This window comes from Anomaloglossus baeobatrachus, chromosome 8 (genome assembly GCF_048569485.1).
Source record: "Anomaloglossus baeobatrachus isolate aAnoBae1 chromosome 8, aAnoBae1.hap1, whole genome shotgun sequence".
In the NCBI taxonomy this organism is placed as follows: domain Eukaryota; kingdom Metazoa; phylum Chordata; class Amphibia; order Anura; family Aromobatidae; genus Anomaloglossus; species Anomaloglossus baeobatrachus.
In genome coordinates this window covers 146,725,785-147,014,142 of record NC_134360.1, presented here as the reverse complement: position 1 = coordinate 147,014,142, position 288,358 = coordinate 146,725,785, and positions in this window count along the sequence as shown.

The following is a 288,358-nucleotide window of genomic DNA, read 5'->3' as shown; positions in this document are numbered from 1 at the left end:
CACAGATGTTTCCTACACGTGCCCCCAGCGAAAAGAACACTGGAAAATGGCCGAAGTAGGGTTATCAACCTGGGCAAGTCCAGGTCCCCTCCTACCTTCGTGACCTCACAGGGAGCACTGCTCCACCCCTGGCTTGAGTTATGGACAATATCCCACAACATGGAATATGGCCATAACTTTGCCTGGGAGCGTCGTAGGCGGACGCCAATGCTCTCATTGTGACAGTTATGAATTTAGCTACAGAACGAGGGGACTCATGACCTGTCTGCCAGTTCCCCATTGGCTGATATCACGCCTGGGGCATTTCCCAATGTCCTGCTCCCATAAAAAGGGTGTGCCGGCATCGTCCGCATGCGGAGACACCATTTTTATGGTTGCCATATTTATCGGAAATATGGCTTGCGAGATATGAACCATTTTTTACTGGAGTCGTTCTGTCTGCTAGTTCCATAGCCTTGCTAATGAGATACAACTCTTGTTACAGGGTGACGGCAGGGAGTCATCCTGTGTCCATTGTTCCCACACCACCTCATTTCCATATCACAGGACATGGCCATGGAGGTGTAAGTGGAACACTGAGAACAAGAAGGGAGGGGGCACTGCCAGGGAGTGATGAGGGATTATGACTGGAGTCATAATTCATCTTCATATCCCGGGATTTGCCTCACACCTCCCCCCTTTTGAGGGCGCTAGGGGGCAGCACACTCCGGTGTTCCCCCGTGCGCCCGTCCGCGACCTCTCCTTGTCGGGACAGCCCGTCTGCATTACCGTGGTCACGGCCCCTTTTGTGGCGAATGGTGAAGTTGTATTGCTGGAGCGCAAGGCTCCATCGCAACAATCGCCCATTCGTCCCAGAGACGGTGTGCAACCAGCTGAGGGGATTGTGGTCCGTCTCCACGATGAAGTGGCGCCCGTATAGATAGGGTTGCAGACGCTGCAGGGCCCACACTATGGCCAGGCACTCCTTCTCCATCGTGGAATAGGCAACTTCCCTTGGTAACAGCTTCCTGCTCAGGTACAAGACTGGGTGCTCTTGGCTCGCAGAGTCCACCTGGCTGAGCACCGCACCGAGGCCGAAGTCACTGGCGTCGGTCTGTACTACAAACGGCCGCGTGAAGTCGGCTGCCTGTAGCACGGGCGGGCTGGACAGGGCGTCCTTTAGGGCCCGGAAGGCTGTCTCGCAGTCCATTGTCCAATCGACTGCAGAGGGCAGCTTCTTCTTGGTGAGGTCCGTCAAGGGCTTTGCCAGGCTACTATAGCATGGAACAAACCTCCTATAGTACCCAGCGGTCCCCAAGAAGGACATCACCTGCTTCTTGGTCCTGGGGGTGGGCCAGGAAGCGATGGCTTCCACTTTCTCAGGCTCGGGCTTCAGTGTTCTCCCACCTACCCGGTGACCGAGGTACTGGACCTCGCTCATGGCCAGCTGACACTTTCCCGGCTTGATGGTCAAACCTGCCCGGTGGATCCGCCTGAGCACCTGTGCTAGATGCTCTAGGTGGTCCTCCCAGGTGGGACTGAAGACGGCAATGTCATCCAGGTACGCGGCCGCGTACCCTTCAAGTCCCTTGAGCAGGGTGTTGACCATCCGCTGGAAAGTGGCAGGGGCATTCCTCATCCCGAATGGCATCACCGTGGACTCGTACAGTCCAAATGGGGTAATAAAGGCAGAGCGTTCCCTGGCCTTGCGAGTCAGGGGGATCTGCCAATATCCCCGGCTCAGATCCATGATGGTCAGGTACTGAGCCCCGGCCAACTGATCGAGCAGGTCATCGATGCGTGGCATTGGGTACGCATCGGCGACCGTGACCGCATTGAGCCCCCTGTAGTCCACGCAGAACCGAGTGGTTCGGTCCTTCTTAGGGACGAGGACTACAGGCGAGGCCCAAGTGCTGTTGGATGCCTGGATCACCCCCAGCTTCAGCATCTCGTCAATCTCCTGGCGCATGTGTTGCTGCACCTCCAGGGAGACCCGATATGCTGAACGCCGGATCGGGGGATGATCCCCAGTGTCCACGTGATGGACAGCCAAGTCAGTCCTTCCGGGCTGGTTGGTAAACAACCCCCGGAAGGGGAGGAGGGTGGCCCACAGCTGGGACCGTTGGTCTTCCAAGAGCTGGTGGCCAACCTCCACATCCTCAATGGATCCGCCTGCCCTAACCTGGGCTAGCATATCCAAGAGGGTTTCCGCTTCTCCCTCCTCGGGCAGGTTGCACACGGGGAGCGCACATGCCTCCCGCTCATGATGTGCCTTCATCATGTTCACATGGAAGGGCTTCCGCCTTCCACGGGCAGGGTCCAGGGTGACCAGGTACGTTACAGGGTTGAGCTGCTGGTACACGAGGTATGGGCCTTCCCAGGCTGCCTGAAGCTTGTCCTGTGGTACGGGGACCAGTACCCACACCTTTTGACCCACTTGGTAGGTCCTCTCACAAGCGTTCTGGTCGTACCAATGCTTCTGATCGGCCTGGGCTTGAGCCATATTGTCGTGTACCAGTTGCGTCAAGGCCTGCATTTTGTCCCGGAAGCGCATGACATACTCGATAACCGACACTCCAGGGGTGGCCAAATCCCCTTCCCAAGCCTCTTTCACCAGAGCCAGGGGGCCCCGCACACGTCGCCCGTACAGGAGCTCAAACGGTGAGAATCCTGTTGAGGCCTGTGGAACCTCCCGGCAAGCAAATAACAGGTGTGGGAGATACCGCTCCCAGTCACGCCCATGGGAGTCGACCAACATCTTAAGCATCTGCTTTAAGGTGCCATTGAACCGCTCGCACAGGCCATTAGTCTGTGGATGGTACGGGCTGGCCACCAGATGTCGCACCTGGACTTGCTTACAGAGGGCCTCCATCAGCTGGGACATGAATTGGGTCCCCCGGTCAGTGAGCATTTCCTGGGGAAAACCCACTCGGGAGAAAATCTCCAGCAATGCGGTGGCCACCTTGTCAGCCCGAATGGACGACAAGGCCACTGCTTCTGGGTACCGGGTGGCATAGTCCACTACCGTCAGTATGAAGCGTTTCCCGGAGCTGCTGGGGATGGCCAGCGGGCCGACCAGATCCACAGCCACCCTCCTGAAAGGCTCATCGATGATTGGCAGAGATACCAGTGGGGCTTTGGGGCGTGGCCCCGCCTTCCCCACTCTCTGACAGGTTTCACACGAACGGCAGTAGGCAGCCACATCGGCCCCCATTTTTGGCCAGTAGAAATGCTGGTTTAACCTGGCCTTGGTCTTAGCGATCCCTAGGTGTCCGGCCATCGGAATCTCATGTGCGATCCGCAACAACTCCGTCCGGAACGGATAGGGTACCACCAACTGTCGGTCCCTGGGCCACGCCTCCGGTGAACCCTGCTGGACCGTGGCCCGGTACAGCCGTCCTTGGTCCCAGACCACTCGCTCCGGGTCCGAGTCCGAGGGAGGCTGTGCCGCCTGCTCCTTAAGAGCTTTCAGGCTGTCGTCAGCTTCTAACGCTGCCTGAAACCCCTGACTAGATGTGGCCAGAATCGACGAGACTGTCACATCTTCAGTCAGTACCCCGGGACCTGTGTCCTGGCCTCCACCTGACTCGGCTGCCACTTGGTCAGAAGGGGAAGAGCTATCGGACCTCCGGGAGGCCCCTTGGCTTCCAGCACTCCCACTGCGGGTGACAGCGGCCACAGCCGCTGCGACCGTGGGTCGTGCCTGCTCCTCCTCCGTTCCTGACCAAGTCGCCGGTTCAGGCAGACCTACCTGGCTTCCTGACACCCCGGTTGTGGGGGAACCATGCACCGAGATCTTACCTGGGAGCACTTCCGCTCCTGGACCGGCCCCAATCTCACCTGCCTGTTCCCCTCCTGCAGCAACAGAACCCCGCTGTGAAATCTCTGGGGACCCCACATTTGCTGTGGTAGCCCCCACCCCACACACTGGTCCTCCCCCTGCAGCACCCTGCTCTCTGCTTATCCCTGCAGAGGGCAACAGATCCCAGCTCACAGGCTGGTTACTTGTAGAGGCATTGTCACACCTTTCTCTGACCCCCTCCCCTGTCACAGCTGCAGCTGAGTGTGTGTCTATGGTGTCTATGCAAGCAGAAATATCAGAGTTCACTCCCTCCTCCCTTACATCATTCATAGATAACACATTAACATTGTTAGGAGTCATGTCAGTACGGGCTGAAGGTTCAGCCCTTGGGGGGGGCCCAAACTGGGAGGTTATCTGCCCCAAATCTGTCCCAAGTAGCACGTTTGCAGGGATCCGATCAGTTACCCCCACCTCCCTCACCCCTCGCCCTGCGCCCCAGTCCACATAAATGTCAGCAACAGGCAGCGCCGGGTCAATGCCTCCAATCCCGGAGACAGCGAGGGTTTTTCCAGGGATCAAGTCTTGGGGGGACACCATCTCAGGCCGCACCAGAGTCACCTCCGAGGCGCTGTCTCGCAGTCCTATGGTCACAGACCGGCCGACGGTGACAGGTTGGAAGCTGTCCAGGGACCTACCACCACCCCCACCCACACAATACACCTTGGGCGGCCCTTGGGACGGGGACGGAGCCGGGGCCTTGGGACGCTGAGGGCACATGGCCTTGAAGTGTCCAGGTAGGTTGCACTGGTGGCACCGTCTTGGTTCCGCCACGGGCCTGGAGAGGGGAGTTGAGGGGGACACCCCCTGCAGTCTAGGGGCAGGTGGGGCAGTCGCCGAATTCATCTTACCCCCTCTCCAGGTGCTGCTGGTGGCCGCTCTCCTGGCCTCAGGGGCCCGGTTGTTGGTGTAGTCATCGGCAAGGGCAGCTGTAGCCGTGGACCCCTTTGGCTTCTGGTCTCGGATGAACTGGCGGAGATCCTCAGGGCAGTTCCACAAGAGTTGCTCCGTGATGAACAAGTCCAGGATCTCCGGTCCGGTGGAAAGCTGCAGGCCTTGGGTCCAGTGGTCGGCAGCTCGGGCAAGTGCCCGCCGGTGGTCAGCCCAGGAGTCCTTTGGTCCCTTCTGTAGGCTCCGGAACTTCTTGCGGTAGGACTCTGGAGTGAGGTTGTACTGTTGGATCAGGGCCCGCTTGATGGTGTCGTAGCCCTGATCTGCCTCAGCAGGCAAGTCCCCAAGGATATCCAGGGCCTTACCCCTTAAACGGGGGGTCAGGTATTTGGCCCACTGGTCCTTGTCCAGATGGTGCTGCAAGCAAGTCCGTTCAAAAGCCGTCAAGAAAGAGTCCAAGTCTCCATCCTTCTCCAGCACTGGGAAGTCCTCAACACGGACCTTTGGAAGTTTGGTGTCTCGAAGGTCACATGTGGCTGATGAGGGCCGGAGCTGAGCTAGCTGCAGCTGGTAGTCACGGTCTGCCTGTCGCTCTCGCTCTTCACGCGCTGCCTGCCGCTCTCGCTCCGCAGCCTCACGCTCTGCGTGCCGCTCCGCAGCCTCAGCGTCACGCGCTGCCTGCCGCTCTGCCCTGCGCTCTGCCAGGAGTTCCTTGTAGCCCTTCTGGTCTCCAGCCTGGAGAAGGGCCATAGCCATTTGAAGAAGGCTATCCGAGCCTCCCAGGCTCAGTGGAATGGCACGTGGTGATCTGCGGCACGCTGCAGAGCTAGGCAATTCACTGTCCCTTTCAGAGCGGAGGGCTGGCATCTGGCTCGTTGAGGAACCTTGGGTGAGCTCCTCCTCATCTTGTCCAGCAGTGCCAGGTTGCGCAATGTCCTCGGCAGAACGGTTTTCTGGCGTCGAGCTCCTGGAGGACTCGTGGGCAACCTCCTCATTGCTGTCCACAGCACCGTCCTCCCTCTCTTCGGCTCCTGCCTTAGCATTGGCCAGTTGCATAGCTCTGCTCCTGGTGCCATCAGCCATTCTTGCAGACTTTTGGTCACTGACACAGAACTGACACCTGATGCCTCCACACACCTTACAGTATCTGCACTCTGACACTCTAGTGTTGAGCTAGTCTGAAGACCCCAGCAGCCACAGCTGCTGCAGGCAGTCTTTAGTGTCTGGGAGTATGGGTCTCACACTCACACACACTATTATCTCGATCCCACCGCTATGCCACCAATATGTCACAAACCACCGGGGGGGTCACTCAGAAATCCCCCGCACTGGCTACCAGTACGTCACAATCGGGGGGTAACAAGTGGGGGTCACCCCTCCTTTATACCTCCCGACCGACAGACAGAGCACGTGACGCGCTCTCTAGCGCCCCTCTTATAGTCAGGCCAATTATGGAATTGCCCGACAATAAGCAAGGAGGCCGCTATACTACTTATGCCGATTATTGAAGGGTCCCCGGTGAGAGTAGGGTATATATTCCCCCGACCTCCGCGGGCGGAATATATAAAATCTCCCCGAATCTCACTGGCCTCCCCACAATAATCCTTGGCACAAACTCGCTGCCACCAACCGCTTCACGGTAACTATTAGCCGAACACACAGACGTGGGATTCAAGATCGAGATAACAGAACAGCCCAAGATTAATTATATAATTTAATCAGCCTAAAGCACACTAGAAACTACAATATATACAATAGGGAATCTACAGAATATACATATGTCAGAGTACAGTTACAATCAAAGCATGGGTTACAAACAGACATACACAGTTCCAGCAGTTACCTTGTTGCGTCTGGCCACAGGGGGGCGCTGTACCCAGGTTTCTAGGATCCTTCCCACAGATGTTTCCTACACGTGCCCCCAGCGAAAAGAACACTGGAAAATGGCCGAAGTAGGGTTATCAACCTGGGCAAGTCCAGGTCCCCTCCTACCTTCGTGACCTCACAGGGAGCACTGCTCCACCCCTGGCTTGAGTTATGGACAATATCCCACAACATGGAATATGGCCATAACTTTGCCTGGGAGCGTCGTAGGCGGACGCCAATGCTCTCATTGTGACAGTTATGAATTTAGCTACAGAACGAGGGGACTCATGACCTGTCTGCCAGTTCCCCATTGGCTGATATCACGCCTGGGGCATTTCCCAATGTCCTGCTCCCATAAAAAGGGTGTGCCGGCATCGTCCGCATGCGGAGACACCATTTTTATGGTTGCCATATTTATCGGAAATATGGCTTGCGAGATATGAACCATTTTTCACTGGAGTCGTTCTGTCTGCTAGTTCCATAGCCTTGCTAATGAGATACAACTCTTGTTACAGGGTGACGGCAGGGAGTCATCCTGTGTCCATTGTTCCCACACCACCTCATTTCCATATCACAGGACATGGCCATGGAGGTGTAAGTGGAACACTGAGAACAAGAAGGGAGGGGGCACTGCCAGGGAGTGATGAGGGATTATGACTGGAGTCATAATTCATCTTCATATCCCGGGATTTGCCTCACAAGCCCCCAAAATCAATCGAGCCGTGAACTGAAGAACCTCGAACCGCGAATCGCGCTCAACTCTAGTTACAATACTAATATCAAAATGGGAGAATACCGTATTGAAATCACAGAAGTAATATAGCTACATTAAAGCTTTATTTCCATTTTACACATTTATGGCAAGTAAATGGGGTATTAGAGAAATTGAATCTTTTGAAGTTCAAATTTATCAGTGTCAACAAGTTTTTCCACAAAAATTTGATTGAAGTTGTATTACAACAATGCAAATCCTCCAACTCACTGACAAAAATATGTGTAAATGCCGCTTTACATGCTGCGATCTTGCTAGCGAGATTGCTAGTGTGCGTACCCACCCTCGTCGGTTGTGCGTCACGGGAAAATCGCTGCCCATGGCGCACAGCCGCACAACATCGCTCGGACCCGTCACACTACTTACCTGCCTATTGACGTCGCTGTGACTGGCGAACTGCCTCCTTTCTAAGGGGAAGGTTCGTGTGGCGTCACAGCGACGTCACTAAGCGGGCACCCAATAGAAGCAAAAGGGCGGAGATGAGCGGCCGTAACCTTCCGCCCACCTCCTTCCTTCCTCATTGCCGGCGGCCGCAGGTAAGGTGAGGTTCCTCGTTCCTGCGGTGTCACACATAGCGATGTTTTCTGCCGCATGAATGACGAACAACATTGTACTTGCAGCAGCAACGATAATTAGGAATAGGGGAGCATGTCAACGATTAACGATTTTGCACGATTTTGCAACCTTTTTCAATCGCTCGTAGGTTTAACAACAACATCGCTAAAGAGGCCGGATGTGCTTCACGAATTCCGTGACCCCAACGACATCGCTTTAGCGATGTCGCTGCGTGTAATGTGGTCTTAAGGCCATGTGCGCACTTTGCGTCATGTAAATGCTGAAATTTGTACAGCTATTTGACAGCACATGTGCGTTGCAAATCGCTGCAGAAACACTGCTTAATGGATGCAGTGTGTTTGCAGCATAGATGCCGATTTCATGCGCTCTGGATGCTGCCTCTTCCATAGACAGAGTGGGAGCTGCACCCAAAGCGCACCAAATAAGTGACATGCATTTTTAAACGCAGAGATTTTTTCAAATTTTTGACACTCAAATCGCTGCATTCAAAAAAGCATACTGTGCACGGATTATGCACAATCTTCATAGATTGTGCAGGGGACGCAGGATGCATGCATTCACGTTGCAGTGCCAGACGCAGCATAAAGGCATGTAAAACGCACACATGTGCATATAGCCCAAGACTCTGATGTCTCCACAAACAACATTGAACCTATTTTGAGATTTTAAAAGCAAACAGAGCCTTATTAATGTCCAAGTGGCCTCAATATATATGGTAATTCACCAACAACTTGTTTACTAGCAACACAACACAGATACACTTTTCAACTTTTCATGGTTTAAAAAAACACCTATCTCACAATTGTTCCTCTAAAGGGGGCTTTACACGGTAGCGATATCGCTAGCAATTTCTATCGATATCGAGCGTGTAAGTACCCGCCCCTGTCGCGCATGCGATTGTTTGTGATCGCTGCCGTAGTGAACATTATCACTACGGCAGCGTCACACGTACTTTCCTGGTCGGCGTCGTCGCTGTGACTGCCGAACAATCCCTCCTTCAAGGGGGAGGGACGTTCGGCAGCACAGCGACATCACCGCAACGTCACTAAGCGGCCAGCGAATCAAAGCGGAGGGGCGAAGATGAGCAGGACATAACAACCCGCCCACCTCCTTCCTTCCGCATTGGGGCCGGCGGCAGGTAAGGATACGGTCCTCGCTCCTGCGGTGTCACACACAGCGATGTGTGCTGCCGCATGAGTGATGAACAACATGGATAAACAACCCTTACCGATTTTTGAGTTTGGGACGACCTCTCCATGGTGAATGATTTTCACCATTTTTTAGGTCGCTTAAGGTCGCTGGTAAGTGTCACATGCTGCGATATCGTTAATGACGCCGAATGTGCGTCACTAACAACGTGACCCCGACGATAAAACATTAACGATATCATAGCGTGTAAAGCCCCCTTTAGTCTTTGTAATCAAGAACACCATTGTGTCAATGCCTGTAAGTTCATGAATACTACCGAAATTGTCTGCACGATCAAAAGCTCAGATTTCACCTGCCTAGGCTTGTGGTCCACATGATTGAAAATGCATTTTCTAAGGCATGTTTCAAACGTCAGTGAAAAACACAGACGTTTTTCACTGACATGTTAAAAATGCATATGTCCCTCCATGTGCTGATTCACGGCACACGTGGGTTGTTCATGTGCAATTCGTGATCCATGCTTCGTGATACGTGATTGCACATGGAGATAAACTCCCCTATCCCTGCTCCTGATGTCTATGGTGCTGAACTCTTCGACTCTGCTGTGTTTCTGTCCCTGCTGCAGCTACTTCCGGGTCGGCTGTGCCTGCATAAGTGAATATGCATGTCAGCAAAGGCTGGAGACAAGCAGCACTGGAGAATGGGAGATAAAAATGCTTTATTTTTCAGTGTCCGTGTTTTTCTGGTACGTGTTTCACGGACCACAATGGTCTGTGGGACATCAGTGATGCAAGAAAAAAACGGACATGTCTCCATGCGGAGCACACGGAGACACAGTCAGTGAAAAAATCACTGATGTGTGCAGACCCATTGATTTTAATGGGTCTGCTTTTGTCAGTGATTCTGGTACGTATAAAAACTGTCACATACATACCAGAATCACTGACGTGTGAAAGAGGCCTAATACAGAGAGGGTCCCGTACTTGATGACTGCCATACATTTTTGTAGCAATGACACTATTTTAACTTTAATTTCTTCACCATTAAGCCTGTTTTCACTCTTCTCTCTCAGACAAATGTTCCAATTCAGACCAGGGTCACTTTATGGCCAGAATCATACTTGCTAGTGCCTCGCGTGTAACTCGCGCGAGTCTCTCATGGTAGAACCCGGCATGGCCGCACACTCCCCTGACAGGTGCGGGTCGGTTGCATGTATCTCTATGCAGCTCAGACGTTCCTGTATGCATAGTGTGCAGCCATGCCGAGTGATTCAATGAGAGACTCGCGCGAGTTACACGCGAGGCACTAGCAAGTGTGACTCCGGCCTTAGAGGTAATATCTCAGGAATATTTCAACGTATCACAGGGATTCTGAGAATGAGGTTTTGTAACTCATTGTACTTTTTGAAAGTGATAAATTTAGGCTAATATCTTTTTATTTGTGCAGATATTGGAAGTTTGGCAAAAAAGTCTCAATTTTCCAACTTTTAATTTTTATGCCCTTAAACCAGATAATTATATCACACAAAAATAGTTAAAAAAGATAACATTTAACTCATGTCTTTGAGGTGCATATATGACAGAAAAGACTCGAAAGTGATATCATTTTAAAAATTGCACTTCTTAAAGTGCTTAAAACCACATTTAAAAAGTTATTAACCCTTCAGGTTCTTCACATGAACTAAAAAAAAATGTTGTTTAAGCACCATTTTTTTTTAATTTCACTTAGGACTTTACAATTTCTTTTGAGTATGCCAATATTCCATATGAAACACTACTGTTTGAACGCACAACAGAAATCGGAAGGCAAGGAACATAATTTGACATTTTAAATGCAATATTGGCTGGAATAGATAGCGGACACCATATCAAGTTTGCATAGCTCATGATGTCCCTAAACAGTGGAACTTTTACCTGATTTACGTAGGATAATTATAAGGCTTTGAAGGATTTTGTTAATGTTACCTTTTTGAGTAAAATGCCAAAATAGACAGGTCCAATAGTGCAAGATAATAGAGATAAATGTTTTGTTATATTTTACCACGTGATTATTGTTTTTAAGAAATTTCATAATATCAAATACTTTATGGTGTTGAAAGGTTAATTTAGGTTATTTAATTGTTCCTGAGATACACTCATTGAAGTAATGGAATTTGTCTAAAAAAGCTGTTAATGTAGTCTAGTAAAGGTTGTGGGGTATTATGGTCTTTATGCAGGTTATATAGATTACTGTAATACTCTGCAAACATATTCAAAATATCTGGTGGACTATGTATATTTCATTCTATTTCTTTCATTAGCTATGAATGCAATTTTATGCTTTCCTTCTTCAGATTTGATTTATGTTGCAAGTAATGTGAGGTTTTAGATTTCTTGATTCATATTTGTGTTGTAGAACCTAATAAGGTTCATACCTAAATTGTTAAAAGCATCACTTTAGCATATTTTTCAGCCCTGGAGTGGTACCTTAAATGTAAGTCTCTTACCTTCTGTCTTAACCCCTTCAGCCCCAGGCATTTTTCTGCTTTGTTTTTTTTTCCTCTCCTTCTTCCAAAACATTTTAATTTTTCCATCAATCTTGTCATATAAAAGCTTGTTTTTTGCGGGACAAGCTGTAGTTTTAAATGAAGCCATAAGTTTTACCATATAGTGTACTGGAAAACAGCAAAAAAAATCAGATGTGGAAAAACTGCAAAAAAAGTGCGATTGCACAATAGCTTTTGGGATATTTTATTCACCATTTTCCCCATATGATAAAACTGATGTATTGGTGTGATGTCTCAGGTTGGTACAAGTTTGTAGACACCAAAGATGTATAGGTTTACTTTTATCTAAGGGGTTAAAAAAAACTCACAAGTTGGTCCAAAAAAGGTGCACACTTTTTGCGCCATTTTCCAAAACCTGTAGTGTTATCATTTTTTGGGATCTATGGCACAGTGTTGGATTATTTTTTTGCGACTCGAGAAATATGATAGCAATGTTGGAAAAAAATGAAGATGGTGGCACATGAGTTTAAGATAGGGGGCATGGGAATCAAATTTAAAGCACCACTATAGTGCTGAATGAGAAACACACTTGAGGGGTGGTTTAACCCCTCACGACCTTGAATGTACTGTTACTTCGAAGATTGTGTCATTCCCTCTAATGAAGGCAATTCCACATGTTTCTGTCGCGGGCGGGGAGGAGGGTGTCAGCACACCGCGCTCACCCCTTCTGCTCGGGTCCGGCTGCTCAGTGGTGGCTCGAGCCGTGGGCCGGATCCCGGGGGTTTTCCTCGAGCGACACTCCTCGCCCGTGAGTGAAAGGGGGGTTTTGGGATGTTGGGATAATGTCCGTGACGCCACCCACGGTTGTGGTGATGTGTAGCACCACCGCTGCTCTATGCGGGGATCCCGGGGATGGTGATGGGGAGCAGCCAGGTGTTGTGTTGCCCCTCCGTGGGTAGGGGTTGGTGATCCCGGGACCCGGTGATGGCTTGTGAGGTGCAGGGCTTGGTGGGCGCAGGGACGCGGGGGCAGCGCTGTGCCTTGCGGCACTGTGGTACTCACTCAGCCTGAGACTTGGACACAGTTTGTACGGTAAACCAAACGGCTGGTAGGACGGTCCCACAGACGGCTGCTTTGCTTCCCCGGTAGGTGACGGTGATGTCCCTCTTCCTTGCACCTGTATGTACGGTTGGTTGCGATGGGTCCCCACCGGTAACCCGCTCCCCGGCTTCAAGCTGGGCCGGAGGAGCACTATACTTTGCCCGCAGGCGCTGGCCCTCAGAGACTGGTGCCCTGGCGGTGGCGGTGCCTCTGTTGTACGGGTTGGGCTGTTGCCTTCAATCGGGACTTGGTTGTTGGGGGAATCTACGTCCCCTTCACTGACGGATTCGGCAAATTTGGCGACTCCTAGCCTTGCCGGGGTCCGAGAGGCCCCTGCCCTGGTGCTGACTGTCCTTCGGAACACTGCTCCAGACCACCGGGCACACAGCCAACGGGGTCCTTCCAGGAACTTCCAAACGGTCCCCCTCCGGACAGTCACCGCCGTCGCTGACCTTGCTGTTCTAGCCCTACACAAAGCTGGGCTCTCAGGCGTTGCACACTCTCTGCTCTGTCACCTCTTCTTGCTTTCCTCCTTTACTCTTTTCTTTCTTCCACTTTCACTTCTTGGTTGTTTACTCTAGCCCTTCACTGGACTTCACTCTTCCCCTGCCCGGGGCTATCTCCCTGTTTACTCAAGCTCGTTCCTGAGCTGACTCCTCACTCCTGCTCCTCCCTGAGCTTTCTGCCTGGTTTCTTCCGCCTCCAGAACTGTGATCTCCTTGGTGGGCGGAGCCAACCGCCTGGCCCCACCCCCTGGTGTGCATCACCAGTCTCTGGAGGAAGGCAACAAGGATTTTTGGTTCAGCTGTGATGTGCCTACCTGGGATGTGGGGTGTGGTGGTGTTGTGACCTGTGTCCCCTGGGTTGCCCAGGGCGACACATTCCCCCTTAGCAAAATGCAGACCGTCCGCGGGCTGCCGTCCTACACCGGTTTTATTTTTCTGTAAAAGGGATAACAGGGTTATACAAAACATAGCATTTTTAATAACTTCTTCCCAAGACGGGAGGCACATTTGCTTAAACGTTTCAACGGTATACGGTCACGGTTTCCGCTCTCTCCCACCCAAGTAACCTGGCCCTGATGCTGCCCCTAAAACCCAGGCAGCACCCCTTGACCCACAGTCCAGCACACGGTACCCGAGCGGGATCTGTCCTTCCCTCCAGAGGGTAGCCACCGGTTCCTTTGGTGGCTGGGCCCTGGCCTGCTCTGCTCAGGGCCCTCCCTCCAACCTGCCTCTCCGGAGGCGGCATTGCGGAAACGGTAACGGTACCCAACATATTTACAAGCCACTAACGTTTGTGGTTGCCCTGCAGAGTTCACGGGCTTGTCCATGGATAGTTCCCATGCATTTTTAAACTTTAAACGGTCCCCACGGGGACAACGGTGCCGGCTCCGGCCGGTTGCAAATCACACAAAATCAGGTGAACACTCGGTAATCATTTTCACTATTGGCAAAACTTAGCTCTTTCAAACTTTTAAACTTTTTAAACAAGCAGGTGGTCCCAACGGGGACGGTGCTGCGGGCATCTGCTGCCCTACTCCAGTTCCTCTACTAAGGTGGACCCATCCTCTGCCACCAGCACCTCAAACATGCACTGACATGCCTGCTGTGACAGGGGTACCCGGTACCCATTTCCACCGGTACGCGGAGTATGATAAACCACAGGGTCCCCCACATAGCAGGAACGCTCAATTGCTCCTTCAGCCGCAACAGCGGGCCCGGAGCTGGGGCAGGAGTCGTCATTTCTTGTTTCTGCGTCAGGCGGGTTGCCGCCAGCTGCCGCAGCCTCCTGGTCTCCAGCATCCAACACTTCAGCCCCTTCTGCGATAGCGTGGAGCAGCATAGTAGGCGAGCCTATACTGAGGCGCCCCAGACGTGACGGCAAGGGCGATGCATAGGCCGAGACTAGGCCGGGCCCCTCAGCCGCAGCGGCCGGTCCAGATAGGACATAGGGACGTGGGTCACCAGTCGGTTCTGCTACATCTATTCCCCTCTCGCACCTCGGGGCAGTTGTAATCAGCTACTCCACCACGCTGGTCCACTGCTCCAGCATCCGAAAGATCTGATCCTGCTGTCGTTGGTGGAATTGTATCACCCGGGCCCTCATCCAGGCCACGGTTCCAGGCTCCGGGTCCAGCACAGTCACTGCTGGGACTTCTGGCACCATGCTGTTAAGGGGCCGCGGTTCCAGCGGTTCCGCCTGGTGTACTTCAGGACCGTCTTGGACGTCTGCAGCCGGCTGGTCCGCCGGAGCGGCTGGGCAGGGTATCGCTACCGGTTGGGCTGGTAGCGGGCCTAATGGCGGGGCGGCAGCAACTATCGCGGGTAGCGGGGAGAGAGGCAGGGTGAGCGGAAGCCGGCCGGGCCCCTCAGCTCCAACGGCCGATCCCTCAGGAATACAGGGGCGTGGGTCGCTTACCCGCTCCTCCAAATCCTCTTCTGCCTCGCGTCTCCACATAGCAGCCACCACGTCCGCCATGTCGGTCTCCCACTCCTCCAGGAGGAGTTGCATATGAGCCTGCAGACGGTTACTCAGCGGGACGGTCCGGTCCCTCAACCACGTCGCCGTGCCGGGCGCGGGGGCTTCCTCGTTGGGAGTTGGGTCGTACATTTTGGCCAGCGTGCCTTCCAGGAACCCAGTCAGTTTGCAGAGTCCTGGCGTCTCTGCTTGTATAGCGGCAGCTACATGCGGCCGTCCGCCATCGCGTCCCCCTTAGCTCTTTCCCAGACCCTCCTCTCTCGGGGCGGGGTTTTGGCCTTCGCGCCTCTACTGCTCGAGAAGACGCTCGAGCGGGAACTTTTCGCGCCAAAGATGGCGGCTTCTGCAATTTTTCTGCCGGATACCTCCGGCGGTAACAAGGCGCACCTCTACCAGACGGCAGAGCGGTAAGATCCTGTTCGTGACGCCAAGTTGTCGCGGGCGGGGAGGAGGGTGTCAGCACACCGCGCTCACCCCTTCTGCTCGGGTCCGGCTGCTCAGTGGTGGCTCGAGCCGTGGGCCGGATCCCGGGGGTTTTCCTCGAGCGACACTCCTCGCCCGTGAGTGAAAGGGGGGTTTTGGGATGTTGGGATAATGTCCGTGACGCCACCCACGGTTGTGGTGATGTGTAGCACCACCGCTGCTCTATGCGGGGATCCCGGGGATGGTGATGGGGAGCAGCCAGGTGTTGTGTTGCCCCTCCGTGGGTAGGGGTTGGTGATCCCGGGACCCGGTGATGGCTTGTGAGGTGCAGGGCTTGGTGGGCGCAGGGACGCAGGGGCAGCGCTGTGCCTTGCGGCACTGTGGTACTCACTCAGCCTGAGACTTGGACACAGTTTGTACGGTAAACCAAACGGCTGGTAGGACAGTCCCACAGACGGCTGCTTTGCTTCCCCGGTAGGTGACGGTGATGTCCCTCTTCCTTGCACCTGTATGTACGGTTGGTTGCGATGGGTCCCCACCGGTAACCCGCTCCCCGGCTTCAAGCTGGGCCGGAGGAGCACTACACTTTGCCCGCAGGCGCTGGCCCTCAGAGACTGGTGCCCTGGCGGTGGCGGTGCCTCTGTTGTACGGGTTGGGCTGTTGCCTTCAATCGGGACTTGGTTGTTGGGGGAATCTACGTCCCCTTCACTGACGGATTCGGCAAATTTGGCGACTCCTAGCCTTGCCGGGGTCCGAGAGGCCCCTGCCTTGGTGCTGACTGTCCTTCGGAACACTGCTCCAGACCACCGGGCACACAGCCAACGGGGTCCTTCCAGGAACTTCCAAACGGTCCCCCTCCGGACAGTCACCGCCGTCGCTGACCTTGCTGTTCTAGCCCTACACAAAGCTGGGCTCTCAGGCGTTGCACACTCTCTGCTCTGTCACCTCTTCTTGCTTTCCTCCTTTACTCCTTTTCTTTCTTCCACTTTCACTTCTTGGTTGTTTACTCTAGCCCTTCACTGGACTTCACTCTTCCCCTGCCCGGGGCTATCTCCCTGTTTACTCAAGCTCGTTCCTGAGCTGACTCCTCACTCCTGCTCCTCCCTGAGCTTTCTGCCTGGTTTCTCCCGCCTCCAGAACTGTGATCTCCTTGGTGGGCGGAGCCAACTGCCTGGCCCACCCCCTGGTGTGAATTACCAGTCTCTGGAGGAAGGCAACAAGGATTTTTGGTTCAGCTGTGATGTGCCTACCTGGGATGTGGGGTGTGGTGGTGTTGTGACCTGTGTCCCCTGGGTTGCCCAGGGCGACACATTTCCCCATTCTATAAAAGCTGATATAATCAGCCGGTATAAGCAGCTAACAGATATGGGTGAATCCGAGATCCACACATTCCTGTTAACTAATTAAATTCAGTTGTCAATCTCTGACAGTGGGATTTAAAGATTGCCCTCGGGGAGCGTGTCATTTCCCGCCCCCATGAATCACTCTGTTTCAAAAATTCCAGGCTGCTGTATGATTGTCATGACAGCTGGGTGTGAGCTGATGACCCCTGTCACTGTTATGACATAGTGCCTGGTAATGCCGGCTGAGTACCAGCATTTGAGAGAGATCAGAATTTTTTTTGCAATTTTACCACACATTTAAATTTTTTCCCATTTTCCAGTACAATATGTGACAGAAAGAATGGTGTAATTTAAAAGTACACCTTGTCAGGGAAAAAAATCCCTCATATTTCTATATTGACGGAAAAATAAAAAAGTTATTGGTCTTGGAAAAAGGGAGAAAAAAACTAGCAACTTAAAATCGCCTTTTGGTGAAAGAGTTAATAGAGTTGACCATTACTTCACATGTCCGTTTCATGTAAATTAACTACTATAGATAAGCACTTTACTAAATATCTTTCTTTTCCAAATCCTGCTGTAACCTCAGCTGCTCTTTTGTTCACATGACCTCTGGCGACAATGTCCTGACTTCCCGTGATGACACATCAAAATCTCTCTGTTCCAGGCCTTGGAAACTTAAATATGGGCAGTGGTTGCCATGAGAGGGGGCAGGACTCCATTCAGGAGAGTTCACACTGTCTCTGTGCATGCTACTGTTCTCCCTCCAGAAACAGCTCTCCCTTGTATCTACAGTTATGGTTGAAAGTGTTAGCACCCTTGAAAGTGTTCCAGAAAATGAAGTGTTTCTCCCAGAAAATTATTGCAACTACACGTTTTGCTATACACATATTTGATTCCTTTGTGTGTATTGGAACAACACAGAAATACAGAAAAAAGGCAAATTGGACATAATTTCACACAAAACTCCCAAAATGAGCCTGACAAAATTGATGACACCTTTCCAAAATTTTAGGTACACAACTTTGTTTCAATCTCACCTTTGGCAAGTAATAGGTGAGGGCAGTTTGAAAATCCCACCAGAGACCAAATAAAAAGACGAAAAGTTGACTCAATCTTTTGATTTTGTACTGTGTGCCACATTAGGCATGGAGAATAGATAAGAGAATTGCCTGAGTTCTTGAGATCCAAAATTTTTGAAAAATATCAACAATCTTAATGTTAGAAGATAGGAAGCAACTGACTATAAAAAGTGATTGAAAGAAGTTATTTATTCCAAAGTTTATGCAACCAAAATTGAGGGTGGCAACTATTTTTTCCGGCCAAATTTTTAAGTTTTGTGTGAATTTTGTTCAATTTGCTTTTTTTCTCATTTTTTTTCTGTTGCTCCAATACACAGAAAGGAAATAAACATGTGTGTAGCAAAACATGAAACTGCAATCATTTTCTGGGAGAAATATTTAATTTTTTGGAACAATACCAAGGGCGTCTATACTTATGTCCATGACCATACGGCTACCGCAGGGTGAATATACTCGTACATGTGCATACACTGCAGTATACCCTGTGTACTGTATGCACACCCTGCAATATTTCTTCTATTATTTTATTATTTTAATACATTTATATCATTCTATCTATCTATCTATCTATCTATCTACCTATTTATCTATCTTTCTTTCTATCCATACCATTCAATTATACATCAGTTCATTAGTGAAGTGGAGTGGGCTATGTTTTTTATCGGGACTGCTGTTCTGGTGCTTTGAGCATTACATTTATTCCTTGTAACAATTAGAGATGAGTGAACTTGTTCAAAAAAGGTTCACCAATCTCAAATTTGCCACAAACCTTGGCTCATTCACGTCAGGTTTGAATAGATTAACAATTTCCTCAAAAATCGTCAAAGATTAGTTTTGCTTGGTAATTGTTGCACTAATGCTTTTACTTTTAATGCTTTTTATATCATTGTTATCACAGTGGCTAGGATTGTGGTGCTGTATGTTAAATGGTGGTGTGTTTGATGAAGGCAGGGAGTGTAGAGAGGTCAGAGGAGAAGCGGACTATTTTTTATTCTTAACTTTATGTGTGTATGTTTTAGCAGCCAATCAGGGTGCAGAAAACATTCACAAAGTACAGACACAAGGGATTGTGTCTTTGGCTGCCAAAGTCACTTGTCCCTTGTCATATAAAAAGCACACATGTCGTGTCAAGGTCATTTTGTGATTGCTACAACTTAGGGACGGTGTTGCTAGACAGAATTAGCTTAGCTAGGGGGTTTACTTTTAGTTAGTTCAAATTGATAGGAGGGCGATAGTGTAGGATAGGTAAGTCCAGGGATGTGTAGAGTAGGGAAAGTTGTGTGCCAAAAGTCAGGTATTCATCAGTGATTGCAAATTATGTGGGCCAGCCTCAAATTGCCATTTCATCAATTAAATAGAGATTGCAAAATCTGTGGTCCAAGAAAAAAATTGCCATTTCATCATCTTAATATAGATTGCAAAATTTGAGGTCCAGGCAAAAATTGCTATTTTATCACCTAAATAGAGATTGAAAAATCTGTGGTAAAGGCAAAAATTGCAATTCTTCAAATAAATAGAGATTGCAAAATCTGTGGTTCAGGCACAAATAGCCATTTCATCATCTAAATAGAGATCGCAAAATCTGTGTTCCAGGAAAAAAATTGCCATTTCATCATCTAAATTGTCATTGCTAATTTAATGACAGGTGTGGGCCAAGGACTGTGAAACAACTGATTAAAAGACTGGGGATGCATAAAACATGATTAGGAAATCTGATCACATGGTGGAGGGGAGAATAGACATGGTGTTGGACGTATGCATGGGGTAGGTGCTAATGTTAAGACAGTTGCTAAGTCACTATGGATACTGTGAGGCAATTGATGCCACTGTCCTGCTGTCTAATGTTTGGAAATGTGGAGACTCCAAGAAGTGCCAACAAGTTGTATTTTGTCTGTAGTGACACTGTTCTTAGGGCATCAGGCGTACTCCTGTCACTCATATACCTCTTGATTTGAAAGCTGGAAATGTTGGGCCAGACTCTCTCGTGTATGTCCCATGTTTGATTGCAATGCTAAGACACTATGGGTACTGTGGGGCAATTGATGCCACTGTCCAGTTGTCTGACCCTATTTTTTTGGAAATGTGGAGGCTTCAAGATGGGTCTCTAAGTTGTATCTTGTTTGGAGTGGAAGGCGTCTAAGAGCAACAGGGCTACTGCTGTCACTTATCAAATATTTGTTATGTTAATAGTCTAGGATGTTAATGGCTGGCTCCACTGTTAAATGGTTTGAGCTGTTTTTACAGCTTTTGGGCCCCCATAAAGGTGTTGTCTATGCCTTTGTATTTTTTGGTATTTGCCTCACATTGAATTCAATGAGTTTGGATATGTTCGTCGAACCATTTGGCAAACACAGGTGTAGTCGGCGAATACAAGCTGAACTGAACCTCGGGAGATTCTCTCATTTCTACTCAGAATCACTAGAATCCTTTGAAGCGTTCCAGAGTTACACCATGTGCATAATTATTAGGCAAATGAGTATTTTGATCACATGATAATTTTTTTATACATGGTGTCCTACTCCAAGCTATAAAGGATTGAGGGCCAACTACCAATTAAGTAAATTAGGTGATGTGCATCTCTGTAATGAGGAGGGGTATGGGGTAATGACATCAACACTCTATAAAAGGTGTGCTTAATTATTAGCCAACTTCCTTTCGTTTGGCAAAATGGGTCAGAAAAAAGATTTGACGGGCTCTGAAAAGTCCAAAATTGTGAGATGTCTTGCAGAGGGATGCAGCAGTCTTGAAATTGCCAAACTTTTGAAGCGTGATCACCAAACAATCAAGCATTTCATGGCAAACAGCCAACAGGGTCGCAAGAAGCGCGTTGGGCAAAAATGGCGCAAAATAACTGCCCATGAATTGAAGAAAATGAAGCGTGAAGCTGCCAAGATGCAATTTGCCACCAGTTTGGCCATATTTCAGATCTGCAACGTTACTGGAGTATCAAAAAGCACAAGGTGTGCCATACTCAGGGACATGGCCAAGACAAAAAAGGCTGAAAGACGACCACCTTTGAATAATAAACATAAGATACAACGTCAAGACTGGGCCAAGAAATATCTTAAGACTGATTTTTCAAAGGTTTTATGGACTGATGAAATAAGAGTGACTCTTGATGGGCCAGATGGATGGGCCAGAGGCTGGATCAGTAAAGGACAGAGAGCTGCACTCCGACTCAGACGCCAGCAAGGTGGAAGTGGGGTACTGGTATGGGCTGGTATCATCAAAGATTAACTTGTAGGACCTTTTCGGGTTGAGGATGGAGTGAAGTTCAACTCCTAGACCTACTGCCAGTTTCTGGAAGACAACTTCTTCAAGCAGTGGTACAGGAAGAAGTCGGTATCGTTCAAGAAAAAACATGATTTTCATGCAGGACAATGCTCCATCACATGCATCCAACTACTCCACAGCGTGGCTGGCCAGTAAAGGTCTAAAAGATGAAAAAATAATGACATGGCTCCCTTGTTCACCAGATCTGAACCCCATAGAGAACATGTGGTCCCTCGTAAAATGTGAGATCTACAGGGAGGGAAAACAGTACACCTCTCAGAACAGTGTCTGGGAGGCTGTGGTGGCTGCTGCATGCAATGTTGATCGTAAACAGATCAAGCAACTGACAGAATCTATGGATGGTAGGCTGTTGAGTGTCATCATAAAGAAAGGTGGCTATATTGGTCACTAATTTTTTGAGGTTTTGTTTTTGCATGTCAGAAATGTTTATTTCTAAATTTTGAGCAGTTATATTGGTTTACCTGGTGAAAATAAACAAGTGATATGGGAATATATTTGGTTTTTATTAGGTTGCCTAATAATTCTGCACAGTAATAGTTACCTGCAAAAACAGATATCCTCCTAAGATAGCCAAATCTAAAAAATTCCCACTTTAACTTCCAAAAATATTAAGCTTTGATATTTATGAGTCTTTTGGCTGGTTGAGAACATAGTTGTTGATCAATAATAAAAAAAAATCCTCAAAAATACAACTTGCCTAATAATTCTGCACACATTGTATAACCTCATCAAATTAGACTGACGACAATTGAATAAAAGTGGCACGGTGATGAAGGTGAAAACACGCTGGGTGGGACAGGGGTTAAATTACACCATTTATTTTACTATATAGTATATTGAAAAATAGGAAATACATTTAAAGTGTGATGAAATAATGAAGTGATATCTGTGTATTTGCTAAATGTGAAATGTGAGGAGACTGGAAAATTTCTCTCTCTATTTGCTGCCAATATTTTTTGGCCATGTTCACACGTTCAGTGTTTAGTCAGTATTTTACATCAGAATTAGGAATCCAAAATCAGGAGTGGTTAAACAATGCAGGAATGGTACCCGTGTTTTTATTATGCTTTACCTCTGATTGTTCCACTCCTGTTTTGGCTCACAAATACTCATGTACAACACTGACCAGATACTGAATGTGTGGACATGGCCTTTGACGGATTTACACACCACTTGTTACTATGGAATTATTTTTTGCATTATTGGATACAATTCCTTTGACTGAGAAAGACTCATTACTCTGCTTTGTATTACACAATCAGCAGACTTTTAATAACTAATACATTTTTGTTACAGCTCTGATTTATGCTATTATATTTTGTCCTCTAAATGGTGTACCACACCTAGTGCTTATTAGCCTCTCACACACATTCTTTTCTTTATCTTTCTCTATTGTTCTATTTTTTCTTTCTTTTTTTGTGTAATTCTGGTGCAGCAGTACACGCCTGGCTCTGTGTACCTTTGGCGTTTACCATCTCACCCACATAGCTTTTTATTCTGTTTTTTTTCTTACAGTATATATCTTTAATAAAATCTTAATTAATGACAAATAAATCATATTTCTATCTATACAGAACAGGTGAGTTTCTTTCCTTTTCTAAGTATTGCTGCATTATGTTTCCATATTACCTTGCACATTTAACAAGCAATGTGATCACATGCGACATTTTCATGCATTTTCTGTACAATTCATTTCTTGACTAGCTCCATTTCTCTTATATTTCACTAAACCTAGAGGTGATTTGCTTTACATTATATTGCGAAAACTCTTGCATTGTGATAAACATTTCACATAATTATTATGATAATGCTAATTTGGATTTACAACTGCTTGTGCATGTATATGCAATCTCTTAAAATAAGTTTGTTTTAAGCTGTATCACTCTCTTTTATAGATTTATCTATAGATCTCATGGTGATTTTAATAGTGTCACTATCTTAAAGGCATATGTCGCGGGCGGAGGAGGGGACGCTGCGCTCACCCACTGCTCGGGTCCGGCTGCTGCTGCGGCTGCTGCTCGGTGGTGGCTCGAGCGGTGGGCCGGATCCCGGGGACTCGAGCGGCGTTCCTCGCCCATGAGTGAAAGGGGGGTGGTGTGTGGTTTGGGAATATTGTCCGTGACGCCACCCATGGTTGGGTGAAGTTGTGACACCACCGCTGCACTGGACAGGGATCCCGGGAGCGATGACAGGGAGCAGCTTGGATGTTGGTTCTCCCCTCCGTGGGTAGGGGGGTTGGTTGTCCCGGGGCCCTGGTGAGGGTTTTAGGGATGGTTGGCAGGCGGGTTACGGGGCCTGGTGGGGTGCAGGGTCGTGGGGGCAGCGCTGTGCCTCACGGCACGGTGGTACTCACTCAGCCAGTAATTCACACAGAGTCTCTGGTCAAACAAACGGCTGGATGGACGGGTCCCCACAGGCGGCTGCGGTTGTTCTCCTCCCGGCAGGTTGATGGTGACTGCCTTTCCCTGCACCTGTGTAGTGTGTGTTTGGTTCCAATGGGTTCCCACTGGTAACCCGCTCCACAGCTTGGATGGATACTGAGGGAGCCCCTTTTGCCCGCAGCCCCTGGCTCTGGGAACTGTAGCCTTGGCGGTGTCTGTGTTTCCCTCTACGGTGTGAGCTGTTGCCTTCAATCGGGTCTTGGCTGCTGGGAAACCCCAGGGGTTCCCTTTGCTAATGGATTTGACCGGTTTTACGGCGACTCCTAGCCTGATCGGGGTCCGTAGGCCCTGCCGGATGGTGCTCGCTTCTCTTTACTCTCCGATCCGGTACCGCCGGGCCACCGCCCGTCCACGGTCTATACGGTTTGCTCCGATCAGCCTCTCCTGCAGATGGTCACCACCATCTGCCAACCTTGCTGTTTGTGCCCGGGCCACACACCCGGATATGGTCAGTCTCCTCCTTTACCACTTCACTCTTCAACCTCCAAAACTGAACTCTTTACTTTTTCCGCCTCCAGGACTGTGTACTCCTCGGTGGGCGGGACCAACCACCTGGCCCACCCCCTGGTGTGGACATCAGCCCCTGGAGGAAGGCAACAAGGATTTTGTGTTTGGCTCTGGTGTGCCTAACCGGGGTGTAGGATGTGTTGGTGTTGTCCTGTGACGAACTGGCTTGTCCAGGGTGCCACACATACCCCTACACAAGAATCTATTGGTTGGTTGTTTTATTTCTCTCTGATTAAAATAAAGCGTGATCATGTTGTCTGTAAATGAGATTGGATATAATATTTGTAATAATAATTAATATGAGATATATAATAGTTTTTGTTATAATTATCTATCCCTGGAGCTCACACTTATAAATATATATATATATATATATATATATATATATATATACAGATTTGTTTTCTTTTTTTGTATTTGTCTAATCTCAGATGTCTCTTCAGGGACGGAGGAAACGAACATTAGTGCCACCCATTGGAAGTAGCAATCCTAAAAGTCAAAGGTGGCCCTTTAACAAGCCTTTTTATATATCTATCTATATCTATCTATATCTATATCTATATATATATCTATATCTGCAGACACGGTGTTTCAGGGTGTTTGTCCTTCATCAGTGCAAAGTTTGAGATCTGATCTGGCTTAATGAGAATTATCCCGAAACACCGTGTCTGCAAATTGAGTTTCTGATCTGGCATAAATCCTAGGTCATATGAAAAGGCTTGTTAAAGAGCCTCTTTTGACTTTTAGGATTGCTACTTCCAATGGGTGGCGCTAAAGTTCATCTCCTTCCTCACTGAAGAGACAATTTGAATATTACTTAGAAGAGCATTGCAGCTATAAGACCCCTCACCACTGACAGCCAGTGTGCCTACTAATATCTGATGTCATTAATTCCCCGTTCTTTGCAGCAAATGTTCATTGTTGTGATCCTACACAGATTTAATATAATCAACTCTATATTATTTTGCTCTACTGAGGTTATTGTTACTTATTATCTGTGTTGGATCAGCAGAATTTGTTTTTACACTGCATTTTCTATCTGGCAGTATTTTATGCTGAGTTGTGTCTAGACTACATTATTTATGCACTATTATATGCTATGTTGTAATTGCACTTAACAGGGTAGCATCTGTTGATGGTCTGCTTTCGTACTTTTTTTGCCCTTTCATGGCTGTTATCATCTTAGCCACCTTCACTTTCTTTGCTGTATCACCTTGGTACTACTATTTGAATAAATATTTTTGCATTTTCATCATACTTTTGCTCCTTGTTCTTTTCTGGTGTTCCCTTTTGACATTATCATAGCGGTACTATTTATTGGGTAAAAGAAAACTCCAGAGCAGTTCCTCAGGATAAATTAAAATCCAGTTTAATGGTAACAACCGTTAAAAAATATTTATCCGGTAAACAGCAGATGTGAATATGACCAAGCAGTTACAACATGGGACTACGCGTTTTGATGTGCTATCTTATTCATGTTCCATGAGGTTCCATGAGGTTCCATGAGGTTCTGAATGCCGGTTTTCTAGAAACAGTCAACCCACCCATATTAATCAGTAACAAATGTGTAGAAACCCACACACGAGTTCTAGTCAATGATCAGGTAGGTAAATAGTAAAATAAACTCCTTGAGTAAACATAGTAAACATAGTCCTTAATAAGTAGGAAATATATAAACAGAAGTATTTCCAATCCTTAGGTATTATGTCCATCGTATTTGATGTTTATTATATTCTCTTTTTATATTGTTATTAAATTATATATAATATTTCGATCAATTGATATTTGTCCATAATAAATTCCTTATGGTAGAAAAAGGGAAAAATCCCTATATATATGAAATATAATTTATTCTGATATATCAATTAACCCATATAGTAATTCTCCTTCTATATTATCCTACCATTAAACCAGTAATAAACATACATATATTAACATCCATTAACATTAGTGGGGATCAGGAAACCAAGAAAAAAGGGTATATATTTGGGAATCATTTAGGAATAAATCTTACATCTAATGAGATCGGGTAATGGTTCCCAACGTATAATACCCTTATATAAAAAGAACAGGTGTTGTAGTAAATATGACAGAGTAATGCAATCTGCATATTACAGCTGATTTAATAATATCCCGTTTATAAAAGGGTTAAATTTGCAAATGTATAGGAATGGTAATATAACCAGTCAATGTTATTATACTAGCATTAGGATGCATATATACTATAGACTCTTGACTAGAATATACAACCACACCTGGTATACAAAAATATACACCGTGTGCAGAATTATTAGGCAAGTTGTATTTTAGGGGATTTTTTTTTATTATTGATCAACAACTATGTTCTCAATCAACCCAAAAGATTCATAAATATCAAAGCTTAATATTTTTGGAAGTTGGAGTGGGTTTTTTTAGATTTGGCTATCTTAGGAGGATATCTGTTTGTGAAGGTAACTATTACTGTGCAGAATTATTAGGCAACTTAATAAAAACCAAATATATTCCCATCTCACATGTTTATTTTCACCAGGTAAACTAATATAACTGCACAAAATTTAGAAATAAACATTTCTGACATGCAAAAACAAAACCCTCAAAAATTAGTTACCAATATAGCCTACATACAATATATGGTGAAGACGTCATTTTCCCTCCCTAATATAAATAAAGGAGGGAAAGAGTATGACTGTGAGAGAGGGAAAATGCAAACAGTGAAGGAGAAATATATCAAATGGATATAATAGACACTCAATTAGTAAAGGTGCGGGAACCGCACATTCACAAAAGAGCTGTACATAAATAAATGTGTATCTAATATGCCCAGTGCATTGCATTGTATATGAGCAATTGAATAATTAAAAAATAAAAAAATTGGAAGATATCTGAGGGGTCTATGTACAAATAGACCTATCTCACGTGTCAGTGAATGGCTGTGATAATGTATTATATAGAAGCAATAATAGGGCAAAAAAAATAATGTCTTTCCACAGCATAAATAAAGCAAAATGCAACAACAGGCCGTACCACAGTAATATATCGGCGAAAGGGAGGAAAAAAGGTAGGCAGTCCATGACAAAAATAAAAAAATTAACAAAATCTGCTTCCTGGTACAAAGTCTGGTGAACACATATGAGTGAATCATTAGGTTTCGGGACTATAACATCAAATGGATGAACGCCAAGAACAAAACTGTAAGGAGTACTTTGCACACTACGACATCGCAGGCCGATTGCTGCGATGCCGTACGCGATAGTCCCCGCCCTTGTCACAGCTGCAATATCTTGTGATAGCTGCCGTAGCGAACATTATCGCTACGGCAGCTTCACACGCACTTACCTGCCCTGCGATGTCGCTCTGGCCGGCGACCCGCCTCCTTCCTAAGGGGGCGGGTCGTGTGGTGTGACAGCGACGTCAAACGGCAGGCAGCCAATAGAAGCGGAGGGGCGGAGATGAGCGGGACGTAAACATCCCGCCCACCTCCGTCCTTCCGCATAGCCGGCGTGGGCCGCGGTGACGCATGTAAGCAGATGATCCTCGCTCATGCGGCTTCTCACACAGCGATGTGTACTGCCGCAGGAACGAGGAAGAACATCGTAACGTCGCTGCAGCGAAATTATGAAAATGACCGACACTACACCAATGATATGATTACGACAGTGTTGCGCTCGTTAATCGTATCAAAAAGGATTCACATACTCCGATGTCGACAGCAACGCCAGATGTGCGTCACTTTCGATTTGACCCCACCAACATCGCAGCTGTGATGTCGTAGTGGGCAAAGTACCCCTAAGGCTAAAATCCTTTTTAATAAAAATTCCTTTCTTCTTTATTTATCCATTTTAAAATGACATCAGGCAGCACTTTGCGCATTTCGGCGTTAAACCTTAATCATAATGTATCTATACTCTACTTCACAAACATTTTTAAAACATTTACCACTTCCCTCAGTGAGGTCATATCCCTCAGTTACACAATCAGGAACACATTTGAAGAAGGGCACAAGCTGAACAACAAGTATAGCCAAACTAATATATACACATAACTATGTATATACAAATAAAATCAGGAGTTGAATAATTCATAATAAATTCATATTAAATAACCAGGAAAATACATCAGTATATATAAGCCAAATCACCATGATAATTTAAATCATTGGTGCATCTTGTATTTTATTGCATGATCCATAAAGCTTCATTTACAAGAAGGACCTTCCCCCAATTACCTCCCCGATGTGGTTTATTTATTTTAGTTGTACTAAAGAAATGCAAAAGTTTTTATCAGAGGTCTCTGATGTCACGGTGGTGGCTCCGAGCAGTGATGTGGCCATACCGGGCGCGAGCGACAGGCTTTTTGTAATGAGAATAAAAATAATATGTAAAAAGGGGAGAAAGAAAAATGAAATAAATAAAGAATTTGTGACGCCAGTTTGAATGTTCGGCTGTGGTATGGCCGAGCACTGCTGGTGGGCCCCAAGAGTTAGGTGGTGAAACGCAGTGCCAGAGGCTTGTCCTTTTGCCCCCCCAACTAGAGCTGGCTCCTGGGGGATGCATTGTGGTAGGGATAATGCATCAGGGAATAATTTAATCAGAGACAGGACAGGGTGCTTTTACTGAAGCTCTGTATAACAGCCTGGAAGGTTCTTTTCAGCCTTACAATGATGGAGGTTTTCCCTGCCCTGATGGGAGTTTGGGCTTCTCTGCTGTGTGATGGCAATATACTTCTCCTGCTACTTTTTCCCTACCTGGGAATAGGATTCTTGGTATCCTGGGATTCCCAAGACAAGAACAATCTGGACTTTTGATCCCTTCTGGTGAGCAGGTGACTGGAATCTTGAAGGAAGACTCTGTTTCTTCTAGAAGCTTCCAGACTCACATGTGTCATGTGTTTTGCTCCCAGGCAAATTTCCCTACTCTTTGTAAAAAGGCTGTAGCCTCTCAGTTTTGTCACCGACCTTGAAGGCACCGATGACCTAGGGACTGATACCCTGACAAATGTAGCTGGCCCCTCCAGAGGTTTCTAGAAATCACTTCAGGACAGGATCTCTCCTCAGTATGCTCTTCACTTCACCTCACACCTGCTCAGACTAACTGCCACTCACTTAATTTTACCTCACAACTAAGCTCCTCTCCTTTCTCCTTTTAGGGCTCATCACTCAAAAGTTGATTTTCTCAAAGGTGAATAACACCAGTAAGGGAGTGTGGGAAAATGTATGTTTTTTTGTGAGCAGCAGAGAAAACCAAACTATAACTTAGGTTTACAATACATGTTACACAGATAGCAATATACATGTATTGTGTGATATTATTTGTGACGACTAGGCACAGTGCACCACACAATGATTCTCATATAAAAAATTATATATACAGTACAGACCAAAAGTTTGGACACACCTCCTCATTCAAAGAGTTTTCTTTATTTTCATGACTCTAAAAATTGTAGATTTAGATTGAAGGCATCAAAACTATGAATTAAAACATGTGGAATAAAATACTTAAAAAAGTGTGAAACAATTGAAAATATGTCTTATATTCTAGGTTCTTCAAAGTAGCCACCTTTTGCTTTGACTACTGCTTTGCACACTCTTGGCATTCTCTTGATGAGCTTCAAGAGGTAGACACCGGAAATGGTTTTCCAACAGTCTTGAAGGAGTTCCCAGAGATGCTTAGCAATTGTTGGCCCTTTTGCCTTCACTCTGCGGTCCAGCTCACTCCAAACCATCTCGATTGGGTTCAGGTCTGGTTACTGTGGAGACCAGGTCATCTGGCGTAGCACCCCATCCCTCTCCTTCTTAGTCAAATAGCCCTTACACAGCCTGGAGGTGTGTTTGGGGTAATTGTTCTGTTGAAAAAAAAAATTATGGTCCATCTAAACGCAAACCGGATGGAACAGCATGCTGCTGCAAGATGCTGTGGTAGGCATGCTGGTTCTGTATTACAGATGAGCGAACCGGTCGCGGTTCGGCTCGAGGTCGGTTCGCCGAACGGAGCTCCCGTTCGAGTTCGGTTCGTCGAACGTTCGACGAACCGAACTCGAACTGCATAGGAAACAATGGGAGGCATTCACAAACACATAAAAACACCTAGAAAACACCCTCAAAGGTGTCCAAAAGGTGACAAACAACTCACAACACAACACAAACACATGGGAAAGTGACAAGGACATATACTCATGCGAAAACAAAAGAGCTGGACAAGGAAAAAGAGGAGGACACACAGATATATGAGTATATGCAAGGAAACATCGATGCCATTACTGTGCAACTTGAGCCCTGCTCATTTTAGGCTTCCAATCTGGATAAATTGCCTGAGATTGCCACGTACGCCTTGGGGATCTTGTCGTGTCCTGCAGCCAGCGTTCTCTCAGAACCTGTCTTCAGTGCTGCTGGGGGTCTGCTGGCTGATAAGCACACGAGTCTGTCCACTGACAATATGGACATGGCTCTCAGAGGACTTTTCTTCCCCTGGGTCAGCCAGGGGACGGGAAAGGCACGCATATTTTTGAGAGTGCTTCATGCAAAGCATCTTTTTCTTTTTCAAAACAGGGGTCAACTGATGCCAGTCAAGTGGGGTGTGTGTGGCCCAATTAGTGGCAACGAGGGAGACTGTGGTTGGAGTCCCCTCGCTGTGTTTCTAAAAGAACCAAGATGAACAAGTCATGGCTCTCAGAGGACTTTTCTTCCCCTGGGTCAGCCAGGGGACGGGAAAGGCACGTGTATTTTTGAGAGTGCTTCATGCAAAGCATCTTTTTCTTTTTCAAAAGGGGGGTCAACTGATGCCAGTCAAGTGGGGTGCGTGGGGCCCAATTAGTGGCAACGAGGGAGACTGTGGTTGGAGTCCCCTTGCTGTGTTTCTAAAAGAACCAAGATGAACAAGTCATGGCTCTCAGAGGACTTTTCTTCCCCTGGGTCAGCCAGGGGATGGGAAAGGCACACGTATTTTTGAGAGTGCTTCATGCAAAGCATCTTTTTCATTTTGAAAAGGGGGATCAAGTGATGCCAGTCAAGTGGGGTGTGTGTGGCCCAATTAGTGGCAACGAGGGAGACTGTGGTTGGAGTCCCCTCGCTGTGTTTTACATGATTTTCGAAGGGCATGACATGCCTAAGAGGTTGAGTTTCATCATCTGCAACTTGTTGGCAACAGAAAGGCTGCCTTTACACCCTTTTGAGACCGAGGATTTTCGAGACCTTATGCCCATTGCAGTGCCCCAAGAGCCGATGGCCAGTCGTCACTCATTCTCCAAGAAAGGCGTGTCCGCGCTACCACAGTAGGTCGCACACAACCTCACCGATTCCTTGAGAAACTCTGTGTGTGACAATGGTGCATTTCACCACAGATACTTGGACCAGTAAGCATGGACAGGGGAGTTACATGTTGCTGACTGGGCACTTGGTAACTATGGTGAGAGATGGAGAAGAGTTTGCTGTACAAGTCTTGCCGTCCCCACGACTTGTGTGTCAATCCTTCCTCTGTATGTACAAGTTCCTCCACTGCTTCTGCCTCCTCAACCTCGTGTGGGTCCCCCACCTCGGCCCAAACCCTGTGTGGTCAGTCCACCCTTCCTTGTAACTGCGCCCAAGGAATCCCACACACCTCTTTACTATGCCAGCAGCAGAGATCAAGGCCATCAGGCGGTCAAATGTTTACTTTGAAATGTAGGGGAAATGTCAGACACCGCTGAGGAATTGTGGACGGTTAGCTCTGGAGAGTGAGACCGAGTTTCATCAATGGTTGTCTCCACTCAACCAGCAGCCAGGGAAGGTCGGGTGCGACAATGATGCAAACCAGTCTGCGACCCTTCTTCAGGGCAATGTGGCACACGTGCCTTGTATGGCTCACGTGTTGAACCTGGTTGTCCAGCAATTTTTAAAACACTATCCCGGCCTACATGGCCTTCTGCAGAGGGCACGGTGTAATGCCTGGCTGGATCGACACACTCATATGGGCTGTAAAGGATAGGCTAGAGGCAAGCCACTCACCAAGCTGGACACCCAGAAGCCTGAAACCCTTTAACCCCTATACAGTGATTTGGAATTACACAGGGCCCAAGTTGATCAATACCTGTGGAAGGCTGCAGTTCCAGAGAATAGTAGTCATGCAGGGTCAAAAACATTAATTGAGGAAGAGGAACAGAATGGGATGGCCAGGACTTAATCAGAAAACAAGCAGAGGTGAAATGCGGATTGGCCAACGGGGTACATAAACAGCAAGCAGGAAAAGTAGTCAGGTAACAAGCACACAAACTCATAAAACTGAACTGGGGGTAACAGTAACAAAAGGTTCATAGCTTTGTCTGGCAGTGGTCTGCAGACAGGAGGGGACTAAAAAAGGGTGTGGTGTCTTCCCATTGGTTGTAGCTGAATGATGGTACTTCATCTGTGAGATACCCACCACCTACATTCAGCCTGTGGTTCTGTATCTGTCAAGGTAACGCAACCCAGTGGGTGAGCATAACCTGCGTCCACCTGCGCCGCAGGCATGAACTCCTTTCCCATCATCAGCACTATGCACGAAAGGAACACGTTGTCACCTGGCGACCGGAGTACAAATTGATTGAGTGGACTACGTTGGTGACTTAACAGCCTTGTGCGGCAATGATGCAAACCTGTCTGCGGCCCTTCGTCAGGGCAATGTGACACACATGCCTTGTATGGCTCACGTGTTGAATGTGATTCTCCAGCAATTTTTAAAATACCATCCTGGCCTACATGGCCTTGTGCAGCGGGCACGCTGCCATGTGCTCACTTTCATCCTTCGCACCCAGCAGCTCAACAACTTTCATCGCTCCTGAAGTCTTAGGGTCTGGCGGTTAAACGCCGGAAATGCGATGTTCCGACACGCAGGAATTGGAATCTGCACATGTTGCAGCGTCTGTGGCAGCACCGCAGAGCCCTGCTGAAATACGGTATGATGTATACCCTGGGCTATCTTGATCCAGAGGTGGTGCAGATCACGCTGCTGGAGTGGTGTCAGATCAAGGACCTATGCACCCTTCTACACAGTTTACAAATGTCGACGAAGATGTTTAGCACTAGCGATGCCATTCTCTGCGTGACAATTCTGGTCATCTACAAGATGGAGCACACTGTAAGCATTATTCGGAATCAGGTGTTGGTCCAAGAGGAAGGGGAGGAAGTACAGGAGGAGTCATATGCAGAAGGGATAATAAGATGTACAAGGTCCATACTTTAAGCGGCACCTAGGTGGCAGTCATGGTGGGGGATAGGGATTTACAAGGGCGCATAGTATCAGCAAAAATTGTTGAGGAAGGTGCAGGAGCCCATGAAGAAATGGAGGACGAACTTGCGATGGGCATTTAAGACTCAGCAGATGAGTGAGAGCTTGCTCACATTTCGGTTGTGCGAGGTTGGGGGGAGAGGGCAGAGGAAGGAGGCACGATTCTCACCTCTCTGCCACCAACAAACCAAGGACTTTGTCCTCCTGGATGCACAAGACACATGAGCGCCTTCTTGCTGCACTACCTACAACATGACCCTCGGATTGTACGAATTCGAAGTAATGCTAACTACTGGGTTGCCACACTGTTAGATCCCCGGTACAAGACAAATTTTGGTGAAATAATTCCAGCCATAGAAAGGGACACACGTATACAGGAGTATCTGCGGAAGGTGGTACGGATTCTTAGATCTGCTTTTCCAGTAAACACCAGTGCTGCACAGAGTGAATCTCAATGCTTTGTCATGGATAGGAGGAATTGGTCTTTTACTTGTCCACATCTGAGGGACCGAGGGCTGGCTGCTGGGCTGAGATGGCATTGAGTACGGTGTCCCTGCAGAGTTGCACTTTTGGTCATATACCAAATGAGTTGAAAAAGGACAAATGCTGGTGGAAAGGGGAACAGGTGTGTTGGAAAGGGGAAGAAAGTTTTTGTCTGTGGGTTTGGAGGTTAAGCAAAAGTAACATTTGATGAAGAAACACCATCTGTTACGGTGGGACTGGCAGATTTGGATAAGGTGGTATATACTATGTTAGCGGTATATAACGAAAATTAATAAGAAAAGAAAGAGAAAGGTATATATCCCCATCAGCAGTCAATGTCCACCGTGCTCCCAGATGGAAAAGGAGAGGTTGGCAAATGGAAGGTTAGGTGGAGGATACAGATCTGTGTGGCTATGAAACTAATAGTTGCCTGAACCGAGTTAGACGCCACTCAGATCTTGAGACTGGGAGCCCTGTTAGCGTCACAGGGCCCACACGCCCACCCAGCCCAGGAACTCCCTGTTAACATCACAGGGGCCATTGAGTACGCTGACCGTGTGCATTTGGGCCACACCTGTGGACAGCAGGCGCATCAGCAGCAGCAGGCCTGTTAATGCCACTTGGCTGCACAAGCAGGACTTGTAGGACAGGAGCTGGTCTTAACCGTTCTGCGTTACCAACTGTGGTGGTGGCCTGCATCGACGCCCTATCCCTGCCTACCTCTGGCCTAAAGTCGCAATGGGTTCAACACATGGAGGTGTGCTCTTTCGGAGCATAATAGAAGACTGCGCACCTCCTTGTTGGCTCCAGCCCGTTTTATAACCTGGGTCCGCCCCAAACCAGGGTGGACCACAATGAACCTCCTGGAGACAAAAGCAGAGTGACACGTCATGAGTGGCATAACTAGCGTCCTATTTGGAACCGCAACTTCAATAATGACCTCATAGCTGCCACGACACAAACACCTCACCAGTCATCGTCTGACCATCAATAATGAGGTGACAAGTCATAGGGGAGGGCCTCTGCAAGCCATTTGGGAGTGGCCTGGCCACATCGTCAGGACACCTGATGCCCTGTGGTCTATATGGGCCCCCCCACATCAGGGGCAGGGCCAAAGAGTTCATTACCGGACCTAGTTTCTGATGCAGTAAGTGCCTGAGCATGGTCAGTTGCATGAAATAGAGTCTCTGAAAAAAGACAATCAGCTTTAGCATGGTGTCTCGGCACAAAACAGGACTTAGACCCGGCACGGAATGAAAGTACCTGTGCAAAGAGGCTTTTCACACTAAGTGTGGGAGCATGCGCTGTATCCCGAAATGAAGACTTAGCGTCACGAATGGCACAGTCAGGCTGAGCATACTCACTAGGCGAAACACTGTAGTTAGGCTGCAGCTGGGGTAAATCGGCACACGCATGCGCACTAGCTGCCTCTCCACACTTACACGTGGAGGAGAAATTGCTCTTCGGGTGTAGACTTGGAGATGCTGTCTATGAACAGAAGGAAAAGCTAAAGAAAGCCTCACTTTCTATCCCTCCGAATTATCAAATGCAGCAATGAATTCCCAGAGTTTGCTATAACATTAGCGTAGCAAAATGTGCATGAGGGTGTCCTGCACAGGTGTTAGAAATAGCTTGGCACCAGTGGGACAATAATGAAATACAACATCCAGTTCTATGATGCCACTAAATGGCAGTATTTTTTGCTATCATTATAGCTTATTAAAAACAGAGCAGGAGGGTGTCCTGCACAGGTGCTAGAAATAGCTTGGCACCAGTGGGACAATAATGGAATACAACATCCAGTTCTATGATGCCACTAAATGGCAGTATTTTTTGCTATCAATATAGCTTATTAAAAACAGAGCAGGAGGGTGTCCTGCACAGGTGCTGCACATAGATTTGCACCAGTGGGGCACTAATGGAGTACAACAGCCACTTCTTGTATGCCACTAAGTTTACTCAATTTTTGGTATTATAATGTCTTAGTAAGTAACAATGAGTTTGAGTGTGCAATGCAGGCAGAGGTGCTGCAAATATCTGTGCACTAGTGGGACTATACAGAAGTCCAATAGCCACGTTTAGGATGCCACTAAGTTCACTCAGTGTTTGCTAGTATAATGGCTTAGTAACAATGAGTTTGAGTGTCCAATGCAGGCAGACGTGCTGCAAATATCTTTGCACTAGTGGGACTATACAGAAGTCCAATAGCCACGTTTAGGATGCCACTAAGTTTCCTCAGTGTTTGCTAGTATAATGGCTTAGTAACAATGAGTTTGAGTGTGCAATGCAGGCAGAGGTGCTGCAAATATCTGTGCACTAGTGGGACTATACAGAAGTCCAATAGCCACGTTTAGGATGCCACTAAGTTCACTCAGTGTTTGCTAGTATAATGGCTTAGTAGCAATGAGTTTGAGTGTGCAATGCAGACAGAGGTGCTGCAAATATCTGTGCACTAGTGGGACTATACAGAAGTCCAATAGCCACGTTTAAGATGCCACTAAGTTTCCTCAGTGTTTGCTAGTATAATGGCTTAGTAACAATGAGTTTGAGTGTGCAATGCAGGCAGAGGTGCTGCAAATATCTTTGCACTAGTGGGACTATACAGAAGTCCAATAGCCACGTTTAGGATGCCACTAAGTTCACTCAGTGTTTGCTAGTATAATGGCTTAGTAACAATGAGTTTGAGTGTGCAATGCAGGCAGACGTGCTGCAAATATCTTTGCACTAGTGGGACAATACAGAAGTCCAATAGCCACGTTTAGGATGCCACTAAGTTCACTCAGTGTTTGCTAGTATAATGGCTTAGTAACAATGAGTTTGAGTGTGCAATGCAGGCAGACGTGCTGCAAATATCTGTGCACTAGCGGGACTATACAGAAGTCCAATAACCACGTTTAGGATGCCACTAGGTTCACTCAGTGTTTGCTAGTATAATGGCTTAGTTATAATGAGTTTGAGTGTGCAATGCAGGCAGAGGTGCTGCAAATATCTGTGCACTAGTGGGACTATACAGAAGTCCAACAGCCACGTTTAGGATGCCACTAATTCACTCAGTGTTTGCTAGTATAATGGCTTAGTAACAATGAGTTGTAGTGTGCAAAGGGCAGGAGGGTACAGTGGCAGGGTTGTGGGTCTCTGGGTAGAAGAAAGGAAGCCTGCCTTTCTATCCCTCCTAATGGGGAAATGCAGCGAGGAAATCCCTGACCTTAGCTACACAGACGCTGTCATCTTGTGTAGCTGTTAAACTCTGTTTTCAGGACCTGTCACCTATGGCTCTGACCCTGCCAGTATGAGCCCTTAAAAGGACTGATAGAAAGTGCTATCCCTAAGCTGTCCAGCGCTGTGTATGGAGCGTATACAGCTGTATCGGCAATAGCAGCTGCGCCAGTGATGTCTGACACCAAGGACGCAGAAGAGATAATGGCGTCCGGATCGGCAGATACTCGTTTTTATAATGCAGGGACATGTGACATGGACATCCTATCACACATGCCGTTGCTTCTCTGGCTAAAAGTCCACTTAGCTGTGTGTGTGTCTGGGATTGGCTGACATGCTGGCCCTCCCCACTACACGCGCGCGCTTAGGGAAGGAAGACAAGGAAAAAAAAAAAATGGCGATCGCCATTATACATACAGCAGTGATCTGAATGCGCTGTTCCCGCACACTATACACTGAAATGTCATAATAGTGTGAGTCACAGAGTGACTTACACTATTACAGCGGAAAGCCAGCTAGGAATTAGCTGGTTTTTTTGCTGCTAGAACCGTTCTCGAACGTATCCTGAACTATCGAGCTTTAGCAAAAAAGCTCGAGTTCTAGTTCGATCTAGAACAGCCCCCAAAATCACTCGAGCCGTGAACTGGAGAACCACGAACCACGAACCGCGCTCAACTGTATTCTGTATGCCTTCAATTTTGAATAAATCCCCAACAGTGTCAGCAGCAAAGCACGCCCACACCATCACACCTCCTCCTCCATGCTTCACGGTGGGAATCAGGCATATAGAGTCCATCCGTTCACCTTTTCTACAAAGACAAGGTGGTTGGATCAAAAGATCTTAAATTTGTACTCATCAGACCAAAGTACAGATTTCCACTGATATAATGTCCATTCCTTGTGTTCTTAAGCCCAAATAAGTCTCTTCTGCTTGTTGCCTGTGCTTAGCAGTAGTTTCCTAGCAGCTATTTTACCATGAAGGCCTGCTGCACAAAGTCTCCTCTTAATAGTTGTTCTAGAGATGAGAAGGTGTGTCCAAACGTTTGGTCTGTACTGTATATACAGTGTTGGCCAAAAGTTATGGCACCCCTGCAATTCTGTCAGATAATACTCAGGGTCTTCTTGAAAATGATTGCAATCACAAATTCTTTGGTATTATTATCTTCATTTAATTTGTATTCAATGAAAAAAAAAACCAAACATAAAAAAGGGGGTGGACAAAAGTATTGGCAGTGTTTGAAAAATCATGTGATGCTTCTCTAATTTGTGTAATTAACAGCACCTGTAACTTACCTGTGGCACCTAACAGGTGTTGGCAATAACTATATCACACTTGCAGCCAGTTGACATGGATTAAAATTGACTCAACCTCTGTCCTGTGTCCTTTTGTGTACCACATTGAGCATGGAGAAAAGAAAGAAGACCAAAGAACTGTCTGAGGACTTGAGAATCCAAATTGTGAGGAAGCATGAGCTATCTCAAGGCTACAAGTCCATCTCCAAAGACCTGAAAGTTCCTGTGTCTATGGTGCGCAGTGTCATCAAAAAGTTTAAAGCCCATGGCACTGTGGCTAACATCCCTAGATGTGGAAGGAAAAGAAAAATTGACGAACATTCTTTGAAAACATTTTAGGCTTTCTCAGGTAAGTTTTGGCAAACTCCAGCCTGGCATTTGTATGTCTCGGGGTAAGAAATGGGGTCTTCGTGGTTATCCTACCATACAGTCCCTTTTCATTCAGACGCCAACGGATAGTACGGGTTGACACTGTTGTACTCTCGGACTGCAGGGCAGCTTGAACTTGTTTGGATGTTACTTGAGGTTCTTTATCCACCATCTGCACAATCTTGTGTTGAAATCTCTCGTCAATATTTCTTTTCCTTCCACATCTAGGGAGGTTAGCAACAGTGCCATGGGCTTTAAACTTCTTTATGACACTGCGCACCGTAGACACAGGAACTTTCAGGTCTGTGGAGATGGACTTGTAGCCTTGAGATTGCTCATGCTTCCTCACAATTTGGATTCTCAAGTCCTCAGACAGTTCTTTAGTCTTCTTTCTTTTCTCCATGCTCAATGTGGTACACACAAGGACACAGGACAGAGGTTGAATCAATTTTAATCCATGTCAACTCTCTGCAAGTGTGATTTAGTTATTGCCAACACCTGTTAGGTGCCACAGGTAAGTTACAGGTGCTGTTAATTACACAAATTAGAGAAGCATCACATGATTTTTCAAACAGTGCCAATACTTTTTTCCACCCCTTTTTTATGTTTGATGTGGAATTATATCCAATTTGGCTTCATGACCATTTTCTTTTTTTCATTGAATACAAATTAAATGAAGATAATAATACCAAAGAATGCATGATTGCAATCATTTTCAAGAAGAAACTGAGTATTATCCGACAGAATTGCAGAGGTGCAAATACTTTTGGCCTGCACTGTATATATATATATATATATATATATATATATACATATATACAAATGCAATATCAAGGTCTACACAATTTTAAGTCTGTTTATAATAAATTCATATAATTAAATAAAAAAAATCAATCTGTAGAATTTAAATCTCTGCAATAATGAAAATCATGAGCGATCTTGTGTTTAGTCGCATAGTCTCTAATGCTTCATTTTAAAGAAGAACCTAACTTAAATTTTCTCCCCTATGCAGTTTAATTATTTTAACCCCTTCATGACCTTGGACGGATCTATCCATCATGGAGCGTGTCATGTTAAGCCCCGCCCCCTGCCGCGGGCAAGCGGCGGCGGTCGGCACACACATCAGCTATTTTCAACAGCTGACATGTGTGCCTGCATGTTGCACGTAGAATCGCTTCCACTCGCAACATTTAACCCCTAAATCTCGCTGCCAAAATCTGGCAGCGAGATCTATATGCGCGCGGCCATGATTTTTACCTGCCGCCGCCCCCACCGGAATTCACGTGCGTGATCACGTGACTTTCGGTGGTTGTCATGGTAGCACAGGGTCATGTGTTGACGTCTGCAGCTATGACGTTTCACTTTAGTTTTCACTCGGCACGGAGCTGAATGAAACAGGAAGTGACCATATGTGCTGTTTACAGCTGTATAGCTGTGATCAGCAGATAGATAAGAGTGATCGGATTGCTGATTGCTATAGCCCCCTAGGGTGACTAGTAAAATTAAAAAAAAAGTAAAAAAAAGTTTTTAAAAAATAAAAAAAACAAAAAACCTAAAAGTCCAAATCACGCCCCTTTCACCCCATTGAAAATTAAAGGGTTAAAAAATCAATAAATATACACATATTTGGTATCGCCGCGTTCAGAAATGCCCGATCTATCAAAATATAAAATCAAATAATCTGATTGGTAAACGGCGTAGTGGCAAAAAAATTCCAAACACCAAACTTATGTTTTATGGTCGCCGCGTGTTTTGCGCAAAATGCAATAACAGGCGATCAGAACGTGGACAAACTTGTGAATTTTTTTAACCCCTTAGATACAAGTAAACCTATGCATTTTTGGTGTCTACAAACTCGCACCGACCTGACGCATCACATAGATACATCAGTTTTACCATATAGTGAACACGGTGAATAAAACATCCCAAAAACTATTGTGCAATCACACTTTTTTTGCAGTTTTTCCACACTTGGAATTTTTTTGCTGTTTTCCAGTACACTATATGGTAAAACTTATGGTTTCATTATGGTTTCATTTAAAAGTACAACTCGTCCCGCAAAAAAGAAGCCCTCATATTGCAAGATTGACAGAAAAATAAAAAAGTTACGGCTCTCGGAAGAAAAGGAGCAAAAAACAAAAACGCAAAAATGGAAAGTGCCCGACGGCTGAAGGGGTTAATTACACCAAAAACCGCAAAAGTCTCAAATCCATCTGCATGTTTCTCTACAAAGTACTTAACCACACCCAATGTGTTAGTGAGCTTATTTTTTTGCAATGTCGGCAATGTGTTTTGGTATTCTAATTTTACATTGTCATTTACTGATTGCATATTCTGGTATGGTCGCTTCATAGACGATATTTTTATTGTGTGGTATGCACAAGAGACAACCATACCAGATAGATACATTAATAGCAATACTTTCAATTTAAAATTTACTCATTATCAGCCATCTTGTTTCATTCCTTTTTTGGATCTTTTTTTATGGGTGATCCATTCAATAGTAAAGTTTATATAACTAAATATGGAAAGCCATGTGTGGGAAACACCATCCTAGGGGCTGACACTTGTTACCCAAGCAGGCCACTGCTTCAACACGATTTGGAGAATTAGTGTGTGCAAAAAGAATCTGCAATAATGACAAATTATTTTTCAAGCAATGCAGCACTATACAATTTAGATTAAAACAAAGAAGTTATGGTAAGGGCTTACTAACTGAATTGTTGCAAAAAAAAAATAGCAATTAAAATAAAAATAGATATGGTTCCACTGGCATAAACTCTATCAATAAAATAAATTTTGTAACATCATTTAGTAATCAATTTAATAAAATAAAAAATATAGTGGCAAGATTTCTATCAATTTTATATCATGATGAAATCCTGACGAAAATACTCAAACCAGGGTGTAATTTTGTTGCCAAAAGAGGCAAATCTTTCGAAGACCTTTTGTCACCCAGTTTATTTTGTAATACATCAGCACCAAATAAAACCTAGTTCAATTAACTGTTTATTATAAATGGGGATTAAATCAATGTTCAGTATGCCTATTTGCTTAAAAAACGCAATGCTTTTGACTGTGGAATTCAGGTGAATTTAAAATCAAAAGTTTAATCAGTTGTGAAATGACATATGTTATCTGTATAACCATGTGTACCTGTTGTATTCTTTTATATGTTGGATGTACGATCAGACAACTTAAAATTAGAATAGCTGAACACATTGCCAACATTAGAAAAAATAAGCTTACTAATAAATGATGCTAAATACTTTGTAGAAAAACAAGCAGGTAGACTGGAAACATTTGTGTTTTTTCGTGCAATTAAAATAATTTAACTGCATAAAGGAGGAAATTGGAGGAAGGTTCATCTTAACAAGGAAGCTTGATGGATTATGCAACTAAACACAATATTCTCCCATGGTTTGAAATATTGGAGCAATTTAAATTATTTATATTGATGTAATTTTTTTAAAAAAATTTTTTAATGAATTTGAATTATATGTATATATAATCATATTATTATGAATGAATTATATGTATGTATACGTATATATAATTATATTATTATGCATGAATTATTTTTATATATATATATATATATATATATATACTAGCTGTAGTACCCGGGCGTTGCCCAGAATAGTAACTATCTCCCTGTCTCTCTCCCAGTCTCTGTATGTGTGTCGCTGTCTGTCTGTCTGTCTCTTTCCTTGTCTGTCTGTGTCTATGTCTTTGTCTGTCTGTGTCCATCTCTCTGTCTGTATTTGTATCAGTCTTTCTGTCTCCATCTCTGTGTCTGTCTCTATGTGTGTCTGTCTGTCTCTCTCTTTCCCTATCTGTCTCTTTCCCCGTCTGTCTTTTTCCCCGTCTGTCTTTTTTCCCGTCTGTCTCTTTCCCCATCTGTCTCTTTCCCCATCTGTCTCTTTCCCCATCTGTCTCTTTGTCCGTCTGTCTCTTTCCAAGGCTGTCTATTTACAGGGCTGTCTCTTTACCTGGCTGTCGCTTTGCCCGGCTGTCTCTTTGGCCATCTGTCTCTTTGTCCGGCTGTCTTTTTGCCCGGCTGTCTTTTTGCCCATCTGTCTCTTTGCCCGGCTTTCTCTTTACAGGGCTGTCTCTTTCCAGGTCTGTCAGTTTCCCCATCTGTCTCTTTCCCCGTGTTTCTCTTTCCCCGTCTTTCTCTTTCCTCGTCTGTCTCTTTCCTCATCTGTCTCTTTCATCATTTATCTCTTTCCAGGTCTGTCTCTTTCCCAGTCTGTCTCCTTCCCAGTCTGTCTCTTTCCTGGTCTGTCTCTTTCCAGGTCTGTCTCTTTCCAGGTCTAGCTCTTTGCCCGTCAGTCTTTTTGACCATCTGTCTCCTTCCCATCTGTCTCTTTGCCCGTCTGTCTCTTTCCAGGGCTGTCTCTTTCTAGGTCTGTCTCTTTGCCCCTCTGTCTCTTTCCAGGGCTATCTCTTTCCAGGGCTGTCTCTTTCCAGGTCTGTCTCTTTGCCCGTCTGTCTCTTTGCCCATCTGACTCTTCCCAGGGCTGTCTCTTTCTAGGTCTGTCGCTTTCCCCATCTGTCTCTTTCCAAGTCTTTCTCTTTCCAGGTCTGTCTCTTTGCCCATCTGTCTCTTTGCCCGTCTGTCTCTTTGCCCGTCTGACTCTTTCCAGGGCTGTCTCTTTCTAGGTCTGTCTCTTTGCCCATCTGTCTCTTTGCCCGTCTGTCTCTTTGCCCGGCTGTCTCTTTGCCCGCCTGTCTCTTTGCCCGGCTGTCTCTTTCAAGGGCTGTCTCTTTGCTCGTTTGTCTCTTTGCCCGTTTGTCTCTGGCTGTCTCTTTCCACGTCTGTCTCTATCTGTCTTTCTATCTTTCTCTATCTCTCTGTCTCTTTTCCCATCTGTCTCTGTCTGTGTCTGTCTCTCTGTCTTTTTCTATCTCTCTCTCTATCCGTCTCCCCACCGACATCTTATTACCTCACACATAAGCCTCTTATACTAACAGTTTATTTTGTTCCTATAGCAACTGCTGACAGTTGCTATTAATAACCTATAGCTCCCACCTCCATTCAGTTTAATGGAGGCAGGATTTTTGGAGAGTAACTTTAAAGCGCGGGGTTAAATTTTCCAGCTCAAACATAGTCCATGACGTTCCCTGAGTCACATAGAGCAGAGGTCCCCAACTCCAGTCCTCAAGGCCCACCAACAGTGCAGGTTTTTGAGATTTCCTTAGTATTGCACAGGTGTTAATGTAATTACCTGCCCAGGTGCTGGTTCCAACAGCAGTGCAATGCTAAGGAAATCCTGAAAACATGCACTGTTGGTGGGCCTTGAGGACTGGAGTTGGGGAACCCTGACATAGAGTGTCTGTGCAGAATTTTGTGGCTGTAGCTGCGACGGTGCAGATGTCAATCCCGGACACACACACACACACACACACACACATTCAGCTTTATATATTAGATATACAGCTCTGGGAAAAATTAAGAGACCACTGCAAAATTGTCAGTTTTTCTGATTTTTCTCTTTAGAGGTATATTTCTGGGTTAAATGTAAATTGTTCTTTTTTTCTATAAACTACTGACAACGTGTCTCCGAATTTCCAAGCAATACATTTTGTATTTATTTTCTGAAAATGAGAAATGGTCAAAATAACAAAACAATGCATTGCTTTCAGACCTCAAATAATGCAAAGAAAACAAGTTCATGATCATTTAGAAACAACAATACTAATGTTTTACCTCAGGAAGAGTTCAGAAATCAGTATTTTGTGGAATAACCATGATTATTAATCCCAGCTTTCATGCGTCTTGGCATGCTTTCCAACAGTCTTTCACACTCTTTTGGGTGACCTTTTGGGTGGCTCCTGGTGCAAATATTTAAGCAGTTCTTTTTTGCTTGCTTTTCACTTGCAATTTCTTTCACTGGTCCTTTTACTTTTGATGCAACTAAACAGAAGAGGGCATGTGAAAAATATTATCTAATGTAGCAGGTTTTCTATTATAACAGTGTATTAGTTAAGGTTAGTAAAATCATTTTTCATGGCTTCTTTAAAATATAAAAAAAAATTAAATAAGAAATAAAATACAACTGGTTTACATTGACGACAAGAACAATTAGCTATGAGTAAATTAATTTGCACGACCCTAGCACATTGGCCACATCACCTAGCACCATAATATTGCTGCAATGTTGACACACAAATTATTCCATACATAGGTGGATAATCAAAGGAGGAGCTGGAAATGCCATAAACGGTTCACAGGTTTCCCATCTGACAACCTTACCAGCATGATTCTACAAATCGTTTACTCATCTCTCTTAGTAAATCCAATGTCACAGTAGTATGCTTACTATGTCTTTTTGAGTACAGTATGTAAAAGTGCTCTAAACAATCTTCTGCTGGGAAATCTGCACTAAAATTCTCCATAAAAAGCCCAATTACATTATTTTCTGTTTATTATTTCACTATTATTTTCCTACAGACCATTGCAGAACATTGGTCTCTTAATAAGAAAACGATTTCTTGGTAGCTGGAACAAATTAAGCATATGTTTTCTCGATGTTGAATTGTCTTATATAAACCATTCACAGCTCATTAAACAAATGCCGAGCTTTTATCCAGTCATCTCCGAGCTACAGTATAAACGCAAGTTTATTTCTATTTTCTGTTCCTTAATGAACAAAACGGAAAGCAATTACCTAGATAATGAATAAAATCTAACTCTCTCGAGCGCATTTTGTTGACTACTTCCAGGTATAATTTATTTACATACATTTCAAATATTATTTTGTTCACTAACGTTATTCATGCAAATAATTGTGCAGCGTTGGAATAACCTCTATATTCTGCAAACATTTTTACTTTATGGAGACGAGAGCAATTACTTAATAATTACTTCCAATTTAAATATTATTTTAGTCATGCGGGCGCTTCTTTCACACATTCTTTTTTATGTTTTGTGACGACTTGTAAAACGCAGTATTTCTAGCACTTTTCTTAATGGTATTTTTCAAAACTTAAAGGGAGTCAGTAACATCCAAAATAGCAATTAAACTGCCTAAATATTGAGATGTAGCCACAATAAAAATGATGGGAGACATATACAGTTTAACTTAATATTTGTTGAAAAATGTACTTTTATTTCACATAGAGAGCATGTAAAGTGATCGTAATGAATTTATCTAGTGTCTACTGGGATTATTTTTATTCTAGAAAATCAGTTGGGTCTCCCATCTTTACTTACCCATTTTTCACCATCTGTTTGTGCTACGGCTTATTAAAGGGAGCCTGACAGATGATAAATGCTGCCCGATCTGCAAACGCTATGTATCAAACACTGACTGTGTGATTTCAGCCAGATAAGTTGGATTTTGTGATGTTATGGCATTTTAGAGAAAAACATAGTTTAAATGCAGCTGAGGACCAAGCCACACGAATGTTGAGAGAGACCTGTCCCTCAAGAGGAGTGGTGGGAAGAAACCGCCGGGGACTCGCCTTTACCATTAGTCTCCCATGCGGCTTGGTCCCCAGTTGGATTTTAAAGTATATTTTTCTCTGAAACACTAAAACATGTCATAGTCAAAAATAACTGCCTGGAACCACACGGCAATTGTCTGATACAGCAAGACAGAAGAAGTTGGGTTTCAGGGATGGGAGTTTTCAACCATTCTACAGGGTGAGCCATAAGTATGGATACATCCTGATAAAATGGAAGTGGCTACTGATATCAGCTTACCGTTTGTGGCATACTAGTACATGGGAGAGTCAAAACATTTGAGGCCGGGTGACGCCCCTGGCGACAATCTGCAAAGACGCCACTTTGAATTCAACTTTACTCTTTTTTTATCAGGGTGTATCCATACTTATGACCCACCCAGTTTGTATCCATACTAATGGCTGTAGCGCCTGGTCCCGCCAGATGCCGAGGGGACCGCTCTCCCTCACATCTGCCCAGCCCCAGCATGGCCCCCACGTGCACTCCCGGTCCCAGCCCCCGGCAGCGACGTGCTTCCTCTTACCAATCCCATGGCTCTGCTTACTCCCGGGTCAGGCGTCCTCTTCCTGGAGCTGCTGCAGTCTTTTCCTGTCTCCCATCCACACACAATTCTGCAGTGAGCAACTCTAGGCTGCACGCGAGGCCACGCCCCCTTTCTTAAAGCAGCAGTGCCTCATTTTCTGGAAGTGACCTCAGAGGCTACCTGTTACCTAAAGACTATTTAGGTTCACCTCCCCCGGCAGCAGGCGCCCGAGCAACGCTTCTACTAGAGCCCTGCTAGTGTTTAGGCCCCTTTGTACTACTGTTATCCGTGTGTTCCTGTCCGTTACTAATACTCTATCTCACTGTAGTGCCATCTGTACCTTCCGGCTGTGGACGTCACTGGCCATACCCGCAGTGGACGTCACCGGTCATACCCGCAGTGGATGTCACTGGCCATACCCGCAGTGGACGTCACCGGTCATACCCGTAGTGGATGTCACCGGCCATACCCGCAGTGGACGTCACCAGTCATACGCGTAGTGGACATCACCGGCCTTACCCGCAGTGAACGTCTCCGTGTCACCTGCTGTGATCATCTCCAGTGCCACACCAATGTTCTGCCTGCTGCAGACGTCGTACCCGAGCTACGCCTGGCCGTACAGAGACTTCTACCACCGGTTCCTGGCTGCCGTGCCTCTAGGCCTTCTGGGGAGGCACCGCACAGTCCCTGTATAGGGGTTCGCTGCTGGTCGCCTTCTCAGGGGAGTCCGCGGCACGGTCCAGTGAGTCCACCTTCGGACGTTTGCCGCTCCTCGGTAAGCGTAACAATGGCCCACCCTGTATATGCTGACTGGTATTTTGCCTATTTTCTATTTTCTGTTGGGAAGTGATGGATTGTTATAGGGGTTCTAATGCAGTAGTTATGTGCCCATTGGAATTTTGCGTTATGTCTGTAAAACGTTTTAAAACAATATTGTATGGTACTGTACACATGATACCCAAGAAGCCATTAATTTACCTGAGAATTTAGACTATCAAAGAAGTGATTGAAGGTGAAAAGTGGTGACTGAGGATCACAGGAACATTCCCTCTATCATCGATCATATTAACATTCCCTCTATCATTACTGGGCTCGACAAGGTTGGTCGTTTTAGGGGTCTAAAAGCCACTTTACACACAGAGATAAATCTTTGGCAGATCTGTGGTTGCAGTGAAATTGTGGACAATCAGTGCCAGGTTTGTGGCTGTGTACAAATGGAACAATATGTCAATGGATTTCACTGCAACCACAGATCTGCCAAAGATTTATCTCTGTGTGTAAAGTGGCCTTTAGAAACAGCATCTACAAGTGAAAGCAAATTATTTTTTCCTTACTGCAGGGTCCTTGCTTATTTTGTTTTTATCTAAGGCTATGTTTTGTAATAGCCATAATGTGAATTTGCACCTACACAATGCACTTTTACCAACATGTGTTCCAGTCATTTCTTTGGAATTGTTTCATTTTTTTGTACTTTGTAATATAGGGGTATTTAGTCTATATAGCTTCCCATAGGCAGGTGCAACATGTTCGGGTCTGGGTCCTGCTCTGCTGTTATCTATTTTGAGGCCTGCTGGCAAATAGAGAGCTGCAATGCTAAAGATAGGACCGTCCTGATTGGGTACACCTTGTTTTGGTGGGATGTCTTTTTATGCTTTTATGATCAAAATAGTGTCAGCTAGGTACCCTTTGATATTTACATGTATCATCACTATCTACTTATCAACTTACTGTATGATATTTGCTCATTTTTTTTTTATCCCAGGTTATATTTCTGTATGGTCACATTGTGAGTATTCACGTAAACATTGCACTTATACTAACGTGTTCCACATAATTTCTTTGATTTGACAATATTGCACTGTTACACCTTGTGGCTCTCCTGTTGCAAGGAATGAGGTGGTCCCCCATTCTTTGTCGGCCGTGAGCCCACCTGCTCAGCAGCACCAAAGGTCTGGGAGACTGCGCAGTCTGCAGGAGTTGCCTCCTTGGAGACGCAGCAGAAGGGTGACACCTTGTGGTTCTCCCCTTGCAAGGAATGGAGTGGTCTCCCATCCCTTGTCTGCCACGAGCCCTCCTGCTCAGCATCACAGAGGGTCGGGGAAGTTGCGCAGTGTGCAAAGGATGGATGCTCAGGGAAGCAGCAAGACTTCCCTTATCTCTGCACATTGTGAAACCGAGGATCCCGCCTTTATGACCCAGAGGCAGGAAGATGAGTATGTGCCCCACGTGACGTCTTCTGATTCGCTCACTGATATCACACGGCCCGATAACGAGGCTGGTGGTGTGCTGAATCTTGACTGGCCGGGCCAAGACGTCACGAATCCTGATTGGGTCACGTCCATCTCGCGCCCGCCCTTGGGTGGAGCTACACCTCCTTAAAAGCTCCCCCTGCCATCATGGCGGTGTGCGACCGTCCTTCTATGTTTGGATGTCTGGTAGCGTGCTGCCACGCCATTGCTCAGGCATTATTGTCTTTTGTGGGCTTTGCCCTTGCTGCTCAGGCAGCACCTGGTTTGCAGGCCGTGTTCCTGCCTTGCTGCTCCGGCAGTATCTCCTTTAACAGGCCGTGTTCCTGTCCCAGGTGAGCTCCTCGAGTCTCCACCGGACTTACCTGGTTATTGAAAGCACACGTGCATGGGCACCTCTGTGCTACCCTCGTGCCATATCCTGTGACTCCCGCTGGCACACGTGCGTAGGCACCTCTGTGCGTCCCCGTGCAACAGGTACACCGATCGAGAAGCCCCGAGCCATACAACCCTCACGGGTTAGGGCGGACCGGTGTACATAGATCGTATGTGACATTCCAGACGATCACTAGTAGCAACCCGCTCACTCTTTCCTGACCATAGCAGCGGTCCCTTACACCGCACAGTGGACCATGACCGGCGGAAGCTGTCCATTTCCCATCTTGGCACGCTTCCCCGGGTCCCCCTCGTAACATTACGGTCACGCCAAAGGTCTGGCTATGGCGGAAGAGCAGCAGCAGTTGCTGCGTTATGTGCAGCAGTTGGAGTCACGATTGGCAGCAGTGGAGCGGTCTTCCCCCGATAAGGCTGCTCTAGCAACAGTCGCCACCCAGGCGGCTACTCACGCTGTGGAATTGTGCGGAAGGTCGCCTCGCCTTGCGCTCCCAGAGCGCTTCAGCGGGGAAGGCTCTGAGTGCTGTGGTTTCATAAACCAGGTTACCACCTACTTGGAGTTGTCCGCGACTGATTACGCTACTGAGAAGGCGAAGGTAGCCTTCGTCCAGTCCCTGCTCACAGGGAAAGCGCTAAAATGGTCCACGCCGTTGTGGGAGCGCGGAGATCGGGTGGTGAATCACCTTCCAGTTTATCTTGAGGCCATGAGAAAGGTGTTCCTTGGGCCTCAAGTCACCCACGACTCCGCGCTGCGGCTTCTACGCCTTCGGCAAAAGTCCACTTCAGTCGGGGACTTTGCAGTGCAATTCAGGACACTCGCCGCAGAGCTGGACTGGCCAGATAAAGTCCTGGTTCCTGTGTTCTGGGAGGGTCTGGCAGGGTTCGTCAAAGACGCGCTGGCCACGCGTGACGTGCCGACCACCTTAGAGTCCTTGATTCGGCTTGCCTCTCGCATAGACATCCGCCACGCGGAGCGGAGGCTCGAGGTCTCTTCGGCACCCACGTCTACTTGGTCTACAGAGCCTCTGATTTCCCTTCTCCACCAGACCGATCTCCCAGCCAGCTCTGTTGATGACTCTGTGGAGCCAATGGAAGTCTCCAAAATGGTCCCCTCTACCATAGGTTCTCGGCCGTCGGCCGTTGGCTTTGCCTGTGGGCAGGGGGGACATGTAGCTACCCGATGTTTGAAACTTTCGGAAGAAAGTCAGTGTCTTGTTTCACCTATGGTCAGTGTGAGGAGGGTCATTTCCACTCCCCAAGACCAGGTGCCACCTGGTAAGACCCTCACTTCCTCTGATTCCCAGAATGGTGTGCTGTCATGGGATCATGCCTCCAAAGTTGGGGCCCACTTCAGGGTCGACAGGACCAGAGACCTAGGGGTCAGGCATTATTGGGGGCCGGCGGTAGCCCAGGATGTACATAAGAATATGGGAGTCCATACGTCCTGTGCGTATAATAAACCGTTCAGGCGGAGGCCTGCGGGTCTTCCACATCCTGTGCAATCTTTCGCACCTGGTGACCTAGTGTGGCTGTCTTCTGAACATATTAACCTTCCGGTACAGACAGCTGAGTTTGCTCCTAGATACATTGGCCCATTTACAGTAATAGAGCGGGTAACCGCGGTAGTATATCGACTCCAGCTCCCTCCGTGCTGGGCTATTTCTAATACGTTTTATGTATCTCTTCTGAAAACCGTACGACCTAAAACCTCGGGGTCCCTGCTGTCCCAGGCCGACTTCTCATCCGACGACCCAGAAGTAGCGAAGCTAGTAAAAACAAAAATCGTACAGGGCAAGAGGTACTTCCTCGTGGAGTGGGTCGGTCGTGGCCCAAAGCATAGGTCCTGGGAATTGGAGGATCATGTCCACGCCCCAGGTTTGGTGGTGGCCTTCGAGCGCAGGCGGGGGGGGCCCTAGACTGGGGGGTAATGTTACACCTCGTGGCTCTCCTGTTGCAAGGAATGAGGTGGTCCCACATTCCTTGTCGGCCGCGAGCCCTCCTGCTCAGCAGCACCAAAGGTCTGGGAGACTGCGCAGTCTGCAGGAGTTGCCTCCTTGGAGACACAGCAGAAGGGTGACACCTTGTGGTTCTCCCCTTGCAAGGAATGGAGTGGTCTCCCATCCCTTGTCTGCCACGAGCCCTCCTGCTCAGCATCACAGAGGGTCGGGGAGGTTGTGCAGTGTGCAAAGGATGGATGCTCAGGGAAGCAGCAAGACTTCCCTTATCTCTGCACATTGTGAAACCGAGGATCCCGCCTTTATGACCCAGAGGCAGGAAGATGAGTATGTGCCCCACGTGACGTCTTCTGATTCGCTCACTGATATCACACGGCCCGATAACGAGGCTGATGGTGTGCTGAATCTTGACTGGCCGGGCCAAGACGTCACGAATCCTGATTGGGTCACGTCCATCTCGCGCCCGCCCTTGGGTGGAGCTACACCTCCTTAAAAGCTCCCCCTGCCATCATGGCGGCGCGCGACCGTCCTTCTATGTTTGGATGTCTGGCAATGTGCTGCCTCGCCACTGCTCAGGCATTATTGTCTTTTGTGGGCTTTGCCCTTGCTGCTCAGGCAGCACCTGGTTTGCAGGCCGTGTTCCTGCCTTGCTGCTCCAGCAGTATCTCCTTTACAGGCTGTGTTCCTGTCCCAGGTGAGCTCCTCGAGTCTCCACCGGACTCACCTGGTTATTGAAAGCACACGTGCGTGGGCACCTCTGTGCTACCCTCGTGCCATATCCTGTGACTCCCGCTGGCACACGTGCGTAGGCACCTCTGTGCGTCCCCGTGCAACAGGTACACCGATCGAGAAGCCCCGAGCCATACAACCCTCACGGGTTAGGGCGGACCGGTGTACATAGATCGTCTGTGACATTCCAGACGATCACTAGTAGCAACCCGCTCACTCTTTCCTGACCATAGCAGCGGTCCCTTACACCGCACAGTGGACCTTGACCGGCGGAAGCTGTCCATTTCCCATCTTGGCACGCTTCCCCGGGTCCCCCTCGTAACATTGCACCATAGCATCCATATCCTGTTAAAGGTAATCTGACAGCAGGTTATTTTACCTAATGTAAAGGCAGCATAATATAGATAAAGAGACCCTTATTCCAATGATGTGTCACTTACTAGGCTTTTTTATCAGCAGCAGATTATCACTAAAGGAATAGTAAGCCTGTTGCCATGTATTCCTCCATGTTCATGAGCTATGGTCATGAGCAGTTTTCTGCCTACATACAGTGTACACAAAAAAGTTGTTAATCAGGGTTGTGGGTAAGGTTGATAAGCGGTAGATCTTCAGCAAAGAGAAGTCATTTTTGAAAAAAAAATACAGTAATAGACAAGTATGTAGAGAAGAGCATACCTTTTGAATTAGACCTTAGAAAGACCTTAGAAAGGAGGCGGATCGCCGTCCAGAGCGATGTCGCAGGGAAGGTAAGTCCGTGTGACGGGTGTTAGTGATGTTGTGCACCACAGGCAGCGATTTGCCCGTGATACACAACTGACAGGGGCGGGTACGCTCGCTTGCGATATCGGTACCAATATCACAGTGTGTAAAGTACCCTTAAGAGTATATCACACTGCACTAGAATCTCACTTGAATGGGTACGAGTGATACGGCTCTTGTGACGCCCTAGGGATGTCGCTCCAGCTTCAGGGACGCCACAGGGTTTCTTCAATCTGGCAGCAGGTACTGTTAGTTTTTGTATATGTGTCATGACGCCACTCACGGCTTGCGGACAGGGATATGTATGACCGCCACTGCAGATTTTATGAGTATCTGGGGCTGATGGGGTCTGCAGTCAGATGGTGTGGCCTCTAGTGAGTGAGGCAGGCTCCAGGGTCTCAGGTGTGTAGAACAGGTCCCAGAATAATTCAGTCTCAGTCCAGAAAGTCTTTCAACTCGTTTTTACTCACTTCTAGATGTTATTGTGAGGTAACCTGGGTGATGCTGCGATAAACCAGGTGAGAACCAGGAGCTCCTTTAGGCCGGTCTGAGGGTAACCATTAACTCGCCTTCCTAGCACTTCTTTGTTCGGATAACCCCTGACTTGAAGTACCTTGGGGTCTATCCAGGGAGTCGCTACTGCCTTTTCTCCCTTTTTGGACCATTTGCCGGCAGCATGGACCAGGTGAGATGGCTTCAAGCTCCGTCTCCTTATGGGTCTCTGCGTTGCTGCTGAAGCTCGGACTCTGTATGGTTAGTGAGGGACTTGTAGTTCCCCCTCACCGGCAGGTATAGCAGATAGTTAAACTTGAGTCTACTCTAGGGACCTGTTCCCCATACGTGCCTAGTCACCGGCAGTCTCCGTACTCTACTGACTCTCTGTCTTTCTGACTGACTGGTAACCATTCACCCCCGCTAACGGCTACTTCACATGCAGGGTCTGAGTAGTGTGAGCACGCGTCTGCGTCTCCTAGCAACCGCCGCTCACCACTACCAGACTGGCTTGCTCCACTCCTTCCCTTTCAGCCTCTGCATTTTAGCTCCCATGCCCTCCACTACACCCTTTGACAAGAATTGAAGGCCAGACCCCTCCAGGGACTGCCCAAGGGTCCCATCTAATGGTGTGGGAAAGCTGGTTGCTATGTGTCTGTGCGTACACACCTCATTCTGGCCTTTAGGATTACCTAGAAGTACTGTCCCAGAATGGGTGCAGTACTCAGTGGTGCCTGACCGGGTCAGGGGCGCCACACTCTCGCAGAAAATCACAGCATGCTGTGACTTTTCTCGCATCCAGAATCTGCATGTAAGAAAAGCTGACCAACTGCTCTACCTCATTGACTAACATAGGTCAGAGTGCAATGGGAGATTTTCTCGCATTGCACTCGTCCGTTTTTTACGCTTGTGTGAGCATGACCTAAGGGCGGGATACTTAATTTGTCTTGGCTCCTTTTTGGTGTTTTTTTGATATAGTTCTTTGTGGTTTTTCTAACTAATTCAGTGTAGGGACTCGCAAGTGTGAGAATCCTTGACGAACGGATTGCGAGCTTACATATTTTGGGCCAAAATATAAACTAATATCTCACTATTTGAGGTATGGCACATTTTATCCATTTTTGCAGGATGTGTGTGGACCTTTTGAATTCAGGTGGTTAAATGGTGAGCCTGTCATGTGTTATGTACTCATAGTGCTAACTGACCCGCCTGGACCTGGTGTTGTGCGTCATTTATAGGCCATTATTCAGACACTGTGCGTCTCGTGTATCCGTGCGAGATGCACCTATATAGTGCTGTTTTGCCCGCCTGACCTGGGTTTCTGGCGTCATTTATAGGTCACAGTTCAGACACTGTGCATTTCACTCATTATATGATGGGCTCCCAGTGCAAGCCTTATTAGTGTGCATGTCTTATGCTAAGCAGCCGCCCCTCCCCCCTAGTGTGGAGGTTGAGTGGCTGTGACATCAGCATCTTGCACCTCGGCTGCAGCCATCTTTATGAGGAAGGCTCACCACATTCTGTGTGTGCACATATCATTTGTCTTGGCTCCTTTTTGGTGTTTTTTTGATATAGTTCTTTGTGGTTTTTCTAACTAATTCAGTGTAGGGACTCGCAAGTGTGAGAATCCTTGACGAACGGATTGCGAGCTTACATATTTTGGGCCAAAATATAAACTAATATCTCACTATTTGAGGTATGGCACATTTTATCCATTTTTGCAGGATGTGTGTGGACCTTTTGAATTCAGGTGGTTAAATGGTGAGCCTGTCATGTGTTATGTACTCATAGTGCTAACTGACCCGCCTGGACCTGGTGTTGTGCGTCATTTATAGGCCATTATTCAGACACTGTGCGTCTCGTGTATCCGTGCGAGATGCACCTATATAGTGCTGTTTTGCCCGCCTGACCTGGGTTTCTGGCGTCATTTATAGGTCACAGTTCAGACACTGTGCATTTCACTCATTATATGATGGGCTCCCAGTGCAAGCATTATTAGTGTGCATGTCTTATGCTAAGCAGCCGCCCCTCCCCCCTAGTGTGGAGGTTGAGTGGCTGTGACATCAGCATCTTGCACCTCGGCTGCAGCCATCTTTATGAGGAAGGCTCACCACATTCTGTGTGTGCACATATCATTTGTCTTGGCTCCTTTTTGGTGTTTTTTTTAATTATGAAACTACAAGCAACTAATAAGAGAGGAAACATTTTTCTCACTGACGCCCCACCAGCAATATTAAAACTTTATATATAAATATAAAACATTTACATATAAAATTTTCGTGTTAAAAATATAGTGTTAAAAAAAATGTAAAAACAAAAATACATAGAACATAAAATCTCTTTTGTTCCTTTTGCTTTTTTGTGCATCTTTTCTTTCCATTTCCTTTTACTCCTCCTTTCCCTTTCTTCTTTCCTTTTTTCCTTTTCCCTTATGCATTAATATGAGTTATATGTATGCTTTTCATAAAAATATATTCAAATTATTTTTACGATTTATTTTACAACTGCTCTACTACATCATTAAGACCATCTGGTTTCAGGCCTTGCAGACTGAAAATCCGGAAGGATTCCTTTCTATTAAATGTTTTCTTCCTATTTTGGACATGGCTGGAAACTTGTTCTAATGGTGCTACTTGAATTGCCTAAAAATTTCCCTAGTGTTTTATGGTTAAATGTCTTGATAGACTGTAATAAATAACCATTTTTTTTTTATTGTGACAATGTCCATTTATTCTTGCAACATAATCTGAATTACAAGAACATTTTTGATGGATTTAGAACAATTCTCCTGTACTATTGGATTTTATAGTGTTCAGCCCATGGTTGATCATCTTACTACAATAACATTTTTTTATATTGCATTTTTTCACTCCCTTCTGTCCATTTTCGTTGCATATATCTAAATTGGGGTATTTCCTATCTTTCTTCAAATTACTCAGGGTGCTACTGTTTTTTATAGTTGTGCCTCTACAGAATGTAATTTTAGGCTCTGGAGTAGAGTTGAGCGCGGTTCGTGGTTCGAGGTTCTCCAGTTCGAGGCTCGAGTGATTTTGGGGCCTGTTCTAGATCGAACTAGAACTCGAGCTTTTTGCAAAAGCTCGATAGTTCTAGAAACGTTCGAGAACGGTTCTAGCAGCAAAAAAACAGCTAAATCCTAGCTTGGTTTCTGCTGTAATAGTGTAAGTCACTCTGTGAATCACACTATTATGACATTTCAGTGTATAGTGTGCGTGAACAGCGCCTTCAGATCACTGCTGTTTCTATAATGGCGATCGCCATTTTTTTTTTTTTTTCCTTGTCTTCCTTCCCTAAGCGCGCGCGCGTGTAGTGGGGCGGGCCAGCATGTCAGCCAATCCCAGACACACACACAGCTAAGTGGACTTTTAGCCAGAGAAGCAACGGCATGTGTGATAGGATGTCCATGTCACATGTCCCTGCATTATAAAACCGGACATTTTCCTCCAGGACGCCATTATCTCTTCTGCGTCTTTGGTGTCAGACATCACTGTCGCAGCTCCGTCCTCCTGAGTCCTATCGCCGATACAGCTGTATGCGCTACATACACAGCGCTGGACAGCATAGGGATAGCACTTTCTATCAGTCCTTTTAAGGGCTCAAACCGGCAGGGTCAGAGAGCCATAGGTGACAGGTCCTGAAAACAGCGACAGCGTCTGTGTAGCCAAGGTCAGGGATTTCGTCGCTGCATTTCACCATTAGGAGGGAATAGAAAGGCAGGCTTCCATTCCTCTACCCATACCCACAATCCTGGCACTGTACCCTCCTGTCCTCTGCACACTCCAACTCATTATAACTAAGCCATTATACTAGCAAACAGTCAGTGTACCTAGTGGCATCCTAAACGTGGCTATTGTACTTTTGTCTATTCACACTATTGTAAAGATATTTGCAGCATGTCTGCCTGCATTGCACACTCCAACTTTTTTTAACTAAGCCATTATACTAGCAAACAGTCAGTGTACCTAGTGGCATCCTAAACGTGGCTATTGGACTTTTGTCTATTCACACTATTGTAAAGATATTTGCAGCATGTCTGCCTGCATTGCACACTCCAACTTTTTTAAACTAAGCCATTATACTAGCAAACAGTCAGTGTACCTAGTGGCATCCTAAACGTGGCTATTGTACTTTTGTGTAGTCACACTACTGCAAATCTATGTGCAGCACCTCTGCATGACACCCTCCTGCTCTGTTTTTAATAAGCTATAATGATAGCAAAAAATACTGCCATTTAGTGGCATCATAGAACTGGCTGTTGTATTCCATTAGTGCCCCACTGGTGACAAGCTATTTCTAGCACCTCTGCATGACACCCTCCTGCTCTGTTTTTAATAAGCTATAATGATAGCAAAAAATACTGCCATTTAGTGGCATCATAGAACTGGCTGTTGTATTCCATTAGTGCCCTACTGGTGACAAGCTATTTCTAGCACCTCTGCATGACACCCTCCTGCTCTGTTTTTAATAAGCTATAATGATAGCAAAAAATACTGCCATTTAGTGGCATCATAGAACTGGCTGTTGTATTCCATTAGTGCCCCACTGGTGACAAGCTATTTCTAGCACCTCTGCATGACACCCTCCTGCTCTGTTTTTAATAAGCTATAATGATAGCAAAAAATACTGCCATTTAGTGGCATCATAGAACTAGCTGTTGTATTCCATTAGTGCCCCACTGGTGACATGCTATTTATAGCACCTCTACATGACACCCTCCTGCTCTGTTTTTAATAAGCTATAATGATAGCAAAAAATACTGCCATTTAGTGGCATCATAGAACTGGCTGTTGTATTCCATTAGTGCCCCACTGGTGACAAGCTATTTATAGCACCTCTACATGACACCCTCATGCACATTTTGCTACGCTAATGTTATAGCAAACTTATGGAATTCATTGCTGCATTTCAAAATTCGGAGGGATAGAAAGTCAGGCTTCCTTTAGCTTTTCCTTCTGTTCATAGACAGCATCTCCAAGAGCAATTTCCCCTCCACGTCTAAGTGTGGAGAGGCAGCTAGTGTGCATGCGTGTGCCGATTTACCCCAGCTGCAGCCTAATTACAGTGTTTCGCCTAGTGAGTATGCTCAGCCTGACTATGTTATTCCTGACGCTAAGTCTTCATTTCGGGATACAGCGCATGCTCCCACACTAAGTGTGAAAAGCCTCTTTGCACAGGTGCTTGCATTCCTTGCCGGGTCTAAGTCCTGTTTTGTGCCTAGACACCATGCTAAAGCTGATAGTCTTTTTTCAGAGACTGTATTTCATGCTACTGAGCATGCTCAGGCAATTCCTGCATCAGAGACTAGGTCCGGTAATGAACTCTTTGGCCCTGCCCCTGATGTGGGGGGCCCATATAGACCACAGGGCATCAGGTGTCCTCCCAAATGGCTTGCAGAGGCCCACCCCTATGACTTGTCACCGCATTATTGATGGTCAGACGATGACTGGTGAGGTGTTTGGGTCATGGCAGCCATGAGGTCATCATTGAAGTTGCGGTTCCAAATAGGACGCTAGTTATGCCACTCATGACGTGTCACTCTACTTTTGTCTCCAGGAGGTGCATTGTGGTTCACCCTGGTTTGGGGCGGACCCAGGTTATAAAAGGGGCTGGAGGCAACAAGGAGGTGCGCAGTCTTCTATTATGCTACGAAAGAGCACACCTCCATGTGTTGAACCCATTGCGGCTTTAGGCCAGAGGTAGGCAGGGATAGGGTGTCGATGCAGGCCACCACCACAGTTGGTAACGCAGAACGGTTAAGACCAGCTCCTGTCCTACCAGTCCTGCTTGTGCAGCCCAGTGGCATTAACAGGCCTGCTGCTGCTGATGCGCCTGCTGTCCACAGGTGTGGCCTAACGCACACGGTCAGCGTACTCAATGGCCCCTGTGTTGTTAACAGGGAGTTCCTGGGCTGGGTGGGCATGTGGACCCTGTGACGCTAACAGGGCTCACAGTCTCCAGATCCGAATGGTGTCTAACTCGGTTCAGGCTACTATTAGTTTCATAGCCACACAGCTCTGTATCCTCCACCAAACCTTCCAGTTGCCAACCTCTCCTTTTCCAACTGGGAGCACGGTGGACACTGACTGCTGATGGGGATATATACCTTTCTCTTTCTTTTCTTATTAATTTTCGTTATATAGCGGTAACATAGTATATACCACTTTATCCAAATCTGCCAGTCCCACTGGAACAGATGGTGTTTCTTCAGCAAATGTTACTGTTGCTTAACCACCAAATCCACAGACTCAAACTTTTTTCCCCTTTCCAACACACCTGTTCCCCTTTCCACCAGCATCTGTCCTTTTTCAACTCATTTTGGTATATGACCAAAAGTGCAACTCTGCAGGGACACCGTACTCAACGCCATCTCAGCACAGCAGCCATCCCTCGGTCCCTCCGATGTGGACAAGTAAAAGACCATTTCCTCCTATCCATGACAAAGCGTTGAGATTCACTCTGTGCAGCACTGGTGTTTAGTGGAAAAGTAGATCTAAGATTGCGTACCACATTCTGCAGATACTCCAGTATACGTGCGTCCATTTCTATGGCAGGAATTATTTCGCCAAATTTTGTCTTGTACCGGGGATCTAACAGTGTGGCAACCCAGTATTCAGGATTACTTCGAATTCGTACAATCCGAGGGTCATGTAGGTAGTGCAGCAAGAAGGCGCTCATGTGTCTTGTGCATCCAGGAGGACCAAGTCCTTGGTGTGTTGGTGGCAGAGAGGTGAGAATCGTGCCTCCTTCCTCTGCCCTCTCCCCACAACCTCGTACAACCGAAATGTGAGCAAGCTCTCACTCATCTGCTGAGTCTTCCATGCCCATCGCCAGTTCGTCCTCCATTTCTTCATGGGCTCCTGCACTTTCATCAAAACTTTTTGCTGATACTATGCGCCCTTGTTAATCCCTCTCCCTCACCATGAATGCCGCATAGGTGCCGCTGACCATCTGGACCTCGTAGATCTTGTTATCCCTTCCGCATATGACTCCTCCTGTACTTCCTCCCCTTCCTCTTGTCCCAACACCTGACTCCGAATAATAATTACAGTGTGCTCCATCATGTAGATGACCAGAATTGTCACGCTGAGAATGACATTGCCAGTGCTAAACATCTTCGTCGACATTTGTAAACTGTGTAGCAGGGTGCATAGGTCCTTGATCTGACACCACTCCAGCAGCGTGATCTGCCCCACCTCTTCATCAAGTTATCCCAGGCTATATGTCATACCGTATTTCAGCAGGGCTCTGCAGTGCTGCCACACACGCTGCAACATGTGCAGATTCCAATTCCTGCGTGTCGGAACATCGCATTTCCGGCGTTTAACTGCCAGACCCTAAGACTTCCGGAGTGATGAAAGTTGTTGAGCTGCTGTGTGCGCACGATGGAAGTGAGCACATAGCGAGCGTGCCCGCTGCACAAGGCCATGTAGGCCGTGATGGTGTTTTAAAAATTGCTGGAGAATTCGGTTTAACACGTGAGCCATACAAGGCACGTGTGTCACATTGCCCTGACGATGGCCCGCAGCCAGGTTTGCATCATTGCCGCACACGGCTGTTAAGTCACCAACGGAGTCCGCTCCGTCAATTTGTACTCCGGTCGCCAGGTGACAACTTGTTCCTTTCATGAATAGTGCTGATGATGGGAGAGGAGTCGATGCCAGCGGCTCAGGTGGACGCAGGTTATGCTCACCCACTGGGCTGCATTACCTTGACAGATGCAGAATCTCTGGCTGAATGTAGCTGGTGGGTATCTCACAGATGAAATACCAACATTCAGCTACAACCAATGGGAAGACACCACACCCTTTTTTATGCCCATCCTGTCTGCAGACCACTGCCAGACATAGCTATGACCTCTGGTTACTTTTACCCCCAGTTCAGTTTTATGATTTTGTGTGCTTGTTACCTGACTACTTTTCCTGCTTGCTGTTTATGTACCTTGTTGGCCGATCCGCATTTCACCTCTGCTTGTTTTCTGATTAAGTCCTGGCCGTCCCATTCTGTTCCTGTTCCTCAATTAATGTTTTGACCCTGCCTGACTACTATTCTCTGGAACTGCAGCCTTCCACAGGTATTGACCACCTTGGGCCCTGTGTAATTCCTAATCCCTGTATAGGGGTTAAAGGCTTTCAGGGTTCTGGGGGTCCTGCTTGGTGAGTGGCTTCCCTCTAGCCTATCATTTACAGCCCATCTGAGTGTGTGGATCAAGGAAGGCGATACACCGTGCTCTTTGCAGAAGGCCATGTGGGCCAGGATAGTGCTTTAAAAATTGCTGGACAACCAGGTTCAACACCTGAGCCACACAAGGCACGTGTGTCACATTGTCACAGCGAAGGGCCGCACCCATGTTTGCATCATTGTCGCACCCGGCCTTCCCTGGCTGCTGGATGAGTGGAGACAACCATTGATGAAACTCGGTATCCAGAGCTAACCGTCCACAACTTCTCAGCGGTGTGACTCACATTTCCCATACATTTCAAAGTAAAACTTTGACCGCCTGATGGCATTGAGCTCTGCTGCCAGCATAGTAAGGAGGTGTGTGGTAGTCCTTGTGCGCAGTTACAAGGAAGGGTGGCCTGACCACACAGGGTTTGCGCCAAGGTGGAGGACCCACACGAGGTTGAAGAGGCAGAAGCAGTGTATTAACTTATACATACAGAAGAAGGATTGAAACAACTCGTGGGGATGGCAAGACTTGGACAGCAGACCCTTCTCCATCTCTCACCATAGTTTGCCAGTGCCCAGTCAGTGACATGTAATGACCCTGTCTATGCTTACTGGTCCAAGTATCTGTGTTGAAATGCACCCTGTCGCACACAGAGTTTCTCAAGGAAGTGGTGATGTTGTGTGCGACATGCTGGTGTAGCGCGGGCATGCTGTTCTTGGAGAAGCAGTGGTGATTGGGCATCTGGTACTGGGGCACAGCGACAGACATAAGGTCTCTAAAATCCTGTGTGTCCACTAGGCGGAAAGGCAGCATTTCGGTAGCCAACAGCTTACAGAGGGATAGAGTCAACCTCTTCGCTTTGTCATGGGTCGCAGGAAGTGGCCTTTTATTTGACCACATCTGAGGGACAGAGATCTGGCTGCTGTGTGTAGACGGTGTTGAGTAGGGTGTCCCTGGAAAAATGCAGGTTTGTGAGGAAAGTGCAGGCGGAGACATGATGTTGCCTTCATCCAACGTTGGTGCTATCGATGTCTGAGAGAGCTGTACACACTCACTTGTTTCCCCTTCCAAACCAACTGACGACCTACCAAGCAAACTGCCTGTTGCGGTTACAGTGGTGGAAGTTGTGGGTGGAAAAACAGGTGTGACAGCTGTCCCCACAGTCCTAGAAGATGACGAGCAAGCGGATGCATTGGAAGGGGCAGGCGGTGGATGGTTCGCTCCGCTAGGCCGCATTGCAGCACGGTGAGCTTCCCACCGGGCCATATGATATTTATTCATGTGACGATTCATGGAGGAAGTTGTCAAACTGCTGAGGTTTTGACCTCTACTAAGAGAACCATGACAAATTTTACAGATCACATAATTTGGGCGATCTTTTTCTCTGTCAAAAAAGGACCAGGCTAGGCAAGGCTTAGAGGCCATGCGACCTGTTGATCCACCCCGAATAATGCTCAGAGGCAGAGTGGTGGCTGAGGATGCAGTTGTAGACGTGCTACCAGTGCTCCGACTCTGTCCAGGAAGGCGCAAGGTAACTTCGTCGTCGGTTGCATCCTCCTCCATCGCCTCTGTTGACCTCCTCGAGTGTCTGACTGTGGGTTGACAGTAGGTGGGATCTAGAACTTCATCATCAATTGTTGTGTTTGCACTCCCCTCCCCCTCAGAACGAGCCTCTTCTTGCCCTGACCGAATATTTAAGTTGTCATCCCAATCGGGTATCTGCGTCTCATCTTCATCAGTATGTTCCTCATTGTCTATAACCACAGGTGTTGGAAAGGCAGCATTTTGGTAGCCAACAGTTTGCAGATGCTGAAAGTCAACCTCCAAGCCATGTCATGCCCTTCTAAAAGCATGTAAAACACAGCGAGGGGACTCCAACCACAGTCTCCCTCGTTTCCACTAACTGTGCCACACACACCCCACTTGACTGGCATCGGTTGACCCCCCCTTTTGAAAAAGAAAAAGATGCTTTGCATGAAGCACTCTCAAAAATACGCGTGCCTTTCCCGTCCCCTGGCTGACCCAGGGGAAGAAAAGTCCTCTGAAAGCCATGACTTGTTCATCTTGGTTCTTTTAGAAACACAGCGAGGGGACTCCAACCACAGTCTCCCTCGTTGCCACTAATTGGGCCACACACACCCCACTTGACTGATATCGGTTGATGCCCCTTTTCAAAATGAAAAAGATGCTTTGCATGAAGCACTCTCAAAAATACGCGTGCCTTTCCCGTCCCCTGGCTGACCCAGGGGAAGAAAAGTCCTCTGAAAGCCATGACTTGTTCATCTTGGTTCTTTTAGAAACACAGCGAGGGGACTCCAACCACAGTCTCCCTCGTTGCCACTAATTGGGCCACACACACCCCACTTGACTGACATCGGTTGATGCCCCTTTTCAAAATGAAAAAGATGCTTTGCATGAAGCACTCTCAAAAATACGCATGCCTTTCCCGTCCCCTGGCTGACCCAGGGGAAGAAAAGTCCTCTGAGAGCCATGACTTGTTCATCTTGGTTCTTTTAGAAACACAGCGAGGGGACTCCAACCACAGTCTCCCTCGTTGCCACTAATTGGGCCACACACACCCCACTTGACTGACATCGGTTGATGCCCCTTTTCAAAATGAAAAAGATGCTTTGCATGAAGCACTCTCAAAAATACGCGTGCCTTTCCCGTCCCCTGGCTGACCCAGGGGAAGAAAAGTCCTCTGAGAGCCATGACTTGTTCATCTTGGTTCTTTTAGAAACACAGCGAGGGGACTCCAACCACAGTCTCCCTCGTTGCCACTAATTGGGCCACACACACCCCACTTGACTGACATCGGTTGACCCCCCCTTTTGAAAAAGAAAAAGATGCTTGGCATGAAGCACTCTCAAAAATACCCGTGCCTTTCCCGTCCCCTGGCTGACCCAGGGGAAGAAAAGTCCTCTGAGAGCCATGTCCACATTGTCAGTGGACAGACACGTGTGCTTATCTGCCAGCAGACCCCCAGCAGCACTGAAGACAGGTTCCGAGAGAACGCTGGCTGCAGGACACGACAAGATCCCCAAGGCGTACGTGGCGAGCTCAGGCAATTTATCCAGATTGGAAGCCTAAAATGAGCAGGGCTCAAGTTGCACAATAATGGAATCGATGTTTCCTTGCATATACTCATATATCTGTGTGTCCTCCTCTTTTTCCTTGTCCAGCTGTTTTGTTTTCGCATGAGTATATGTCCTTGTCACTTTCCCATGTGTTTGTGTTGTGTTGTGAGTTGTTTGTCACCTTTTGGACACCTTTGAGGGTGTTTTCTAGGTGTTTTTATGTGTTTGTGATTGCCTGCCATTGTTTCCTATGCAGTTCGAGTTCGGTTCGTCGAACGTTCGACGAGCCGAACTCGAACGGGACCTCCGTTCGGCGAACCGACCTCGAGCCGAACCGGGACCGGTTCGCTCATCTCTACTCTGGAGGAAGGAACGTACTTCATACCAAATCTTTTTTTCTAAAGATACCAATATTTTTTAGAATGTTAGGTACTGTACAACTTGTTTGTTTCTATTTGTATGTTGTAATAGAATTACATCTCCATGTCTCATTAGTCCTTTCCCCATTGATGTTTTCTTTTTCAGACAATCCTCTTGAGTTTTTTGCAGATTTTTCAGATATGCTGATTTCACAATATTTTGGGAGGGTATTTTTTCTACCAATTTTTTTTTTTTTCAAAATGAATAAATTTGTGTGAATCTCAATTCTGAAAAGCTTATAATTACTCAGAAAATACACATGGAAGACAACAGAGAGAGAGAGAAGTTCGCTGACCATAAGGACTTTCACTCTACTGGCAAGAGAATGAGAGAGAGGACCCCAGTCATGAACAGAGGTCCTAACTAGCCATAAAAGCTTACAATCTAAGACCCCCTTCAAACGTCCGTGAAAATCATGCATGTGTTTCACGGACATGTCAAAGGTGCGCTTTCCACCCCGTGAGCCGTGTTTATGTCACCACGTGTGTTCTCCGTGTGTTATCCATATTACCACACGGAGAATGGGAACTTTCTACTCACCTAACCCTGGTGTCGCTGTCTGTGGTGCTGATCTTTGGTCTCCAGTCCTGCTGACTCCTTGCTGCTGCTGCTTCCGGCCGCAATGAAGTGAATATTAAATGAACATAATGAGCGGCGGTCGGCAGCAAGTGACAGCAGTGGCAGAGACAGGAGGGCAGGATAAGGTGAGTAAAGGTTTGTTATTATTTTCTCTGACATGTGAGTTTTCTCCGGCGCGTGTCACACAGGACCGCATCCACACTACGTCCGTGTGGTCCGTATGTGGGCCATGTGACACCCAAGAGATGCAAGAGAAAACGTGGACATGTCTATGAGTGGAACACATGGACACGCGTATGCTCCACACGTACACACGTTCCATGGCAAAACACGCACGTGTGCGCAAACCCATTGATTTTAATGGGTCTACGTGTGCCCGTGTCTCTGGTACGTGCAAGAACGGACCTAACATGTACCAGAGACACGTGCATGTGAAGGGGGCCTAAAGAAGAGAGATTTGCCCAGTATCTCTGAATATAACAAACAACTCTGCTATGCATTCTGAATCTATTGGATTAAGTCTATTTTGCAGCACACTATTAAAGAGAACCCGTCAACCTTTTTGACAAAGCTGTTTTAGAGATTAATTGTTTCCTACATAAATAAAACATTGGAGTACCTTCTCTAAAAACCCTGCAAAGTCCAACTTTAATGTTATTCCTCCTGAATGCTTATGAAAACATTAACTAGTAGAATATTTTTCCTTTTCCAGTAGATGTTGCCCTCACAGATATAGAATCTAACAAAGTAGGCAATGGTTTAAACTATGTATTATAAGTTCATGACCCACAAGGCAGAGGTTCCATCTATATATATATAATTGCCTTATTCTGTCTGTCTGTCTGTCTTGCTCCAAAATTGTGTCACGTGACAGTGTCACCATAAGTGTCATAAAAGTGACAACTGTCGGATTGGCCGCTGGGCTCGGCCTGGCCCCGCCCTCCTACAGATTGGCCACTCGCCTCGGCCTGGCCCCACCCCCCGCATGGATTAGCCGCTCTGGGCTCGGCCTGGCCCCGCCCCCCACATGGATTAGCCGCTCGCCCCGGACCTCCGCACGCACCCCCAAAAGAGAGAAGACAGAAGAAAGAAGACCCCGCAGTCATACTCACCAGACGCCGACTGGGAGCAGGTGAGCGCATCAAGGTCCTGCAGCGGCGGAACACACACACACGCACACACACACACACATAAGAACAGACACACACACATCAGATCACACTTACTCACTCTCACACACACCTCACACACACATCAGATCGCATCCACACACAACAACATCCAGTGATATTGCTTACTTCTCGGCGGCGATACTGTGCGTGCAGTGACCTTCCAGGACCTGCCGGAGGATCACATGGCCGGAAGCACGTGGTATCTCCGGATGTTGTGAGTGTGTGAGCGCGTATGTGCGATATCGTCAGTGTGAGTGTGCGTGTATGCGATTGGGTGTGTGCGTGTATGCGATCGGGTGTGTGCGTGTGTTCTGATGTGTGAGTGTATGCGATCGGATCTGTGAGTGTCGGCAGAGGAGCACGGCGTGCAGCACAGCTGCTGGGACCGCCCACCGGAGGGCACAGGGAGAAGTGGGGTGTGAGTGTATGCGATCAGATGTGTGCATGTATACTGTCTGATGTGTGACTGTGGCGCACGATGGGGAGTGCGCAGCATGGGGGATGGAGCACGATGGGGGGTGTGCAGCATGGGGGATGGAGCTCGATGGGGGGTGCGCAGCATGGGAGATGGAGCACGATGAGGGGTGCACAGCATGGGAGATGGAGCACGATGGGGGGTGCGCAGCATGGGGGATGGAGCACGATGGGGAGTGTGCAGCATGGGGGATGGAGCACGATGGGGGTGCGCAGCATGGGGGATGGAGCACGATGGGGGGTGCGCAGCATGGGGGATGGAGCACGATGGGGGGTGCACAGCATGGGGATGGAGCACGATGGGGAGTGCGCAGCATGGGGGATGGAGCACAATGGGGGTGCGCAGCATGGGGGATGGAGCACGATGGGGCGTGCGCAGCATGGGGGATGGAGCACGATGGGGGGTGCGCAGCATGGGGGATGGAGCATGATGGGGGGTGTGCAGCATGGGGGATGGAGCAAGATGGGGGTGCACACCTCCCCCCAAAACACACAAACAGCGCCACACGCGCACCGCAAAACACACCACACACACTGGGAACCACAAACACCGCCCTACACAGACACCCACACACACACAGACAACGCCGCACACACACAACACCCAACACACAAACACCGCGGCATACACAAATATACGCACATACCGCGCAACACACACACTGCACAAAATATACCTCCCCAAAACACACACACACACTCCACACCCATACAAACCGCGCAACACACACAGCACCACACACACAGAACACTGTAGACACACAGCGCTCCACAAACAACGCAACACACACAACGCAACACACATACAACACCGCTCTCACACACCCCCACACCCAGACAACACCCAGAACATTTACAGTGCCCTACACAAACACTGGCAACTACACACAACAACATCGATATATATAACAAAAAACATACATTAACTACACAATAAATTCTAAAATACCCGATGCGTTAGAATTGGGCCACCTTCTAGCAATTTAATAAATGTCTAGTTCCACTATTTTGTTGCAATAACAGACCTTGTAGTAAGTTTAGAAAATTGGGTCACACACATCCCTTGGATTCTGGAAACCACAGTCCACACATCCCCATTGAGCAGGTCTGTAAGCCAGGAAACCGAATGCATAGTGTAGTAAATGCAGGATTCTTTTCCCCACTGCAATTCATTTAAATTAAACTTGTTTGGCTTAGCCAGTTGTAATGAAATAAAAAATAATAGAAAATTATATTTTCCTTCTTGAAGAGAAATGTTACTCCTCTTTCACAGCTATGTCCTCTACCAGACAGCTGGCATCAGCATTCATCATAGGGTTTCACGTGATGGCTGTAGCCACTACTGAGCAACAACTAATTCCTTATAAATCAAGAATATATTGTAGCTGTGACCCCCCCCCCACCAGACAGCTTATATCAATACCCATTGGGTGGAAACTAATATATAATAGGGATAAGTGTATCAGGCAAAATATAAATTTGCATGTTGGCACAAATTTTACCAGAAAATTCATTTTATGGACAAGTTTATTAGAATTTGATGTCCTAAATTATCTTCTGGGTTCTCTCCATACCTTAGTGTAATTGGACAAATTTACCTTACCATAAATAAAACACTTGTATTTAATACTTTGTAGAGAAACTTTTGCAGCCAATGACAGCCTAAAGTCTGGAAGCCATGGACGTCACCAGACATAGGGCTACCTTTGTGATGCTTTGCCAGCGTCTACTGCAAGTTACATGACTTTTTGTTTGTTGCTCTTTCTGCTTTTTTACATTTTGTCATAAGCATGTGAATTGCATGCTTAATGGGGTTGAGATTTAGTGATTGACTAGGCCATTGTAAAATATTTTACTTTTTTGCTATAAAAAAACCTCCTGGGTTGCTTTCACAGTATGTTTTGAGTCATTGTCCATCTGTGCTGGGAAGCACTATTCAATCAACCTTACTGCACTCGGTTGAATCTGAGCAGAAAGTATAGCCATGAACACTTCAGAATTCATTCAGCTGCTTCTGTCTTCAGTCACATCATCAAAAAACACTAGCAACCCAGTGTCATAGGAAGCCATGCATGCCGGGCCATCACAATTCCTCCGCCATGTTTTACAGAGGATTTGGTGTGCTTTGGATCCATTGAGCCATTCCAAGCCTTCTCCAAATTTTCTTTTTTACATCATTATGGTACAAGTTGATCTTAGTCTGTCCAAAGAATGTGTTACAGAACTGACTTATTTAGAAGATTTTTGGCAAAGTCTAACCTTGTGGTTGCGGTAATGAGACCTTGTGGTTGCGGTAATGAGACTTCACTTTATGTTAAACAAATACTGAAATACCTACTGTATTTCTTGGAGAGTATTTCTCCCTTGAGTGAATGTTGTGAAGGGGTTTTCTTCACCATGGAAAGGATTCTGCATTCATCAACCAATCTTATCCTCTTTGGAAATCCAGGCCATTTTGAGTTCCCCAACAGGGATGGGTGAACCCGAACTGTAAAGTTCGGGGTCCGTACCGAACACATGGTGTTTGTGCACACAACCCCGAACACGAGCTTTCTGGGATGTTCGTGTTACAGTTAATAGACCAAAAGACTAATTTTTCTAAAAACAATTTTTATTTATAAACGTTAAATTTGGTTGATTCAAGCCATATCTCAAACTATCATATATAGCTATATCGGTCAGTAAGCACACAACAGGTCGTGCAGTGCTCAATAACCTCTGATGGGGATATTATTCAAAAAAGGTGAGGGATAGCCCGAGGTGATTTTGCTTAATGGTTTCAGGGATAACAATGAAAGATCAAGATGAGGGCCAGGCTGCAAATCCCTAATTCGCTCCTTCCTGGCCGCGGAGGTTAATACACCCTAAGGTTCTGGGCGCCCCCGCTCAACGACGGCTATCCCTAGTAATCCCTATACCTGACTGTGTGCCATTAATTGACCCAAGCCCAAAGGGGGGGAAATTAGTGCTGAGGTCAGAGTGGTTCAGTCACACATAGTCAGTACACTAATTTGTATTAGGTGTTACTGTTGGTCATAAAAACAATTCCCAATCATAATGTTTATACATATATTCCCCTTCAGAGTTAAATGAAAAAAAGGGAAAGGGTTCTACAAGTAGTTTTTTAGAACTGCTACTCAGTGCAATAAACCAACAAATTATTCATGGACCCGTACTTAATTAAGCCCCAGTTAGGTAAACTTATCTTGCTGGAGAATAACTTCCAGATGAATCCCGACGCGTTTCCCCCACTTTATTTGGGGTTCATCAGGGGATGTAACCACACTGAAAATTCACCTATTCCAGGTCACCTTCTAGTTTTTAGTGTCCTGCAAACAGATCCCTTTGAGTTGTTGAAAAAGATGATTAGATCCTGTCCTGTGTCAAAGAAGACTCCAGCTGCCCACCCTGTCAGTATGGGGCTGAATAGGATCCGTGTTACAGTTCATGTTACAGTTCAGGTCCAGGGGCTGCTAAATAAAGGCACGTTATTAAAAAAAATTCTGATCATACTTACAGATCCCGCAACGCGTCCTGCAGCCTGTCTCCGAGCACTTCTGCTTCCGCATCCGTCCGATAATTGCTGTTCCCCCCGGTTAGAACCTCTGGCTAAAAGGACCTGCCATGATCATGACGTCATACCCATGTGACCAGTCTCGTGTGAATGTTGTATTATCTCATTGGCTACAGACTGGTCACATGAGTATGACGTCATCAAAGGTCCTGGTGCACTGTGATGCGAGTGTCATCGCATCATGTCGCACAATCTCCCGATGGCAGCGGGTCAGCTGCATGTATTTCCATGCAGCTGAGGCACTCCTGTCCTGAGAGTGGGGTGATGCAATGCGAGACGCAAGTGCAATTGTGACGCCCTGGCAAAACTAGGTTGTCACAGAGCCTGCACAAATCCACCAAAATGCAGGCCATTCTCCTCTTTGACACCAACACAGTCCCCACGCAGGTATACACTAGCCAGTCAGGCCCTAGTCCCCACCCCCCATGACAATGGGAGGGAACAAGACAAGACAGTGAAGTGGAGGAGAGCAGAACAGTCTGTGTCAGGGAGAGGATGAGACAGGAGTGGAGAGCTGACAGGAGGGAGTTGGAGATCCATGGAGAGGGTGCTAGTCGGGGTTGGAGCCCCGGACCACTGGATGACTGGACTAGCTACGCTGGCTAGGTGAGGGCCACAGACGACGGAGATCCGGTCGTGGGGAACCTGAGATAGACCAGGGCAGAGTTGTAGCCCGCCGGTGCCGAAAAAATGGATCTGGTCAAGAGGCCATTTCAAGTGGACTAGTCCAGACAAGAGGGAGACAGACAGTGCAGGAGAAAGGGCCCCTGGCTGTATATCTGCGTGCGAGATCCAGCAGACCCCTCCAGAAGCTCCCGGCATCCAGCCTTGGTTTACAACCCAGACTCTGTGTGTTTACTTGCCCTCCAAATCATCAGCAGCTCATCCAGAACCACGACAACCGAACTGTGAGTTTCCTGCTCCCTGCAATCCCTCACAGTTTCCTGGTCCCCAGGACTACACCTCCCCTACCCATGAAGGGGATCCCACCTTGCTGCCCTGCTCCATCAGCCCCGGGCGCCCACCTACAAGGCAGCGGCGGTGTCACCATCCCTCACCGCAACCCACGGGTGGCGTCACTGACAAAGACTCTAACCCCTGTAAATAACCTCTTATTACTCGTGGGTGGCGGATGGCTGCGCGAGCCCCAGATCCAGCTGCCACTCAATCCGAGCGCCTAGAGCGGCACCCCGGTTGTAGTCTGTCCCCTGCCCGCTACACAATCATCCCCTCACTGTCAGCTTGCTACATAGCTCTGTCCAGAACAATGTAGTAGACCTGACATGGCTCTCTGTGCTTCTCACTATGTATAGACACTGTATGTGCACAATGAAGAAGCAGAATTAACATTGCTCTTTGCTTCTCGCTGTGTATAGACACTGTCTGTGCACAGTAATGAAGCAGTGTTGACATTGCGCTTTGCTTCCAACTGTGTATAGACTGTGTCTGTGCAGAGTGATGTAGCAGAGCTGACATTGCACTTTACTTCTCACTGTGTAAAGACTGTGTCTGTGCACAGTGATGAAGCAGGGCTGACATTGCGCTTTGCTTCTCACTGTATATAGACACTGTCTGTACAGAGTGATGAAGCTAAAATTGCTTTCCCTGTGTATTACGTCGGACTAAGTATTTTTTTATATAATACAGATGGAGTCTCTAAATTTTTTTTTGTTTTATTTCTAATAAAAAAAAAATCTCTGTGTTGGCTTTTTTTACTGTTTCCTAGAAATTCATGGTGGCCATGTCTATTTTGGTGTGACACCATCAATTTGGGCTTAGTACCATCTGCGAATACAAAGCTGGTATTAACCCCTTTATTACCCAGCGAGCTACCACCATCACGGCCACTGGACGAGCCGGGAAATGTGCCTGGAAATGGCACTAAGAAGCAATGTGCCATTTCCAGGGGCAGCTGCGGGCTGCCGAGAATCCCAGACCCCAGCTGCCTGGCTTTACCAGACTGGCGATTAAAATACGGTGGGAGCCCACATTTTTTTTTAATTATTTTGTTTGAATAAAAAAAATTAATGGGCTTCCCTGTATTTTGATTGCCAGGTAAGGTAAATCAGGCAGATGTGGTTGGCAGCCCATAGCCATCTGCTTTATCTGCGCTGAGAATCAAAAATACTGCGGGACACTACGTCATTTTTTTTAATGATTTATTTGTTTTTACAGTACTGTGATGTCAGGCAATCAAAATACAGGGAAGCCCATTTTTTTTTTAGTTATTTAAATAAGTAATTAAAAAAAATATGCGTTGGCTCCCACCGCATTTTCTATTGCTAGCAAAGGGTAATCTAAGCAGCTACTAGCTGTTAACCTTAACTGCTTGGTGTTATCTTCACTGGCAATGGAAAACCCAGGAAAGCCTTTTTGTTTGTTTTTTTTTGCCAAAAAACTAAAAAAAAAAATGATGGAGGCTTCACCATATTTTTGTATGCTAGCCAGGTACAGCAGGCAGGTACGGTTGCCCCCAACCCCCAGCTGCCTATTTGTACCCAACTGGGAACCAAAAATATAGGGAAGCCCTTTTTTAATTATTTCATGAATTTCATTCTGGATGTGTGCTCAGCATAAAGACAATGTCTTTGCAGTGCTTTATTACTTGAACCTACATACTGGCTAAAATGCCTACAATCATACTGAAAGTAGTTAATAAGAAAGGTTAATTCATACAGCTGTTTCACATGGTGAACAGCGCTGGTCTGCATTGAAATCATTCAACCCCATGCCAGTGTTATCGAGATGCATAGTGTAATGGACATCTTCCATTTTTTGAGACTTTTGAAATGTTTGGGCCCTAGGTCTCACTGTGCCTTGTGTCCTGCCGGACATTCCCTTGTCCCTTGCATGACATTGTGTGGGTGTCCACTAATAACACCAGGTGGAGGTGTGCATCTGGAGTTCTGAGCTCAAGGTTCCCGGGTCCAAATTGTGTAGCAAACATATCTAACAATTGGGCCGTTCAGCTGGAACTACCCCTAGCACTCAACACCCAATGTATGTTGATAAGACGTCCGGAGATGAGTTGTGTCTCCAGAGCCTATGTCAACGATATGCATTACTGATGACCTTGAAGGTCAGGTGACATTAGATGTAAACACATGTACACTACAGTTCAAAGGTTTAGTGTCACTTAGATATTTCCTTATTTTTGAAAGAAAACCACATTTTTTTTCAATGAAGCTAATATTAAATTAAACAAAAATATACTCTATGCATTGTTAATGTGGCAAATGACTATTCTAGCTGCAAACGTCTGGTTTTGAATGCAACAGCTACTGTACATAGGTGTGTAGAGGCCCATTTCCAAGAACCATCACTCCAGTGTTCTAATGGTACATTGTGGTTGCTAACTGTGTTAGAAGGCTAATGGACGTTTAGAAATCTCTTGAAAACCCTTGTGCAAGTATGTTAGCAAAGCTGAAATCAGTTTTGCTGATTAGATAAGATATAAAATTGACCTTTCTTTGAGCTAGTTGAGAATCTGGAGCATTACATTTGTTGGTTCCATTAAACTCTCAAAATGGCCAGAAGAAGAGAACTTTCATGTAAAACTCGACAGTCTATTCTTATTCTTATAAATTAATATATTCCATGTGAGCAATTGCAAGAAACTGAAGATTTCCAACTATGATGTGTACTACTCCCTTCAGAGGAGAGCACAAACAGGCTGTAACCAGAGTAGAAAGAGAAGTGGGAGGCCTCTCTGCACAACTGAGCAACAAAACAATACATTAGAGTCTCTAGTTTGAGAAATCGACACCTTACAGGTCCTCAACTGGCAGCTTACGTCCTACATGCATTCTACAACAGGACAATGATTCAAAGCACACCTCCAAATTATGCATTAACTATTTAGGGAAGAAGAAGGCAGCTGGTATTCTATCTGCAATGGAGTGGCCAGCCAAGTCACTATATCTAAACCCTATTGAGCTGTTGTGGGAGCAGCTTGACCGTATGGCACGCACAAAGTGCCCATCAAGTCAATCCAACTTGTGGGAAGGGCTTCTGGAAGTATGGGGTGAAATATCTCCAGATTACCTCGGCAAATTAAGAGCTAGAATGCCAAAGGACTGCAAAGCTGTAATTGCTGCAAAGTTTGAAGGAGAAAATTATTATTTCAAGTAAAAATCATTATTTCTAACCTAGTCAATGTCTGGACTATATTTTCTATTCATTATGGAACTCATTTGATAAATAAAAGTAAGATTTTTCATGGAAAAGACAAAATTGTCTGGGTGGCCCCAATCGTTTGATCAATAGTGTATGTCAGTGTTCCCTTTCCATATGTTTTTCCCGGAGAAGTCTGGTCTTCAGACTCCTGAAGGGGAGTACTGGCACAGATGTCTTCCATTCTTTGGAGACTTATGACATCCCTTGTCCCTATGTGTCAGACAGTCCATGTCTGACACATAGGGACATCTCCATCCCTCTCAACATAGAAAAAAAAGGGACACAAACTGCAATTTTTATTTTATGGTAAGCTAATGCCCTGATGTCGACCAAATATTTATATTCATCTACACAGAATGTTCCATCTAGTGAGGCTCATTAGTGTTCTCTCACAGAATGGTACCACTTTCATGATTCTAAAAGTGTAATATGATTAGAGTTGAGCACGGTTCGTGGTTCGTGGTTCTCCAGTTCGCGGTTCGAATGATTTTGGGGGCTGTTCTAGATCGAACTAGAACTCGAGCTTTTTGCTAAAAGCTCGATAGTTCTAGTTACATTCGAGAACGGTTCCAGCAGCAAAAAGCCAAGCTAATTACTAGTGACTCACACTGTTATGAAATTTCAGCGTATAGTGTGCGGGGACTGCGCATTCAGATCACTGCTCCTGGGATAATGGCGATCGCCATTTTTTTTTTTTCCTTGTCTTCCTTCCCTAAGCGCGCGTGTAGTGGGGCGGGCCAGCATGTCAGCCAATCCCAGACACACACACACACAGCTAAGTGGACTTTTTGCCAGAGAAGCAAGGGCATGTGTCATAGGCTGTCCATGTCACATGTCCCTGCATTATAAAAATGGGTATCTGCCCATCTGGACGCCATTATCTGCCTTCTGCGTCTGGGTGTCAGTCACCGCTGGCGCAGCTCCTGTCTCCGATACTGCTGTGTACGCTCTACACACAGCGCTATACAAAATAGGGATAGAAGTTTCTTTCAGCCCTTGTAAGGGCTAATTACAGCAGGGTCAAAGCCATAGATGACAGTCAGGTCCGTGGAAAGAGTTTTTAACAGCTACAGAAAAGAGTGTCTGGGTAGCTAAGGTCAGGGAGTTCCTTGCTGCATTTCACCATTAGGAGGGATAGAAAGTGAGGCTTCCTTTCCTCTACACTGACCCACAACCCGGCCACTGTACCCTCCTGCCCTTTGCACACTCAAGCTCATAGTTACTAAGCCATTATACTAGCAAACACTGAGGAAACTTAGTGTCATCCTAAAAGTGGCTGTTGGACTTCATTAGTGTCCCACTAGTGCAAAGCAATTTGCAGCACCTCTGCATTGCCCACTCAAAATCATTTTCACTAAGCTATTATACTAGCAAACACTGGGGAAACTTAGTGGCATCCTAAAAGTGGCTGTTGGACTTCATTAGTGTCCCACTGGTTCAAAGATATTTGCAGCACCTCTGTATTGCACACTCAAACTCATTTTTACTAAGCTATTATACTAGCAAACACTAAAGAAACTTAGTGGCATCCTAAAAGTGGCTGTTGGACTTCATTAGTGTCCCACTGGTGCAAAGATATTTGCAGCACCTCTGCATTGCCCACTCAAACTCATTTTTACTAAGCTATTATACTAGCAAACACTGAGGAAACTTAGTTGCATCCTAAAAGTGGCTATTGGACTTCATTAGTGTCCCACTGGTGCAAAGATATTTGCAGCACCTCTGCATTGCACACTTAAGCTCATTGTCACTAAGCCATTATACTAGCAAACACTGAGGAAACTTAGTGGCATCCTAAAAGTTGCTGTTGGACTTCATTAATGTCCCACTGGTGCAAAGATATTTGCAGCACTTCTGCATTGCTCACTCAAACTCATTTTTACTAAGCTATTATACTAGCAAACACTGAGGAAACTTAGTGGCGTCCTAAAAGTGGCTGTTGGACTTCATTAGTGTCCCACTGGTGCAAAGATATTTGCAGCACCTCTGCATTGTCCACTCAAACTCATTTTTACTAAGCTATTATACTAGCAAACACTAAGGAAACTTAGTGGCATCCTAAAAGTGGCTGTTGGACTTCATTTGTGTCCCACTGGTGACAAGAAATTTGCAGCACCTCTGCATTGCACACACAAACTCATTTTTTACTAAGCTATTATACTAGCAAACACTGAGGAAACTTAGTGGCATCCTAAAAGTGGCTGTTGGACTTCATTAGTGTCCCACTGGGGCAAAGATATTTGCAGCACCTCTGCATTGCACACTCAAGCTCATTGTTACTAAGGCATTATACTAGCAAAAACTGAGGAAACTTAGTGGCATCCAAAAAAGTGGCTGTTGGACTTCCATTATTGTCCTACTGGTGCCAAGCTATTTCCAGCACCTCTGCATTGCACACTCAAACTCATTTTTACTAAGCTATTATACTAGCAAACTGTGCTGCCAGTTTAAGGGCCATAGATGCATTGTCCGGGATAGTTATTGTTGTTTATTCTGCTGTGAATAAAGGTAAACCACCGCTGCAATCTACACCACCTCTCAATTTTTACTAACACATTTTAAGTGCACAATCTTGTCGCAATATAAATGAGTGGCAAAATGACAGATGCTGGTGGAAAGGGGAAGAGGCGTGTTGGAAAAGGAAAAAAAGTTTGTGTCCGTGGGGAAGGTGGCAAAGCTACATTAACATCTGCTGAAGATAGGCCATCTTCCAGCAAAAGTAAGATGTCTACTACTTTCCGTGGACAATCAGATGTGCTCCTTTTTTTACGAACATGAACAACTGGAACAAAGGTAGATGATGGCCAAAAAAAGAAAATGCTTGAATGGATCTCAAGTGGTCCAACAAGTTCACTCTCCGACACCTCAACTACCGCATCCAAAAAATACCAGTCCTCGGAGTTGTCATCCCAATCACACTTGCTTTCTCCCACCTCTAAAGTCTCCATCCGCCCTGCACAGTATGGTGGAACAGAGATGGCTGAGTCTGCAGAGCTGTTCTGTCACACTATAGCCTGGGAATCAGAGGTCTGCTCCCAAGCTACAGTGAGTACAGACCAGGAAATGGTCTGCAGTGATGCCCAGAACCTTTGTGACTCAGATTCAGGCCGTGATGACCAAGTTTCTGAGCATAATATTGACCCTTATTCACAAACCTGTTGTAATAGACAATGAGGAACATACTGATGACAATGAGACACAGACACCAGATTGGGATGACAACTTAAATATTCGTTCAGGGCAGGAAGAGGCTCAGTGTGAGGGGGAGGGGAGTGCAAACACAACGCTTGATGAGGACGTTTTAGATCCCACCTACTGTCAACCCACAGTCAAGCACTCGAGGAGGTCAACAGAGGCGGTGGAGGAGGATGCTACTCACGACGAAGTTACCTTGCGCCTTCCTGGACAGAGGAGGAGTACTGGTAGCACATCTACAACTGCATCCTCAGCCACCACTCTGCCTCTGAGCACTAGTCGGGGGGGCTCAGCAAGTCGCATGTCCTCTAAGCCTTGCCTAGCGTGGTCCTTTTTTGACCTTGCAAAGGATCGCCCAAATCATGTGATCTGTAAAATTTGTCGGGAATCTGTTAGTAGAGGCAAAACCTCAGCAGTTTGACAACTTCTTCCATGAATCGTCACATGAATAAATATCATATGTCCCAGTGGGGAGCTCACCGTGCTGCAATGTGGCCTAGCGGAGTGAACCATCCACCGCCTGCCCCTTCCAGTGCATCCACGCGCTCTTCATCTTCTAGGACTGTGGGGACAGCTGTCACACCTGGTTTTCCATGCACAACTTCCACCGCTGTAACCGCAACAGGCAGTTTGCTTGGTAGGTCATCAGTTGGCTTGGAAGGGGAAACAAGTGCGTGTGTACAGCTCTCTCAGACATCGATAGCACCAACTTTGGATGAAAGCAACATCATGTCTACGCCTGCACTTTCCTCACAAACCTGCATTTTTTCAGGGACACCCTACTCAACACCAACTACACACAGCAGCCAGATCTCTGTCCCTCAGATGTGGACAAATAAAAGGCCATTTCCTGTGACCCATGACAAAGCTAAGAGGTTGACTTTATCCCTCTGTAAGCGCTTGGCTACTGAAATGCTGCCTTTCCGCCTGGTGGGCACACAGGATTTTCGAGACCTTATGTCTGTCACTGTGCCCCAGTACCAGATGCCCAGTCGCTACTAATTCTCTAAGAAAGGTGTGCCTGCGCTACACCAGAATGTCGCACACAAAATCACCGCTTCCTTGAGAAACTCTGTGTGTGAACGGGTGCATTTCACCACCAATACTTGGACCAGTAAGCATGGACAGGGATGTTACATGTCGCTGACTGGGCACTGGGTAACTATGGTGATAGATGGTGAAGGGTCTGCTGCACAAGTCTTGCCATCCCCACGACTTGTGTGTCAATCCTCTGTCTGTCCAAGTTCCTTCACTGCTTCTGCCTCCTCAACCTCGTCTGGGTCCTCCACCCCAAGCCTGCCTGGTCAAGCCACCAGCGTTGGAACTGCTCAGAAGGAATCACGCACCCCTCATTATTATGCTGGCAGCAGAGCGCAACGGCATCAGGCGGTCTTTGTCTTGAAATGTCTTGGAACTAAGAGTCACACAGCGGCTGAGTTGTGGGCAGCTCTGGAGACTGAGTTTGGTAAATGGTTGTCTCCACTCAACCTGCAGCCTGGTAAGGCCGTGTGCGACAATGCTGCCAACCTGGGTGCGGCACTTCGCCTGGGCAAGGTGACACACGTGCCTTGTATGGCTTATGTGTTAAACCTTGTTGTCCAGCAATTTTTAACACACTATCCCGGTCTAGATGGCCTTCTGAACAGGGCACGAAAACTGTCTGCTCACTTCCGCCGTTCAACCGCCGCAGCTGAGCGACTTGCATCGCTCCAGAAGTCTTTCGGCCTGCCGGTTCATCGCCTGAAATGCGATGTGCCGACACACTGGAATTCGACTCTCCACATGTTACAGCGTCTGTGGCAGCACGGCCGAGCCCTGGTGCAATATGACATGATGTATAGCCTGGGCCAATGAGCTGCAGAGGTGGGGCAGATCACCCTGATGCAGTGGTTTCAGATCAAGGACCTATGCACCCTTCTGCACAGTTTCGACATGGCGACGGATATGTTTAGCGCTGACAATGCCATTATCAGCATGAGAATTCCAGACATTTACATGCTGGAGCACACGCTAAACACTATTCGGAGTCAAGGGGTTGGAGAACAGGAAGGGGAGGAACTACAGGAGGATTCATATGCGCAAGGGACAACAACATCACCAAGGTCCAGACATTCATCATCACCAAGGCAGCAGACATGGGACCATGGGGGACAGGGATCAACAAGGGCGCATGGTAGCAGGGGAAATGTTGAGGAAGGTGCAGGAGAACATGAAGAAATGGAGGACGAACTGTCCATGGACATGGAAGACTCAGCAGATAAGGGAGACCTTGGTCAAATTTCAGTTGAAAGAGGTTGGGGGGAGATGTCAGAGGAAGAAAAAACGGCTAGCACCTCTATGCCACAAACACAGCGTGGACTTGGTCCGCATGGCTGCGCAAGACACATGAGCGCCTTCTTGCTTCACTACCTCCAACATGACCCTCGTATTGTCAAAATTAGAAGTGATGATGAGTACTGGCTTGCCACACTATTAGATCCCCGGTATAAGTCCAAAATGTTTGACATAATTCCAGCCATAGAAAGGGACGCACATATTCAGGATTATCAGCAAAAGCTGTTACTCGATCTTAACTCAGCTTTTTCACCAAACAACCGCGGTGCACGGAGTGAATCTCCCAGTTTTAACTTGACAAACATGGGACGGTCTCGTCATCTTCAACAGTCTACCCATACCAGCAGCACCATATCTGGTGCTGGTAACAGCAATTTTATTGAATCTTTTCATAATATTTTTTGACCATCCTTTGCAAGGCCACCAGAGACAACAAGTCTGACACATAGTCAACGGCTGGAGAGGATGATACAGGAGTATCTCCAAATTAACATCAATGCCATGACTTTGCAACTGGAGCCTTGCTCATTTTGGGCTTCAAATCTTGAAAAATGGCCAGAGCTCTCCACTTACGCCTTGGAGATCTTTTTTTTTTAAATTCTTGTATTTATAAATGTAATCCTTTAACAATAGACGTAACAGTTCTTAAGATCAAATGGACCTTTGTAAGATACATTCAACACACCAAAAAATAGGACATAAGGCACACTTTACATTTTTACATCGTGACAAAAAATGTTCCCGCAAATGCCCCCTTTCTGGTGTATAGACATTCAGGGTTCCATCTAGCTTTTTCAAAGAATAAATTCACATTTAACAGGTAACATACGTAACTCACCAAGAATAGTAAGAAGCGAAAGAGGAAAAGACCAGAAAGAAAGCAAGAGAAATAAAACAAAGAATAGAAAAGGGGGCCAGATGAGGGTAAGAAGGGTTGGGGGGGGCTGGGAGGTGGAGGGGCTAGGTGGGGGTGGGGGGGGTACTGGGGATCCGCTTATGTATTACCTTTTTGTGGTTCTCTCAGCCGCCTCAACACTGCCCACCAGAGCACCATATTCCTCCGAGTGCTGGAAGTCCATCCACTCCCTCCACATGGCCCAAAATTTCTCATATGAGTCGTGTAATGATGAAGTTAGATCCTCCATATACATGAGGTCATTGACCTTATTGATCCATTGAACCAGAGAGGGGGGTGCCGTGCTCCTCCATCTCTCTGGGATGCACACTCTCGCCGCCATGATGAGGAATTTCCTCAAAGATTTTTTGTATATTTTTTCAGAAGTCCCGCAGTCATGTAACAGGGCGGCAGCAGGTCCCAATTCCTCCTCTCCACCCGTCACCCGTGAAATGATATCAGACACTCCCCTCCAGAAGGGCCGGATCGCCTCACATTCCCAGAACACGTGTAGAATGTTGCCCTCTGCTGTGCCACACCGCCAGCATATGGGATCAACCGTTGGGAACATCGCATGTAACCTCGAAGGTACTCTGTACCATCTGGTTAGCAGCTTGTAGCTAGCCTCTTGAAACCTGGAGCTGATGCAGGATGTGTGCGCCAATCTGAAGACCCTTTTCCACTGTGTTGGTGTCAGCTGGATTCCCAGATCCCGTTCCCACTGTGAAGCAAAAGGGGGGATTTGTTGGTCCGGGGGCGAAGATAGGAGCGAATATACTGCCGAAAGAGAATGCCGTATCGTGCCTGGTCCCATACATATTTGTTCAAACTGTGTCTTGGGTCGCTGAAAGAGGGATCTGGCTGGAAGGCTACTGAAAAAGTGTGCCAGTTGCAAGCATCTCCAATGACCAAGTGAGATGGGATCCTGTTTAGCTGCCAATCCCTCTACCGACGGCCAGGTGTCCCGGTTTCCAAAGTCCTCTACCCGATCCACCCCGCCCCAAACCCAAGACTGCAAAACTGGATCCGCTCTGCCTGGCTCAAAGGCAGGATGGCTCAGGATTGGCGTCAAGCTCGATTGCCTGGGTAACATTTCTGATTGCACCTTCCCCGTATTACAGTATGTCACAGTTGACCCGATAGTTGGATGTGTTTTCAAGCTTGCAGGGACCTCCGAGAGCACCCATGGCAATTTGTTGAGGGGAATTGGGGAAAAGGACTGCTCAATTTGTATCCAAGCCTTTTGAGACCCGTTCCTGCACCAGTCAATCATTCTAGTTAGATGACCTGCTAAATGATACCTTCTCATGTCTGGCAGCCCAATCCCCCCACTACACTTGGTCCTGTGCAAGATAGCTCTTTTTATTCATACCGATTTACCTGCCCAAATGAAGGAGGACTGAATGGACTCCAGATATTTGAAAAATCCTGAGGGTATTTTGATTGGGAGCGCCTGCAGTAGATATAGAATTCTAGGTAAGATATTCATTTTGTAAATCTGGCTTCTGCCAAACCAAGAGAATAATGATTTCCCCCATCTGTCACAGTCTAGCCTAATGGAAGACAGCAAAGACGGGAAATTCTGAGAGTAGAGCAGACCGAGATCCCCAGTCAGCCATATCCCCAGGTAATTTAGAGATTGGGATGCCCATCGGAAATTAAACGATCCCTTCAACTCTTCCACCTCTTTAGATGAGAGATTTATGTTAAGGGCCTCAGATTTCGTGAAATTGATCTTGAAATTTGATAAACTGAAGTATCTCCGGAATTCCCTCATTAAGTTGGGCAGGGAGATCCTGGGGGATGACACGAAAAACAGGAGATCGTCCGCATATGCAGCTACTTTGTGCGTAACATGGCCCACCCCAATACCCGCAATATCTGAGTTGGCTCGTACGTGTCTGAGGAAGGGTTTTAGTGTCAAGATGAAGATTAAGGGAGACAGCGGACATCCCTGACGGGTGCCATTAGATATTTTAAATGGGTCCGACAGAATCCCATTCACTCGGACTCTCGCCGAGGGTACTGAGTATAAAGACATGATCCAACCCATCATTCCACTTCCCAACCCCAGACACCCGAGCGTGGCTTCCATAAAGGTCCAATCCACTCTATCAAAAGCCTTTTCGGCATCAGTTGACAGCAGGAGAGAGGGTAGACCCCCAATTTTAGCTTTATATATCAAATTAATGGCCTTAACTGTGTTATCACGTGCCTCACGACTAGAGATGAGCGAACCGGTCCCGGTTCGGCTCGAGGTCGGTTCGTCGAACGGAGGTCCCGTTCGAGTTCGGCTCGTCGAACGTTCGACGAACCGAACTCGAACTGCATAGGAAACAATGGCAGGCAATCACAAACACAGAAAAACACCTAGAAAACACCCTCAAAGGTGTCCAAAAGGTGACAAACAACTCAAACACATGGAAAAGTGACAAGGACATATACTCATGCGAAAACAAAACAGCTGGACAAGGAAAAAGAGGAGGACACACAGATATAGGCATGGCACGCCCTTCTAAAATCATGTAAAACACCGCAAGGTGACTCCAAGCGGAGTCTCCCTCTTTTTCCAAAAATTGTGCCCCACACACACCCACCCATTCAGTGGCAGCACTTGTGCCCTAGTTGTACACTTCACAGCTAGATTTGCATCAAGCACATTAAAAAATACGCCATAATTAACCGTCCCCAGCATGACACCGGGGTAGGTAGATAAAGTCTTTGCTGAACCATGACTTGTTCATCTTGGCTTCTTTTAAAAACAATGTAAGCAAGGGTTACTCCAAGCGGAGTCTCCCTTTTTTCCAAAAATTGTGCCCCACACACACCCACCCCTTCAGTGGCAGCACTTGTGCCCTAGTTGTACACTTCACAGCTAGATTTGCATCAAGCACATTCAAAAATACGCCATAATTAACCGTCCCCAGGATGACACCGGGGTAGGTAGCAAAGTCTTTCCTGATCCCAGCTCTGTTCATCTTGGCTTCTTTTAAAAACAATGTAAGCAAGGGTTACTCCAAGCGGAGTCTCCCTTTTTTCCAAAAATTGTGCCCCACACACACCCACCCCTTCAGTGGCAGCACTTGTGCCCTAGTTGTACACTTCACAGCTAGATTTGCATCAAGCACATTCAAAAATACGCCATAATTAACCGTCCCCAGGATGACACCGGGGTAGGTAGCAAAGTCTTTCCTGATCCCAGCTCTGTTCATCTTGGCTTCTTTTAAAAACAATGTAAGCAAGGGTTACTCCAAGCGGAGTCTCCCTTTTTTTCCAAAAATTGTGCCCCACACACACCCACCCATTCAGTGGCAGCACTTGTGCCCTAGTTGTACACTTCACAGCTAGATTTGCATCAAGCACATTCCAAATCCACAAGCATTTACTCTCCCCAGGATGACACAGGGGTTGTAAATTCCTTCTGGATCCATGACTTGTTCATTTTGATGAACGTCAGTCTGTCCACATTGTCACTGGACAGACGCGTGCGCTTATCTGTCAGCACACACCCAGCAGCACTGAAGACACGTTCAGAGACAACGCTGGCAGCTGGACACGACAAAATCTCCAAGGCGTAAGTTGCGAGCTCTGGCCATTTTTCTAGGTTTGAAGCCCAAAAGGAGCAAGGCTCCAGTTGCACAGTCATGGCATCGATGTTCATTTGGAGATACTCCTGTATCATCCTCTCCAGCCTTTGACTATGTGTCAGACTTGTTGTCTCTGGTGGCCTTGCAAAGGAGGGTCTAAAAAAATTATGAAAAGATTCCATAAAATTGCTGTTACCAGCACCAGATACGGTCCTACAGGTACGTGTAGACTGTTGAAGATGACGAGACCGTCCCATGTTTGTCAAGTTACAACTGGGAGATTCACTCCCTGCACCTGCACGGTTGTTTGGTGGAAAAGCGGATCTAAGATCGAGTAACAGCTTCTGCTGATACTCCTGCATACGTGCGTCCCTTTCTATGGCTGGAATTATGTCACAAAATTTGGACTTGTACCGGGGATCTAATAGTGTGGCAAGCCAGTAGTCATGATCACTTCTAATTTTGACAATACGAGGGTCATGTTGGAGGTAGTGCAACAAGAAGGCACTCATGTGTCTTGCGCAGCCATGCGGACCAAGTCCACGCTGTGTTTGTGGCATAGAGGTGCTAACCGTTCTTTCTTCCTCTGACATCTCCCCCCAACCTCTTTCAACTGAAATTTGACCAAGGTCTCCCTCATCTGCTGAGTCTTCCATGTCCATGGACAGTTCGTCCTCCATTTCTTCATGTCCTCCTGCACCTTCCTCAACATCTCGCCTGCTACCATGCGCCCTTGTTGATCCCTGTACCCCATGCTCCCATGCCTGGCGCCTTGGTGATGATGAACGTCTGGACCTTGGTGATGTTGTTGTGTCTTGCGCATATGAATCCTCCTGTAGTTCATCCCCTTCCTGTTGTCCCACCCCCTGACTCCGAATAGTGTTTAGCGTGTGTTCCAGCATGTAAATGACTGGAATCGTCATGCTGATAATGGCATTGTCAGCGCTAAACATATTCGTCGCCATGTCGAAACTGTGCAGAAGGGTGCATAGGTGCTTGATCTGAAACCACTGCATCAGGGTGATCTGCCCCACCTCTGCATCTCGTTGGCCCAGGCTATACGTCATGACGTATTGCACCAGGGCACGGCGGTGCTGCCACAGTCGCTGTAACATGTGGAGAGTTGAATTCCAGCGTGTCGCCACATCGCATTTCAGGCGATGAACCGGCAGGCCGAAAGACTTCTGGAGCGATGCAAGTCGCTCAGCTGCGGCGCTTGAACGGCGGAAGTGAGCAGACAGTTTTCGTGCCCTGTTCAGAAGGCCATCTAGGCCGGGATAGTTTGTTAAAAATTGCTGCACGACAAGGTTCAACACGTGAGCCATACAAGGTACGTGTGTCACCTTGCCCAGGCGAAGGGCCGCACCCAGGTTTGCAGCATTGTCGCACACGGCCTTACCAGGCTGCAGGTTGAGTGGAGACAACCATTTATTAAACTCGGACCGCAGAGCTGACCACAACTCCTCAGCTGTGTGACTCTTATTCCCAAGACATGTCAAGCTAAAGACCGCCTGATGCCATTGCGCTCTGCTGCCAGCATAGTAATGAGGGGTGCGTGATTCCTTCTGCGCAGTGAGAACGCTGGTGGCCTGACCAGGCAGGCTTGGGGCGGAGGTGGAGGACCCAGATGAGGTGGAGGATGCAGAAGCAGTGGCGGAACTTGGACAGACAGAGGATTGACACACAAGTCGTGGGGACGGCAAGACTTGTGCAGCAGACCCTTCACCATCTATCACCATAGTTACCCAGTGCCCAGTCAGCGACATGTAACGTCCCTGTCCATGCTTACTGGTCCAAGTATCGGTGGTGAAATGCACCCGTTCACACACAGAGTTTCTCAAGGAAGCGGTGATGTTGTGTGCGACATGCTGGTGTAGCGCGGGCACACCTTTCTTAGAGAAGTAGTGGCGACTAGGCATCTGGTACTGGGGCACAGCGACAGACATAAGGTCTCTAAAATCCTGTGTGTCCACTAGGCGGAAAGGCAGCATTTCTGTAGCCAACAGCTTACAGAGGGATAGAGTCAACCTCTTAGCTTTGTCATGGGTCGCAGGAAATGGCCTTTTATTTGTCCACATCTGAGGGACAGAGATCTGGCTGCTGTGTGTAGACGGTGTTGAGTAAGGTGTCCCTGGAAAAATGCAGGTTTGTGAGGAAAGTGCAGGCGGAGACATGATGTTTCCTTCATCCAAAGTTGGTGCTATCGATGTCTGAGACAGCTGTACACACTCACTTGTTTCCCTTTCCAAACCAACTGACGACCTACCAAGCAAACTGCCTGTTGCGGTTACAGTGGTGGAAGTTGTGGGTGGAAAAACAGGTGTGACAGCTGTCCCCACAGTCCTAGAAGACGACGAGCGCGCGGATGCACTGGAAGGGGCAGGCGGTGGATGGTTCGCTCCGCTAGGCCGCATTGCAGCACGGTGAGCTTCCCACCGGGCCATATGATATTTATTCATGTGACGATTCATGGAAGAAGTTGTCAAACTGCTGAGGTTTTGACCTCTACTAAGAGAACCATGACAAATTTTACAGATCACATAATTTGGGCGATCTTTTGCTATGTCAAAAAAGGACCAGGCTAGGCAAGGCTTAGAGGCCATGCGACCTGATGATCCACCCCGGTTAATGCTCAGAGGCAGAGTGGTGGCTGAGGATGCAGTTGTAGACGTGCTACCAGTACTCCGACTCTGTCCAGGAAGGCACAAGGTAACTTCGTCATCAGTTGCATCCTCCTCCACCACCTCTGTTGACCTCCTCGAGTGCCTGACTGTGGGTTGACAGTAGGTAGGATCTAGAACTTCATCATCAATTGTTGTGTTTGCACTCCCCTCCCCCTCTGACCGAGCCTCTTCTTGCCCTGACCGAATATTTAAGTTGTCATCCCAATCGGGTATCTGAGTCTCATCTTCATCAGTATGTTCCTCATTGTCTATAACCACAGGTGTTACAGTTTGTGACAAAGGGTCAACATTATGCTCCGAAACTTTGTCCTCACGGCCTGAATCAGAGTCACAAAGGTTCTGGGCATCACTGCAGACCATTTCCTGTTCTGTACTCACTGTAGCTTGGGAGCAGACCTCTGATTCCCAGGCTATAGTGTGACTGAACAGCTCTGCAGACTCAGCCATCTCAGTTCCACCATACTGTGCAGGGCTGATGGAGACTTCAGAGCTGAGAGAAATCAAGTTTGATTGGGATGACAACTCAGAGGACTGGTGTTTTTTGGATGCGGTACTTGAAGTGGCTGAGAGGGCACTTGTTGGACCATTTGAGATCCATTCAAGCATTTTCCTTTTTTGCCCATCATCTACCTTTGTTCCTGTTGTTCGTGTCCGTAAAAAAGGGAGCACATCGGATTGTCCACGGTAAGTAGTAGACATCTTACTTTTGGTGGTAGATGGTCTATCTTCAGCAGATGATAATGGAGCTTTGCCACCTTCCCCACGGACAAAACCTTTTTTTCCTTTTCCACCACGCCTCTTTCCCTTTCCACCAGCATCTGTCATTTTGCCACTCATGTTGATTGCGACAAGATTGTGGACTGAAAATGTGGTAGTAAAAATTGAGAGGTGGTGTAGATTGCAGTGGTGGTCTAGCTTTATTAACAGCAGAATAATAAAGAATAAATATCCCTGACAATGCAACTACGGCCCTTAAACTGGCAGCAAAAATTGCTAGTATAATGACTAAGTTATAATGAGTTGGAGTGTGCAATGCAGGCAGAGGTGCTCTGCAAATGTCTTTGCACTAGTGGGACTATAGCAAAGTCCAATAGCCACGTTTAGGATGCCACTAGGTACACTGAGTGTTTGCTAGTATAATGGCTTAGTTATAATGAGTTGGAGTGTGCAATGCAGGCAGAGGTGCTCTGCAAATGTCTTTGCACTAGTGGGACTATAGCAAAGTCCAATAGCCACGTTTAGGATGCCACTAGGTACACTGAGTGTTTGCTAGTATAATGGCTTAGTTATAATGAGTTGGAGTGTGCAATGCAGGCAGAGGTGCTCTGCAAATGTCTTTGCACTAGTGGGACTATAGCAAAGTCCAATAGCCATGTTTAGGATGCCACTAGGTACACTGAGTGTTTGCTAGTATAATGGCTTAGTTATAATGAGTTGGAGTGTGCAATGCAGGCAGAGGTGCTCTGCAAATGTCTTTGCACTAGTGGGACTATAGCAAAGTCCAATAGCCACGTTTAGGATGCCACTAGGTACACTGAGTGTTTGCTAGTATAATGGCTTAGTTATAATGAGTTGGAGTGTGCAATGCAGGCAGAGGTGCTCTGCAAATGTCTTTGCACTAGTGGGACTATAGCAAAGTCCAATAGCCACGTTTAGGATGCCACTAGGTACACTGAGTGTTTGCTAGTATAATGGCTTAGTTATAATGAGTTGGAGTGTGCAATGCAGGCAGAGGTGCTCTGCAAATGTCTTTGCACTAGTGGGACTATAGCAAAGTCCAATAGCCACGTTTAGGATGCCACTAGGTACACTGAGTGTTTGCTAGTATAATGGCTTAGTTATAATGAGTTGGAGTGTGCAATGCAGGCAGACGCGCTCTGCAAATGTCTTTGCACTAGTGGGACTATAGCAAAGTCCAATAGCCACGTTTAGGATGCCACTAGGTACACTGAGTGTTTGCTAGTATAATGGCTTAGTTATAATGAGTTGGAGTGTGCAATGCAGGCAGAGGTGCTCTGCAAATGTCTTTGCACTAGTGGGACTATAGCAAAGTCCAATAGCCACGTTTAGGATGCCACTAGGTACACTGAGTGTTTGCTAGTATAATGGCTTAGTTATAATGAGTTGGAGTGTGCAATGCAGGCAGAGGTGCTCTGCAAATGTCTTTGCACTAGTGGGACTATAGCAAAGTCCAATAGCCACGTTTAGGATGCCACTAGGTACACTGAGTGTTTGCTAGTATAATGGCTTAGTTATAATGAGTTAGAGTGTGCAATGCAGGCAGAGGTGCTCTGCAAATGTCTTTGCACTAGTGGGACTATAGCAAAGTCCAATAGCCACGTTTAGGATGCCACTAGGTACACTGAGTGTTTGCTAGTATAATGGCTTAGTTATAATGAGTTGGAGTGTGCAATGCAGGCAGAGGTGCTCTGCAAATGTCTTTGCACCAGTGGGACTATAGCAAAGTCCAATAGCCACGTTTAAGATGCCACTAGGTACACTGAGTGTTTGCTAGTATAATGGCTTAGTTATAATGAGTTGGAGTGTGCAATGCAGGCAGAGGTGCTCTGCAAATGTCTTTGCACTAGTGTGACTAGACAACAGTCCAATAGCCACGTTTAGGATGCCACTAGGTACACTAGTGTTTGCTAGTATAATGGCTTAGTTATAATGAGTTGGAGTGTGCAATGCAGGCAGAGGTGCTCTGCAAATGTCTTTGCACTAGTGGGACTATAGCAAAGTCCAATAGCCACGTTTAGGATGCCACTAGGTACACTGAGTGTTTGCTAGTATAATGGCTTAGTTATAATGAGTTGGAGTGTGCAATGCAGGCAGAGGTGCTCTGCAAATGTCTTTGCACTAGTGGGACTATAGCAAAGTCCAATAGCCACGTTTAGGATGCCACTAGGTACACTGAGTGTTTGCTAGTATAATGGCTTAGTTATAATGAGTTGGAGTGTGCAATGCAGGCAGAGGTGCTCTGCAAATGTCTTTGCACTAGTGGGACTATAGCAAAGTCCAATAGCCACGTTTAGGATGCCACTAGGTACACTGAGTGTTTGCTAGTATAATGGCTTAGTTATAATGAGTTGGAGTGTGCAATGCAGGCAGAGGTGCTCTGCAAATGTCTTTGCACTAGTGGGACTATAGCAAAGTCCAATAGCCACGTTTAGGATGCCACTAGGTACACTGAGTGTTTGCTAGTATAATGGCTTAGTTATAATGAGTTGGAGTGTGCAATGCAGGCAGAGGTGCTCTGCAAATGTCTTTGCACTAGTGGGACTATAGCAAAGTCCAATAGCCACGTTTAGGATGCCACTAGGTACACTGAGTGTTTGCTAGTATAATGGCTTAGTTATAATGAGTTGGAGTGTGCAATGCAGGCAGACGTGCTCTGCAAATATCTTTGCACTAGTGGGACTATGGCAAAGTCCAATAGCCACGTTTAGGATGCCACTAGGTACACTGAGTGTTTGCTAGTATAATGGCTTAGTTATAATGAGTTGGAGTGTGCAATGCAGGCAGAGGTGCTCTGCAAATGTCTTTGCACTAGTGGGACTATAGCAAAGTCCAATAGCCACGTTTAGGATGCCACTAGGTACACTGAGTGTTTGCTAGTATAATGGCTTAGTTATAATGAGTTGGAGTGTGCAATGCAGGCAGAGGTGCTCTGCAAATGTCTTTGCACTAGTGGGACTATAGCAAAGTCCAATAGCCACGTTTAGGATGCCACTAGGTACACTGAGTGTTTGCTAGTATAATGGCTTAGTTATAATGAGTTGGAGTGTGCAATGCAGGCAGACGTGCTCTGCAAATATCTTTGCACTAGTGGGACTATAGCAAAGTCCAATAGCCACGTTTAGGATGCCACTAGGTACACTGAGTGTTTGCTAGTTTAATGGCTTAGTTATAATGAGTTGGAGTGTGCAATGCAGGCAGAGGTGCTCTGCAAATGTCTTTGCACTAGTGGGACTATAGCAAAGTCCAATAGCCACGTTTAGGATGCCACTAGGTACACTGAGTGTTTGCTAGTATAATGGCTTAGTTATAATGAGTTGGAATGTGCAATGCAGGCAGAGGTGCTCTGCAAATGTCTTTGCACTAGTGGGACTATAGCAAAGTCCAATAGCCACGTTTAGGATGCCACTAGGTACACTGAGTGTTTGCTAGTATAATGGCTTAGTTATAATGAGTTAGAGTGTGCAATGCAGGCAGAGGTGCTCTGCAAATGTCTTTGCACTAGTGGGACTATAGCAAAGTCCAATAGCCACGTTTAGGATGCCACTAGGTACACTGAGTGTTTGCTAGTATAATGGCTTAGTTATAATGAGTTGGAGTGTGCAATGCAGGCAGAGGTGCTCTGCAAATGTCTTTGCACTAGTGGGACTATAGCAAAGTCCAATAGCCACGTTTAAGATGCCACTAGGTACACTGAGTGTTTGCTAGTATAATGGCTTAGTTATAATGAGTTGGAGTGTGCAATGCAGGCAGACGTGCTCTGCAAATGTCTTTGCACTAGTGTGACTAGACAACAGTCCAATAGCCACGTTTAGGATGCCACTAGGTACACTAGTGTTTGCTAGTATAATGGCTTAGTTATAATGAGTTGGAGTGTGCAATGCAGGCAGAGGTGCTCTGCAAATGTCTTTGCACTAGTGGGACTATAGCAAAGTCCAATAGCCACGTTTAGGATGCCACTAGGTACACTGAGTGTTTGCTAGTATAATGGCTTAGTTATAATGAGTTGGAGTGTGCAATGCAGGCAGAGGTGCTCTGCAAATGTCTTTGCACTAGGGGGACTATAGCAAAGTCCAATAGCCACGTTTAGGATTCCACTAGGTACACTGAGTGTTTGCTAGTATAATGGCTTAGTTATAATGAGTTGGAGTGTGCAATGCAGGCAGAGGTGCTCTGCAAATGTCTTTGCACTAGTGGGACTATAGCAAAGTCCAATAGCCACGTTTAGGATGCCACTAGGTACACTGAGTGTTTGCTAGTATAATGGCTTAGTTATAATGAGTTGGAGTGTGCAATGCAGGCAGAGGTGCTCTGCAAATGTCTTTGCACTAGTGGGACTATAGCAAAGTCCAATAGCCACGTTTAGGATGCCACTAGGTACACTGAGTGTTTGCTAGTATAATGGCTTAGTTATAATGAGTTGGAGTGTGCAATGCAGGCAGAGGTGCTCTGCAAATGTCTTTGCACTAGTGGGACTATAGCAAAGTCCAATAGCCACGTTTAGGATGCCACTAGGTACACTGAGTGTTTGCTAGTATAATGGCTTAGTTATAATGAGTTGGAGTGTGCAATGCAGGCAGATGTGCTCTGCAAATGTCTTTGCACTAGTGGGACTATAGCAAAGACCAATAGCCACGTTTAGGATGCCACTAGGTACACTGAGTGTTTGCTAGTATAATGGCTTAGTTATAATGAGTTGGAGTGTGCAATGCAGGCAGATGTGCTCTGCAAATGTCTTTGCACTAGTGGGACTATAGCAAAGTCCAATAGCCACGTTTAGGATGCCACTAGGTACACTGAGTGTTTGCTAGTATAATGGCTTAGTTATAATGAGTTGGAGTGTGCAATGCAGGCAGACGTGCTCTGCAAATGTCTTTGCACTAGTGGGACTATAGCAAAGTCCAATAGCCACGTTTAGGATGCCACTAGGTACACTGAGTGTTTGCTAGTATAATGGCTTAGTTATAATGAGTTGGAGTGTGCAATGCAGGCAGACGTGCTCTGCAAATGTCTTTGCACTAGTGGGACTATAGCAAAGTCCAATAGCCACGTTTAGGATGCCACTAGGTACACTGAGTGTTTGCTAGTATAATGGCTTAGTTATAATGAGTTGGAGTGTGCAATGCAGGCAGAGGTGCTCTGCAAATGTCTTTGCACTAGTGGGACTATAGCAAAGTCCAATAGCCACGTTTAGGATGCCACTAGATACACTGAGTGTTTGCTAGTATAATGGCTTAGTTATAATGAGTTGGAGTGTGCAATGCAGGCAGAGGTGCTCTGCAAATGTCTTTGCACTAGTGGGACTATAGCAAAGTCCAATAGCCACGTTTAGGATGCCACTAGGTACACTGAGTGTTTGCTAGTATAATGGCTTAGTTATAATGAGTTGGAGTGTGCAATGCAGGCAGAGGTGCTCTGCAAATGTCTTTGCACTAGTGGGACTATAGCAAAGTCCAATAGCCACGTTTAGGATGCCACTAGGTACACTGAGTGTTTGCTAGTATAATGGCTTAGTTATAATGAGTTGGAGTGTGCAATGCAGGCAGAGGTGCTCTGCAAATGTCTTTGCACTAGTGGGACTATAGCAAAGTCCAATAGCCACGTTTAGGATGCCACTAGGTACACTGAGTGTTTGCTAGTATAATGGCTTAGTTATAATGAGTTGGAGTGTGCAATGCAGGCAGAGGTGCTCTGCAAATGTCTTTGCACTAGTGGGACTATAGCAAAGTCCAATAGCCACGTTTAGGATGCCACTAGGTACACTGAGTGTTTGCTAGTATAATGGCTTAGTTATAATGAGTTGGAGTGTGCAATGCAGGCAGAGGTGCTCTGCAAATGTCTTTGCACTAGTGGGACTATAGCAAAGTCCAATAGCCACGTTTAGGATGCCACTAGGTACACTGAGTGTTTGCTAGTATAATGGCTTAGTTATAATGAGTTCAAGTGTGCAATGCAGGCAGAGGTGCTCTGCAAATGTCTTTGCACTAGTGGGACTATAGCAAAGTCCAATAGCCACGTTTAGGATGCCACTAGGTACACTGAGTGTTTGCTAGTATAATGGCTTAGTTATAATGAGTTGGAGTGTGCAATGCAGGCAGAGGTGCTCTGCAAATGTCTTTGCACTAGTGGGACTATAGCAAAGTCCAATAGCCACGTTTAGGATGCCACTAGGTACACTGAGTGTTTGCTAGTATAATGGCTTAGTTATAATGAGTTGGAGTGTGCAATGCAGGCAGACGTGCTCTGCAAATGTCTTTGCACTAGTGGGACTATAGCAAAGTCCAATAGCCACGTTTAGGATGCCACTAGGTACACTGAGTGTTTGCTAGTATAATGGCTTAGTTATAATGAGTTGGAGTGTGCAATGCAGGCAGAGGTGCTCTGCAAATGTCTTTGCACTAGTGGGACTATAGCAAAGTCCAATAGCCATGTTTAGGATGCCACTAGGAACACTGAGTGTTTGCTAGTATAATGGCTTAGTTATAATGAGTTGGAGTGTGCAATGCAGGCAGACGTGCTCTGCAAATGTCTTTGCACTAGTGTGACCAGACAACAGTCCAATAGCCACGTTTAGGATGCCACTAGGTACACTGAGTGTTTGCTAGTATAATGGCTTAGTTATAATGAGTTGGAGTGTGCAATGCAGGCAGAGGTGCTCTGCAAATGTCTTTGCACTAGTGGGACTATAGCAAAGTCCAATAGCCACGTTTAGGATGCCACTAGGTACACTGAGTGTTTGCTAGTATAATGGCTTAGTTATAATGAGTTGGAGTGTGCAATGCAGGCAGATGTGCTCTGCAAATGTCTTTGCACTAGTGGGACTATAGCAAAGACCAATAGCCACGTTTAGGATGCCACTAGGTACACTGAGTGTTTGCTAGTATAATGGCTTAGTTATAATGAGTTGGAGTGTGCAATGCAGGCAGATGTGCTCTGCAAATATCTTTGCACTAGTGGGACTATAGCAAAGTCCAATAGCCACGTTTAGGATGCCACTAGGTACACTGAGTGTTTGCTAGTATAATGGCTTAGTTATAATGAGTTGGAGTGTGCAATGCAGGCAGACGTGCTCTGCAAATGTCTTTGCACTAGTGGGACTATAGCAAAGTCCAAAAGCCACGTTTAGGATGCCACTAGGTACACTGAGTGTTTGCTAGTATAATGGCTTAGTTATAATGAGTTGGAGTGTGCAATGCAGGCAGACGTGCTCTGCAAATGTCTTTGCACTAGTGGGACTATAGCAAAGTCCAATAGCCACGTTTAGGATGCCACTAGGTACACTGAGTGTTTGCTAGTATAATGGCTTAGTTATAATGAGTTGGAGTGTGCAATGCAGGCAGAGGTGCTCTGCAAATGTCTTTGCACTAGTGGGACTATAGCAAAGTCCAATAGCCACGTTTAGGATGCCACTAGATACACTGAGTGTTTGCTAGTATAATGGCTTAGTTATAATGAGTTGGAGTGTGCAATGCAGGCAGAGGTGCTCTGCAAATGTCTTTGCACTAGTGGGACTATAGCAAAGTCCAATAGCCACGTTTAGGATGCCACTAGGTACACTGAGTGTTTGCTAGTATAATGGCTTAGTTATAATGAGTTGGAGTGTGCAATGCAGGCAGAGGTGCTCTGCAAATGTCTTTGCACTAGTGGGACTATAGCAAAGTCCAATAGCCACGTTTAGGATGCCACTAGGTACACTGAGTGTTAGCTAGTATAATGGCTTAGTTATAATGAGTTCAAGTGTGCAATGCAGGCAGAGGTGCTCTGCAAATGTCTTTGCACTAGTGGGACTATAGCAAAGTCCAATAGCCACGTTTAGGATGCCACTAGGTACACTGAGTGTTTGCTAGTATAATGGCTTAGTTATAATGAGTTGGAGTGTGCAATGCAGGCAGAGGTGCTCTGCAAATGTCTTTGCACTAGTGGGACTATAGCAAAGTCCAATAGCCACGTTTAGGATGCCACTAGGTACACTGAGTGTTTGCTAGTATAATGGCTTAGTTATAATGAGTTGGAGTGTGCAATGCAGGCAGACGTGCTCTGCAAATGTCTTTGCACTAGTGGGACTATAGCAAAGTCCAATAGCCACGTTTAGGATGCCACTAGGTACACTGAGTGTTTGCTAGTATAATGGCTTAGTTATAATGAGTTGGAGTGTGCAATGCAGGCAGAGGTGCTCTGCAAATGTCTTTGCACTAGTGGGACTATAGCAAAGTCCAATAGCCATGTTTAGGATGCCACTAGGAACACTGAGTGTTTGCTAGTATAATGGCTTAGTTATAATGAGTTGGAGTGTGCAATGCAGGCAGACGTGCTCTGCAAATGTCTTTGCACTAGTGTGACCAGACAACAGTCCAATAGCCACGTTTAGGATGCCACTAGGTACACTGAGTGTTTGCTAGTATAATGGCTTAGTTATAATGAGTTGGAGTGTGCAATGCAGGCAGAGGTGCTCTGCAAATGTCTTTGCACTAGTGGGACTATAGCAAAGTCCAATAGCCACGTTTAGGATGCCACTAGGTACACTGAGTGTTTGCTAGTATAATGGCTTAGTTATAATGAGTTGGAGTGTGCAATGCAGGCAGAGGTGCTCTGCAAATGTCTTTGCACTAGTGGGACTATAGCAAAGTCCAATAGCCATGTTTAGGATGCCACTAGGTACACTGAGTGTTTGCTAGTATAATGGCTTAGTTATAATGAGTTGGAGTGTGCAATGCAGGCAGAGGTGCTCTGCAAATGTCTTTGCACTAGTGGGACTATAGCAAAGTCCAATAGCCACGTTTAGGATGCCACTAGGTACACTGAGTGTTTGCTAGTATAATGGCTTAGTTATAATGAGTTGGAGTGTGCAATGCAGGCAGAGGTGCTCTGCAAATGTTTTTGCACTAGTGGGACTATAGCAAAGTCCAATAGCCACGTTTAGGATGCCACTAGGTACACTGAGTGTTTGCTAGTATAATGGCTTAGTTATAATGAGTTGGAGTGTGCAATGCAGGCAGACGTGCTCTGCAAATGTCTTTGCACTAGTGGGACTATAGCAAAGTCCAATAGCCACGTTTAGGATGCCACTAGGTACACTGAGTGTTTGCTAGTATAATGGCTTAGTTATAATGAGTTGGAGTGTGCAATGCAGGCAGACGCGCTCTGCAAATGTCTTTGCACTAGTGGGACTATAGCAAAGTCCAATAGCCACGTTTAGGATGCCACTAGGTACACTGAGTGTTTGCTAGTATAATGGCTTAGTTATAATGAGTTGGAGTGTGCAATGCAGGCAGAGGTGCTGCAAATGTCTTTGCACTAGTGGGACTTTAGCAAAGTCCAATAGCCACGTTTAGGATGCCACTAGGTACACTGAGTGTTTGCTAGTATAATGGCTTAGTTATAATGAGTTGGAGTGTGCAATGCAGGCAGACGTGCTCTGCAAATGTCTTTGCACTAGTGGGACTATAGCAAAGTCCAATAGCCACGTTTAGGATGCCACTAGGTACATTGAGTGTTTGCTAGTATAATGGCTTAGTTATAATGAGTTGGAGTGTGCAATGCAGGCAGAGGTGCTCTGCAAATGTCTTTGCACTAGTGGGACTATAGCAAAGTCCAATAGCCACGTTTAGGATGCCACTAGGTACACTGAGTGTTTGCTAGTATAATGGCTTAGTTATAATGAGTTGGAGTGTGCAATGCAGGCAGAGGTGCTCTGCAAATGTCTTTGCACTAGTGGGACTATAGCAAAGTCCAATAGCCACGTTTAGGATGCCACTAGGTACACTGAGTGTTTGCTAGTATAATGGCTTAGTTATAATGAGTTGGAGTGTGCAGAGGACAGGAGGGTACAGTGGCAGGATTGTGGGGCTCTGGGTAGAGGAATGGAAGCCTGCCTTTCTATTCCCTCCTAATAGGGAAATGCAGGGAGGAAATCCCTGACCTTGGCTACACAGACGCTGTCGCTGTTTTCAGGACCTGTCACCTATGGCTCTGACCCTAACGGTTTGAGCCCTTAAAAGGACTGCTAGAAAGTGCTATCCCTAAGCTGTCCAGCGCTGTGTATGGAGCGCATACAGCTGTATCGGCGATAGGACTCAGGAGGACGGAGCTGCGACAGTGATGTCTGACACCAAAGACGCAGAAGAGATAATGGCGTCCTGGAGGAAAATGTCCGGTTTTATAATGCAGGGACATGTGACATGGACATCCTATCACACATGCCGTTGCTTCTCTGGCTAAAAGTCCACTTAGCTGTGTGTGTGTCTGAGATTGGCTGACATGCTGGCCCGCCCCACTACACGCGCGCGCTTAGGGAAGGAAGACAAGGAAAAAAAAAAAAAATGGCGATCGCCATTATAGAAACAGCAGTGATCTGAAGGCGCTGTTCCCGCACACTATACACTGAAATGTCATAATAGTGTGATTCACAGAGTGACTTACACTATTACAGCGGAAACCAAGCTAGGAGTTAGCTGTTTTTTTTCTGCTAGAACCGTTCTCGAACGTTTCTAGAACTATCGAGCTTTTGCAAAAAGCTCGAGTTCTAGTTCGATCTAGAACAGGCCCCAAAATCACTCGAGCCTAGAACTGGAGAACCTCGAACCACGAACCGCTCTCAACTCTACTCACGACCCGCCATAAACCCAGCCTGATCTGGGTGCATTATTTGAGAGATTAGAGGTGCCAGCCTGCTTGCAAGGATTTTAGCAAATAATTTTGTATCCACATTCAACAGGGATATCGGGCGATAGCTAGCACATTGTGTTGGGTCTTTCCCCATATTAGGTATTACCGTGATGTGTGCTCTCAATGAATCTGCATTGGGAGTTGAGCCCTCTGAAGCCCTAGAATTAAAGGCTGACAGGAGGTGTGGGGATATAATCTCTTTAAGTTTTTTGTAGTATACGAGGGGGAGTCCATCAGGCCCAGGCACCTCAAGAAATTGGAAGAGACCCTCCACCTCCTCCGGCCGCTTCAGCAGATATTGGTCTCCATTGTGGCGTACTATTAGGTAAAATGGATGTCCCCATCTGTAAGATGCTCCTTTCTCTTTAATTTTTTGTAGAATAGGGAGGAGCTGACGCCTCATATACAGGGTTCTGGCTGATATGTTAGGAAAAAGCTTGATTTCCGACCCTTCGTAAGAGACGGTTCCATGGACCCATGCCTTCCTCAGTATGGCTTCTTTATCCGTGTAGTAATGCAGTCTGCACAGAACATCTCTCGGCTGTGCTGTGTCACCCGACCCCTGGCGGAACACTCTGTGGACTCTGTCGATCACATAAGTGGAGTCCTCTGCAGCTCCCATCACTTTGTTGAAAATTAAAGTTACAGACTTAGGCGGGCTTTGCACGTTGCGACATCGCAAGCCGATGCTGCGATGTCGCACGCGATAGTCCCCGCCCCCGTCGCAGGTAGGATATTGTGTGATAGCTGGCGTAGCGAAAATTATCGCTACGCCAGCTTCACACGCACTCACCCGCCCTGCGACCGTCGCTCTGGCCGGCGACCCGCCTCCTTGTAAGGGGGCGGGTCGTGCGTCGTCATAGCGACGTCACACGGCAGGCGGCCAATAGCGGCAGAGGGGCGGAGATGAGCAGGATGTAAACATCCCGCCCTCCTCCTTCCTTCCGCATATCCTACGGAAGCCGCGGTGACGCCGGTAGGAGATGTTCCTCGCTCCTGCGGCTTCACACACAGCGATGTGTGCTGCCGCAGGAACGAGGAACAACATCGGACCGTCGCGTCAGCGTAATTATGGATTACGCTGACGCTGCACCGATGATACGATTACGACGATTTTGCGCTCGTTAATCTTATCATCTAGGCTTTACACACTACGATGTCGCATGCGATGCCAGATGTGCGTCACTTTCAATTTGACCCCACCGACATCGCACCTGCGATGTCGTAGTGTGCAAAGCCGCCCTTTGGGGCAGCTGCTGCTATCTTTTCTGGGATGCCTTTAAAACGAATATTATTTTGCCTCCCCCTGTTTTCTTGATCATCTAACAAGATGGCTACATTTTGCAGGTATGTATTGGATTTGGATAGATTTTGCTCCAGTGTGTTAACTCTTTCAAATAGTGTAAACACATCATTCTCCACTGCAGTGGTGCGTGCATCCAGAGCATCAATGTCCCTTTTCACAATGGACAGAGCCCTCTCATGTGCCGCCTCTATTTTAGTAACTAGATTGTCCAGGTCATGTTTGGTGGGGAGAGCAGCCAGCAGCTGCAGGATGCGCTCTGTATCCACAGTGGAGCTTCCTGGGTTAACTCCTTGTGTGATCTGACCTCCATTTTGGTTCCCCTGACTGTGTGGGGAGTGACTGCTTTGGGAGCCTGACAACTCCTGACATGCCTGGGAGGCCCTGCTTTCATTACCCCCATGCATATCTCCATCAGTGCCCAGACTCCTGCTCTCTTCACCAGCTTGGCTCATCAAGCTCTGCTGTGGGGCCTGAACTCCACTGTCCCCCTCCTTCTGAGTATTCTGTGCAACAGCCTCACCTCCTGTATACCCCTGCACCACTGGTCTCTGTGACGAAAGCGGAGATCACGGTCCCAGCTGATCTCTGACGGTACCGCCCAGTACCTGCACGCCATGCATCGCCACTACCACTTCTGTCCCGCTGCCACCACTGACGGCTGCTGTAGCTGCAGGCACCTGCCTCATGGATGCAGGCGCCATTACTGGAGCAGGCCTGGAGACCGGAGAGAGCTTCCCCCCTTTGAACAGACGATCCACTGCTGCGCTGCTGCTTCTCAGGGCCGGTGGTCCAGTCTGTGGTTCTGTGCCTCTCCTCCCCGGCATGTTAGAGAGTGCTAGGTGGGTTTTGCTATGTTATTTGCCACCTCAGCCTGCAAGAGCTCCTACAGGGCATGTCTGCTTGCCATCAAGCTCAAGCCACGCCCCCGCCTTGGAGATCTTGTCGTGTCCAGCTGCCAGCGTTGTCTCTGAACGTGTCTTCAGTGCTGCTGGGTGTGTGCTAACAGATAAGCGCACGCGTCTGTCCAGTGAGAATGTAGACAGACTAACGTTTATCAAAATGAACAAGTCATGGATCCACAAGGAATGTACTACCCCTGTGTCATCCTGGGGAGAGTAAATGCTTGTGTATTTTGAATGTGCTTGATGCAAATCTAGCTGTGAAGTACAACTGGGGCACAAGTGCTGCCACTGAAGGGGTGGTGTCTCTGTGGCCCAATTTTTGGAAAAAAAGGGAGACTCCGCTTGGAGTAACCCTTGCTTGCTGTGTTTTTAAAAAGGAGCCAAGATGAACAAGTCATGGTTCAGCAAAGACTTAGCTACCTACCCCGGTGTCATCCTGGGGACGTTTAAGGATGGCGTATTTTTGAATGTGCTTGATGCAAATCTACCTGTGAAGTGTACAACTTGGGCACAAGTGCTGCCACTGAAGGGGTGGGTGCTTTCTAGGTGTTTTTATGTGTTTGTTATTGCCTCCCATTGTTTCCTATGTGGTTCGAGCGGTTCGCCGAACTGAACGTGAACCAGACCTCGGTTCGGCGAACCGAGCTCGAGCCGAACCGCGACCGGTTCACTCATCTCTAGATATGATGTCCCCGCTGCTCTTATAAACACTGTATAATGGCCCCAAAGCTTCTTATACACTGCATGATGTCCCCTATAGCCCTCCATTTGCAGTATGATATCCCCCACAGCCTCTTATATGTGATATGAGATTCTCACACAACCTTATACTCGGTATGACATTCCCACAGATCTCCATATGTGGTATGACATTCTGAGACCTCCCTAATACAGGATATGATGTCCCCACAGCAGCCTTTTAAATGGTATGATGTCCTTACAGCCACCTTACACATGATATGCTGTCCTTACAGCCACCTATATATAGTATGATGCCCACATATCCCCTCTTAATAGTATGACCACCCCACAGCTTCTAATACATGGTATGATGACCCTACACAGACCCTTATAGATGGTATAATGTCCTACATTCTTATACATGGTATGATTCCTCCACAGCCACTATATCGTATGATAGCCCCATAAACATTATAAATGAAATGATTTTATGATGCCCTAACAACCCTCATGCATGGTATGTTGCTTCCAAAGCACCCTTATAAATTGAATTATGCCCCCACAGTAGCTCTTACATGGTATAATCCTTCCACAGCCCCTAATACATGGTATAAAACTTGACAGCCTCCTATTCATAGTATGATGTGGCATTCAGCTCCCTTATACATGATATATCACTACAGCCACATATACATGATATGATGTCAGCATAACCTCATGTACATGGTATGATGTACCCACGGCCCTCTATAATGCATTTTAATGCACACACTAATGTCTTGCTCCTCTTCCTTCTGCGTCTTGCACTTCTGCATGCTTCTTTTTCTTCACTGCCAGTTATATGACCTAAGACTGTCATGTTACCACATGGTCCTAGCAGGACCTTCAGACTTTATACGGATTAAACAGTGAAGGAAAGAACTGTCAGCTCCCTGATCCACTATTCAAATCAAATGTATGTCCATACTTGCAGCTGATTAAACATGTGGGTCAAATCAGCTGTTTTATGCTAAAACTGCAATGACCCACAGTATGCAGACACCTGGGGGCAGATGGTGCTCGCTGTACAAGGGTCAGAATTGATTCCAATGCATATTCATAAGAAGCAAAGGCGGCAGGAGGAGATGTGGCAGAGTCTGGGCGGGACATCAGTTGTGAGTTTATGGTTAGTCAATAAACAGGAAAAGACTAGTCGGTATGTGATCGGACCCTCCAAAATCAGGAATGAGAGTGGTTGCATGCCAAAGTCTAATATCTAAGCAATGATGTAGAATACTGAGTGTAAGTATACTGCTCAAAAAAATAGAGGGAACACTAAAATACCATTTTGTTGTTTGTGTTCCTTTTATTTTTTTGAGCAGTGTACGGTATTTTTCAGACTATAAGATGCACTTTTTTCCCTCAACTGTTGGGGGAAAGTGGGGGGTGTATGCTACGGAATAAGGGTGCTGCAGTGAAGCGGGTCATCAGCGGCATGAGCAGGCAGTAGCAGCGCTTACCATGACCATGTCGGCCATCTCATTAGCCTTTTTTCATATGCACTGCATCCTCCCGCCCATCATCTATCAGCGCTGAAGCAGACGCTGACAGGTGGGCGGGAAGATGGGCGGAGTATGCGTGCATAAATATCAGCCTGCCCGCGTGATCATCCCTGGCAACTACATTTTGGAATGATCATGTGTGGCTATAGTCACTGCCCCTTGTGTATCATCATGAGCGTGGGGGGCAGTGAATAAGTATACTCACCAGCTACCGATCCTTGCAGCATCGCAATGTCCTCCTGTTTTCCGGCCCGCTGATGTGTGTGGAGAGAGGTGCGCACAGCAATGACGTCATCACTGTGTGCACGGCTCCACACAGGTCAGTGGCGCTACTGCAAGCACAGAGAGGAAGACGAGCGATGCTGCGTGGAGTGAGGTAAGGTGAGTATAAACATTAATTTTTTTGTGTGCCACAGGATGTGAGCCATATACCAGGATGGGGGTATATAGCAGGATGGGTGCACATATCAGGATGTGGGCATATACCTGGATGGGGGCATATACGGTGCCTGGATGTACGCACATACCATGATGAGAGACATATATATATAAGGATGGGGATCATATACAAGGCAGGAGGATCATTACCAGGATGGGGTACCTTAGTAGAGAATTTGGGGACATTACCCCCATAACAGTTTCAGCAGCAGATCCTCGCCCCATAACAGTGTGTCATGACCCCATTTTTTGCTTAAAATTTTATTTTCCTATTTTCCTCCTCTAAAACCAAGGTGCATCCTATGGTCCGGTGCGTCTTATAGTTCGAAAAATACGGTATATTACAAAATGTGAGCATTCAAAAAACAAACAGATAAGGCAACGACTGTTTCCCCTCCCTTACCATCATACAGCCTCCCACAATGTGAAAGTCCAACGAGATTATTGAAAAAACGGCACAAAAATCCTTTTATGAAATATATTTTTATACTGCTTCAACACAGATTACACAGGGAAATTTAACCCTTAATAAACCCTTAAATTATTAAGCGATGAACTTTCCTGTGAAATCCCCATTGAAAGATTTATAAAAACATATTTTTCGAAGATTTTTTGTGCCATTTTTTCTCTAATTGTGTTAAATTGTCAGCATTCCGCAGCTTAGGTGTCACGCTACATACGAAGAAGCACTAAGCTCATGGCAAAAAGGAAGGGAAGGGAAACCCTGTGTCTAGGGAGAGGGAAGATGGTGAACCCTGACCGAACCTACTGCTGGTCCCTGGGGTCCCTCACCACCCTAGATAGGTTCTGTACCTCTGCGCCGAGCCGGATACCTGACTCTAGATATCCCTTGTGCTGGACCCTAAATAGGGAATGGGTGGAATGAGCTCTTTGTCAACCCCACTAAATACTAGAGAAGGCACAAGGAGGACACACGTGGGAAAAGCATGAACTACTTATCCACAGATTACTCAGGCAGAAGTTCAGCAAAGCTTAAGCAGCAATGCGACAAAGGAGTACAAGCCACCTGATTGCAACATCGACTTGAAGAAACTGAAAATGTTACCACCACAGTCCAAAGGAAGGAAGAGGTTTTTAAACACCTGGAGAATAATGATAATGAACTACTGGATAGAAGTCGAGCTCCTGCTGAGTACAAAAAGGAGAGAAATCAAGCCAAAAGGAAGCTACCTACACCAATGAATACTGACAACAGGAACAATGGAAAATCAGGGAGAATTCTGCACAGCCAGACACTGTGACCTTCTATGGCCAGAAACCACATGACAGTCTGTCACACGTGACACACCAGTGACATAAGGTATACACATTGAATAGGAAAAAACTCTGGAAAACCTTAATAATCATTTATAATATGGTCTGACTATTAATATAATGCTCCATATCTAAGGGAAACATTTCAGTCTTACTAATTTTCAGTTAAAATAAGGAGAAGGAGAGGAAGCAGAAGAAGAATGAGAAGACAAATTAGAAGTCCACTGAAGTGCAAACTAAATTAAAATGTTTGTCATTAATGCATGAAATACAGTAAAAGCAAAATGAAAATGTGAAAAGTGTTTCCTGATATTTAAATCAACAGATCAGAGTAAAAAACATTATATATGTATTTTAAAAATCACAAACTGCTGATAATACTCTGCTGGATCTATGAACACTAGACTATAACCCTGACCAAAATATGTAAATATGTAAATCACCTTCAGAGTCTTCAAATGGGTTCCCTCCTAAGCGTGTCTGATTTATGGTCCAAAAGCGGGAATTAAAATTCAGCTCCTGAGTTTTGTACGTGAGGTTATTTTAGAAACTTCAGCTTTGCAGAACATTATTCTCATAATACACACTGATAAGAGTAATGTAATACAAAAACGTATTATTTATGGTATCTTATAAAGACTTAAAGAGTCATTAAAGTGCAAGAATATCCAATATAAGCAGTAATTGCAGCCCCATTGTACTAGCTCTGTGAGTTCTGCATAAATCAGTAGTACATAATATGTGAATGTCTGAAGTTCTCAATTCTCTGTATAAATGTTCTTTCTAAATACTAAGAATTCACCTCAGTCTCTGAAAATCAGTATCATTGCAAAGACATGGAAATCTGGATATCATAGTATATCTCACAAGTGAGTACACCCCTCACGTTTTTGTAATTAGTTTATTTAATCTTTTATTGAGACAACACTGAAGATATGACACTTTGATACAATGTAAAGTACTCAGTGTACCGCTTGTGTAATGGCGTTAGTTTGATATACCGTATTTTTCAGATTATAAGATGCACTTTACCACCCAAAAATTTGGGAGGAAAATGAGGGGTGCGTCTTATAAGCCTAATGTAGTTTACAGTGAGGTGCTGGAGAGGAGTCACAGGAGGCAGGGCCAATGCTGTGAGCTGTGCTGTTCTCTTTGGGTGGTGCGCTGTGGGTTGTGCTGCGCTGTGAGCAATGAGGCAGGGGCTACCATCCTGTATTTCAGCAGTGTGGGCTTCAAACAATGGTATGTGTGACGACATAGACTCTCATGGGTTAAAGTTTCTTAACATTCAGCTAGACGTATTGTTCTTTTGTGCTAACTCATGTTTGCTAAACCATTGTGTCTGCCAGGCCCCTCTGAGCATTCATTGTAATGTAGTTGCGTATTGCTAATCTAATGTAAATTACCTTAGTAGCCCCTGTCTAGTCTTTGACTTGCAGACTTCATGTAGATATCCTCAGTCTTTCTATGCACACCATTTAAATGAACATTATCCATGCAGCTTGAAATTCATCCAATGGGAGAAGCAATGTTGTCCAACCAATCCGATGAGGATACAAGTGCATCCAAGTGGAAGGCTGTGGCTATAAAAGGGATTTCTTTAAGTCACCAGGTTGTTGTTGATGGATGCTGATGGACCCAGTCTAAGCTCTTAGGAGCTGACTAGGGGATCATAACCAAGATATCTTGTGGACTCAGTCTAGGGACTTTGGCTCCGACTAGAAGAACAGTTGGATACAAGACTTCAAACCAGAGACTACTTAAGGAGGAAACCCAGGTTGGGACAAATCGGTCACCTGGTACAGACTTTGCAGACCTCGGCCAGCTTCCTAAATCTGGCGTTATTCCAGTCACGGTGGGTGAGCGCCGAAAGCGGGGTGCTGCTGGATTGGAGTAATTAGCCCTGGAACATCTGAGGCATGGACATTCTAAATCCCTGGTGAGCCAGCGGAAGGGTGAGACTCTGTTGCCTGTTACATTTGTGTGTTTTGCTGGTTATGTGTTATGTGCCGATACTTGTTTGGGGATCCAATAAAGTCTAATTATTGTGGTTCCCTCACCCTGTGTTGTCTGAGTAGTGTTCTGCCCACGGTTAAGGAGGCTGGCGTTCAGTTGGGATGAGCCCTGAGCCATGTTGTCTTTCTAAAGGCGGCCGGTTTTAGCGGACGAGAGCACCCACTGGGCCCCGTGTCTCCACAGTATGTACCGCCTCCAGCCCATTGATCTCCCAGCAGCGGACTTAAGGAAAATGGAACCAAGAGGTGGCACGTGCGCAGATAAGATCTCGGCTTGTGATTGAGCTGATAGATCAATCTGTACATGCGCTGACTCCAGGCACCATTCTTTGTAGCCTGCACCAACGACAGTTTCACCTCCTGCCTCACAGTTCTGCCATCCACAGTGAGCATCTGGGACACCTGCTGCCCTAGCATTGCCCCACTCCACAATTGTCCCTGCCTCCTGTGACCCTGCTCCACCACTGCTTCATCTCCCCCTCCAGTAAGACAACACCGGATAACAACAACAGACGGACCCCATATTTTTTTTCCCTTTTTGTCTCTAAGTTTGTGGTGCATCTTATAATCCAGTGTGAGCTTTAAATGTTACAACCACTGGAAACAAAAGTGAGTACACCCCTAAGTGAAAATAGCCAAATTGTTGCCAAAGTGTCAATATTTTGTGTGGACACCATTATTTTCAAGCACTGACTTTACGTTCTTTGGCATGGAATTCACTAGATCTTCATAAGAGCCATTGGAATCATCTTTCACTCCTCCATGATAAACATCACGGCGCTGATAGAATTTACAGACCTTGCGCTCTTCTACCTTCCATTTGAGTAGGCCCCACAGATGCTCAATAGGGTTTAGGTCTGGAGACATAGTTGGAAAGTTCAGCACCTTTACCCACAGTTTATTTAGCAAGGTGCTGGCCATCTTGCAGATGTGTTTGAGGTTATTGGAATACTATTCTGCAGCCCAGTTTATGAAAAAAGGGGGATTATGCTTCAGTGTGTGAAAGTACATGTTGACACTCATGATTCCCCTAATGAATTGTAGCTCCCCACAGCCAGCAGCACTCATCCAGCCCCAAACCAAGACACTCTCACCACCATGCTTGTCTTTAGCTTTAGGCAAGACACTTTTGTCTTTCTTCTCCTCACCTGGTTGTCGCCATACACACTAGACACCATCTTAAAGAAATAATTTTATGTTAGTCCCATTAGATCACAGGAAATGATTTAGGTAACCCATGTACTTAGTCTAATTGCCTTCAGCAAGCTGTTTGAAGGCTTTCTTGTGCATCATCTTTAGAAGAGATTTCTTTCTGAGATGACAGCCATGCAGAGCAATTTGATGCAGTGTGTGGCGTATGGTCTGAACACTGACAGGCTGACGCCCCTCACATCTTTAACCTCTGCAGCATTACTGACTGCAGTCTTACGTCTGGTTTAAAAAGACAAGCTCTGGATATGATGCTGAGCATGTGCGAGGCCTCTTCTGAGTGGAACCTGTCTTGTTTAACCACTGTATGGTCTTGGCTGCAACTCATTGTCAGCGTTTTGGCAAATCCTAAAGCCTAGGGCATCTTTATGTAAAGCAAAAATTCTTTTTTCAGAGTCTCAGAGAATTCTTTGCAATGTAGAGACATATTGATCTTCCATTGACCAATATGAGAGAGTATGTGAGCGATAACACCAAATGTAACACACCTGCTCCCCATTCACACCTGAGACTTTGTAACACTAATGATTCACATGAAACCTGGCAATGAAAAAGGCTAATTGGGAACAAGTTGGCCATTTTCACTTAGTGGTGTACTCACTTTTGTTCCCACCAGTTTAGACATTAATGCCTGTGTGTTGAGTTATTTAGACGACACATCAATTTTACACTGTTGTACAAGCTGTATACTGACACTGTACATTGTATAAAAGTTTCATATCTTCACTGCTGTCCCATGAAAAAGTATAACATATTTTTGAAAATTTGAGGGGTGTGTTCACTTTTGTGATATACTGAAGATCGATACTATTGCCCTGATTCATATAAGTAATTTTGCCAGAGTTGCTATGAAATAAGAAGCAAAAATTTTGACCACCTCAGAGTTCTACAAAAACTTTGCGCATTTAAACCTTTTCATGGCAGTTTCTCTCAGCTCGACTAAAATAGGCAGACCTGGGGAGGCACAGGGGAGTAGTAAGGACTAGAGATGAGCGAACCCAAGGCTCAGTGTTCGGTTTTCTGGCCGAATACCGACTTTAAAAAAAAAAAAGTTTGGGTTCGAGTTTAGGTGCTTTAAGTATGCTCACCACTCATGTGAGTATCGCTCTGCTCAGGTACTCTCGGAGCTCAGCTCAGCGCAAGCCACTTGCAGTGTTTGAATGGCTCACACTGATGGTAACAACAGCATGATCGGATGTAGTCTGCAACTCCCCCCAAAAAATGGAAAACCTCTGCCCACCCTACCCCGGAGGTGTTCTGCTTATGACTGGCTATATACGGGCGGAGACTTGAACTGCCAATCAGTGACTTCCATTGGTGTTCGGATCCAGTCTGAACCCATGATGATATGATTCAGCTGTACCTGCCAAATCGATCTTCCACGGATTTTCTCATCTCAAGTAAGGACACCACAGCTTATTTTATTACCGCATTTTTTGGACTAGAAGACGCACTTTTCCTCCCAAAAATTTAAGGAAAATGGTGCCCAGAAGTGGCGCATGTGCAGATAAAGTCTCAGCTCGTTTTTGAGCCAATAACTCAATCTGTGCATGTGCTGACTCCAGCCGCCATTCCTTTGAAGCCTGCAACACCGAGACCTTTAGAATGGCTTGTGCTTCCCCACTCACAGCGAGCACTAGCACAGACCAGCGCCCGCTGTCACAGCACAGAGCAGTGCCCATTGTCCCATCTCAGAGTAGTGCCCGCTGCCTCAGGACATAGCAGAGCCCGCTGCCCCAGGACAGAGCAAAGCCCACTGCCCCAGGACAGAGCAGCGCCTGTAGTCCCAGGACAGTGCCACTGCCTGCAGCCCCAGGACAGCACCGCTGAACCTCTGGGCCCCTCTCTCCACCACCCACAGTATCATTGTACTCCAGCATCGCCCCTGCCTCCTTTGACCACCACTTCACCACCAATGCTGCCTTCCCTCCCCGGTAAGACACCACCAGATTAAAAAAACTGTCCCCATATTTCTTCCCCTTTTTTTCTCGAAATTTGGGGTGCCTCTTATAATTCAGTGCAAAAAATACGGTAATGATAAACAGTGCTAATATTTATGCCAGAATATTTACTCCAGTCAAGGACTAGAGTACAGGGTGCTTTACATGCTGCAACATCACTAGCGATAGCTAGCGATGTCGTGCGCGATAGCACCCGCCCCAGTCGTACGTGCGACATTTGGTGATCACTGCCGTAGCGAACTATATAGCTACGGCAGCGTCACATGCACATACCGGTGCAGCGACGTCGCTGTGACCGCCGAACAATACCTCCTTCAAGGGGGAGATGCGTTCGGCGTCACAGCGACGTGACCGCGACATCACTAAGTGGCCGTCCAATAGAAGCGGAGGGGCGGAGATGAATGGCCGGAACATGCCGCCCACCTCCTACCTTCCGTATTGCCGGTGGACGCAGGTAAGGAGATGTTTTTCGTTCCTTCGGTGTGACACACAGTGATGTGTGATGCCGCAGGAATGAAAAACAACATCGTACCTGCAGCAGCAACAATATTTAGGAAAGGAGCGACATGTCAATGATCACCGATTTTGAACAATTTTGCGATCGTTGTTCATCGCTCCTGCGATGTCGCTACCAGCGCCGGATGTGTGTCACTAACGACGTGACAACAACGATATATCATTAGCAATGTCGCAGCGTGTAAAGCACCCATAAGATTTTGGTGCAGCATAGGGAGATGCACACAACTTATCAAATGCACAATGGTTAATTGTATGTATCCTACATGAAACTTCATCAAAACCAGCATCACTATTGCTGGTCTTAATGAGTTGGGCCATTATTTCTGATGTTACTATTTGTCATATATATCTAGACATGTTTACAGAGGGAGTATGGTTTATCTTTGATTAAGCAATAATTTGAGGAATTAGGTAGAAAACAGTACCAGGAATGATTCTTATACAAAACTGTTTATAGAAACTTTACTTAATAAAAATAATATATAAATGTATGGCTATTAAATTACTGAAGATGGATTTTTGATCCAGGAGCTACAGGTGGTGAGAATCAATTTGCAGGACCTGGCTTAATGTCCTCATTAAATTATGTCGAACCTACAAGAATCCCCAGTTCTCCTTTTGATTAGTTACTTGGTGTAATGTCACATGTGCATCAGTCCACAACGATGACATTGTGCCAGGCTAATTAGGAGTAGTCAGAGATGAAGTCAGGTAAGAATGTGATGTAGAGAAAATCACCGCACACTCTTATTTCATAATTTGCTTTATGCTATACTTGTAGATGTGGAAAATACACTCTTGGGTGCAAGAAGGGCGTGACAGGGTGTATTTAACATTTCAACCTTCACAGGCTTACTACACAGTGTCGCTTATGTTAGAATGTAGTGTGAAGGAGCATAAATCAGATGAATGTCTGACAGATTCTAACTTAAGGGAAACTGTGAACAAGACCTTTCAAGGTCGAAACGTTACCCTGCTGCCTCCTTCCTGCACCTATAAGTGTATTTTGCAAGTCTACAAATAAAGAATTATACACATTATGAAATAAGAGTGTGCAGTGATTTTCTCAATATTGGTACTGGGGGTTTTACAGCCCAGTTCATAACACCTTGACTCTATAGCTGTGCGCACGCTAATCCTTCCTACCTAGGTGAAGTCAGGTTTGAGGGAGTTTACAATGCTCCCATCAGGCAGATGATGAACTGGTTCATACAAATTGATTTTCACCATCTTCCCTTGGAAAGTCTGGCACAATGAAACGCGCGTCGGGAGTTTGGCACCCTTGAACAATCAGGTAAACTCCATATTGTCAGTTTTTTATGTATTTAATGTGAGTGAGGCATGTTTATTTCTGGTTTTCTATGGTACATGCAGGTACATGCAAATACATGCAGGTACTTTATTGGTAACTGGTTACTAGCATAAACCATGATAATCAGATAATGTTTAAACGATAGAACCTTAATTTATTATTGTATTTTTCAGGCTATATATATCTTGCAGATAGTATATTGGTATCCTTTTGAATTGTGCAGCGCACCCCCTAGTGGTTACTAGTGATATTGCGGGTGCAATTGGGTCAGAAGATAATTCAGTTTTGGTAGCTGCAAGTGGTTAAATGGTTGGTGGCCTAATATTAATTACTGAGGCTAGCAGTGTAATCCTTTATAGATATAGAGATATATGGATGGTGGTATTAATAGATAATTGGTACTTTTAGTATTGATAGATAATTGGTACTCTTTGTATCGTGTTCTATACATTGGAAGCTCACGATACTGGATTATTATATGTTGCAATTCAGCAAACCTCGTAGTAACTATATACATAAACAGATTTTTGTGACTGTTTTTTGCTTTCTGACAGTACACTGTGTGCAGAATTATTAGGCAAATGAGTATTTTGATCATATGATAATTTTTATACATGTTGTCCTACTCCAAGCTGTATAGGCTTGAGAGCCAACAACCAATTAAGTAAATCAGGTGATGTTCATCTCTGTAATGAGGGGTGTGGTGTAATGACATCAACACCCTATATAAGGTGTGCTTAATTATTAGGCAACTTCCTTTCCTTTGGCAAAATGGGTTAGAAGACAGATTTGACGGGCTGTGAAAAGTCCAAAATTGTGAGATATCTTGCAGAGGGATGCAGCAGTCTTGAAATTGCCAAACTTTTGAAGCGTGATCACCAAATAATCAAGCGTTTCATGGCAAATAGCCAACAGGGTCGCAAGAAGCGCGTTGGGCAAAAAAGGCGCAAAATACCTGCCCATGAATTGAAAAAAATCAAGCATGAAACTGCCAAGATGCCATTTGCCACCAGTTTGGCCATATTTGAGAGTTGCAACGTTACTGGAGTATCAAAAAGCACAAGGTATGCCATACTCAGGAACATGGCCAAGGTAAGCAAGTATGAAAAACCACCACCTTTGAACAAGAAACATAAGATAAAACATCAAGACTGGGCTAAGAAATATCTTAAGACTGATTATTCAAAGGTTTTATGGACTGATGAAATGAGAGTGACTCTTGATGGGCCAGATGGATGGACCAGAGGCTGGATCAGTAAAGGGCAGAGAGCTCCACTCTGACTCAGCCACCAGCCAGATGGAGTACTGAAATGGGCTGGTATCATCAAAGATGAACTTGTGGGACTTATTCGGGTTGAGGATGGAGTGAAGCTCAACTCCCAGACCTACTGCCAGTTTCTGGAAGACAAATTCTTCAAGCAGTGGTACAGGAAGAAGTCAGTATCGTTCAAGAAAAACATGATTTTCATGCAGGACAATGCTCCATTACATGCATCCAACTACTCCACAGTGTGGCTGGCCAGTAAAGGTCTAAAAGATGAAAAAATAATGACATGGCCCCCTTATTAACCTGATCTGAACCCCATAGTGAACCTGTGGTTCCTCATAAAATGTAAGATCTACAGGAAGGGCAAACAATATACCTTTTGGAACAGAGTCTGGCAGGCTGTGGTGGCTGCTGCATGCAATGTTGATCATAAACAGATCAAGCAACTGACAGAATCTATGGATGGTAGGCTGTTGAGTGTCATCATAAAGAAAGGTGGCTATATTGGTCACTAATTTTTTGGGTTTTGTTTTTGCATGTCAGAAATGTTTATTTCTAAATTTTGTGCGGTTATATTGGTTTACCTGGTGAAAAAAAAATGAGATGGGAATATATTTGTTTTTTATAAAGTTGCCTAATAATTCTGCACAGTAATAGTTATCTGCACAAACAAATATCCTCCTAAGATAGCCAAATCTAAAAAAAAACCACTCCAACTTCCAAAAATATTAAGCTTTGATATTTATGAGTCTTTTGAGAACATAGTTGTTGATCAATAATTAAAAAAATCCTGTAAAATACAACTTGCCTAATAATTCTGCACACAGTGTATGTTATATACAACCGCTGGCAAAAATTATGGACTCACCTGGCTCTGAGGATGTTCATTCAGTTGTTTACTTTTGTTTAAAAAAAGCAGATCAGACATGGCACAAAACTAAAGTTGTTTCAAATGGCAACTTTCTGGCTTTAAGAAACACTAAAAAAAAAATCATGAAAACATAATGTGCTAGCCAGTATCAGTTACTTTTCAAGACCAAAACAGGGAAAAAATTATGGAATCATGAAAAACAAACAAACAAAAGAACACTCCAATACATCACTAGTATTTTGCTGCACCACCTCTGGCTTTTATAACAGCTTGCCGTCTCTGAGGCATGGACTTAATGAGTGACAAACAGTACTCTTCATCAATATGGCTCCAACTTTCTCTGATTGTTGTTGCCTGATCAGCTTTGCAGGTTGGAGCCTTGTCATGGACCATTTTCTTCAACTTCCACCAAAGATTTTCAATTGTATTAAGATCCGGACTATTTGCAGGCCATGTCATTGACCTTATGTGTCTTCTTTCAAGGAATGTTTTCACAGTTTTTTTTCTATGGCAGGATGCATTATCATATTGACAAATTATTATTTCATCATCCCCAAACATCCTTTTAATTGGTGAAATAAAAAAAGTGTCCAAAATTTCAATGTAAATTTGGGCATTTATTGAAGATGTAATGACAGCCATCTCCCCAGTGCCTTTACCTGACATGCAGTCCCATATCATCAACGACTGTGGAAATTTGCATGTTCTCTTCAGGCAGTCATTTTTTTATTGTTTACCTTTTCTGTATGTAAATCCCATTTCCTTTAGGCTTTTTTTACAGTTCGGTCACAGACATTAAATCCAGTTTTTTCCCATTCGTTCCTCATTTGTTTTTTTGTGCATGTCCTGTTTTTGAGACATATTGCTTTAAGTTTCCTGTCTTGATGCTTTGATGTTTTCCTTAGTCTACCAGTATGCTTGCCTTTAACAACCTTCCCATGTTGTTTGTATTTGGTCCAGATTTTAGACACAGCTGAATGTGAACAACCAACATCTTTTGTAACATTGCGTGATGATTTACCCACTTTTAGTTTCAATTGACATCTCTTGTGTTGGAGCCATGATTCATTTCAGTCCACTTGGTGCAACAGCTCTCCAAGGTGTGATCACTCTTTTTTAGATGCAGACTAACGAGCAGATCTTATTTGATGCAGATGTTAGTTTTTGGAATGAAAATTTACAGGGTGATTCCATAATTTTTTCCTCATATTTGAGTGATTCCATAATTTTTCCCCTTGTTTGGTCATGAAAAGTAACCGTTACTGGCTAGCACATTATGTTTTCATGATTTTTTTTAGTGTTTCTTAAAGCCAGAAAGTTGCCATTTCAAATGACTTTAGTTTTGTGCCATGTCTGTGATCTTCTTTTTTTTTAACAAAAGTAAACAACTGAAAGAACATCCTCAGAGCCAGGTGAGTCCATAATTTTTGCTAGGGGTTGTACTTCAGGTAGAGAGACCAACAGTAAATTTTGAAATATTTTAACAACATATTGTAATGTACTGTCCAGAAGGAGTGCACTTTCATGGCTTATTGTCACTTAATCCACATTTTTAAAATAAAGTTGTGTGTTATATTTTATACAAATAAAAAATTAAAATATTGTTTTATGATTGGGTCATGGTGTGCAATTCTTTGTAGGTAATAAAGCTCCCATCAGGCAGATGATGAACTGGTTTGTACAAATCGATTTACACTATGTGTACAACATTTAGTAATTGCCATACATGTAGATAAAACATTTATTTTTCCAATTATGAGACAATAGCTTTCTTTGCTTGAAAATAAGGCTGTTTAACTGGTTTCACCCACATTATTTTTATTGCATCTTACATGGTGCTTTTAACCTCTCTTTTTGTGCTTTCAAATGATAGAGTTTGGTCTTTAATGCTTTTTTTGCATTTTGATGCTTTTTCTTCTGCATTAATTTTTTTTTCCTACAAAATAGAATAGTGTAAATATTGAGGTTTGCCAGAAATGTAGAAAAAAAAACATGGACAACACTTTCAAAAATCCTACACTGATCTAATGCCGGCAGGCAAAAATGTACTAACTTGAACATGAGGTTCTTAAGGGTACTTTACATGCTGCGATATCACTAACAATTTATCATCGGGGTCACGGTGTTTGTGACGCACATACGGCGCCGTTAGCGACATCGCAGCGTGTAACACGTACGAGCGACCCTAAACGATCGCAAAAGAGACAAAAATCATTGGTTTTGGAGAGGTCGTCCTAAAACCAAAAATCGTTGTCTCGTACATAGCGATGTTGTTCGTCGTTCCTGCGGCATCACACATCGCTATGTGTGACACCGCAGGAGCGACAAACAACTCCTTACCTGCCGCCACCGGCAATGAGGAAGAAAGAAGAAGGGTGGGATGTTACGTCCCGCTCATCTCCGCCCCTCCGCTTCTATTTTCCGGCCGCTTAGTGACGCCGCAGTGACGTCGCTATGACGCCGAATGCACCTCCCCCTTGAAGGAGGGATTGTTCGGCGATCACAGCAACATCGCTGACAAGGTATGTGCGTGTGATGCTGCCGTGGCAATAATGTTCGCTACGGCAGCATACACTACATTGCACGAATGACGGGGCGGGTGCTGTCGCTCGCGAAAAGCAATCGCTAGTGATGTCGCAACGTGTAAAGCACCCTTTAGTTTCACATTCTGACCAGACTCTATGAAGACTTCAACTACATTATGGTGAATCTCTCAGTGAGTCGTGAACTCAAAAGATGTGGCTCCATGCACAAATCTCCATCATAGCTGCTGTGAACCATCTAGTTAGGTGACCTGGTGCACCACACCACCAATGCTGTGAGGCTGATGTGACGCCCTGGCCTATCAGGTCGTCACAGGGAATTGTGCAATCTGCCCTCTGTGCAATATCCACCTCCTCCTTGGTTATGGGTCCTTAACGTTTGGTGTTGCCAAAAACAGCTAATCAAAATCCTAGGAACACTCTGCACCACACCCATCAAACACACCAGTGGATGGCCTGAGTGGAATAGGGTCGCCCACTTGGGGGATTGGTAAGGGGGGGGTCAGGAGTGTCAGGAGTAGGCCAGTGTCGTGTTGGAAGTGAAGGAGAGAGGAAGTCAGGAGCCGGGCTCCTTGGAAGTAACTAGGTGGCAGACGGTGGTCTGGGCCTAGTAGGAGTTGGACCCCCGGTCACAGGGGATCATAACAAGGGGCACGGTATTGTCGAAGAGCACAGCCGGCGGCCTTGTACCATCACCGGTCTGGGACCAGGACATGACGGGTACGTGAATCCTAGGTCAGGGAGTAGCTTCAGGCAACCTGACAATTCACCCAACGAGAACGGAGCATTCAAGATCTGCTCTCCACCTGCTCCAAATTTGGGGTACTAGTGCAATGAGGGGGATAGGACTTTCAACAAAACGGTCCAGAAAATCCCAAGCATGAACCCTGAGAGTCAGCTCCCACAGTTAGCCACACTGGGGAGCGGGACCCGACTAGTTTCAAGCTACCAGAGCCAACTAAGAAGCAGAGTAAGTGCCAGGGAAGAGGTCACAGATCATCATGCAACACCACCGGGTGACGGGACCCAAACAAGCTCCCCTCAGCGGCAGCGGTGTCCAGAACTTTGGTTTACCAAGTTGTCGGTGTCAGCTTCATAGACTGAGTGAGTACACAACTGACCCTTCCACCCCTCAACAGCACTCCCCAACACCATCACCGAGTCCCGGGGCCCCTACCCACCCGTGGAGGGTCGCAACACCTGTCTGCCCCCTGTTTTCACCCCGGGTTCTCCCGAATGGCAGCGGTGGTACTCCAACCTTACCACACACCACGGGTGGCATCACAAACTGTAGATATGCTATCCCCTGTAAATACCCCCTTCATTTGAGTGGCCACATGACCCCGGGTCCGGACGCCCCTCGAGCCACCGCGGATCCGGATCCGAGCAGCTCGGCTGCTGATGTGGGGGCAGCACACTGACACCCTATGGATCCAGGCCAAACTGGTCCACAGGCACAAAACCATAGCAACAATGGCTGACACACCACACCACTACCTAGTGAAAAGAGCTGGAAAGCTCACTTTTCCCATGCTGTGAGACTGTGAACTGAAAGCAAAAGTAGGCAGAACTCCTCTTGAAGTATCCTGCAAAATAAAAATGTCTCTGCCAAATTGGAGAAGTGCTGGTCCAAGTAAAGTAAAAACACAGGGAACAATAATGCAATATGCCAGAGAAAAAGAAAAAGATATACACCTCACATCCAAAAATCATATATTGATTTAATGCCCCTGGCAAAAATGTACAAAACTAAAAATAAGGTTCTGATAGTGTGCCTTTGAGGTGGAGTGGCTTGGAGTGGTGGGGGGTTTGCCTGCAAGTTTGCTGTCATTTCTCTGGTGTAGGCACCTTTATGGTTAGGAAATAGGGACTCACTGAAAGGCTTACTGTGACATTGTAGTGTGCTTCATACAGTTTGATTGGGATGTTAAACTAATAACCTCATGTTCAGCTTTGTAGATTTTTTCTTAATGGCATTAGACGAATATATAAGAAGAAAGGTTCCAGGCAGCACTCAGTTGTCGGTGCATGAGTCCAGGGAAGGCATCCACATAATGTAGCTAAAAAATGGACCGGCACTCCAAATTTTCAAATATAAGCAATTTGTTCCATAAATTTACGGAACAAAGCACAAAATACGCACTTCAGCTGATATCCTTTTCCAACACATCTACCAAACTATCAAATGCACATCAATATATCACATAGAAAGCCAGTTAGATTGTGGCTGAACCACCCATTTCATTTGCATATTCAAGTAGAAATTCAATGATTAGTTAAATTAAAGAAAAAGCCTGTTAATATTTTCACATACTGTATATCTCAGAAAAATCTATAATTTTTGTTTCTGAGGTATATGTGAAAATATTAAGTTTGTTTGCTACATTAGACAAATGTATGATTTGGGAATGTGTGTTCCATGTCTTATTCTCAAGTTATGGAATAAGCATGCATATTTTCTTCTGTGCTTTCCTATAAACTTCTCTTTTGTGTATGAACAAATTGAGAAAAAAACAATAAATTGCCAGCAAAAACACTTGTAAAAAAATGTCAAGAATTATTAAAAGTCCATGGTATAAATAAAAAGTGAACTTTGCCTTATTAACTGAATAGTGTTTCTTACTTTTTTTTAATACTTTTGCACAACGTTTCTGCTAAAATTTCAGAAAAAATTCTATAGCTTGAGCATGCAATATTTTGAAAAATATGTCTACAGACTTAAAATACACAAGCGAAAAACAAAATCAAAATTTATTTAAAAGCATTGTTCAATATGAAAAAGAGATAATTTTATTAAAACAATGCGCGGTGCAACCAATGTAAACAATAATTTCACTATGCAACACATGTAAAAATATGATAATTTGATATCCTTAGAGCACATTTTGAAGTGTGTGAATGTACCTACCAGTGTTAAGAGGATCTGATTAAAACCTCGACCTCTTTTTGTATCTAGGCCTCAAATGAAATGAGGAGGAACATGATCCATCTAGATTTCTGTCAGGATAGCTTTGATGAATAGCCCTCTGTGTGTATATACATTACAATTTTTTTCTATAGCCTTTGACAAAAAATCCATTTTGGAATGAAAGCATTTCTTATGGCCTAAAAGATGATCTGTATCCATTTTATGCAACCTGTTAGATGAATGTACAGATAAAAAGGGCTCAGTCTGATTAGTCAGGTCTTTTGTTCTGACTTTCTCTTACCTCTCCCTCATTTTCCTCCTCCTTGGAGGGGGTGCTAGGCCAATATTTCTGCTGTGCATAAATTAACAGTTCTCTTGTCTGGTCTCCCTAGAATTCAAACTTGTGAAGTTATTGTCTGGAGGCAGCAGATCTGCCAATGGGCCACTTACCAGACTAAAGGGCACTTTACATGCTGCGATATCGCTATCGATATTGATAGCAAGCATACCCGCCTCCGTTGGTTGTGTGTCACGGGCAAATCACTGCCCGTGGCGCACAACATCGCTTACACCCGTCACACGAACTTACCTTCTGTGCGACGTCACTGTGGCTGGTGAACGGCCTCCTTTCTAAGGGGGTGGTTCGTGCGGCGTCACAGCGATGTCACATGGCAGCAGTCCAATAGAGAATGAGGGGAGGAGATGAGCGGGTGGAATATCCCACCCATCTTCTTCCTTCCTCATTGCCGGTGGCCGCAGGTACGATGTAGTTCCTCGTTCCTGCGGTGCCACACATAGCGATGTGTGCTGCCGCAGGAACCACAAACAACCTGCGTCCTGCAACAGCAACGATATTCGTGAAAGGAACAACGCGTCAACGATCAACGATAAGGTGAGCAATTTTGATCGTTAACGGTCGTTCCTGTGTTTCACACGCAACAACGTCGTTAACGAGGCCCGATGTGCATCTCGTTAGCAATGTCGTTGCATGTAAAGCGGCCTTTAGACACAAAGGAGCATTTGGTAATCTTGACCTGTAGTGAAGGCAGGAAACCCAGAAGCCAAACCTGTCCCTGCATTATAAAGTAAAAAAAACCACAACACTTGGAATTTTTTTTTTTACTTAAGAAATAAAACAAAACAATTTAGAGCTTCCATCTTTATTATAAAAAACTCCTTAGTCCAACATAGTCTACAGGTAGAGCAATGTCAACTCTGCTTCACCATTTTGTAAAGACAAGTGGCTGTACAGAGTGAGAAGCAGAGAGAGCATTGTCAACTATGCTACATCGCTCTGTACAGAACGAAAAGCAGACTGACAGTGATATTATGATTCAACTTACGTCTCACATTGCATCACCCCGCATGGCCTGACACTCTCCAGACAGGAGCGCCTCAGCTGCATGGAAATACATACAGCTGACCTGCTCCTGTCGGGAGATTGTGCGCCGTGATGCGATGCGACACTCGCACCGTGACAATCAAAGTTCAGTTAACAGGACCTTCTATGATGTCATAGTCATGTGACCAATCAGTAAGTCAATGTCTGTACAACATTCACACCAGACTGGTCACATGGCTATGACATCATGAAAGGTCCTTTAGGCAGTGGTGCTTACCAGTGGGCACAGCAATGATCGGACGTAGAAAAAGAAGCGGCCGCGAGACAGAGTCTGAAGGATTCGCAGCAGAACCTGTAAGTATAATGATAATGTTTATTATTAACTATATTCTTTATTTTACAGCCCCCCCCCGCTCCATTCCATAACTGTAAAGCCCGAGTTCCATGATCAGACACAAGTTCACATTACCTCGTTCCCGATCCTGATCTTTACTAAATGATTGGGCAAGGCTCCCAATCCCAAACATCGTGGGGATCGCCCATCAATAGACGTGTTCAAAATTTGCTGCTGCGCTCTAGGTGCACTGCATAACTTGTCCCTTTTTTCTGTTTTTCAAAATTTGGGAGGTATGACTAAATAAATATTTAATACCTTTATATCTGAGATTACTGCTACTGATTTACTATTTTACAGAGTCTATTCCTCCACCTTCATTCTCACTTTCCACTTAGAAACCTATATCTTCTAAACCTCACTTTCTTGTAATCTACATACATAGCATATCATGCAATAAAAAAAAATGAGACAGTTTAAAGTATATTATTTAATAGAAAAGATGTTGTTTGCAGCTTGATGTTATACTGATATGAATACTAGAGTTGAGCGCGGTTCGTGGTTCGTGGTTCTCCAGTTCTAGGCTCGAGTGATTTTGGGGCATGTTCTAGATCGAACTAGAACTCGAGCTTTTTGCAAAAGCTCGATAGTTCTAGAAACGTTCGAGAACGGTTCTAGCAGCCAAAAAACAGCTAAATCATAGCTTGGTTTCTGCTGTAATAGTGTAAGTCACTCTGTGAATCAAACTATTATCACATTTCAGTGTATAGTGTGCGTGAACAGCGCCTTCAGATCACTGCTGTTTCTATAATGGCCATTTTTTTTTTTTTTTTTTCTTGTCTTCCTTCCCTAAGCGCGCGCGTCTTGTGGGGCGGGCCAGCATGTCAGCCAATCACAGACACACACACAGCTAAGTGGACTTTGAGCCAGAGAAGCAACGGCATGTGTGATAGGATCTGCATGTCACATGTCCCTGCATTATAAAACCGGACATTTTCTTCACGGACGCCATTATCTGCCTTCTGCGTCTTTGGTGTCAGACATCACTGTCGCAGCTCCGTCTTGAGTCCTATCGCTGATACAGCTGTATGCGCTGCATAAACAGCGTTAGACAGCATAGGGAGAGCACTTTATAGCAGTCCTTTTAAGGGCTCAAACCGGCAGGGTCAGAGTTAAGGTGACAGGTCCTGAAAACAGCGCCAGCGTCTGTGCAGCCAAGGTCAGGGATTTCCTCCCTGCATTTCACCATTAGGAGGGAATAGAAAGGCAGGCTTCCATTCCTCTACCCAGAGCACCACAATCCTGCCACTGTACCCTCTTGTCCTCTGCACACTCCAACTCATAACTAAGCCATTATACTAGCACACACTCAGTGTACCTAGTGGCATCCTATACGTGGCTATTGGACTTTGCTATAGTCCCACTAGTGCCAAGACATTTGCAGAGCGCATCTGCCTGCGTTGCACACTCCAACTAATTATAACTAAGCCATTATACTAGCACACACTCAGTGTACCTAGTGGCATCCTATACGTGGCTATTGGACTTTGCTATAGTCCCACTAGTGCCAAGACATTTGCAGAGCGCATCTGCCTGCGTTGCACACTCCAACTAATTATAACTAAGCCATTATACTAGCACACACTCAGTGTACCTAGTGGCATCCTATACGTGGCTATTGGACTTTGCTATAGTCCCACTAGTGCCAAGACATTTGCAGAGCGCATCTGCCTGCGTTGCACACTCCAACTAATTATAACTAAGCCATTATACTAGCACACACTCAGTGTACCTAGTGGCATCCTATACGTGGCTATTGGACTTTGCTATAGTCCCACTAGTGCCAAGACATTTGCAGAGCGCATCTGCCTGCGTTGCACACTCCAACTAATTATAACTAAGCCATTATACTAGCAAACACTTAGTGTACCTAGTGGCATCCTATACGTGGCTATTGGACTTTGCTTTAGTCCCACTAGTGCCAAGACATTTGCAGAACGCATCTGCCTGCGTTGCTCACTCCAACTAATTATAACTAAGCCATTATACTAGCACACACTCAGTGTACCTAGTGGCATCCGATACGTGGCTATTGGACTTTGCTATAGTCCCACTAGTGCCAAGACATTTGCAGAGCGCATCTGCCTGCGTTGCACACTCCAACTAATTATAACTAAGCCATTATACTAGCAAACACTTAGTGTACCTAGTGGCATCCTATACGTGGCTATTGGACTTTGCTATAGTCCCACTAGTGCCAAGACATTTGCAGAGCGCATCTGCCTGCGTTGCACACTCCAACTAATTATAACTAAGCCATTATACTAGCACACACTCAGTGTACCTAGTGGCATCCTATACGTGGCTATTGGACTTTGCTATAGTCCCACTAGTGCCAAGACATTTGCAGAGCGCATCTGCCTGCGTTGCACACTCCAACTAATTATAACTAAGCCATTATACTAGCACACACTCAGTGTACCTAGTGGCATCCTATACGTGGCTATTGGACTTTGCTATAGTCCCACTAGTGCCAAGACATTTGCAGAGCGCATCTGCCTGCGTTGCACACTCCAACTAATTATAACTAAGCCATTATACTAGCACACACTCAGTGTACCTAGTGGCATCCTATACGTGGCTATTGGACTTTGCTATAGTCCCACTAGTGCCAAGACATTTGCAGAGCGCATCTGCCTGCGTTGCACACTCCAACTAATTATAACTAAGCCATTATACTAGCACACACTCAGTGTACCTAGTGGCATCCTATACGTGGCTATTGGACTTTGCTATAGTCCCACTAGTGCCAAGACATTTGCAGAGCGCATCTGCCTGCGTTGCACACTCCAACTAATTATAACTAAGCCATTATACTAGCAAACACTTAGTGTACCTAGTGGCATCCTATACGTGGCTATAGGACTTTGCTTTAGTCCCACTAGTGCCAAGACATTTGCAGAACGCATCTGCCTGCGTTGCACACTCCAACTAATTATAACTAAGCCATTATACTAGCACACACTCAGTGTACCTAGTGGCATCCTATACGTGGCTATTGGACTTTGCTATAGTCCCACTAGTGCCAAGACATTTGCAGAGCGCATCTGCCTGCGTTGCACACTCCAACTAATTATAACTAAGCCATTATACTAGCACACACTCAGTGTACCTAGTGGCATCCTATACGTGGCTATTGGACTTTGCTATAGTCCCACTAGTGCCAAGACATTTGCAGAGCGCATCTGCCTGCGTTGCACACTCCAACTAATTATAACTAAGCCATTATACTAGCACACACTCAGTGTACCTAGTGGCATCCTATACGTGGCTATTGGACTTTGCTATAGTCCCACTAGTGCCAAGACATTTGCAGAGCGCATCTGCCTGCGTTGCACACTCCAACTAATTATAACTAAGCCATTATACTAGCACACACTCAGTGTACCTAGTGGCATCCTATACGTGGCTATTGGACTTTGCTATAGTCCCACTAGTGCCAAGACATTTGCAGAGCGCATCTGCCTGCGTTGCACACTCCAACTAATTATAACTAAGCCATTATACTAGCAAACACTTAGTGTACCTAGTGGCATCCTATACGTGGCTATTGGACTTTGCTATAGTCCCACTAGTGCCAAGACATTTGCAGAGCGCATCTGCCTGCGTTGCACACTCCAACTAATTATAACTAAGCCATTATACTAGCAAACACTTAGTGTACCTAGTGGCATCCTATACGTGGCTATTGGACTTTGCTTTAGTCCCACTAGTGCCAAGACATTTGCAGAACGCATCTGCCTGCGTTGCACACTCCAACTAATTATAACTAAGCCATTATACTAGCACACACTCAGTGTACCTAGTGGCATCCTATACGTGGCTATTGGACTTTGCTATAGTCCCACTAGTGCCAAGACATTTGCAGAGCGCATCTGCCTGCGTTGCACACTCCAACTAATTATAACTAAGCCATTATACTAGCAAACACTTAGTGTACCTAGTGGCATCCTTTACGTGGCTATTGGACTTTGCTTTAGTCCCACTAGTGCCAAGACATTTGCAGCACGTCTGCCTGCGTTGCACACTCCAACTAATTATAACTAAGTTACATTGTCAGGGATATTTATTCTTTATTATTCTGCTGTTAATAAAGCTAGACCACCACTGCAATCTTCACCACCTCTCAATTTTTACTACCACATTTTCAGTCCACAATCTTGTCGCAATCAACATGAGTGGCAAAATGACAGATGCTGGTGGAAAGGGGAAGAGGCGTGGTGGAAAAGGCAAAAAAGGTTTTGTCAGTGGGGAAGGTGGCAAAGCTCCATTATCATCTGCTGCAGATAGACCATCTACTAGCAAAAGTAAGATGTCTACTACTTATTGTGGACAATCCGATGTGCTCCCTTTTTTACGGACACGAACAAGAGGAACAAAGGTAGATGATGGGCAAAAAAGGAAAATGCTTGAATGGATCTCAAGTGGTCCAACAAGTGCCCTCTCAGCCACTTCAAGTACCGCATCCAAAAAACACCAGTCCTCTGAGTTGTCATCCCAATCACACTTGATTTCTCCCAGCTCTGAAGTCTCCATCAGCCCTGCACAGTATGGTGGAACTGAGATGGCTGAGTCTGCAGAGCTGTTCAGTCACACTATAGCCTGGGAATCAGAGGTCTGCTCCCAAGCTACAGTGAGTACAGAACAGGAAATGGTCTGCAGTGATGCCCAGAACCTTTGTGACTCTGATTCAGGCCGTGAGGACCAAGTTTCTGAGCATAATGTTGACCCTTTGTCACAAACTGTAACACCTGTGGTTATAGACAATGAGGAACATACTGATGAAGATGAGACGCAGATACCCGATTGGGATGACAACTTAAATATTCGGTCAGGGCAAGAAGAGGCTCGGTCTGAGGGGGAGGGGAGTGCAAACACAACAATTGATGATGACGTTCTAGATCCCACCTACTGTCAACCCCCAGTCAGGCACTCGAGGAGGTCAACAGAGGCGGTGGAGGAGGATGCAACCGACGACGAAGTTACCTTGCGCCTTCCTGGACAGAGTCGGAGCACTGGTAGCATGTCTACAACTGCATCCTCAGCCACCACTCTGCCTATGAGCATTATTCGGGGTGGATCAACAGGTCGCATGGCCTCTAAGCCTTGCCTAGCCTGGTCCTTTTTTCACATCGAAAAAGATCGCCCAACTCATGTGATATGTAACATTTGTCATGATTCTGTTAGTAGAGGTCAAAACCTCAGCAGTTTGACAACTTCTTCCATGAATCGTCACATGACTAAATATCATAAGTCCCGGTGGGAAGCTCACCGTGCTGCAATGCGGCCTAGCGGAGCGAACCATCCACCGCCCGCCCCTTCCAGTGCATCCGCGCGCTCTTCATCTTCTAGGACTGTGGGGACAGCTGTCACACCTGTTTTTCCACGCAAAACTTCCACCACTGTAACCGCAACAGGCAGTTTGCTTGTAAGGTCGTCAGTTGGTTTGGAAGGGGAAACAAGTGAGTGTGTACAGCTCTCTCAGACATCGATAGCACCAACGTTGGATGAAGGCAACATCATGTCTCCGCCTGCACTTTCCTCACAAAACTGCATTTTTCCAGGGACACCCTACTCAACACCGTCTACACACAGCAGCCAGATCTCTGTCCCTCAGATGTGGTCAAATAAAAGGCCACTTCCTCCGACCCATGACAAAGCTAAGAGGTTGACTCTATCCCTCTGTAAGCTGTTGGCTACCGAAATGCTGCCTTTCCGCCTAGTGGACACACAGGATTTTAGAGACCTTATGTCTGTCGCTGTGCCCCAGTACCAGATGCCTAGTCGCCACTACTTCTCTAAGAAAGGTGTGCCCGCGCTACACCAGCATGTCGCACACAACATCACCGCTTCCTTGAGAAACTCTGTGTGTGAACGGGTGCATTTCACCACCGATACTTGGACCAGTAAGCATGGACAGGGACGTTACATGTCGCTGACTGGGCACTGGGTAACTATGGTGATAGATGGTGAAGGGTCTGCTGCACAAGTCTTGCCGTCCCCACGACTTGTGTGTCAATCCTCTGTCTGTCCAAGTTCCGCCACTGCTTCTGCATCCTCCACCTCATCTGGGTCCTCCACCTCCGCCCCAAGCCTGCCTGGTCAGGCCACCAGCGTTCTCACTGCGCAGAAGGAATCACGCACCCCTCATTACTATGCTGGCAGCAGAGCGCAACGGCATCATGCGGTCTTTAGCTTGACATGTCTTGGTAATAAGAGTCACACAGCTGAGGAGTTGTGGTCAGCTCTGCGGTCCGAGTTTAATAAATGGTTGTCTCCACTCAACCTGCAGCCTGGTAAGGCCGTGTGCGACAATGCTGCAAACCTGGGTGCGGCCCTTCGCCTGGGCAAGGTGACACACGTACCTTGTATGGCTCACGTGTTGAACCTTGTCGTGCAGCAATTTTTAACACACTATCCCGGCCTAGATGGCCTTCTGAACAGGGCACGAAAACTGTCTGCTCACTTCCGCCGTTCAAGCGCCGCAGCTGAGCGACTTGCATCGCTCCAGAAGTCTTTCGGCCTGCCGGTTCATCGCCTGAAATGCGATGTGGCGACACGCTGGAATTCAACTCTCCACATGTTACAGCGACTGTGGCAGCACCGCAGAGCCCTGGTGCAATACGTCATGACGTATAGCCTGGGCCAACGAGATGCAGAGGTGGGGCAGATCACCCTGATGGAGTGGTCTCAGATCAAGGACCTATGCACCCTTCTGCACAGTTTCGACATGGCGACGAATATGTTTAGCGCTGACATGCCATTATCAGCATGACGATTCCAGTCATTTACATGCTGGAGCAAACGCTAAACACTATTCGGAGTCAGGGGGTGGGACAACATGAAGGGGAGGAACTACAGGAGGATTCATATGCGCAAGGGACAACAACATCACCAAGGTCCAGACGTTCATCATCACCAACGCAGCAGGCATGGGACCATGGGGGACAGGGATCGACAAGGGCGCATAGTAGCAGGCGAAATGTTGAGCAAGGTGCAGGAGAACATGAAGAAATGGAGGACGAACTGTCCATGGACATGGAAGACTCAGCGGATGAGGGAGACCTTGGTCAAATTTCAGTTGAAAGAGGTTGGGGTCAGATGTCAGAGGAAGAAAGAACGGGTAGCACCTCTATGCCACAAACACAGCGTGGACTTGGTCCGCATGGCTGCGCAAGACACATGAGTGCCTTTTTGTTGCACTACCTCCAACATGACAGTCGTATTGTCAAAATTAGAAGTGATGATGACTACTGGATTGCCACACTATTAGATCCCCGGTACAAGTCCAAATTTTGTGACATAATTCCAGCCATAGAAAGGGACGCACGTATGCAGGAGTATCAGCAGAAGCTGTTACTAGATCTTAGCTCGGCTTTTCCACCAAACAACCGTGCAGGTGCAGGGAGTGAATCTCCCAGTTGTAACTTGACAAACATGGGACGGTCTCGTCATCTTCAACAGTCTACCCGTACCAGTAGGACCGTATCTGGTGCCGGTAACAGCAATTTTATGGAATCTTTTCATAATTTTTTTAGACCCTCTTTTGCAAGGCCACCAGAGACAACAAGTCTGACACATAGTCAACGGCTGGAGAGGATGATACAGGAGTATCTCCAAATGAACATCGATGCCATGACTGTGCAACTGGAGCCTTGCTCCTTTTGGGCTTCAAACCTAGAAAAATGGCCAGAGCTCGCAACTTACGCCTTGGAGATTTTGTCGTGTCCAGCTGCCAGCGTTGTCTCTGAACGTGTATTCAGTGCTGCTGGGTGTGTGCTGACAGATAAGCGCACGCGTCTGTCCAGTGACAATGTGGACAGACTGACGTTCATCAAAATGAACAAGTCATGGATCCAGAAGGAATTTACTACCCCTGTGTCATCCTGGGGAGAGTAAATGCTTGTTGATTTGGAATGTGCTTGATGCAAATCAAAACATCCTGTTTGCAACTAGGGCACAAGTGCTGCCACTGAATGGGTGGGTGTGTGGGGCCCAATTTTTGGAAAAAAAGGGAGACTCCGCTTGGAGTAACCCTTGCTTACATTGTTTTTAAAAGAAGCCAAGATGAACAGAGCTGGGATCAGGAAAGACTTTGCTACCTACCCTGGTATCATCCTGGGGACGGTTAATTATGGCGTATTTTTGAATGTGCTTGATGCAAATCTAGCTGTGAAGTGTACAACTGGGGCACAACTGCTGCCACTGAATGGGTGGGTGTGTGGGGCCCAATTTTTGGAAAAAAAGGGAGACTCCGCTTGGAGTAACCCTTGCTTGCTGTGTTTTTAAAAGAAGCCAAGATGAACAGAGCTGGGATCAGGAAAGACTTTGCTACCTACCCCGGTGTCATCCTGGGGACGGATAAGAATGACGTATTTTTGAATGTGCTTGATGCAAATCTAGCTGTGAAGTGTACAACTGGGGCACAACTGCTGCCACTGAATGGGTGGGTGTGTGGGGCCCAATTTTTGGAAAAAAAGGGAGACTCCGCTTGGAGTAACCCTTGCTTGCTGTGTTTTTAAAAGAAGCCAAGATGAACAGAGCTGGGATCAGGAAAGACTTTGCTACCTACCCCGGTGTCATCCTGGGGACGGATAAGAATGACGTATTTTTGAATGTGCTTGATGCAAATCTAGCTGTGAAGTGTACAACTGGGGCACAACTGCTGCCACTGAATGGGTGGGTGTGTGGGGCCCAATTTTTGGAAAAAAAGGGAGACTCCGCTTGGAGTAACCCTTGCTTGCTGTGTTTTTAAAAGAAGCCAAGATGAACAGAGCTGGGATCAGGAAAGACTTTGCTACCTACCCCGGTGTCATCCTGGGGACGGATAAGAATGACGTATTTTTGAATGTGCTTGATGCAAATCTAGCTGTGAAGTGTACAACTGGGGCACAACTGCTGCCACTGAATGGGTGGGTGTGTGGGGCCCAATTTTTGGAAAAAAAGGGAGACTCCGCTTGGAGTAACCCTTGCTTGCTGTGTTTTTAAAAGAAGCCAAGATGAACAGAGCTGGGATCAGGAAAGACTTTGCTACCTACCCCGGTGTCATCCTGGGGACGGATAAGAATGACGTATTTTTGAATGTGCTTGATGCAAATCTAGCTGTGAAGTGTACAACTGGGGCACAACTGCTGCCACTGAATGGGTGGGTGTGTGGGGCCCAATTTTTGGAAAAAAAGGGAGACTCCGCTTGGAGTAACCCTTGCTTGCTGTGTTTTTAAAAGAAGCCAAGATGAACAGAGCTGGGATCAGGAAAGACTTTGCTACCTACCCCGGTGTCATCCTGGGGACGGATAAGAATGACGTATTTTTGAATGTGCTTGATGCAAATCTAGCTGTGAAGTGTACAACTGGGGCACAACTGCTGCCACTGAATGGGTGGGTGTGTGGGGCCCAATTTTTGGAAAAAAAGGGAGACTCCGCTTGGAGTAACCCTTGCTTGCTGTGTTTTTAAAAGAAGCCAAGATGAACAGAGCTGGGATCAGGAAAGACTTTGCTACCTACCCCGGTGTCATCCTGGGGACGGATAAGAATGACGTATTTTTGAATGTGCTTGATGCAAATCTAGCTGTGAAGTGTACAACTGGGGCACAACTGCTGCCACTGAATGGGTGGGTGTGTGGGGCCCAATTTTTGGAAAAAAAGGGAGACTCCGCTTGGAGTAACCCTTGCTTGCTGTGTTTTTAAAAGAAGCCAAGATGAACAGAGCTGGGATCAGGAAAGACTTTGCTACCTACCCCGGTGTCATCCTGGGGACGGATAAGAATGACGTATTTTTGAATGTGCTTGATGCAAATCTAGCTGTGAAGTGTACAACTGGGGCACAACTGCTGCCACTGAATGGGTGGGTGTGTGGGGCCCAATTTTTGGAAAAAAAGGGAGACTCCGCTTGGAGTAACCCTTGCTTGCTGTGTTTTTAAAAGAAGCCAAGATGAACAGAGCTGGGATCAGGAAAGACTTTGCTACCTACCCCGGTGTCATCCTGGGGACGGATAAGAATGACGTATTTTTGAATGTGCTTGATGCAAATCTAGCTGTGAAGTGTACAACTGGGGCACAACTGCTGCCACTGAATGGGTGGGTGTGTGGGGCCCAATTTTTGGAAAAAAAGGGAGACTCCGCTTGGAGTAACCCTTGCTTGATGTGTTTTTAAAAGAAGCCAAGATGAACAGAGCTGGGATCAGGAAAGACTTTGCTACCTACCCCGGTGTCATCCTGGGGACGGATAAGAATGGCGTATTTTTGAATGTGCTTGATGCAAATGTAGCTGTGAAGTGTACAACTAGGGCACAACTGCTGCCACTGAAGGGGTGGGTGTGTGTGGTGCCCAATTTTTGGAAAAAAGGGAGACTCCGCTTGGAGTAACCCTTGCTTACATTGTTTTTAAAAGAAGCCAAGATGAACAAGTCATGGGTCAGCAAAGACTTTGCTACCTACCCCGGTGTCATCCTGGGGATGGATAAGAATGGCGTATTTTTGAATGTGCTTGATGCAAATGTAGCTGTGAAGTGTACAACTAGGGCACAACTGCTGCCACTGAAGGGGTGGGTGTGTGTGGGGCCCAATTTTTGGAAAAAAGGGAGACTCCGCTTGGAGTAACCCTTGCTTGCTGTGTTTTTAAAAGAAGCCAAGATGAACAGAGCTGGGATCAGGAAAGACTTTGCTACCTACCCCGGTGTCATCCTGTGGACGGATAAGAATGACGTATTTTTGAATGTGCTTGATGCAAATCTAGCTGTGAAGTGTACAACTGGGGCACAACTGCTGCCACTGAATGGGTGGGTGTGTGGGGCCCAATTTTTGGAAAAAAAGGGAGACTCCGCTTGGAGTAACCCTTGCTTGCTGTGTTTTTAAAAGAAGCCAAGATGAACAGAGCTGGGATCAGGAAAGACTTTGCTACCTACCCCGGTGTCATCCTGGGGACGGATAAGAATGACGTATTTTTGAATGTGCTTGATGCAAATCTAGCTGTGAAGTGTACAACTGGGGCACAACTGCTGCCACTGAATGGGTGGGTGTGTGGGGCCCAATTTTTGGAAAAAAAGGGAGACTCCGCTTGGAGTAACCCTTGCTTGCTGTGTTTTTAAAAGAAGCCAAGATGAACAGAGCTGGGATCAGGAAAGACTTTGCTACCTACCCCGGTGTCATCCTGGGGACGGATAAGAATGACGTATTTTTGAATGTGCTTGATGCAAATCTAGCTGTGAAGTGTACAACTGGGGCACAACTGCTGCCACTGAATGGGTGGGTGTGTGGGGCCCAATTTTTGGAAAAAAAGGGAGACTCCGCTTGGAGTAACCCTTGCTTGATGTGTTTTTAAAAGAAGCCAAGATGAACAGAGCTGGGATCAGGAAAGACTTTGCTACCTACCCCGGTGTCATCCTGGGGACGGATAAGAATGACGTATTTTTGAATGTGCTTGATGCAAATCTAGCTGTGAAGTGTACAACTAGGGCACAACTGCTGCCACTGAAGGGGTGGGTGTGTGTGGGGCCCAATTTTTGGAAAAAAGGGAGACTCCGCTTGGAGTAACCCTTGCTTACATTGTTTTTAAAAGAAGCCAAGATGAACAGAGCTGGGATCAGGAAAGACTTTGCTACCTACCCCGGTGTCATCCTGGGGACGGATAAGAATGGCGTATTTTTGAATGTGCTTGATGCAAATGTAGCTGTGAAGTGTACAACTAGGGCACAACTGCTGCCACTGAAGGGGTGGGTGTGTGTGGGGCCCAATTTTTGGAAAAAAGGGAGACTCCGCTTGGAGTAACCCTTGCTTGATGTGTTTTTAAAAGAAGCCAAGATGAACAGAGCTGGGATCAGGAAAGACTTTGCTACCTACCCCGGTGTCATCCTGGGGACGGATAAGAATGACGTATTTTTGAATGTGCTTGATGCAAATCTAGCTGTGAAGTGTACAACTATGGCACAACTGCTGCCACTGAAGGGGTGGGTGTGTGTGGGGCCCAATTTTTGGAAAAAAGGGAGACTCCGCTTGGAGTCACCTTGCGGTGTTTTACATGATTTTAGAAGGGCGTGCCATGCCTATATCTGTGTGTCCTCCTCTTTTTCCTTGTCCAGCTGTTTTGTTTTCGCATGAGTATATGTCCTTGTCACTTTCCAATGTGTTTGAGTTGTTTGTCACCTTTAGGACACCTTTGAGGGTGTTTTCTAGGTGTTTTTCTGTGTTTGTGATTGCCTGCCATTGTTTCCTATGCAGTTCGAGTTCGGTTCGTCGAACGTTCGACGAACCGAACTCGAACGGGAGGTCCGTTCGGCGAACCAACCTCGAGCCGAACCGCGACCGGTTCGCTCATCTCTAATGAATACTTTATAACAACAATTATGTGAGCGTCTTCACTGTTCTTCCATTGTGTATTCTTTTGCAGTAGGATAATGCTATTTCAGCAAATGCCTATTCATCTAGAGCTAAAAGTGTAAAATGATTATTGTAACAACTGCCCATTTTGGGACTAATTAGCACATCTCGGAGGAAAGAACAAAAATAGACAGGTTTTAGGAGCAGAGGTTGCAGCTATAACTACCAGATTGTTAGTTTGGAAGTACCAATTTTCAGCATTGACGAAACACAGTTCTGCAGGGATATTAAAAGCCATAAAAATCAGCACTGTGTGTTTGCAAGAACCCAAGATGTCCCTTTCTTATCTGCCTAATGTGCCGTGAAGAAATCATTGTATCCACCGGAGACTGTGCCTAATAGAAAATTTTTCATGCCTGATATAATACAATATACTTTAAAAAGTCTGTTGATTCAATGAATATTTTGCTGTTTCAAAGCAGAAGTGGAAATGACAGTGACTCATTTTGAAACCAGATCAAGCGAAATAAATTACCTAAAATGTGTAGAAGAGTAATGGGGAATGCAAATGTATAGAAAATGACTATTGTTTCTAAATGGAAGCAATGTTCTAAATATAACCTGTGCGTGTATAATGACTGGCAAAGTAATTTAAGATGATTACATTTCATTGTGCACGGGTAGCAACGGTCAGATGACTACTTATGTCTCAGTGCATCTAATTAGAGCATAGAATAAATGTCTAATAATATTAAAATAAAAATCTACTTATTTGTATTTATTAAATATTTAGTCATTTGCAAAAAAATGATAAAAAAAACATGGCTTATGCTCAGTCATTGATATTGATTAATTATTATGCTAAAATGTATTACAAGGAAAACTTCAAATTGACCATCCCTGCTCGATTGTACTCAGGCTCAGACTGACCAACCGGTTAGTCAGTGAATCCCCTTATGAGTTTCTTTTCTAGTGCTTTATTTATAGCTCCTCTAGGTGGAGATCCCTATTGCTCAGTGTTTGACCTCTTCTACTATGTAATGTTCTGAGCAGCTCATTTTTAGGTTTGTCAGTGGGCAAAGTTGGACATTCAAACCAATCTGTACTGGTCTTCAGCAGCAGAAAAACACTGATCAGCCTCTTTCTACTTTCAACCAACACTTTTCAAACCTCCTACCTATTACCCTACACTACTTCCAATCTGCTATAAGGCCATTGCTTACAACTCCGAATACTAGTATACCACCAATACTTCTAGTCTTCCATGACATCTTCTCTAAATAAGCCTCCTAGTACTACTGTACTTCTACTACCTCCATTTATTTATTTCACCACCGGCAATTAAAGTGTGATTTTATAAAAAAAATAATGGCCTAACAGTGGAAAATGGAGATTATTTTATAAATCTTCACCAGATATTTCAGTGTGAAAAATCTACCATTTGAGAACAGCCTATTTGGGGCACAGTGGCATGACCAGCCACTAATATGAGGCAAGTTGGCAATAATATATTGTGGTTGGAGTAACCTGATATGAGGACAATGTGGTTGACTCTAAGCAGATAAACTTGTAACCAACCTCATTTTTGGCATCCGATATCACACACTTTCATGGGAAAACTGTGACAACTATTGTGGCTCTTTAATTGAAGAAGAGGACTGTGGGGACGATTAGGACAGTTGATAGATAGATAGATAGATAGATAGATAGATAGATAGATAGATCTATGTGTTACAAACAGAAAGTGTGTGCCCAAAAAAGTTCATAAAATTGAATTTTAAAATTAAATGTAATAAACTAGACAAAAATGTAAAGGAGCAGACACATGAACATGTTATAGTGTAGAACGTTGGAGATCTTGGTACTGGATAAATGTATTAATTTAGTTGGTGTTGCAGAGACTCATTTGGACTCTACACAGGGTTGCTCAATAAATTGTCCGCGCATAGAATTAAAAAGTAATTGTTTGTGTAATCTTTAGACCCTTACCATCATCGAGTGGATATAGTGTTTGCTGCATAGATTGTCCATGCTACATAGCCTTGTACGTTACCGATTGCGGGATATTATAACTATTCAGCTCATTGCAAGATAATTTATGGGTCAATTTGTTGAAAAAACCCAACTAGAAGTGATGCTCTCTGGATCTGATTACTTCTCTTGATTCCGAGCTTCTTTCATATGTTGCAGTTCATGGAAACAAATCTACCTGTTCAGTTATAGTAATTAGAGATTAAAGAGCTATACAGAATCTATAAAAAAAAGTAATGAAATCAGCTAAAGTAGAAAATGAAAAGCAGGAAGCCAAGGATAGAAATGCAACAAGACAAGATTCACACAGGTGGGTCCCCTAAATTAAGGTAACGAGAAGTTAGATCACTTGGGATCAAGAAAAGCAGAATTACTAAATGGCTTCTTAGCTCTGTATAAACCAAAGAAGATATAAAGGGCTGGTGTAGTCGATCCCAGAGTTCTTAATACGTCAAGGAATATACTCAGCTGACTAAATGGCTAAAATAAATAAGATCAACATGAGCAAGGCATATGGACTGTATCCAAGGTTTCTTGAACTACGTTCAGTTATTGCTGTGCCTTTGCTCATAATTTTTAGAGACTCTTTAGTAACTGGTATTATGTGAAGTGAGTGGTGAATAGCTAATTTGGTGCCCATTCTCAAAATGAGTTCTTTGTCTTTCCTTGTAGACCAGTAATCTTAATATCCATTGTGGAAAATGTTTCATAGGCTTGTGAGGGATTTTATACAGGAGTATGTGGTAGAGAATAACATTATATGTGCTAGCCAGCATGGTTCTACAAAGAGCATAACTTAATTACAAGAAAAAAGAGGAAAACGGACCTCATTATTAAATCATTGGGTCACTCCCATATACCGCATCAACCATCACAAAGAAAAAGATTGGGAGTTTATGACCCCTGTATATTTGCAACAGTATAATTAAAAGCTCATGCTCAAGTTGTTTAATAATTTAGTAAATTTTATTAATCACAAAATTTTTTTAAAAAACAATTCATTATATCAAATATACTGTATGCACAATCAATAACCGTAGTTCAATACATAACCAAAGATTGGATGACAGATAGAAAGTGTGGACACATAAAAAAGCCCAAAAAGAGCAGAACTTGTATAGCCAATTTGACTTGTTTTTCTGAAGTGATGAGTGGAATCTTGGATGGAAGTGTAGATATGGATATGCCCGTCTGGAGAGACATGTGCTGCAATATATGCAGCCAACCGACATTTTTGGCGATTGTGCCATGATATTGTCTCCTCATGAACCAAAATCAACAGATGGGGGAAACGCGTCGAGGCTGTGATAATACTGTGGAGGATCATGGAGAACTTTGGAACCATTGTACGGTATTAATGAATATAATATGGAAGGGTGCTATCTGTAACACATCCAAGATAATTGATTTTTTTTTGTCTTTTCCCATTATGGAAGTGATATAGTCCCACAAATCCCCATTGAATAGGAAGGAAATTAGGGACAGTACATCAGGGAAAGCCACCGAGGAATGGGGCACCAATGTAATTTAGGGTGCGTGTGACGCATCATATCTCCATTGATAGGTAGTGGAAAAGGATAGATTGAGGGCTATCTTAATAAATAATTGCCCCTCCTTTGAACACTACCAATTGATTCTCTGTGGATGTAATCTTTCCATACAGGTTGCATACAATAAGGCGGTTTCATGATCCTTTGGTTTTATTATTTTTGGTTCATGATTTTTGTGTTATTGGTCACGGTGTGGAATGGTTTGTTGTCCTGTGAGCTTTAATGAAATTTAGAATAAAAAGTTTTTTAGTATAAAATTAAAATTGAGGTAGCATTTTTGACAGTATAGATATGGATAAAGGGCACCTTTCATCAAAGCTTTTATGATTTCTGGAGTTAAAAGCTTTGAAATGTCTCAAAAATTTAGTGCAGATAGAGACTGCGCTAAAATTTGTGACTTTTGGCATTCTCAAGCCATTTTTGCCCAGCTCTGGCAAAAAAAGGGCAGTTCTTTTGATGGAAAGGTCCAAGGCAAACTCCATAACAAAAAGTGGTTTTCCTTCTGCCATAAATGTTACTCCAAGTCACCGAATGGAGTAAGATTAGTGGCAAGGTGCAAATGGGGATGCACGTTACTTGTCAAATGCTCCTGATTCATTAGGAGGTATTTATCGCTTAATGAATCAGGAGTGTTTGACTCCAGCATACCACCTCATCAAGGCTACAATGAGTTGGGGCTATAGTGTTCTTGGACTTTGGAAAGTTGAGAAGTTGTCTGTTGCCTGCAGCTTTGTGTTTTCTGTATGCTAGGATGCATTTGATTTTTTTTAACTGAATATTTAGATTAAAAGCACAAAACAATGTAGAATGATTTTTTTTTTATACGTCAAAGGAGCAGTGGTATGTTTATACTATTTTATAACTAGCTTTGTTTTTATATTCTGTCCACTGCTACAACCTGTGAGTTTACGTTTCAGTAACATTAATATGTTTGAAGTGCCCTGTGGAGGCTTGATGGTTCATATAAAAAAAATAATAAGACACAAGTGTTCAGTCAGAAAAGGGAAATCTTGAAAGCCAAATATTTTCAGGATGCACAGTGGTTCGTATTTTGGAATAAAGTACGGTATATAGTTGGCAAGAACAATCAAGACTATAAACTAAAAATAATAAAGATATAATGCTGTAATTTAATGTTTAGAAAATGAGGGCATTTGTACAAAAGCACTGAGTGATCCCCTTTTCCCATCATACCAACAAAGTATCACAACGTTACATCTAATATTTAAAATAAATCATATATTAATTACACATTTTATTACAACTCAAGCCAATTTAGGCAACCCACTTTAAATATTTCTCCAATTATTTCTTCATTTTCCCTATAGTGAGTTCTCCCAGGGAAATCTCACTCAACGAAGCTGCAGGCATCCCAGGCACATACAAAAGCCTATCAGATAATGATAAATCAACTTAGTCAATGACAATCTCTGTAAATTGCTGATTGTGATGATGAACTGTCTGTGTAATTTGTCACAGACTTTTAGAGGTTTAACCAAGGAAAAGTGAAGAACAAAATACCTTCTAAATCATTTCAAGGTCATATTGAGCCTCTTTTTCTTTGGACCTTTCCTTGTGTTTTATTTCTTTTCCTCTTGAGTTGTAAAATTATTTCATTTCTGTATGCATTGCACAAAATTAAACTTTTTATTAATGTGACCTAAGCTAATAAGTATTAAATGGTAAGAGAAATATATATATATTTATTTGTGAAAGATAAACTAACTCTGGCACTCCTTTACAAATTGCAGTAGAAACATGACTTATTAGTAGTGGCAATCAAGTCAGTAACGTTTTGGTTTGCAAAATAGACCTTCCTCAGACAGACGGCCAAGAGTGAGAAGATCCTTATTTCTTTGGAGGGTAGTAGCTTGAGAGAGAGCTGATGAAAATGTTCCCCATGAGAACCTTTTTATCAACTGGGACTTGATAGCAAAGAGTTGGTGTTTGTAAGAGAATCAGTTCAATAACTTTGCAGTTTTACCACAGGGAAAACAAAGAATTACACAATGCCCATTTGAATTAGTCATATTTTTTTTATACAGGATAGTTTATGGCCCTCGGGGAGAGAGATGTTCTGTAACTGTTCTCTACTAATTAAAATAGGATTTGTAAATAGGACAGTCCTTTTAATAGGAGTATACTGCATACACAACTGAGATAAGCAAACCAATTCAAGTTAAATTATATAAAATACAAAAGGTTAAAAAATCAAAAAGGTCTGCAATTCAATTCATGCAAATAGCAACATAGCAAAAAAATGCTATATACACATTGAAGAAGATTGTATCAGCCACAGAATGGTGACATTAGGGAGAGGCACAGGCTTTTCCATAATGCTTTGCAGCTACCATATCACATTCTGGGCAATCAATCAGAACAGTCTATAAAAGCCGGCATAAACACCTATGAAGGGAATTCATCAGTTATATTAGGATGATTTAAGATAGTGAGAGAATATCAGAGCACACAGCTCAGGAATTGATATAGAAAAAAAAAAGAACTAACAATTGGAAAAATACCCCAGACATTAATATACTGTACAATTGCAGGCGTGAAGGAAAATCTGTGAATAATACAGAGATCCAACTGATAGGAGGAAAGGGGCTAGCAACAATAGTGCCACACTTAGTGTGCTTGATCAGTAATATGGTTTATTTTGCATTTATCCTGCATTTAAATTACACGATCACACAAGTTTTTCTTCATTCTTATTGCTCAAGAAAGCAACAGCAAAACAGTGCAATATTTTTTATAACATAATCTAAATAAAATAATTTGATATCAGTGTGATTGTTTGTCACAAGTGATTATACTGAATGTGAATTCATTGTGCAATCATTTCTGTGAAGTGGAAATGTTTTTTTCTTTTTTTTAATATATAAAAGAAACTTCCACAAACTCCAGACATTTAAATGCAATGGTCTACGTTAAAAAGTGTGCATGTTGAAAACAATTGTATTTTTCACATCTAATTTACTAATCAAATCAGGGGAGAACGGTGGCTCAGTGGTTAGCACTAGAGATGAGCGAGCCTCTGAAGGCTCGAGTTCGGTTCAATTCGTGGAACGGAGGCCCCGTTCAACGAACATTCGACGAAACGTTTGACGAACCTCTCGAAACCCATTGAAAACAACGGGAGGCAAACACAAACACAAATAAACACATTATACATGTACACATACAGTTAATAAACATTGCCATAACACTTAGGGGCACTTTGCACACTACGACATCGCAAGCCGATGCTTGGGATGCCGAGCACGATAGTCCCCGCCCCCGTCGCAGCAGCGATATCTTGTGATAGCAGCCGTAGCGAACATTATCGCTACAGCAGCTTCACATGGACTCACCTGCCTTGCGACATCGATCTGGCCGGCGACCCACCTTCTTTTTAAGAGGGCGGGTTGTGTGGCGTCATAGCGACGTCACACGGCAGGCGGCCAATAAAAGCGGAGGGGCGGAGATGAGCAGGATGTAAACATCCCGCCCACCTTTGTCCTTCCGCATAGCCGGCGTGAGCTGCAGGACGCAGGTAGCAGATGTTCCTTGCTCCTGCAGCTTCACACACACAGCGATGTGTGCTGCCGCAGGAACGAGGAACAACATCGTACCTGTCGCAGTTGCATAATTATGGAATTCCCAGACAATACACTGATGATACGATTACGATGATTTTGCGCTCGTTAATCGTATCATCTAGGATTTACACACTACGATGTCGAGTGCGACGCCAGAAGTGCGTCACTTTCGACATGACCCCTCCGACATCGCACCTGCGATGTTGTAGTGTGCAAAGTGCCCCTTACAGGTCCCCACGATGCATCCTGCATTCTGTCTCCAGACGCTTTTCCTTCCGATAATCGCTGCGTCCTCCCGGTAACCAGCACTGATGATAGGACCTATCATGATGTCAAAATAGCATGTGACCAGTCACGTGTCTATTATCTCATTGGCTACAGACTGGTCACATGGCTAGACGTCATTGCTAGGTCCTGTCAGTACATCTCTCTGGTACACGGTGCTCCTCTGTGCATGTCCGTTTACCGGCAAGATACTCTGGCACATGTTTGACTCCCGATTCATCTATGGGGCACTCTTTACAGAGTCAGCCCACATGCAAGGACTGGCTGTCACAGCCGATAAATAGCGGCATCGGGAATCACGTGATCGGAGCACCATTGCTATGGTAACCCGCCTGTCAGCGGTGACGTCACCGCTTACAGCACGCAGCTGCTGCTCACTCACTGAGTGATTAGACTGCACGGGGAGCAGCAGTGTCTTCCTCCCATGCAGTGCTGTCTGATGTAGTAGAGCTGCATGGTTTGAAGGAGAAAGAAGACAGAAGACCAGGCTCATGGAGGGATGAGAGGAAATAATAAACATGGAGTTTCTAATGTGTCTATTTATTTCTGTTAAAGCATTTTTTCTCTGTGTGGTGTCTTTATTTTTTACCCTTTATTAGAGATTCTTAATGGCCGGGTTAAACTTGCCTGACATTAAGAATCTCTGGCCTAATACTAGCTAGTAAAACAAAGCTAGTATTAACTCATCATTACCCAGCATGCCACCCAGCTTCAGGGCAGCTCGAAGAGTTGGATACAGCGCCAAATGATGGCACTTCTATGAAAGCGCCATTTTCTGGGGCAGCTCCAGACTGCAATTCACAGCAGAGTCACCTAGAAAGCTCGGGCCAACCTGTGCTGCGGATTACAATCCACAACTGCCTAGTTGTACCTGGCTGGACACAAAAATGGAGCGAAGCCTATGTCGATTTTTTTTTTTTTATTATTTCATGAAATTCATGAAATAATTAAAAAAAGGGCTTCCCTATTTTTTTTTAGTTCCCAGCCGGGTACAAATAGGCAGCTGGGGGTTGGGGGCAGCCGTACCTGCCTGCTGTACCTGACTAGCATACAAACATATGGCGAAGCCCACGTCATTTTTTGGGGGGGAAAAAAACTCCTGCTTACAGTCCTGTATGGAGTATGCTGAGCCTTGTAGGTCTGCAGCTTCTGTCTGCTCTCCTGCATACACTAGTGAATGGAGCATGCTGACCCTTGTTGTTCTGCAGCTGCTGTCTGCTCTCCTGCATACACTAGTGAATGGAGCATGCTGAGCCTTGTAGTTCTGCAGCTGCTGTCTGCACTCCTCCATACAGACAGACAGCAGACAGCAGCTGCAGAACTACAAGGCTCAGCATACTCCATCCAGGACTGTATGTAGGAGTTTTTTGCCCCCCCCCAAAAAATTACGTGGGCTTCGCCATGTTTTTGTATGCTAGCCACATACAGCAGGCAGCTACGGGCTGCTCCCAACCCCCAGCTGCCTATTTGTACCCGGCTGGGAATCAAAAATATAGGGAAGCCCTTCATGAATTTCATGAAATAATTAAAAAAAAAAAATAATAATTATAATTTAAAATTAAAAATAAATTATTTTTTTTACCGGGACGCAAACTCGTAAAGCACTGCTTCTTAGACGGGATCTCTATCCATTCAGCCTCTGCCTTTAATGAGAAACATAGGCACATTTTGTAATCTTGACTTCTGCATTGCAGAGTGAAGTCTGGTGACAGCGCGGCTCACTTTAGGTGCTACGTGGAGAGGACACAAAGTGCTTGTCTTCTACAGGGATTTCTGTCATCTTCATGTAGCAGAGCTGACAGTGTTGTGTAGATTACTTTGGACCTGGATTGTTGTTTGGGGATTCTAATAAAAAGGTAAATGAGGTGCTTTCTTGTTTTTTATTTCAAATAAAGGATTTTTTGTTGTGTGTGTTTCTTTACTTTCAATTTCAGGTTGATCATGGAGGGTGTCTCGGGGAGACGCTTGTCATGATTAACCTCTTATTACCCCGATTGCAACTGCACCAGGGCAATTTGGGATGAGCTGTGTGGAGTCCCAGGACTGTCGCAACTAATGGATGCGGCAATTCCGGGCGGCTGCTGGGTGATATTGTTACGGTGGTGGGCTCCCCATAATGTGGCGCTCCCCATCCTATTAATACCAGCCTCAAGCCATGTGGGTTTATCCTGGCTGGTATCAAATATGGGGGGACCGCATTTTTTTTTTTAGTTATTTATTTTACTGCACAATATAGATCCACCCACCTGCGGCTGTGATTGGTTGCAGTTAGACAGCTGTCACTCATCGTGAGGGCGTGTCTGACTGCAACCAATCATGGGCACTGGTGGGCGGGGAAAGCACGGAATAACTAATTGAATAATGAAGCGGCAGCCTTTTCAAAAGAGGAAATGCCGCTGGAGATTTTTGACAGCCGTGCAGCGAGATGCCCGTGATCGTTGAGTAGGAAAGAGAGAGGGATTGTGCTGGGGACGCAGGACGCATGCAGATACGAAAGGTGCGCACATATCTTTACTGTGAAAAGCCACACTTTTGGTGCTCGAACCGTTCTCGAACGTAACTCAAACTCCCGAACTTTTAGCAAAAGGCTCGAGTTCATCGAAGATCTCGAACACCCCCCAAAATCACTCGAACATGAAATTGGCGAACTTCGAGCCTCGAACTTCGCTCATCTCTAGTTAGCACTGCAGCCTTACAGCACTGAGGTCCTGGGTTCAAATTCCACTAGGAGCAACATCTGCAAGAAGTTTATATGTTCTCCCCATGTTTGCGTGGGTTTCCTCCCACACTCAAAAAACATACTGATAGGAAATTTAGATTGGGAGTCCCAATAAGGACAGTGCTGCCAATGTATATAAAAGGAACTGTAAGATTAACCCCATAGCGACCCATGACGTACTGGGTACGTCATGGATCGTGTGGGGTTAATCCCTGCCCCCTGCCGTGGGCAGGCCGTGGCGATCTGCACAAATATCAGCTGATTTCAACAGCTGACATGTGTATCTGCTAGTCACCAGTGGAATCGCATTCCACCCCCCACTATTAATCCTTTACATCTCGCTGCCAAAATCTGGCAGTGAAATGTATATGCGCGCAGTTATTATGATAACTTACCTTGCCCCCATTGGAAGTCAGAGGACATGATCACGTGACTTCTGGTGGTTGCCATGGTAGCACAGGGTCATATGATGATGCCTATAGCTAACATGAGTCACTTTCTCTCAATGCCGGAATAGTGCCGTCATTGAAAGTAAAGCAGCATATCTGCAGATCTCAGCTCTGTAGCTGTAATCTGGAGATATGGAAGAGCGATCAGACTGCTGATCCATATAGCCCCCTAGGGGACCTAGTAAAATTAAAAAAAAAAAAGGTTTTAAAAAACCTAAAAGTTCAAATCACCCTCCTTTCACCCCATTGAAAATTAAAGGGTTAAAAAAATAAAAAATATACAAATATTTGGTATCACCACGTTCAGAAATGCCCGATCTATCAAAATATAAAATCAATTAATCTGATCGGTAAACGTCATAGCGGCAAAAAAATTCCAAACACCAAAATTACGTTTTTTGGTTGCCACAAATTTTGCAAAAAATGCAATGACAGTCAATCAAAACGTAGCATCTGCGCAAAAATGGTACAGTTAAAAATGTCAGCTAGAGACACCAAAAACTTAAAGACTCACCTTGGAGTCTTGAGATTTAAAAATATTTCAGGCAGACAGCAGGAAAGTGGCATCAATTGCCCCCCCCCCATTTCTCCATAGTGTCTTTGCACATCAGTGACGTATGCTCTATGCAACACTCAGACTTTGGCCTCAGTGTCTTACATGGGTAAAACAACAAGCATGGCCACTTCCGTAATAGCTTACGGGCTCTTAGTCACCCCGACTGTAGCAGGTAAACAAAAGTGGAAGTTCTGCAATTGGAGACCTGTGTGAGAATAGTTTCAATGGTGACACAGGAGGAGAAAGATGAAGCAAATGCGGTTGATTTGTAGGCCAGTGGTTAAGTAGGCCTGGCAGTCCGCATTTTAGTGCAGAAAAATTAACACAGTAATGCATATTGATTGCGCATGTGCCTGTTCATGCATGAAGTAGTCAAACTATTCGAATTTTTGCCTTGGCTGAGTGATTGTTTACCACATTGCAGATAATTAAAGTTGGGTCATCTTTTGTCTCAAAAAAGGCCCAGGTTAAGTAACCATTGCTGCAAACTGCAGACCCGCCACAGCTGCTAGCCACAGCCAGTGTTGTGGCTGAGGATGCAGTGCTTCTCATGGTTGCCTCACTATGTGCTTGTCCAATCATTGCCAAAGTAACCTCCTCGTCTTCCTCTTCCTCATCTCGGTTCACACCAAATGGGATCTACAACTATATCATCATGCTCTATGGTGTTTCACTCCTCCTCTACCTGAACTGACATCACAGGACAGTACACGTGCGCCTCAGGTATCTGACTCTCATCATCATCACCTACATCTTTGGCAGCTAACGTCAGTTGATGAGGGTCTGGATCCTGCTCGGATCCTACTTACAAGCCATGCTCCAACTGACAAAGATTTTGGGCATCAGTTCAGATGCTTTCCTCCTCTTGAGTCTGGGAATCTTTGAAGCAGACCTGTGATGCCCATGGAATAAAACGTGTGAACAGCTCTGCAGACTCGTCCATGTGTGGTTCCCAACAGTCAGTTTGCCGGTTGAAGATTTTTGATGTGGGTTGAAACAAGTGTAATTGGGGTGGCACCTCTACAGAATGAACTCTGTGTGATATCGAAATGCAGGAAGAAGAGGAGAGGCCACTTGATGCAGTGCTTGCCATCCACTCTTGCACATGCTATTTATTAGTTCATTTTGAAGTTGAAAAAATGTGCAGCTACCAGAAAAATCTAGAGGAGTAGGGTGTCTAGTAATGAAAGTTGTTTTCATTTTACTTGATGTAGGATGAGTCGTATTTGCTTACTAGAGCTTTGGCTAACAGAACTTCCCCCACGTACACCTCCACAACCTTGCCTATTTACCCCTCCAACACAACCACGTCATGATTTACTACTCATGGTTGATGTACCCTTCCCCTTTCAAACAAATGTTTTGCAACCATATGCCCACACCAGTCAGACACCTGACACAAAAGATAAATTATTTATTTATTGCCTGCCTGCCAATATTGGGAAGGCAATAAAAAGTACCAATAACTCGAAATGTGGTGCACTATGTAATTTTCAGCAGAGAATGAAAAGTGCCAAGACCTGTTTAGTTTGTTCACTAGCAAATTTACAGCAGGCAGTACCAACAATACCTAGGAATTTGGTTGGCTGCATAATTTTGAATAGGCAATGAAAAGTGCCGAGAGCTCTTTAGGTAGTTCACTACCAAATTTATACCAGACAGTACTAACAATACCTAGAAATTTGGTTGACTGCATAATTTTGAGCAGGCAATGAAACACGTCGAGGTGCAGGGTGATGTGATCCATATACTAATATGACGACAGTTGGTGGGTAATCTACTAAGAAATATTGTAAACCTCAACCACTGTCAGATAACCTTGGTGAGCTCTATTAGGGCGGCGTCACATGCTACGATATATCGGGCGATATGTCGTCGGGGTCACGGATTCCGTAATGCACATCCAGCATTGTTAAAGATATCATAGCGTGTGACAGCTACGAACGACTGTGAACGAGCAAAAATACTCACCTTATCGTTGCTCGTTGACACGTCATTCATTTTCATAATGTCATTCCTCCTTCTGCGCGCCGGTAGTTCGTCGTTCCCGAGGCAGCACACATCACTCCATGTGACACCCCGGGAACGACGAACACAGCTTACCTGCGTCCCGCAGGCAATGCGGAAGGATGGAGGTGGGCGGGATGTTACGTACAGCTCATCTCCGCCCCTCTGCTTCTATTGGCCGGCCACTGTGTGACGTCGCTGTGACGCCGACCATCCCTCCCCCTTCAGGAAGAGGATGTTCGGCGCCCACAGCAAGGTCATTTGGGAGGTAAGTACTTGTGACAGGGGGTTACCGACTTTGTGCACCACGGGCAACAAATTGCCCGTGACGCACAAACGACGGGGGCGGGTGCGATCGCTCATGCGATCGCACGATATATTGTCCCGTGTAACGCCGCCCTTATACTGATCCTTTGCATTATTTATGATGATACATGTTGATATATGAATATAATTATGTATGTCATTCATCTGCACTATGCTAAGCACTTTAAAATATATGAATTTTCATGCAATTGATTACTAAGTTTTCTTATGTGTGAAATACAGTGGAAATTTTGCATATAATTGCCTAACATTGTATATAACAGTTGTAAATGGATCATGCTACCCTGTATCGGTGTTTCCCTTGAATTGTTTTATATAATAATTTTTAAAAATGTACACCTTTTTGCACTGTGTGACACCTATATTTATATTTAATAAATATTATATTATATTTAATAAATATAATATTATACAGATTATACTGTCTACTTAGATTGACTATTGGAAAGATGTATGGACTATTTGGAAAGATGCATGACTATAGGTCAATTATAGTTATTAAATGCGACTAGGGATCTAGTTAAAAAATATATGATAAATATGGACCTATACAGTGTGTCCACCTATATCCTGTCCACCGCCAATAACTTGAGAACGGCGGCAGCTATAGGCATAGAAGTTCTGGCTAGGTATAGTAAAGTATCCATGCGCTACGCAATGAAACCACCTATAGCGCTACCTGGTGGAAAACAAAACTGAGTTAGCATTTTTATCTCGAAAACGGAACGAGATAGAGAAAAAAAGTGAATTAAAAAATTGTAAGGCATCATCAATTCAATACGAATCGACACCTTGCATATAGAAATGCTACGATTTAAAACCCATGACCCCCCCAAAACATTTAGTGCTGGTCATGCATATGGCGCTCATTTAACTTTGATGCTCAAAGTGGCCACCGTCAGCTGCAATGCACATCTGGACTCTGGACAGCATACTGTATCTTGCTGCACGTTGTGCAATATGGTAGGTGACACGTTTGCACAAGCATCTGTAATATGTCATCGTAGGTCCTGCAATGTTGGTGGAAAGGTCGCATACACCTGCTGTTTGATGTGATCTCACAGAAAGAAGTCCAATGGGGTGAGGTCAGGTGAGCGTGGAGGCAACTCCACGCAGCCACCATACCTAATGACTTGTAGGAAGGTGTCCATGAGGTATCGCTTCACGTCCGCAGCTTGTGAGTTTTACATATTAATCACAGCATTTCTGTATGCAAGGTGTCGAATCGTATTGAATTGATGATGTTCTACAACTTTGTAATCACTTTCTTCTCTATCTCGTTCCGTTTTGAAGATAAGAATGCTAACTCCGTTGCTTTCCACCAGGGTGGCACTATAGGTGGTTTCATTGAATAGCGCATGGATACTTTACTATACCTAGACATCACTTCGTTGCCCATATCTGCCGCCATTCTCAAGTTAATGGCGGTTGACAGGATATGGGTAGACACACTGTGTATTCTAATTATAATAAAAGGAAATGAAAAGTGCTGACAGCTTTTTAGCTAGTTCACTAGCAAATTTACAGCAGGCAGTAGTAACTAAGAAGACCTAGAAATGTGGTTGACTGTGTAATTTTGAGCAGACATGGAAAAGTGCCAAGACCTTTTTAGCTAGTTCACTGGCAAATTGAAAGCAGGCAGTACTGACTATAGCTAGAAATGTGGTTGACTGTGTAATTTTGAGCAGTGTATGAAAAGTGAAAATACCTTTTTAGCTAGATCACTAGCAAATTTACAGCAGGCTGTACTAACAATAGTTAGAAATGTGGCTGCCGGGGGGCATTTTCTTGACATGCCGGTGTCAGGAAGCATGTTAACAGAGCTCCCGCACCCACAGCTTCTTTTACTGACATCCCGCGGCCCCACTCGCCCAGGATGTCCCCAAAAAAGAAACCGGGTAGCACACCTGCTCCTGCGTCCCCCGCGGTGAGCCAGAAACCCCAGGGGAACATGGCAAAATACCTGTCGGTGTCGGGCCCAAAGCCTCCACGGGCAGCTCGGAGCAAGATGGCGTCGGCAGGCCTGCGGTGCCTCTCAGCCAGGGATTCCCCAAGTGCTGTCCGACGACAGCTTACAGCCTGCGATGCAGTGTGGGTGACCAGCACTGGGGAGAAACAGCCAACAGAGCCGGGGAGGAGATCTGAGGATGGGAATCCAGGTACTGGGGACTGGAGATGGGGGCCCGCTCAGTCTGCCTCACAATGTGCCGACGTGGAGTGAGCGGAGGCCTTGGTCCCTGGGGGATCACCTAACCCAGGAATCCCAGCAATACTCTGCACGCCGGGGATTCCCCCTCTTATGGAACGCACTGGGTCTCATTCACTAACAACTGCCCTGCCCTCCGGCCCCCAAAAGAAGATCTCCAAGCTTTGAGGGAGCTCATCTTGGCCCTCCCCAGCAAGAAAGATCTGGAGGATGTTGTGGCCAGAATAGAATCCTCACAGCAGATGGCGCAGTCTACCCTGAGAGAGGAGATGATGGTGCTCGAGGACAGAATAGAAGCTGCAGAGCAAGCACAGGAATCCCTGGAGGGTAGGATGGACCAAATTGAAAGGGACTGTGAGTCTTCCAATGTCTGCATCAGTGATCTCGCCCTGCTCCTGGATGACCAAGAACAGGAGCAGAAGAAATAACATCAGGTTGAGGGGCATACCGGAGGACTGGCCTCAAGATCTCTTATGCACCAAAGTTCTGACCATTTTCAACTTGGTCACTGATCGCCCCCCCTGAGGTTACCTACCTCTTCGACAGAATTCACAGAGTTGCCAGACCAGGCCCCAGACCTGATTCCTCCTCAAGAGATGTCTTGTGTTGCTTGCATTATTATGGAGACAGAGAAAGGATCCTACAGGGGGCTTGGGCACTTGGCTCTGTAAAAATAGACGGAGCCATGGAGAAGTTATTTACGGATGTCTCCATCCGCACACTCTACATGAGACGCCTGCTTCATCCCCTTTTGCTCAGCATCAAAGAAGTGAACGCTTCACATAGATGGGGCCATCCCTTTCATCTGATAATGCGCAAGGGGGACTCTGTGTTCCTATTGAAGAGGTACTCGAAGCTCCTGGAAGCTCCTGGATCTTTTCGCTTTCTTGGGAATACCAGACTGTTCAATTCCGGATTGGACGGCATGGAAACCCCAGGTTACTTCAGGGAAATGGAGGAGAAGGGGCGGTGCCCCATTGCTCAAAGCGGGGAGCTGTGAGAATCGAGTGATTCCTGGTGCGTTGCCTGGGTGGGTAGTGTATTAAGCTATGGAGCCGTTGCTACTTTCTTATGTATCTGGCGGCGGATGGCGTCAAGGGGGTCTTGAAATTGGAGGGTCTATTATGCCTTTAAAGTTCTGGACTTTGTTATAAGGAATATCCTGTTGGATGCAATGTTCTGGGGGAAGATATAAGCATATGCTATACTTGATCATAAGGTCATATAATATTCAGGATGGGGGAATGGGGGGAAATGTTTTTTCATGATTCTTCTTGGGGGTGGGGTTCATGGAAAGTTAATTGACAGACCTTCCCTCACCTTTTTGGAGGGGGGGCATTTTTCATTTTCAAAAGAGGTGCGGGTTTGCGCTCTGGCCGTGTGTCGGTTCTTGTCCCTGTTTTTCCCTAAGTAGTTCCTGGGCTGGTCCCTGGATTTGAGCTGCTTTTCCTCTTTCTTGCTTTCTCTTCTGAGCTTCTTTTCTCTTTTCTGCCTCTTTTCTCCTTTCTAAAGGGTCTTTGTCCCCCCCTTCTGTAAAAAGTTTTTTTTTTCTTCATCTCTGTCCACCTGGGAGGCTACGAACCTCTGCCTGACGACTATCTGTTCCTCCATGGTCACGTGATAGAACATGATGAAACAGAAGCAATCTGAGCTGCAGGTGGGCTCCCTGAATGTCATGGGCCTCCACAGACTGAAGAAACGGTCTATTCTTTTGAACTTGCAGTGGAAAAATCAAATCCAGGTCGCCTTTCTCCAGGAGACCCACGACTGCGATGCTAGACCTTACAGACGCTTGGACAGAACGTTCCCATTGGTGCACCATTTACCCTCCCCAGATCTGAGATCTAAGGGCACGAGCATTCTAATGTCTAGTACACTCCAATGGGAATTGTTGGACTCTCGATCAGACGACAAGATTAGGCTTCTGATGCTCAAGGCACGCATTGTTTCTCAGACTTTCACCTTTTTGGTGGTTTACCTGCCTAATTCGGGTCAGTGCCCCACTTTGCTGTGTTACCTTGAGCAGATAGAAGAATGTTCAGAGGGGACTCTGGTGCTTTAAAGTTGTGTTGGAGCCATCGAGGGATAGCTCAAAGGATGTTTTCAGTCTATCACATATGGCCCTGCGACGCATGGGATGGAGATTACACGATCACCAACTGATAGGTACGTGGTGATTGATGCACCCAACAGACAAAGATTTCTCATTTTATTCAGCAGTCCATGATTGTTATTATCGGTTGGACCTCGTTTTCATTAAACATGGGGACCTTCACTTTCTGGTGGCTTCATCAATCGACTGCATTTCCTTTTCAGATCACGCTTTGATTACAGTCACTCTATCCCTCGGTTGTTCCATTGGGATGCAGGGTCAGTGGATACTGAACACTTTACTACTCAACGATCCTATGACAACGCGAGACATGCGGGAGTCTTTTGCAGAATACTTTGACTGTAGTGGGAGGGAGGAGGTGTCTCCCAACATTGTATGGGAGTCTCATAAATGTGTTGCGAGGGGACTGTTTATCAAGCATGGTGCTCGGCTGAAGAGGGACTGGGCAGCGGAGGTCACATCTCTTTTAGCTGACATACGGGAGTTGAAAACAGTACACAAGAGGTTTTTGGGAGGGGACGTGGGGGCCAGACTGGCTAGGAAGAGGGAGGAGCTGCGTTCCCTGTTATACCACAAAGCTAAGGGAATGTTGGCTAAGTGTAGGAGACATTTCTACGAATTCGGCAACAAGAGTGGCAGGGCTTTTGCTAGAACCCTACAGACTCAGAGGGCAAGGGGCTACGTTCCTAGAGTGCATACCTCCGGAGGCGGATGGGCCACATTACTGAAAGATATAGCTACCGCTTTTAAGGATTTCTACACCTCTCTTTACTCGTTAGACGGTGGGCGGTCTAAGAGGACCAGGATGGAACTGCGCCAGCGTATCCGGAAGTATATTTTGGACTCCGGCTTGAAACTTCCTAAATCCGAGGATGCGGCCGCCTTTGAGAGGCCCATCTCTGAGGAGGAGTTTTGGGCTGTAATTAAAAACTCTCCCACCGGTAAGGCCCCTGCACCAGATGAATTCCCTCTGCAGTATTATAAAAAGATGGGCTCCCTGCTACTCTCCCCATTTCTCTCTGCCTTTAATAATATCCCACTCTCCGCAACACCCCCCTGCTGAGGGACTGCCTAGCTGCTAACATAGTAGTCATCCCTAAAGAGGGTAAGGATCCCACTTCTTGCTCTAGTTACCGGCCTATATCTCTCCTCAACACAGATTTGAAGTTTTTCACTGGAATCTTGGCAGACAGACTCTCTCCATTGCTGGGGGGAATCGTACACCCGGACCAGGGAAGAGAATCAAGGGACAACATTACTAAGGCCTTGAATTTAATCCACAAGGCTAAATCTGAAGGGATGCCCCTAATGCTCCTGTCCACTGCCACAGAAAAAGCATTTGACAAAGTTAAATGGATATGCATGGAGGAGGTGCTGCGGTCAGTGGGTTTGGGGAAGATGATGCTCAGGTGGATTTGTTCCTTGTATGGTATCCCATCGGCAGCAATCAGGGTGAACGGTGTCCTTTCGGATAAGTTTCCCATTCCTAGAGGCAGAAGGCAGGGATGCCCCCTCTCGCCCTTGATCTTTATTTTGACTTTGGAACCCTTAATTAGCCAAATTAGAGGTAACATTAACATATCAGGTCCTAGAGTTGCAGGCTCTTCTTACAAAATTGCGGTGTATGCTGACGACTTATTATTCTTCATTACTAACCCAGAGGTCTCCCTCCCCAACCTACTGAGAGAGTTTGAAATATATTCCTCTCTTTCTAATTTTAGAATCAACATGTGAAAATCAAAGGCCCTTAAGGTAACTCTATCCCAAGATCAGGTAGTCTGGCTACAGTCCTCGTTCGGGTTTAGGTGGTCTAGCCATTTTTTGAGGTACTTGGGGGCCCAGTTGGCTGTGGACACTAGTCAATTATTTAAGCTGAATTATCTTCCTCTCCTGCAATCCATTGGAACAGATTGCATAAACTGGGTGAAAGGCTTTTTCACTTGGTTTGGTACTGAAGATGAATATTTTACCTCGTCTCCGATATATTCTCCGATATCTTTTTCAGTCCGCGCCAATTAGGATCCTGAGTTCTTTTTTCAAGGACCTGGCTTCACTACATACTAAATTCATCTGGGCGAGTAAGCCGGCGAGGCTCTCCCGTTCCCTATTTTGAAGACTAAGGGGTACTTCACACACAGCGAGATCGCTACTGAGATCGCTGCTGAGTCACGTTTTTTGTGACCTCATTAGCGATCTCGCTGTGTGTGACACTGAGCAGTGATCTGGCCCCTGCTGTGAGATCACTGCTCGTTACACACAGTGTTGGTTCGTTTTTTTATTGTTGCTCTCCCGCTGATAAGCACACATCGCTGTGTGTGACAGCGAGAGAGCAACAATCCTGAATGTCCATGGAGCAGGAGCCGGCGTCTGACAGCCTGCGGTAAGCTGTAACCAAGGTAATAGATAATAGGTAAGATATTTACCTTCGTTACCAGCCTCTGCAGCTCTCACGCTGCCAGTGCCGGCTCCTGCTCCCTGCACACGCTAAGTTAGGCTTCTGCCACACTCACGTGTAAAAAACGTACGTGTGCTGTATTCCGTTTTTTGTGTCCGTGTTCCGTATTTACAGTCCGTTTTTCACCTCCGTGTAGTGTCCGTATGCATATCGTGTGTCATACGTGTGTACGTGTGTGCGTTTTCCTGTGCGTGACATATGTCAGTGTGTGTTCCGTGTGCAGTCCGTTTTTTTGTGCGTTTTTCACATGTTTCACACATTGAGATAATGGTGATCAGTTGGAATTATATGACACATAGGTGTATGTGATTAGGACATAAATATAAGTTACCTATAAACTGTTTCCTGCTTGTATTCTGGCTTGGAGCACCTATGTGTTGTGACAAATTTTTCGCAATGCCATTATCCACGGAGGCCTTAGTGTTTTTATGTTGGATTATATCTCGTCGTTTTGGCGTTAGACGGCACATGTTGCAATATGATAATGTAAGAAGAAACAGATTGTGGGTGCATCCACTAATCATGATGCGGCCTATGCATGGTCATTTCCATACTTTATTTTTTGAGTTACGGAATTTCCCAGATAAGTTTTTTTCATACTGCCGTTTGTCAGTTGAGAGTTTTGATTACTTACTAAATATTTTACGACCTCATTTGCAACATCAGGACACTTGGATGCGGCTTTCCATTTCCCCTGAGGAGAGATTTTTGGTGACTCTGAGGTATTTGTTGTTTTTTTATTCTTTTTTAAATGTGTTTTGTTTCACATTGAAATGTGTAATTGATATTTCTTGATCTAATCTCAGTTTTTACTCAATGTTTGTGGTTTGTTTTGTTTGCTTTTCTTTAAAAAAACATATTGATAATTGAAAATCATTGTTTGTCTTGTTTTCATAGATTCTTGGCGACTGGTCAATCTTTTAGTGCTTTACATTTTGATTTTTTGTTGGGGAGATCAACCATTGCCGTTATAGTACGTCACACATGCGACATGATATGGCAACATTTAAAAGACCAAATGATGCCTCAGCCAAACAGAGAAGATTGGTTGAAAATCTCCAAGGGCTTCAAGGACTCTGTGGACTTTCCTAACTGCATAGGAGCTTTGGATGGCAAGCATTTCAGAGTTAAAAAACCCCCAAACTCTGGTTCACGTTATTTCAATTTTCATAAGTTTTTTTCGGTTGTTATTTTGGCATTGGTTGACACAGAATACCGATTTATTTATGCTGACATTGGGGCCTATGGTAGTGCCTCAGATGCCCGTATTTTCCGATCATCAAGATTAGCACAACGCCTGCAAGAAAATTCATTATTGATCCCACCCCCAGTTGCCCTACCTGGTACATCTGGACCGTTGGCACCATATGTCATGGTAGCAGATGCAGGATTTGCATTATCCAAACATGTTATGCGACCATATCCAAGGAGATCAATTGATGACAGGAAACAGTACTTTAATAATCGGCTAACTAAAGCAAGACGTTATGTGGAGTGTGCATTTGGTATTTTAGCTAACAAATGGCGCATTTATCACACAACTATTCAGTTGCAGCCAAACTCGGTCAAATCTGTCATCAAGGCTACCATAGTGCTTCACCATTTCTGTCGGATACATGAAGGAGGAACTTATGTTGATGATGAATCTCAGATAAACCATGTTGTTAATCCAACAGGTGAACCTATGTCTCATAATTCCGTGACATCTGGCTTACAAATTAGAAAATTATTTACTGATTACTTTAATTGTTTTGATGTTAATAATAATATTGATGTTTGTTAACATTGTTATGTGTTATTTTTTTTTAAAATGTATTATTTTCACTTAGATGCAAATGTTTAATTAGTTTAAACAATCTAAGAGCTAAAAGCGTACTTGTATTAAAGTGAAACGGCGTTAATCACCAACTGACATTTCTGTTAACATGGATTTCTGAATGTTGTATGTATGTGTTTGTACATTTCTGTGTTACTATCCTGTTTTGTTGTTTGTTGAAACTTAAAAAATTAATAATGTTAATCGTCTATGGAAAAAATGCAATATTATATATAAATATAAAAAAGAAACAGAATCTTTATTTTGAAAACATATTTTTTTATTAATAATATGCCTATTATTACATAAAGTAATGATGGTATTTTTTTATTTTCCCAATAACAAATGAAAATCGTGCTCATCTTCTCTTAACTTTTACAAAGGTAACATAGTTTTTTTTTTCTTTACAATTTTTTAAGATACTTTACTTAAAATAGTACACTTGTCAAAATGTTTGCATTGCTTGCAATGTTGGTAAATTGTCAACCAATTATGTTGGTCTCATGTTGGACATTGACATAGACATACTAATTTGAAACTTTTTTTGGAGAAGATATGAACTCATCTACCCATCAAATTAGTTGGGTACAATTGTGTTCATAAAAAAATAAACATATCCATGGCATAAAACATATATGTCATCCGGCACAAAATATAATCACACATGCCTTTTTTTTTTTTTTTTTTTTTTAAGACTCTGATTTTAAACATTTTTGGCAATCCCTTTTTTTTTTTGGGTCACATTCATCATATTTGTTTGTTGAATGTAAAGATTACCAAAAATGTGTATCATGAGTCAACTAGATCTTCTAGGGAAGTAACCTGAGTGTTGCTGAGTATGTTGTTTTGGGTGGCCTCAGAAATAGTATTTTCAGGAATGGAAGCAGTTGTTTGCTGAACAACATTCCTATTACTAACTACAGTAGTGTGTGGAACAGTCTGTTGCATGCTGGTTTGGCCCAACACATTTCCTGTTGTTGAGTACACCTGTGGGTCTACATGGGTAAGTGGGTATTGTGTGTGTGTATGTTGTTGACCTTGAGGATAGTTGACTGATGTTTGTAAGTGTGGTGTAGGTAACATAGTTGAGATTGGATAATGAGGCATCATGAATGATTGTGGGTATGTTGAACCAGGAAACAAGTTAGGTAAACCACCAATATTTGTGGGTTGAGTAAAGTAACTAGTACTTGGAGTGGGTTGTAAATTCATATAGTTTATGGGTTGCTGTGAGGTTGCACTTTGTACAGTGCTTAAGGCGCCAGTATTGGTTGCAACATACCCTTGTCTAATTGGTGTTGGGAATACCGTACTTGAACCAATAGAAGGTTGACCAGATTGTTGTAATACTGGATTAGTGACAATTACTGTTGCCATTGTTGTTTGTGTTGAAATGGTATTTTGATTGTCTGTTGTGTTTGGGACTGTATGTTGTTGCATAATGGTACGCCAATTTTCTATGGCCTCATAAACTCTCACTGGTTCCTGTTCTGCCTGACTAGCTGAAAGTAGGGTAAGCATAGCAGCACGTACACGTTCCTGCCTATCGGATGCAATTTTGGTTAAGCTAGTAGATAAAGACCGACAAAAACGCTCGGCATCTGTTTCTGGAATTAAAGTGTTCATTATGTGAATAATGCGTGTGTCAATTATTTCCGGTAAGGATCTCATTTCCTCAGGTCTGCGGATTCTTCTTGCACGGAGAGGTTGTGGTGCAAAACGTGGAAGTACATTTGTTTGTGTTGATTGTGTTGCTGGTGTTGTTGTTTGTTGTGTGGATGAGCCTTGGGTGTTGGTTTGTGCACTCTCTGTCCCACCCTCATGTGATTCAGTTGCTGCTGCTGCATCTTGTTGAATCTCTTGATTTTCACTGTCTTCTCTGCCAGGTTCTTGTTCTGATGCTGAGGTGGCTGTAGCAGAGGGACCAGCTGTTGGTTGTTCATCAGAATCGTCGAGATTATCCTCCGTTCTATATTGAAATAGATAACATATTACAATCAAAACATTTTTATTTTTATAAATAACTTCTGAAAAAAAGGGATTATTATGAAAAAATATTGTTTGGAACAAAATAAACATTTTGAAAAAATAAACTTACTGTGTTACTTCTAATATGGGTGCTAGGAAGCTTATTTGTTCATAATAAACATATCTGCGTTTGCGGCCTTGGCTGGATGAGGATGGTATAGGGTTGTACTCCCTTCGGTACTGATCACGTGCTGAACGCCAACGTCTTTTGACCAAGTCAACTGTTGAATATAACAAAATATGTCATTTGCAACATTCAGCATTATTGTGCACACATTAATGATAATAATGTTTGGTAAATGTAATATACAATTATAAAAAATAAAGGTGGCCAAATGCATTAGAGGAAAATTAAATGTTTTATATATTGTTCACTTAGAAACATTTTGATATATTCACACATAACAAAATAATATTTCTCAGAAATAAAGTTTGAAGTAATTGTGATATAGATATTAAAAAGGTATGTATTTTTATTTACAATATAATTAATCGAAAAAAATGAGAAATATTATTTTATTATTTTATGTCATGATATTGAAATGTTATTTTTTAAAAAATTTGAAAAAAAATTAAAAAAAAGATTAGAAATTGGTAAAAAAAATAAAAAAAAAACAGAAAACATGGAATTGAAAATCACATGACAGTTTTATCTGTTAATTAATTAACTTCATGAAGAATTAATAATCATATTACAAATTAAAGTTAACTTTGAATTATTGTACTTTGTTAATGTTAGTTAACCTTTTTTTAAATTTAACATTAACTCAATAAATAGATTAATACATATAACAATTCTTCATAAAGTTAATTTTAATTAAAAACAACATTACAATAACAAAACATTCACAGTTTGAAATCATTTAAAAAACAAAATAATTTATCAAAAACAAAGATAAAAATAATATAAAAACTTACCATATTTAGCACGCTTTGAAGGCAAACATCTATCCCATGCATTATTGGGGTACACTTCCTCAGCAACTTGAAGCCAATGGCGGTCAACTGTCAGTCTGTCATGGTAACCATCAACACGTGTATCCCATAATGGTGGGTGAGTCTCGACAGCTGTTATCAGTTTCTCCGTGTCCACCCGTGGAGCCATTAGTATATTTGGAAGCAGAAATTGTGCTCAAAATAGGTCTTTCACTACACAGAAATACAACTGCTTGCTTGCTCACTCCTTCTGCAAATGCAAAGTAAGTTTTGTGCAAAAAAAATATGTTAGCTACGCCACCTGAAAGTATTTGAAATTGTAACAATCTTCAAATTTAAAACACGGACACGGACCACACGGATAGCATACGGAGACCATCCGTATCACGTACGTGTAAACACGGACCCATAGGATTTAATGGATCCGTGAGGACGTTATGCCGGGGGAAAACGGACATGTCAGCGCTTTTTCGGCACGGTCAAATGTAGGCACGGAACGGACACACGCTCCGTGCCAAAACACTGACGTGAGGCTATTTAGATTAAAATGACTGTGTCAACATAAGCACGTGTCTCCGGTACGTGTAAAAAATGCCAAACACGTACCGGAGGCACGGATGTGTGGTGCTAGCCTTAAGCGGTGTGAGCTGGTAACTAAAGTAAACATCGGGTAACCATACCCGATGTTTACCTTAGTTACCAGTGTCCGCAGCTTCCAGACGCCGGCTCCGTGCAAGCGCAGCGTCGCTTGCACGTCGATGCTGGCTGGGGGCTGGTCACTGGTCGCTGGTGAGATCTGCCTGTTTGACAGCTCACCAGCGACCATGTAGCGATGCAGCAGCGATCCTGACCAGGTCAGATCGCTGGTCGGATCGCTGCTGCATCGCTAAAGTGTGAAGATACCCTTAAGTGTAGGGGACGTCTGGGAATTCCTGATCTGAAAAATATTATTAGGCCACACATATGGTTAGGGTACTAGATTGGTGCCGCCATTTTAAGACAAAGCCATGAGTCACCCTGGAACAGAGCTTCTCAGAAATACTCCTCCCGGCCACCCCTTGGCTTTTGAATTTTTCCCCTGTATTGAGATCTCACCCCACTATTGGTGCTACTCTGGATTGCTTCTCGAGTAGTGAGGTTTGTAGACTTCTCCTATGTCACCTATATTTCATGCATGTATATCAGAGTTTGCCACCTGGGAGGCGGAGGTGACTGGCCATCTCTTGCGGATATCAGTATATATATGTATATATATACCGTATATGCCGGCGTATAAGACGACTGGGCGTATAAGACGACCCCCAACTTCTGCCCTAAAAATATAGAATTTGGGATATACTCACTGTATAAGACTACGCCCGTTCAGTATGCTTCAGTATGCTAAGAGCAGGGGGCCGCACTGTGTGAGGAGGTGTTTTTTTTACTGTCCAGTATAACCAATAGGATTAGTGCAGGGGCCAGCATGTAAGCTCTTCATTAATGTCCCTGCATGGATGCGAGGGGAATCTGGCGTTACTGCACTAATCCTATTGGTTATACTGGACAGTGAAAAAAAAAACACCTCCTCACACAGTGCGGCCCCCTGCTATATATACGCTATATATCCGCTGTATATATACCAGTATATATGCTGTATGATATACCAGTACGGGGCCGGGCTGTGTATCGCGTTTCCATAACGACGAGGCAGGAACTTCCCTGCTAGAGCGCTGACGTCAAGGCAGAGCTGCTTGCCTCTGATTGGCCAGCGCTCTGCCATTCAGCAGCGGTGACAGGAAGTTCCTCCCTCGTCGCTATGGAGGCAGAATCCAAGCGTGGAACGGAGTGGAGCGGCGCACTACAGCACCCAGGTGTATATCCGGCGTATAAGACGACCCCCCACTGTAGCCATTATTTTAAGGGGGTAAAAAGTCGTCTTATACGCCAGTATATACGGTATATAGATATATATATATGTATATATATATATATATATATATATATATATATATAAAAACAACAAAAAGAGGAATAAAAATCCTCCAAAAGCTAAGCAAAGACTCACATACTAATGGCACAAGATGTAAACTGCGCAGGCAAAAAAGGCTAATGCACTGCCAGGATGCAGCAAGACCTCCATTAAATGGAGACATCACAGGTGCAAAGGGAGATGGTAAAATTGCACGCTTGTGTCTTGCATAAGTCACTGTTCACACATGCAGGTTCCCAGTATCTAATATGCAGCTTATTAGTTAGCCCATCACAGTAGATGCAAGCGGGCTGCGCCAGTACTAAATATTTGCTCCATGCAGGGACAGTGAGAGTAATATTCAAGGCTTAACATAAAGAGGCCTGGCTGCATCCTGTATAAAATATTCTGTGCAAAAGAATAAATAAATATATGAGGTATTGGTAGGTAATATGGCCATAGTATGGAAGCCCACAATGCACGTCACGGATCCTCATTTTTGTGGGTCCCTACACTAATATATCATACTAGAAGGTGGCCCGATTCTAACGCATCGGGTATTCTAGAATTTATTGTGTAGTTACTGTATGATTTTTGTTATATATATATATATATATATATATATATAGATGTTGTCTGTAGTTGCCAAGTATTTGTGAAGGGCTGTAAATGTTCTGGGTGTTGTCTGGGTGGGGGTGTGTGAGAGCGGTGTTGTTTGTGTGTTGCGTTGTTTGTAGAGCGCTGTGTGTCTGCAGCGTTGTGTGTGTGTGTGTGTGGTGCTGTGTTGCGTTGTGTGTGTTCTGTTGTTTGTGGAGCGCTGTGTGTCTGCAGCATTGTGTGTGTGTGTGGTGCTGTATGTGTTGCACGGTTTGTGTGGGTGTGTGTGTGTTTTGGGGGGAGGTATTTTTTGTGCAGTGTGTGTGTGTGTGTTGGAGGAGTAGTCCTGGAAGGAGAGGAGTATAATAGTAGGAATAATCCTGGGGGGAGAGGAGGATAATAGGAGGAGTAGTCCTGGAGGTGAGGAGTATAATAGGGGGAGTAGTCCTCGGGGGAGAGGAGAATAATAGGGGGAGTAGTCCTGGGGGGAGAGGAGGATAATAGGAGGAGTAGTCCTGGGGGGAGAGGAGTATAATAGGAGGAGTCCTGGGGAGAGCAGGATAATAGGAGGAGTAGTCCTGGGGGGAGAGGAGTATAATAGGAGGAGTCCTGGGGAGAGCAGGATAATAGGAGGAGTAGTCCTGGGGGGAGAGGAGGATAATAGGAGGAGTAGTCCTGGGGGGAGAGGAGTATAATAGGAGGAGTCCTGGGGAGAGAGGAGTATAATAGGAGGAGTAGTCCTGGGGGGAGAGGAGTATAATAGGAGGAGTAGTCCTGGGGGGAGAGGAGTATAAAAGGAGGAGTAGTCCTGGAGGGAGAGGAGTATAATAGTAGGAATAATCCTGCGGGGAGAGGAGGATAATAGGAGGAGTAGTCCTGGAGGTGAGGAGTATAATAGGGGGAGTAGTCCTCGGGGGAGAGGAGAATAATAGGGGGAGTAGTCCTGGGGGGAGAGGAGGATAATAGGAGGAGTAGTCCTGGGGGGAGAGGAGTATAATAGGAGTAGTCCTGGGGAGAGAGGAGTATAATAGGAGGGGTAGTCCTCGGGGGAGAGGAGTATAATAGGAGGAGTAGTCCTGGGGAGAGAGGAGTATAATAGGAGGAGTAGTCCTGGGGGAGAGGAGTATAACAGGAGGAGTAGTCCTGGGGAGAGAGGAGTATAATGGGAGGAGAAGTCCTGGGGGAGAGGAGTATAACAGGAGGAGTAGTCCTGTGGGGAGAGCAGGATAATAGAAGGAGGAGTCCTTGGGGGAAAGGAGGATAATAGGAGGAGTAGTCCTGGGGGAGATGAGTATAATAGGAGGAGTAGTCCTGGGGGTGAGGAGTCTAATAGGAAGAGTAGTCCTGGAGGTGAGGAGTATATTAGGAGGAGTAGTCCTGAGGGAAGAAGAGGATAATAGGAGGAGTAGTCCTGGGGGTGAAGAGTCTAATAGGAGGAGTAGTCCTGGGGGGAGAGGAGAATAATAGGAGGAATAGTCCTGGGGGGAGAGGAGGATAATAGGAGGAATTGTCCTGGGGGGAGAAGAGGAAAATAGGAGGAGTAGTCCTGGAGGTGAGGAGTATAATAGGAGGAGTAGTCCTGGGGGGGAGAGAAGTCTAATAGGAGGAGTATTCCTGGGGCGAGAGGAGGATAATAGGAGTAGTAGTCCTAAGGGTGAGAAGTCTAATAGGAGGAGTAGTCCTGGGGGGGGGAGAATAATAATAGGAGGAGTAGTCCTGGGGAGAAAGGAGGAAAATAGGAGGAGTAGTCCTGGGGTGAGAGGAACATAATAGAAGTAGTCCTGGGGGGAGAGGAGTATAATAGGAGGAGTAGTCCTGAAGGTGAGGAGTATAATAGGAGGAGTAGTCCTGGGGGGAGAGGAGGATAATAGGAGGAGTAGTCCTGGGGGGAGAGGAGTCCAATAGGAGGAGTATTCCTGGGGGGAGAGAAGGATAATAGGAGGAATAGTCCTGGGGAAAGAGGAGTATAATAGGAGGAGTAGTCCTGGGGGTAGAGGAGTATAATAGGAGCAGTAGTCCTGGGGGGAGAACAGGATAATAGGAGGAGTAGTCCTGGGGAGAAAGGAGGATAATAGGAGGAGTAGTCCTGGGGGAGAGGAGTATAATAGGAGGAGTAGTCCTGGGGGGAGAGCAGGATAATAGGAGGAGTAGTCCTGGGGTGAGAGGAGTATAATAGGAGGAGTAGTCCTGGGGGGAGAGGAGTATAATAGGAGGAGTAGTCCTTGAGTTGAGGAGTCTAATAGGAGTAGTCCTGGGGGGAGAGAAGAATAATAGGAGGAGTAGTCCTGTGGGGAGAGCAGGATAATAGGAGAATTAGTCCAGGGGAGAGGAGTATAATAGGAGGAGGAGTCCTGGGGTGAGAGGAGTATAATAGGAGGAGTAGTCCTGGGGGGAGAGGAGTATATTAGGAGAAGTAGTCCTGGGAGGAGATGAGGATAATAGGAGGAGTAGTCCTGGGGGGAGAGGAGTATAATAGAAGTAGTCATGGGGGAGAGCAGGATAATAAGAGGAGTAGTCCTGGGGTGAGAGTAGTATAATAGAAGTAGTCCTGGGGGGAGAGGAGTATAATAGGAGGAGTAGTCCTGGGGGGAGAGGAGTATAATAGGAGGAGTAGTACTGGGAGGAGAGGAGTATAATAGGGGGAGTAGTCCTGGGGGGAAGAGGAGGATAATAGGAGGAGTAGTCCTGGGGGGAGAGGAGGATAATAGGAGGAGTAGTCCTGGGGGGAGAGGACTATAATAGGAGGAGTAGCCCTGGAGTGAAAGGAGGATAATAGGAGAAGTAGTCCTGGGGAGAGAGGAGTATAATAGGAGGATTAGTCCTGGGGGAAGAGAAGGATAATAGGAGGAGTAGTCCTGGGGGACAGGAGTATAATAAGAGGAGTAGTCCTGGGGGAGAGCAGGATAATAGGAGAATTAGTCCAGGGGAGAGGAGTATAATAGAAGTAGTCCTGGGGGGAGAGGAGTATAATAGGAGAAGTAGTCCTGGGGAGAGAGGAGTATAATAGGAGGATTAGTCCTGGGGGAAGAGAAGGATAATAGGAGGAGTAGTCCTGGGGGACAGGAGTATAATAAGAGGAGTAGTCCTGGGGGAGAGCAGGATAATAGGAGAATTAGTCCAGGGGAGAGGAGTATAATAGAAGTAGTCCTGGGGGGAGAGGAGTATAATAGGAGGAGTAGTCCTGGGGGGAGAGGAGTATATTAGGAGGAGTAGTCCTGGGGGGAGAGGAGTATAATAGAAGTAGTCATGGGGGAGAGGAGTATAATAGGAGGAGTAGTCCTGGGGGGAGAGGAGTATAATAGGAGGAGTAGTCCTGGGGGGAGAGGAGGATAATTGGAGGAGTAGTCCTGGGGGGAGAGTAGTATAATAGAAGTAGTCCTGGGGGGATAGGAGGATAATAGGTGGAGTAGTCCTGGGGGGAAAGGACTATAATAGGAGAAGAAGTCCTGGAGTGAAAGGAGGATAATAGGAGAAGTAGTCCTCGAGGTGAAGAGTATAATAGGAGGAGTAGTCCTGTGGGACAGGAGTCTAATAGGAGGAGTATTCCTGGGGGGCGAGGAGGATAATAGGAGGAGTAGTCCTGGGGGGAGAGGAGTATAATAGGAGGAGTAGTCCTGGGGGGAGAGGAGTATAATAGAAGTAGTCATGGGGGAGAGGAGTATAATAGGAGGAGTAGTCCTGGGGGGAGAGGAGTATAATAGGAGGAGTAGTCCTGGGGGGAGAGGAGGATAATTGGAGGAGTAGTCCTGGGGGGAGAGGAGTCTAATAGGAGGAGTATTCCTGGGGGAGAGAACAAAAAAAGGAGTAGTCTTGGAGGGAGAGCAGGATAATAGGAGGAGTAGTCCTGGGGTGAGAGTAGTATAATAGAAGTAGTCCTGGGGGGAGAGGTGTATAATAGGAAGAGTAGTCCTGGGGGGATAGGAGGATAATAGGTGGAGTAGTCCTGGGGGGAAAGGAGTATAATAGGAGGAGAAGTCCTGGAGTGAAAGGAGGATAATAGGAGAAGTAGTCCTCGAGGTGAAGAGTATAATAGGAGGAGTAGTCCTGTGGGACAGGAGTATAATAGGAGGAGTAGTCCTGGGGGGAGAGGAGTATAATAGGAGGAGTAGTCCTGGGGGGGAGGAGTATAATATGAGGAGTAGTACTGGGAGGAGAGGAGTATAATAGGAGGAGTAGTCCTGGGAGGAAGAGGAGGATAATAGGAGGAGTAGTCCTGGGGAGAGAGGAGTATAATAGGAGGGGTATTCCTGGAGCGAGAGGAGGATAATAGGAGAAGTAGTCCTGGAGGTGAGGAGTATAATAGGAGGATTAGTCCTGGGGGGAGAGAAGGATAATAGGAGGAGTAGTCCTGGGGGACAGGAGTATAATAAGAGGAGTAGTCCTGGGGGGAGAGAATAATAATAGGAGGAGTAGTCCTGTGGGGAGAGCAGGATAATAGGAGAATTAGTCCAGGGGAGAGGAGTATAATAGAAGTAGTCCTGGGGGGAGAGGAGTATAATAGGAGGAGTAGTCCTGGGGGGAGAGGAGTATATTAGGAGGAGTAGTCCTGGGGGGAGAGGAGTATAATAGAAGTAGTCATGGGGGAGAGGAGTATAATAGGAGGAGTAGTCCTGGGGGGAGAGGAGTATAATAGGAGGAGTAGTCCTGGGGGGAGAGGAGGATAATAGGAGGAGTATTCCTGGGGGAGAGAACAAAAAAAGGAGTAGTCTTGGAGGGAGAGCAGGATAATAGGAGTAGTAGTCCTGGGGTGAGAGTAGTATAATAGAAGTAGTCCTGGGGGGAGAGGTGTATAATAGGAAGAGTAGTCCTGGGGGGATAGGAGGATAATAGGTGGAGTAGTCCTGGGGGGAAAGGAGTATAATAGGAGGAGAAGTCCTGGAGTGAAAGGAGGATAATAGGAGAAGTAGTCCTCGAGGTGAAGAGTATAATAGGAGGAGTAGTCCTGTGGGACAGGAGTATAATAGGAGGAGTAGTCCTGGGGGGAGAGGAGTATAATATGAGGAGTAGTACTGGGAGGAGAGGAGTATAATAGGAGGAGTAGTCCTGGGAGGAAGAGGAGGATAATAGGAGGAGTAGTCCTGGGGGGAGAGGAGTATAATAGGAGGAGTAGCCCTGGAGTGAAAGGAGGATAATAGGAGAAGTAGTCCTGAAGGTGAGGAGTATAATAGGAGTAGTCGTCCTGGGGGGAGAGAAGGATAATAGGAGGAGTAGTCCTGGGGGGAGAGGAGTATAATAGGAAGAGTAGTACTGGGAGGAGAGGAGTATAATAGGAGGAGTAGTCCTGAGGGGAAGAGGAGGATAATAGGAGGAGTAGTCCTGGGGGGAGAGGAGTATAATATGAGGAGTAGCCCTGGAGTGAAAGGAGGATAATAGGAGAAGTAGTCCTGGAGGTGAGGAGTATAATAGGAGGAGTAGTCCTGGGGGGGAGAGGAGGATAATAGGAGTTGTAGTCCTGGGGGTAGAGGAGTATAATAGGAGGAGTAGTCCTGGGGGAGAGGAGTATATTAGGAGGAGTAGTCCTGGGGGGAGATGAGTATAATAGGAGGAGTAGTCCTGGGGGGAGAGGAGTATAATAGGAGGAGTAGTCCTGGGGGGAGAGGAGTATAATAGGAGGAGTAGTCCTGGGGGGAGAGGAGTATAATAGGAGGAGTAGTCCTGGGGGGAGAGGAGTATAATAGGAGGAGTAGTCCTGGAGTGAAAGGAGGATAATAGGAGAAGTAGACCTGGAGGTGAGAAGTATAATAGGAGGAGTAGTCCTGGGGAGAGAGGAGGATAATAGGAGGAGGAGTCCTGGGGAAGGGGAGTATAATAGGAGGAGCAGTCCTGGAGGAGAGGTGTCTGATAGGTGGAGTAGTCCTGGGGGGAGGTGTATAGGTGCCCAATGTGTGTGGGGGCTTGGCCGAGCGGGGCAGACGTGGCCAAGCGGGGAGGCGTGGCTGAGGGTATGGCGGCGTGACTGAGCATGTGGGGGCGTGGCCGAGGGGCAGAGTGTGGGGGGCATTGCCGAGGGGGGCAGAGTGTGGGTGGCGTAGCCAAGGGGGCAGGGTGTGGGGGCGTGGCCAAGTGTGGGAGCGTGGCCGAGCGGGGCAGAGTGTGGGGGCGTGGCCAAACGGGGCAGAGTGTGGGGGGCGTGGCCGAGGGGGGCAGAGTGTGGGGGGCGTGGCCGAGGGGGCAGAGTGTGGGCAGGGCGTGGCCGAGGGGCAGAGTGTGGGGGGCGTGGACGAAGGCGAAGAGGCCAAGCGGGGGCGTGGCCGAGTGGGGGGCATGGCCGAGCATGGGGGCATGGCCGAGGGGGAAACTATGCAAAGCGGTTTCTATAGTTACCTGATGTGTATCATTGTTATCAGCGTACGTGTGCCGGGAGTCGGGGTATGCTAGTAAGCATGGTACACATCAGGTAAGTATTCAAAGAGACAGTCCTGGGTCACTTGTTGGTCTCCTGCTGTGCAGCACGCATCAGCGTGTGACAGCGGGAGACCAACGATCTGAATGGGCAGGGAGCCGGCATACGCTGGTAACCATGCCACACAATATTACCCGATGTGTACCATGGTTACCAGCGTACCCCGCCCCCGCATGTACGGGAGCCCACACCAGCATACGCCGGCAACCCCAGCAATGCGAGGGTATGTGTCAGCTGGGTTGCCGGCGTACGCTGGTGTGGGCTCCCGGGGGTACAGCACTCACCTAGGAGTCGGTTCGGGGAATGCGTGTGGGGGCAGGGCCAGAGCGAGCGTGCAATGCGTGAGGGGGGCAGGGCGTGGCCGAGTTGCCAATGCGTGCAGGGGGCCGGGGCGAGAGGCCAATCCGTGTGGGGGCGGAGCCTGAGCGAGTGGCCAATCCGTGCGGGGGGGCGGAGGCGAGGCGAGCGGCCAATGAGACGCTTGTCACGGTAACGACAGAATTTTGGAGCAAGACAGACAGACAGAATAAGGCAATTATATATATAGATATGTATATATATATATATATATATATATATATATATATATATATATATATAACAACAACAAAAAGAGGAATAAAAATCCTCAAAAAGCTAAGCAAAGACTCACAGACTAATGGCAGAAGATTTATTCTTTTGCACAGAATATTTGGCATCTACTGTGATGGGCGTAACTAATAGGCTGCATACCAGATACTGTGAACCTGCATGTGTGAACAGTGACTTATCTAAGCCACAAGTTTTCAATTTTTCCATCTGCCTTTGCACTTGTGTTTAGAGTTGAGCGCGGTTCGCGGTTCGAGGTTCTCCAGTTCGCGGCTCGAGTGATTTTGGGGGCTGTTCTAAATTGAACTAGAACTCGAGCTTTTTGCTAAAGCTCGATAGTTCTACATCCGTTCGAGAATGGTTCTAGCAGCAAAAAGCAGGGCTTTTTACAGCTACAGTGTGCAGGAGCCATCGCTGGCAGCCTGCCAGAAGCTGGTAACCAAGATAAACATCGGGTATCCAAGCAAAGCGCTTTGGTTAGTAACCCGATGTTTATCCTAGTTACGTGCAGGAAGCCCACACTTCCCCGCTCAGCTCACTCCGCCCCCTCCTGCACACGGCATGTACACACACACTCACACACACACACACACGTCACCAGCCATGCAGTCCATGACACTGACGTCCTCCTGGTACTCTGCACACATGGTCCCGCTCGGCTTACCTGCGGTGATGAAGTCCCGACCTCAGCGCTGTCACTGTCCTCCATGGCCGCCGCTTGTCACATCACCTTCTCTCGCTTCCGACCCGAGACTGACTAGCGGTGACGTCACGGGCCTCTCGCGATATTTGGCTGTGAAAGCGGCGGTCATTGAACTCAGTGACAGGTGCTGTCGGCAGTGCTGGAGATCAGCGCAGGTAATGTACCTCGCTGACAGCAGCACTTGTCATCCCCTGCAGTGACCTGGGCTGACCCATTGATGTTAGCTCAGGTCACTGCACTGCTCTCCCAGCCAATGGGGAACATCCTGCTCTTCATTGACTGGGACAGTGTGGATCGTCATGGCAACCACTTGGATTACACCAGACCTGGATTTGTTTTTCTTTCTAATAAATTGGTTAAAAAGGGAATGTATTGGGGAGTGTTTTTTCAAATAAAAATGTGTTTGTCGTCTATTTTTTTTTATTACTGACTGGGTTGGTGATGTCGGGTATCTGATAGACGCCTGACCTCACCAACCCCAGGGCTTGATGCCAGGTGACATTACACATCTGGTATTAACCCCATATATTACCCCGTTTGCCACCACACCAGGGCACGGGATGAGCTGGGGCGAAGCACCAGGATTGGCACATCTAATGGATGCGCCACTTCTGGGGCGGCTGTGGCCTGCTATTTTTAGGCTGGGGAGAGTCCAATAACCATGGACCTCCCTAGTCTGAGAATATCAGACCCCAGCTGTCTGCTTTACCTTGGCTGGTGATCCAATTTTGGGGGGACCTCTAAGTGTTTTTTTTTTTTAATTATTTATTTAATTTAAAATAACAGCGTGGGGTGCCCTCAGTTTTGGATTACCAGCCAAGGTGAGGCTGCCAGCTGTGGTCTGCAGGCTGCAGCCGTCTGCTTTACCCTAGCTGGCTACAAAAATAGGGGGAACCCTACGTCATTTTTTTTTTCATTTTTTTGGCTAAATACAAGGCTAAGCACCCCTTAGTGCCACATGAAAGGCACCAAAGGGTGCAAAATTACAAAATGCAGGAGAGTGGGACATTATGTGTTTTTCTGCCATTATAATGACAGAAAAGACTGATATGAAGTGTACAAGCACAGGAAAATCACCAGAGCGCTCTACACTGTGAAAAGCAGTAGAAAATGGCACTGGAGTGAACATGTGACCGCCTCATGTAGGTTAAAGCTAAGGATCCTGGGTAAATTTATGTATTTTCCCTCCTTTAGTTTTTTTGCAGTACACAAAAAAAACGGAAGGCACACGGATGACAAACAGATGACATACGGACCGTCTACGGAACGGAAACGGATGCCACACGGATGCACCCGTGAAAAAAAAAGGACTGTTTTTTGCAGACCACAAAAATGGATCGGTCGTGTGAATGTAGCCTTATTCTGATCTGCCGTTTATAAACAGCAGGCAGAAATAAGTGAATAACGCCCCCCAGCGTCAGAAAATCTCCGGGGTTTCAGGGCTAGCTGAGACCCTGGAGATCATGATTCAGGACGGTTTTTCCGGTCCCCGCTCACGTGATCACAGGTATACACCGTACACCGATGATCACGTTACAGTAAATGACAGCGCCGGTAAAAAATTATTTATCTCCCATCTGGCATGAACAAACATGATAAATCTCCTCCCCGGTCCCCTCCGGTCCCCCGGTGTCGCCAAAGTTTCCCCCCTGATGCCCTCCCAGAAATCCAAGAAGGCCACGCGCACCACAGCGCGCCGGCCGCATTCACCCTACTCCTCTGATTTCTGTCGCATGTGCCATGACACATTCGACAGAAAACTCCTCCCCAGGCCCTGCCAGGTCACCCCCTATAACCCCACCGGTGTTCCCCGGTGTCCCACGGTACCTGTGCAGCGTAGATCCCCCCACGGCCCTCTCCTTCACAATAGACGATGCCGCATGCACAAAGCGGCTGTCAGCTCAGCATCCTGTGTTCAGACACAGTGAGTGGTGGTTATGCATCTGTAAGCTAAATGGGCGGCACGGTGGCTCAGTGGTTAGCACTGCAGTCTTGCAGCGCTGAGGTCCTGGGTTCAATTCTCACCAAGGGCACCATCTGCAAGGAGTTTGTATGTTCTCCCCGTGTTTGTGTGGGTTTCCTCTGGGTACTCCAGTTTCCTCCCACACTCCAGAGACATACAGCGCTATGGAATTAATAACGCTATATAAATGAATAAATTATTATTATTACTGCAATGCCCTGCTCATGAGGTAAGGAACATAATTGATCAGGAGAGCTATATACTACATTTCCAAATGGAGGGATTTGCTTTTATAGTTTCCCTGCTGAACGACTACCAAACATGAGAGTCCATTATACGCCACAAGGAAACACATCTAAATAGCGAGCTCTGTTGTTAAGTATTCATTCAGCTGGATAACTGGACTTAAAGGGGTATTCCATCTCCAAGATCCTATCCCCAATATATAGTGGGTGGAATAGCAATAATATCAGCAAATACCAATATTTGGAAATGTAGAATAGTTCCCCTGATTAGGCATGCCCTTATCTCATGAGCAGGGCATTGCAGCTTTGGTTGCAACCATTACGACGTGGACTCTGCTGCTGTGGACCCGGGGAGAGTGAGTGCAGATTCATTGCACCCACACTCCTCACATGAAGGGTCTGCACTCCTAGAAAATGGGGGATACGTTCCCTGAGTGTCTCCCCTCCATATTCTAGAGGGTCCAGAGTCGTCGTGGGACCCCTTTATTTTTTTTCTTACAATAAATTGGTGAAAGAGGAAAAGTTTTGGGGACTGTTTTTTCAAATAAATTTCTTTTGTCGATTTTTTTTTTGTTAGTACTGACAGTTTATGATGTTGGGTATCTAATAGACACCATGACATCACAAACTGCTGGGCTTGATCTCAGGTGACTTTACAGCTAGTATCAACCCGATTTATTACCCCGTTTGCCACTGCACCAGGGCACGGGATGAGCTGGGGTGAAGCGCCAGGATTGGCGCATCTAGTGGATGCGCCACGTCTGGGGTGCCTGCGGCCTGCTATTTTTAGGCTGTGAAGGCCCAATAACTATGGACCTTCCCACCCTGAGAATACCAGACCATAGCTGTCCGCTTTACATTGGCTGGTGATCCAATTTGGGGGGGACCCTACTTTTTTTGTGTAATTATTAATATTTATAAAATAATTATAAAAAAAAGCGCCTGGGGGGACCTCCATATTGGATCTTCAACCACGGTAAAGCTGCCAGCTGTGGTTTTCAGGCTACAGCCGTCTGCTTTACCCTAGCTGGCTATCAAAAATGGGGGCACCCAACGTCATTTTTTTTTTAACTATTTTTTAAATAGAAAAAATTAATGGGCTTCCCTGTATTTTGATTGCCAAACAAGGTATCGGCAGGTAGTTGGGGGTGGCAACCCATAGCTGTCTGCTTTATCTGCACTGAGAATCAAAAATACCGCGGAGCGCTACGTCATGTTTTTAAAGATTTATTTTTACAGCACTGTGATGTCCAGCAATCAAAATACAGGGAAGCCCATTTTGTTTTTAGTTATTTAAATAAATAATTAAAAAAAATATATATGGGCTCCCGCTGCATTTTTTGTATTGCTAGCTAAGGTTAATCCAAGCAGCTACTGGCTGCTAACCCCCACTGCTTGGTGTTACCTTCACTGGCAATGGAAAATCCAGGGAAGCATTTTTTATTTTTTTTGCCAAAAAACTACAAAAAAAGGACGTGAGCTTCGCCATATTTTTGTATGCTAGCCAGGTATAGCAGTCAGGTGCTGGAAGAGTTGGATACAGCGCCAGAAGATGGCGCTTCTATGAAAGTGCAATTTTCTGAGGCGGCTGCAGACTGCAATTCGCAGCAGTTGGGCCCAGAAAGCTCAGGCCAACCTGTGTTTCGGATTCCAATCCCCAGCTGCCTAGTTGTACCTGGCTGGACACAAAAATGGGGCGAAGCCTAAGTCATTTGTTTTCTAATTATTTCATGAAATTCATGAAATAATAAAAAAAGGGCTTCCCTTTATTTTTGGTTCCCAGCCGGGTACAAATAGGCAACTGGGGGTTGGGGGCAGCCGTACCTGCCTGCTGTACCTGGCTAGCATACAAAAATATGGCGAAGCCCACATAATTTTTTCAGGGGGCAAAAAACTTCTGCATACAGTCCTGGATGGAGTATGCTGAGCCTTATAGTTCTGCAGCTGCGGTCTGTCTGTATGGAGAAGAGCAGACAGCAGCTGCAGAACTACAAGGCTCAGCATAGTCCATCCAGGACTGCATGCAGAGGTTTTTTGCCCACCAAAAAAATAATGTGGGCTTCGCCATATTTTTGTATGCTAGCCAGGTACAGCAGGCAGCCACGGGCTGCCTCCAACCCCCAGTTGCCTATTTGTACCCGGCTGGGAACCAAAAATATAGGGAAGCCCGTTTTTTTTAATTATTTCACTTATTTCATGAAATAATTAAAAAACAAATGACGTGGGCTTCGCCCCATTTTTGTGTCCAGTCAGGTACAACTAGGCAGCTGAGGATTGGAATCCGCAGCACAGGTTAGCCCGAGGTTTCTGGGCGCCTCTGCTGCGAATTGCAGTCCGCAGCCGCCCCAGAAAATGGCGCTCTCATAGAAGCGCCATCATCTGGCGCTGTATCCAACTCTTCCAACAGCCCTGGAGCCGGGTGGCTTGTTGGGTAATTATGAGTTAATACTGGCTTTGTTTTACTAGCCAGTATTAAGCCAAAGATTCTTAATGTCAGGCACGTTTGAACCGGCCATTAAGAATCTCCAATAAAGGGTTAAAAAAAAGACACCACACAGAGAAAAAATACTTTAATAGAAATAAATACACAGACACATTAGAGACTCCATCTTTATTACCCCCTGTCAGCCTTCCACGATCCATGGTCTTCTGTCTTTCTCGTTCAACAAATGCAGCTCTGCTCCATCACTGCTGCATGAGGGAAGACGCTGCTTCCCGTGCAGCCTTCACTGCGTGAAGGCTGCACGGGAAGCAGCCTGCAGCCTTCACTCTGTGACAGATCAGTGCTGCTGGCGGTGACAGACGCGTTACCATAGCAATAGGGCTTTGATCATGTGATTCCCGGAGCCGCGGTTAGCGGTGATGTCACCGCTAACTGCGTTGCTATGGCAACGGTGATCTTCGTTAATGACCGGCTGTGTCAGCCGGTCCCTAACGGAATGGGGAGTCGACCGTGTGCTAGAGCATGTCGCCGGTACACGGCGATACACAAATGTGCACCGTGTACCAGAGAGTGCAATGACAGGTCCTACATGACGCGTCATAGTCATGTGACCAGTCTGTCGCCAATGAGATAATAGCCACGTGACTGGTCACATGGCTATTTTGACGTCACGATAGGTCCTGCATCACTGCTGGCAGTGCTGGTCACCAGGAGGATTCAGCGATCATCGGATGGAATAGCGGCAGGAGACAGAGTGCAGGAGGGATCGCGGGGACCGGTAAGTGTTATGGCAATGTTTATTAACTGTTTGTGTACATTTATAATGCGTTTTTATGTGTTTGTGATTGCCTCCCATTATATCCTATTGGTTCAAGTTCGGTTCGTCGAACGTTCGCCGAACTGAACTCGAACGAGACCTCCGTTCGACGAACCGAACTCGAGCCGAACCATGGCTGGTTCGCTCATCTCTACTTGTGATGTCTCCATTTAATGGAGGTCTTCCTGCATCCTGGCAGTGTATTAGTCTTTTTGGCCTGTGCAGTTTACATCTTCTGCCATTAATGTGTCAGTTTTTGCTTAGCTTTTGGAGGGTTTTTATTCCTCTTTTTGTTGTTTTTTTTTATATATATACATATATGATATATTAGTGTAGGGACCCACAAAAATGAGGATCCGTGACGTGGATTGTGGGCTTCCATACTATGGCCATATTACCTACCAATACCTCATATATTTATTTATTTTTTTGCACAGAATATTTTATACAGGATGCAGCCAGGCCTCTTTATGTTAGGCCTTGCATACTACACTCACTGTCCCTGCATGGAGCACATATTTAGTACTGGCGCAGCCCGCTTTGATCTACTGTGATGGGCGTAACTAATAGGCTGCATACCAGATACTGTGAACCTGTATGTGTGAACAGTGACTTATGCAAGCCACAAGTGTGCAATTTTACCATCTCCCTTTGCACCTGTGATGTCTCCATTTAATGGAGGTCTTCCTGCATCCTGGCAGTGTATTAGTCTTTTTTGCCTGGGCAGTTTACATCTTCTGCCATTAGTCTGTGAGTTTTTGCTCTTGCTGATATCAGTAGCCTCTTTACGCCAGATTCTTTGGGGAGATGGAGGGCTATGCAGTTGAGGCACTTCCTGTGCTCCCTCCCCTGCTTTACTCAGTATGCTGGTTCTCCTACGAGGTTCGAAAAATTGTGCCTAGGGGAGAGTGTGCTACGGCACTCACTCTCTTTGGCATATAACATGTTATCTGATCCGGGGGACTTGCCCCCTCCAGCTTACTTACTGCAGTGGGAAAGGGATCTGGGGATTGCCCTGTCAGACTCGCAAAGAGATTCAATTTTACTGCTGGCACATACAACTTTGATTAGTTCTAGACTGGTGGAGGCCAATTTTAAAGTTCTAGCAAGGTGGTACAGAGTCCCGACTAGACTTCATAAGATATTCCCCTCAGTAGACCCTACCTGCTGGAGATGTGGTTTATGGGAGGGTGACTACGTGCATGTTTTCTCGTTCTGCCCCTCTTTGCGGTGGTTTTGGTCAGATGTAGGGGAGGTAATCAGACTGGTGACCGGCACGAGTGAGACACTGGACCCGGCACTGTTTATGTTACAGTCTTCGGAGTCCCCGGCTCCTATATACAAGTGTTCCTTGCTAAGATACCTGGTCATGGCTGCTAGGTCTTGCATCCCACTTGGCTGGAAGTCTACTGCCCCCCCCCCATGCTGGCACACTGGGTCGCAAAGGTAAATGACCTATTGCATATGGTGGATTTCACGTCTTCTCTCAATGATCAAATAGGAATAACGTTTGGAACACCATTCTAAGTCCGAACTGGGTGCAAAAACCTAAAAAAACATCACTATGGGGAGATAAGGTATGCACACCAGTGACTATATAAGGGGAATACATGAAATAGCAGAAACTGCTGTGTGAATACTGACTTGAAAAATCCAATAGCTATATGCAAGAGTGAATATGTGAAAAATGGAATCTGCATTACTGCCATGAACATATGAATCAAGAGAAATTTAGCTACTGAATTGATCAATGCAATAGAGCCCCAACACTACGCCAAAGTATTTCTCTACGTTGGGGTCCCTAGCTTGTGTGTGTCCTCTCATGCAGTTAAAAAACCTACCGTGTATGGGAAGCTGAGACCCAGGTTATTTATGCGTATGATATGGATTGGCAATAGGTGTGGTTGGGGAGGGTTCACAAATGAAAAAATACTAACAAATAGGAATAACGTTTTGAACACCATTCTAAGTCCGAACTGGGTGCAAAAACCTAAAAAAACAACACTATGGGGAGATAAGGTATGCACACCAGTGACTATGTAAGGGGAATACATGAAATAGCAGAAACTGCTGTGTGAATACTGACTTGAAAAATCCAATAGCTATATGCAAGAGTGAATATGTGAAAAATGGAATCTGCATTACTGCCATGAACATATGAATAAAGAGAAATTTAGCTACTGAATTGATCAATGCAATAGAGCCCCAACACTACGCCAAAGTATTTCTCTACGTTGGGGTCCCTAACTGCATGAGAGGACACACACAAGCTAGGGACCCCAACGTAGAGAAATACTTTGGCGTAGTGTTGGGGCTCTATTGCATTGATCAATTCAGTAGCTACATTTCTCTTGATTCATATGTTCATGGCAGTAATGCAGATTCCATTTTTCACATATTCACTTTTGCATATAGCTATTGGATTTTTCAAGTCAGTATTCACACAGCAGTTTCTGCTATTTCATGTATTCCCCTTACATAGTCACTGGTGTGCATACCTTATCTCCCCATAGTGATGTTTTTTTAGTTTTTTTTAGGTTTTTGCACCCAGTTCAGACTTAGAATGGTGTTCCAAACGTTATTCCTATTTGTTAGTATTTTTTTGTTTGTGAACCCTCCCCAACCACACCTATTGCCAATCCATATCATACGCATAAATAACCTGGGTCTCAGCTTCCCATACACGGTAGGTTTTTTAACTGCATGAGAGGACACACACAAGCTAGGGACCCCAACGTAGAGAAATACTTTGGCGTAGTGTTGGGGCTCTATTGCATTGATCAATTCAGTAGCTAAATTTCTCTTGATTCATATGTTCATGGCAGTAATGCAGATTCCATTTTTCACATATTCACTCTTGCATATAGCTATTGGATTTTTCAAGTCAGTATTCACACAGCAGTTTCTGCTATTTCATGTATTCCCCTTACATAGTCACTGGTGTGCATACCTTATCTCCCCATAGTGATGTTTTTTTAGGTTTTTGCACCAGTTTGGACTTAGAATGGTGTTCCAAACGTTATTCCTATTTGTTAGTATTTTTTCGTTTGTGAACCCTCCCCAACCACACCTATTGCCAATCCATATCATACGCATAAATAACCTGGGTCTCAGCTTCCCATACACGGTAGGTTTTTTAACTGCATGAGAGGACACACACAAGCTAGGGACCCCAACGTAGAGAAATACTTTGGCGTAGTGTTGGGGCTGTATTGCATTGATCAATTCAGTAGCTAAATTTCTCTTGATTCAAATGTTCATGGCAGTAATGCAGATTCCATTTTTCACATATTCACTCTTGCATATAGCTATTGGATTTTTCAAGTCAGTATTCACACAGCAGTTTCTGCTATTTCATGTATTCCCCTTACATAGTCACTGGTGTGCATACCTTATCTCCCCATAGTGATGTTTTTTTAGGTTTTTGCACCCAGTTCAGACTTAGAATGGTGTTCCAAACGTTATTCCTATTTGTTAGTATTTTTTCGTTTGTGAACCCTCCCCAACCACACCTATTGCCAATCCATATCATACGCATAAATAACCTGGGTCTCAGCTTCCCATACATGGTAGGTTTTTTAACTGCATGAGAGGACACACACAAGCTAGGGACCCCAACGTAGAGAAATACTTTGGCGTAGTGTTGGGGCTCTATTGCATTGATCAATTCAGTAGCTAAATTTCTCTTTATTCATATGTTCATGGCAGTAATGCAGATTCCATTTTTCACATATTCACTCTTGCATATAGCTATTGGATTTTTCAAGTCAGTATTCACACAGCAGTTTCTGCTATTTCATGTATTCCCCTTACATAGTCACTGGTGTGCATACCTTATTCCCTCAATGATCAACATGAAGATTTTTACAGGGCATTGCTTCCTTGGTTGGAGTTCATTTACTCGACTCATTATACTAGAATGCTCTTGGATCCACAGGATTCCCCCGATGCTCTTGGAGTAACTCCCCCCCCCCTTTTTTTTTCTCTCACCTCCTCTCTTGCTCCCTTCCCCCCCTATTTTTCTATTCTGCCCTTCTCTTTCTATTTGATTTCTACTCTCACTAGGCTTCGTTTCCTCTTTCTCTGCTCTATTTTCTATTTTATCTGTATTGGGTTGATTCTAAAATGTTTAAAATTGGGCTAGACTCGATTGGTTGAGAGGATGCGACTTGGTTATATGTGCTGTCAGAACACATGTTAGTGTATAGTCCTCGATAAAGTTTATGCAGTTCCATGGGGAGGAAAAGGTATCCTTTTATGTTTTCAGTCTGTATTTAAAATAAAGAATTAAAAAAAAAGAAATGTGGTTAACTGCGTAATTTTAAGCAGGCATTAGAAACTGCCAAAATCTCTTTAGCTAGTTCACTAGCAAATTTACAGCAGGCAGTACTAACTAACAATACCTAGAAATGTGGTTCACTGGCTAATTTGGAGTAGGCAGTAATAAGTAACAATACCTATTTAGATCCTTCATTGGCAACTCTTTAGCAAGTAAGATCCAAGGAAATCCTGCTCTTCAAAAAGGGATAGGCTTTATTTCTTTAAAAAACATCTTGTACAAAAATGACTAACAAATAAGTAGTAGTGAATATACCCCAAAACTGTTTACATGTTTCAAGGCTACATGCCTTTTAATCATAACCTATTTAACAAACACTAACAAAATCTTCATGATGCAAAAAGATTGGAAAAGTACAAATGGCAAACTTTTTGTATCATGATGGGAGGATGGTTTTCTTTTTTCAGATAGACACCCCCATCTGAATTCCTTGATGTGCTAAGATACTTGATCGGATAAGATACTGTACATGAATGACATCTTAATGATTTGGTCCGCCGATGTGTCTGGTACACTATCTGTTATGGACATTTTTAATAGTAATCCTTGCAATTAATTTTTCACTTATAGTTTTGATCATGAAAAGGTGTGATTTTTGGATTAGGTTATCCTTGCAGATTTTGAAAATATGAAAATAAATACTCATACATACTGCAAACTTTTGGCAGGTAGCACAATATTGAGGGCAGGTTCATGCCATGCAAAACATGTAGAAATTAATATTCAGGTGGGAGATATTAAATGAGCGAAGCAAAATTGTACAGATAAATATCAATATTTGAAAGAAAGGTCAGATATCTGTAATAGATTGGCCAAACCTGGTTATAAAAATTGAGTTTTGGAAAAACTATGGTGGACAGTAAATTACAATTTGATTTGGTTTATAAAAAATCATGCAAAACACAAATTAAATAAACCAATTTTTGTTACCACTTTCAGTAAGGAATTTCTATTTATAAAGAATATGATAAATAAATATATACCTACTAGCTGTACTACCCGACTTCGCCCGGGTTAATAACTGCTGTTAACAAAATAGAATGTATTAACAAAAATGTATTCTGCACACAAAAAACACAAAACAAATAGATAGAAATGTAATTATTAAAAGGCAAAAACGAAGCTAATAGAAGCATTTCACAACATGTATTTCAACACCAGAGATATTCCACACTGATTTAACTAAATTGGCCAAGTAATGTGCTCCGTCTGTCTCTTTCCAGATCTGTCTCATTCCCCGTCTGTCTCTGTCTGTCTCTTTCCCCGTCTGCCTCTTTCCTTGTATGCCTCTTTCCTCGTCTGCTTCTTTCCTCATCTACCTCTTTCCTCGTCTGCCTCTTCCTCGTCTGCCTCTTTCCTCGTCTGCCTCTTTCCTCGTCTGCCTTTTTCCCCATCTGCTTTTTTCCCCGTCTGCCTCTTTCCCCGTCTGTCTCTTTCCCCGTCTGTTTCTTTCCCCGTCTGTCTCTTTCTCTGTCTGTCTGTCTCTTTCCCCATCTATTTCTTTCCCCGTCTGTCTCTTTCCTCGTCTGTCTTTCTCTGTCTGTCTCTTTCCACGTCTGCCTGTCTTTGTCTGTCTCTTTCTTTGTCTGTCTCTATCTCTCTGTTTCTTTCCCCATCTGTCTCTTTCCAGGTCTGTCTCTTTTCCAGGTCTGTCTCTTTCCCCGTCTGTCTCCCCGTCTCTTTGTCTATGTCTTTTCCTGTCTGTCTCTTTCCCTGTCTGCCTGTCTTTGTCTGTCTCTATTTCTCTGTCTCTTTCCCCATCTGTCTGTCTCTGTCAAAGCCTGTGTCTTTCCCCATCTATCTTTGTCTGTCTCTCCTTCCCTGTCTGCCTGTCTCTGTCCCTGTCTGCATGTCTGTCTGTCTCTTTCCCCATCTGTCTCTTTCCAGGTCTGTCTCTTTCCAGGTCTGTTTCTGTCTGTCTCTTTCCCCGTCTGTCTCTGTCTGTCTTTTTCACCGTCTGTCTCTGTCTGTCTCTTTTCCTGTTGTCTCTATCTCTCTGTCTCTTTCCCTGTCTTTCTCTGTCTGTCTCTTTGTCTGTCTCTCTTTGTCTCTCTATCCATCTCCTCACCAACTTCTTATTACCTCACATATAAGCTTCTTATACTATGAATGTCTTTTGTTCCTATAGCAACCACTCACAGCTCCTACTAATAACCTGTAGTTCCATTTACTTTAATGAAGGTATGTTTTTTGGAGAGTAACTGTAAAGCGCGGGGTTAAATTTTTCCATGAAAACATAGTCTACGACGTCCCCTGGGTCACATGAAGTGTCTGTGCAAAATTTTGTGATTGTAAGTGCGACGGTGCGGATACACTTTTCGTTTCACTTTTTCCCCATTATGTAGATAGGGGCAAAATTGATTGGTAAATTTGAACATGCGGGGTTAAAATTTTGCCTCACAACAGAGCCTATGACGCTCTTGGGGTCCAGACGTGTGAGTGTGCAAAATTTTACGGCTGTAGCTGTGACGGTGCAGATGCCAATCCCGGACATACACACACACACACACACACACACACATACACATACACATGCATACATACACCCACACACACACCCACACACACAGACACACACACACACACACACACATACACACACAAACATTCAGCTTTATATATTAGATGTTATGCAATGACCCTAGTCTTAATGAAATAATATGCAATGGATGTTTATTTTCCACAAAAAAAAAATCTCCTACTTTATCTGAAGTTTTGTCTCCTAGTTTTTCCCGTCCAAAATTAAATTCACCTGGAAATACATGGCTCACACCCTCAGGATTCCATAAATGTGGTATAAATAAATATGCCTGCTGTAAATATGGGAATGACATGAAAATATTTGTACAAGGGGACGGGATAGAGAAAAATGGAGCCTTTCATAAACTAGTAATAGTAAATATGTATGTGGTTTATTGTATATCTTGTAGTGTTTGTAACTTAAAACATATTGGTTGCACTATAAGAAAATTGAGACAATGTTTAATGAACATATTATAGATTAGTTAATAGGGAAGATAATAATCCATCTAATGTGTCCCGACATTTTCTCCAGGAGCTTAGGGGAGATTTAAGGACTTTTGAATTTTTTGGTCTGGAGAGAGTTAATGCATCTCCAAAAAGAGGAGTTTGGAGAAGAACTTTACTGATAGAGAGGCATATTGGATCCTAATGATGGAGACTTCTATTCCTGGAGGATTGAATAAACGCACAGATCATATTTTATATGAATGAAAAAATATGAATATTAGACTGGTCTGAATCTTATCGATATTGAATTGTCACTTACATAATTGTTTTTTTTCTTTGTTTCTTTTAATTAGAGATGTGTGTGGGAGGGGTGTGTCTTTTTTCATGGGTTAGAAAAATAAGGACTTTTTTAAGGTTTGTTTAATAGATTATGACAAAGAGGCATGTAGCCTTGAAATGCATAAACCACATTGGGGTATATTCACTACTACTGATCTGTTTATCACTTTTGTACAAGATTTTTTTTATAAAATAAAGCCTATCCTTTTTTGAAAAGCCAGATTTCCTTTCAACTTTTCTATGTTCTTGGAACCTTCTTATCCATTGCACTCAGGAAACAGGTGAGCTGGACTTTTCTCTAACTCTTTAGCAGGCATTCACAAGTAGTAATCCCTGTTTCTATAATTAAATGCCGATTTGTAGCACACACCTTTCCCTACACTGCATGTCCCTATTCTACACTATCGCTCTTCTATCTATCTCAACTATTTATCATTAAACCCCTAGCTAAGCTAACTGTCTAGCAGCACCGGCGGCAGCACCTACCTTAATGTTTCACATTCACAAAATGGTGCAGACGCGCATGTCCTCATTTTATATGCAAACAGATATGTGACTTAGGCAGCCAAGACCACATGCCTTTGTGTCTGAACCTTGTGGATGTTTTCTGCACCATGATTGGCTGCAGAAACATCAGCAAATAAGGTTAAGAAAACAAATGGTACTGCACTCCTTTGGCTTATCCTGACTCCACATCCCCTCCACTCATTAAACACATCCTTCATTCATCATACAGCACCACAATCGCATCCAAAAGCATAACATGTTCTTTGAAAAGCATTTTTGAATGCGATCAGTGATCGAACAAAACTGAACATTGCCGACTTTTGGGGAAAGCGCTCAGGTTACCGAGCCCATTTCCAACAGGCTAAGGCTCGTATCGAATTTGAAATTGGTGAACCTTTATCAAACAGGTTTGCTCATCTCTATTCACTAGAAAATTTACAGCAGTCATTACTAACTAAAAATATCTAAAAATGTGGTTCAATTGCGTAATTTAGAGCAGGCATTGAAAAGTGCCAAGACCTATTTATTTAGCTCACTAGCAAATTTAGAGTAGGCACTACTAACTAACAATACGTAGAAATGTGGTTCACTAGCTAATTTGAAACAGCAGGAATAAGTAGAAATACCTATTTAGATCGTTCACTGGCAACTCTATATGCACTAACAAGTAGCAATTCCTATTTCGATTATGAAATGCCAATTTGTGGAACACATCTTTCCCTATACTGCATGTCCCTATTATACACTATTGCTCTGCTATCTATCTCAACTATCTATCATTAAACCCCTAGCTAAGCTGACTGTCTAGCAGCACTGGCAGCAGCAGCAGCAACAGCACCTTCCCTAATGTTTAACATTCCCAAAATGGTGCCGATGCCGCATGTCTTCATTTTGTATGCAGAGGAACATGTGACTTAGGCAGCCAATGACACAAGCCGCTGTTTTTGAACCTTGTGGATGTTTGCTGGGCCGTGATTGGCTGCAGGAAAATCCACAAATAAAGTTAAGAAAAAAAAGGTGCCGAGCGCCTCTGGCTTCTACTAAGTTCCCACCCCCTCTACTCATTAAATTCTCCCGTTCAACATACAGCACCGCAATCCTATCTAAAAGGATAACAGGATGTTAGAATTAGAAAAGCATTTTTGGAAAACAAGATCAGTTATCGAACAAAACCAAACATTACCGACTTTTAGGGAAAGTGCTTGTGTTACCAAGCCCGAATTGAACAGGCTAAGGCTCGAACCTAATTTGAAATTGGTGAACTTTTATTTAACAGGTTTGTTCATCTCGACCTGCGATCACAGGTGAAGGACCGTGACAACCTCCAACTGTGACCACAAAAAAAAACTTAGTTTGGGGGGTCTCATAAACGCCTCCCAGGGCAATTGGAAAGTGCTAGGTAAAGTTCTGTGATTTTTATAGCTAATGGATGCAACAATCCTGGGCAGCTGCAGGCTTCTATTTTTAGGCTGGGTGCCCTTATATGCATAGGTCTCCCCAACCTGAGAATACCAGCCCCCAGCTGTCAACTTTATCATGTCTGGGAATAAAAATTGGGGGACCACACATAGTTTTTTAATTTATTTATTTAAATAGTTAAAAAACAAAGTCACATGTGGTTTCTCTTATTTTTATACACAGCCAAGATAACCGTACGGCTTGGGTTTGCAGCCTGTAGCCATGTGCTTTATTTGTGCTGGGTAACATAATACGGGGGGGAGACTACACCATTTATTTTAATTTACTTCTTTTTATACCACGATAGTGACCTGCACATATCGTCTGTGATTGCAAGCAGTTAGACGCTGTCACACAGTCTGGGGGCGCATCTGACTGCAACCAATCACAGACACAAGAACTGCCGTTTTGGCAGGGGAAGCAGTGCATATGGATGAGCAATAATGAGGAGCTCAGGAAAAAGAATGAGTGGTCGAGGGAGCAGTTATAGCCATGCCAGAGTCTCGATATATATTGCGTGCTTGCATTAATTCACCTATCCCTTCTACCACAGTTTTTAAGCATCATTGTCATGATTGACTCCTGGCTCAGCTGGAGCTGAGCCTTTTTTTTAGTTTCACTTCTGATGCAGGTCACGTTAGGGGTTAATCCTTTCTGCCTCATTCTGGAGGTCAGGCTGCTTTATTAGGGCACTGTTTCTCTTGGACTTCGCCAGTGATATTTCTGGTTCTGCTGTGTTCTGCTCTTGAGTGACCTGTTGTCTGCCCTGCCCCCTCCTGACCTCCGTGTTCACCTGACCTGTTAACCTCCTCTGTTGTCTGTTTCCATCAGTGTCTCTCCCGCTGTCTCCCTGTTCGTTCCTTATCTGTTTACCTTAATTCTGTCTTGTCTTCCCACTCCCCCTCGCTGCTAGGCTCTGATTTCCCGGCTACTGACTATTTGCTTCCCTCTGACTACGTTTAGACTTTGCCCTTGTGTACTTACAAGACCTCATGTTGTGACACGGCTTTCTGACGATTCTACTGCCATCTGGTGGGCTTGACTAGTATTACCTCTGCTAGGGAATTCCCTGCTCATACGTTTCCTCCACTTTTACGCCCCCTAGTGGTTTACCAGCTAACTACCTTCTCAGATAGTTTCAGGAATCCTCTCAGTCCCACATTACTGCGCTGTACTGCTATTGTACATCTTAGAGTACAGCGTGACATTATCACCGGCCCTTACATTTTTACCCCTATGGATCTGTTACGTATCCTTACGGATCAGATGTCTAATTTGACTCAAATGATCCAGGACTTATCCATTGAGCATAGAGCCCTAGCCTCTTCCCATACTCAACTAGAGGGGTAGCTTGCTGCTGCAGTAAAGGCTTTCCAGGGTTCCATGACTCAATCACAGCCCGGTCCCGTAGATGTATCATTCCATTCTCCAGAACCCACGGTCATGCTCCCGGATAAGTTTTCCAGAGAGAAGGAGAGGTTTCACATGTTTTGGGAGAGCTGTAAATTACTTTTTTCTCTAAGACCCCGTTCCTCTGGGGATGATAGTCAGCGGATGGGGATAATAATTTCCTTGCTTAGGGAGGGACCTCAGACTTGGGCCTTTTCTTTACCTCCGACAGCCCCTGAGCGTATGTCTGTGGATAGGTTTTTTGACGCCCTAGGACTTATTTATGATGAACCGGACCAGGTCATGGTGGCAGAAGACAGGATCATGGGTCTCTCTCAGAGTAGACACACTGCAGAGTGGTATTGTTCTGAGTTCAGGCAGTGGTCTACGATGGTTTCCTGGAATGATTCTGCTCTGAGATGCCAGTTTAGGAGAGGACTCTCTGATCATCTCAAGGATGCTCTGGCCCTTAAACCTCCACCCAGTTCTTTGGAGAAGGCCATGACACAGGCAGTACGGATGGATCGGATGTTGCGGGAGAGAGGAGTGACCCTGCGGGAAACCTCATTATGCCCGGTCAAAGCTGAGGTTGTTCCACTTGCGGAGCCCATGGAGGTCAGTGCCACAGATTCCAAGGAGAAGGAGAGGAGACAATGACGGGAGTGGAAATTGTGTTTCTACTGTGGAAGTCCGGGACATTGGAGGAAGGACTGTCCTACCTGTCCTCCGGCTACTGAACCATCGGGAAACACTTAGGTCTGGGTGATGTTCGAGGAGGTCACCCAGACCCTCAGGTACCCCTTTCCTCTTTCCAAAAAATTTTGCTTGAGGTGGAACTTGTAATAGGACACTGTTGTATTCTAGCCTCTGCTTTTGTGGATTGTGGTTCCTCCATGAACTTCATTGACTCCAGTCTGGTTTCCAAAGCTAAGATAGGGATAGTTGGGCTCGAGACTCCGGTTCACATTATTGCTATTGATAGGACACCATTGTCACGAAATGTGGTTGAATTTGTCTGTGTGGAATTTTTGCTTAAAGTGGGGTCCCTTCATCAGGAACTTATTTCATGTTATATCATGGATAATCTCCCTGCGGGACTGGTGCTGGGATTCCCCTGGTTGCACATGCATAATCCTGTAATTGACTGGGACTCTCGCGATATTGTTAAATGGGGTCCTAAATGTTCTAATGGTTGTCTTATCACTGTTCAGGTGTCTTCAACTAATCTGGAGGGTATTCCGGAGTTTATACCTCAAATTTTAAATAAAGGGAGGAACCCAATTATCAAAAAAACCATAAAGAATTTCCTATATTAAAAATATCAATTTTTATTAGTCATTTTCTAAAAAACTGTCAGTGCAGTCAAAAGAGGAATAGCCACTTAAAAGTGGTTGGGCGGGTGAATGGGAGACACGTGCGCCAGATGTCGATATTGAGGATATAGGCAGGGGAGAGGGGCCTATCCTAGCCCTATGAATTTCCCCTACCTACCAGCGGAGTGTAAACACCCTAACACTTGGTTCCCCCGCTCCTCGGCGGCTGTCCCTTACTGTCCCTCCAACCATAAAACCACCATCACCAAATAGTGTACGTGAAAAAACAGTGCAGGTCGAAAAAACCTAAAAAAGTCTGGTATGCAGTATTGTTAATACATATGTAATCAAGTAGTTCCCCTATCAAGGTGAACCATAATCACAATAATTCCCTTAAGGATGACCAGAAGGTACTCTCATCCCAGAGGACACAAGCCTAAATAGTCTGGGTAACCACTCTATATTGTTAATACATATTAGGTCGACATACATATGTAATCAAGTAGTTCCCCTATCAGGGTGAACCACAATCACAATAATTCCCTTAAGGATATCCAAAAGGTACTCTCATCCCAGAGGACACAAGCCTAAATAGTCTGGGTAACCACTCTATATTGTAAATACATATCAGGTCAATTAGTTCCCCTCTCAGGGTAAACCCAAATTGCACTACTTTCCTTCAGAATAAACAGGCTGTACTTCTATCCTCCTACAGGACATGTTAGTACAAATACCAGCCCAAACAACTGCACACCTATCTCAGGTTAAAATATTTAACATTTTGGAATGATTAAAGTACTTATTATATCCCTTGTCATAATATATCATAATATTTATCTCACAATGATTAAAGTACTTATCATGTCACTTAGCATATCATCTCAGCATATCTCAACGCGTTTCTCCCTCAGGATGTCTGGGGGTTCATCAGGAGATTTTCAATCTGTAAAGCCGATCTCACAATGGAGAAATGGTTGCTGTGCCTGGTAACGCCACTCTGGACCACAAGAATCTGGGTCCTAGCTCATTAGTGGTATCAGAGGTAATGCTACTAATAACCACTAATGAGCTAGGACCCAGATTCTTGTGGTCCAGAGTGGCGTTACCAGGCACAGCAACCGTTTCTCCATTGTGAGATCGGCTTTACAGATTGAAAATCTCCTGATGAATCCCCAGACATCCTGAGGGAGAAACGCGTTGAGATATGCTGAGATGATATGCTAAGTGACATGATAAGTACTTTAATCATTGTGAGATAAATATTACGATATAACATGACAAGGGATATAATAAGTACTTTAATCATTCCAAAATGTTAAATATTTTAACCTGAGATAGGTGTGCAGTTGTTTGGGCTGGTATTTGTACTAACATGTCCTGTAGGATAGAAGTACAGCCTGTTTATTCTGAAGGAAAGTAGTGCAATTTGGGTTTACCCTGAGAGGGGAACTAATTGACCTGATATGTATTTACAATATAGAGTGGTTACCAAGACTATTTAGGCTTGTGTCCTCTGGGATGAGAGTACCTTTTGGATATCCTTAAGGGAATTATTGTGATTATGGTTCACCCTGATAGGGGAACTACTTGATTACATATGTATGTCGACCTGATATGTATTAACAATATAGAGTGGTTACCCAGACTATTTAGGCTTGTGTCCTCTGGGATGAGAGTACCTTCTGGTCATCCTTAAGGGAATTATTGTGATTATGGTTCACCCTGATAGGGGAACTACTTGATTACATATGTATTAACAATACTGCATACCAGACTTTTTTAGGTTTTTTCGACCTGCACTGTTTTTTCACGTACACTATTTGGTGATGGTGGTTTTATGGTTGGAGGGACAGTAAGGGACAGCCGCCGAGGAGCGGGGGCACCAAGTGTTAGGGTGTTTACACTCTGCTGGTAGGTAGGGGAAATTCATAGGGCTAGGATAGGCCCCTCTCCCCTGCCTATATCCTCAATATCGACATCTGGCGCACGTGTCTCCCATTCACCCGCCCAACCACTTTTAAGTGGCTATTCCTCTTTTGACTGCACTGACAGTTTTTTAGAAAATGACTAATAAAAATTCATATTTTTAATATAGGAATTTCTTTAGGGTATTCCGGAGTACCTGAAGGATTTTGGAGACGTGTTCTCTGAAAAAGAGGCTGAGGTCCTGCCACCACACCGTCCTTACGATTGTGCTATTAACCTGGTTCCAGGTGCCAAATTACCCAAGGCCCGTTTGTATAATCTTTCTGGCCCGGAACACACTGCCATGAAAAATTACATATCCGATAGTTTACGTAAGGGACACATCCGTCCTTCTGTCTCGCCTGTTGCTGCTGGGTTCTTTTTTGTTAAGAAGAAGGATGGTGGCCTACGCCCTTGCCTCGATTTTCGGGAACTTAATAAGATCATGGTGAGAAATACCTATCCACTTCCCCTCATCCTGGACCTCTATAATCAGTTATCTGGAGCTAAATGGTTCTCCAAGCTTGATCTCAGGGGAGCCTATAACCTCATTCGTATTCAGGAAGGGGATGAGTGGAAAACGGTATTCCTTACCTCAGAGGGCCTTTTTGAAAACTTAGTCATGCCTTTCGGCCTTACTAATGCTCCTGCAGTGTTTCAGAATTTTATGAATGATATTTTCTCTGAATTTATTGGCCGTTTTATGGTTGTGTACCTAGATGATATTCTTGTCTTCTCGTCCAACAAAGAGTCTCATATTGATCATGTACGTACAATACTTCATAGGTTACGGGAGAATTCCCTATTTGCTAAACCTGAAAAATGTACTTTTTGTGTCCAAGAAATCACCTTTCTAGGTTTTATTCTGTCTGCTGATGGTTTTCGGATGGATCCCAGAAAAGTACAAGCCATTTATAATTGGGTGCAACCCAGAGACCTCAAGGGTCTGCAGCGTTTTCTGGGTTTTGCCAATTATTACAGGAAATTTATTAAAGGGGTTTCTCAAGTGGTCAAGCCACTCATGGATCTCACCCGCAAGGGGCCTGATCTTAGGGAGTGGTCACCGCAGGCGATAGAAGCATTTCTGAGGTTAAAGGAATGTTTTATGACTGCTCCTGTACTTGTTCAACCTGACCTCTCTCAGCCGTTTATTGTGGAGTTTGATGCTTCAGAGGTGAGTGTGGGGGCGGTGCTTTCCCAAGGACCCGCTACTTTAACTAATTTAAGACCGTGTGCCTTCTTCTCCAAAAAATGTTCTTCTGCTGAGAAGATTTATGATGTGGGAAATCGAGAGTTGTTGGCCATAAAGTTGACCTTCGAAGAATGGAGGCATTTTTTGGAGGGGGCTGTTCATCGGATCACTGTTATTATGGACCATAAAAACCTGTCTTACATCGAGTCTGCTAAACGGTTGACTCCTAGACAGGCTAGATGGTCACTTTTTTCCCGTTTTCACTTTTGCATTACTTTTCGGCCCGGTTCTAAGAATGTTAAGGCGGATGCGTTATCTCACAGTTTGGATCCGTTTTCGCCTCCCGAACCTCCTTCCTCCATTCTTCCTCATGGGGTAGTCATTGCTGTTTTATCCTCCGGATTGGAGGCTGAGATTCGTGTTGCACAGGCATTGGCCCCTCCTTCATTGCCCGATGCCAAATTGTTTGTTCCTGTCCAGTTTCGATTACGGGTTCTCCAGGAATTTCATGACTCTGTGCTTGGTGGTCATCCGGGGGTCTCATCTACTTGTAAGGCTATTGCCAGGTTGTTTTGTTGGCCCTCTATGTCCTCCGATGTCGCCGTGTTTGTGTCTGCTTGTGATGCGTGTGCACGTGCTAAAGTTCCCCATAACCGGCCGGCCGGGGAATTAGTGCCCTTACCAATTCCGGATAGGCCCTGGACTCATTTGTCCATGGATTTTATCACTAATTTACCTGTTTCCGCTGGCAAGACTGTTGTTTGGGTGGTGGTGGACAGATTCAGCAAACAGGCGCATTTTGTTCCCTTGTCGGGATTACCTAATGCTGAGACTCTGTCCAAATTGTTTATTGAACAGGTGGTTAGATTGCATGGCATCCCTGTTAACATTGTGTTCGACAGGGGGGTTCAGTTAGTTTCCAAATTTTGGAGAGCATTTTGTAGACGGCTGGGTATTGAGTTGTCCTTTTCTTCATCTTACCATCCTGAGACCAATGGGCAGACTGAGAGAACTAATCAGTCATTGGAACAAATTCTGCAGTTCAGTAGTTGGAGGAGGTTTGGAGGGAGGTCCGGCATAATGTTGAGGTGGCTTTAGGGCGGCAAAAGCGCTCTGCTGACAAGAGACGATCGGTAGGATTTAATTTTCAGGTGGGGAATAAAGTTTGGTTGTCTACCAAAAACATTCGTCTGAGAATTCCTTCCACTAAGTTGGGTCCAAAATGTATTGGTCCATATGAGATCATCGAGATTGTCAACCCAGTGGCTTTTCGTCTGCGGTTACCGCAGTCCTTTCACATTTCTAATGTGTTTCACAAATCTCTGCTCAAGCCTTTTGTTCCTTCTGTTTCCGAGTGTCCTCATCCCCCTCCTCCCGTTTTGGTGGATGGTCAGATGGAACACGAGATTGAGCACATCATCGATTCTCGGCGGGTCTGTAGTTCACTTCAGTACGTTGTACATTGGAGGGGTTATGGACCAGAGGAGCGATCCTGGGTTCCGGCACGATCTGTCCATGCTGACCGACTTACTCGTGCCTTTCATAGAAGGTTTCCCGGTGGCCCCCCCTTGAGCAGGGGGTACTGTCATGATTGACTCCTGGCTCAGCTGGAGCTGAGCTTTTTTTTAGTTTCACTTCTGATGCAGGTCACGTTAGGGGTTAATCCTTTCTGCCTCATTCTGGAGGTCAGGCTGCTTTATTAGGGCACTGTTTCTCTTGGACTTCGCCAGTGATATTTCTGGCTCTGCTGTGTTCTGCTCTTGAGTGACCTGTTGTCTGCCCTGCCCCCTCCTGACCTCCGTGTTCACCTGACCTGTTAACCTCCTCTGTTGTCTGCTTCCATCAGTGTCTCTCCCGCTGTCTCCCTGTTCGTTCCTTATCTGTTTACCTTAATTCTGTCTTGTCTTCCCACTCCCCCTCGCTTCTAGGCTCTGATTTCCCGGCTACTGATTATTTGCTTCCCTCTGACTACGTTTAGATTTTGCCCTTGTGTACTTACAAGACCTCATGTTGTGACACGGCTTCCTGACGATTCTACTGCCATCTGGTGGGCTTGACTAGTATTACCTCTGCTAGGGAATTCCCTGCTCATACGTTTCCTCCACTTTTATGCCCCCTAGTGGTTTACCAGCTAACTACCTTCTCAGATAGTTTCAGGAATCCTCTCAGTCCCACATTACTGTGCTGTACTGCTATTGTACATCTTAGAGTACAGCGTGACAATCATATTCTGGTCACCATAGACTTAAATGGGGACCAGCATCTAGCCAGTTATCTGGGATCAATTCTGGGCTGGAGCCAATTTTTAATTTTTTTTAAGTGAGGTTTGTCCTGCCAATCCTATGAGTTCGCCCATTACTAGTCAAGATCAGTATTACGTTCATATTTTAAAGTTATCCTAATTTTTCTCATTTTTTTGCACAGGGATTCAAATTAACAGCCCGATATTTGGAATGGATATCACCTGAATGATAAATTCATTTTTGAATATGATACTAACTTTTCCTAAATCCTTTGGTTTTCTTTAAGAATGTGTGCATATCCAGGAATGCTATACTAGGGCCCTCAAAGGCATACTCAATGCTTGAAAAAAAGGTTAATGAGAAATAAACTTTGCTTCTTGATCATTCCAGAAAGTGACAACCTCCTCCACTTCATCATGATGGACATCCCATTTGACTCATGTGAATATCTTAGAGAATGAGCACCTGATGTTCATGCCAAATACATGTATATTACCCAGGATAACACTGGGGTTTGTGGATTCAGACAGTTATCTAATTCTTTAGTCCTAATTTATTTTGGTGAGGTTCACAGAAGTGCTTAATCAGATTATTTGTATGTTGGTAAATGAAAATCAGCTGTTCAAGCATTTTTAGTATCTCAGTGCGCCTTAGTTATTGAAACAAAACATAATTATATTACTGGAATAAAAAAAGAAAAAAAACAATACATCATTAGCATTTATCCTGCTTAATGATTGTTTCCGAACAATGATCAAATTGCCCCTAATAACACCAAATTGCACACTAAGGTTACTTTTATAGTGTTGTTATTATGTTGAAACAAGTTCTAGCCTGAACTTGAGTCTAATGATCAAGCAAACAGAATCATAGGATTGCCAGCTAAGGTAATTACACCCCCGTTTGGTTTGTACTTATGTTCATAATCAGGTCAAACTTTATTAAGGAATTAGATTAGTTGCAAGAGAAATTACTATTAGAGATGAGCAGACCCGTTCATGTTCAAGTTTGCCATGTTTGGCTTGGACTTCAAAAAAAAAAAGTTTGATTTTGGACCCAAATTTGATCCGAACTTGACCCCGGTTGCTAAATCCCATAAAAGTCAATGGAGACCAGAACTTGTGTGCTGTAAAATGGCTGTAAAATAGTTGTATTTAGGGCTAGGAGGCTGCAAAAGGAAGCAAAATGGAGGTAAGAACAGGAAAATTCCTTGAAAAGAAACGTGGATAGGTAAATGACTTAGAGGAAATCTGCCACCAAGTTTTTTCCACCTAATCTGAAAGCAGCATAATGTAGGGGCAGTGATTCTGATTCCAGTGCTGTTTCACTCACTGGGCTGCTAAGTGTAAGTTTGATAAAATCATTGTCCTTTAACGACCGCAAGCAGTAAAATTACGTCCGAGCGGTCATAGTGTTAATCCCACCTGGCTGCTGCGGGCAGCTGGGGGAAATCTGCGCACATGTAAGCTGGTTTATACAGCTGACATATGTGCCTAGCAGGCACAAGCAGATCTGCGATCTGCCCATATCGGTTAACCCCTTAAATGGCACTGTCAAAATGTGACAGCGCCATTATAATTGTGGTCGCAGTTACCCACCGCCCGACATCGGAAGTCACGTAACATGATTAATGGATCTAATAGTTGTTAGGTAGCACAGGGTCATGTGATGACTCCTGTAGCTCATATGACTCACTTCCTGTTTCACCCAATCGAGAGCTGTGTGGGACAGGAGATGAACATATCTGGTGTTGACAGCTGTGTAATTTTGGCGTTTTAATTTTTTGCTGCTATGCCATTTACCGATCAGATTAATTGATTTTATATTTTGATAGATTTCTGAATGCGGCAATACCAAATGTGTGTGTATATTTTTTAACCCTTTAATTTTCAATGGGGCAAAAGGGTGGTGATTTGAACTTTTAGGGGTTTTTTTTATTTTTTTTAATTTTTCAAAACTTTTTTTTATTTTATTTTACTAGATCCCCTTTGGGGCTATAAGGATCAACAGTCTGATCACTCTTTCATATCTGGTGATCATAGCTACACAACTATGATCAGCAGATATGGTAGAGCGATCAGACTGCTGATCCTTATAGCCCCCTAGGGGGACTAGTAAAATAAAATAAAACAAGTTTTGAAAAATTAAAAAAAAATTAAAAAACGCCTAAAAGTTCAAATCACCACCCTTTTGCCCTATTGAAAATTAAAAGGTTAACAAAATAAAAAATATACACACATTTGGTATTGCCGCATTCAGAAATGCCCGATCTATCAAAATATAAAATCAATTAATCTAGGCGGTAAACAGCGTAGCAGCAAAAAATTTCAAACACCAAAATTACATTTTTTGCTTGCGACAAATTTTGCGCAAAATGCAATAACAGGCGATCAAAATGTAGCATCTACGAAAAATGGTATTATTAAAAAAGACAGCCCGAAACACAAAAAATAAGCCATCACTGAGCCCCTAGATCCTGAAAAATGAGAACACTACGGGTTGCAGAAAATGGCACAAAATGTGCGCTACGTTTTTGGACAAAATTCTTATTTTTTTTAACTCCTTAGGCTATGTGCGCACGTTGCGTTTTTTTCAGTGCAGTAAAAAACGCACCCTCTGGCAGAGGGGACAATTGTAAACAATGTGTTTGAGAAAAAATGCATCGAAAACACATGCGTTTTTCATGCGTTTTTCATGCGTTCTCTTCAGGTGCGTTTTTGAACACTTTAGTGTTTAATAAAGTTTGTTGAACACAGACCTTAGGGAAAAAAGCCTGCGATGTCATTTCCTTCTTCTCCACATTCTCTACATTCTCCATTGTGGAAACAGAGTGATCTTGGCTGTAATAAAAAATTCCGCACCCCACAGGACAGATACGTCTATGCAGGGCACAACAAAGTCGGCTGCTGATTTTTGTACTGTTATTACTTCGTCAGCGTAGACACCAGGTAATTGTTTCCAAAAATTTTATAATGTTTCTGTTTTCCGTGTTGTGCTCTATTAACCAATACTATATGTTGTAGGCAATGACAAAAAAGATGTGGGTGTATCCTCTTGTTATGGCACGTAAGGAAAAAGGCCCTTTCACCTTACTGTACAGTGATTTAAGGCGGTAGGCAAAACCTAGTCTTTTTATTTTGCTACATATGTATATGTGTATGTAAAACCATATTTCTATATGCATCTCTATAGGCTATTTTCCTTTTTTGTTTTATTTTTTTAATTTTGCTAATAATGTATCTGTTGACATATACAATCTTTATATTAATGTTATGTAAATTAACCATTGTCAACTATATGTATTATGAATGCCATGTTTCTGCCTTCTCTGCCATGTTTCTGCCTTCTCTGCCATGTTTCTGTCTTCTCCGCCATGTTTCTGCCTTCTCTGCCATGTTTCTGACAACTCTGCCATGTTTCTGCTTCTCTGCCATGTTTCTGCCTTCTCTGCCATGTTTCTCCCTTCTCCACCATGTTTCTGCCTTCTCTGCCATGTTTCTGCCTTCTCTGCCATGTTTCTGCCAACTCTGCCATGTTTCTGCCTTCTCTGCCACGTTTCTGCCTTCTCCGCCATGTTTTTGCCTTCTCCGCCATGTTTCTGCCTTCTCTGCCATGTTTCTGCCAACTCTGCCATATTTCTGCCTTCTCCACCATGGTTCTGCCTTCTCTGCCATTTTTCTGCCTTCTCTGCCATGTTTCTGCCAACTCTGCCAACTACATGTATTATGATTTAAAGTATACGTGCCTCTAATCATGAGAGGATTCAGTGATCTCTGTAATCTCTGCTTCCGGTTGTTACTGCACAGGTTTTTTTTATAATTTTTTTTTTTAAAGGTATCCAGACAAATTCATATCTTTTTGTCAGCTACCCATCCAAGCTTTTGATCATCTACTATCAATTGTCAAAAGTGCCCTTACATACAAGGACACTGTGATGCGAAAGTCTATCTCAGCTGAGAAAAGGCTGCTCATCACCTTGCGGTAAGTTGTAATGTAATATATACAAAACAATGTTTTATGTTGTTTGTGTGTCTGCTTCAGGAATCTGCACCCTTGCATGTTGAATCTCAACATTTTGGCCACACTCCTCATGTGACACAGGGAATTACGTAGACTATGTTTTGATGGGAAATGTTAACGTCGCACTTAAATTAATTTCCAAAATAAACTGGCTCCATTAAAGTCAATATACAATGCAGCCTGAACTTGAGGAGAATGCGCAGCCAACACCTTTGTATGTAATGTTTTCTTGTCGCAACGCAGCCAGTAAGAAAAGACACAAAGAAATACACACAAAGAGATAGACACAGAGAGAGGGAGACATCGAAAGTGTGGGAGTGAAACAAAAAGAAATGTCACGTGCAACGCCGTGTAGTGAACCTACTTGACATGTCTAAACGAAATGGGTGAATTCAATTGCAATGTATGTAAATTTTGAAAAATGTCAAAAGCTGCTTTTCATTTCATTTTCTTTTCTTTTACAGATTTCTGGCCACTGGAGAGAGTTTTGCATCCCTGCATCTTCAATTTCGGGTTGGTAAATCTACCATTTTCGAAATTGGGAGGTGCACATGCAACGTGATCTCGCAGAAGTTGCAGCCCGTAGTAATGCCTTCCCCAACCGAGGAAACTTGTCTGCAGGTTGCGGCAAGCTTTCAGACTGTGGCCAACTTCTCCAACTGCATAGGTGCCGTTGATGGCAAACATGTTAGGGTTCAGAAGCCACCATGATCAGGATCCAATTTTTTTAATTACCAAAAATATTTTTCAGTGGTCCTCATGGCGGTTGCTGATGCCCATTATAACTTTGAGGCCCTTGATGTTGGTGCTTATGGCAGTACGGGGGATTCTCGGGTGTTGAGAACATCACAGATTGGTCTGCAAATTCTTCAAGATTTTGGAACTCTCCCAGCCCCACAACCTTTGCCGGCACCACAGATCCAGTCCCCTTTGTGATGGTATCAGATGAGGCCTTCCCTTTACTAACAAACCTGCTGCGCCCATACCCACGGAGGGGACTGGATGACCGGCGGAGGATTTTTAACTATTGGCTGAGTCGTGCACGTAGATTTGTGGAGTGCACCTTCGGAATTATGAGTAGTCAGTGGAGGATCTTTCACACAGCCATCCAGTTAAAACCAAACACGGTTGATGCTGTCATGAAAGTGTGCTGTGCTCTCCACAATTTTGGTTGTCAGTACACCACTGATGTACTTGAAGAAGCACAGGCGCAAAGCTTTATGCCAGTATTAACCATTTCTGTTCGGCCAAGTAACTCTGGTGTCTCTGTGAGAGATACCTTCACTGACTACTTTATGAGTCCTAAAGGTGCCGTGCACTGGCAATACTCCAGTGTCGGTGTTGTGCAGCCGGATCAGCAGAGAAGACAGGACCCCGCTTGAAAGGCAAGATGTTACAAGTTTTTTGCACCAGTCATTAGCATGGGACACTTTGGCCGCCGAACTTTGTGCCTACAGTATGGCATGTTTGTGTTTTTCTAAATAAAAATGTTTTGTTTTAAAGAATGATTTTTTTATGTAAAAACTTGAATGTTGTAAAAACCTTGAATTTAAAAAAACACACACACACAGAAAATATAGTGTATAACAATTTATTTTTTAAACTTTTTATGCCTAAACAAATATGACTTTTTATTTAAGGAAAAGAATAATTTAAAGTTGAAAAAAATCAGAATAGTACCCGTCCATGGCTTCCGAGCCTTGGGATGACCCTGACATCTGATGGGCACTATGGTCAACTGGTGCTTGGCTGACCTCCTGTCTCACTTGTTGTTGCAAATATGCATTGCCAGGTCTCAAAACATGTGCAGCAGGATACTCTGGGTAGGGGGTTGGACAGCTAACATGTGGGCCAGCTGATGGTTGTGGTACGTTGACAGTTTGTGGTGGCTGACGTTTGAGGGTAAACGATTTTTCAATACCAAAGACTATTTCACCTCCAGTAGGGAAGGGACCATCTTCTTCAAAGCCAGCCATTAAGCCACAAAAGGCCGTCATAATGGCTGATTGTTTTGCTTTGCTATTTAGTAGCCGCAAACGATTGGCCATGCTTGACCTGAATGTGTCAAACTGATCCTCTTGTGAAGTATTTTTCAGGAATTCTAAGGTTTGGTTGGTTAAGGGGTCACTATTTTTTGTGCCAGCCAGTGTTGTGGGGGTTTGTTTTTTTTGGCTCTTTGGATTTCTCGACGAACGCCAGAGCCAGAACTGGCCGCAGCAGCAGAAGACCCACTTGCGGTGGGACTGAGAGGGTCTTCACTTATTGGCACCACCAACTTTTCAGAGGCCTGGCTAGCCTGTTCAGACAACTGTTCTTCACTGTCCATTGAGCTCTTAAACCCAGGCTCCTCTGGACGACTGATATTTCCTTCTCTGCTGTGAATACATAACAAAATGGATGTAATCATGAATTTAACCACTTGCTTATTTGTGTCGAATGTTTTTTTAACTTACTGATGTAAAACTCTTCCGCTGCACAGAAACTGCAACTCCTCCTGGTATGCAACTCGTTTTTTTTGATGGTGAAGCACCACTTTTGTTGGATTCTGCGTGACATTTGAAGAACCGGTCCTTCACTGATCTCCAGCGGTCCTTCACTGATCTCCAGCGTTTGCGGATGTCATTTTCTTTAAAAAAAAAAATAATAATTATAAATACATACAACACCTTTGTTAAAAATTAGAGTTTCCCATGTTAGGAAGCATCATTGCACATTACCAATTTTAATCTGAAGACTGGCATCAGCCTCATGCCACCGGGGGTAAAGCTCCCGGCAGATAGTGATCCATCCATTTTTCCTCTTCTGTTTCTGTGAGTACTCTGGTGAGGTCATATCCCACAAGCAAGGCATAGACTCCACCTAATAAACAGAAAATAGTGACGGACATGAAATCATAACATCCATGTGCTGGAAAATCAAAACAAATTAAGGGAAAACTATTAAAAAGGATGGCTAGATAGATAGAAAGAAAAGAAAAGCATAGAAGGATGGATAAATAGAAAGAAAAGAAAAGCATAGAAGGATGGATGGATAAATAGATAAGAAAAGCATAGAAGGATGAATGGATAAATAGATAGAAAGAAAAGAAAATCATAGACGGATGGATAAATAGAAAGAAAAGAAAAGCATAGAAGGATGGATAAATAGAAAGATAAGAAAAGCATAGAAGGATGGATGGATAGATAGAAAGAAAAGAAAAGCATAGAAGAATTGATGGATAAATAGATAGAAAGAAAAGAAACTCATAGATGGATGAATAAATAGAAAGAAAAGAAAAGCATAGACGGATGGATGGATAACTAGATAGAAAGAAAAGAAAAGCATAGAAGGATTGATAATTATAGAGATGGAAATAAAAGATAGATGAGAACTCCAAGAGGCAACAACAAAATGTGGACTTCACAGGTTGTTATCCAATTTCTTATGAGCGCAGGGATACCCCACATGTGGCCAAAAACCTCTGTTTGGATAAATGGGAGGGCTTGGAATGGAAGGAGCACCATTTGAATTTTCGAAAAGTTGAAATAAATTGCGCTCACCATGTCACATTTGCAGGGCCTCTTGGGTACCTATACATCAGAAAACCCCTACAAGTGACCCCATTTTGGAAACTGGACCCCTTAAGGATTTTATTCAGGAGTATAGTAAGCATTTTGAATCCACAGATACTTTACAAAAATGTTGCTGTAGCAACAATATTCTCACTTTTAGGCTATGTGGCCATGATCCAGCGACACGGCGTCTAGTACACAATGTCAGCCTTCCTGCAGAGATGTGAGTGTTGTCCACGGGAAAACGCAGCTGCTTATGCCCACGATTTGGGTTCAGGCTGCTGTGGACTTTAGCTCTAGTCTACGTGCAGAGAACACTCCTGTCTTCGCAGCATAAATTGACATGCTGAGGCTGGGGAAGCCACGCCGCAGGTCAGTTTATGCTGTGGAGAAAAGAAGCACAGTGGGCACGGGATTTCTAAAAATCCTTCCACTGTGCTTCTACTGCACAACTCAGCGTTATGGATGCAGGGAAAACACTCTGCGCCCTATACGCTGCAAACCCTGATTGTGGGCACACAGCCAAAAATGTGTCAATGGATGAATGGATGTCAAACATATATATGACGTCCCACCCCCCTGCATATATATAACGTCCCACCCCCCTGCATATATATAACGTCCCACCCCCCTGCATATATATAACGTCCCACCCCCCTGCAACGCAGCTGCCCATGCCCACGATTTGGGTTCAGGCTGCTGTGGACTTTAGCTCTATTCTACGTGCAGAGAACACTCCTGTCTTCGCAGTATAAATTGACATGCTGAGGCTGGGGAAGCGACGCCGCAGGTCAGTTTATGCTGTGGAGAAAAGAAGCACAGTGGGCACGGGATTTCTAAAAATCCTTCCACTGTGCTTCTACTGCACAACTCAGCGTTATGGATGCAGGGAAAACACTCTGCGCCCTATACGCTGCAAACCCTGATTGTGGGCACACAGCCAAAAATGTGTCAATGGATGAATTTATGTCAAACATATATATAACGTCCCACCCCCCTGCATATTCTAAGCTGGCGGCTTTTAGTGCCTTTCATGTGGCACAAAAGGGTGCCTAGCCTTGCATTTAGCCCAACCCCGTATTTTTGATAGCCAGTTAGGGTAAAGCAGACAGCTGTAGCCTACAAACCACAGCTGACAGCTTCATCTTGGCTTGTGATCAATTTGGAGGGGTCCTCAATCCTCAAGCTGTTTTTTTTTATTTATAAATAAATAATTTTAAAAAAAAAATGTGGGGTCCCCCCAAATTAGATCAACTGCCAAGGTGAAGCTGACAGCTGTGGTCTGGTATTTTCAGGATAGGAAGAGCCATGGTTATTGGACTCTTCCCAGCCTAAAAATAGCAGGCCGCAGCCGCCTCAGAAGTGGCGCATCCATTAGATGCGCTAATCCTGGCACTTCGCCCCAACTCATCCCGTTGCCCTGGTGCGGTGGCAAACAGGTTAATATATGGGGTTGATACCAGATGTGTAATGTCACCTGGCATCAAGCCCAGCAATTAGTGATGTCACGGTGTCTATTTGATAACAGACATAACTAATTGACAGTAATAGCAAAAACAATTGACAACAAAAAAAAAATATGTATTTGAAAAAACTCTCCCCAAAACATTCCCTCTTTCACCAATTTATTGAAAAGAAAAAAAAAATTGGGTCCGCAGCAATCCATTTTGGAAGTCCCACGTCGACTCTGGACCTTCTAGAATATGGGGGGCACGCTCAGGGAACGTGTCCCCTATTTTCTATGAGTGCAGACCCTCCATTTGAGGAGAGTGGGTGCAAAGAATCTGCACCCACTCTCCCCGGGTCACAGCTGCAGAGTGCGAGCAGTGAGCCAGCGTTTATGAAGGCAGGAAGCTGAGCTGTCAGCTGCTCTGCACATGTGACCTGCGTGCATTGTGAAGAAAGGGGCTGCAGGGAATCAGCGCTGCGACAGGTACGGGGGACACCAGAGAACACCGGGAGGGTATGGGGGGTGACCTGGCAGGGCCTGGGGACCAGTTTTCTGTCGTATGTGTTATGGCACATGTGACAGAAATCAAAGGAGTAGGGTGAATGCGGCTGGCGCGCGTCTGTGTGCCCGGCCATCTTGGATTTTTGGGAGGGGGTTGGAGGTTGGGGGAGCACTTTGGCGACACCTGGGGACCAGAGGGGACTGGCAAGGAGATTTATCTCCCAGCTGACATGTTTGATCATGCCAGATGGGAGATAATTTTTTATCGGCAATGTCATTTATTGTAACGTGATCATCTATATATGGTGTATACTGGTGATCACGTGAGCGGGGACCGGAAAAAACGGCCTGAATCATGATCTTCAGGGTCTCAGCTACCCCCGGTAGCTAAAGCCCCGGAGATTTTCTGACTCTAGGGGGTGCTATATCATTTTTTCCGACCGCCGTAAAAAAGCGGCGGATCGGAAGAAGTACCTTAAATTACCACTGTTAAACGGCGTATCGGCGGAGGGGATAAAAAAATAAAACCCACTATACTCACCAGACTAATGAGCTTCGGGACATTGATCTTCAGTCTGTTGTACCACGCCATGGCACAGAGAAGATTCCTAGCGAACAGCACAGAGGAGATTCCTAGGGACCATAACAAACCGGCTTTCCTGAACTCTACCAGGAAGGGAAGTCAACAGGAAACCTCTTGACCTCACTTCCATGTTAAAATGCATGCGTTCTGTATGCCAAAAAAGCATGCGGACCGCAACAAAAATGCAGCTCACTGCATTATGGTTGCATTCTGACCAACATCATTGATTTCAATGATTGGAAAACGCAGCTACAACGCACAAAAGAAGTGACATGCTGCTTTTTTTTCCGCACCGATTTTTGGCATCCAAAATGCTACATTTAGAAACGCAGCGTGTGCATTGATATTTCGGCTTTCTCATAGACTTTGCTGAACGCATGCAATTTGGCACTGAAACGCTGCAGGTCTAAACGCAGCGTTTCCATGAAAAAAAACGCAACATGCGCACATAGTCTTAGATAAAAGTTAATCTATACATGTTTGGTGTCTACAAACTCGCACCAACCTGAGGCATCATATGGACACATCAGTTTTACCATATAGTGAACACAGTGAATAAAATGAATAAAATATGTCAAAAATAATCATGAAATCATACTTTTTTTTTGCAATTTTTCCGCATTTGTAATTTTTTTGTCATTTTCCAGTACACTAATAGTGTCATTTAAAAATAAAACTTGTTCCACAAAAAAAGCCCTAACAAGGCAGGAGTCACGTAAAAATAAAAAAATTACAGCTTTCGGAAGAAGAATGGCGAAAAAAAATTAGAAAGCGCAATATTGGCCTGTTGTGCAAGGATTAATCAGCAATAGATTATAATTAGATGACTAGTTGGCATGCTGGCAAGTAGCTCAGTATAATCATGCGCTCTGCATAACTGATAGCTCTGCAGCAGAGAAAGCATTGATTTTATTAAAAGGACAGCAAACAGCTAAGTAAGTGACATATCTCTGGAATCAGGGTCTCTGTCTCTACATTATGCTGCTGTCAAATGAGGTAGCAAAGACCTGGTAACAGATTCCCTTTATCCCTTTCACCTATAGGGGGTTTTCCATTTTACATCTTTTTTCTTTGCTCCCCTTCTTCCGAGAGCCGTAACTTTTTTATTTTTCCATCAATCTTGACATATGAGGGCTTGTTTTTTGTGGGATGAGTTGTACCTTTAAATAAAACACATACGTTTTACCATATTTGTGTAGTGTGAAACGACAAAAAAAATCCAAGTGCGGAAAAATTGCAAAAAAGTTGAGATTGAATGATTGCTTTTAGGATATTTTTTTACTGTGTTCAGTGTATGGTAAAAATGATGCATCAGTACGATGCCTCAGGTCAGTACGAGTTCCTGGACACCACATATATACAGTTTGTCCAAAAGAGTGATATTACGCAATTTGTGGCATTCTCATTTTTTAAGATTTGGGACTCAGTGATGGCACTTTTTTTGTGACTTTAGCTGTTGTTTTTAAATGGGAAGAAAAAAGGCCTCAATAGAAACAAGTGCACACCAATATATAAACAAGATATATAAATTTTATTATATCCGGAACATGCAAAACACAGATAGATGATTAAAATAATTTAAGAACAAAACAGCCATCATTAGTCCCATATAGTACATATACAGTAATTCTGTGAAAAATATAAAATTATTTGAAATATATGATACAGAAAAATAGAACAAAAAACCTCTATAAAGCAGCGGTACAGTGAGAGGAGAAGAATAGTAGCATATATTGTTGATATAGTCTAAGCTAAAAAATAACGATGCAGGATAACCTCAAGAAGTGGTATAGTGAAAAGATCACAATTGGCTAAACCTGTGATGAATATATCCTATATTAGAATGCACCCACGGGGTACAACAATGTCACAATATATAACACCATAACAAAATAATGTATAGGATAACCCCTGTGGAATGCCATACAAAATACAAGAAGTAGTTACATGTGTAATGGCCTATTGCCAAGACTACAATCAGGGTACACAATGTCACAATTGATCTCCAGACATGTATTATAAAAACTAGTCTCTATAATAGTCCATTTTCGATAACTGATTATACACCATGTGCAGAATTATTAGGCAAGTTCTATTTTAGAGGATTTTTTTTATTATTGATCAACAACTATGTTCTCAATCAAAGCATAATATTTTTGGAAGTTGGAGTGGGTTTTTTTTAGATTTGGTTATCTTAGGAGGATATCTGTTTTTGCAGGTAACTGTTACTGTACAGAATTATTAGGCAACTTAATAAAAAACAAATATATTCTCATCTCACTTGTTTATTTTCACCAGGTAAACCAATATAACTGCACAAAATTTAGAAATGAACATTTCTGACATGCAAAAACATCCATAGATTCTGTGAGTTGCTAGATCTGTTTACAATCAACATTGCGTGCAGCAGCCACCACAGCCTCCCAGACACTGTTCCGAGAGGTGTATTGTTATCCCTCCCTGTAGATCTCACATTTTATGAGGGACCACAGGTTCTCTATGGGGTTCAGATCAGGTGAACAAGGGGACCATGTCATTATTTTTTCATCTTTTAGACCTTTACTGGCCAGCCACGCTGTGGAGTAGGTGGATGCATGTGATGGAGCATTGTCCTGCATGAAAATCATGTTTTTCTTGAATGATACCGACTTCTTCATGTACCACTGCTTGAAGAAGTTGTCTTCCAGAAACTGGCAGTAGGTCTGGGAGTTGAGCTTCACTCCATCCTCAACCCGAATAAGTCCCACAAGTTCATCTTTGATGATACTAGCCCATACCAGTACCTCACCTCCACCTTGATGGCATCTAAGTCGGAGTGGAGCTCTCTGCCCTTTACTGATCCAGACTCTGGCCCATCCATAAGGCCCATCAAGAGTCACTCATTTCATCAGTTCATAAAACCTTTGAAAAATCAATCTTAAGATGTTTCTTGGCCCAGTCTTGACATTTTATCTTATGTTTCTTGTTCAAAGGTGGTCATTTTTCAGCCTTCCTTACCTTGGCCATGTCCCCTAGTATGTCATACCTTGTGCTTTTTCATACTCCAGTAACATTGCAGCTCTCAAATATGGCCAAACTGGTGGCAAATGGCATATTGGCAGCTTCATGCTTGATTTTCCTCAATTCATGGGCAGTTATTTTGCACCTTTTTTGCCCAACATGCCTCTTGCGACCCTGTTGGCTATTTGCCATGAAACGCTTGATTGTTTGGTGATCACGATTGAAAAGTTTGGCAATTTCAAGACTGCTGCATCCCTCTGCAAGACATCTCACAATCTTGGACTTTTCAGAGCCTGTCAAATCTCTCTTCTGACCCATTTTGCCAAGGGAAAGGAAGTTGCCCAATAATTAAGCACACCTTATATAGGGTGTTGAGGTTATTACACCCCCCCCTCCTAATTACAGAGATGCACATCACCTGATTTACTTAATTGGTAGTTGGCTCTCAAGCCAATACATCTTGAAGTAGGACAACATGTATAAAAATTATCATGTGATCAAAATACTAATTTGCCTAATAATTCTGCACACAGTGTAGAGACCCTATAGGAAGAAAGAATGACATGGATAGCCAGAAGACAATACCCTATTAATCTATCTAGCATATGTGCACCCTGTTCTCTAATTATATTGTTGTTTTTAATGGTTCCATTTTTGTGCAGATGCTACGTTTTGATCGCCTGTTATTGTATTTTACGCAAAATTTGCAGTGACAAAAAATGTAATTTTGGTGTTTGGAATTTTTTTCTGTCCAAGCTGTTTACCGATCAGATTAATTGATTTTATATTTTGATAGATCGGGCATTTATGAACATGATGATACCAATGTATGTATATTTTTATTTTTTTAGCCCTTTCATTTTCAATGGGGTGAATGAGGGGTCATTTGAACTTTTAGGTTTTGTTTTTTTTTTTTTAAATTAAAACCTTTTTTTACTCTTATTTAATTTTACTAGTCCCTCTAGGGAGCTATAAGGATCAGCAGTCTTATTGCTCATTTATTTCTCTTGATCAGAGCTGCACAGCTCAGACCAGAAGAAATTATTGTCTTCTTTTATAGGCAACACTCTGATGGCTGTAAAAGGAAGTGAGTTATGATAGCAACAAGAGTCATCACATGACCTTGTGCTACAATGGCAACTATGGGGCTTCCGATGGCAGTGGGTAAGTGTGAATTACCCACTACGGATTAAATTGCGCTGTCGCATTTTGACAGCGTGATCTAAGGAGTTAATAGGCGCGGGGGGATCACGGGTCCACCTGCACCTGTGAGGCACACATGTCTGTAGTACAAATCAGCAGACATGTGCGGGAATCACCACTGGATCTCAAGTCAATCACCAGATCTTAACCCAATTGAGCATCCAGCGGTGATCACTTCTTCATGATTTAGGACATACCAGTACGTCCTCAGTCATCAAAGGGTTAAAGAGATTCTGTTACTATAGCAATTATTGTTATATAGCAAGTAAAAGAATAAACTGAAATTATAAATAGGGACTAGACAGATTTAGATTTCAGAGTTTATCTAGACACCAACAGTTTTATCCTTACAGAGCCAGTTCACCTACAAAGTCATGATTGACAGAGTTCCCCCAAAGAGCAACAATTCTTAAAATCGTCCTTACATAGCCTGTATTCCCAGTTCACCCACACAGTCAAGATTGACAGCTTTCCCCCATAGAGCAACAAAGTTTAAAAAGGCTTTTACAGAGCCTGTATTCTCAGTTCACCAACACAGCCTTGTATTCGCAGAGGTCCCCCACAAAGCAGCAATTCTCAAAACGTCTCTACAGAACCTTTATTCCCAGTTCACCCACACAGTCAAGATTGTTAGAGCCCTCCTACAGAGCAACAAGGTTATCAAAAAGCCTCTACATAGCCTGTTTTAGTTGACTCAAACAGCCTATTGTGGAAGAGTCCCCCCAGAGAGCAGCAATTCTCCAAAATGGTCCTACAGAGCATGCATTGCCAGTTCACCCATACAACCTATACTGAAAGAGTTCTGTCCCAGAGCAACAATTCACAAAAAGGCCCCTACAGAGCTTGTATTCTCAGTTCATCTGTAACGCCCATGCCAGTTTCCATGCATTCTGCTGTCCCCCTCCCACAGTGAGGACATCGATTTCCTCACTTATCCATATGTCCTGCAGTGGTGGACCCGTCCTCGTCCCATGCTGCAGCCTCACGGATCATCTATAATACTAAGAGGCTCCAGGCCTCTGCCCATAGGGCACACTCATGGCCACACCCACTTTCTTAAAGGGCCAACTTTCCCTAACTCGGATGTGACTCCCAGGTCAGCTGGGAGGCTGCAGATATTTAAAGCAACTATGCCCTTTGAAAATTTGCCTGGGCAATGAGTTAGACTCAGACTCATTGCTGTACATAGGTTCACTGGCACTGTGATGCTGCCACTGTCTCTTTGTGCTAGTTCTGCCAGCACTTACACCTCTTTGCATTACAGAGTGATTCTGCCATCCCCTAAACCTGCTGCGAGCTGCTCCACAAGCCGCCATCAACTATTCTGCCACTGCTGCTGCAAGCTGCCACGCCAGCCAAGTGTCCTGCTGCCACAAGCATCTCAACCAGCTGCTGCAGCATTCAGCTATCCATCGGTCCATCCGCTTCAGATAGATTCTTAACATCTGCTGCTGCTGCAACCTAATACCAGAGACTGTCGCTCCCATACCCCTGGGGCCAGCCGAAACACCAGTCTCCCCGAGTAGCACACAGACCAGTACCTGTAGCGTAACACCTCCACCATCAGAGGCTCTGGAGAAGACCAGGCCCAGGTCTATAGTCAAGCCCCTCTGGGTTTTCTGTGTGTTGGGGCCCCAGTGGGTTCACTAACATCACTGCTCACCCGGCGACATGACCCACACATTCAAGATTGTCAGAGTTCCCTCACAGAGTAACGAAATTAACAAAAGGTGGCTACATAGCCTATTTTCAGAGTTAACCCAAACAGCCATGATTGACAGTGTTTAACCACAGAGCATAAAATTTAAATATAGACCCCAACAGAGACTTTTTCCACAGTTGACACACACAGTTAAGATTAACAGAGTTTAACCACAGAGCACTACATTTTAAAAATGGCTCTACAGAGCCTGTTTTCCCTACTGCCTTCTTACAGCCAAGATTGCCCAACGTCCATCACAGGGCACCATAATTTGCTGGTAGTGAAGTGATGTTATTCCAAATTGCAAATTTGCCATGTGTACTTCAGCTGAAACTCCACTATTGCCTGCCATTGCTCACACAATCTCTCCAGCATATTCAAGGTGAAGTTCAACCTTCTTGGTACGTTGAATATGAGGTGGTGAGAAGGAAGGACTAAGTGAGCAGCAGCAGGGTGACAATGCCAAAAATGTGCAGAGACTGCCAGCACTTTCAGAAACAGCTCTGACATATTTGGGTCATTTTTAACAAAGCTCTGCATCACCAAATTCAACACATGCACCAAGTAAGGTATGGGCATCAAACTAACTAGGCCCAGAGCTGCTACAAGATTTAGCCCGTTATTGCACACCACCAGTCAGGCTTCAGGTTTACCGGCAAAGGTGTGGGATTTGTCCCCAGAGACAACTGATTTTCACAACAGCCTGCTGTCATTGCTTGCTGACTGTGTTGAAGTTGGTGGTGCAGGTTTTATTCTGATTGGATGAGGAGGTGGAAGAGGTAGAAGAGTAGAAAGAGGACACAACTCTGACACAGAAGTGTCAAGCAATCCTAAGGGATGGTAGGAAATGACTTACAATGCCTTCAGCATCTCAGCCCAGTCACCACTACATTTACCCAGTGAGCAGTTAGAGAGATATAACATCCCTGCCCATGCTTAGTGATGTACACTGTCCTGTCCGCATAGAGCTTTTGTAACGTATGCCCCACTGTCCCTCACTCTAATAGCAGCCTATCACTGTGCTATTCCCAGCAAAATGACAGCTTGGCAGCCTTCGAACAAGCTTTATTTGGAAGGCAATCCAAAACAGGAAGATGGACGTACAGTTAAAAGTCTGTGTTTGGGTCCAAGACCTGGACACCCTTTGTTTGGTATGAACCTCGAAACTTACAGTTTGGGATCGCTCATCCCGAATTAATATCTTTTTAAACTAATTTAATTATTTATTAAAGTTTTTTGTTTTTTTTTATAAAAAAGAAATTTGTCACTGCTTAATTATAAAGTCTCACGCTATAGAAGGAAACATGTCCAGCCAAGCAATGATATATTAGACCCTCAGATTGATAACTGGTTAATTGATTGTTTACCGTGAAGCCACAACACTGTCTAATCACCTGCTTTACATGCATCATATTTTCTGGTTAAATTACTTATGAAAGAAAATTAATTACACTTTCATTGCGTTGGACAAAATTAATTTGATCACATAATTACTTTATGTTTAATAACACATTTTATTTGCAGCAATCACAACTTTACATCCACTATGTCTCTGTGTTGTACTAGTATTGGAACACAAGCATAGAAGTATCAGCACAATAAGAAAAAGGTGCAACAGTGCAAAAATAGGTTTATAGACAGCAACTAAATTGTACATATACTGTATATACACACATACAGTTAGGTCCAGAAATATTTGGACAGTGACACAAGTTTTGTTATTTTAGCTGTTTACAAAAACATGTTCAGAAATACAATTATATATATAATATGGGCTGAAAGTGCACACTCCCAGCTGCAATATGAGAGTTTTCACATCCAAATCGGAGAAAGGGTTTAGGAATCATAGCTCTGTAATGCATAGCCTCCTCTTTTTCAAGGGACCAAAAGTAATTGGACAAGGGACTCTAAGGGCTGTAATTAACTCTGAAGGCGTCTCCCTCGTTAACCTGTAATCAATGAAGTAGTTAAAAGGTCTGGGGTTGATTATAGGTGTGTGGTTTTGCATTTGGAAGCTGTTGCTGTGACCAGACAACATGTGGTCAAAGGAACTCTCAATTGAGGTGAAGCAGAACATCCTGAGGCTGAAAAAAAAGAAAAAATCCATCAGAGAGATAGCAGACATGCTTGGAGTAGCAAAATCAACAGTCGGGTACATTCTGAGAAAAAAGGAATTGACTGGTGAGCTTGGGAACTCAAAAAGGCCTGGGCGTCCACGGATGACAACAGTGGTGGATGATCGCCGCATACTTTCTTTGGTGAAGAAGAACCCGTTCACAACATCAACTGAAGTCCAGAACACTCTCAGTGAAGTAGGTGTATCTGTCTCTAAGTCAACTGTAAAGAGAAGACTCCATGAAAGTAAATACAAAGGGTTCACATCTAGATGCAAACCATTCATCAATTCCAAAAATCGACAGGCCAGAGCTAAATTTGCAGAAAAACACCTCATGAAGTTAGCTCAGTTCTGGAAAAGTATTCTATGGACAGTTGAGACAAAGATCAACCTGTACCAGAATGATGGGAAGAAAAAAGTTTGGAGAAGAAAGGGAACGGCACATGATCCAAGGCACACCACATCCTCTGTAAAACATGGTGGAGGCAACGTGATTGCATGGGCATGCATGGCTTTCAATGGCTCTGGGTCACTTGTGTTTATTGATGACATAACAGCAGACAAGAGTAGCCGGATGAATTCTGAAGTGTACCGGGATATACTTTCAGCCCAGATTCAGCCAAATGCCGCAAAGTTGATCGGACGGCGCTTCATAGTACAGATGGACAATGACCCCAAGCATACAGCCAAAGCTACCCAGGAGTTCATGAGTGCAAAAAAGTGGAACATTCTGCAATGGCCAAGTCAATCACCAGATCTTAACCCAATTGAGCATGCATTTCACTTGCTCAAATCCAGACTTAAGACGGAAAGACCCACAAACAAGCAAGACCTGAAGGCTGCGGCTGTAAAGGCCTGGCAAAGCATTAAGAAGGAGGAAACCCAGCGTTTGGTGATGTCCATGAGTTCCAGACTTAAGGCAGTGATTGCCTCCAAAGGATTCGCAACAAAATATTGAAAATAAAAATATTTTGTTTGGGTTTGGTTTATTTGTCCAATTACTTTTGACCTCCTAAAATGTGGAGTGTTTGTAAAGAAATGTGTACAATTCCTACAATTTCTATCAGATATTTTTGTTCAAACCTTCAAATTAAATGTTACAATCTGCACTTGAATTCTGTTGTAGAGGTTTCATTTCAAATCCAATGTGGTGGCATGCAGAGCCCAACTCGCGAAAATTGTGTCAATGTCCAAATATTTTTGGACCTAACTGTATATATATATATATATATACAGCCATATAATACAATGTTCTGGAATGGCCATCCCAGTCCCCAGACCTGAGTATCATTGAAAATCTGTGGGATGATATGAAGCGTGCTGTCCGTACTCGGCTACCATCAAACTTAACTGAACTGGAATTGTTTTGTAAACAGGAATGGTCAGATATACCTTAATCCAGGGTCCAGGAACTCATTTAAAGCTACAGGAAGAGACTAGAGCCTGTTATTTTTGCAAAAGTAGGATCTACAAAATATTAATGTCACTTTTATGCTGAGGTGCCCATACTTTTGCACAGGTCAAATTTTGTTTAAATGCGGATTGCACATTTTCTGTTAGTACAATAAACCTCATTTCAATCCAGAAATATTACTCAGTCCATCAGTTATTAGATATATGAAACTGAAATAGCTGTTGCAAAAACCCAAATTGTTATAAAGAAAAAAGGTTAACATTAATAGGAGTGCCCAAACTTTTTCATATGACTGTATATATGGTAACATTCTGAAATTCATCCGGACATCATGATTTTTATGGCTATTTTTCCTCTGTGTTTTTTCTCTTTTCTTTCTTGTTTCTTCCCTTGTTCATGTGAAAATTGAGACATATACCTTTTGCAGCTCATAAATGGTTACCAGCTAAAGCTGTTTTGAAGATTATGTCTTTTCTCGTACAAAAGGATTGGGAATGCGGTAACAAACAAATCCTGCCATGACTAATAGCTAGGCATGACCCAAATTTTAAAGTTCGGTATTTGTACCGAACACAAACTTTACAAAAAAACCAAGTTTTGTCCGAGTTCGGAGATCAGATGCTTTACATATGGTGATCACTCGAGCGAGAATTGCTGTGCTTGAGTACACTCGGTGCTCAACCCAGTGTGAGTTGCTTACAGAGATTGAATGGCTTGCACTGGGGGTAAATGAAAAAACCCAGTTGTCCTTTCCCCGGAAATGCTCTGTTTATAGCTGGTTGTATGTGGGCAGAGACCCGAACTTCCAATCTGTGACTTCCAATGAGGTTTGGGTCAAATTCGGGTTTAGAACAGAATTTTACCTAAAGTCGGACTGAACCCATAAAACCTGAACTTCCAAAACCTGAACTTCCAAGGGTCCGCTCATCTCTTCTAAGAACTATTTTATTTCAGCTTAATAACTATACTGAATATGTCACTGTAGTATGTGATATGAATATGTTCTATTTTAATCAATAAAGAATGAATTTAATAAACCCAAGTGTTGGATTGCTTATCTTGAATTTTCCTATTATTTAGATACTTCCTCTCTTCCTATATCACACGTCTGTATACTTGGCAAAGCCTGAATTGAGACAGCTGAAAAGTTGCACATTTGATGAAAAAATTCACTTAGTTTTCACCTCATCTATTGGAGTTTTATCTGTCTGATGCATATATGTAAAATTGTATTAACTTGTATTACATAGATATATTAAATTAAAAAAAGAGGATGAACTTCATCGACCTTTCTCCAAAGTTAAACATTCTTTATTTATAGATTATATATAACCGAAAATGTCATTTAATGTGAGAAAAATATCCAGACCTTTATTTTTTTTAAATGCTGTTATAGTGTCTTCCATTACTATGTCTTGTGGTAGGGCATTCCACAGTTTGACTGCTCTAACTGTAAAGAACCCTTTCCTATGTAGCTGCTGAAATTGCCTTTCTTCCACAAGTAAAGAACGCCAACTGGTCTTTTGTAAGGTCATAGGAAGGAATAAAGCATGTGGCTGTCCTTTATATTGACCAAACATGTACTTATACAGGTAAATAAGATCTCCACTTTTTTCTAAGCTAAACAGCCCAACCTTTTCAATCTTTCATTATAGGAGAGGTCTTTTATCCTATGTAATAATTAAGTTTTCATCTTTGAACTGACACTAACTACCCAATATCCTTTTTTAAAAAGGAAACACAAAAACTAGATCCCATATTTCAAATGTGGCCTTACAAGTAATTTATACATGGATAATAATACAAAGTGATCACAGGTTTTTATTTTTCTGTTTATACACCCTAAAATCTTTTTGCTTCAGTAACTCCTCCCTGACATTGAGTGCTGCAGCTCAGCTTTCTTGTAACCAGAATACCTAAGTTGTTGTTCAGTCATCAGCAACCCTGACACTTTATACTTAATCGCATCCACAAGGTCAATAATGAAGAAATTAAACAAATTGGTCTTAACACAGATTCTTGTGGTCCGCACAGCTGACTATAGCCCAGTTAGTGAACAGCTTGATGTCAAAAGTATTGTACGATCAAATCCCTATTTGATCGTACAATACTTTTGATATCCAGCTATATCATAGACATGGTACTTACCATTTGAAAGTGCTGCATTTCTATTCTATATATATGCTGTATCAACCCCTGAGTTGGCACTATAATTGTTGCTTTCACTTGGCCCCAATATATTTGACAATTGTTTCATTGCTCTTCTTGCCCTCATTTTTCACAATAGCCTCTACTTATGAGGATATGTTGACATCTGTCCTTGATTTACACCAATCTTTGAAACACATTGGGATTGTAAACGTATCCTATTGTTTTGGTCACGCTGTCTGGGAGGGGGGTCTGTACCCCTTTTCCTGTCTACATCTGTGCAGGTTATTATGCAAATTTGCTGTCATTGTTCTTATACCTGATCGACATGTTTTTGTAATCTTCTACTTTTCATATTCATAAAAAATACACAGATATTTATTAATAAAATCAAATATATTTCACTACAATTTTTTGGTTTTCGTTCTTCTTTCTTCCTGTTTTTATCATGCTTCTTGAAGAACATACCCACCCAAGGGCCACTATTTAGTGGTACCTTGGTGCCTTATATTTATGTGTTATTGCCATTCTTGCATATTGTTTAATATTATGTGGTACAGTAGCAAAAGTTTTTGAAAAGTCCAAATAAATCACACCAGCTGCATTACCAATATCCAGATTTGCACTTGCCTCTTCATAGAAACCCAACATTTTGGTTAAACACCACTTATCTTTCATGAATTTATGCTGGATGAATTATTATATTATTCTCTGCAATATGGTTTTGCAGGTCATTTGGTATAATGGCTCTATAATTTTAGACAGCATTGATGTCAGACTTACTGAATTGTAGTTGCCTGGATCCCCCGTTTCCTTTCTTAAATATCAATACCATATCAGCAATCCTCCAATTTTGAGGAATCAAACCTGTTTCAAGAGAGTCAAAGAAGATGAGATACAGCAGTCTGTCAATTACTGAGCTCAATTCCCTTAATATCCATGAAAGAATGCCATCTGACCTCAGGGTTTTGTCAATTTTCTATTTGCTCAGAGCAGCTATACTTCTTGTGTTCATTTAATTATATTGGTTTATGAGCTTTTATTTCTGTTTTGCTGATTAATACCTGACATAAGCAATTCATTGGTGAACACGATGAAAAATAATGCCTGTTTAATATCTCAGCCTTGTCTTTGTCCTATACTATATATGACTATGATATATTATTAGTGGCTAATGCCCTCCAAATTTTTCTTGTTTTCCCTGATATAGTTGTAAAATATTTGTATATTTACTTTAAAGTCATTGGTGATACATTTCTCTATAGCTAACTTTGCTCATTTTATTTTTGTTCGGGGGTTGACATTTTTCTAATTCTGGAGGGATATCTTGGACTTCAAGGCCCTTTATTTTTTAGCATATTACAGTTTGTAGTGTCCCATTTAACGATAATGATTTCTTGTTATTCCAGGACATTTTATTACCAAAGAATATACAGCATGTAAAATAAGTGTTTAACACATCACCAGTTTTCTAAGTAAATATGTTTCTAAAGGTGTTCTTGACATGAATTTCTCATCATATGTCAGTAATATTCCATCCAATCCACACAGGCAAATAAATCAGACAACCATAGACATCCATAAATTAACTTTTGGGAAATAATGAGAAATGAGACAGGAAAAAAGTGTTGAATACATCAAGAAAAAGATTGAATCCATAAGGAAATCCAGTATTCAGGCTTCTTTAAAAACTGCTTTATTTATACAATGTTAAAAGTCACAAATCATCCTCTATGGCAAAGGAAATTTTAAAAACACATAAAAAACAATCCCATCAAGCGCGTTTCGGACTCTCGTCCATAGTCATTTTATAGAGATACAATATCTGTGCAATATACAATGACTAAGGACAAGATTCCAAAATGCATTGGATGGGATAAGCTTTTATGCCTTTTTAAGCCCTGTACAACCAAGAACATACTGGTACGCCATTGGTCGTATAGCGGTAATTACCGCCGGCTGCTGCGGTGAGTCGAAGGTGATCCATGCACATGTCTGATGACTTGAACAGCAGACATGTGAAGCTAATAAGCATGGGTGGATCCGCAATCCACCCACACCTGCTTGCCACTTATATTGCGCTGTCAAGATCTAATAGAGCAATTTAAATGGCCATGACGGAGATTGCTCCATTCTCTGCCACCATGATGTGATCGTGGGGAGCTGATGGTTGCCATGGTAGTGACAGGTGATGGGATAACTCCTGTCACTATGATGACGTATTTCCTTAAGAGAGACAACAGAGCGTTAGCTCTCACAGGAATACTGCATTTCTGCTGATCAGAGCGGTGCAGTTCTGATCATCAGAAATGAACAAGTGATCAGACTGTACAGTAATAAAGTCCCCTAGAGGGACTAGTAAAATAAATAAAAATATAAAACAAAGGTTTTTTTAAAAAAAATGTAAAAGTGCACATCACCCCCATTTACCTCATTGAAAATAAAACAGTTAAAAAATACACATATTTGGTATTGCCGCATTCAGAAATGCAAAATCTATAAAAATCTAAAATCAGTTCATCTCACTGGTACGCGGTGTGGCGGGAAAAAAAATGCTAACACCAAAATTGTGTTTTTTGGTCAAAAATTCTTTTAAGATCAAAACATAGCATCTGCACAAAAATGTTATAATTAAAAATGTCAGCTCAAGGCACAAAAAATAGGCTATAACTGGGCCCCATATCCCAAAAAATGAGAATGTATACTTAAACTTTTATCCAAGGGCTTAAACAAATTCAGAAGTTTGTCCAAAAAAAGATTGGCGCTTTTTCTGCAATTTTCTGAGACCAGTCTAGCATCTACCAAGGCCAGGCAGCCGACAGGGGCGAGAATAGATAACAAAACCCAACCCACCTATTGGATATTCTGTAGCAGCTGTCAATCAAGTGCATTGCTGGAACTTTACTTGCACATATTTCTGAAATAAAACCTCCAATCTCAGAAGAAAATGTATGCTTAGATTCAGAATTCTATTGCCAGTATAGCACTGGCTTTACTTTGTATAAAATATTGATGGTTGATTCTTTTTAACAGCTCCTCCATCCGTCTGACCATTTTTCCCCCAGCACCGCTACACACTCCCCATTGAGGTGCAGCTTGTCCCTACTGTAAAGTCTGTAGCCGACAAAGAAGTTGGTCCAGTTTTTTTAGGAACCCAAACCCTTCCTTCCTGAATCAATTTCTAAGCCACTCATTTATCTTCCTAAGCTGCAACTTGCTTTTTAGTGATGCTCATGGCACCGGCATTTTTCTGAAAGCACCATCTATGAGCTCCTCGATTATAGCTTCTTTCCTAGTAACTTGTAATTGTTTTTTAAGACCCTCCATTTCCACCTGAGTTTGTGATTGGTACCAATATGTACCATGACCACTGGATTTTCCCCTGCTTTAACCAGCACTTTACCTATCCAATCCACTATATGCCAATCCTGAGTAAAAAATTAAACAACACACTTTTTGTTATTCATGGTCTCAGCGGCAGATGACGTTGTATGTCTATCCAATTATAGAGGCACCTAACACCAACCCTTGTCTTGCCTTTGTGGCACTCCTCTTTACCTCCTTCCTATAGCAGTCATTTGCTAGGAGAACTATTCTGCTGTTGTTGTCCTAGTTTTGGGCTTGAAATCCTAATATCAGTCAAACAAGCATATTTACTTCGGTATATCAGATCTGGACTAGGCTCCCTTACACTTTATCACATAGTCTGTCCTCCAAATATTACCCAGATACTTCCTGCTTAATTCTGATCTTGCCCACCTCCATATCCCTGACCCCAGACAGAGCATGCTCAGAAAACTTTAAACTCTACTCTCGATTTGCAGTGCTCCTGAGTTAGCTGCATATTTATCAATTACTGGGACTTTCAATTATGAAACACGCTGACAATGAGCACTGATATATTCACCCTCAAATATCTGTCTAATACATCAAGATGCACACCTGGCAGCATTGCCCATTGAGCACATAATGAAAGGGGATAGACATTACAGACAATATAAAAAAAAACAACTTATAGCAATCTCGCAAATCAAATACAATCCTCACTCCATTTATCAGGTCTTGATTAGATTCTCTGGAACTTGTTAAGCCATAGTTGTGTTTCCCAACCAATTTACCTGAAGAGCAACATTCAACTCTTAAAGATGATTGGACAACATATCCAGATCCTTACCCCTCACCTTGATAAGTGACATCCAGCTCTGAATCCCTCAAAGTAGCTTCCTGCACCTTTGCACTGGCAGTATAATGCTATCTCCAGATTACTATATTTAATTTATCTGTAAACCCTCCAATACTAGTCTTTTGGCATCAGAGTCTGCTGTTCTATGTGTGGCTACTTACAAAAGGCACCATCTGGAGACCTGCTCTTCATAGTTGTTTGTCAGACCTAATGCTAGTGTGATGCCCTGGACTAGCCAGGTAGTCAAAGATAGGGCCGCGCATTACACCAGTGCCTAACTAGGTAGCACCAGCCAACCACATTAAACCCTAGTCACCTCCCTCAGGGCTGGATAAACACACCAGGGGGCGGAGCCAGGTGGTTGGACATGCCCACCGAGGAGTCCAGAGAGCCTGAGGCAGGAAACACAGTTGAGCGTAGTCTGGAAGTTGAGTTGGAGAGTGCAGTGGAGGAGGTCAGGCCTATGTGACAGGCCTGTGACAGACTGACAGGTGCCAGGGTTGGAGCCCCGACATCTTTGGCTAGGAGGCATACGGAGGCCTCTGCCTGCAGGAGCTGGGAAGACGGCTCAGTGGAACCGTGGTGGACCGGGACAGGGTAGTGGCCCGCCGGTACCGACCTGGGGAACCAACTCGGAAACCGGAGCACAAAAGGGGGTACTCAGACCTTGAAACGAGGTCTAGAAACTACTGGACTGAGTTAATTAACTGATTGCGGTCTGCACTTTAGGTCCTTTACCAGCCAAAGATCCTCATAGAAGACAACAGCCCAACGAGGGGGATAGAAAGCCACTGCCAAGGCTCAGAGATCCCACGGGCCATCATCTGCGGGCAAACGGGCTCTTCCGACATCCACAAGATGGGGAGCGGACTCCTGACGCTGCAAGCGCAGGCAGCCCAACAATTCAAACAGGTGCAGGAGAAAGGCAGAGACCACCAACTGGGTGGGGGATCCTGACTGCAGCCGGCTGCGGGCACCGACCACCATCATCTTGGTTTACCAGAGACTCGAGTGTTTCATTATAATAGTGAGTACACCAGTGACCTCCGGCCGCCCATCTCCCTGCACCGCCAAAGCACCCCCAACGGGTCCCGGCACCACCATCCCTGCCCACAGAGGGGTTAACAACTTGCTGCATACCATCTCCCCTGGGTGCCCCGTAACTGCAGCGGCGGTGTCCACCTTCACCACATCCCATGGGTGGCGTCATGAAAAACACGGCTCCGGCCGTACACTTACGTCCCAAAACCACCAACCCCCCTTTTAGATCGGAGTGACCACAGGGGCCCCCGGGTCCAGAGACGCTCGAACCACCCACCAGTGAGCCTGGATCCGAGCGGCTCGGTTGCAGCCGAACTCGGGGCGGCACACTAATGCCCCAACTGGCAGACAGTCACGGGCCACACATCTTAGACCCAAAAGCCACAAGTTGCTCCCAAGGTGCAGGTTGGTGACCCCTGTCATAGTTAATAAGATGCAGCTGTAGGAAATAATTAGAACTGAGAAAATGAGGACTTTTTCCCCTTTGTGGTACATTTACACGTTCAGTGTTAACAGTGTTTTGGGCTCAGCATATTTTTGCTGTGTTCAAAATGCTGTGTTGTACCTTACAAGCACAGTGGATGGAATTTATAGAAATCTAATTCCCACTGTGCTTCTTTTCTAAGCTCCATAAACTGACATTTGCCGCAGCTTTCCGAGCTGCAACATGTCACTTTACCCTTGCAGAAAAGCAAGTAATCTCACCGGGAGAACACAGCTAAAATCCACTGCGTGCAGAATCCTGATCATTTGCATGGATGCTGCTTTCTCCTGTGAAGGACACTTGCATTTCCGCAAGAGGAAAGACATTACATTCAGAACGCAATGTCTCCTGATTGTGTGCGTTTGTACGTTCTCTTAATCACAAAGGTTAATCACAAAACTAATGAACAAACAGAACAACACAAGGTTATAAATAAATCCATCAATTGCCACATAGTTGTACCTTCGTGTCAAATTTTAGATCCATGCCCAAACCTATCACAGTGATATTTGTTAGTCAAAGGTCACCAATTGTCGGCTATTTATTTCTTTATTTGTAATAGGAACAGCTGTGTCAAAATTAAAATTAGTGCAAGGAAAGGCACAGGTCCAATATTGCCTGAGTGAAGACCACTATTACCTGGCTTGACTATTGTTTTCTATAATGGCATATTGTGAGGTCTGTTACTTTACTTGCTCTTTAAAACAAATAGCCAACAAGCATTTATCGTGACCTGCCCGCTCTGTATAAGACTACCAATGTTCAGAATGTAATAGCAACTGTGTGTTAAGGGCACTGAAGCAGATAAGAACTTAAACACAACATTGCCACAGACACATTTCGCCTTAAGGTAGAATTTCTGTACTGAAGCCAGATGCAATTTCATTCCACAATATTGCTAGATACAAGAAAAGCTTTGGCATCTTTTCCTATAACATAAAGGAACTAATGAGTCTACAACTACAGAGATAATATCTTTTTTTCTGGGCCACTTAACAAGATCTCATATCATTAATCTTCCTTACAATGGAATCATAGTTGGAAAAAAAAGTACTATGGAACAAACTGACTGGAACTGACAACTTCAAAATGTGAATAATATAGTTTTGTGTTCAGAAATACAGTATTTTCGGGTTTTTGCATATAGAGAAACAAATTCAGATTTTTTTCAAAAAGCTTCAAAAGGTGATTTAATGAATAACTCTTGAATGTTAGTTATAAAGATTCTTAAATTCATTTTTATTAACCAATTTGGATGTATATAATTAAGAGAGATTTTACCGTTTACCTTTTTTGGGAATTATATATGAAAATAAAGATAAGTGTTTCAGGCAGCTGTAGGAAAACATAAGAAAAAGTGTTACTTGGCTTAAAGGAGCATTCTAGTCTACATAAATTCTCACCAATCCATTTAATATGTATTAATTGTTACACAGGTGCCAGTACCACTACTTGGACTTTCACAATCACAACAGATTAATGGCCAATCTTTGCCCTCCCCACACACTGGAGATATTTCACATTGCACTTGTCTATTTTTGCCAGTACTGTAGACTTTGAATTTCAGCGACAGGGCTCATGTAGTGGGGACCCACACTGGTCTATTAATTATCACCCTGCCAGTGAATATGTGAAAAAATGTCAATTGCAATACCCTAAACATTTAACAAAATTTAGCAAACGTTTTTTCACTTGACAAAGCAGTGCTTCAGTCATTTTTGGCTCTAGAACTGTAAACATGGCACATGACACAAATGATATATGTTTGAATATAGACAGCATATTCTATACAGTAAGATAAAATCTACCTAACTTTAAATTTTATCTAAAAGTTTTTATATATAGTATTACAACAGAACATTATATGAACTTATTTTATATTGTGGGCTCACCTTGTGAGGTGGATTGTTAAAGCCATATATGTAAGGGTGAGGAACCTGTACCAAAGGCGATAGCACAGTGGAGAGGATGGGGACAAACTGTATACAGTAACTGTAGATCTATAGTTAGTTCAGTATTTGTAGTGTGGTGACCCTGAGTATATCAGGGTTTCACAGGGTACTGGAATCCTTATCCATGGTGCAAGGCCTACCTCCCATGGTTCCTGGTTCCTAAAGGTACCGTCACACTAAGCAACTTACCAGCGATCCCAACAACGATAGGGATAGAACGCTGGTAAGTTGCTAGGAGGTTGCTGGTGAGATGTCACACTGCGACGCTCCAGCGATCCCACCAGCAACCTGACCTGGCAGGGATCGCTGGAGCGTCGCTACACAAGTTGCTGGTGAGCTCACCAGCAACCAGTGACCAGCCCCCAGCGCCGCGTGGAAGCGATGCTGCGCTTGGTAACTAAGGTAAATATCGGGTAACCAACCCGATATTTACCTTGGTTACCACTGCACGGAGCTACACGTGCACAGAGCAGGGAGCAGCGCACACTGAGCGCTGGCTCCTTGCTCTCCTAGTTACAGCACACATCGGGTTAATTAACCCGATGTGTGCTGCAGCTAAATGTGCACAGAGCAGGGAGCAGCGCACAATGCTTAGCGCTGGCTCCTTGCTCTCCTAATTACAGCACACATCGGGTTAATTAACCCGATGTGTGCTGCAGCTAAATGTGCACAGAGCAGGGAGCAGCGCACAATGCTTAGCGCTGGCTCCTTGCTCTCCTAGTTACAGCACACATCGGGTTAATTAACCCGATGTGTGCTGCAGCTACATGTGCACAGAGCAGGAGCCGGCACTGACAGTGAGAGCGGAGGAGACTGGTATCAAAGGTAAATATCGGGTAACCAAGGACAGGGCTTCTTGGTTACCCGATGTTTACATTGGTTACCAGTGTCCGCAGAAGCCGGCTCCTGCTGCCTGCACATTTAGTTGTTGCTGTCTCGCTGTCACACACAGCGATCTGTGCTTCACAGCAGGACAGCAACAACTAAAAAATGGCCCAGGACATTCAGCAACAACCAACGACCTCACAGCAGGGGCCAGGTTGTTGCTGGATGTCACACACAGCAACATCGCTAGCAACATCGCTGCTACGTCACAAAAGTTGTTCGTTAGCAGCGATGTTGCTAGCGATGTTGCTTAGTGTGACGGGGCCTTAAGAAACTGGTGTCACTTCCATCAGCACAAATCCCAATCACACCTCACATCATGACTTGTCAGACACACCAGTGAGTTGGTTAGGCTGGAATAGGGCCACCCACCTAGGGGTCAGGCAGACTGGTGGGAGGGAGAAAGTAGGCAGTTGAGTGAGAGCCCTCAAAGAGTGAGGAGCTGGAGTGGTAGCTCCTGGGAAGCTAGACCAAGGTTGGGTCGCAGACGGTGGTCCGGGACCAGAGGAATCGGGGACCGGTGGCAGTGACATTGAAAAGGGTGCGACAGACATAGTCTAGCAGGACTGTCAGCTTCAGAACCCCAAAAGAATTGACTGGTACCGAGCACAACGGGGTACAGGACCCTAGGTATGGAGCTGATTCAACGTGCTGATAATTTAATCTGGGAGAGAGAGTCTCTTTATGAACTTCTCTAAGAGCTCAGAGATTGAAGGCAACAGCACACCACGGGGGATAGGGCTTTCCAATAAAGCAGCCCACTAAAATCCCAAGTGCCAGCCATCAAGAGCACAGCTACACTAAAATATAGTGAGCGGGGCCCTAACAGCTTCAAGCCGAGGGGCCACAACAAAGAACTAAATTGTGTATTGTGGCGGCTCCGGATTACCAAGTGACACCGGTGGGAGCAGACACCTGGACGGGCCTCCCGTAGTAACTGTGATGCACAGACTTTGGTTTATCTTCAGTGTGAGTGTCTACTTTATAATCCTCATCCAGTACCACGATTACCCACAGTGAGTACTCTGGTCCCCTGCACCCTGCTCCCCCAAATATCCCACCAAAAACACCAGAGGCCGGGGCTTTCCCTACCTGCAGAGGGACTGACACCTTGCTGCTCCACACCATCTGCGGCGGTACTCCTTCCAGCAGCGGTGGTACTCCCATTACCCCAACCTGCAGGTTGCATCACAAACTTCTCCCCTGTAAATAGTCCCCTTTCAAGGATCGGAGTGAGTGCCGAGCCCAGGTGTGGACACCTCGAGCCACGACCACCCCGGATCCGAGCACCCCGGTCTGCGCCGAGAAGGCACAGTAGCAGTCAAAGAGTTAATATCAGAGATTAATGCTATCAGCAAATAAATGATTATCCACAGCCAGTTGTGATGAACTGTCAAAGTGAGGTGGATTCTCTTAGCCATATATGTAAGGGTGAGGAACGTGTACCAAAAGCGATAGCACAGTGGAGAGAAATGGGGTTTAACTGTACACAGTAACTGAAGATCTATAGTCAGTTCAATATTTGTAGCAGTTTAAGAGTTAAAGTCAGAGTTTAATGCTATAAGCAAATAAATGGTTAACCACAGCCAGTTGTGATGAACCGGCAAAGTGAATACTTGCTAACAGAAAATATTACACACCGTTGAAGCAGCATAATGGTGGTGTGAAGAGCACTGACATTATCAGATAGGAGTTTGTTATGCTTACAGCAAAATATTCGTTAACCACTTGTTTGAGATAAAGATATAGACATATGCAAAACAAGCAGGAATTTACTAAAAAGATGATTAGATATCTGTTGAAAATGAAAGGTGAATCAAAACCATTGAAGTATATGAGGTAACTGGATGCAAATCTACTGAATAGAAATGAGCAAATATACTCAAGTGGAATGTAATTGTACTCAAATTGTACATAATCCATACATCCCAAGAATATGTATTTTCTGTAATTCGTGCCACACAAATTCAGCAAAATATCAGCCAGCTCTGGCTGCCATTTTGTTGTACTGTAGCGAGCTAGCGAAAGGATGAAATAAGCATAATACTCACATCACAGCTTTCTTGTCCCTACATCCCCATTGCCTCCTGTGCCTGCTGCCCAATGTCTGGTCCTCAGTGACTCTTCTATCCATGGTAATACACGTGTTTGTTCACTTTAACATAGTATCTTCAGCCATGACCAAGCCTCAGAGGTCAACATGCTATGCATTGTCAGGTTAAAGACAAAAATCCTTTTTTAGTTTGAAATCACTAGGACTTGGAGATCACAATGATTACTGTTGTTTTGACCTAATAGTGTAACGGAGTTTTGCACAAAGCTTGATGAATATTATGGCGGCATAAGATTCTGTTTACACTACAGCTTCTGACACTGCACAATATGTCTTCTCTGATGTTTCTAAGTTACATAGGCAGCCACAGGCATCAATCAGCTGTTTACTCATTCATGGTGAGGCTAGCAAGAGTTAAACTCTGCTAGCCTGCTGGTTGCCTCTGGGATCACATGTTGTTGGAAACCCATCACAGTTACTCCCACTGTTTTAAGATGGTGGAATCTTTCTTCCCACACCGACTATAGTCTTATGCTGTGTTGGTTTGTGTGATGTTGTGTCCCAGTCCTGCTGGTAATTATGTTACTTTGCACTTGGTGTTGTTGTGGAGAAACCTGTTGTCTTTTTTCCTCCCTGCTCAAATTTTCCTCCCATGCCTTTATTGTCTTACACCTCCTTATGAGTGTGCTATGAGATAGAGTTTTGGTTTCCCTTTTTGTTTATCTCTGTTGGTGTTATCACACTCCTTTGTCGGACCTCCCCTGGGGTTGGGGGAGGGGCTACAGGATCAGGTCTTGTGAGGAGCAGGGCCAGGATGGTGCCTCAGATATTCTCAGTTTCAGAGGTAACCCTGAGATAAAGGTTAGCCAGAAACCCCCATCCTGAAAGCCAGTCTAGGAGCCCCTGTCACCTGCACTATGCCTATTTACTGTGATGGATGGTGACTACAGCAAAGAGATGCAGCCATACGAGAAGGGAGCAGAGCTCAGTGTTAGTGCTTGTACAGGTGAGTAACAGTATCTCCCCTTTTAGGACCTCCCAAAAGAAATTATAACAGAAGAAAGAATATTTGGCATGAAATCTCTAAAGCAAAATTGGAGCAATAATATACTTTATAGTGACCTAGAAAATCTCTTTGGGACTATATCTCTTACAGCTTTTTAAGTAGAAGAGATTCCTACAAATCTCTTTATAGTCATATCTTGTTTAATCTCATATTACATGTCAGGATCATAGTGAGAATCATGAGCTGTTTTGACAGTATGAGAGAATTTATTGACTTAGGATGTAGGAAAGAAATATGAAAAGCGTTTGGAAATCTTGACAAGAGAGGCAACTTAAAACGGAAAATGACCAGATTAATTTGCTAAAAATCTGGAATAGATCAATGAACTTAGGCGTCAATAGCTTACATAGAATCTTTAAATTGAAATTTTTGGAGGAAAATCAAACCTTATGTTGAGGAAAGATGTTGGAAAACGTCAGTGGTATGTAATAAACATTCCTCTGCAACTTCAGCCAAAGTGGATTGCACCTTAATGCACATGTAAGAAAAGTTCTGAGAAATGCTATTTACAGCAGGAAGTTCAGTTTTGATGCAACTGGAAAATGTAGCTTTCAACCATACATTGAGACTAAAGGGCCCGTTACATGCTACGATATATCGAACGATATGTCTTCGGGGCACGTCGTTAGTGACGCACATCCGGCATCATTTGACATATCGTAGCATGTGACAGCTACGAGCGACTATGAACGATCAAAAATACTCACCTTATCGTTGCTCGTTGTCACGTCGCTCATTTTCAAAAAATCGATCGTCCTTCTGTGCGCCGGTTGTTCATTGTTCCCGAGGCAGCACACATCCCTCCGTGTGACACTCTGGGAACGATGAACTGCAGCTTACCTGCATCCTGCCGGCAATGCGGAAGGAAGGAGGTGGGTGGGATGTTACGTCCCGCTCATCTTCGCCCCTCTGTTTCTATTGGCCGGCCGCTGTTTGACGTTGCTGTGATGCCGAACGTCCCTCCCCCTTCAGGAAGAGGATGTTCGCCGCCCACAGCGAGGTCATTCGGGAAGTAAGTACGTGTGATGGGGTTACCGACTTTGTGCGCCACGGGCAACAAATTGCCCGTGACGCACAAACGATGGGGGCGGGTGCGATCGCACATGCGATCGCACGATAAATCGCCGCGTGTAAAGTGGCCTTAATGTTTCTTGGAAGACTGAAACTGAATTCCTGTATGTGAATTGTACACAGTAAAACAAATTATCCTTTTGGGAATTGGATAACATTCATAGGTATTGTTCCATAGTCTGATTGATCCTCTAAAGTTACCCTTTACTATGAGGGTGATGTGTAAAGCAATGGAACAATAGAAGACATTTTGAAGACTTTAGTGGGCTGTGCACACAGCGACATCGCTAGTGATGTCGCTAGTGAAAGAACCCGCCCCAGTCGGTTGTGCGTCATGGGCAAATCGCTGCTCATGGCACAAATCATCGCTTACACCCGTCACACGTACTTAACTGCCTAGCGACATCACTGTGGCTGACAAACCGCCTCCTTTCTAAGGGGGCAGTTTGTGCGGCATCACAGCCGCGTCACTAAGTGGCTGCCCAATAGAAGCGGAGGGGCGGAGATGAGAGGTCCGAACATCCTGCCCACCTCTTTTCTTCCTCATTGCTTGTGGCCGCAGGGATGGTGATGTTTCTCGTTCCTGCGGTGTCACATATAGCGATGTGTGCTGCCGCAGGAACGACAAACAACCTGCGTCCTGCAACAGCAACGATAATCGGGATTAGAACAACTGGTCAACGATCAACGATTAGGTGAGTAATTTTGACCGTTAACGGTCGCTCGTGCATCTCACACACAACGACGTCGCTAACGAGGACGGATGTGCGTCACGAATTCCGTGACCCCAACGACATCTCGTTAGCGATGTCGTTGCGTGTAAAGCCCGCTTTTGACACAGATGGTAGTGTATCTTTGCAAATCGAAAAGGGCTTTAATAATGTCTATAGCAATCTAAACCGAAGGCTTTCCTGATGTAGGAACAGGCTAGAGATAACAGAAAAATCTGATGAGAAAGTTATGATTGCACAAACTGAGATTTCACTAATTCTTTGATGTCTTGTTTCCATTACTGCCACCAGTAAACATGACATAGGAGTGGAAATGAGCAAATCTTTTCAAATTTATATTTTCAATCCACCGAATTTTACACAAAAAATTATATTTGTGGTAAGTAAATTCCAATATTTAAAAGCTTGTAATCACTTATTAAAAACACTTGCATGAGAGGAGAGAGCTCATTGGAACTTACATTTTACAGGTGAGGTAAACTGGACCCCACTGACCATAAGAGTTTACAATTTATAGGCATGAGAGAGAGAAGACCTCTCTGACCATAAGAACTTGTAGCCTACCGGAGAGACAGTCTAGAAAAACAATAACTCGGGCACACAAAAGAAGGTAAGAGTCTGAGGCAGAATGATGCTTGCTTGTTTTTATTGATGCAAAGGTTCAAAGAAAATTATTCTAACGTTTCGGCCTTAACATATAGGCTTTCGTCAGAGATAGTCTATAATATAGATATACAGAAAGAAAATTATTAGTTAGTTATCGCATATACAAAACAATTTATTTGCAACAAGTGTGTAACATTTACACGTGTTTCGTGATAAGGAATACAACAATATATACAAGGTCATAGATGCTAATAGTTAGTCTATATTTAGAAAAACGAAAGCAACATGTACCTATAAATGCATATAATTGAAACTATGTTATGACGAGCAGGTACGGATAGAACAACTGCCATATACACAGTTGGTGGGAATATTTAGAACGTACCTATATGGTCGTAGAAGAAAAATACGTATTCATAAAAGTGAAATCCCCGTAGAAGGAAAATGACCGCCTAAAAATAGACAAGTACTAAAGTGATATAACTAGCATGAGATGGTAGGAAGGATTGAAAAAGGGAAGGATTGAAATCTTCCATGGGAAGTGAAAAGATTCTTTATAACAGGCTGTGAGAGATGGGAGGTTTATAGGAAATGCAGATGGGGGAAACGGGAGACAAGAGCATAAGATGATGGAGGATAAAACAAAAGAAAAAGAAGAAGAGAACCAAAGGTGTAAAAAAGAAGAGAGGAAAAGAGGAAAGGGGAAAAAAGAAAAAGGAAAAGAGAGTATGAGATACCTAGAGGAAAAGAAAGATAAGATTTAGAGAAAAAAAAGGGGTTGTATATATAAAAAGAAAGTAAGTATACCTTTGCTGTATGTCACTGATGGTATGTCATAAAACAGGAAAAGAAAATTAAAAGAAAACACTGAAGTGCTAGGATCCACTCCGCGGTACTGGGTTAGAGAGATATGTCGTAAACAGAACAAGTGTTATCTTACAGAGTATATGTCAAGTGCAATCAGTATACTCAAGTTAGTACTAAGGAGGGTTGGTCTAAAAAAAAAAAGTTATATGAAGACAAATTGTACATACCCTATATGGACGGTATATGTCAAAATACTGAGAGGAATAGTATCTATTGTAGTCGAAAAGGTACCATTAGTCAGATCTGGTGACTTATATGATCTATGAACATGAAAAATTATCAGAGAAAATTATCAAAATTGCTGGTATAGCATAATGAAGGAACTATCCATGTATAGGTAAAAAGGCACATACCACTTAATGGGGAAAGTCTATGATGAGTCCCAATTTGGACAAACACCCTATGGGTGTGAATAACAGAGTGGCATAGTCTGTAATTGTACAGAATTAATCATGAGTGAGACAACAAGTGGGTAAAGAAAAGGCATAATATGTTGTGGCACAAACCTTAAGGTCCAGTCACACTAAACAACTTACCAGCGATCCCAACAACGATAGGGATCGCTGGTAAGTTGCTAGGAGGTTGTTGGTGAGATGTCACACTGCGACGCTCCAGCGATCCCACCAGCAACCTGACCTGGCAGGGATCGCTGTAGCATCGCTACACGAGTTGCTGGTGAGCTCACCAGCAACCAGTGACCAGCCCCCAGCGCCGCGTGGAAGATGCTGCGCTTGGTAACTAAGGTAAATATCGGGTAACCAACCCGATATTTACCTTGGTTACCAGCGCACGCAGGTACACGTGCAGAGAGCAGGGAGCAGAGCACACCGCTTAGCGCTGGCTCCCTGCTCTCCTAGTTACAGCACACATCGGGTTAATTACCCGATGTGTGCTGCAGCTACATGTGCACAGAGCAGGGAGCAGCGCACACCACTTAGCGCTGGCTCCCTGCTCTCCTAGCTACAGCACACATCGGGTTAATTAACCTGATGTATCCTGAAGCTACATGTGCACAGAGCAGGAGCTGGCACTGACAGTGAGAGCGGCGGAGGCTGGTAACGAATGTAAATATCGGGTAACCAAGGACAGGGCTTCTTGGTTACCCGATGTTTACTGTGGTTACCAGCCTCCGCAGAAGCCGGCTCCTGCTGCCTGCACATTTAGTTGTTGCTGTCTCGCTGTCACACACAGCGATATGTGCTTCACAGCCGGACAGCAACAACTAAAAAATGGCCCAGGACATTCAGCAACAACCAACGACCTCACAGCAGGGGCCAGGTTGTTGCTGGATATCACACACAGCGACATCACTAGCAACATCGCTGCTACGTCACAAAAGTTGTTCGTTAGCAGTGGTGTTACTAGCGATGTTGCTTAGTGTGATGGGGCCTTTAGTCTATTAGGTAATGGACATAGGGTATCATGTATCAGAAGATAGTGGTAGTAAGGAGATCAGTTCCACTCCTAGGGAAAATATAAAGATCATAATAATGGCAAGACAGGGGGTCAGCATGTAAAAGTAACAGTATAAGAGGAGAGAGCAGTGAAGAGCCTGTACCTGGAAAAGGAGAAACTACTGTGTGTTCAGTGGTCTCCGTGTGGATTCCTATGGTGCATGTGGTAGTGGGAAATCTGTCTATCTAAATGGTGGGTAATCACCAGGGTGGATCCGCTTAGAAGCGGAAATCCTGTGTGTGAGACGCAGGGCCGAGCCGTGGCACGCACGTCGCCCATGCGCGGAAGAGCCAAATGGGCTGATCCGCGCATGCGCAGGCGGCAGCCACAGACGGCCCGTGTGCGCATCATGTGGGGTAATCCAGAATCATGTCATTAGACGCCAGCCGGATATCCGGTTAGCGGAACGCATGGAATAATCGTGAACCGCATAGTCACCCATGCGCAGAAGGGCCAAAGGGCCGATCGGCGCATGCGCAAGCAGCGGTCACGAAAACGTGACTGATGTGAAGGGAGTGGGAGGAGTGGGCCTGGAGCATGCGTAGACCGGCCGGAGATGCGGTTCTTTTTATGCAATCAAACCATGATTTGGATCCCAAAATGTTTGTTTTAACGTAAGAATCATAAATTTTAGTAAATTGGGCTTAACTGTGATATAATAATAATTTTTATTCATTTATATAGCACTATTAATTCTATAGCACTTTACATACATTGTCAACTCTGTCCCCAGTGGGGCTCACTATCTATCGTCCCTAACTGTATGTTTTTATTGTGTGGGAGGAAACCGGAGTACCTGGAGGAAACGCACGCAAACACCGGGAGAACATAAAAACTCCTTGCAGATGGTGTTCTTGGTGGGAATTGAACCCAGGACCCCAGCACTGCAAGACTGCAGTGCTAACCACAGAGCCACCGGGCCTCACTGATACTCCATGGTTCGATCTACTCACCTATAGAAGTAAGTTCAGTGGTTTGTATAGCTCCTGAGTAACAGAAAGAAGAGAAGAATTGGCTCAAGATGAAAATTTATAGTGTATGGATTTTAAGACTAGAGAAGATACTTTACATGGAGAAATAGAAGAAGAAGAGGTGGAAGTAAGGTTATGTTCAGGCTATGAAAATTACACCCCTCTATGAATTTATCCACAGGTGTAACGATGATTTTTATTTCACAGGTGTTGTTCAGAAACAAACAGCAATGGATGTGGCTGAGTGGAAATTGAAAATCTGCCCTTGTCATGCCCAGTACATTGTAGTGCCCAGTACGTTGTGCCCAGCTTGTGCTTCTGGAGACACACACCCTGTAACTTAATCAGGCTCTTCTTGGTACAGAAATGTTAAACATGTGGACACTAAATGGGGTTTAGGCACACTTTAGAGCTCAGAAGTAAGGGGGTGCATAGTGATTTTGGACTGCAGATTTTGCTGAATTTCATTTTGGGGAGAGAGGTATAGCTCTTTTCCAAAACTTTTATGCTACCCCCAATGTGAAAGCCCCCTTTATTTTCTATAGCAGATAACAGACCTGAGTGGGAACTTGTTTTTTGTGGGTTGAGTTGAATGCTATTGGTGGCAGTTTTGGGTAAAAAACATTGTGGATCAGTTAACATTTATCCTGTGCTGTATTATTAATTGATACATTAGAGTTTCCATCTACATCTCTGAAACACGTGATTCAGGTGAAACGCCCATGCATACATTCACTAATGAGGCGGCATAGTTACTCTGGACTCTGATTGGCCTCTGTCCAGCAGTGTTTTTCTTTTCAAAGGTGCACAAAACTGTTCTTGACCTCACTTTTGTGCAGAACTAAAAGAAAAGTTAAAAGATGGACCACATCAGACCTCATTCTTACCCACTATAGTGAATTAAAAGTAGAGCACAGGAGAAATATGAGCCATGCCTTACTGTGATCTTTACAGGTGCTAGAGGTGGGGAGACAAAAGGCGCAAATAGGGTCTTATCCGGTAAACCAGAAATGACGGAAAGGTATGGTAACACTCACCTGATCAGGTTGTGCCAGTCACAACTCCTGAAATCGCATGTGAGTGTCAGCTTGGTTAGAAAGCAGCGGCCCCGTGAAACAGCAAAAATCATATATGAAAATAGAAAAACGGGTTTTAGCCGCGCTAAAAAACCACTGGTGCAGGATTAATGAAGAAGTTTCTTTTTTATTTCAGCATTTCCAACGCGTTTCAGAGACTGGAACCGTCTCCTTCCTCAGGGAAAAAAGAAATCATGCAGCTGTCTAACAGTCAAGTGTTATAAAGGAGGATAAAGACTGCCACGTTGACAGCCATGACGTCATCCACCCACTCTGTTTGCAGGGCAATGACTCATAGGCACGTGGAGAACATACAAAAAAATCACAATTAAATACAACAAATTATTGTAAAACACAAATTACTGCATGCGATAAAAATAAACATTAATAAAAGGTTTTTTTAAAACAAGTTTTTCGTGGTCCATTTTTGACAAATAGAATTTAAGATTTACAGGGAAAATTCATAAAACAGGGGGTTAAAATGAAAATGGAGAGGTACGAACCTATGGACAAATACTAGTATGCACAGGGATTAAACCACCAAACCATTCCTCCAAATGCATCTGGTGGGCTTGGTGGAAAAGGGGATGGAATATCATGAAATAGCACAAAGAGATCAGTTAATAAAGGCAGACGCCCTTAAAAAATGTGAAAATTTAATGAATTTCTATGTAAATATGAACTGTAGAATTGTGCAAGTACAAAAACGTGATAAATGTTAGATCCATTCACTGTATCAAGCTTTCCTGCTTGGAAGGGTCAAAGTGAAGAATTTGAAACATAGAGGGGCTGATGTGAAAGAATCTGACATGAAATGGAAAGAAACCGCATCTATAGCAGGAAGCAAGTGCCAGTGGTGACTGGGTGAAATGAGTTCAGACCGTGGGAAAGAAACAAACTGCGCAAGCGCATGGAAAGGATATAACCTTGCCGGGGTGACGAAAGTTCAGACCGCAAGGAAATGTGCTCAGTGGCACAGAGTGGAGGGTGAATATACAAGTGAAAGTGCACTGTGCAAGGATGAAGGGTGTTCGTGGCTAATGATTAAACCGATACAATTGTCGGGATGACTGATGGATACCAAATAGGGGTGAAATACTTGTGAAATTAAAACACTCCAAAGAAAGGGTATTACACCAAGATAATGAAAAAAATGGATATCATGCGGGGATGAGGAGTACATGGAGCTAGCGGTAATACTGGCATTTCTATAAAGGAGAGGAACCAGGAGGGCCAAATGTGTCTATAAATGTTAAAAAATATATTAAGAATAATAAAATGTATTAAATATAAAGATAATAACAAGGCATCCATTAATACCAATTATTATTATCTTTTGGATTTATTGGAAAGGGAAAGTATACAATATTAGTAGATTAATACTTTAAAATTGGAGTGAAAACACGCTGGCAAAAATGAAACTAGCGAATCATAAACATGTGTTGAAAATGTAAAAATTACAAATAACGTGCCAAAGCACTGTAGAGGATAAAGTCCCCTTTACTCATGAGAAAGGATGTTTATCTCTTTTTTACATTATAACATAGCCATTCACAAAACTGCACCATAACAAATTTTTAAAATTATAAAAGATCCTACCCGTAGGTATGAATTACAAATACCTAGGGGCGGCTTGCATTGCCAGGGCTGTAAAAAGACTAAAATAGACCATAAAACACTGATTTTAAAATAGGCTAGAGGACACTAACAACGGACATAAAAGTATTGAACAGCACATTGACATAGATATAAATTAATAAAATAAATCGGAGACTTCATTAAGGCCAAAGGGTTTCAGGGTATTTAATTTATAAATCCAGAAAGTCTCTTTCCTGCTGAGGGTTTCAGCCCTATTGTGTACAGCAGGGTCAATCTGTTCAATTGGTGTAATTTTAAAATCAGGATTTTTATTATGCTGTAAAACACAATGTTTAGAAAGGCCATGTAGAAGGAAGCCCGTTTTTATATTGTGGCGATGCGAATTTAATCTGTTATGCAGTGCTTGGCTCGTTCTACCCACATACTGTTTGCCGCATATACAATCAACCAGATAAATAACAAAATTTGATTGGCATGTCAAATGATTCTTTATCTTAAAAAATTCCTTCCCATTGGATGCACAAAAAGAAGTTCTCCCATGGTAAATGGTTTTACAACACAAGCAATTCCTAGAGCCGCATCTAAATACACCCACTGGGGCTGAAAAAAAGTTTTTTGTGGTGGGCTTAGTCCTTAGTTTGCTAGGTGCTAATATATTTTTGATAGTGGGTGCTCGTCTGAATGTCACACCCGGGGAGGGAGGAAGTATAGGACTCAGGATGGGGTCATTCTGTAGGATCTCCCAATGTTTGGCCAGGATATTTTTAATCGACATATTGTCACTACTAAAGGTAGTGATAAGGTTCAGGCTGAAATCCTGCTTGGCCTTTTTTCTAACACAATCATTGGTGAGAGTGTTTTTATCATTTCTTTGCTCAATGGGGGCAAACTTGAACGGGTCTTAATGAGGTCTATTTGTTTTAGTTTAGATGATTCTTGATAAGCCCTCCGAATAAGAGGTTTGGGGTATCCTTTTTTTCCTTATTGAAACAACGTTTTGAGGAAAAAGGATACCCCAAACCTCTTATTCGGAGGGCTTATCAAGAATCATCTAAACTAAAACAAATAGACCTCATTAAGACCCGTTCAAGTTTGCCCCCCATTGAGCAAAGAAATGATAAAAACACTCTCACCAATGATTGTGTTAGAAAAAAGGCCAAGCAGGATTTCAGCCTGAACCTTATCACTACCTTTAGTAGTGACAATATGTCGATTAAAAATATCCTGGCCAAACATTGGGAGATCCTACAGAATGACCCCATCCTGAGTCCTATACTTCCTCCCTCCCCGGGTGTGACATTCAGACGAGCACCCACTATCAAAAATATATTAGCACCTAGCAAACTAAGGACTAAGCCCACCACAAAAAACTTTTTTTCAGCCCCAGTGGGTGTATTTAGATGCGGCTCTAGGAATTGCTTGTGTTGTAAAACCATTTACCATGGGAGAACTTCTTTTTGTGCATCCAATGGGAAGGAATTTTTTAAGATAAAGAATCATTTGACATGCCAATCAAATTTTGTTATTTATCTGGTTGATTGTATATGCGGCAAACAGTATGTGGGTAGAACGAGCCAAGCACTGCATAACAGATTAAATTCGCATCGCCACAATATAAAAACGGGCTTCCTTCTACATGGCCTTTCTAAACATTGTGTTTTACAGCATAATAAAAATCCTGATTTTAAAATTACACCAATTGAACAGATTGACCCTGCTGTACACAATAGGGCTGAAACCCTCAGCAGGAAAGAGACTTTCTGGATTTATAAATTAAATACCCTGAAACCCTTTGGCCTTAATGAAGTCTCCGATTTATTTTATTAATTTATATCTATGTCAATGTGCTGTTCAATACTTTTATGTCCGTTGTTAGTGTCCTCTAGCCTATTTTAAAATCAGTGTTTTATGGTCTATTTTAGTCTTTTTACAGCCCTGGCAATGCAAGCCGCCCCTAGGTATTTGTAATTCATACCTACGGGTAGGATCTTTTATAATTTTAAAAATTTGTTATGGTGCAGTTTTGTGAATGGCTATGTTATAATGTAAAAAAGAGATAAACATCCTTTCTCATGAGTAAAGGGGACTTTATCCTCTACAGTGCTTTGGCACGTTATTTGTAATTTTTACATTTTCAACACATGTTTATGATTCGCTAGTTTCATTTTTTCCAGCGTGTTTTCACTCCAATTTTAAAGTATTAATCTACTAATATTGTATACTTTCCCTTTCCAATAAATCCAAAAGATAATAATAATTGGTATTAATGGATGCCTTGTTATTATCTTTATATTTAATACATTTTATTATTCTTAATATATTTTTTAACATTTATAGACACATTTGGCCCTCCTGGTTCCTCTCCTTTATAGAAATGCCAGTATTACCGCTAGCTCCATGTACTCCTCATCCCCGCATGATATCCATTTTTTTCATTATCTTGGTGTAATACCCTTTCTTTGGAGTGTTTTAATTTCACAAGTATTTCACCCCTATTTGGTATCCATCAGTCATCCCGACAATTGTATCGGTTTAATCATTAGCCACGAACACCCTTCATCCTTGCACAGTGCACTTTCACTTGTATATTCACCCTCCACTCTGTGCCACTGAGCACATTTCCTTGCGGTCTGAACTTTCGTCACCCCGGCAAGGTTATATCCTTTCCATGCGCTTGCGCAGTTTGTTTCTTTCCCACGGTCTGAACTCATTTCACCCCGTCACCACTGGCACTTGCTTCCTGCTATAGATGCGGTTTCTTTCCATTTCATGTCAGATTCTTTCACATCAGCCCCTCTATGTTTCAAATTCTTCACTTTGACCCTTCCAAGCAGGAAAGCTTGATACAGTGAATGGATCTAACATTTATCACGTTTTTGTACTTGCACAATTCTACAGTTCATATTTACATAGAAATTCATTAAATTTTCACATTTTTTAAGGGCGTCTGCCTTTATTAACTGATCTCTTTGTGCTATTTCATGATATTCCATCCCCTTTTCCACCAAGCCCACCAGATGCATTTGGAGGAATGGTTTGGTGGTTTAATCCCTGTGCATACTAGTATTTGTCCATAGGTTCGTACCTCTCCATTTTCATTTTAACCCCCTGTTTTATGAATTTTCCCTGTAAATCTTAAATTCTATTTGTCAAAAATGGACCACGAAAAACTTGTTTTAAAAAAACCTTTTATTAATGTTTATTTTTATCGCATGCAGTAATTTGTGTTTTACAATAATTTGTTGTATTTAATTGTGATTTTTTTGTATGTTCTCCACGTGCCTATGAGTCATTGCCCTGCAAACAGAGTGGGTGGATGACGTCATGGCTGTCAACGTGGCAGTCTTTATCCTCCTTTATAACACTTGACTGTTAGACAGCTGCATGATTTCTTTTTTCCCTGAGGAAGGAGACGGTTCCAGTCTCTGAAACGCATTGGAAATGCTGAAATAAAAAAGAAACTTCTTCATTAATCCTGCACCAGTGGTTTTTTAGCGCGGCTAAAACCCGTTTTTCTATTTTCATATATGATTTTTACTGTGATCTTTGCGAGGCAGAATTAACAAATCAACGATAGTTGAAGAATGAGCTTTATTACTATTTTTTAAGCCTTTCACCTAAAAGTGATAAGGCAAATTTATTCTTCAGGTCAGTACAATTACAGCAATACCAGATTTATAAAGGTTTTTCAGATTTAGCTACTATCAAACTAAAAAACACTTTTTCCCAAGATAAAGTTTTTTGCATTATCAAATTTTGAAGGCTATAGTTTTTTTTTATTTTTCTGCCAACAGTCATTTGAGGGATTATTTTTTGCAGGATGAGTTGGAGGTGTTTTTTTGTACCATTTTGGGCCACATAATAGTTTTTGATCGCTTTCTATTCTGCTTTTATAAGGCAGGTTCATGAAGGAACAGCAATTCAGGAATTATTTTTTGTTTTTACGCCAGTTGCCCTGTCTTAAAAGTAATTAGACAACTTTATTCTTATCAATATGAATACAACAATACCACATTTTATTTTTTCATGTTTTGCCACGTTTACACCATAACAACCATTTTATAGAAAAAGGGTTTTTTTGCAATACTATTTCCGATAGTTATAGCTTTTTTTACTGTTTTACTAATCGAGCTTAGTTGTGGCTTGCTTTTTGCAAGACAAGATGACGTTTTCAGTAGTACTATTTTTATTTACATATGAGTTTTTGATTGTGTTTTATTTTACTTTTTTGTCAGCTGTATGATGAAAAGACATGCTTTTTGCTCCTTTTGTATTTTTTTACGGTGTTCACTGTAAGGGTTAACTAGTGTGAAAGATTTAAAGATCGAGTTGTTTCGGACATCGCAATATAAATTGTATATTCTTTTTTTTACATAAATATTAATATTTATATGTATAATATTTCTTTACAGTTTTTTTGTTCTTTAGTTTCTGATTTTTGAAAAAATATTTTTTCAATTTTGAAAAACATTTAAAAAACTTTTTTTTACTTAGTTCCTATATGGGACATTAGCTTATAATAGTAATATTTTTTTTTATTTATATAAAGCCAACATATTCCGCAGTGCTTAACAATTCAGAAAAACATGTACAGACAATATGAGACAATACAAAATAACAAAATTCAGATACCAAGAGGAGTGAGTACCCTGCTCATAAGTTTACAGTCTATGAAGAAATAGGGGAGGCACAAAAGGCTCTGATTGCTGATATATTGTATTGCACTGCACCACCATTCTAATACATAACTGTCAGTGCTGCCCTGAAATAAGATTCTTCGACTGCACCTGCCAAAGTCTAAGAATCTTGCCATAGCTAGCTGACCTGTAGTTTATCGTGATATCAGCATGACGACCTTGGGTTGATATGGCAGCGATTGTGCCCTGTGTTCATGTCTCAGAGGTCCCGAATATATGGAGATGGAGCATACACCCTATCCCAGCCTCTTAATTGCTACTGATTGCAGTATGTAGGGGGTTAAACAGCCAGGATCATACCTGGCTGTGACCACCAGAGCTCAGCTATAACTTATGCCAAGCTCCCAGCAGTGATCGCGCAGGCACAGATCCTATGCCCCGCGTGTACACCATGATGTACCTGTATGTCATTGGTCATGAACCCCTATCTAACCATGATGTATAAGTACGTCAAATGTCATGAAGAAGTTAAGTGCTGCTGTAGCTTTTCTGTGAAAATGTAGCCTAAGGCTATGTGCGCACAGTGCGTTTTTCGCGGCGTTTTTGCACGTTTTTCGGGTGCGTTTTTGGCCTCAAAACTGCAGGACTTTGCTTCCCCAGCAAAGTCTATGAGTTTTCATTTTTGCTGTCCGCACACATCTGTTTTTTTTACCTGCATTTTTGAGTTAAAAAAAAAAAATGGACATGTCAGTTCTTTCCTGCGTTTTTCTGCGTTTTCCCCCCATGCAATGCATTGGAAAAACGCAGCAAAACGCAGAGATCAAAAACGCAGCATAATGCAGCCAAAAACGCACCAAATCACGGTAAAAACGCGTGCGTTTTTTTATGCGTTTTTTCGACGCAGGTGCGTTTTTGTGCGTTTTTAGCGGCCAAAAACGCACAAAAACGCAGCGTCAAAAAGACGCAGTGTGCGAACCTAGCCTAAATGTAGATAGATATATACATAGATAGATAGAATTATATAATAATTTATATGTAGCTACAAACTTCAAAGTGTTAAGTGTAGCACAGTATGTTTCAGAAATTAGAGGAAAAAAATCCAGAAAAAAAATCCAGAGAAAATCAAGCTCTTCAAAAAGGAGCTAGGTTTTTATTGTATAAAGAACATCACATATACAAAAGACAAAGTGATGGGTAGAAATAATATACCCCAATGTGGTTTACGCTTTACAAGGCTACATGGCTAGTAGGTTATGATTAAGAAGCATGTAGCCTTGAAATGCATAAATTGCATTGTGGTATATTTTTGCTACCCATCTCTTTGTCTGTATGTGATGTTTTTTTATACAATAAAAGCCTATCCCTTTTTTGAAGAGCTGGATTTTCTCGGGATTTTTTTCTGGATTTTTTTTTTCTTTATCACTGGAACCTTTCATCCCTTGCACTTAAGGGACCATGTGAGCTGCACTTTTTTCTTTGCATGTTTCAGATACAGAGCATGCTCAAAGTACATCGAAAGTACATAGGATTTTGTAAACTGTACAAAAATCGGTATTTGCATTATCATTCATAAATATCACGGTTATATTTGATTTCTTTCATAACCTTCCTTTACACATTTTCACTGTATATGTTTTAGTTTTTTCTTTTAAAATGTATAACTCAGAGCAGAAGACAAGTTCTCTATTCAGTTTTATTCTAAAATCCATTCTGTCAGTTCAATCATAAGGTCTCACCTTCTGCTGTAAATCTTCGGCATCTTTAAACACCTTCATCTTCTTTGCACTTGCAAGGTTTATCTGGAATCAGATGAAAGACTGTGTTCCTGACAAAGGTGTTAAGAATTTATCTCTTTGACCTGATATGCCTTCTTGTGGGGTAGGTTAAACTCAAATTTTCTTTTGTACCTTGTTCTTTGAGATAGAAAATATTTTCAGAACATTAAAATGCTTAAAAAGTGAAGCTATTTATACACTTGCTTTTAATAGTGCCCATTTTAAGAACACCGTTTTAAAAAATATGGTTAGAAGGCTCCTAATTTTACAACTGGGTGTTAAAATCATACCACATCAATACAATGAAATCGTACCAATCAATGGATGGAGGATAAATATTACTAAAAAGGTACTAGGATAGTGACTCTCCCCTTTGGATGGACAGCAACTACTTTGGTGTAGATGTGATTAAACAATAATTCCAGTGAATGTATGCAGATTACGTGTTTGGTAATATATTATCTATTCTTCAGAGTACCTCATTTGACCTGATGGCCAGTCACTGTGATACCACTCAGTTCAACGTCCAAAAACTGAATACTAAAATCAGAAAAAACTAGTCGTAAATTGCAGATTGCCCAATAATAAAACATATGGTACATGAGGTTTCCTCAATTGTGATTCAGATTACTTAATTTACTGTATTGAATGCACCCTATGTAACTTAAAATGTATTGGGTGTACAACAAGAAAACGTTTATAACATCTTAAAGACAAAAAATACATATTCAGAGGCAGGAGCATGGAAGTGATATGGCAGGTTTAACATGCTATGGTTTGGAGGTCACCTGCCCCATTCGGAGTGGTGATTGGATGAAAAATGTGTATTTAAGAGAAATGCATTGGATCTTATTATTAGATACCAAGCAGCCTAATGGGATAAATTTTCGTAGAGACACCATGTTTTTGTATTAATCACATGTTTGTTATATTCATGCATTTGAATTGTAAATTTTCTTTCTCTGATGCTGAATTTAAATGTGTTTGTCTGGGAATTAGTATTCATGACTAATGAAAAAGGCAACAAAAAGAGGGATAAAAATCTCCTCCGAAAATTCAGCAATTACAACAAATGGAAGGCAGCAGCTATAACCTGCCCAGGCCAAGGAACTAATACACTAGCAGGATGCAGCAAGACCCCCAATAAGGTGGAGGCATCACAGGTGCAAGAGGAGCAAATCACTCACAGACTTCCAATCCATGGAGAGGGCTATTGCTGGATGATAAAATTCCACACAGATGGCTTGCATAGGGCGCCGTTCACACATGTAGGTGCACAGTATCTGGCTAGCAGCCTATTAGTTACACTCATACTATTAGACTAGGCGGACTGCCCAGTACTATATAAGTGCACCATACAGGGACGGGACTCCAATATGCAAGGCCTACATTAAGGGGCCTAGCTGCATCCTGTATAAAATGTTATGTTTCAAATTTTTTTTTTTATCTTGAAAATTTGTGGGGAAGTATAAATTTGAAGGAGTCATTGCGTTAATCATTCTTATGTTCTATAATCTTACCATTTAAGTACTATAAAAATGGGAAAGGGAGTAAGGATAGGAAGAGGAGTATGGGGTTGAGGAGAGTAGTGAAATTTTTATTGGGGAAACTGGTAAGAGGGGGAAGGAAAAAGGGAGGAAAACTGGGAAAGGGAGAACATCTAATAAGTAGGTTGCAATATGAGAGAGAATATGAGGATTAAACATATACAACAGTTATAATTGAGAACTATGACATATTTCGCATTTGTCAATGTCTAGAGGATTTCAGTATTATAAGAAAACCCGAGCTCAAGGCTACAATAAGATGAACACAAAGATAACCACATGTTAGAATTCAATTAGTAGGATCATCTGATCTTCATGTAATGCTTTGGTGATATTGATTCCATGGATTACACCGCCGGAAATATTTAGGGAAATTATTGTTAATAGTGGCATAATATTTCTCAAAATTGTTATGTTGGGCTAATGTGGGCTTCACACGGTACAATCTATCGTGCGATCGCAGGAGCGATCGTACCCGCCCCTGTCATTTGTGCGTCACAGGAAAATCGCTGCCCGTGTCACACAAAGTCGTTTAACCCCCGTCACACGTACTTACGTGCTGAGCGACGTCACTGTGGGCGGCGAACATCCACTCCTGAAGGGGGTGGGACGTTCGGCGTCACAGCGACGTCACACAGAGGCCAGCCAATAGAACCAGAGGGGCGGAGATGAGCGGGACGTAAACATCCCGCCCACCTCCTTCCTTCCGCATAGCCGGCGGGTGCTGCAGGACGCAGGTAAGCTGTGTTCATCGTTCCCGGGGTGTCACACAGTGCAATGTGTGCTACCCTGGGTATGATGAACAACCTGGGCAAAGTAAAATAAACGATTTTTTTTAAAATAAACAAGGAGTACACGATACCCGATTTCTCACCAATTTGCGATCGCTCGTAGGTGTCACGCGGGACGATGTCGCCAATGAAGCCGGATATGCGTCACGAAAACCATGACCCCGACTATCTATCGCACGATAGATCGCCTCGTGTGACGCCCGCATAATGCTTCAATAAGTTGTGTAATAGATGCAGGGTGGAGGGAGGGAATTTTTCCAATTGGCTGCAATAAGGGATCTGGTGGTGAGGAAGATGTGGATAATAACAAATTTGAAGGATGGATCAATCTGGTTAAGGCTGTATAAAATGTTATGTGCAAAAAAATATATATAAAATATATATGAGGCATTAGTTGGTATTATGGCAAAAATACGGTTCCCACAACCCACTTCCCAGGTCTTCATGCTTGTGGGTCCCTACACAAATATATAAATAAAAAAGCAACAAAAAGATGGATAAAAATCTCCTCCAAAAATTGAGCATTTACTTACAGCAAATAGAGGGCAGCAGTTATAACCTGCCCAGGACAAGGAACTAATGCACTAGCAGGATGCAGCAAGACCCCCAACAATGTTTTTGCACATAACATTTTATACAGGATGCAGCCAGGCCCCTTAATGTTGGCCTTGTATACTGGAGTATTGTCCTTGTATGGTACACTTAAATATTACTGGGCAGCCCACCTAGTCGAATAGTATGGGCATAACTAATAGGCTGCTAGCCAGATACTGTACACCTACATTTGTGAACGGCGCCCCATACAAGCCATCTATGTGCAATTTTATCATCCGTTAATACCCCCCTCCATGGATTGGAAGTGTGTGAGTGATTTGCTTCTTTTGCACCTGTGATGCCTCCACCTTATCTTGCTGCATCCTACTAGTGTATTAGTTCCTTGGCCTGGACAGGGTATAGCTGCTGCCCTTTATTTGCTATAAGTAATTGCTGGATTTTTGGAGGAGATTTTTATCCCTCTTTTTGTTGCTTTTTTATTTATACTGTACATGACTAAGGGCACAGGTAGTGCTGGAAACACGTCAGAAAGGGCTTTCCAGCTGACCATCTATTTTTAACTATGTTTGAATAAAGCTACAAGGATTTTACTATGGTTCCTCACATTTTTTCCTTTTGGAATACAGTGGAACCTCAATTTACGAGTAATTTGGTGTGAATATTTCTCTATACAAGCAAAGCTTGTTGTAAATTTGTAACTCTGTTTACGAGCAAACATTGCTGTAAGAGCAAATACTCACTGCACACACTTCCGGTTCAGCACTTTCACCGCGCTCTGACCCGCTTTTGCAGTCCGCACAAACACACACACACACACACACACATATTATGCTCACCTTACCCTCCGTTCCCTCGGCGGCCTCTTGGTTCTTGTAGTCCGCAGGTACAGGATGTGTATCCAGTAACCATCGCGACGATGAAGGAGCTTCCGCTGTCAGCCACTTCTCAAAGGCACAGCGCTGAACAATCAGAGGCAAGCGGCTCCTGCGTATGACGCGAGGGAACAGTGGGTAAGGTGAGCATAATATGTGTGTGTGTGTGTTTGTTTGTGCATGTGTAGAATGGCACAATAGGGGACCAGGATGGGACATTGCACAAGTTGTGGAACAAATTGTCTGAGCTGCAATTATTTCCTATGGGAAATATTGCTTTCCTAGATGAGTAACTTTGTTTACAAGCACACTCCCAGAACACAAGCACACTCCCAGAACACAAGCACACTCCCAGAACACAAGCACACTCCCAGAACACAAGGACCAGAATGGATTGTTCTCGTAAACCAAGGTTCCAATGTACATCGATTTTCTGTATCTCACTGCCTGGGGCTGCAGCTTCATATGAGGACCGCTATATCTACAGAATTTGGACTTTTTGGATATTGTAGTTCTGACTGTTCAAATCTACATACCACCCTAAAGAGTATACCATATATTTACCAATAGCACTGTATAAATTTAAAGTCTTACAAGTCAAAATTTGAACTGTATTTAAACCCTTCCTGACATGGCCAATATCCATTTTTGCTTTTCTGCTTTTTCTTCCTCTATTTACAAAATACATAACTTTTATATGTTTTGCCTATTTAGATTTCTAAGTCTTTTTTGTACAATGAGCTTTACATTGAAAGACACCATTCATTTTTTCGTATAGTGTACTGTAAAATGGTGGAAAAATATCAAACTGGGGTGAAAAAAAACCATTCTGACTTTTTTTCTGAATTGGTCTTTTGACGTACAGTGAGTGGGAAAAATTACTTGGAAATATTACAATGGGGAACAAATGAAAAGAAATGTCTTGGTGTCACAGGTATTAGGCATATTCACTCCTCCGAATCAGAATGTGTCATTTTTTTATGCCAGGTAATAATACTGTGGAACAAAGAAGCGCAATAGGGTCTTACGCGATAGGGAAAATAATACACAGAAATTAGGCACATTCACCTATTTAGGTTGTGACAGTTACAACCCATATAAACACAGCTGCAGCCCCAAAGTATAAGACGTAGAATTCAATAGGAGAAGTCGGGTATGTGCCGCGCTATCACCAAGGAATCTGATATTAATATAATTCCTTTGTTTGTACAGGTTGACGCGTTTCAGAGACATCCGTCTCCTTCATGAGGACATCAAAGGAATAGATACTGTGCCTTTGATGTTCCTTTGGTACTGAAATGCCACATACCCGACTTCTTCTCCTATTTAATTCATATTCTTTTTTGCAGCAGCTCTACTTTTTGAGATAATGCACAGTTGCCCATACATGAATTTGTGATTTTTACCTCAAAAAAGGTATTAATTATAAAATCAAAGATAGCCTGTAAGGTATGTGACAAATACTTGAAAACTTATTAAATGCAATGTGCATTTACAGTGCTGGCCAAAAATATTGGCACCCCTGCAATTCTGTCAGATAATACTCAGTTTCTTCTTGAAGATGATTGCAATCACAAATTCTTTGTTATTATTATTCATTTATTTTGCTTGCAATGAAAAAACACAAAAGAGAATGAAACAAAAATCAAATCATTGATCATTTCACACAAAACTCCAAAAATGGGCCAGACAAAAGTATTGACACTCTTAGCCTAATACTTGGTTGCACAAACTTTAGCCAAAATAACTGCGAACAACCGCTTCCGGTAATCATCAATGAGTTTCTTATAATGCTCTGCTGGAATTTTAGACAATTCCTCTTTGGAAAACTGCTCCAGGTCCCTGAGATTTGAAGGGTGCCTTATCCAAACTGCCATTTTGAGAGCTCTCCACAGGTGTTCTATGGGATTCAGGTCTGGACTCATTGCTGGCCACTTTAGTAGACTCCAGTGCTCTCTATCAAACCATTTTCTAGTGCTTTTTGAAGTGTGTTTTGGGTCATTGTCCTGCTGAAAGACCCATGACCTCTGAGGAAGACCCAGCTTTCTCACACTGGGCCCTACATTATCCTGCAAAATTTGTTGGTAGTCTTCAGATTTCATAATGCTATGCACAAGGTCAAGCAGTCCAGTGCCAGAGGCAGCAAAGCAACCCCAAAACATCAGGGAACCTCCGCCATGTTTGACTGTAGGGACTGTGTTCTTTTCTTTGAATGGCTCTTTTTTTTCCTGTAAACTCTATGTTGATGGCTTTTCCCAAAAAGTTCTACTTTTGTCTCATCTGACCAGAGAACATTCTTCCAAAATGTTTTAGGCTTTCTCAGGTAAGTTTTGGCAAACTCCAGCCTGGCTTTTTTATTTCTCGGGGTAAGAAGTCTGGTATTCCTGGGTATCCTACCATATAGGCCCCTTTTCATTCAGACACCGACGGATAGTACGGGTTGACACTGTTGTACCCTCGGACTGCAGGGCAGCTTGAACTTGTTTGGATGCTAGTCGAGGTTCTTTATCCACCATCCGCACAATCTTGAGTTGAAATCTCTCATCAATTTTTCTTTTCCTTCCACATCTAGGGAGGTTAGCCACAGTGCCAAGGGCTTTAAACTTCTTGATGACACTGCGCACCGTAGACACAGGAACTTTCAGGTCTTTGGAGATGGACTTGTAGCCTTGAGATTGCTCATGCTTCCTCACAATTTGGATTCTCAAGTCCTCAGACAATTCTTTCGTCTTCTTTCTTTTCTCCATGCTCAATGTGGTATACACAAAGACACAGGACAGAGGTTGAGTCAACTTTAATCCATGTCAACTGGCTGCAAGTGTGATTTAGTTATTGCCAACACCTATTAGGTGCCACAGGTAAGTTACAGGTGCTGTTAATTACACAAATTAGAGAAGCATCACATGATTTTTCAAACAGTGCCAATACTTTTGTCCACCCCCTTTTTTATGTTTGGTTTGGAATTATATCCAATTTGGCTTTATGACAATTTTTTTTTCACTGAAGACAAATTAAATGAAGATAATAATACCAAAGAATTTGTGATTGCAATCATTTTCAAGAAGAAACGGAGTATTCTCTGACAGAATTGCAGGGGTGCCAATACTTTTGGCCAGCACTGTAAATAAGTATCTATATATGTAATTGCTTTATTATGAATGTCTGTCTGTGTGTCTGTTGTGCTCCAAAATGACGTCATTACTAGAGATGAGCGAACCGGTCACGGTTCGGCTCGAGATCGGTTCGCCGAACGGAGCTCCCGTTCGAGTTCGGTTCGTCGAACGTTCGACGAACCGAACTTGAACCAATAGGCTATAATGGGAGGCAATCACAAACACATAAAAATGCATTATAAATGTACACATACAGTTAATAAACATTGCCATAACACTTACCGGTCCCCGCGATCCCTCCTGCACTCTGTCTCCTGCCGCTATTCCATCCGATGATCGCTGAATCCTCCCGGTGACCGGCACTGCCAGCAGAGATGTAGGACCTATCGTGACGTGAAAATAGCCATGTGACCAGTCACGTGGCTATTATCTCATTGGCTACAGACTGGTCACATAACTATGACGCGTCATGTAGGACCTGCGAGTGCATCTCTCCGGTACATGGTGCACATTTGTGTATCGCCGTGTACCGGCGACATGCTCTAGCACACGGTCGACTCCCCGTTCCGTTAGGGACCGGCTGACACAGCCGGTCATTAACGGAGATCACCATTGCCATAGCAACGCAGTTAGCGGTGACGTCACCGCTAACCGCGGCTCCGGGAGCACCGTTGCTATGGTAACGCGTCTTTCAGCATTACCGCTGTTACCGCTAGCAGCACTGATCACTCACGGAGTGAAGGCTGCACACTGCTTCTCGTGCAGCTTTCACGGAGTGAATGCTCCATGGGAAGCAGCGTCTTCCTCCATGCAGCAGTGATGTGGCAGAGCTGCATTTGTTGAACGAGAAAGACAGAAGAGCAGGATCGTGGAGGGCAGACAGGGGGTAATAAAGATGGAGTCTCTAATGTGTCTGTGTATTTATTTCTATTAAAGTATTTTTTCTCTGTGTGGTGTCTTTTTTTTAACCCTTTATTGGAGATTCTTAATGGCCGGGTCAAACGTGCCTGACATTAAGAATCTCTGGCTTAATACTGGCTAGTAAAGCAAAGCCAGTATTAACTCATGATTACCCAACAAGCCACCCGGCTCCAGGGCTGTTGGAAGAGTTGGATACAGCGCCAGATGATGACGCTTCTATGAGAGCGCCATTTTCTGGGACGGCTGCGGACTGAAATTCGCAGCAGAGGCGCCCAAAAACCTCGGGCTAACCTGTGCTGCAGACTCCAATCCCCAGCTGCCTAGTTGTACCTGGCTGGACACAAAAATGGGGCGAAGCCCACGTCATTTGTTTTTTAATTATTTCATGAAATAAGTGAAATAATTAAAAAAAAACGGGCTTCCCTATATTTTTGGTTCCCAGCCGGGTACAAACAGGCAACTGGGGGTTGGAGGCAGCCCGTGGCTGCCTGCTGTACCTGGCTAGCATACAAAAATATGGCGAAGCCCACGTCATTTTTTTGGTGGGCAAAAAACTTCTGCATACAGTCCTGGATGGAGTATGCTGAGCCTTGTAGTTCTGCAGCTGCTGTCTGCTCTTCTCCATACAGACAGACAGCAGCTGCAGAACTACAAGGCTCAGCATACTCCATCCAGGACTGTATGCAGAAGTTTTTTGCCCCCTGAAAAAATTATGTGGGCTTCGCCATATTTTTGTATGCTAGCCAGGTACAGCAGGCAGGTACGGCTGCCCCCAACCCCCAGTAGCCTATTTGTACCCGGCTGGGAACCAAAAATAAAGGGAAGCCCTTTTTTTATTATTTCATGAATTTCATGAAATAATTAGAAAACAAATGACGTAGGCTTCGCCCCATATTTGTGTCCAGCCAGGTACAACTAGGCAGCTGGGGATTGGAATCCGCAGCACAGGTTGGCCTGAGCTTTCTGGGCCCCACTGCTGCGAATTGCAGTCTGCAGCCGCCTCAGAAAATGGCATTTTCATAGAAGCGCCATCTTCTGGCGCTGTATCCAACTCTTCCAGCACCTGCCTGCTATACCTGGCTAGCATACAAAAATATGGCGAAGCTCACGTCCTTTTTTTGTAGTTTTTTGGCAAAAAAAATAAAAAATGCTTCCCTGGATTTTCCATTGCCAGTGAAGGTAACACCAAGCAGTAGGGGTTAGCAGCCAGTAGCTGCTTGGATTACCCTTAGCTAGCAATACAAAAAATGCAGCGGGAGCCCATATATATTTTTTTTAATTATTTATTTAAATAACTAAAAACAAAATGGGCTTCCCTGTATTTTGATTGCTGGACATCACAGTGCTGTAAAAATAAATCTTTAAAAAAATGACGTAGCGCTCCGCGGTATTTTTGATTCTCAGCGCAGATAAAGCAGACAGCTATGGGTTGCCACCCACATCTGCCTGCCGTTACCTTGGTTGGCAATCAAAATACAGGGAAGCCCATTAATATTTTCTATTTAAAAAATAGTTAAAAAAAAAAATGACGTTGGGTCCCCCCATTTTTGATAGCCAGCTAGGGTAAAGCAGACGGCTGTAGCCTGAAAACCACAGCTGGCAGCTTTACCGTGGTTGGGGATCCAATGTGGAGGTCCCCTCAGGCTCTTTTTTATCATTATTTTATAAATATTAATAATTGCACAAAAAAAGTAGGGTCCCCCCCAAATTGGATCACCAGCCAAGGTAAAGCGGACAGCTGTGGTCTGGTATTCTCAGGGTGGGAAGGTCCATAGTTATTGGGCCTTCACAGCCTAAAAATAGCAGGCCGCAGGCACCCCAGACGTGGCGCATCCACTAGATGCGCCAATCCTGGCGCTTCACCCCAGCTCATCCCGTGCCCTGGTGCAGTGGCAAACGGGGTAATAAATCGGGTTGATACTAGCTGTAAAGTCACCTGAGATCAAGCCCAGCAGTTTGTGATGTCATGGCGTCTATTAGATACCCAACATCATAAACTGTCAGTACTAACAAAAAAAAAAAATCGACAAAAGAAATTTATTTGAAAAAACAGTCCCCAAAACATTTCCTCTTTCACCAATTTATTGTAAGAAAAAAAAAAAAGGGGTCCCACGACGACTCTGGACCGTCTAGAATATGGGGGGGAGACACTCAGGGAACGTATCCCCCATTTTCTAGGACTGCGGACCCTTCATGGGAGGAGTGTGGGTGCAATGAATCTGCACTCACTCTCCCCGGGTCCACAGCAGCAGAGTCCATGTCGTAATGGTTGCTACCAAAGCTGCAATGCCCTGCTCATGAGGTAAGGGCATGCCTAATCAGGAGAACTACTGTAAAGGAAGCTCTGCTCACTGGTATATAGGCGCTCAGAGGTAATAATAGATAAAATTAGTGAGTAACCTTGGCACTCTAAATCTCCCAGACTAAGTCAGTAAGTCACAACGGATAGTAATGCAAAATCACTCTTTATTGGTCCGTATTAAGAAAAAAAAAAATTTCATAAGCATATATGTTTTTGTCCAAAACAAGTTACAAATGACGTTTCGGCCTGAGCCTTCGTCAGAATGGACTTATCTGCATGTAATCATGAAAAATGACAATAATCAGTATCACATAAGAGTGAGAGAACAATAACATAAACTTGAACAATGTAGAGGTACAATTGGGATGCAGCAAAAAAATTGCAACACAGCAAGAAATGAAACACATGATACAAATGTCATAATACAGTACAAGAACAATATAGTAATGACAAATATGGGGTCAGAGTAGGCTTAGACAGCTCTGGTACGAAAGAGATGTCAATCATAAAGTAACATGTGCAGTAGGTGTAGAGCTACACTATGCATGGCAGAGCTAATGGGTAGACTGACCATAGAAAAAGAACAGAGAAAAAGTGGAGAAAAAGTGGAGAAAAAATGGAGAAAAAAATGGAGAAAAAGTGGAGAAAAAGTGGAGAAAAAGTGGAGAAAAAATGGAGAAGAAGTGGAGAAAAAGTGGAGAAAAAGTGGAGAAAAAAATGGAGAAAAAGTGGAGAAAAAGTGGAGAAAAAGTGGAGAAGAAGTGGAGAAGAAGTGGAGAAGAAGTGGAGAAGTGTTTGTTCATGCCAGATGGGAGATAAATAATTTTTTACCCGCGCTGTCATTTACTGTAACGTGATCATCGGTGTACGGTGTATACCTGTGATCACGTGAGCGGGGACCGGAAAAACCGTCCTGAATCATGATCTCCAGGGTCTCAGCTAGCCCTGAAACCCCGGAGATTTTCTGACGCCGGGGGGCATTATTCACTTATTTCTGCCTGCTGTTTATAAACGGCAGATCAGAATAAGGCTACATTAACACGACCGATCCATTTTTGCGGTCTGCAAAAAACAGTCAGTTTTTTTTCACGGGTGCATCCGTGTGGCATCCGTTTCCGTTCCGTAGACGGTCCGTATGTCATCTGTTTGTCATCCGTGTGCCTTCCGGTTTTTTTTGTGTACTGCAAAAAAACTGAAGAAGGGTAAATGCATAAATTTACCCAGGATCCATAGCTTCATCCTACATGAGGCGGTCACATGTTCACTCCAGTGTCATTTTCTACTGCTTTTCATAGCATAGAGCACTCTGGTGATTTTCTTGTGCTTGTGCACTTCATATCAGTCTTTTCTGTCATTATAATGGCAGAAAGACACATAATGTCCCACTCTCCTGCATTTTGTAATTTTGCACCCTTTGGTGCCTTTCATGTGGCACTAAGGGGTGCTTAGCTTTGTATTTAGCCAAAAAAATGAAAAAAAAAAATGACGTAGGGTTCCCCCTAGTTTTGTAGCCAGCTAGGGTAAAGCAGACGGCTGCAGCCTGCAGACCACAGCTGGCAACCTCACCTTGGCTGGTAATCCAAAACTGAGGGCACCCCACGCTGTTTTTTTAAATTAAATAAATAATTAAAAAAAAAAAACATGTAGGGGTCCCCCCAAAATTGGATCACCAGCCAAGGTAAAGCAGACAGCTGGGGTCTGATATTCTCAGACTAGGGAGGTCCATGGTTATTGGACTCTCCCCAGCCTAAAAATAGCAGGCCGCAGCCGCCCCAGAAGTGGCGCATCCATTAGATGCGCCAATCCTAGTGCTTCGCCCCAGCTCATCCCGCGCCCTGGTGCGGTGGAAAACGGGGTAATATATGGGGTTAATACCAGATGTGTAATGTCACCTGGCATCAAGCCCTGGGGTTGGTGAGGTAAGGCGTCTATCAGATACCCGACATCACCAACCCAGTCAGTAATAAAAAAAAATAGACGACAAACACATTTTTATTTGAAAAAACACTCCCCAAAACATACCCTCTTTAACCAATTTATTAGAAAGAAAAACAAATCCAGGTCTGCTGTAATCCAAGGGGTTGCCATGACGATCCACACTGTCCCAGTCAATAAAGAGCAGAATGTTCCCCATTGGCTGGGAGAGCAGTGCAGTGACCTGAGCTAACATCAATAGGTCAGGCCAGGTCACTGCAGGGCATGACAAGTGCTGCTGTCAGCGAGGTACATTACCTGCGCTGATCTCCAGCACACTGACAGCACCTGTCACTGAGTTCAATGAACGCCGCCTTCACACCAAGTATCGCGAGAGGCCCGTGACGTCACCGCTAGTCAGTCTCGGGTCGGAAGCGAGAGAAGGTGATGTGACAAGCGGCGGCCATGGAGGACAGTGACAGCGCTGAGGTCGGGATGGCGGGACTTCATCACCGCAGGTAAGCCGAGTGGGGCCATGCGTGCAGAGTGTGTGTGTGTGTGTGTGTGTGTGTACGTGTTTACATGCCGTGGGCAGGAGGGGAGGGGGCGGTGTGAGCTGAGCGGGGAAGTGTGGGCTTCCTGCACGTAACTAGGATAAACATCGGGTTACTAACCAAAGCGCTTTGGTTGGATACCCGATGTTTATCTTGGTTACCAGCTTGTGGCAGGCTGCCAGCGATGGCTCCTGCACACTGTAGCTGTAAAAAGCCCTGCTTTTTGCTGCTAGAACCGTTCTCGAACGTATCTAGAACTATCGAGCTTTAGCAAAAAGCTCGAGTTCTAGTTCGATCTAGAACAGCCCCCAAAATCACTCGAGCCGCGAACTGGAGAACCTCGAACCGCGAACTGTGCTCAACTCTAGTCATTTCAGTGACAACCGTCGCGCTAAAGATCTTGCGACCAACGGCTCAGCTAACTGAACAGCCTTAACTATGGGCCGACAAGATGACGCCCGACACTTTTCCCGCACTCACACAGAGCCCCGACTCCCCGGTGAGTGCTGCACCCTAGGGAGCCCACAACGGCAACTCAGCCAACATATACCCACCGCTCACCTCTGCCCCCCCCACACACATTACCCCACTTCGCTCCACCCCCCGGCAGCCCGCCCTCCGCATGTATACACTGAACACACACGAATAGTCACCCTTCCCCAGCCATGCAGTCCTCAGCACTGACGTACTCAGCGCCATGGCCCCGCTCAGCTCCGCACTCCGTCCCCCGCACACATTACCCCACTCGGCTCCGCCCCCTCACACTCCGCTCTCCGCATGCATACACTGAACACACACACACACACACCTGGATAGTCACCTGTCCCCAGCCATGCAGTCCCTGGCACTGACGTCCTCAGCACCATGGCCCTGCTTGGCTCCACCCCCCTGCACTCCACCCCCTGCGCACATTACCCCGCTCGGCTCTGCCCCCCCACACTCCGCCCTCCGCATGCATACACTGAACACACACACACACCTGTATAGTCACTTGTCCCCAGCCATGCAGTCCCAGGCACTAACGTCCTCAGCGCCATGGCCCCGCTCGGCTCCACCTACCCCGCACTCCGCCCCACGCACACATTAGGCTGCTTTTACACTTGCGTTGTGAGGCATTCGTCACAGTGCATTGTGTGATGCATGTGACGGATGCTTTGCAAATAGTGTGCTAATAAAGTAACATATTCCTGTAAAAGAACATTTTGCGTTTTGTTTTTTTTTAATGTTTCGCCGGGAAAAGGAGATTTGCGGTTGGGAGGAGAGAGAAAGAGGTAACCGCGAATCCCCTGAGTGACTGCAGTGAGCCGTGCGATCAGCTGTGCCGCCACTCAGGTGACCTGCGGCCACAGCTGCAGTCCTCCACCCGAGAGCTGTGTTCGCGGGTCACCTCAATTAGGGCACAGCTGATCGCGCGGCTCACTTCAGTTGCTGCGTGGAGCTGATAGAGAGCGGTTGTGTTCTACTGCCACTCCTGTCAACTTCATGTAGCAGAGCTGAAAGCGTCGTGGGACCTCTGTGGATTACGTCGGACCTGGAGTGGTATTTGGGGGTTTAATAAAGTGGTGAAACAGGGTTTTTTTTGTCTTTTATTCCAAATAAAGGATTTTTTCGGGTGTTTGTGTTTATTTTCTTTAACTTACATGTTAATCATGAAAGGTATCTCGGGGAGATGCCTGCCAAGATTAACCTAGGACTTCGTGGCAGCTATGGGCTGCTGCCATTAACTCCTTAATACCTCGATTGCCTCCGCACCAGGGCAATTCGGGATGAGCCGGGTAGAGTCCCGGGACTGTCGCATCTAATGGATGCGGCAATTCTGGGTGGCTGCTGGCTGATATTGTTAGGCTGGGAGGCTACCCATAATGTGGGGCTCCCCATCCTGAGAATACCAGCCTTCAGCCGTGTGGCTTTATCTTGGCTGGTATCAAAATTGGGGGGGACTGCACATCGTTTTTTTAAAATTATTTATTTATTTATTTATTTTACTGCACAATATAGACCCGCCCACCGGCGGCTGTGATTGGTTGCAGTGAGACAGCTGTCACTCAGCATGGGGGCATGTCTGACTGCAACCAATCATAGGCACCGGTGGGCGAGGAAAGCAGGGAATACGAGATTGAATAATGAGCGGTCGGCATTTTCAAAAGAGGAAAAGCCGCCGGAGCTTTGTGACCGCCGTGCATCGCTGCGCTCGTGATCGGTGAGTATGAGAGTGGGGGAGAGGGGGGATAGAGACCAGGAGTGATTTTAAACGATTTAGATCATTCTGGTGGATATGCTGAGCATGCTCAGTAGAACGTGACGGAATTTGTCAGCGGATTCCGCCGCTTAGCGCAAAGCAGTGGCATCCGCCACCATAGACAGTCATTAGACACTTTGGCGGATTCTAACGGAATCTGTCAAGGTGCGTTATTTTAATGACCCAAAAACGCTACATGTAGCGTTCCCTCTGCCTGACACTGCGTCAAAATAACGACTCAGCATCATCCAGCGGATGCAACGCAGACACTTGCGTTACAGTGCGCTGTCCATACAAGTCTATGAAGAATAGTACAGTGCGTTAACGGACTGCGCTATTCTCCATTGCGGCGGATTGCGCTGAACACAAGTGTGAAAGCGCCCTTACCCCGCAGGAGGGGGGCACATGTCAGGATGGTGGCTGCACCACGATGGGGGCACATACCAGCATTGGGCCACATCACAGCATCAGCATATTTTTACTTAACTTTACACTGTTCATGGCCTTCTTTCATTACAAGCCATGGACATCATTAAACATTAGACTCATCTATTAAACTGTTCCTTCTGTTGTTTGTCATTTTAAAACCAATAAACAATTATAAGAATACTAAATTAAACCTAACCCATTCAGTCCATTCATTACCTTATTATTCAATCTGCTAACCTACATACACATTCTAGACTACCCGATACGTTAGAATCGGGCCACCTTCTAGTTAAGATATAAGGCTTGGTGATGAAAATGGTCATATTACAATATCGACCAAACAAATGGTGGCTGCTCATGACAGTTCTAAGTGGAGTCTGAAATGTGAGCTTTTACTCAATGGAAACAAATATGGATCAACCCCAATAGGTCACTCAACTAAGATAACTGAAGAGCAAAACAAAATTACTCTTGTCCTACAGAAAATACCATTCCATGATCACCGGTGTCAAATCTATGTGGATGGAAATATGGTGAATATTCTCCTGGGACAGAAGATAAACTAAAGCGGGCTTTACACGCTACGAGATCGCTACAGCGATCTCGTTGGGGTCACGGATTTTGTGACGCACATCCGGCCGCTGTAGCTATCTCGTTGTGTGTGACTCCTAGGAGCGATTTTGGATCGTTGCAAAAACGTCCAAAATTGCTCCTCGTTGACATGGGGGTCCTCTCTCAATTATCGCTGCTGTCGCTTGGGTGAAGTTGATCCTCGTCCCTGCGGCAGCACACATCACTACGTGTGACGCTGCAGTGACGAGGAACCTCTCCTTACCTGCCACACGCCAGCAAGGAGGAAGGAAGAAGGTGGGCAGGATGTTCATCCCGCTCATCTCCGCCCCTCCGCTTTGATTGGGTGGCCACTTAGTGACGTCGCTGTGATGCCGAGCAAACCGCCCCCTTAGAAAGGAGGCGGTTCACCGGTCACAGCGACATCGTCGAGCAGGTAAGTACGTGTGACGCTGCCGTAGCGATAATGTTCACTACGACAGCGATCTTCACATATCGGCATAACGATAGGGACGGGTGCTATCACGCTCGCCATCGCTAGCATCGGCTAGCGATCTCGTAGCGTGTAAAGCCACCCTAAGTGTCCCTGTTTTTTCTTTGTCTGGGAATAGTAGATCAAAAAATGAGCACTGGATGAGAAAACAGTGGTCTCTGAGAGAACACATGGTAGTAGGTGAAAACAATGTAATTGTAGAACCATTGGCTGAGAGGAATAGGATCATTTTAACACCACTGCACATTTAACACTAGAACTACTGAGGTAGTCATTTTGACTACTTTGCACCAGGTATTTCTATATAAGTGTCACGAGTCCAGTAGTTCTAGTGTTAATAAAGCAGATTATAAAGGCTGTAAACAAAGAGGGAAGATGCTTTGTCTATACCTGTATAAAATTTCTCTATCCCAAGACTCTCCCAATGTAGTATCAGGGGACTGATAGCTTACTGACTTTGATAGAGGTTGCGGTGGTTGCTCCCCGGTGAAATCCGGATGGTTGTATGGCCTGTAGTCGAGTGAGGGCTCCCACAAAATGGCACTGTAACTCTCCAATGTCATTTCCCAGGAGGAAATCTACAGTAAGTCCTCCCATAACTTCAATCCAGCACATTTTTTCCTCATAATGCATAACATCATAGGCAATTGTTTTTAATTGTTTTTAAATGTGTGCTTTTTTCTAATAAAACTGTTATCTTTGATTTATTCTTTGGTGGTGTGCCATGCATATGTTCTGTCTTTTCTTCTCTTTCGGGGTCCTTCTCCAGTATCACACAATCAACACAGCAAGAGATGAGTGAACAATCCCAAGAACCATTATTTTATGCAAACCAGAAGGTCCATAAAACAAACCACTACACAGAGGGTAAGATAGTCGAGGAACGCAGATATGGTCTAGTAATGGGATAACTACCCGGGAGATGAGAGTCACAATCCTCCAGCAGTCTTTTACTGGGTAACGTGGCTTTCTCCAAGTCTCTCTGTGGTGCTAGTCATAGTGTCAGCTGTCCCACAGGTTACCTATCTACTGCTTCTATGTCCTCCTCAGGTTTAATAGTTACATCCAGGGGTAGGCAGACAAGGAGACTGGTTTTAAGGCCTCACTGGAGATGGAGGCACTACAGGGGGTCATTTTTGGCATTTGGATAGCAGGGAAGTAAGGAATGGACAGTACAGAAATTCAAGCGAATTCAATTATCATACCTTCTGTATTGTACACAGAACAACAAGGCAATACTCCTAAAATCAGTAAACATATAAAGATAGACAAAATAATACCGACCCCACACCATCACTGGCCGCTTTTGATAAGTATCTTAGTAAATGAGCAATGTCTGAATGAGAACTTTTTATAGAGGTTTAATTCTTACTTTGTGATGTAAATTCTTCATAAATAAAATAAAGTTACAAGTATGAATTCGTTTTAATAACCATGAAGACAAAAATAAAAATGTTTAGCAGACAGCAGTCCTAGTTTCTTGATTGGTCGTATGCATAGGGTATATCCAATCTCATTAACTAGAGCTGAGAGAAGAAAAATAAGGGCAGATTTAGAATCAGTGACAAAAACTGACCTAAAACAGGTTATATTTCTTATGCACCAATTGTTTTGTTCCCCAGTGTTATTCTCTTCATCAGTACAATTGCGGTGATAGGAGACTTGTCACGTTTTTAAGTTATTTTTAAGGTGAAAAATCTGAAATTTGTAAAAAAATAAATAAATGTTGATTGTGTTGCCATTTTCTGAGTCTCGTAACATTTTTATTTTTCAATCGATGGAGCTGTGTGATGGCTTCTTTTTCCTGAGAGAAGTCATTTTTAGTAATACAATTTTAGGATAGAACTGACATTTTGATTCTTTTTAATAACATTTTTTTGCAGTGTTGCAGCAATACAATAAACTCAAAGCAATTTTGGCATTTTTATTATTTTTCAGTTTGCAGTGTTTACCAATTGAATTATTCTTATATTTTTATGGATCAGGAATTTCTTGATGCAGTAATTCTACCTATGTGTAATTTTTAACTTTTTTTTATTATCTTTATTTTTAATGAGGGCAAAGGGAGAGATTTGTGATTTTTTCCATATTATGTAAAACGTTTCTATTTAACTTTTTAATGTATTTACTAGTCCAGTTGAAAGCCTTGAATCTGTGATCACTTGTGCATCAAAGTATTGATGTATAGAGTAAAAAGAATAATAATAATAATATTTATTCACTCATATAGCCCCATTAACTCCACAGCGCTTTACATACATCAGCAACACTGTCCCCATTGGGGTTTAAAATCTAAATTCCCTATCAGTATGACTTTGGGAGGAAACTCAAGCACACACTGGGAGAACATACAAACTGCTTACAGATGTGTAATTGGGATTGGTGGGATTTGAATAAAGAAAATAAGGTGAGTATCTGCAGCTTAACTAACCACCACATAGAGAGCACAAGGATGCTGCAAGCAGTAACAAACACTCCTGCAAAGTGTCAAACAAAGAACAAACTAAAGGTACCGTCACACTTAGCGACGCTCCAGCGATCCCACCAGCGATCTGACCTGGCAGGGATCGCTGGAGCGTTGCTACATGGTCGCTGGTGAGCTGTCAATCAGGCAGATCTCCACAGTAATTAGAGATCAGTCACCAGCCACCAGCGAACCATGTAACGACACTGTGTTTGGTAACCATAGTAAACATCGGGTTACTAAGCAAAGCGCTTTGCTTATAGTTACCCAATGTGTACCTTGGCTACGTGTACAGGGAGCAGGGAGCCGGCTTCTAGAAGCTGCGGATGCTGGTAACCAAGGTAAATATCGGGTAACCAAGCAAAGCACTTTGCTTGGTTACCCAATGTGTACTTTGGTTACCAGCGTCAGCAGAAGCCGGCTCCCTGCTCCCTGCACATTCAGATCATTGCTCTCTCGCTGTCAAACACAGCAATGTGTGCTTCACAGCGGGAGAACAATGACCAAAAAATGGTCCAGGACATTCAGCAGCGACCGGCGACCTCACAGCAGGGGTCAGGTTGTTGCTAGATGTCACACACAGCGACATCGCTAGCAAGATCGCTGTTGCATCACAAAAAACGTGACTCAGCAGCGATGTCGCTTAGTGAGACGTGGCCTTTAGGGTAATACTGCTGCACAGATGGCTCTCCTGCTGAGGTCAGACACAAAACAATTTAATAAACAAACAGTTGTTACCTTAGAGAGGTGTATCAGAGTCAACATAATTATTTCTCAACCAAGGGAACACTCACTGTGACCATACATAACAGGAGTTAAAAATCAGGGGAGCTCCACATTAGGGCTGGTTGCAAACAGTTCACTTGCAGGAACTGTGTCTGAGTGAACTACAGTTACTGAGTGCAGAGAGTATAGTAAATCTGCTTAAACTTGCGCCAACCTCAGTATGGCTCCTTGGTGCAGGGTACTGTGAGGGTCTATCCCAACTGAGTGGAGTGACCCCTTGGTCTTCTGGATGCGATGCTGCCGCTGGACATCTCAGCCATTGGCTTCCCAAACTCAGCAAGGCACCTGACATAGAATGCGCAGAAGCAGGATGGATGATGTCACCACTGAATACGGCAGCCTCTAGGGACCAATCCAATGCATTTTGAAACTACTTGATTCTTCCTCTGGCAATCTGCGCAACAGTATTACCCTTAGTTTTTTCCTTGATGGGATTTGAACCTAGGACCTCAGTGCTGTAAGACTGCAGTGCCAATCACTAAACCACCATGCCACCCTAAATCATGGTCTCTCTTTAAACCCAGCTAAAGATAGGGTTTCAATGAAGCTTCATGATGACAGGCACAGAAGTCTTCAATAGACTCCAAACTTTGATAGCAAGCCAACGGCGCCTGTGATCAAATACTGAGGGTACCGATGGACACAACTCCATGATGGTGTAATGATATTGCTGCTGTCAAAGTTTTATTGTGGCATTTACAAGGTTAAGAATAGAGTTGAGCGCGGTTCGCAGTTCGAGGTTCTCCAGTTCGCGGATCGAGTGATTTTGGGGGCTGTTCTAGATCGCACTAGAACTCAAGCTTTTTGCTAAAGCTCGATAGTTCAAGATACGTTCGAGAACAGTTCTAGCAGCAAAAAGACAAGCTAATTAGCTAATTACTAGCTGGCTTTCCCCTGTAATAGTGTAAGTCACTCTGTGACTCACAATATTATGAAATTTCAGCGTATAGTGTGCGGGAACAGCGCATTCAGATCACTGCTGATTGGATAATGGCGATCGCCATTTATTTATTTTTTTCCTTGTCTTCCTTCTCTAAGCGCGCGCGTGTAGTGGGGCGGGCCAGCATGTCAGCCAATCCCTACACACACACAGCTAAGTGGACTTTTAGCCAGAGAAGCAACGGCATGTGTGATAGGATGTCCATGTCACATGTCCCTGCATTATAAAAACGGACATTTTCCTCCAGCACGCCATTATCTGCCTTAAGCGTCTTGGTGTCAGTCACCGCTGGCGTAGCTCCTGTCTCCGATACTGCTGTGTACGCTCTATACACAGCGCTATACAGAATAGGGATAGAAGTTTCTTTCAGCCCTTGTAAGGGCTAATACCGGCAGGGTCAGAGCCATAGGTGACAGTCAGGTCTGTGAAAACAGATTTTAACAGCTACACAAGATGACAGCGTCTGTGTAGCTAAGGTCAGGGATTTCCTCGCTGCATTTCCCCATTAGGAGGGATAGAAAGGGAGGCTTCCTTTCCTTTACCCAGACCCACAACCCTGCCACTGTACCCTCCTGCCCTTTGCACACTCAAACTTATTTTTTGTAAGCCATTATACTAGCAAACACTGAGGAAACTTAGTGGCATCCTAAAAGTGGCTGTTGGACTTCCATTAGTGTCCCACTGGTGCAAACCTATGTGCAGCACCTCTGCATTGCACACTCAAACTCATTGTTACTAAGCCATTATAATACCAAACACTGAGTAAACTTAGTGGCATCCTAAAAGTGGCTGTTGGACTTCCATTAGTGTCCCACTGGTGCAAACCTATGTGCAGCACCTCTGCATTGCACACTCAAACTCATTGTTACTAAGCCATTATACTAGCAAACTATGCTGCCAGTTTAAGGGCCGTAGTTGCATTGTCAGGGATAGTTATTGTTGTTTATTCTGCTGTTAATAAAGATAGACCACCGCTGCAATCTACACCACCTCTCAATTTTTACTACCACATTTTAAGTGCACAATCTTGTCGCAATCAAAATGAGTGGCAAAATGACAGATGCTGGTGGAAAGGGGAAGAGGCGTGTTGGAAAAGGAAAAAAAGGGTTTGTCCAGGGGGAAGGTGGCAAAGCTCCATTAACATCTGCTGAAGATAGACCATCTTCCAGCAAAAGTAAGATGTCTACTACTTACCGTGGACAATCCGATGTGCTCCCTTTTTTACAGACACGAACAACTGGAACAAAGGTAGATGATGGCCAAAAAAAGAAAATGCTTGAATGGATCTCAAGTGGTCCAACAAGTGCCCTCTCCTCCACCTCAACTACCGCATCCAAAAAACATCAGTCCTCTGAGTTGTCATCCCAATCACACTTGTTTCTCCCAGCTCTGAAGTCTCCATCCGTCCTGCACAGTATGGTGGAACTGAGATGGCTGAGTCTGCAGAGCTGTTCAGTCACACTATTGCCTGGGAATCAGAGGTCTGCTCCCAAGCTACAGTGAGTACAGACCAGGAAATGGTCTGCAGTGATGCCCAGAACCTTTGTGACTCTGATTCAGGCCGTGAGAACCAAGTTTCTGAGCATAATGTTGACCCTTATTCACAAACTGAAACACCTGTTGTAATAGACAATGAGGAACATACTGATGATGATGAGACACAGATACCAGATTGGGATGACAACTTAAATATTCGGTCAGGGCAAGAAGAGGCTCGGTCTGAGGGTGAGGGGAGTGCAAACACAACAATTGATGAGGAAGTTCTAGATCCCACCCACTGTCAACCCACAGTCAGGCCCTCGAGGAGGTCAACAGAGACGGTGGAGGAGGATGCAACTGACGACGAAGTTACCTTGCGCCTTCCTGGACAGAGTCGGAGTACTGATAGCATGTCTACAACTGCGTCCTCAGCCACCACTGTGCCTCTGAGCACTAGTCGGGGTGGATCAGCAGGTCGCATGCCCTCTAAGCCTTGCCTAGCCTGGTCCTTTTTTGACATAGCAAAAGATCGCCCAAATTATGTGATCTGTAAAATTTGTTGTGATTCTGTTAGAAGAGGGCAAAACCTCAGCAGTTTGACAACTTCTTCCATGAATCTTCACATGAATAAATATCATATGTCCCAATGGGAAGCTCACCGTGCTGCAATGCGGCCTAGCGGAGCGAACCATCCACCGCCTGCCCCTTCCAGTGCATCTGCGCGCTCTTCATCTTCTAGGACTGTGGGGACAGCTGTCACACCTGGTTTTCCACGCACAACTTCCACCACTGTAACCGCAACAGGCAATTTGCTTGGTAGGTCGTCAGTTGGTTTGGAAGGGGAAACAAGTGCTTGTGTACAGCTCTCTCAGACATCGATAGCACCAACGTTGGATGAAGGCAACATCATGTCTACGCCTGAACTTTCCTCACAAACCTGCATTTTTCCAGGGACACCCTACTCAACACCGTCTACACACAGCAGCCAGATCTCTGTCCCTCAGATGTGGACAAATAAAAGGCCATTTCCTGCGACCCATGACAAAGCTAAGAGGTTGACTTTATCCCTCTGTAAGCTCTTTGCTACCGAAATAATGCCTTTCCGCCTGGTGGACACACAGGATTTTAGAGACCTTATGTCTGTCGCTGTGCCTCAGTACCAGATGCCCAGTTGCCACTACTTTTCTAAGAAAGGTGTGCCTGCGCTACACCAGCTTGTGGCACACAACATCACTGCTTCCTTGAGAAACTCTGTGTGCGAACGGGTGCATTTCACCACCGATACTTGGACCAGTAAGCATGGACAGGGACGTTACATGTCGCTGACTGGGCACTGGGTAACTATGGTGATAGATGGTGAAGGGTCTGCTGCACAAGTCTTGCCGTCCCCACGACTTGTGTGTCAATCCTCTGTCTATCCAAGTTCCGCCACTGCTTCTGCCTCCTACACCTCATCTGGGTCCTCTACCTCCGCCTCAAGCCTGCCTGGTCAGGCCACCAGCGTTCTCACTGCGCAGAAGGAATCACGCACCCCTTATTACTATGCTGGCAGCAGAGCGCAACAGCATCAGGCGGTCTTTAGCTTGACATGTCTTGGAAATAGGAGTCACACAGCGGATGAGTTGTGGGCAGCTCTGGAGACTGAGTTTAATAAATGGTTGTCTCCACTCAACCTGCATCCTGGTAAGGCCGTGTGCGACAATGCTGCAAACCTGGGTGTGGCCCTTCGCCTGGGCAAGGTGACACACGTGCCTTGTATGGCTCACATGTTGAACCTTGTTGTCCAGCAATTTTTAGCACACTATCCCGGCCTAGATGGCCTTCTGAACAGGGCACAAAAACTGTCTGCTCCCTTCCGCCGTTCAACCACCGCTGCTGAGTGACTTGCATCGCTCCAGAAGTCTTTCGGCCTGCCGATTCATCGCCTGAAATGCGATGTGGCGACACGCTGGAATTCGACTCTCCACATGTTACAGCGACTGTGGCAGCACCGCCGATCCCTGGTGCAATACGTCATGACGTATAGCCTGGGCCAACGAGATGCAGAGGTGGGGCAGATCACCCTGATGGAGTGGTCTCAGATCAAGGACCTATGCACCCTTCTGCACAGTTTTGACATGGCGACGAATATGTTTAGCGCTGACAATGCCATTATCAGCATGACAATTCCAGTCATTTACATGCTGGAGCACACGCTAAACACTATTCGGAGTCAGGGGGTGGAACAACAGGAAGGGGAGGAACTACAGGAGGATTCATATGCGCAAGACACAACAACATCAACAAAATCCAGACGTTCATCATCACCAACGCGGCAGGCATGGGACCATGGGTGACAGGGATCAACAAGGGTGCATGTTAGCAGGCAAAATGTTGAGGAGGGTGCAGGAGAACATGAAGAAATGGAGGATGAACTGTCCATGGACATGAAAGACTCAGCGGATGAGGGAGACCTTGGTCAAATTTCAGTTGAAAGAGGTTGGGGGGAGATGTCAGAGGAAGAAAGAACGGTTAGCACCTCTATGCCACAAACACAGCGTGGACTTGGTCCGCATGGCTGCGCAAGACACATGAGTGCCTTCTTGCTGCACTACCTCCAACATGACCCTTGTATTGTCAAAATTAGAAGTGATGATGACTACTGGCTTGCCACACTATTAGATTCCCGGTACAAGTCCAAATTTTGTGACATAATTCCAGCCATAGAAAGGGACGCACGTATGCAGGAGTATCAGCAGAAGCTGTTACTCGATCTTAGCTCGGCTTTTCCACCAAACAACCGTGCAGGTGCAGGGAGTGAATCTCCCAGTTGTAACTTGACAAACATGGGACGGTCTCGTCATCTTCAACAGTCTACCCGTACCAGTAGCACCGTATCTGGTGCTGGTAACAGCAATTTTATTGAATCTTTTCATAATTTTTTTAGACCCTCCTTTGCAAGGCCACCAGAGACAACAAGTCTGATACATAGTCAACGGCTGGAGAGGATGATACAGGAGTATCTCCAAATGAACATCGATGCCATGACTTTGCAAATGGAGCCTTGATCATTTTGGGCTTCAAATCTTGAAAAATGGCCAGAGCTCTCCACTTACGCCTTGGAGATTTTGTCGTGTCCAGCTGCCAGCGTTGTCTCTGAACGTGTCTTCAGTGCTGCTGGGTGAGTGCTGACAGATAAGCGCACGCGTCTGTCCAGTGACAATGTGGACAGACTAACGTTCATCAAAATGAACAAGTCATGGATCCACAAGGAATTTACTACCCCTGTGTCATCCTGGGGAGAGTAAATGCTTGTGTATTTTGAATGTGCTTGATGCAAATCTAGCTGTGAAATGTACAACTAGGGCACAAGTGCTGCCACTGATGGGGTGTCTGTGTGGCCCAATTTTTGGAAAAAAGGGAGACTCTTCTTGGAGTAACCCTTGCTTACATTGTTTTTAAAAATGATCCAAGATGCACAGCGCTGGGATCAGGAAAGACTTTGCTACCTACCCCGGTGTCATCCTAGGGACGGTTAAGTATGGCGTATTTTTGAATGTGCTTGATGCAAATCTAGCTGTGAAGTGTACAACTGGGGCACAAGTGCTGCCACTGAATGGGTGGGTGTGTGTGGGGCAAAATTTTTGGAAAAAAAGGGAGACTCCACTTGGAGTAACCCTTGCTTACATTGTTTTTAAAATGATCCAAGATGCACAGCGCTGGGATCAGGAAAGACTTTGCTACCTACCCCGGTGTCATCCTTGGGACGGTTAAGTATGGCGTATTTTTGAATGTGCTTGATGCAAATCTAGCTGTGAAGTGTACAACTGGGGCACAAGTGCTGCCATTGAATGGGTGGGTGTGTGTGGGGCCCAATTTTTGGAAAAAAAGGGAGACTCCGCTTGGAGTAACCCTTGCTTACATTGTTTTTAAAAATGATCCAAGATGCACAGCGCTGGGATCAGGAAAGACTTTGCTACCTACCCCGGTGTCATCCTGGGGACGGTTAGGTATGGCGTATTTTTGAATGCGCTTGATGCAAATCTAGCTGTGAAGTGTACAACTGGGGCACAAGTGCTGCCACTGAAGGGGTGGGTGTGTGTGTGGCCCAATTTTTGGAAAAAAGTAGACTCCGCTTGGAGTCACCTTGCGGTGTTTTACATGATTTTAGAAGGGCGTGCCATGCCTATATCTGTGTCTCCTTCTCTTTTTCCTTGTCCTGCTCTTTTGTTTTCGCATGAGTATATGTCCTTGTCACTTTCCCATGTGTTTGTGTTGTGTTGTGAGATGTTTGTCACCTTTTGGACACCTTTGAGGGTGTTTTCCAGGTGTTTTTATGTGTTTGTGATTGCCTGCCATTGTTTCCTATGCGGTTTGAGTGATGTCCGTTCGGTGAACCGAACTCGAGCCGAACTGCGACTGGTTCGCTCATCTCTAGTTAAGAATAGCTCTGCTCCACCCGCTGCTATTAGAGGCAGGTTTTTGCTGTGATTAACAACCATTTCATGCTGAGCATGGATTATGTTAAGCCTGTGAGCCCACCCTATAAACTCACTAGTGACTTGCGTTGTATGTCGGTAAGGGGTTAAGCCCCATGGTTCAATGCGTTTGTGTACCATACCATAGGCTTCAGCTTGAATATCTGCATTATAATGCTCTCATAGACTTGTAAATAGCATAAACACGGGGAAAATAAATGAAAGTTCAATTACAAATGTGAAGCCTAAAGTCTTAGCGGTGCACTGCAACCTAGTAGTCAATGAGTCAAGTCTGTAATTTGATAAAGGAAACTTTTTCTCTTGTAGTTGGACATTATAATATAAAACATTGCCAGTGTTACTCAGCTAAATTTAGTAAAGGTCCACTTACGTTTGTTTAAGTCGTTATACACCACTGATATAGACAAAAAGATTCACTGCACTCACCAAACTGAGGTGTGAACAGGTGCATAACTGAACATGACATAAAATACAACAAAAAAAGACAGTTTGCACTCTGATAATGCTAAAGTATCGAAACCATGAATGTGTGAACATGGACCTGCATTACTGCTAAAAGCATATATAAATGGCCATTTGTATATCTGCCCAGTTGCCACCTCACAGCATATCTCATAACTGGATACCTACGCTATGCTGAAGCCTCTCTCCGAGCTACAAACCCCCTTTGTATGGGCAAGAAGGAACCTACTTTATAGGATATGATTACCTGTGGCAAGTGGGGGGAGGGGTGCACGGTCAGAAGGTATGACCCTCTTAATATAGACAAAAAGACTGACAGCACTCACCAAACTGAGGTGTGAACAGGTGCATAACTGAATATGATATATATATATATATATATATATATATATATATGCTAAATATCTCATTTTTCTTAGATTTTCCTTAGCAGTAGTGCAGGTCCGTGTTCACTCATTAGTGGTTTCCATACTTTAGCATTATCAGAGTGCAAACTGTCTTTTTTTGTACTTTATGTCATGTTCAGTTAAGCACCTGTTCACACCTCAGTTTGGTGAGTGCAGTCAGTCATTTTGTCTATATTAAGAGGGTCATACCTTCTGACCGTGCACCCCTCCCCCACTTGCCACAAGTGATCTTATCCTATAAAGCAAGTTCCTACTTGCCCATACACAGGAGGTTTTTAACCCGGAGAGAGGCTTCAGCATAGAGTAGGTACCCAGTTACGAGATATGCCGTGAAGTGGCAACTGGGCAGATATACAAATGGCCATTTATATATGCTAAATATCTAATTTTTCTTAGATTTTCCTTAGCAGTAATGCAGATCCATGTTCACAAATTCATGGTTTCCTTACTTTAGCATTATCAGAGTGCAAACTGTCTTTTTTTATCTTATACACCACTGACACACATACAATTGGCAGCCATTAAGAGGCTTTATTCCCTTATCAGGAATAAGGGTACAGCACCCCCCCAGTCAAAAATTCTGCGGGTGATAGCTATATATGACAGCTGACACCCGCAGGCATCTGCCCCGACAAGTTTTGAAACCAGTCGGAGCTGATTAAACCCTTAAATACTTCTGTGAATTGCATCAGAGGTTAAAAGTGGATTAAAATACCCCTTTTGCCAGGATCTGCAATCAAAATGATGGGTGCTGATCTTTTCCATAATACCCAGAGGTCATATAATGACCCCAGGGTATGGTGGCTTGTTAGATCTTGCTATAAGCAGGGTGTTACAGGCAAAGTCAGGAAATCACTGACAGGTCTCATATGCTGCTATACATGGGTTCAGTTGTGCATTAGACCACTGATCATAGCAAAAAAATATGCATGCCCCATAGTGGAAATAAGTGAGAAAGCAAAAAAGTTAAATAAAATTAGTCAAAAGTAAAAAAACACACAAAAAAATCATTTTGCCTCTAAAAATGTATCACTTGCATTAAAACAAAAATAAACAAAAACATACACATAATTGATATTGCTGCATGCAGAACAACCCAATCTATAACATTTTCACGTTATTATTTACAGTGAACAACATAAAAAAAATGGCAAAAATGACACGTTTTCATTATACACACAAAAAGTAGAATTTAAAGATATCAAAAACTTCTGTAAACGCAAATTGTGTGAATGAAAACTAGTTCAGAAAAAAATAAAAAGTTACAAAACAACTTTAGGGTCACTTAGATATTTCCTTATTTTTGAAAGAGAAGCACATTTTTTTCAATGAAGCTAACATTAAATTAAACAGAAATACACTCTATACATTGTTAATGGGGTAAATGATTATTCTAGCTGCAAATGTCTGGTTTTTAATGCAATATCCACATTAGTGTATAGAGGACCATTTCCAACAACCACCACTCCAGTGTTCTAATGGTACATTGTGTTTGCTAACTTTGTTAGAAGGCTAATAGATGTTTAGTAGTGATGAGCGAGTACTAAAAAGCTCGGGTGCTCGAAGCTCGGGCCGAGCCTCCCAAGATACTCGTGTACTCGGCCCGAGCAACGAGCCCAATGTTATCCTATGGGAGACCCGAGTATTTTTGTGAAATGACCTCCCGGCAGCATGGAGAAACCCTAAAAATGTCACAAAAGTCTCAGAAGAGTGCTCAAATGACATGGCAACAGCATGGGGAAGACCCCTTGAAGCATTTATCACTCAAAAGTCACAGCTGTGAACAATTTTGTCCGCGTTTTACGCCATTTTTACGGACTCACCAGAAAACCTTCCAAAATGACCCCAAAATGATTTTTCATGGCGGAAATGTTAAGGGCACATACCCAATAGTGAGATAGATCTGGTGTATGTTACTTTTTGAGATCAATACATGAAAGATTTTACGTGAAAACATTGTGTGGCACTCCGATGTCCCTGAGAAGAGACGTACATGAAGGCCTCTTGAGTCTAATGTGCCCATTTTGAGGAAGTGAGTCTTTGTAGTATTTTCCTTTGCCAGGGCAGTCCTAAATTGTGAGGTTCACCAATGCCCCTGCATACAGACGTGCATGAGGGCCTCAAAACATTAAGTGTCCATTGTCAGGAAGTGGGTGTATTATAGTATAGCCCTTAGGCAGGGCAGCCAAAAATTGGGAGGCTCCACATTGTCCCTGGGTAGAGACGTGCATGATGGCCTTTAAACCTGAAGTGCCCATTGTAAGGAAGTGGGTCTATTTCAGTATAGCCCTTTGCCAGGGCAGCCAAAAATTGGGAGGCTCCACATTGTCCCTGGGTAGAGACGTGCATGAGGGCCTCAAAACATTAAGTGTCCATTTTAAGGAAGTGGGTGTATTTCAGTATAGCCCTTAGGCAGGGCAGCCAAAAATTGGGAGGCTCCACGTTGTCCCTGGGTAGAGACGTGCATGATGGCCTTTAAACCTGAAGTGCCCATTGTAAGGAAGTGGGTCTATTTCAGTATAGCCCTTTGCCAGGGCAGCCAAAAATTGGGAGGCTCCACATTGTCCCTGGGTAGAGACGTGCATGAGGGCCTCAAAACATTAAGTGTCCATTGTCAGGAAGTGGGTGTATTATAGTATAGCCCTTAGGCAGGGCAGCCAAAAATTGGGAGGCTCCACATTGTCCCTGGGTAGAGACGTGCATGATGGCCTTTAAACCTGAAGTGCCCATTGTAAGGAAGTGGGTCTATTTCAGTATAGCCCTTTGCCAGGGCAGCCAAAAATTGGGAGGCTCCACATTGTCCCTGGGTAGAGACGTGCATGAGGGCCTCAAAACATTAAGTGTCCATTGTCAGGAAGTGGGTGTATTATAGTATAGCCCTTAGGCAGGGCAGCCAAAAATTGGGAGGCTCCACATTGTCCCTGGGTAGAGACGTGCATGATGGCCTTTAAACCTGAAGTGCCCATTGTAAGGAAGTGGGTCTATTTCAGTATAGCCCTTTGCCAGGGCAGCCAAAAATTGGGAGGCTCCACATTGTCCCTGGGTAGAGACGTGCATGAGGGCCTCAAAACATTAAGTGTCCATTTTAAGGAAGTGGGTGTATTTCAGTATAGCCCTTAGGCAGGGCAGCCAAAAATTGGGAGGCTCCACGTTGTCCCTGGGTAGAGACGTGCATGAGGGCCTCAAAACATTGTTCCCATTGCAAAGGAGCGGGTCTCCTGTCGTTGTAATGTCCATTCTGCAAAGAATGGGCGAAAAAATTTACCACTGGGGGTATACCTGAAACAAAGACCTAACTATTGTAACGGTCATCATGATGGCGCATGAGGAGAAGGAGGAGCAGTCCAGCGATTATCCAAAGTCGAGAAGTGTACCCATGGGTGAGTGGAGGTACATGGCAAACTTTAAATTCCGCTCTCATTTGCTGGTGGTGTGGTGAAGTCTGGCCCAATCCAACCCTTGTTCATCTTTATCAGAGTCAGCCTGTCAGCATTTTCAGTTGACAGGCGGGTGCGTTTATCTGTAATGATTCCACCTGCGGCACTAAAAACACGCTCTGACAAAACGCTAGCAGCAGGGCAGGCCAGGACTTCCAAGGCGTAGAGAGCCAATTCATGCCACGTGTCCAGCTTGGATACCCAATAATTGTAAGGCACAGAGGAATGTCGGAGTACAGTTGTTCGATCTGCAAGGTACTCCTTCAGCATCTGGGCAAACTTAGGATTTCTTGTGGCACTACCCCGCACCTCAGGGGCTGTGGTACGTGAGGGGCTGAGAAAACTGTCCCACATCTTAAAGACTGTTCCCCTACCTCTGGCGGATTGGACTTGTGCCTCTCTCGGCTGTACGCCTCGGTTGTCCACTGATTCCTGACCTATGCCGCTAGCGTTTTGTGAGGGGAATGCTTTGCCTACTTCCGTGAGTATGGCCTTCCGAAACTGCTGCATTTTGGTTGACCTCTCATCCACGGGAATAAGAGACAAAAAGTTCTCCTTGTAGCGTGGGTCTAACAGTGTTACCAACCAGTAATGATTGTCGGCCAAGATGTTCTTAACGCGAGGGTCACGAGACAGGCAGCTTACCATAAAGTCAGCCATGTGCGCCAGACTCTTAACAGCCAGGACTTCAGTAGCCTGACCAACAAGATGACTGAACATGCTGTCCTCCTCCTCCTCCTCCTCCTCCTCCTCCTCATCTACCCTGTCCTCTGGCCAGCCACGCTGAATCGAGGATATGACTGGTGTGCATGTCATATCCTCAATTTGGCCGGAGAGTTGCTCCATGTCTTCATCCTCCTCCTCGTCATAGTCCTCCACTGCACGTTGTGATGAGACGAGGCTGGGCTGTGTGTTATCACCCACACCCACTACTGTTTCTTGCTGCAACTCATCGCGCTCCGCCTGCAATGCATCATGTTTGTTTTTCAAAAGGGACCGTTTTAGAAGGCAGAGTAGCGGTATGGTGACGCTAATAATGGCGTCATCACCACTCACCATCTTGGTGGAGTCCTCAAAGTTTTGGAGGATGGTACATAGGTCTGACATCCATCTCCACTCCTCAGGTGTTATGTGTGGAGTTTGACCCATTTCCCGACGGCTTAGGTGATGCAGGTACTCAACAACTGCCCTCTTCTGCTCACATATCCTGACCAACATGTGCAGAGTTGAATTCCAACGCGTGGGGACATCACACACCAGTCTGTGAGCCGGAAGATGCAAACGGCGCTGAAAGCCGGCAAGGCCGGCTGAAGCAGTAGGTGACTTTCGAAAATGTGCAGACAGGCGGCGAACTTTTACCAGCAGATCAGACAGCTCTGGGTATGACTTTATAAACCGCTGAACCACGAGGTTGAGCACATGGGCCACGCATGGAACATGTGTCAGCTGGCCTCGCCTCAAAGCCGCCACCAGGTTCCGGCCATTGTCACAAACGACCTTTCCTGGCTTTAGGTTCAGAGGTGTGAGCCAGTGATCTGCCTGCTGTTTCAGAGCTGTCCACAGCTCTTCTGCATTGTGGGGTTTGTCACCTATGCAGATTAGCTTCAGCACAGCCTGTTGCCGCTTCGCCGAGGCAGTGCTGCAGTGCTTCCAGCTTGTGACTGGTGTGGAGGGCACAGTGGATGAGGATGCGCAGGAGGAGGAGGAGGCTGAAGAGCATGACATTCCGGAGCTGTAGAGTGTGGGTGAAACACTGACTGAGGTAGGGCCTGCAAACCTTGGTGTGGGAAGGACGTGTTCCGTCCCTCGCTCAGACTGGGTCCCAGCTTCCACAATATTAACCCAGTGTGCCGTCAACGAGATGTAGCGGCCTTGCCCACAAGCACTTGTCCACGTGTCTGTGGTTAGGTGGACTTTGGGTGAAACAGCGTTGTTCAGGGCACGTGTGATGTTTTGTGACACGTGGTTATGCAACGCGGGGACGGCACACCGGGAGAAATAGTGGCGGCTGGGGACCGAGTAACGTGGGACAGCTGCCGCCATCAGGTCACGGAATGCTTCTGTCTCCACCAGCCTAAAAGGCAACATTTCCAGCGCAAGCAGTCGCGAAATGTTAGCATTTAGAACTGTGGCATGTGGGGTGTTGGCAGTGTATTTGCGCCTGCGTTCAAAGGTTTGCTGAATGGATAACTGAACGCTGCGCTGGGACAAGGACGTGCTTGATGATGGTGTTCTTTCTGCGTAGGCAACTGCAGGTGCAGGAGTGGAGGAGGCTTGTTCGCAGGCAGCATGGACAGAGGATTGGCTCGCATGCACAACCAGCGAAGACGTAGCAGTGACATCAGCAAGCACTGCTCCTCGACTCTGTTGTACTTCCCACAAAGTCGGGTGCTTGGCTGACATGTGCCTGATCATGCTGGTGGTGGTCAGGCTGCTAGTTTTGGTACCCCTGCTGATGCTGGCACGGCAGGTGTTGCAAATGGCCTTTTTTGAATCATCTGGATCCAACTTAAAAAACTGCCAGACTCGTGAAGACCTAACATTTGTACAGGCACCTTGTGTCGTCGTGTTGTTACGGGGAACGGTTGCCTGACTTCTGCCTGGGACCACCACCCTGCTTCTTACTGCCTGTTGTGATGCTACGCCTCCCTCCCCCTGTGCACTGCTGTCCTCGCTCTGCATATCCTCCTGCCAGGTTGGGTCAGTTACTGGATCATCCACCACGTCGTCTTCCTCTTCCGCACCCTGCTCCTCCTCCTGACTTGCTGACAATTGTGTCTCATCATCGTCCACCACTTGTTGAGACACGTTGCCAACTTCGTGAGAACGTGGCTGCTCAAATATTTGGCTATCTGTACAGACGATCTCCTCATGACCCACTTCAATATGAGCTGGCGAGAGGCCAGAATGTGTGAATGGAAACGTGAACAGCTCTTCCGAGTGTCCAAGTGTGGGATCATTAATGTCCGAGGAGGACGTGTACTCAGCCTGGTGGTAGGAAGGAGGATCAGGTTCAGAAATGTGCGGTGCAGTATCACGGCTACTGACACTTGACCGTGTGGAAGACAGAGTGTTTGTGGTGGTGCCAATCTGACTGGAAGCATTATCCGCTATCCAACTAACAACCTGTTGACACTGGTCTTGGTTCAAGAGCGGTGTACTGCTGCGGTCCCCAAGAATTTGGGACAGGACGTGCGAGCGACTAGATGTGGCCCTTTGTTGTGGCGAAATTAGAGCTTGCCCACGACCTCGGCCTCTGCCTGCACCACCATCACGTCCACTTCCTTGTTCCTTGCCAATGCCCTTGCGCATTTTGCAATGCTGTGCACTGCTGACGTGTATATTCACTACTTGTGCGTTATATCAAAGTTTCTGGAAATTGCACACCAGTGCACCTGTACGCTGCCACCAACAGGCACACACGTGCGGTTTTAAAAACCAAGCACGGACGCAATAATAACCTAACACAGGTTTTAGGAGCAAAAATTAAGAACTCTGACACTATCAGCCACTGCTGACTGACGTGTATTATACACTACACTTGTGCGTTATATAATAGTTTGGTAAACGCACACCAGTGCACCTGTACGCTGCCACCAACAGGCACACACGTGCGGTTTTAAAAACCAAGCACGGACGCAATAATAACCTAACACAGGTTTTAGGAGCAAAAATTAAGAACTCTGACACTATCAGCCACTGCTGACTGACGTGTATTATACACTACACTTGTGCGTTATATAATAGTTTGGTAAACGCACACCAGTGCACCTGTACGCTGCCACCAACAGGCACACACGTGCGGTTTTAAAAACCAAGCACGGACGCAATAATAACCTAACACAGGTTTTAGGAGCAAAAATTAAGAACTCTGACACTATCAGCCACTGCTGACTGACGTGTATTATACACTACACTTGTGCGTTATATAATAGTTTGGTAAACGCACACCAGTGCACCTGTACGCTGCCACCAACAGGCACACACGTGCGGTTTTAAAAACCAAGCACGGACGCAATAATAACCTAACACAGGTTTTAGGAGCAAAAATTAAGAACTCTGACACTATCAGCCACTGCTGACTGACGTGTATTATACACTACACTTGTGCGTTATATAATAGTTTGGTAAACGCACACCAGTGCACCTGTACGCTGCCACCAACAGGCACACACGTGCGGTTTTAAAAACCAAGCACGGACGCAATAATAACCTAACACAGGTTTTAGGAGCAAAAATTAAGAACTCTGACACTATCAGCCACTGCTGACTGACGTGTATTATACACTACACTTGTGCGTTATATAATAGTTTGGTAAACGCACACCAGTGCACCTGTACGCTGCCACCAACAGGCACACACGTGCGGTTTTAAAAACCAAGCACGGACGCAATAATAACCTAACACAGGTTTTAGGAGCAAAAATTAAGAACTCTGACACTATCAGCCACTGCTGACTGACGTGTATTATACACTACACTTGTGCGTTATATAATAGTTTGGTAAACGCACACCAGTGCACCTGTACGCTGCCACCAACAGGCACACACGTGCGGTTTTAAAAACCAAGCACGGACGCAATAATAACCTAACACAGGTTTTAGGAGCAAAAATTAAGAACTCTGACACTATCAGCCACTGCTGACTGACGTGTATTATACACTACACTTGTGCGTTATATAATAGTTTGGTAAACGCACACCAGTGCACCTGTACGCTGCCACCAACAGGCACACACGTGCGGTTTTAAAAACCAAGCACGGACGCAATAATAACCTAACACAGGTTTTAGGAGCAAAAATTAAGAACTCTGACACTATCAGCCACTGCTGACTGACGTGTATTATACACTACACTTGTGCGTTATATAATAGTTTGGTAAACGCACACCAGTGCACCTGTACGCTGCCACCAACAGGCACACACGTGCGGTTTTAAAAACCAAGCACGGACGCAATAATAACCTAACACAGGTTTTAGGAGCAAAAATTAAGAACTCTGACACTATCAGCCACTGCTGACTGACGTGTATTATACACTACACTTGTGCGTTATATAATAGTTTGGTAAACGCACACCAGTGCACCTGTACGCTGCCACCAACAGGCACACACGTGCGGTTTTAAAAACCAAGCACGGACGCAATAATAACCTAACACAGGTTTTAGGAGCAAAAATTAAGAACTCTGACACTATCAGCCACTGCTGACTGACGTGTATTATACACTACACTTGTGCGTTATATAATAGTTTGGTAAACGCACACCAGTGCACCTGTACGCTGCCACCAACAGGCACACACGTGCGGTTTTAAAAACCAAGCACGGACGCAATAATAACCTAACACAGGTTTTAGGAGCAAAAATTAAGAACTCTGACACTATCAGCCACTGCTGACTGACGTGTATTATACACTACACTTGTGCGTTATATAATAGTTTGGTAAACGCACACCAGTGCACCTGTACGCTGCCACCAACAGGCACACACGTGCGGTTTTAAAAACCAAGCACGGACGCAATAATAACCTAACACAGGTTTTAGGAGCAAAAATTAAGAACTCTGACACTATCAGCCACTGCTGACTGACGTGTATTATACACTACACTTGTGCGTTATATAATAGTTTGGTAAACGCACACCAGTGCACCTGTACGCTGCCACCAACAGGCACACACGTGCGGTTTTAAAAACCAAGCACGGACGCAATAATAACCTACTAACAGGTTTTTTTGGGGAGCGACAATTACAGTACAGACAAGTCAGACACTATCTGGACTGTTTTACACTGTGTACACCAGCCCCAGATATGAAGGCTGGTATACGGTCACCACTACCCTGCCTGCCTGCCTGCCTGTATACTGCTACAATAGTCCTGACAAGGACTCTTTTGGTCACTAGCCTGTATTCAGACCTGGCTATACCCTGCCTGTATATAGCAACAATAGTCCTGAGAAGGACTCTGCTACTGTACTCCGACCTGGCTATACCCTGCCTGCCTGTATACAACTAGAATAGTCCTGAGAAGGACTTTTGGTCACACTGTTTGCAGCCCTGCAACTGAAAAAGCTATAAAGGGCCGCAAAGCTTTCCCTGAATCAGCGACACTCTCCCTACACTCACTGTCAGAATAGCTGTGAGCAGAGCACAGCGCGCCGGCCGATATAAAGGCTCGGTGACGCTGTGCAGGCCGGCCAATCACTGCAATTCCACAACTAACAGGGCTGTGGCATTGCAGTGGTCTGCCAGCCAATCCCTGCATGAGGGCTGGCTCTCAAAAGAGCGCCAACATGCAGAAATGAAGACCACGAGTAAAGCACGAGTATCGCGAGATTACTCGGTCCCCGCCGAGCAGCCCGAGTACAGTGATACTCGTGCGAGTACCGAGTAGTGACAAGCATGCTCGCTCATCACTAATGTTTAGAAATCCCTTGAAAACCCTTGTGCAAATATGTTAGTACAGCTGAAAACAGTTTTGCTGATTGGAGAAGCTATAAAACTGACCTTCTTTTGAGCCAGTTGAGAATATGGAACATTACATTTGTTGGTTCCATTAAACTTTTAAAATGGCCAGAAAAAGAGAACTTTCATGTGAAACTCAACAGTCTATTCTTGTTCTTAGAAATGAACGATATTCCATGCGAGAAATTGCCAAGAAACTGAAGATTTCCTACAACAGTGTGTACTACTCCCTTCAGAGGAGAGCACAATAGGCTCTTACCAGAGTAGAAAGAGAAGTGGAAGGCCCTGCTGCACAACTGAGCAACAAGAAAAGTACATTAGAGTCTCTAGTTTGAGAAATCAACGCCTCACAGGTCCTCAACTGGCAGCTTCTTTAAATAGTACCCACAAAACGCCAGTGTCAATGTCTACAGTGAAGAGGCAACTATGGGATGCTGGCCTTCAGGAAAGAGTGGCAAAGAAAAAGCCATATCTGAGACTGGCTAATAAAAGAAAAAAACTAATTTGGGGAAAAGAACACAGACATTGGACAGAGGAAGATTGGAAAAAGTTTGAGGTGTTTGGATCACACAGATGAACATTTGTGAGATGCAAAACTACTGAAAAGATACTGGAAGAGTGCCTGACACCATCTATCAAGCATGGTGAACGTAATTTGATGGTCTGGGGTTGCTTTGGTGCTGGTAAAGTGGGAGATTTGTACAATGTAAAAGGGATTTTGAATAAGGAAGGCTATCACTCCATTTGTGGACAGCGCTTGATTGGTATGGTACACAAAAAGTGCCCATCAAGTCAATCCAACTTGTGGGAGGTGCTTTTGGAAGCATGGGGTGAAATATCTCCAGATTACATCAGCAAATTATCAGCTAGAAAGCCAAAAGTCTGCAAAGCTGTAATTTCTGCAAAGGGAGCATTCTTTGACGAAAGCAGAGTTTGAAGGAGAAAATTATTATTTGCAGTAAAAATCATAATTTCTAATCTAGTCAATGTCTGGACTATATTTTCTATTCATTATGCAACTCATTTGATAAATAAAAGTATGATTTTTCATGAAAAAGACAAAATTGTCTGGGTGACCCCAAACGTTTGAACTGTAGTGTATAAGTTTTAGTCTGTATAATTATTGAAGCAAAAAAAAACTATATAAACCTTGTATTACCCAAAGAATAAATCGGTCTCATCACTTCTACCACACGGTGAACTGCGCAAATAAAAAAATAAAAGCAATAAGTTAATTGCTTTTTTTTGTTCATGATGCATCTTAAAAATCTAAATAAAATATGATCAAAACATGTTATATTCTGCAAAATGGCACAAAACAAATTTCTAACTCATCACGCAAAAAACAAATCCCCATATAGCCTAATTCATCAATAAATAAAAACATTTTAGCTCTCAGAATATAGTGATGAAAAAACTGTTTATTTTAAAGAAGCATTTTTATTGCGTGATAGCAGCAAAACATAAAAAAACCTATAGGAATCTGGTATCGCTGTAATCAGCTCAATTGGAAGAGAATAAATCCATCTTATCATTAATATTGCATGTTGGAAAAGGGGGGGGGCGAGGGCACCAACAGATATGGGATCTATACCAAAAACATGCCAAAGCTAAACAATAATAAACAATAAAATAAATGTATTGTTTGGGGCTTCAGGTTATTTGAGACACCACATTTGATCTTAGTACAGACTCCTGTGGAAGCTCTCCATGCAGTTAGGTAGCTATGGGTAACTACCACTCCTTGCTGTGGCAGTGACATAGTGATTTTTTTAGGCTGGCAGCACACTGTTAAGTATGCAATATCGTATTTACTAATACTATAAGTATACATTTTTTGCACTTAATATTTAGCTTGTAGTGTAGCTGCAGTATAAATATGTTTGACCTTCCTGTTTATTACCAAAAATCGTAATTCATGAGTAAACCCCTGATGGAATCACTCACTATAATTTTGAAGATGGAGAACCTTTGAACTGTGTTTGGTCTCTGTTCAGGCAGTGTTTTAGACGTCATTTAAGTACCCAAGTGTAGACAAGCACAGTTCTGTGCATGTCTAAAAAGATAAATGCCTACGGAACAGATGCCAAATAGAATCCAAAGTGTCTCCATCTGATTTATTAGATTCTCCGAATCTCATTTTTGAGGGATTTGTACGGAAACTTTGACATTCGTGTTCAGCGCAGAACACAAGAATGTGATCCCATCATTGTACGTAAAGCAATCAAAAAATGTTCTGAACCTCAAAATGTTACCAAAAATCCTTAACTTATCCCACACAAAAGAAGTCTACTAAGGTCTATTTTCTGTTACTGGAAATATAACGAATACTCATGTTACTTGTAGAACAAAGACCCTGACTAAGCAGTAGCTCCCACCTACTCAAATAGAATAACCCCGCTCAGAAGAAAATAACAAATTGAGGGGTCCACTTTTTTGTGTTACCTCTTGCAAAAGGGAAAAATGTGGGGTCAAAGCAACATTTTTGTGACAAAAATTAAAATTTTCAATATGATAACCTGAGGGTATTAAAGTTTATGAAGTACCTGTGGGTTCAATATGCCCAGGACAAAATCCTTGAAGGGTCTAGTTTCCAAAATGAGGACACTTGTGGGGGATTTCTACTGTTTAGGTACCTTAGGGGCCCTATAAGTGTAACATGGTGACCGCAATCTATTTCAGCCAAATACCTGTTCCAAAATTGAAATGGTACTCTTTCATTTCTGATTCTTCCTGTTTTCAGCAAAGTCAAAAGAGACTGGATAACAAATTTTGTAGTCAAATTTGTCATGCTATCCATTTTAAAAGGGAGAAAATTGGGGCTAAAGCAACATTTTGGAGGAAAAAAATGATTTTTTTCATTCTGCATTGCATTAAATCCTCTGTGGCACCTGAAGAGTTTAAAAGTTTCCTGACAGCAGTTTTAAAATATTTGAGGGGGGGGCAGTTTTTCACTTTTTGTGAGTTTCCAATATATAAGCATCTTAAAGTCCATTAAAATCTGTACAGGTCCTTAAAGGGTGGCACGGTGGCTTAGTGGTTAGCACTACAGTCTTACAGCGTTGGGGTCCTGTGTTCAAATCCCACCAAGGACAACATCTGCAAGGAGTTTGTATGTTCTCCCCATGTTTGTGTGGGTTTCCTCCCACAGTCGAAAGACATACAGATAGGGACCCTAGATTGTGAGCTCCGATGGGGACAGTGTTGCCACTGTATGTAAAGTGCTGTGGAATTAATAGCGTTATATAAATGAATACAATTATTATAAAGAAACAGTTTTGTAAAAAAAAAACAAAAAAAAAGAAATATTGCTACTAAACTTTTATACTTCTAACAACCTAACAAAATAAAATAAAGTTTGAAATATGTTGCAGATATAAAGTAGACATATAAGAAATGTTTAGTCTATTATTTTGTACAGCTTGACTAACTGGTTTTATGATATAAAAACTAAAATTTGAAAATTGCAATTTTTTTTTTTTATACAAAAAAAATTCTCCAAAAGTCCAATTTTATCACAAATAAATACAAAAAAAAATTACCTAAGTTTACTAATATCATAAAGTACAATGTGTCATGAAAAAAAAATCACTGAATCCATTTAAGTTATTGCCAGATAAATTAATATTGTTCAGATTTAAAACATTTGGATTGGTCATTGTCAAAATTGGCAAAGTTACTAAGGGGTTAAAGTAAGGATCAAGGTGAACACCAACAGCAAAGATGTTGTTGTAATGTGGCTTTGTCAGTAATTGCCGGGCAGCTTTAAAAATGGCTACAGCAGGCAAATTTAGTACCATTCATTCCATTTACCAGATCTGACTGAGATCTGCATCTTATTGGCTACTTCTGTGTAGGATGTTATGACACCCTTATCTGACTGTGATCCCACTTCAGAGTGATTACAAGTAGAGCAGAACACACCTAAGTGTAAAATTGACACTTTTGACTTTTAAGGTACCGTCACACTTAGTGACGCTCTAGCGATCCCACCAGCAATCTGACCTGGCAGGGATTGCTGGAGAGTCGCTACATGGTCGCTGGTGAGCTGTCAATCAGGCATATCTCCACAGCAATCAGAGATTAGCCACCAGCGACCCGTGTAACGACGCTGTGCTTGGTAACCATAGTACACATCGGGTTACTAAGCAAAGCGCTTTGCTTATAGTTACCCAATGTGTACCTTGGCTACGTGTGCAGGGAGCCGGCTTCTAGAAGCTGCGGATGCTGGTAACCAAGGTAAATATCGAGTAACCAACAACGACCAAAAAATGGTCCAGGACATTCAGCAACGACCAGCGACCTCACAGCAGGGGTCAGGTCGTTGCTGGATGTCACACACCGCGACATCGCTAGCAAAATCGCTGTTGCGTCACAAAAACCGTAACTCAGCAGCGATGTCGCTAGCAATGTCACTTAGTGAGACATAGCCTTTAGCTCTCAACTCCAGGCAGGCATTGTTGGTTTAGGGAGACTATCGCAGAGGTGACCATGTTATGGTAGATGTAGACCTGTCAGAAGAGTTTGCAATTATGCATGAGTGGACTTATGGAAGTTTGGGTTCCTTGGGCTTGGCAAGATTTTATTTAAAAGTTTGGTTTGGGATTCGGACTTGATCCAACCTTGACCCCAGACCCCAAACCTTATATAAGTCAATGGTGACCTGAAGTTTGATGCTTTAGAATGGTTGTAAAATGGTTGTTGTAAGGGCTAGGGAACTGCAAAAGGAAGAAAAATGGGGGTAAGAGTGCAACAATTGCCCTGCAAACAAAGGGGGATAGGGAATAAATAAAAGAAAAGAATGAAGTGGAGTTCCTTCTATTTTTGATAAACAGCACAGATAAAGCAGACAGCTGCGGGAAGGTTATAAAAAAAAATGGGGATCCCAAACCATTTTTTTTAAATTATTTGTTTAATTAATTTAAAAAAATGGCATAAAGTGACTTTTTGATAACCAGCCAAGTTAAAGCAGACAGCTGGGGGCTGCTAATTTCAAGCTGGGAAGGCCCATGGTAATTTGGCCTTTCCCTGACTAAAACTAGCTGTCTATTGCTGCCCCAGAACTGGCAAGTAACATTAAATGTGCCAATTCTGGTGCTTTGCCCAGCTCTTATCGATTGCCTTGATGTGGTGACAATTGGGATAATACTTTAGGAGTTGATGTCATCTGTGACTTGAAAGCTGACATGAAGTCCAGGTTTTAGTAATGGACAGACACTACCCATTACTAACCCGGTAAGTGTACAATTGAAAAACACTGGAAAAAAATTGTTTATTTGCATAAAGACTCATCCACACTCTCTTGTTCACCAATTTATTAATTAAAAAGAAATCCTCGACGTAATCCAATGGTGTAATGTGAAATGGGAACAAATTGCCTAATACCAGCATATCTCACTTCCCAAGGTTGTAAAGTACAATTTACTCTTATGGCATGTCATCTAAGTGTTGTAACCCAGGGGAATTGTAGAAGTAGAAGGCAGTATTTGATTTTGCTCGCTGATTTGAGCACCCCATAGACTTTGGCAGTGTATTTTAATCTTTATTATGGCAGTAGAAATCTGATGATGGCTGCAAATAGATCAATCTAATTTTCTTAGAGCTAGTAAAGATGATACTGTTTCTGAACAAGCAGCTCTCCAGTTGGTAGTGGGGCAGTCAACAGCATGTTGAAGCACATCAGTCAGCATGATTTTGTAATGTAAGGTAAAACATGGCTGTAATGGTGCTGTAATACTAATTACATTGATACCTTGTGTTAGAAAAATCTGTTTTATGATTCTCCTTTAATCACCATTTAGAGTTTTCTGCTAAATTAGATTTCAGCGCAAAGGGGCCGGACTGTACACAGGGTCTTCTCCTCCCTGTCTGTTATTCCTTGTCCGCTGCCTCAAGTCTGTAAATATAGATCTGAAAATAAGGAGCGCTGATAGTGTAACACCAAAGTGATCAGTGGGGTATACCTGGAAAATATACACTCACCTGGATCAGTTGTGACAGTCACAACCACTAGTGCGCATGAGATAATGGCGTCTGCTGCAGCCCCACGTGGATGAGCATACAAGATAAGGCAGAAAAGGGGTTAATGCTGCGCATCAGCCAAATGAAGACGTATAATGTTGATGAAGATGAGTATTCTTTTATTTCATAGGTCTACGCGTTTCAAGGTGACAACTTGTCTTGTTGTTGATGCATTGGTCCTGAGGAAGAGGTTGTCACCTTGAAACGTTATTATACGTCTTCATTTGGCTGATGCGCAGCATTAACCCCTTTTCTGCCTTATCTTGTATGCTCAAGTCTGTAAATGACAGGTCACTGCTGAGATTTCAGACAGAGAAGGCAAATCATTCACAAACCAAAGGCAGGCAAATGGGCCAGGGAATCATAAACAGGGAGGAGAAGACACAGTGTACAGTCCGGCATCTTTGGATCACATTTTAAATGGTGATTAAAGAATAACCACAAAGCAGATTTCTTCACAAAAGCATCAAATTAATCAACATTAAAGCACTATTACAGCCATGTTTTTACTTTAATTGCTCTAACAATTTCTCTTTAAGACTAGAAGTCCCAGTGAGGGGTCATTTAACATTTCTACCTTTGGAACACAGAGACGGGTCGAATGACCTGAAGGATTTTAGCTAACATCCTATAATCACGGTCTTTTGTTCTGTAATTCAGGCCATTACTGTCGCACCACAGGAGGTTGTTGTTTTCCATTGAGTTTAGCCATTTAGTTTCTAGTTAGTTCTATTCAGTTTGGACTTAAGGTGGTGTCACACATAGCGACGGCAACAACGATGTCGCTGCTACGTCACCATTTTCTGTGACATTGCAGCGATGTCCTGTCGCTGTGTGTGACATCCAGCAACGAGATGGCCCCTGCTGTGAGGTCGCCGCTCGTTGCTGAATGTCCTGCTTCATTTTTTGCTTGATGCTCTCCCGCTGTGAAGCACACATCGCTGTGTTTGACAGTGAGAGAGCAACGAACTGAAGCAAGCAGGGAGCAGGAGCCGGCGTCTGGCAGCCTGCGGTAAGCTGTAACCACGGTAAACATCGGGTAACCAAGAAGACCTTTCCCTGCTCCCTGCACTCCTAGTCAGGGTACACATCGGGTTAATTACCCGATGTGTACTCCAGCTATGTGAGCAGGGAGCCGGCACTGGCAGCGTGAGAGCACACCGCTTAGCGCTGGCTCCCAGCACACGTAGCCGATGTGTATCCTGGCTAGGAGAGCAGGGAGCCAGCACTAAGCATGTGCGCTGGTAAACAAGGTAAATATCGGGTAATGGTTACCCGATATTTACCTTAGTTACCAAGTGCAGCATGGCTTCCACAGCGACGTGTGTCGTTATGATCGCTGCTGCGTCTGCTGTGTTTGACAGCTAAGCAGCGATCATAACAGCGACTTACAAGGTCGCTGTTGCGTCACAGAAAATGGTGATGTAACGGCGACGTTGTTGTCGCTGTCGCTATGTGTGAACCCAGCTTAAGGGTCATTTGACCCTCTTTCGGGACTTCAGGGGAGCTGGAAATTTCTGGGACTTTTAGTGATAATTTCTGTTGTGTGACGTTAGTCCATGCAGTAGTGTCCTCCGATGGCCATGTTGTGATCCTGCTCTCTGACCTTTAGGGGTTACACTGCAATAGTATGTTATACTTTCCTTTCTTAGAGATGATATATACCAGTATTAGGCAATTGTCTCTCACCACTTTTCAGCTGTGTGACTGTGTTCCATAATATATTATTATCTATTTTAGCTTTTTAGCACAGTCTATATGGGATGGTGCAATCCATAGTCATTTAACCTATTAGTAGTTGGCTGTCCATCACATAGATCGACTAAATTAAACAGTTTTTTATGTTTAATAAATGATATGTAACATATTCGGACACGAAAATATTGACAATGGTTTTATTAGAAAGTATTGGTGAGCCTTAGTATTCTTTTATTCTAGTATGTATTGATTATACACTAGTAATGATATGATTGCAGAATCAATGCTGTCTATTTGGAGACATTACACTATGACGCACAGAACAGAAATTGAGAAATAATTACAGTAATAAAATATTTGCAGTGTACTTTATTATTTCAGTTCATTTTTGGTAGATTTTTTTAGCCTGTCTTTCCCCATCATATTCTCTTGGAGAGAGAGATTGTCCCTTACATTAATCATAGCTTGAAGCATGCCAGTAGGTAGTATCATTAGCTCACCAGATAATATGTTGTCTGACAAATGATGGAAAACCCATTGCTAACTATCAGAAAAAGACAGGTAACAAGTGTTCAGCAATGACATATTAAAGAAATGGATCATTTATCTACTTTTGAGCATCCATGGTAGAAAAAAAACCTTGGACATGTGACTGGTAATATCAGTTTTCTTCTTAGTGTTAAATGGACAATACATGGAAATTATTTTGTCTCAGAAATTGGAACTTTCTTTTTGCACTAGAGGTAATATAGATAACGCTGAGCTGCAGATGTCATTCTGTCCCTGTCAGATATATTCAGTGTTATTTACTTTTTAGAATAAAATATCCCCATTGGACTTCGGCAGTCTGTTGGCATTATACGTCCCATGCGTACTATACTGAGACATCAAATGGTGGAAAAAGGAGTTTTTACATCCTTGTAGTATAGATATTCATGTGCTCCAACGACCTTGAAGTAGATAACAGGTATGTGCATGACAACTTAGGACCTCATTAAGGGCAGAGTCATAATGGTGTATGACTCGCACGAGTGCAATGTGAGAAATTCTCGCATTGCACTCAAACCCATTTAAGACAATGCTGCAGCTCACATCTTTGAGTTGTTTCAAAGCCCTAATCAGACTTAATAAAAAAAACCACAGGATGCTGCGATTGTCTGTGAGAACTGTGTCACTCGCACCCATACAAGTCTATGGGTGCGAGAGAAACATTGGATTGCATTGGGATACCATCCAAGTGCAGTGCAATATACGTACAGGCTGAAAATAGAGGAGATGGGGAGATGAAACCCTCCTTCTCGCAGCATCGGATCACAGTTGCAAGACATTCAGATCACGTTTGAATCAGATGCCATACGCTAATCTCCCCTAACCAAAGAAAACCAATAAAGCATTCTTTGAAGAAAATGAATAGTATTTATCCAGATTTTGCTCCTCAGTGAGTCTTTTTAATCATAGCTAGTGTTGAGCGAGTAGTTAATTATTCGTACTCGCTATGCATTTAGTGAATACTGTCCGCTACTCGCATATTCGTTACGCGTAGCGGGCACAATGTAAGTCAATGGGAAATATTCGCTAAGTAGCGAATAGCCCGAAAGCCAAACTATTCATTACTCATACGAAAAATACGGTTTTCGGGTTACTCGCTACTTAGCTAATATTTCCCATTGACTTACATTGTGCCCGCTACTCGTAACAAATATGCAAGTAGCAGACAGTACTCGCTAACAGCATAGGGACTAGGAATAGTTAACTACTTGCTCCACACTAATCATAGCATCTAAATTCATTCTTCCATGCAGAATATGATTGTAAACCGATAACTAGAGTTAAGCAAATATTTTGAAATTCTAATTTGAAAATCTTCATCACATTTTTCCCACAAAATTTAAATTTTGGCAAGATCATTCTCAAGACTATGAAGCCTTTAATTGCACAGAAAAGCTCTTTAATGTAAACACAGATTTAAGACATAGGGGTATTAACCTTTTTCCTTCCACATTCAATGCTTTTTTCCTTTTTGTTTATTTTTTCACCTTAATCAACAGCCATAACTTAATATTTTTCCTCCCACCCGATTAGATGAGAGTTTGATTTTGCAAGACGGGTTTTATTTTTGAAATACAACATTAAGTTTACCTTTTAAAGTAAGGAAAAATTGCAGAAATATTCCAAGTGTGGTGAATTGAGGAAAATAACGCATTGCTGACATTATTTTTTGGGTGCAAGGTAAAAATTATCCGGAAACATGATTCTTCACTTAAATAGAATTAAAGAGATAACAAAAAAAATGTTTTTTTTTCTTTGCTATTTTATTAGCTTAACTAATTCTGTTTTTTTTTTTGTTTTTTAAATTGACTTAAATGGCCATTTTCCAAGATTCACAATTTTAATTATATTAACAAAATGGAGATGTGAAGGAATTTATTTTTTGGGGCGGCAAACTTATATTTGTATTTATTCACTTTTGGGATACATGCTGTTTTGATCACTTCTTATTGCATTTTTTGTGCTATTGCAGCTACCAAAAACAACAAGTGTGGTGTTTTTTTTTCTCTTTATAGCTATTGCCAATTGACAAGATTTTACATTTTGATAGATATGACTTTTCTGGATACAAAGATATCAAATATGCATGCTTTTATTTATTTATTGTTTTACATTTCTTTATTGTTAATTAGGGTATAGAGGATTGATTTGAATTCTTAAATACTTTTCAATATTTCTTCATTTTTTTTTCTTTTTTAGTCCCCTTAGTGGACTTGAACTTTTGATAGTTTGAACTCTATAGCATTGATGTACATAGTAAAAATAGATACCTGTATGATGCCTAGCCA